Genomic DNA, 288,358 nt, shown 5'->3' on the forward strand with positions numbered 1-288,358 from the left:
CCTACTTATCATGTATAAGTGCCTATCATGTTTGTTATATGGCATGAGACTCACCATTCCATCTTATTTATATCTCATATAAATAACTTGGGAACAAACATGAATACAATCTTTCTGGATAAGTCATGTCCTTATTATGAAGTATCCTCGATTGTGAACCTATTTATGATATTTTGTACTAGAAATACTGTCACTCATATTCTTAACAACTTAAGAATATAATTTCTAACAAAATATCAATGGACCTTTTCTATTACACATAAATATCTTATGTAAATGGAAAAGTGGAAATGCCTTTTATTAATAAAAACATGTACAAGATACATACTAAATGATATGCTTTAAGGCATACTACTAATAATCTCCCACTAGCACTAGAGCCATTCATTACAATACCTTAGACCCATCTTCTCAAGATGTCGGTCTAACTGAGCTTGTGACAAAGGCTTAGTGAATGGATCAGCTGGATTTTTTCAGCTGATGTTATTTTTCTGCATGGCTATATCGCCTTGCCCAACAATATCTCTGATAATGTGGTAGTGCCTTTCTATGTGTTTGGATTTTGGGTGAGACCTTAGTTCCTTAGCCTGTATGACTACTCCATTATTGTCACTGTGTAGTGGAACTGCTGACTCAATGGAAAGAACTGCTGTAAGTTCTGTCACGAACTTCTTTATCCAAATAGCTTCCTTTGCAGCATCTGATGCAGCAATATACTCAGCCTCTGTAGCGGAATCTGCATTCTTGCTCTGTTTGGAACTCTTCTAACTAACTGCACCTCCATTACAAATGAACAAATATCCAGAGGTAGACTTTCTATCATCGATATCTGATTAGAAGTCAGAATCAGTATAACCATCCAATTGTAAGTCTCCACCTCCATAAATCAAGAATAAATCCTTAGTTCTTCTCAAGTACTTAAGGATATTCTTGATAGCTATCTAGTGTTCCAAACCTAGATTGAATTGATACCTGCTAGTCAAACTAACAGCATATGCGATATCCGGCCTAGTACACAACATTGCATACATTAAACTTCCAATAGCCGAAGCATATGGAATCTTGGCCATCTTATCTCTTTCTTCAGGTGTCTTTGGAGACATCTCTTTAGAAAGGTGGATACCATATCTCACTGGTAACAATCCTCTCTTGGAATCAAGCATGTTAAACCTCTTTAACACCTTTTCCAAGTATAGACTTTGGGATAAACCAATTATTCTTTTCGCTCTATCTCTATAGATGCGAATCCCAAGAATATAGGTTGCCTCCCCTAAGTCTTTCATGGAGAATGTATTTGACAACCATACCTTTACAGTTGTCAACATATCTGTGTCATTACCCATCAATAGTATGTCATCCACATATAAGACAAGGAAAGTGATAGCACTATCACTAACCTTCTTATATACACATGGCTCATCCTCATTTTTTATAAAACCAAAAGATTTAATGGCTTCATCAAAATGGATGTTCCAACTCCTCGAAGCTTGTTTCAACCCATAAATGGATCGTTTTAGCTTGCATACCTTGGAATCATCTTGGGATTCAAAACCCCTAGGTTGTTCCATGAAAATGTTTTCTTCAATGTATCCATTGAGAAAAGCTGTTTTGACATCCATCTGCCAAATCTCATAATCATAGTATGCAGCTATTGCTAATAAAATCCTAATTAATTTAAGCATGGCAACAAGCGAGAAAGTCTCTTCATAGTCGACTCCTTGCCTTTGGTGAAACCTTTCGCTACTAGCCTTGCCTTATAGGTTTCTACCTTTCCATCAGAACCAATTTTCTTCTTCAAAACCCATTTGTTCCCTATAGATACAATACCTTTAGATGGGTCAACAAGATCCCAAACTTGATTCTTATACATGGAATCAATCTCGGATTTCATAGCATCAATCCATTTTGAAGAGTCTATATCTGATATAGCTTCTTCATAGGTAAGTGGATCATCTCCATGATCTACTTCTTAATGAGTAGACAACTCTTGTTCTTCTTCATGAAGGAAACCATATCTCACTGGTGGATGAGATACCCTGGTTGTTCTACGAGGAACAGCTGTAGATGTTTCATCAATGGGTATAGGTTGACTAGATGGATCTATATCCATCTGATCTGTTGGTTGGTCAAAATTCTCCAATTCTAACTCTATTTGCCTTCCTTTGCCTCTTTCTTGAACAAACTGTTAATCAAGAAATGTGGCATCTCTACTTATCACAACCTTTTGTGTAGTAGGCAAATAAAAGTAATATCCAAAACTATCTTTTGGATATCCAACAAATCGACCCTTTTCTGATCTGGTCTCCAATTTATCAGTGTTCAGCTTTTTGATATAAGCTGGACAACCTGAAATCTTAACATGCTTAAGACTTGGTTTTCTTCCATGCCATATCTCATAAGGTGTGGAAGATACTGATTTTGATGGAATCCTATTCAGAATATACAAAGCTGATTCTAATGCAAATCCCCAAAAGAAGATTGGCATATCAATATAGCTCATCATACTACATAACATATCCAATAGGGTACGATTTCTCCTTTCAGATACACCATTCAGCTGTGGTGTTCTTGGAGGAGTCAGCTGGGAAACAATGCCGTGCTCTCCCAAGTATTCATCAAATTCAGTACTCAAATATTCACCTCCACGATCTGATCGAAGAGCTTTAATACTCTTTCCTGTTTGATTTTCTACTTTAGATTTAAATTTTTTGAACTTTTCAAAGGATTCATGTTTGTATTTCATCAAATACAAATACCCAAACCTTGATTTATCATCAGTAAAGGTAATAAAATAATGAAAGCCCCCTCTAGCCATTTCTTTAAATAGACCACATACATCACTATGTATTAGCTCCAAAATATTTTCAGCTCTTAGCCCTTGTCTAACAAAGGGTGATCTAGTCATTTTGCCCTGAAGGCAAGATTCACAAGTTGGAGTAGGCTCAGAGCCCAATGAGGATAGAATTCCCATTTTCTCCAGTTTTGCAATCCTATCTTTTGCAACATGACATAACCTTAACTGCCAAATATATTTTGAACTTGAGTTGGTTTTCACCATGGCATTACATTCTTTTAGATCACTTGCATTCAATTTGTGTTTGTCATTATTATCCAAATAATAAAGACCATCATTCATATAACCCGAACCAACATATTTATTTCTAAAATAAATATTGCAAACATCATCTGTGAACTGAAATTCATAGCCATTTCTAGTCAAACTAGATATAAAAATGATGTTCTTAAAAGCATCAGGTGCATATAAAATATTATCCAAATACAAAACATGTCCAACCATGTAAAAAGATTTAGATCCTATGGCTAAAGCTTCAACAGTTGAGCAATTGCCATTCCGGACTCTAACATCTTGAGAACGCAAGCTGCTACTGCTTGCTAGTTCCTACAAATCATTAGAAATGTTAGAACTGGCACCAGTATCTAAAACCCAAGCTGTAGATGAACTATGAGTATCATCAGAATCTAAATAACAAGATATGGACATACCTTTCGAAGGTGTATCCTTCTTGTCCTTCAAAGAAGCAAGATACTCTGGGCAGTTCCTTTTCCAGTGCCCATCCTTTTGGCAGTGGAAACACTTTCCTTTGCCTCCATCAGCTTTAGTCTTCCTCTTCTATTTAGCTATTTTCTTGGAAGGACCAGTAATCTGAGGTTTCTTTTTCTTATTGCCCTTCTTCTTGTTGGACTTTCCAGTAGAAGAAGATGCAATCAAAGCTACCTCTTTTCCTTTATTGCTCGGCATATTCTTTTGGGCAATAACCAGCATGTTGAGTAAACCAATTAAGGTGCATTCCTGTTTAGTCATATGGAAATTTGTCACAAAATTCCCAAAAGACTTAAGAAGGGACTAAAGGATCAAATCCGTCTGTAGTTGCAAATCCATGTTGAAGTCAAGATGTTCCAACCGCTCAATCAGCCTAATCATCTTGTGGACATGATCCCCAACATTCTGTCCCTCAGACATCCTCATACGGAATAGCTGTCTAGATATCTCATACCTAGCATTCCTTCTGTGCTCACCATACAACTCTTATAGGTGAAGGAGGATCTCACTCGCACTCTGCATGTTCTCATGCTGCTTCTGTAACTCATTACTCATGGAAGCAAGCATGTAACACTTCGCTCTCATATCATGCTCCTTCTACTTGTCCAAAGTTTCATGTTCCTCTTGTGTGGCCTCTGGAGGTAAGAGACCAGGAACATTTGAATCTAAAACATATCCTATATGTTCAAGGTTCAGGGTAAGTTTCAAATTTCTTAGCCAATCAGACAGATTAGGTCCTGTCCACCTATTGCGATCAAGTATGCTTGTAAGGATATTGGATGGTGGTGGTTGTTCTGTGCTTATTTTTATCAGAAAATTAACTGCAGAAAATAACCAGATTAATTAGTAAATGTATCATGTAATTAACCAAAATGATTATGGTCTTTTAATCAAATTGGTCCTCCCACTAACTTAGCGAATCCTACACTTCCAAAGTAGAAAACGAAAATCCTAGTTGGATGGATTTCTAATGGGTGATTGAATTCTTATAATTCTATTGATCATCCTCAGGTACATCCATTATTGGAATTACAATAAACTATAAGTGAGTAACTCCTTGCCCATCACATCTCATGTGATGTTCAATCCTTTACCTAGCCCCTAATCCTCAAAATCTCTGGTACATCCATTATTAACTTATCTTGCATTAGTTAAATTGATCCCATTGAGCCAGTAATTATGCAAATAATTTTAATGTCCTCAGGTACATACAATATTGGCCACCAAACCATTTACATATTTACAACATCTCACGCTTAACAATTATTCTTAAGAAAATCTCTTAAATTAATTGCATCTTATGCAACTATTTAAAATTTCTTAAAATAATTGCCCTAATGGAGGGCCTATGTTATAATTACTTTAATTATAGCATTTCCAACTTAATCATTTGTTTAGAAGATTTTATAGTCATCCTAATTACTATTTAGGTCTCACTTTGCACATTATCCATTTAGCATACATATAATATATAATTGCATACATTCCCATACATCTCATGCATTTATGGATAAGCAATAAATATGGTATGATCATGGACTTTCTAACGGATTCAATTCTGAGCCGCCAAGAATTGAATCAGGGTATTCTTAGGTGTAGTTCATTTATTCATTTGACAAGAGTTGCTGAAGAAGTACATAATCAACACTTGATCTTGAATTCCTCCCACTGGTCCCACCAATGCTCTTGACCTCCTTGAGCTTCTTGCAATCCAATTACATAGTAATCCTTGGCATACCAAGGTGAATTTACAAGAACTTAAATAAATGAAATTACAACCCAAAAATTATTACAAACATAATAATACATGCCCAAAATAAATTAAAATAAATTAATTAATTTACAATCCCAAGGAAACATAAAAGAACTAAATCCAATCACATTGGTCTTTTATAGTCCATGATCATCCATCATGCATATCACTATTTAACAATTAAATAAAACATACATACTTAAATTAAATTGAATATCTCATATTCAACTTAAAAATCCAGATTTGAATATGATTCAAATAAATTTAAAAATCCAGATTTGAATCTCATTCAAACAAATTTAAAAATTCAGATTTGAATCACATTCAAACAACCTTAAAAATTCAGATTTGAATCACATTCAAATATTTTTTAAAAAATCATATTTGAATCACATTCAAACATTTTTTAAAAAATTTGATTTGAATATTATTCAATCAACTTTAAAAAATCAGATTTAAATATGATTCAAACAACTTTAAAAATTCAGATTTGAATTACATTCAAACAACTTTTAAAATTCATATTTGAATCACATTCAAATAATTTTTAAAATTTTGATTTGAATTATAATTTAATTGTGTGATTAAAACTACTAATTAAACACTTTAATTAGTAAAAAAATAGGCCTTAGATGATACAACAATTGTAGAATTAAAAGCCAAACCTTGAACCACCCATGGAAGCTAAACCATGCGCACCATTGATGGTGTTTTTTCAAGCATGCCGCCACACCTCCATTGCAACCAGCAATAGATAAATCATCTCATGATCAAAACACACAATTAATTATATAATCAATAATCTAAATGGCAAATATAGTGGCTCTGATACCAATTGAAGGAGCGGAAGCGTGAAAAGCACAATTTTATACCTTTGAATTCAAAAATTTTCACCTAGGGTCACATGTATCATGCAAGATTTATTTTTATCTGTTTGATTTCAATGATAAACAGCATATTAAAACTCTTTTAATATGTTTTTGGATCTGTATTTGCCATTTAAGATTTTAAAATTAATCAGATTAATTTTAGAACCCTAGATTAAATCAAGAACGATTACTCTGACCTCTTGATGCACTGCAGCATGTCTGTGCCTTTGAGATTCATCTTCAGGACACCAGATGTAGTCCCTCTAGCTTGTCCACACCAAGAACACCTATGGCAGCCCTTGAACAACATCTAAAGCTTTTTCTATTAATTAGAAAATCAAGTTCTGCCTTTTAAAAGATTAGAGATGTAAACAAGACACTAGAAACAATTTCTAGTGTTCTTAATACAAGAGATTGATGGATAATCTCTTTGAATTGATGAGAGATGAGGAGGAAGAGAGGGAGAGCTTCAAAATGGCGTGACAAAGGAGGAGTGGCTGGTGGTTGCTTTTCTTTTTTCATAACAACACTTATATAGCTAGGTTAACACATTAAACCCTTGCCACATGTCACCCTTTGATTAGCTCTAGGTTTAAGTGACCCAATCACATTGTGCCAAGTGTCAAACCTATATTTAATCTTAATATTAATCATTTTACATGATTAAAAACATTTGGCAAGCTTATGTGTAATCTCATGTGTCACCATCTCATGGTGCCACGTGTCACACTGTGAAATGACCAAAATGCCCCTGTGTCTTAATTTTGAGTTCTAAACCCAAAATAATTATTTCTCTTCTTCTAATCAATTTATATCAAATATAAATAAATTAATTAATCTCTATTAATTAATTTCTCATTAATTAAATTTATATTTAAACACTTTAAATATAAATTTAACTTGTACTACACATCCAATAATCTAGATTTGGTTTCAAGTCATGCTAGGGACTTTGCAATCTAATTACAAACCAAACCTATTTAATTAATCAATTAAACTCTTTAATTAATTAATTAAATAATGTTTAATTAGGTGATAACTTGTGTATGTGTGTGACTTACTAGGCTCATCACTAATTAGCAATGAGACATGATATCAACTCTTAATATCATCAGAACTCTTTCTTACCATAAATGATTTCTCTAAATCATTTTATGCACCTCATAGATCATGGTTAACACCTAGCATAGCATGCCATGGCTACCCAATTAGTAATAAGGTTTACCTTAAATGAACCTATAATCATATGTTTCCATGTACTAGAATCTCTCTGTTACAAAATCCCAACTCAAGCTGGAGTCATAGTTTATGTCAAACTCCATTTGCTATGAATATTATGTTCTCTTTTAATTCCAGTTCTTCATTAAAAAGATTTTTCTCATCAGAAACTCTTTTCTGAATAAATCTATCAGTCCTGGCCAGGAACTTGAAACATCAAGAACAATTAAATGAAACTCTTTTCTGAATAAATCTATCTGTCCTGGCCAGGAACTTGAAACATCAAGAACAATTAAATGAACATAGGATTTTATCTCTATTTACTTAGAGGAACAGATTCCATCTTGATCAACACCTACCTCCATATATAACTAGTAGGAGTCAACACATACCCATATACCCATACACAGTACAAGTATGAAAGTAGTATCATACTCAAACTACCTATATACAAGATAACTGTTCTATCTTAGGTCTAAATATTATATGCACTGATATGATTAATGATAAAACATTGACAAGAGTAAACTCCATGTGCTTGTCATAAGTGTCACTGGTTCGGCCTACTTATCATGTATAAGTGCCTATCATGTTTGTTATATGGCATGAGACTCACTATTCCATCTTATTTATATCTCATATAAATAACTTGGGAACAAACATGAATACAATCTTTCTGGATAAGCCATGTCCTTTTTATGAAGTATCCTCGATTGTGAACCTATTTATGATACTTTGTACTAGAAATACTGTCACTCATATTCTTAACAACTTAAGAATAGAATTTCTAATAAAATATCAATAGACCTTTTCTATTACACATAAATATCTTATTTAAATGAAAAAGTGGAAATGCCTTTTATTAATAAAAACATGTACAAGATACATACTAAATGATATGCTCTAGGGCATGCTACTAACAAAGGCTCCAAATGTGACATATTGGTAATATTAAAACCTAATTCACCTAGACTGCATTGAGGGTCAACATCTTAGGTTGACTAAGGAAATAATAGAATTCAATAAATTTATTATTAAGCCTTATTATTAGAGACGGTATAATGAGTACTGAAACACTTCAAATTGTGTGTTTCAGTTAGCCAAGACTCAGGGAAGGGGAAGGAAACACTAAGTCTGAGCCAAGAGACATTTATCCGAGGTTTGTGCACAATAGTTATTTCTTTTGAATTTTTCAATTGAAATAAATTATGACTATTTGTGTATTATTATTTTAAATTGTAAAAAATTATTTGAATGATATTTGATGGATACTTATTGATTAAAAAGCATTGTAAATGATTTGAAACCACAGCTATCATTTATACTGATTGAATTCCTCGCTAGCTTGTCTAGTGGGATGAATTGACTTTGAATTCCCTCTCTGGCTGAAGTGTTGAGGTGTGTGCCTGTTGAGGACGAATAGAATGAGTACTCATATTATTGCTAGCTAGCTATGTTATTCCTTATTAGCCATCAGCTCTTGGGATGAATTGGACTTTGGAACATGATTAAGCTGTGTGTGTGATTTATTGATATTTGTTGTGATATTGTGAAATGGAGTTTAAATTCTTTATGACATTCACTGTCTTTGAATTTAACTATGGTTTTAAGTATCCACTATTTATATGACGTATGATTTGTGATTTAAAGTTGCATTTTATTAATGTTGTGCACCACTGAGACATTGGCTCAGTGATAGCTTTCATTCTTTATCGCAGTAGACAGATCGACAAAGGCAGACTAGGCTGCTACACTGAGAGATCATCTGGTATATTGAGTATACCATATTTTGCATTTTGTATTGTAATGTATGTTCACTGTATGTGTATAGTGTTCTTGGTTTTGAGCAGTTGTAAATTAAAATTGTACATTAAAGTTGTAAACTAAATTTGTAAATTATTTTGGTTTGTAAATATTGTGATATATTCTTTTATCTCAGCTTTTGAAAACACTGGAAAATTATTATGGATTTGAGTTGATAATTATTGAGAAACTTATTGTGTTGATTGAATATTAGAGTTTGGGGGTTGAACCAAATATTTGAAGTGTTTTTTTATAGGTTTTTGAAGAACTGTTTTATTCAAAATACAGATGACACTCTGCCAAAATTTTTACAGAAATTACTAATACTTCAAATGTGTTAGCGGTTTCACTTCAGTTCAAAAAAATTTTTAAACCTGTAAATAGTGCTCACCACTCTAAAAAGAAGTAAGATAAGTTTTAAAATCCCTTGTAGTGTATTTAATGGGTTATCAGTAGGTGAAGTTTGGTAATTCATTAGCTTTACTATGGGATCATGTTATGCTTTACAGAGGGGTAGGGTGTGACACATAGGACTTCTGCCGGTCAGATGCAGCCTTTAGTCAATCCTGAATGATTTTAATTTTCTCTTCAGTCTGCTGCACAATCTTTAGGCCAATCAACTTCGTTTCACCCACTTTATCCCAACATAAGAGAGCTTTACATTTTTTACCGTATAATGCTTCATAAGGAGGCATTCCAATGCTTGATTGGTAGCTATTATTATAAGCAAATGTAATCAAAGGCAAGTGTATATTCCAACTTCCTTCAAACTCAATAACACAAGCCCTCAGTATATCCTCCAAGATTTAAATTATTCACTCAGATTGACCATCTGTCTGTGGGTGGAATGCTGTGCTGAAATTTAATCTAGTTCCTAGAGCTTTTTGAAGACTACCTCAGAATCTAGAAGCAAATCTCGGATCTCTATCATATACAATAGATGCTAGCACTCCATGTAATCTCACTACTTCATCAATATACAGCTTAGCCAACCTGTCCAGACTATGATCCATCTTCACTGGTAGCAAGTGTGCAGACTTAAACAACCTGTCTACAATTACTCAAACTACATCATAACTCTTTTGAGTACGAGGAAGTCCCGTCACGAAATCTAGGGTGATCCTTTCCCATTTCCACTCTAAAATAAGCAATGGCTGTAACAATTCTATTGGTACCTAGTGTTCTGCCTTCACTTGCTGATAAGTTAGGCATTTAGCTATAAATTTTGCAATGTCTTTTTTCATCCCTCTCCACCAGTAACGCTCTTTTATAGTTCTAAGCATTTTAGTCCCACCAGGATGCATAGAAAATAGTGAATCATGTGATTCTTGTAAGATGATCTGCTTCAATCCAACATCATTAGGAATGCACATTCTATCATGGTATAGCAACATACCTCCATCATTTAATGAAAATTCTGGTTTCTTGCCATCCTGAGCCTCTTCCACTAACTTTAAGTAATTGTCATCATTCTGAGCTGCTACTTGAATCTGTTCAGTTAGCATTGGATTCACTTGCAAAGTAGCCAAAATCCGCCCATCAGTATCTATCACCAATTCTGCATGTAATGCTCTTAAGTCATGCACCATAGCTAAGGGTGAAACTTTTAAGCTAGCTATGGTCTTACAGCTTAAGGCATTTGCCACTATATTAGCTTTCCCTGGTTGGTAATCAATCAAAAAATCATAACCTTTTATCAACTCTAGCCATCTCCTTTGCCTCAGATTTAGTTCCTTCTGAGTGCCCAAGTATTTCAAACTTTTATGATTTATATAAATGTAACATTTTTCCCCACATAAGTAATGTCTCCAAATCTTAAGAGCAAAGACAACTGCTGTAAGCTCCAAATCAGGGGTGGGATAATTCCTCTCATGTGGCTTAAGCTGGCCTGAAGCATAAGCAAAGATATTCCTATCTAGCATCAACACACACCCTAGTCCATTTTGATAAGCATCACTGTAGATAGTATACTCTTTCCCCGGTGTAGGTAAAGTTAAGATTAGAGCTTCAGTCAAACACCGTTTTGCTTATCAAAGCTCTCCTAGCACTGGTTAGTCCATTGAAATTTTATATCTTTTCATAGCAACTTAGTCATTGGAGATGTCAACATAGAAAATTCCTTCACAAATCTGTGATAATATCCAGCTAAACTAAGAAAACTATGAACTTCCGTAGCATTCTTTGGCAGTTTCCAATTAAGGATAGCTTCCACCTTTCTAGGATCCACTTTAATTACTTTTGCCAACACAATATGTCCTAAAAACTAAACCAAGTTGACCTAAAAATTACCCTAATCCGGGTGACCAACATACTGTCATTGGAAAATAATCAAATGAACAATGTTTGTTCAAATAGTCATAACTCACTGTAGAAAAGTTTAATTGATCTGAACATTTAGCAGTACAAATCTGAGACATAGGCATACAACTTTCATGAAGAATATAAACTCAAATTCTGGACCTAACCAATTCAAATTGCTAGTCCAAATTAGGACACCAAATCTAGCATAACCAAATTGCCCAGAAATTCTAGGTACAAGTCACTATGGCCAGTTATGGTAAAATGACCATAACTGGAGCTATAAAACTCCAAATAGAGTGATTCAAAAAGGGAATTAAAGAAGACACAATAAGGAACAACTTTGATGAAGAAAAGTTAGCTCTGTTTCCGCTGTAAAATTGTCCAATGGAACAATAAACTTAGGTAATCAAAACTGAAAATTTAGAAATGCATCTAGGAGACTTTAAATTGCAATTGGCAATTAATACTAGCAAATGTAAAACTCAAAATGTGGGATCTTGGTGTAATTAGAATTAACATATCCATTAAGTATGAAAAAGTCAACATTTTGGTTAACTAGTAAGGTGAATAGTAATTAAAATGATTACCAAACTAAGATGAAGACCTAGAACTTAGAATTGTATGACAAATGTGGACTATGCATCCTAGTCAAAATTGTTAAAGGGAAATTAAGGCCATAAATTTGAAATCCATGAAATGTTCATGGATTGCTTGAAACATGAAAAGTAAGTCACCTAATTGATGTGAATAGATAGTTAGGGCTTATATGCCCATCACAAATAGAATTCGTAAAATGTTAGTAATTCAACTTGAAATATAAAATTTGAAATTACATAAGTAGATTTTTGAATGTATAAATGAGAAAGGAAAAATTTTTTGAATACAATGGTACATGTGAACCATTGTTTTGAATTGTGATCAATATGAATGACATAATGAATAAATAAATGAATCATATTAATGTATGAATGAGACATTAGTTCTCATTATTGTAGAAGGGAAAAGTACTTTGAGTACAATGGTACAAAAGGATAATTGATGTGAATTGTGATCATATAAATGATCAAATGAATGTATAAATTACAATTGAAATTTATTATGAAATAATGAAATCATAAAACACAATATATTAATATTTAAAGATATTATGTGCCCTTGTATTGCCTAGACATGTGTGTCAGATTGGATAGATTGGCATGCCAATAGGGTATTGTTTTAGCAGTACTGTGAAAGGCTTTATGCCTGTATTCAAGGCTTTATGCCTGTATTCAAGGCTTTATGTCTGTATTCATGGCTTGATGCTCGTATTCATGGCTTTTATGACCGTATTCATGGCTTTTATGCCCGATTATGTGTTATCATGGCTTTTTAGCCATACTGACTACATACGTTGTTGACGTTCCGCGTCCCATGGTATGACGGCCTGAGGCATTGCGGTGTCCAGTGCTAATGACTCGTTATCCAGTTTAGTCAGCCTATCATAGGTTACTTGGGCAGTCTAATTTATTAAAATAAGTTACGAATATTAGCAATTAAAAATGCTAGAAAGCAAATAAATGAGTAAGAAGTTCTGAAATAAATTAGATTGGCTCCAAAATTTTGTTTCTTAGAATGGTCTGAAGTAAATTAAATTAGTTCCAAAAAAATTTTAAATATTATGAAATGATTGTAAACAACTTAGAAAGTATCAAGGAAGTGATAAAAAGAATAGTAGAAGAATTATAACTTAAATAATATTACAAATGTGACTTACATAAGAATATAAGTATAAGTTTAAATTTTAGATTATTCGTATCTGGTACATTATTAATGCAAATTTCTGAATTGAGCACCTCTAAAGAAGAACATGGCAAGATAGAGGACAGTTAATATTAGAAACTAAATTAATTATAAATCTAAATTATTCGAACTATGGTTTATTTCTACCTTTATTTGTATATTATTATTTTCTTATTATACTATTGCACCACTAGGCAGCAATACTTAGCGCAATGGATTTGTTTCCTCGTGCAGGTACTGAAGTTAAAGCCCAGCGAATACCAAACAGAGATTTTGGTGTTATGACCTGCAGAGTGTTCAGGGTTGTCACCTCCTCAACAATGCATGTAAATAGGGCCCATATAAATTATATTATGTATTTTGCATATTATAATTAGTTATTATTTGTAATGTAAACTATGAATTGTATGTTGAAATATAGATCATGGAACTGTAATTAATTTGTAGATCATGTAAATTATGAATTTATATAATCAGTCTGTAAATCATATAATTTAATGAAACTTGAGAACTTGTATATATAAATTATGCATGAATGGAAATGCATGGGAATGAATATGAAATTGAGATATATGAATGAGATGTGAATTATGAGATGGTTATGAGAATAATTGATGAGACTTTTATTTTAAAATATTATTGAAATTTTCAAACAGGTGAATAGTAAAACACGTCAAACAATAATAAAATAGGGGAAACTCCACTAGTTTCTCCGTCGAAAAATAATTGATATTAAAATATAAGGAGATCAAATTATTAAAGGAATAAAGTAAGATAAGATAGGGTGCTCCGGCACCGAATGTAGCACACTTTGCTTGGCTACACTGTAGTCAGGTGAGGGGTGTTACATTTATTGGTATCAGAGCACAGTTTAGGCATTTCTAGACCTACATAGACTGCATATCATGCATTGCATTCATAAGAATCGAGGTGACACTATTACAGATCTGTATTTCCCATTTATTTTAGGTTAAGGTATGGAATAAGAGAGTGAAGAGACAATGAGATAGCGAATGGAGATGAGAAGGAGACTATATTTAAGATGAAAAAGAATGAGTACAGAATTGTTTGAGGATAGGATTGAGAGTAAGGATAAAGTGAAGTAGGATAATATGGAAAGGTGAAGAAATAAGGAGGTAGTAGCTCCTCGACTATTTACACCGGGTAAATTTCAAGGACGAAATTTTTGTTAGAGGGGAAGAATAAAGTTGTGTTATTTTGTCTTATAAAACTTTTTCCATTGGTTTCATTGCATTTGGATTTTTGTAGACCAAGTTATGGCCATTTTGCCAAAACTGGTCGGGTGAGCTTTAGTCCAGGAAATTCTGGGCAGAATGGTTTTGGTCAGTTTGGTGACCTCACTTGGGGTAGCAATTTCATTTGGTTTGAGGCATTTCTGGGTTTGGTGTTCTCAATGAAAGTTGCAGTCCTGTGTCTAATCTTTCCAATGACACAAAAATCAAGTCATTTGGAACTGTCTAGAGGAAGTTATGGCCAAATGAATTCATTTGATCAATTTTCTAGGTTCAGTGTTTGGATTTCCGAATTGAGACAATCAATTGGTCAAGATTTGGACAGAATTTGGGCATGATTTCTTCACGAAAAATGGGGTATTTTGTCCTAGGTTTCATCTCGAATTGGCCTCACACCAATTGGAGTAACATAACTGCAGTTATAGCTTAAACAATACGTTGGACTCAAAGGTCCGAATTTCCTGCATAAGAATCAACACTCCCAAATTCAATTCTCCCAATTCCACATACTTCATTTGACATATTTGGCACTTCTAATGGTCATTAAATCATCTCAACATCATCAAATTCCAAGCAATAATACAAAAACTCTAAGTTAGGTCAAAACCCTAACTTATAATTTCAATCTCAATCATTCATCCATGCAATTTGATTTCTAATGCCTTAAACTTCATTAATCAACTTCACTAACTAAATCAAAATCATCAAAACCATCAAATTCATTAACTTCCTAGAGCTGCCACAAATTGAAACTTCAACATATTCTAAGTTTTCTTTTCTTTTCATGCCATTTCAACTTAATCAAGCATGCTTTTCATGCTTAGGAAAGAAAAAGGGTATAATTAGTGCACTAACCTCTTTAACCACTCTCTTGGCATGTTGAAACCTTGGAATTTTTTTTCACTTTTTTCTAATTTCTTGGCAACCAAAAGAGTGTGAGGGTTTTGATGATTTACATATAATTAAATTTGTGTATTGATGTCAATTGATGTGTATATAAGGATTGGAGTTGGGGGTTTTAAGAGTTGAATGAGATTGAGACTTTGATTAATTAGGGTTTGTGATGAATTGAGGGTTATTGTATTTTAATGTTATGTGGAGTTTTAATGGTCAATTAGTGACCATTTGGCTGAGTATAATGAGGAATTGAAGTGAATTGTAGCTTTGAATGTGAGGTTTGGTGTGCTGCCTTGAGTGCCCTGCAGGTCTGGATGTAAGTCCAGCAAGTTTGGGCAGCTATAAATTGAGTTGTGTAGGTTCAATTAGTGCAAGGATAATTGGACATGAAATTATACACATAATGGCACAACTTTGGTGAAGAAACCCTGCCCAGAAAACAAAACCAAGTTAACCTAAAAATTACCCTAATCCTGGTGACCAACATGCTGTCCTTGGAAAATGATCAAATGAACAGTGTTTGTTCAAATGGTCATAACTCAGTGTAGAAAAGTTTAATTGATCTGAAAATTTACCAGTGGAAAGCTGAGACATAGACCTACAACTTTTATGATGAACACAAACTGCTAGTCCAAATTAGGACACCAAATCTAGCAGAACCAAATTGCCCAGAAATTCTGGGTACAGGTCACTCCGGCCAGTTATGGTAAAATAACAATAACATGAGCTAAAAAACTCCAAATTTAGTGATTCGAAAAGGGAATTAAAAAAGACACAATAAGAAACAACTTTGATGAAGAAACGTTAGCCCAGTTTCAACTGTAAAATTGTCCAATGGAACAATAAACTTAGGTAACCAAAACTGAAAATTTAGAAATGCATCTAGGGACTTTAAATTGCAATTGGCAATTAATACTAGCAAATGTAAAAATCAAAATGTGAGATCTTGGTGTAATTAGAATTAATATATCCATTAAGTATGAAAAAGTCAACATTTTGGTTGACTAGTAAGGTGAATAGTAATCAAAATGATTAGCAAACTAACATGAAGACCTAGAACCAATTCTAAGCTTAAATGCTGAGAATTGTATGACAAATGTGGACTATGCATCCTAGTCAAAATTGTTAAAGGGAAATTAAGGCCATAAATTTGAAATCCATGAAATGTAAATGGATTGCTTGAAACATGAAAAGTAAGTCACCTAATTGATGTGAATAGATAGTTAGGGCTTATACGCCCATCACAAATAGAATTCGTAAAATTTTAGTAATTCAACTTGAAATATAAAATTTGTAATTACATAAGTAGATTTTTGAATGTATAAATGAGAAAGGAAAAATGTTTTGAATACAATGGTACATGTGAACCATTGTTTTGAATTGTGATCAATATGAATGACATAATGAATAAATAAATGAATCATATTAATGCATGAATGAGGCATTAGTTCTCATTATTGTAGAAGGGAAAAGTATATTGAGTATAATGGTACAAAAGGATAATTGATGTGAATTGTGATCATATAAATGATCAAATGAATGTATAAATTACAATTGAAATTTATTATGAAATAACGAAGTCATAAAACATAATATATTAATATTTAATGATATTATGTGCCCTTGTATTGCCTAAACATGTGTGTCAAATTTGATAGATTGGCATGCCAATAGGGTATTGTTTTAGCAGTACTGCGAAAGGTTTTATACTTGTATTCAAGGCTTTATGCTTGTATTCATGGCTTTTATGCCCGTATTCATGGCTTTTATACCCGATTATGTGTTATTACGGCTTTTTAGCCATACTGACTGCATACGTGATTGACGTTCCGCGTCCCATAGTATGACGGCCCGAGGCATTACGGTGTCCACTGCCAACAACCCGTTATCTAGTTTAGTCAGCCTGTCATAGGTTACTTGGGCAGTCTAATTTATTATAATAAGTTATGAATATTAGCAGTTAAAAATGCTAGAAAGCAAATAAATGAGTAAGAAGTTCTGAAATAAATTAGATTAGCTCCAAAAATTTGTTTCTTAGAATGGTCTAAAGTAAATTAAATTAGTTCCAAAAAAATTTTAAATATTACGAAATGATTGTAAACAACTTAGAAAGTATCAAGGAAGTGATAAAAAGACTAGTAGAAGAATTATAACTTAAATAATATTACAAATGTGACTTACATAAGAATATAAGTATAAGTTTAAATTTTAGATTATTCGTATCTGGTACATTATTAATGCAAATTTCCGAACTGAGCACCTCCAAAGAAGAACATGGCAGGATAGAGGACAGTTAATATTAGAAACTAAATTAATTATAAATCTAAATTATTCGAACTATGGTTTATTTCTACCTTTATTTGTATATTATTATTTTCTTGTTATACTATTGCACCACTAAGCAGCAATGCTTAGCGCGATGTATTTGTTTCCTCACGCAGGTACTGAAGTTAAAGCGCAGTGAATACCAAACAGAGATTTTGGAATTCTGATCTTCAGTGTGTTTAGGGTTGTCACCTCCTCAGCAATGCATGTAGATAGGGCCCATATAGATTATATTATATATTTTGTACATTATAATTAGTTATTATTTGTAATGTAAACTATGAATTGTATATTGAAATATAGATCATGGAACTGTAATTAATTTGTAGATCATGTAAATTATGAATTTATATAATCAGTCTGTAAATCATGTAAATTAATGAAACTTGAGAACTTGAATATATAAATTATGCATGAATGGAAATGCATGGGAATGAAAATGAAATTGAGATATATGAATGAGATGTGAATTATGAGATGGTTATGAGAATAATTGATGAGATTTTTATTTTAAAATATTATTGAAATTTTCAAATAGGCGAATAGTAAAATACGTCAAACGATAATAAAATAGGGGAAACTCCATTAGTTTCTCCATCAAAAAATAATTGATATTAAAATATAATGAGATCAAATTATTAAAGGAATAAAGTAAGGTAAGATAGGGTGCTCTGACACCGAATGTAGCACACTTTGCTCGGCTACACTGTAGTCGGGTGAGGGGTGTTACAATCCTTGTAATTTATCAGCAAAAACATTTGGAAAATCACACACTCTAGGGATATTCTTAAGATCTAGAATGCCCATATGTGTGTCTACCACATGTGCTAGATAAGCCTCACACCCTTTTGAAATCATCTTCTTAGCTAGCGCAGCTGAAATGAGATTAGAGGGCAACAACTATCTCTCCCCTTGTGTCACCAGATCTGTATACTTAAGAAGGCCAAAAGTGACTGTCTTCGATCTACAGTTAATCATTGTATGATGCCTAGATAGCCAATCCATGCCCAAAATGACATCATAATCCTTGAAAGGCATCTCAATGAAATCAGATAAAAATGTGTGGCCTTGTCACCAATGGACAATGCCGATGTAGTCTATTCACTTTCACCTCCTATCCTAATGGGCTAGTCACCAACACATCATAATCCATTTTCACACAAGGAATAGTAGTATAGCAAACAACTCTAACACTAATATATGAATGAGTAGAGTTAGGGTCAAACAATACATATACATCTTAATCAAGGATAGAGAATGTACCAGCCACCACATTAGAAGTTTCTGCCTCCTTTCTCTGATGCATGGTATATGCTCTAAACGGTGTACCAATTTGCTCAGGCTGATTAACTATACTTTGACTAACAGTAGTACTACTTTGGCCCCTACCTTTGCCTCTGCTAGCAGACTATGAAACTCTAGGAGTAGAACCCTGAATTGACCCCTCTGCTGTAGTGTAGGGCATAGGTCTATGTGTACTAGTGCAATATCTAGCAAAGTGTCCAAATCTTCTGTCACACCTTACCCCTCTGTAAGGCATAACATGATCCCGTAGAATACCTAATGAACTACCGAACTTCACCTGCCGATAACTCATTAAGTACCTTACAAGGGATTTTAAAACAATTTTCTTACTTTTGATAAGTGGTGAGCATTTTCTAATAAGTACTTAAAACATTTAGTTAAAATTAAAATTAGTTAATATTTTTGGCCCATTTTATTTTTACGCAAATTTTATAAAAATTTTGACAGAGTTCCCTTTGTATTTTGAGAAAATAGTTCTTCAAATACCAGTAAAAAGTCCTTATAAAAATTTTTCTCAACAACTGCTTCAATTTCATACTCAATCTCAATCAATTTCTCAACACATTTATCAACTTTCAAATTTCAAATCCACTATCCAATGATCATCGAAATACTAGCAATCCATTTCATTCAAATTAAATAAAATAGTTTCATTCATATTTTATTAGAGACAAAACAATTTAGATACATCATTACAAAATTTACATTAAGAGAATTTCAAACTACAATATATAGTACAACTTTATACAAATTTTATACAAGCTGCTCAAGACCCATTTTTACATGTGCATACATTTATGTGCAATATATACATCAAAAGAAATATTTACAGTTAGGGTATAAATTATACCCGAAGACTTCAAGCTGAATGATCCTCAATCTTCAGCAGCTCAGTCTGCTGCTCCTCTAGTCTCTAAATCTGTGACAGCAATAAAAGCTATCGCTGAGTACTAGGACTCAGTGGTGCACAACATACTAAAATAATCTTTATGCAGAATATAACTCACATTTATTCAAAAATTTGACTAAACATGAGCATTAAACACAAAACATGAATTATGAAATTTTAATGCAAACCAAGTTCATTTCGAAGTATCAAAACACGTTTTATAAAACCCACAGTTAGATCATGCCATTCGAAACAAATAAAATCTCAATAGCCAGACGCTAAAGAGAAATCACATCACAAGGCTAGCTAGCTCAAATATATGGATATCCATTCACATCCTCTTCTACTAGCACACCTCAACACTTCTCCAGAGAAGGAATCAAAATTCGAAACTAATTACCACCACTAGTCATGCTAGTGAGGTGTTTAAATATATGGTCATGACACTGTGGTTTCAAAACTTATCTTAACAATTTGCTAAACATTGTCATTTCAATATACATAATAACTTTCAACAATTTAAATCAAACATCATAAGAATGCCATAATCCAATATTTCACATTATTTAAAACAGTATGCAAAAGATGATTACAAAAAGTATACGTTGTGCACAAACCTCAAGCGAGTCGCCTCTTGGCCTCGACTCGGTTCCTCGGGTTTTTTTCCGGTATTCTTTTCAACTGAAACACACAATTTTACAGTGCTTCAGTACCATAACTTAGCATAAATCCAAAAATAAATTTAACTTCACTTTTACCTAACTCTAACGTGCTAAATTTGACGTTCTTGAAATTTTGTGTTTTGGGTTACTATTCACTACACTATTTAAGTCAAATTGTTGACTTTATAAGGCTTAATAGGTATGGGAATTCCAACTTCACCCACATACCACATTTTTTTGTCACTATTCACTACACTATTTTTGGTCACTACACTTGTTGGTTTTGGTCATTTTCTCAAAACTTAGGTCTTTTAGGCAAAATTGCCAATTTTCAGTTTTGGAGTCCTAAGTTGCACTGTTTCATTGGTCCTTTTACTGTTGGAATTTGGCAAAACTTTCTTCATAGAAAATGTTCCTTATTTTCTTAAGTTTATTCTCCTTTTTGAATCACTCCGATTAGAGTTTTGTAGCTCAAGTTATACCCAAATTATGGTTACTGTTCATGCTGCAGAATTTAGTCTGGCAGATTTATTGATCCAACTTCGTTCAGAAATTTGTTCAAGTTAAGTCTATAATTTGGTCTAATTTTCTTCATATGAAATGTTATAATATGTCTTAGGTTTCCATCGGTTTAAGAATCACCTAAATCGGAGTTTTCTAGAGAGAGTTATAGCCATTGAAACTTTACTGTTCACATGGCAAATCTGCAGTTCTGCAGGTTCAGGCACCAACTTTGCTCAGTAATTTGATTTGGTTAATGGCATAATTTGAGTTGGTGTTCTTCATGAAAGTTTTATATCTATATCTCATCTAATTACTGGTAAAATTTCAGGTCATTTTGACCTACCTAGCTAGAGTTATGACTAAATGAACAAATACTATTCATTTGGTCAGTTTGTGCAGAGGCAGACTGCAATTTCTCAACTTTGGTCAATTTGTTCACTAGGTTTTAGCCACTTTTTGGGCATGCTTCCTAAATGAAAATTGTGTCATTTAGTGCTTATTTTCATTCCCAATTGGTCCCATACCAATTGGACTTGTAAAATTCCATTTTTCGTCCCTCAAATTTGACTTTTGGTCATGTTTCATACCCAATCCGAATTTGGCTTTGATTTAAACACTTCTAACACACTTAATTAGGCCACAAATGACCATTTCTTCTCTTAAACTATGTCAAAGACATCATTTAGAACTTCTTCACATTTTTGGTCTCTAAACCCTAATGTTCAAAACCCTAACTCATGTCATTTGTTGCATTTAGCTAATTAAACACTTATAAACATGCTCCCTTAACTTAATTAAGCTTCCTAACATGTTTAACTCAAACAAATTTATACTCTGTCCAACCAAACCCTAGCTGTCCAAAATTCTATATAATCCCTCAACAAGTTTTCTTTCCATTTTAAGTTTATTTTTAAGTTACTTTAAGCATATTTACATGGAATTTGAAGAAATAATTTAAAGTTCATTACTAACATTTTTTGTTGAATTTCTCCCTCTTCAAATCTTCTTTCTTTCCTCTTCTTTTTGTTGTCAATATGCTTGTCAAGATCCAAGAACAAGATTTACTTAAAGGAGTTAGGGAGTTTATAAAATAAAATCAAGCTTTGAAAGCTTGAGATGGTTGTTAATGGTGGAAAGGAAATGAGAGAATTGAGAGAGAAAAGGGGTGACGGGAAAAGAAGAAAAAGAAGAAGTAAAAAATGTTTTTTTTTTCTTTATTTTGGATATTTATCTCTTAGGAAGACCCAAAAATCCAATTAATTAAATTCACAAATTCTTATTTTTTTATGGCATCATGCATGAGGTCATGCATGATGTCATCACCTTTTGACTTTTCCATTTTCCTTTTCTTTTCTATTTATTTTTCTATTAGTTCTTTAATCTAATTCTTGATTCTGAAAATTTTTTTTCTCTGATTTTATTTGACAGTTAGGTCAGGAGTCAGCTCTCGGGGTCAATTGACCAAATTGCCCCTCGCCAGTTCATCCCGGTTTACAAATAATTCAATATTTCTTCCGGCTCCCTGACCTAATTATTTGACTGACTTAACAGTTCTTTTTCGTGATTTTCTCTTTTCCACTGTGTTTATAAGGGTCCTAAGGACTGCGGCGTCACATTTTACGGTTCAAAATTTGAGTTTAAAACGACTTTAGAATCCTTCCCGATAAGGTCACCCATCACTGTGACTCTCAGCTCGTTTAACCTCTTATATTTTATTTTTCTTATTTGTACTTAACTAATTGACAATTACTAATTATTTGTGTTTATAGCTTCTCTAGTTGTCTTAAGTGTGGTTCTAATCTCCTTAATTGTCCGGGCCGACACCAGTCACCGGAACAGTGAAATATACCAGGCTATACAAATGGGGGTGTTACATCTTCTGTAGTTATAGCAAGCACCTGTGGCCTTGAAACATATTCCCCCATGCATCTTATTGCAGGTGTCATAGGTGCAAATAGACAATGATCCTCTGGACATCTGCTGATTAGGTCTGATTGGCCTCTATACTGAATTTCTGCCTCTGCCAAATCTCTAAGTACTGGATCCCCTAAACATCTTCCTTTTCCTTGAACCACTGCCTGTACTCTGAACAATCGTCTTCACACTTTTTTCTTTCTCTCCCACTCCCTGCTCAGCTGTCTCCTTAAATTCTACTCTCTTTAGCTCGAGAGCCTGTGAAACTAAAAATGAGAAATTCACATATTGGAAGCCCACTACTTGCTTCCTTATGCTCGATCTCAAACTTGCCTCAAACCTCTTAGACCTGTCTCTGCTAGTAGTAAGTAGGCCTCTTGCATAGTGACTCAATCGAGAGAACTCTCTTTCATACTCTGCTACTGTCTTATCTTCCTGTCCCAAACTTAGAAATTCCTAGAGCTTCATATCAACATAAGTGTCAGGAACATACTTTTGTTTGAACTCTCTAAGAAAATCACCCCAAGTTAGAATAGGAGGCTTTATCAAACTATTTGGGATGGTTTTTCACCACTCATAGGCGTCCCCTTGAAGCAATGAAATTCCATACTCAAATCTCAATGCATTTGTAAATGGCAGCTTCTTAAAAACTCTGTCCATTCTTTCTAACCACTTTTTTTGCCTCCAGTAGGTCTATAGTACCCTTAAATTTAGTAGCTCCATGCTTCATTAGCTTCTCATACTGCCTTTGTGGGGATTGTACTTGTACATTACCAGCCATTTGCTAAAAAATTATAGCTTTATGCTGGGCAAATTTAGTAGAAAGCTGCACTGGAGGGGCTTGTGCAACTTGCCTTTTTGCATCCTGAGGGGCTGAGGGCTCTCTCCAAGCTTCAGCTGTTAATGATTGGTCCACAAAGTTATCCTCCTCTTCCATACTACCACACAAAAATTTCTACCTCCCTGAACAACCAACATAAGAAAATCCACCCATGAGTTCATTTCCATGATGTAAATGTACTATATGTATCAATCTATAACATTTGAGTAGTTATACTTATCAAGAAAATATTTTTAGTATGTAACTCAAATCTTGCTCTGATACCACTAAAACATGTCACACCTTATCCTTTCATAAGACATGACATGCTCCCATAATATGTCTAATGAATTACTGAAACACCCCCACCGATAATCCATTAAACATATTATAAGGGATTTAACGATTTCAAATTCATTTTTAAATTAAGCTTATCGATGAAAAGTTTAATAGTTATCCTAAGGTTTAAGAAAAATACCATGAAATTAATTAAGAAAAGAAATAAGCATTTTTAAAACTTAGAAAATTTTATGAAAATTCAGCATTGTGACAGCTAAAAATTTAACTACCCAAAAATTTTAAACCTGTTAAACAAAACCTATAGCAATATATGTATATCATAATTTCATCAAATCAACATTTCATCAAATGCTTTTCTTCATTCACAACCAAAAGAAATACATTCTTACAAATTTACATTCATTTGATATCAATAAAATAATATTACATCACTTTTGTATAACTGTTCAATATTTCTTACATACATATAGTCATTATTTACATCTGAAACAAAATTCAAAAGGGTAACCTGGAAGTATATCCCGTTTGCCAAAAGAATATGACCTCTATTACTTTCACTCAATAGTCCTTTCCTTTCCTCTTCCTACAACAACATAAAAATAGTCATCGCTGAGTACAAGGACTCAGTGGTGCACAACCATCAATTTATAAAACCAACATAAAACATAAAATGTCAAACCATAGCAAAGTATTTAATATGTTCAAATTTTCATGAAACATGAAATAATAATAATCTTCTAAATCATCAACAATCATTTATTTTCAACAACACATTTATCATAACATTTAAAAATAACTAGTGTTGCCAACATCTCATAGTTTAAGCAATGACACAAAATTTTCGATCAATGTTGTGTTGTATACCACGACAAAGCTATCTCAACCCCATCTAGCCGAAACTAATGAGGAAAGCAAAGCTAGCTAGCAAATATGAGTGCACCCATCTGATCTCAACCTCAACTGGTAAACTAGGGAGAGAGGATAACATAACCAATCTTAACCCCATAAGTGGAAGAGGAACATCTTATCTCAACCTCATAAAATGAGGGAAGCAATCAAAGTCTGTCATGCCAACTGTGGTTTTAAAACAATTTTAAAATAATTTCCATTCAAACAACAAACATTTCAAATCATCACAAATCATCATATATGGTTGGCAACACATCAATTGCATAAACACTTTCAAATCCCATACATCTGGCCACCCCCATGCTAAAATATAATAAATAGCCAAACGTCCACCTTTTCATCACAATAATAAATTCCTTTCAACATTGAAAATATTCTCAAAACAATATAAATAATTCTCAAAGACAAAGGAAATTCATATTTAAGCTTGAAGGAAATCTATTCTTTTCATTTGCAAAATTAAACAAAAGAAAATTAGAGTTGTGCACAAACCTTATCTTAGTCTCCTTTCTTTGACCTCTTTCTCCCTTTACTTCAAACTTCTCTTTCCCACTGAAATACACAATTTCAAAAGTCTCAATACTTGTTCTAACTTCCCCCAATAACAAACCAAATAAAATCCTAGTGAATTCCTAAAATAACTACACATTCAAACTATTTTAGATTATAGGGCGAAATTTGAACAGGTCTTTAAAACTCAATTTCAGTCTAGTTCTAGTCATAATTTGTCAAATTGGCCTTCATGAAAGTTGTTCCTCTATGTTTTAGCTTTAATTAATATTTTGAATCACTCAATTTGGAGGTCTAGGTCATTAGTTATAGCCAAAATACCAAGTACTATCCTTGGTAACTTATCCTAAGATTTTTAGGTTTTCCAAAATTTTACTTGAATTTACACTCATTATCCAAGCACTTTACACCCAGAATTTGTACAAGGTCTCTCACGCAAAGGTTTAGGCCTTTGTCTCAAGTTTCCAAATCATTTTGTAGCACCTCAATTGGAGATGTACGAAGGAAGATATGCTTTATTTACTACACAGGGGCTTTGCTAAAAATTTAGGAATCTCAGTCTGGCGAAACCAGTTTGCACTAGAATTTCAACCACTTTACCCTTACATTTGGCTTTAGATCAAAACATGAAAGTTGTAGCTCTATGTCTTGTGTTTATTATGGCTTTAGAATCATTTAATTTGCATTTGTGTAGCTTGAGTTATGGTCATTTTCCCAAAACTGTTTAGGTGATAAATTCTCAAGTTTTAGGTTAGTTCCAGAATCTAGATAGATTTTTGGACTCACTTTGTCAAGCAATTTTGGATAGGTTACAGTCATAATTTAGCATCATGATCTTCATATGAATTGTTTCCCTGTATCTCAGAATTACGTAGGTTCAAGAATTACTAAATTAGAGTTTTGTAAAGTGAGTTATTCTCAATTTACTACTACTATTCATTTGGTCAGTTTGCAAGGTTTCCATTTTTGTATTTCTAGATTCTAGCCCTAATTTAGGCATCTTTCAATCAGTTTTAGGGCAAGTGTTCTCCATGAAAGTTTTAGTATATTGTCATTGTCACACCCTACCCCTCTATAAGGCATGACATGATCCCGTAGTATACCTAATGAATTACCAACTTCGTCTACTGATAACCCCTTAAATACACTACAAGGGATTTTAAAACTTTTCTTATTTCTTTTTACAATGGTGAGCACTATTTACAGGTGTTAAAAAAATTTTTGAACTAAAGTGAAACAACTAACACATTTGAATTATTAGTAATTTCTGTAAAAATTTTGGCAGAGTGCCATCTGTATTTTGAATAAAACAGTTCTTCAAAAACCTGTAAAAAGCACTTCAAATATATTTCTCAATCTCAAACTCCAACATTTAGTCAACACAATATGATTCTCAACTCAAATCCACAATAATTTTTCAGTATTTTCAAAGGCTGAGATAAAAGAAATATATCACAAATTTTACAAGCCAAAATAATTTACAATTTATTTTATAACTTCAATGTATAATTTTAATTTACAACTGCTCAAAACCAAGAACACTATATACATACAGTGAACATACATTACAATACAAAATGCAAAATATGGTATACTCAATATACCCGATGATCTCTCAGTGTTGCCCTAGTAGCCTAGTCTGCTGCCCTGTCAGTCTGTCTACCTGCGACAGCAATGAAAAGCTATCGCTGAGACAATGTCTCAGCGGTGCACAACATTAACCAAATACAACTTTAAATCACAAATCATAAGTCATACAAATAGTGGATACTTAAAACCATAGTTAAATTCAAAGACAATGAATATCATAAAGAATTTAAGCTCCATTTCACAATATCACAATAAATCTCAATAAATCAAGACATGGTTAAATTCAAAAGATAGTGAATGTCAATAAGAATTTAAACTCCATTTCATAATCTCACAATACATATTAATAAATCACACATAGCTTAATCATGTTCCAAAGTTCAATTCGTCCCAAAAGCCGATGGCTAATGAGCAATTCAATTCATCCCAAAAGTCGATGGCTGATGAGGAATAACATAGCTAGCTTGCAATAATATGAGTACTCATTCTATTCGTCCTCAACAGGCACACACCTCAATACTTCAGCCAGAGAGGGAATTCAATTTGTCCCACTAGACAAGCTAGCGAGGAATTCAATCAATATACATGATAGCTGTGATTTCAAATCATTTGCAATGCTTTTCAATCAATAAGTATCCATCAAATATCAATCAAACAATTTTTCACAGTTTCAAACCATTTACAATGCTTTTCAAGCAATAAGTATCCATTCAAACAGCTTTCCACAATTTAAAATAATAATATACAAATAGTCATAATTTATTTTAATTGAAAAATTCAAAAGAAATAACTATTGTGCACAAACCTCTGATAACTGTCTCTTGGCTCTGACTCAATGTTTCCTTCCCTTTCCCTGAGTCTTTGCTAACCGAGAAACACAATTTGAAGTGTTTCAGTACTCATTTAAACTGTCTGTAAGAATAAGGTTCAATAATTAATTCATCGAATTCTATTATTTCCTTAGTCAACCTAAGATGTCGACCCTCGATGCATTCTAGGTGAATTAGTTTTTAATGTTACCAATATATCACATTTGTAGCCTTTTAGTATTGGTACCGGTTACTAAATTCATTTCCATGTATTTTGCGTTTTATTGTAATTTGTCGGATTTTGGTATACTAAATTGACCTAGTTGGATGACTTAGTTCCCTAGGTTTTCGGGTTTTGGTCAAAACTACAAACTTGTAGGTCTATGTCTTATTGCATGCGGGGCAAAATTTCAGGTCATTCTGAGTTATGCAGACCAAGTTATGGGCAATCTACCAATGCTCGATAGAATGTATCAAAATGGTCATTTTAGGTCATTTTTAGGTCACTTTTGGTTCGGCCAGTTTTTGGATCCGAAATTGTGCAAGCTATTTGACTTGCTTATGGTCATTTCTGGTCTTTGGTGTCTTCATAAGACTTGTAGATATATGTCTCAGCTATTCATGGTAAAAATATCAGGTCAATTGGACCTGTTTTGAGTGAGTTATGGCCAAAACACTAACTGCTGTCCAAATTATCAATTTTCAGGCCTTAAATGCACTAATCCGGATTTGGTCATTTTTCAAGTCACCTTCCAAGAAGAATTTTGGTAAGCTTCCTTCATGAAAGTTGGCACTTTTTGTGCCTAGTTTCACCTCTAATTGGTCTCATGCCAATTGGAGCCACACACTTACAGTTCTAAGCCAAAACACACACTGCCCTGCTATTCATTGTTCATCACTCATCAAATACACATCCTCTGCCTACCAAGTTAACTCTTACATGTCATTTCTGTTTTGTACCTTACCATTAATACATTTCACAACACATTTTTGGTCATTTTGGCAGCTTGTAACCACACTCAATATGCACCTTATAGTACAGAATTTACCAAGTCCAAATTACACACAATTTAACCACATAAGCTAGCTCATTTACATGTCCACATTCAAACCTTAATACACATATACAAGCTGCCATAACAAGCATCATAATTCAACCATATAATTCCATAAACCAAACCATGAAACAACATATTTTGGTCCACACTTCAATTTGCCGAATTGTAGTCTTCATTAATTAGCTTTCCAAGCTTCCAAAATCAAGTGTACATTCACATATACATTTAGTATACATTACCCAATTTATTCCTACACACATAAACACTTCATCAATACTTTATTCTACTATTTACATGCAAGGATAAACTGTTCTTATGGAGTTTCCATGGCTGCCAAAAATATACCTCTCCCTTAAAACATCAAACTCCAAAAATCCTTCCACAATTCAACTACCCATAACACCCACACAAACTTCGATGAAGCAAGCATAAAAAATACCTACTTACCACTTTGGAAACTCTTCAAAACCTTGACTAAAATTGATCTTCTTGCTGCCTATCTACTGCCCAAGTGGTGTAGAACAACTTTAGTGAAGGGAGCTAGTGAAAAAAATGGCTTGGATCATGCTTGCATGAAGCTTCAAGGTGGGACGGCAATGGAGGATTCTTCTTCACGATTTTTGGCTGGTTTTGGAATTGTTGGAGAAGATGGGTTTTTGCTGTCCAAATGAAGGTGTAGTGGTCCACTTTAGGTGTTAGTGGAGCACTAAGTGAAGGTTATAACATTTGTTTATTCTTAAGTTTCCTTATTCCAACATTAAACTCCTATCTTTTGCTATTTACATTAGGTACCACCAATTTAATTTTTCATGACATTTTCCAAGTGTAATATCATGTATTTTTAATGGACATTTAGGTCAATAGACAACTCGGGGTGTCAAATGACCACAATGCCCCTGTTCGGGTTGCATTCCCGATTTTTCGATAACACCGATTTTTATCGTTTTCTCGATTTCTCACTTTTCTTTGTACTAATTAATTAATTTTTCTTTGATATTTCTAATGATATTTATACTTCAATAGGTCTTTATTTATGTCCTAAAAATATTTTTCAGGGTTCCCTGTGGTCCAAGGCTAGTCAACGGTCCACGCCGCTACTTCCCGGTGCGGTCACCCATCGCTAAGGTTCTCCGCTCGTTTAACTTGGTTACATTTCATTGCTATTATTTTTCTTTTGTTTTTATTGTATTTCATTATTTTATGTCTTCTCACTCATATCTAAGTGTAGTTCTAGGCATCCTAGCCATTCGGACAACACTGGTCACCGGAACAGTAGAACGCACTACCGAACATAGGGGTGTTACAATTATCCCCCCCCCCCCCCCTTAAAATAAATTTAGTCTCAAAATTTTACCTAGCATTAGTCTCTGAATAGCTGTGGGTGCTGTCTCCTCATATCCTCTTCACGTTCCCAAGTAGCTTCCTGGCCTGAATGATGGTTTCACAGCACTTTAACCAGGTGTATCTATTTATTCCTCAGCTGCTTCACCTCATATGCCATAATTTCTATGGGTTCTTCCTCATATGAGAGGTCTGGATTTGCTTCAATCTCTTCAACTGATAGTACATGAGATGGGTCAAATATGTACCTCCTTAACACGGACACATGAAAGGCACTGTGTATCCTCTCTAGCTCTGGAGGTAATGCCAACCGATATGCCAAAGGACCCACTCTTTCTAGAACCTCATATGGTCCGATGAAACGAGCACTCAGTTTCCCCTTTCTGCCAAATCTCATAATCCTCTTCCAAGGAGAAACTTTGAGGAATACTTTATCACCCACTGCACATTCAATATCTCTTCTCTTTAGATCAACATAGGACTTCTGACGGTCTGATACAGCCTTGAGTCTATCTCTGATGAATCTGATCTTTTCCTCTGTTTGCTGAACAATCTCTGGCCCAATCATCTTCCTTTCACCTACTTCATCCCAACATAGGGGAGTTCTGCACTTCCTGCCATACAAAGCTTCATATGGAGGCATCCCAATGCTTGATTAGTAGCTGTTGTTATAAGCAAACTCAATCAAAGGTAAGTGTGTATCCCAACTACCTTCAAACTCAATCGCACAAGCCCGTAGCATATCCTCCAATATCTGAATTACCGTTTCAGACTGACCATCTATCTGTGGGTGCAATGCTGTGCTGAAGTTCAATCTAGTTCCTAGGGCTCTCTGTAGACTGCCCTAGAATCTAGAAGTGAACCAAGGATCTCTGTTAGATACAATCGATACTGGCACTCCATTCAATTTTACAATCTCATATATGTACAATCTGGCCAATCTTTCAAGGCCATAGTCCATCCGAACCGGCAAAAAGTGAGCAGACTTGTTTAGTCTGTCAACTATAACCCATACTGCATCATTACTATTCTGTGTCCTTGGAAGTCCTGTAACAAAATCCATAGTTATCCGTTCCCATTTGCACTCTGGTACTGGCAATGGATGTAACAAACTAGCTGGAACTTGATGTTCTGCCTTTACTTGCTGATAAGTTAGGCATTTGGAAACAAATTTAGCTATATCCCTTTTCATACCCATCCACCAGTAATGCTCTTTCAGCCCTCTATACATTTTAGTTCCAACAGGGTGCATAGCAAAAGGAGACTCATGTGCTTCCTTCATAATGATCCGTCTCAATTCAACATCATTAGGAAAGCACATTCTGCCCTGATGTAGTAGTAAACCATCATCTCTCACAGAGAATTTAGGCTTCTTGCCCTGCTGGACTTCTTGCAGTAGCTTCTGATATTTATCATCACTTTGAGCAGCCATTCTGATCTAATCAATCAACAGTGGCTGTACATGCCATGCAACTACTATCTGTCCCTCATCATCAATCTCCAAACTGGCATGTTGTGCTTTCAACTCATGTACCATGGACAAAGGAGAAACTCTAAGACTTGCTATAGTCTTGCGACTTAAGGCGTTAGCCACCACATTTGCTTTCCCTGGATAATAGTCTATTAAGCAATCATAGTCTTTAATCAGTTCTAACCATCTCCTCTGCCTCAAATTCAATTCCTTCTGGGTGCCTAAATACTTCAAGCTCTTGTGATCTGTGTAAATGTAACATTTCTCCCCATACAAATAGTGTCTCCAGATCTTCAGAGCAAAAACAATAGCTGCTAGCTCCAAATCATGTGTTGGGTAGTTCCTCTCATGCGGTTTCAGCTAGCGTGATGCATAAGCAATGACATTTCGATCTTGCATCAGTACACAGCCTAACCCATTGTGAGAAGCATCACTATAAACTGTGTATTCTTTACCCGGAGTAGGTAAAGTAAGGACTGGAGCTTCAGTCAAGCACCTCTTCAACTCATCAAAACTCTGCTGGCATTTATCTGTCCACTGAAATTTTATATCTTTCCGAAGCAGCTTGGTCAGTGGAGAAGATAACATAGAAAACCCTTTCACAAACCGGCGGTAATATCTAGCTAAACCCAGAAAACTACGAATTTCTGTGATATTCTTGGGCGGCTTCCAATTAAGGATAGCTTCAACCTTGCTGGAATCTACCTTGATCCCTTCAGCTGACACAACATGTGCCAAGAAGGAGATTTCTTTCAACCAAAATTCACATTTTGACAATTTGGCGTATAACTGTTTTGCCCTTAAAGTCTGCAGTACAATACGCAGATGTTTGTCATGCTCCTCTGCATTCCTTGAATATATCAAAATATCATCAATAAACACCACCACAAATTGTTTGAGATATGGTCTAAAGATAGTGTTCATCAGATCCATAAAAGCAGCTGGAGCATTAGTTAACCCGAATGGCATTACCAGAAACTCATAATGGCCATACCGAGTTCTGAAAGTAGTTTTTCCAATACTATGCTCTTGTACCTTCAACTGATAATAACCAGATCGCAAATCAATTTTGGAGAATACAGCTACACCCTTCAACTGATAAAATAGATCATCAATGCAAGGCAATGGATATCTGTTCTTTATTGTCACCTTATTCAACTGCCGGTAGTCAATACATAAGCGAAGAGTGCCATCTTTCTTCTTAACAAACAATACTGGCGCTCCCCATGGTGACACACTAGGGCGGATGAAGCCCTTTTCAAGTAGTTCTTGCAACTGTATCTTCAACTCCTTCAACTCTACTGGTGCCATTCTGTATGGTGTTATGGAGATTGGAACCACACCAGGCATAACATTAATTTCAAACTGCACTTCTCTTTCTGGAGGTAATCCTGGCAATTCATCAGGAAACACATCTGGAAAGTCATATACTGTAGGGATGTTCCTCAATTCTGAACTCCCCACTTGGGTGTCTACCACATATGCCAAGTATGCTTCACACCCCTTTCTGATCATTTTTCTAGCTAGTGCAGCCGAAATGACGTTTGATGGCAATAGCTGCCTCTCCCCATGTATCACCACATCACTGTACTGAGGGAGACCAAAAGTCACTGTCTTTAGTCTACAGTCAATCATAGCGTGATGCCTGGCTAACCAATCCATGCCCAAGATGATATCATAATCTCTGAAGGGCATTTCAATGAGATCAGATAGAAAAGTATGTCCTTGGATCACCAAAGGACAATCCCTATACATTATATTAACCCTGACCTCTTATCCTAACGGACTTGTTACTAGCACCTCAAAGTCCATTTTTGTACATCGAACAGCAATGCAATCAATGATGCCAGCGCTCACATAAGAATGGGTAGAACCCGGATCAAATAACACAAACACATCTTGATTAAAAGTTGAGAAGGTACCAGCCACAACATCAGATGTCTCAGCCTTTTCTGTCTCATTGTATAGACTCTGACTGGAGCACTGTCTTGCTCTGATTGTTTCATTGTGCCTTGGCTGCTTGCTGGGTACCTCTACCCCTACCTCTACCTCTACTGGGTGGTTGTGAACCTCTGGTGACAGGGCTCTGAACTGACCCTTCTGCAGTAGTAGGAGGTGGTCCAACTTTACGAGTACTGGTGCAGTCCTTGGAAAAGTGTCTTGTGCCTCCACACTTATAACAGGCTCTAATAGCCTTGTAGCATACCCCACCATGATTTCTTCCACAAGTTTCACATTGGCGGGGAGGGTAGGAACCTCTGGTACTCTGCTGACCAAATAGAGGAGGTTTTTATCCTGAATATCTTCCCCTACCGGACTTCTTACCACCTCTGCTATGTCCCCCATGGTTCTTCCTCTTTCCAGCAGGACCATTGGAACTCTGTTCTACTGATTTTCCCTCTTTCTCTGTCTTCTCTGATTTTTTTTTCTCTGGGGATGCTTCAGATTCAATTCTTTCTAACTCCAGGGCTTGAGAAATAAGTTCAGAGAAGTTAGTATGTTTGAATCTGACCACTTGTAATCTATTACTGGGCTTCAAGCCGGTTTCAAACCTCTTGCATCTCTCTCTACTGGTAGAGAGTAGACTTACTACATAATGGCTCAGGCAGGAAAATTGCCTTTCATATTTAGGCACTGATCTACTCCCCTGTTTCAGACTTAGAAACTCTTGCAGCTTCTGGTCTACATAAGCATCAGGGACATATTTTTGTCTGAACTCCCTGAGAAAGTCATTCCATGTTAGCACTGAAGGTTCTACGGCATCGTGGGAATGGTTTCCCACCGATCCATACGCATCCCCACATGCGTGAGATACTGAATATTCAAACTTGAGCTCCTCCGTATAATGTAACTTCTTGAATACCCTATCCATTCTCTCTAACCACTGTTCTACCTCTAGAGGATCTACTGTCCCTTTAAACTCTATAGCCCCATATTTCATTAATTTGTCATACTGCCTAGCAGAAGACTGTGGTTGTACCACTGGTGTCGGTAGTGGGACTTGAGTATGTAACACCCCTAAGTTCGGTAGTGCGTTCTACTGTTCCGGTGACCAGTGCTGTTCGGACAACTAGGATGCCTAGAACTACACTTCGTTATGTGTGAGGAGACATAAAATAATGAAATACAAGAAAAGAAAATACAAGAAAAACAAAGGAAAAATAATAGCAAAGAAATATAACCAAGTTAAGCGAGCCGAGAACCCTAGCGATGGGTGACATGCAGGAAGTCACGGCGTGGGCGTTGACTATACTGGACGCGGGAACCACGGAAAATATTTTTAGGACTTAGAAAGGCATCAATTGAAGTATAAATATCATTAGAAATATCAAAGAAAAATTAAATAATTAGTACAAAGAAAAGTGAGAAATCGAAAAACAGACAAAATCCGGTGTTACCGAAAAATCGGGAATGCAACCCGAACAGGGGCATTATGGTCATTTGACATCCCGAATTGTATTTTGACCTAAATTTCCATTAAAAATAAATAATATTACACTTAGAAAATAAAATGAAGAATTAATTTGGTGGTACCTAATGTAAATAGCCAAAAGTGGAGTGAAAATTATGTAAATAACACATTTAACATATAAAATTATTAAACTAAAGTGAGTGGACACTAAGGAATAAACTAAGGATTATAAAATGTGTTAGTGGGCAGATTTCTTCACTAAACACTTCATCTTCAAGCTTGAGAATCATCCATGCCGTAAATGAAAAGCTCCCAAAACCTCAATGGCCATTTTTCTTTAAGCTTCATGCACTCCTTCAATTTACCTCCAATCATCTAGGTAGCTTCACTAAAAATTGTCCTCACATCACAAGGAAGAGCTTGATACCAAAATCGAGAAGTTTAGTGAAGGTTTAACAAGTCCCAACCAAATGTAAGTTTGTATTTTTGAACATTGCTTTGTTAAACTTTGTATACTTGTTATGGGTGTTTGAATTGTGAAGAAAATTTTCAAGTTTGAGGAGTTCTTGATATATCAATTTTGGACACCCATGGAATTGTATGTTTAATGAAATATTCATACATATATTTGATGAGAAATTATTTGATTAGGGTGATTTAATGTCCTAGTAAATTATTCCACATGTATATGGTGATTATGCACTTGGAATGGAAATTGATGAATTGTAGGACACTTTGGCATTGTGGAACAATTCGGCAGCCTTGGGACTCTTTGATAAATGTATGAGTTCATGAAGATATTGGCAGAATTATGACATTGAGGATTGATGGATATGTATATGAATTAGTTGTGTAAAGTGTATGTAAAAACTAGAAATGTTTGTGTATATGTGATTGTATTTGGACTTTGTGAATTAGAGTTTTATTTGGTGTATTGAGGATGTTTGTAATCTGCCCAAAAAGACTTTAAAATGAAGTGGTATATGGTTTGGGTAATGTACCAACATAGAATGGGGTTGAGAGGTGAATTTGTAGCAAGGTAAATGTGTAATGAAATGATGTTTAAGCAATGTAATTAAGGGCAGTGTGCATTTTAGCCTATAACTCTAAATGTGTAATTCCAATTTGTATGAGACCAATTGGAGGTGAAACTAGGCACAAAATGTGCCAACTTTCATTAAGAAAGCATACCAAAATTCTGCTTAAAAGGTGACATAAAAAAATGACCAATTCGGATTAGGTGCAATTGAGGCCTGAAAATTGACCAATTGGGCAGCAGTTAGTGTTTAGGCCATAACTCACACAAAACAGGTCCAATTGACCTAAAATTTTAACCATGAATAGTTAAGACCCATACCTACAAGTCTTATGAGGACACCAAAGCCCAGAAATGACCATAAGCAAGTCAAACAGCTTGCACAAGTTCGGGTCCAAAAACTGGCCGAACCAAAGTTGACCAAAATTGACCTAAAATGACCAAATTTGATGCCATTTGACCAGCAATAGTAAAATGACCATAACTTAGTCTACATAACTCGGATTGACCTAAAATTTTTCCCCGCATTCCGTAAGACATAGATCTACAAGTTTGTACTTTTGACCAAAACCCGAAAACCGAGGGAACAAGGTCGTCCGGCTAGGTTAAACTAGTATCCCGGAATCCAGCAAGTTGCATTAAAATGCACTAAACAAGAATGAGTTTGGTAAAACGTACCAACCCTAAAATACTATCGAATGTGACATATTAGTGACACTAAAATCTAGTTTACCTAGAACGCATCGAGGGTCGATATATTGGTTGATTAAGCAAATAAGGGTATTCAGTGAATTACTTATCGAACATTATTGTTAGAGACAATTTAATTTAGTACTGAAACACTTCAAATTGTGTTTCTCAGTTAGCAAAGAATTAGGGAAAGGGAAGAAAACACTGAGTTAAGACTAAGAGACAGTTATCAGAGGTTTGTGCACAGCTAGTTTTTAACTGATTTTGTTTTGAATATTTCATATGATTAAATGACATATTTTCTTATGTATTATGTTTAACAAGCATTGGATTTAATTCAATGATTATTGAAATTGTTATAGTATGTATGAATTTAGCTTTGTGAAATGGTATTTCCACAAGTATTAAGCATTGTTATGGATTGAATAAATTATGTTTTGGAAAATTGTGATAGAACATGTTTTGAATTATGATGGTAATTTTCATGGAAAAATGCAAATTTATGATTTGAATTGTGATGAGCATAAAAAATTATTGGATATTGGAATTGACTTTGAATCGAATTATATTGTGATTTATGCTCACTAAAAGGATTGTGATATTATTTTATATCTCACTATAGATGCTTGACTAGGTTATTACCCGTCTCTCTCATTTGTTGAGAAGACAATGGAGTTAATTGTGTTTTGATTACCATGGTACGTGCACAGGCTTAGATTTTCCTCTGATTTGAGGTTAGATCTAAGTTTATTTTATCGTTATGGCCCTTGCGGAAGATTCATTATTGTGATGGTACTGTGCACGATGATTCGACCTTTCCAACCATAGGGAGTTAGAATCTAATTCGACCTCCCCGACCATAGGGAGTTAGAATCACATCGAAGATGGCCCTATCGGATTAGTCTTGCATAGTTAGTGAGATAAAGAATGATTTTTGAGATACAACATGGTTTTGAGATAAAGATTGATTTTTGAGATACATAATGATTTTTGAGATACAGAATGGCTTTTGAATGGTAAAGAATTGTGATTTCAATTATGGTTTATGTATAATTGATTTTGTTGGAATTACTTAAATGGTTAGTCATGATTTGATAAATTGAATTTTGTGATCAAAGTCATTTATACAAATGATTTACATTATTGTCAATGAATATTTTGAGTTTTGGAATTTGATGAGTATTCAGATTCCCAAATTATTTACTGTAAATTTTGTCAATGTATATTGTATTATGTTTTAAATTATAGTTGTGCACCACTGAGTTCACCACTCAGCGATAGCTTTGTATCTTGTCATGATTAAGAAGAGCATAGAGCAGTGAGTAAGTTTCTTTGAAGACACTTTCAGATCAGCTCCAGGTATATTATAGGTATACCCATATACATAGGTCTGATGTATGCATGTAATAATATGTATATAAATTATTTGAGCAATTGTATAAAAACTCTTGTAAAACATTTTGGTATGTAATTAAATGTAAATTATTGTAAATATAAATTTATGATTTCATTTACTTGAATAGTTTTGTAATATAAATTTTGAGTCTTATAATTGTACATTGAAGTTATAAAGTGAATTATGTGTTATTTTGACTTGTAAAATTTGTATTATATTTCTTTTATCTCATCCTTTGAAAATACTGAAAAATTGTTGTGGATTGAGTTGAGAAAAATATTGTGTTTAATTTTGTTGGAGTTGAGATTTGGAAAAATATTGAAGTGCTTTTTACAGGTTTTCTGAAGAACTGTATTATCCAAAATACAGATGGCACTCTGCCAAAATTTTTATAGAAATTCCAAATAAGTCAAATGTGTTAGTTCTATCACTTCAGTTCACAAAAGTTTTTAACACCTATAAATAGTGCTCACCACTGTGAAAGAAGTAAGAAAAGTTTTTAAAATCCCTTGTAGTGTATTTAATGGGTTATCGATGAAGCGGAGTTGATAATTCATTAGGTATACTACGGGATCATGTCATGCCTTATAGAGGGGTAGGGTGTGACATGTTTAAGTGGTATCAGAGTAATGGTTTTAAAGTGAATTTCGAACTGTGAATTTGTAATCTTTTTGTCGGTAACTACAACTGCTCAAATGTTTGATACATATAGTACATTTACATCATAAATATGAACTAATGGAGAGGAATCTCCTTATGTTGGTTGTACAGGAATAGAAAATCTTGTGAAAAGATATGGAAGAGAAGAATGAGACAATAGAAACGATGCAGAATGGTGAAGAACAAGTTGAGGCCCACTCAACAAAATGTCAAAACTTTGGCTTGTGCAGTTTCTGGTACAAATTCTTGCACAAATAGCCCGACAAATGGCCACTTTCTTTCAACAAATGGTGATAATCACATTAAGCCCAAGTATAGACCCAACCCCCACAAGGGCAGTGTGAAATGGAAAAGAGGGAGAAACCTATGGGTCAGAGTTCGAACAGTAATTTGGGGAAGAGAAAAGAATTTGAGGAACCCCGAGCTCAGAAATATGATAGAGGCGGATTATCAGGGCAGAGACCACTAAGATCTAGTCGTCGAACAACCAGAAGTTCCTATTCTGCCCGTTTCTGCCATGTTTGTGGTAAGCTACATGGAGGTATTTGTCGTAAGGCCTCTGGAGCCTTCTACAATTTTGGAAAACTTGGACACTTTGCTAAAGATTGTGCTAAACTACCTCGATCTGCTCTCCGGAGTTCACAGATCGTCAGTCAGAGTCAAGATAGAAATAGAGTTGGTACTCCTCACCACTATAACATAGTGAATCAATCTGAATATAGTAGCGCACCAGTCGGAGAGTCCACTATGCGCCAAGTAAAAGGAGTAGAAACTTTAGATGTAGCTGCTGGTAAGTTCTTAATTTTTGAAAGAAACAATTAGTTATTATTTGATCCCAGCACTACTTAGTTGTGTGTTAGTGTCAGAACTATATGTTCTGTTGTTATTCCTTTACATGGAAATGAATTTTGATGTATTAGTGACTAGTCCTTTAGGACAATAACTACAATAACAAGTATGATTGACATTAATTTTGGAAGAATTGCTAGCTAAAAGTATTTTCTAACATACCATAAATTATAAAGCTAATTAATGAGCCTACTTAATGTAAGGCAAGAAGACCTAAAAGTAAGTTACAGTAATAGAATTGCTCTAGATGAGGGCAAAGATGTTACTGTTAGTAATTGTCAAAGGAAATTGTAATCAGAATCGGATTGGGATATTAGTGGATTCGAGAAAGATAAGATGTTAGAAAACCTAGTCCATGAGGTTATAACGTAGTGACTATATAATGTTCTCAATGTTTGTATTGTAAGCTGCAGATTATAGTACCGACACGGGATTATTGTGTAGAGCTACATGCTTCCTCGTGGTATAATAAATTAAGAATATTTGTAAGTAATCTATAAATTGATACAGTTGCACCCGAATAGAGTACTATTACTAGAAATAAATGTGAAAATTTTAGTCAGAAATGTAAAACTTCAGAACTAGCCTATCAAACGACTACACTTGTAAGGTAGCTAGAGTCAGTGACTCAATTATATTAATGTGAATTACCTGTACCACAGTAATTGCTATAAGCTTAAAGATATCAGTACGACTTATCATCCTCAAACGGATGGACAGTCAAAACAAGTAATTCAGGTAAATTCGGAAACTCATTGAATTCCTATAAATAATGAAATGAAATGATAATAATAACCTGTAAAATGTGATAAGCCCTCAAGAATATATTGAGAACTTGTGTCATTGAATCCGAGAGGAGATGGGACAGATACATCCCGCTAACAGAATTTGTATACATTAATAAGTGTCAAGCTAGCATACGAGTGGCACCCTATGAAACATAGTAAGGGAACAGATAACTATAGATTTTGTGATGAAACTTCCGAGGACACAAAATAGTCAAGATGCAGTATAGATCATAATTGACAGACTAACCAAGTCTGCTCACTTTTTGCCAGTCCTGATGGACTATAGCCTGGAAAGATTGGCCAGATTGTACATATATGAGATTGTAAAATTGCATGGAGTGCCAGTATCAATTGTATCTGACAGGGATCCTAGGTTCACTTCTAGATTCTGGGGTAGTCTTCAGAGAGCCCTAAGAACTAGATTGAACTTGACCTGACATTCCACCCACAGACGGATGGCGATGCGAAAGGGTAATTCAGATATTGGAGGATATGCTATGGGCTTGTGTGATTGAATTTGAAGGTAGTTGGGATACACACTTGCCTTTGATTGAGTTTGCTTATAACAACAACTACCAATCAAGCATTGGAATGCCTCCATATGAAGCATGGTATGGCAGGAAGTGCAGAACTCCCTTATGTTGGGATGAAATAGGTGAAAGGAAGATGATTGGGCCAGAAATTGTTCAACAGACAGAGGAAAAGATCAGATTAATTAGAAATAGACTCAAGGCTGCATTAAACCGTCAGAAGTCCTATGTTGATTTGAAAAGAAGAGATATTGAATATGCAGTAGGTGATAAGGTATTCCTCAAAGTTTCTCCTTGGAAGAGGATTATGAGATCTGGCAGAAAGGGGAAACTGAGTCCTCGTTTCATCGGACCATATGAGGTTCTGGAAAGAGTGGGTCCTTTGGAATATCGGTTGGCATTACCTCCAGAGCTAGCAAGGATACACAGTGTCTTCCATGTGTCCATGTTAAGGAGGTACAGATCTGACCCATCTAATGTACTATCAGTTGAAGAGATTGAAGTAAATCCAGACCTCTCGTATGAGGAAGAACCCATAAAAATTCTGGCTTATGAGGTAAAGCAGCTGAGGAATAAACAGATACACACAGTTAAAGTCTTTGTGGAACCATCATTCGAGCCGAGGAAGCTACTTGGGAGCGTGAAGAGGATATGAGGAGACAGCACCCACATGCATTCGAGAGATTAATACCGAGTAAAATTTAGGCGAAATTTATTTAATGGGGAGAATTGTAACACCCCTAAGTTGATGAGTGCGTTCTCTTGTTCCGATGACGATCTTTGTTGAATTAGGATGCCTGAACTACACTTCATTATGTGTGAGGAGACATAAAATAATGAAATACAAGAAAAGAAAATACAAGAAAAACAAAGGAAAAATAATAGCAAAGAAATATAACCAAGTTAAGCAAGCCGAGAACCCTAGCGATGGGTGACCGCACCGGGAAGTCACGGCGTGGGCCGTTGACTAGCCCTGGACCACGGGGAACCCTGGAAAATATTTTTAGGACTTAAAAAGACATCAATTGAAGTATAAATATCATTAGAAATATCAAAGAAAAATTAAATAATTAGTACAAAGAAAAGTGAGAAATCGAAAAACAGACAAAACCCGGTGTTACCGAAAAATCAAGAATGCAACCCGAACAGGGGCATTATGGTCATTTGACATCCCGAATTGTCTTTTGACCTAAATTTACATTAAAAATAAATAATATTACACTTAGAAAATAAAATGAAGAATTAATTTGGTGGTACCTAATGTAAATAGCCAAAAGTGGAGTGAAAATTGTGTAAATAACACATTTAACATATAAAATGATCAAACTAAAGTGAGTGGACACTAAGGAATAAACTAAGGATTATAAAATGTGTTAGTGGGCAGATTTCTCCACTAAACACTTCATCTTCAAGCTTGAGAATCATCCATGCCGTAAATGAAAAGCTCCCAAAACCTCCATGGCCATTTTTCTTTAAGCTTCATGCACTCCTTCAATTTACCTCCAATCACCTAGGTAGCTTCACTAAAAATTGTCCTCACATCACAAGGAAGAGCTTGATACCAAAATCGAGAAGTTTAGTGAAGGTTTAACAAGTCCCAACCAAAGGTAAGTTTGTATTTTTGAACATTGCTTTGTTAAACTTTGTATACTTGTTATGGGTGTTTGAATTGTGAAGAAAATTTTCAAGTTTGAGGAGTTCTTGAAATATCAATTTTGGACACCCATGGAATTGTATGTTTAATGAAATATTCATACATATATTTGATGAGAAATTATTTGATTAGGGTGATTTAATGTTCTAGTAAATTATTCCACATGTATATGGTGATTGTGCACTTGGAATGGAAATTGATGAATTGTAGGACACTTTGGCATTGTGGAACAATTCGGTAGCCTTGGGACTCTTTGATAAATGTATGAGTTCATGAAGATATTGGCAGAATTATGACATTGAGGATTGATGGATATGTATATGAATTAGTTGTGTAAAGTGTATGTAAAAACTAGAAATGTTTATGTGTATATGTGATTGTATTTGGACTTTGTGAATTAGAGTTTTATTTGGTGTATTGAGGATATTTGTAATCTGCCCAAAAAGACTTTAAAATGAAGTGGTATACGGTTTTGGTAATGTACCAAAACAGAATGGGGTTGAGAGGTGAATTTGTAGCAAGGTAAATGTGTAATGAAATGATGTTTAAGCAATGTAATTAAGGGCAGTGTGCATTTTAGCCTATAACTCTAAATGTGTAATTCCAATTGGTATGAGACCAATTGGAGGTGAAAGTAGGCACAAAATGTGCCAACTTTCATTAAGAAAGCATACCAAAATTCTGCTTGCAAGGTGACATAAAAAAATGACCAATTCGGATTAGGTGCAATTGAGGCCTGAAAATTGACCAATTGGGCAGCAGTTAGTGTTTAGGCCATAACTCACTAAAAACAGGTCCAATTGACCTAAAATTTTAACCATGAATAGTTAAGACCCATACCTACAAGTCTTATGAAGACACCAAAGCCCAGAAATGACCATAAGCAAGTCAAACAGCTTGCACAAGTTCGGGTCCAAAAACTGGCCGAACCAAAGTTGACCAAAATTGACCTAAAATGACCAAATTTGATGCCATTTGACCAGCAATAGTAAAATGACCATAACTTGGTCTACATAACTCGGATTGACCTAAAATTTTGCCCCGCATTCCGTAAGACATAGATCTACAATTTTTTACTTTTGACCAAAACCCGAAAACCGAGGGAACAAGGTCGTCCGGCTAGGTCAAACTAGTATCCCGGAATCCAGCAAGTTGCATTAAAGTGCACTAAACAAGGAAATGAGTTTGGTAAAACGTACCAACCCTAAAATACTATCGAATGTGACATATTAGTGACACTAAAACCTTGTTTACCTAGAACGCATCGAGGGTCGATATATTGGTTGATTAAGCAAATAAGGGTATTCAGTGAATTACTTATCGAACATTATTGTTAGAGACAATTTAATTTAGTACTGAAATACTTCAAATTGTGTTTCTCAGTTAGCAAAGAATTAGGGAAAGAGAAGGAAACACTGAGTTAAGACCAAGAGACAGTTATCAGAGGTTTGTGCACAGCTAGTTTTTAACTGATTTTGTTTTGAATATTTCATATGATTAAATGACATATTTTCTTATGTATTATGTTTAACAGGCATTGGATTTAATTCAATGATTATTGAAATTGTTATAGTATGTATGAATTTAGCTTTGTGAAATGGTATTTCCACAAGTATTAAGCATTGTTATGGATTGAATAAATTATGTTTTGGAAAATTGTGATAGAACATGTTTTGAATTATGATGGTAATTTTCATGGAAAAATGCAAATTTATGATTTGAATTGTGATGAGCATAAAAAATTATTGGATATTGGAATTGACTTTGAATCGAATTATATTGTGATTTATGCTCACTAAAAGGATTGTGATATTATTTTATATCTCACTATAGATGCTTGACTAGGTTATTACCCGTCTCTCTCATTTGTTGAGAAAACAATGGAGTTAGTTGTGTTTTGATTACCATGGTACGTGCACAGGCTTAGATTTTCATCTGATTTGAGGTTAGATCTAAGTTTATTTTATCGTTATGGCCCTTGCGGAAGATTCATTATTTTGATGGTACTGTGCACGATGATTCGACCTCCCCAACCATAGGGAGTTAGAATCTGATTCGACCTCCCCGACCATAGGGAGTTAGAATCACATCGAAGATGGCCCTATCGGATTAGTCTTGCATAGTTAGTGAGATAAAGAATGATTTTTGAGATACAACATGGTTTTGAGATAAAGATTGATTTTTGAGATACATAATGATTTTTGAGATCTGTAATGGCTTTTGAATGGTAAAGAATTGTGATTTCAATTATAGTTTATGTATAATTGATTTTGTTGGAATTACTTAAATGGTTAGTCATGATTTGATAAATTGAATTTTGTGATCAAAGTCATTTATACAAATGATTTACATTATTGTCAATGAATATTTTGAGTTTTGGAATTTGATGAGTATTGATTTCCAAATTATTTCTTATCAAATTTTGTCAATGTATATTGTACTATGTTTTAAATTATAGTTGTGCACCATCGAGTTCAACACTCAATGATAGCTTTGTATCTTTGTCGCAGTAAGAAGAGCATAGAGCGATGAGTAAGTTTCTTTGAAGACACTTTGGATCGGCTCAGTATATTATAGGTATACCCATATACATAGGTCTGATGTATGCATGTAATAATATGTATGTAAATTATTTGAGCAGTTGTATAAAAACTCATGTAAAACATTTTGGTATGTAATTAAATGTAAATTATTGTAAATATAAATTTAAGATTTCATTTACTTGAATAGTTTTGTAATATAAATTTTGAGTCTTATAATTGTACATTGAAGTTATAAAGTCAATTATGAGTTATTTTGACTTGTAAAATTTGTATTATATTTCTTTTATCTCATCCTTTGAAAATACTGAAAAATTATTGTGGATTGAGTTGAGAAAAATATTGTGTTGAATTTTGTTGGAGTTGAGATTTGGAAAAATATTGAAGTGCTTTTCTGAGTTTTACAAGAACTGTTTTATCCAAAATACAGATGGCACTCTGCCAAAATTTTTACAGAAATTCCAAATAAGTCAAATGTGTTAGTTCTATCACTTCAGTTCACAAAAGTTTTTAACACCTGTAAATAGTGCTCACCACTGTGAAAGAAGTAAGAAAAGTTTTTAAAATCCCTTGTAGTGTTTTTAATGGGTTTTCAGTAGACAGAGTTGATAATTCATTAGGTATACTACGGGATCATGTCATGCCTTACAGAGGGGTAGGGTGTGACAGAGTAGGCACATTACCAGCCATTTGTTGGAATATTGCAGCCATCTACTGAGCGAACTGAGCAGGAAACTGCGGTACTGAGGTAGCTGGTGCGGCTGATCCACTGACATTGTGTAGGGCTGGGGCATCCCCTTGTACCTCAGCCTCTATAGATTGATCGACTGAACGATCACCCTCTTGCATAGTCAATTCGAGGATCTTAGACCTCCTGAACAAATAACACAAGGAGATTTCCTCCCATTTGTGCATATTTATAATGTAATGTACTGCATGTATCAAACAATGACATTGAGCAGTTGTACTATGAAGAAAGAATATTCAAATTACAGGTGAAAAAAGAATTTAAAAACCTGCTTTGATACCACTAAAAACATGTCACACCCTACCCCTCTGTAAGGCATGACATGATCTCGTAGTATACCTAATGAATTACCAACTTCGTCTACTGATAACCCATTAAATACACTACAAGGGACTTTAAAACTTTTCTTACTTCTTTTTACAGTGGTGAGCACTATTTACAGGTGTTAAAAAAAATTTTGAACTCAAGTGAAACAGCTAACACATTTGAATTATTAGTAATTTCTATAAAAATTTTGGCAGAGTGCCATCTATATTTTGAATAAAACAGTTCTTCAAAAACCTGTAAAAAGCACTTCAAATATATTTCTCAATCTCAAACTCCAACATTTAATCAACACAATATGATTCTCAACTCAAATCCACAATAATTTTTCAGTATTTTCAAAGGCTGAGATAAAAGAAATATATCACAAATTTTACAAGCCAAAATAATTTACAATTTATTTTAGAACTTCAATGTACAATTTTAATTTACAACTGCTCAAAACCAAGAACACTATATACACACAGTGAACATACATTACAATACAAAATGCAAAATACGGTATACTCAATATACCCGATGATCTCTCAGTGTTGCCCTAGTAGCCTAGTCTGCTGCCCTGTCAGTCTGTCTACCTGTGACAGCAATAAAAAGCTATCGCTGAGATAATGTCTCAGTGGTGCACAACATTAACTAAATACAACTTTAAATCACAAATCATAAGTCATATAAATAGTGGACACTTAAAACCATAGTTAAATTCAAAGATAATGAATGTCATAAAGAATTTAAACTCCATTTCACAATATCACAATAAATCTCAATAAATCAAAGCATAGTTAAATTCAAAAGACAATGAATGTTAATAAGAATTTAAACTCCATTTCACAATCTCACAATACATATCAATAAATCACGCACAGCTTAATCATGTTCCAACGTTCAAATCGTCCCAAAAGCCGATGGCTAATGAGGAATAACATAGCTAGCTAGCAATAATATGAGTACTCATTCTATTCGTCCTCAACAGGCACACACCTCAACACTTCAGCCAGAGAGGGAATTAAATTCGTCCCACTGGACAAGCTAGCGAGGAATTCAATCAATATACATGATAGCTGTGGTTTCAAACCATTTGCAATGCTTTTCATTCAATAGTATCCATCAAATATTAATCAAACAATTTTTCACAGTTTCAAACCATTTACAATGCTTTTCAAGCAATAAGTATCCATTCAAACACATTTCCACAGTTTAAAACAATAATATACAAATAGTCATAATTTATTTCAATTGAAAAATTCAAAAGAAATAACTGTTGTGCACAAACCTCTAATAACTGTCTCTTGGCTCTGACTCAGTGTTTCCTTCCCTTTCCCTGAGTCTTTGCTAAGTAAGAAACACAATTTAAAGTGTTTCAGCACTCATTTAAACTGTCTCTAAGAATAAGGTTCAATAATTAATTTATCGAATTCTATTATTTTCTTAGTCAACCTGAGATGTCGACCCTCGATGCATTCTAGGTGAATTAGGTTTTAATGTTACCAATATATAGTATTGGTACCGGTTACCAAATTCATTTCCATGTATTTTGCGTTTTATTGTAATTTGTCGGATTTCGGTATACTAATTTGACCTAGCCGGACTAGTTCCCTCGGTTTTCGGGTTTCAGTCAAAACTACAAACTTGTAGGTCTATGTCTTATTGCAAGCGGGGAAAAATTTCAGGTCATTCTGAGTTATGTAGACCAAGTTATGGGCAATCTACCAATGCTGGATAGAATGTATCAAAATGGTCATTTTAGGTCATTTTTATGTCACTTTTGGTTCGGCCAATTCTTGGACCCGAACTTTTGCAAGCTATTTGACTTACTTATGGTCATTTCTGAGCTTTGGTGTCTTAATAAGACTTGTAGATATATGTCTCAGCTATTCATGGTAAAAATTTCAGGTCAATTGGACCTGTTTTGAGTGAGTTATGGCCAAAATACTAAATATTGTCCAAATGGTCAATTTTCAGGCTTTAAATGCACTAATCCGGATTTGGTCATTTTTCAAGTCACCTTCCAAGTAGAATTTTGGTAAGTTTCCTTCATGAAAGTTGGCACTTTTTGTGCCTAGTTTCACCTCCAATTGGTCTTATGCCAATTGGAGCCACACACTTAAGGTTCTAAGCCAAAACACACACTGCCCTGCTATTCATTGTTCATCACTCATCAAATACACATCCTATGCCTACCAAGTTAACTCTTACATGTCATTTCTGTTTTGTACCTTACCATTAACACATTTCACAACACATTTTTGGACATTTTGGCAGCTTGTAACCACACTCAATATGCACCTTATAGTACAGAATTTACCAAGTTCAAATTACACACAATTTAACCACATAACCTAGCTCATTTACATGTCCACATTCAAACCTTAATACACATATACAAGCTATCATAACAAGCATCATAATTCAACCATATAATTCCATAAACCAAACCATGAAACAACATACTTTGGTCCAAACTTCAATTTGCCAAATTGTAATCTTCATCAATTAGCTTTCCAAGCTTCCAAAGTCAAGTGTACATTCACATATACATTTAGTATACATCACCCAATTTATTCCTATACACATAAACACTTCATTTACACTTTAATCTACCATTTACATGCAAGGATAAACTGTTCTTATGGAGTTTCCATGGCTACCAAAAATATACCTCTCCCTTAAAACATCAAACTCCAAAAATCCTTCCACAATTCAACTACCCATAACACTCACACAAACTTTAATGAAGCAAGCATCAAAAATACCTATTTACCACTTTGGAAACTCTTTAAAACCTTGACTAAACTTGATCTTCTTGCTGCCTATCTACTGCCCAAGTGGTGTAGAACAACTTTAGTGAAGGGAGCTAGTGAAAAAAATGGCTTGGATCATGCTTGCATGAAGCTTCAAGGTGGGCCGGCAATGGAGGATTCTTCTTCATCATTTTCTGCTGGTTTTGGAATTGTTGGAGAAGATGGGTTTCTGCTATCCAAATGAAGATGTAGTGGTCCACTTTAGGTGTTAGTGGAGCACTAAGTGAAGGTTATAACATTTGTTTATTCTTAAGTTTCCTTATTCCAACATTAAGCTCCTATCTTTTGCTATTTACATTAGGTACCACCAATTTAATTTTTCATGACATTTTCCAAGTGTAATATCATGTATTTTTAATGGACATTTAGGTCAAAAGACAACTCGGGGTGTCAAATGACCACAATGTGCCTGTTCGAGTTGCATTCCTGATTTTTCGGTAACACCGATTTTTGTCGTTTTCTCGATTTCTCACTTTTCTTTGTACTAATTAATTAATTTTTCTTTGATATTTCTAATGATATTTATACTTCAATAGGTCTTTATTTAAGTCCTAAAAATATTTTCTAGGATTTCCTGTGGTCCAGGGCTAGTCAACGGTCCACGCCGTAACTTTCCGGTGCGGTTACCCATCGCTGAGGTTCTCGGCTCGTTTAACTTGGTTACATTTCATTGCTATTATTTTTCCTTCATTTTTCTTGTATTTTCTTTTCTTGTATTTCGTTATTTTATGTCTCCTCACTCATATCTAAGTGTAGTTCTAGACATCCTAGCCGTCCGGATAATACTGGTCACCGGAACAGTAGAACGCACTACCGAATATAGGGGTGTTACAGTCTTAGCCTTAATTTCCCTTTGGTTTCACCTCAAATGGAATTATGTAGCTCATGTTGTGAGCATTTAACCTCACTAGACTCAAGCTGTTTAGATTCAACACTTAAGGCATAACATTCATTCACTAAATTTCTTCACCAAATCATTAAAGTTTCTTTATAAAATATACATCCAATCATCATAATATAACCATAGTAGCATTAAATAGGTTCCATGCCATGAAAACCCTAATTGCATAAAACCCTAACTCCCATCTTCCAAATTTAATCAATTTCAAGTTCATAAACCATGTTTATTGCTTCATTCAAGACTAGAAATCAAGTTAATTACATCAAAACTCAAAACCCTAACTCCTACCTCCATAACCAAAATTTCCTTTCTTTATAATATACATAATTTCAATCAATTCCCTTAGTAATCTTCACAATTAAACTTGAAATCCATAAATTCATGACTAATTAAACTTGAATCGTCAATTACCTCAATTGGCCAATTCTCCTTCTTCACAAATCTTCCAAATTCCTTAGAATCTTTGCTTACTTTCTTCAAATTAGGGCTTAATTCAAGGATTTCTCTTGATTTTCTATGGAAATTAGGGAAGAATTTAAGGTTTTAGAGCTTGGAAAGGAAGCTTTCTTGTTACTTAATTAATTAATTGTTGTTTTTTTCACAAATTATCCAAATATTTATAATTATGATAATTTAATAATTCCTTTTATGTCCCCATTAAATTTTCTTACTTTTTCAAATTAATTAATCCCATTCTAATACATCAATCTCACTTAATTTTATTGACATCTTGATCAAAAGTTAACTTTTTATGTGAATTGACTAAAATGCCCTTCATTGAGTTATAGTTCATTTTTTTCAATAATACCAATTAAGTCCATAACCTAATGGTCACTTTCATTTTTATTCTGCTTATCTTAATTACTTTTCATCTCATTTTTAGTCTTCGAGTTGGCTTTGAATAATACTATTTACATATCGGAAAAAGTACTATTCAAAGCTCAAAATTCTCAGGACGTTACACCATTATGGGGCGCGGTGATAGCCTTGGCATCGTAAATGCTAATGAGTTTTTCTTTTTATGGTGTATGATGACTGATAAGAGATGCAGCACCAGATACTTCGTATGCCAGCACCTTAGGAGAATTTCTCATCAGGCAACGAGTCACATAGTGGTAGAAGGCCTCATCACAGCACTTGCCCTACACTATGTATTTGTGCCAGTGCATGTTAGGCTGCGCCCTATCCCAGGCACCACCAAGATAGATCAAACTATCTGCACATCCATGGGATTATGAAAAAGAGTAGGGGATGCATGCCTACTGCTTGATAAACAGGGGAATGTCATCCCCAAGAGGCTAGTGCTAGTAGCAGAGCAAGGGGAGTCTTCCTAAGCACATGAGCAAGCATAGGAACAACAGTAGTAGAAGAAAGAGTTAGACCCCCTCCTTGAGGGATCACTAGACAGGTTCCCTCCATACACACCACCACCTACAGACACAGTCCTTGCATGCCTGTAGAAGATAGAGATGACCATCAATAACAGAATAAGGACTTTGGAGACTACTATATCAGACAAGATTAGAGCCATAGTGGATAGTCTCCAGGAGGCCCACAATAAATTGGATATGATCCTCAAGAGGCAGAAAATTTTGATTTGATTTCAATTGCACACTTGCACTCCTTTTTGAGTTCTACATCCTCTCTCCTTTTTTTTTTTTTTTTTTTTTTTTGCACTTAATATACTTTTTACTTATGTATTTAGCCTCCTCAAAAGGGTAGGATAGATGTTTAGGCTAGGGGCTAGGTAATTAATATGGGTAAGTAATAAATTCTAAGGGATAAATATAGGCTTCAAGTTGGCTGCAAAGGATATATATTTTAATTAGGGGTGGCTAAAGCTTAGTGAGGTTATATCAAAGAATGCCTTAATCATCTCTTTATCAAGCATAAACTAGGATTTCGCCTTGATAGGCCGAAGAGACATGTTCTAGAGCTGGTGAGGCATTTTTAGGTTTGCTTGTATCTCAAAAATTTCCTCCCAATTTTGCAAGTTCAATGTGACAGATTAATGGCTATAAAGGCGTTTAACTAGTTCAACTCCATTTAGGTGATTAAGTTCTTCATAAACAACAAATTAAAGTCCTTTTTGCCTATCCAGATACGTTCATTCCTCTATCTCGTGGAGTCCAATTATTAGCTCCCTAGAATTTTTAGTTATAGTTCTAAGTTTCAGAAACTCAAGGTTCAAAATTTGCAAAATTTTTTTGGAATTTTGATACACAAGTATAATATAGATAATTTTAAGCAATGTAATGATATGCAATGCATGGAATGACCTTGTACCCCTAAACTTAAATAAGATATAGTTCTCAATGTCAACACAATATGCAAAATTAAAAGATAGCACAGAAATTATGTGCAAGCATATTATGTATTAAGAATTTAAAAGTTTGAACAAAAAGCAAGTAAAGCAGACTTAAGAGTGCAGTTTAGGACTAAGGTATATGAAATTACACAATAAAGAACCTATCCTATAGTCCTAGCTCTAAAAGGTCTCTGATGGTGACGATGGTCCATTTCATCGAGCCTCTCTAGTATCATGTCCAACTTGTTATGGGCTTCCTGGAGGCTGTCCTTGAGTGCCTACATTCTGTTGTTGAGTGTGGTTTCCAAACACTATAGGTATGCAAGGATCAGGTCTGCAAGTGGTGGTGTATATGGAGGCACTCGATTAGGAGACTCGTGATGGAGTGGCTCTTAGGCTTCCTCCTAGGCATGTGAGGGTTCACCAGGGCCTTCTCATGCTTCGTCTCTCCTAGGGATAACATTCCCTTCGGCGTCAATCAGGCAGCATGTGTTGCCGACCTTCTTACATATCCCCATTGATACGCAGATGGTTTGATCAATCTTTGAGGTCCCAGCAATAGAGCATAGCCTTTGATGACCTAGAACAAATCCAAAATGAAGTGTGATGGCTATTATAAGGCCACCAAGCACAATTTACCCTATAGGCTGGTGAGATAGGTGGTGAAGGTGGTTGCAGAAGAAGAATCCGATGCTGCAACGCTGCCCGGTGACCATACACCAAAGGAAGAAGAGTTCGTTGGTGTTCACTACACCTAAGCTTTCACCGCGGCCCATGATATTGTGTGCAGCTAACCAGTGCATGCAACACAAAGCAAGACTGGTGATTCCTTTAGATTTTGACTTGCTGGAGTTGTAAGGCTCTGTGTTGGGGGCTATAGAACTCCAAAAGTCAATGCTGTTGTAGACCATCTAGTTCCGCAGGATCTCTTAGTGTTCGGTGCTGTTGAATCTGAAGATGGCATTCAACTCGTCCATATTCATTACCCGGTTAACACCAAGGAGCCAAAATTCAATCCTGGCCTTGTCCTCCCTATCAGTGGGCCATAAAGTGGCCCTGAAGCTCCCTAAAAACTCTAGCGTGGTGTCCCGATGGGTAGGAAATTGGAGTTTAGAGAATTTGATCCACCCAATATTGTCAAGGAGTTGACGATTCCTCTCCTCTCTTGCTTTCAGTTCCTTGCTTTTCCAAAATTAATATATTGGGGTTGCTACAAAATAAAACACGAATAAATATATAACAAAAATCAAAATAAGAAAGAAAAAGGAGGAAAGTTCAGAAAAATTTGGGTTGCCTCCCAAAAAGCTCTTGTTTATAGTCTTTTGCTGGACTTTGCTTTTATTATTCATAGTCTGTCTGGAGGGTTGTCGAAGGTGCAATTTACTCCCTTCTCTATGGGTTCTCCCTAAAAGTAAGGCTTTAGCCTCTGCCCATTGACTTTAAATGTGCTTGAGGTTTCGCTCCACACTTCTACTGCTCCATGCGAGAAGACTTGGGTTACCTTAAAAGGTCCAGACTATCTTGATTTCAGCTTCCTTGGAAAGAGTTTCAATCTGGAGTTGAACAATAGGATAAGATCTCCTTCTTTGATTTCCTTCCGTGAGATGTGCCTATCGTGCCATCTTTTGGATTTGTCCTTAAAGATCCTGGAGTTTTCATAGGCATCCTGTCTGATCTCTTCCAGCTCATTGAGCTGTAGAAGTCTTTTTTTGCCAGCAGCTTTTAGGTCATAGTTTAGGATCTGATGGCCCAATAGGCTTTGTGTTCAAGTTCGACGGGTAGGTGGCAAGCCTTCCCATAGACCAAGTGGAAGGGTGTTATTCCAATGGGAGTTTTATATGTAGTGCGGTATGCCCACAATGCATCATCTAGTTTCATGGACTAGTCTTTCCTTGAGCGATTGACTGTTTTCTCGAGGATATGTTTTAGCTTCCAATTTGAAATTTCTACTTGGCCGCTGGTTTGAGGATTATAAGGAGTTGCCACTTTTTGAGTTACTCCATATTTCTTCAATAAATTTTCAAATTACCAATTGCAGAAGGGACTTCCTCCATCGCTCATTATCACTCTTGGTGAGCCAAACCTTGTGAAGATATTCTTTTTGAGGAATTTCATTACCACTCTTTCCTCATTTATTGGTGTGGTTACTGCTTCTACCCATTTTGTCACATAGTCAACGCCAATTAGGATATACTTCTTTCCAAAGGAAGTTGGGAATTGGCCCATGAAGTCTATTCCCCACACATCAAATAGTTCAATCTCAAATATACCATGCAGGGGCATCTCATTCCTTCTTGAAATGTTTTCCGTTCTTTGGCATTGATCACAAGCTAACACAAAGGACCTTACATCCTTAAATAGATGTGGCCAGTAAAACCCTGCTTGCAAAACCTTGGCTGCTATTTTTGTGGTGCTAAAGTGTCCTCCATATAATGATGAATGGTAGTGTTGCAGAATGCTCTCTATTTCCTCTTCTAGTATGCATCTTCTTATTAGCCCATCATTACATCTCTTGTACAGTAGAGATTCCTCCCATGTGTAGAACCGCACATCATGCAGAAATTTCTTCTTTTGCTGATAAGTCATGTTTGGAGGCAATACCCTGCATAAAAAAAAAAAATTAACAAAGTCAGCATACCATGGAGCTTGGGAGAATGCTAGTAATTGCTCATCAGGAAATGAATCATCAATTAGCAAATCCTCGATGTCCCCTGTGTCTTCCAGTTTCAGCCTAAAGAGATGGTCAGCTATTATATTTTCGGACCCTTTTTATCCTTGATTTCAAGGTCAAATTCTTGCAGGAGTAAAATCCATCGAATTAGCCGTGGTTTTACCTCCTTCTTGTTCAAAAGGTACCGAATGGCAGCATGATCTATGAATACACTGACTTTTGACCCAATTAAGTAGGATTTGAATTTGTCAATTGCAAACATTAATGTTAGGAATTCCTTTTCTGTGATAGCATAATTGATTTGTGCATCGTCGAGTGTCTTGCTGGCGTAATAAATGGCATGGAGCTTTTTATCTTTTTTTTGTCCGAGCACTGCTCCAACTGCATAGTCACTTACATCGCACATCACCTCGAACAGTAGCTCCCAATCTAGTGGTTGCATTATTAGTGCTGAAATTAGGGTTTCTTTGATCCCATTGAAGGAGACAAGGCAATTTTCAATAAAATCAAAAGGAACATCTTGACTTAACAAGTTGGTAAATGGCTTAGCTATTTTGGAAAAATCTTTAATGAATCTTCTGTAGAAGCCTGCATGTCCCTAAAAGCTTTGTACTCCTTTGATTGATGTGGGTGGTGGCATCTTTTAAATGATTTCAATTTTTGCCTTATCAACTTCAATTTCTCTTTCTGATATCAAATGTCCCAGAACTATACCTTCCCTTACCATGAAGTGGCATTTTTCCCAATTTAGGACTAGGTTTGATTCTTCATATCTTTGTAATACTTTGGATAAGTTAGCTAGGCAATCATCAAAAGTAGTTCCATCGACAGAAAAATCATCCATAAAAACCTCTATAATATTTTCAATATAATCAGAAAAAATGGCCATTATGCATCTTTGAAAAGTAATGGGGCATTACAAAGACCAGAGGGCATTCTTCTATATGCAAATGTTCCGTAAGGGCATGTGAAAGTGGTCTTTTCTTGGTCTCTAGGTGAATAGGAATTTAGAAAAATCCCAAATACCCATCTAGATGGCAGAAGTACGAATGTTTTAATAATCTTTCTAACATTTGGTCTATGAAAGGAAGAGGAAAATGGTATTTTCTAGTGGCACTATTCAATTTCCTATAATCTATGCACATGTAATAACTAGTAACTACCCTAGTAGGGATTAGTTCATCTTTTGCATTTTGAATGACAATTGTCCTGCATTTCTTAGGCACTACATGCACTGGACTAACCCATTTGCTATCAGAGATCGGGTATATAATACCTGCATCTAATAGTTTTAGAATTTCCTTTTTTACTACTTATTTTATGTTTGGGTTAAGTCTTCTTTGATGTTCAATAGTGGATTTACTATTTTATTCCATAGGTATCCTATGAATGTAAATGGAAGGATTAATCCCTTTCAGGTCTTCTATTTTATACCCTATGCTTTTGCTATGGGCCCTACGTACCCTTAGCAATTTTTCCTCTTCTATTTCAGATAGACTAGCATTGATAATAACAGGATATTTAGAATTTTAGTCTAGGAATGCGTACCTTAGCATAGAGGGAAGAGGTTTCAATTCTACCTATTTGGTATTTTCCTGAAGCTTGCCTTTGCGTTGTTCCTCATTTAACTCTTTTATAGCAAAAAACTTGAGCCAATAGTAGGGGTGGATTAGCTGTCAAGGATTGCGCACAAGCTGTAATTTCTATGTTCTCCTTCTCTACTATGTGACTGTGCACGATGGATGCTCCTAGAGGATCTTCAGGGTGTGTTTTAATGAATTGCTCTTCAACTTACTTGTCAATTATATCAACTTTGAAGCATTCATCAAGTTCAAGTTTGTGGTTCATTGTGCTAAATAGGTTGAACTCCACTTCTTCATCTCCTACCTTGAGAGTTAACTGTCCATTCTTAACGTCTATGACAGCTCCAACAGTTGCTAAAAAAGGTCTTCCCAGGATTATAAGGATTTGAACATCCTCCACCATCTCTAGGACAACAAAATCAATTGGGATAAAGAATTTTCCCACCTTTGTAGGGATGTTTTCTAGAATGTGAAGGAGCGGAAGCATGAAAAACACAAGTTTAGATCATTAAAATTCAAAATTTTTCATCTAGGGTCACATGCATCATGCAAGATTTATTTTTATCTATTTGATTTCAATGATAAACAACATATTAAACTCTTTTAATATATTTTTGGATCTACATTTGCAATTTAAGATTTTAGAATTAATCAGATTAATTTTAAGAACCCTAGAATAGATCAAGAATAAGTGCACTAACTTCTTGATGCACTGTAGTGTGTTTGCCACCTTTGGGATGCGTCTTTAGGACACCAGATGTTGTCCCTCTAGCTTGTCCACACCAAGATCACCTATAACAGCCCTTGAACAGCTTCTAAAGCTTTTTCTATGAATTAGAAAATCAAGTTTTGCCTTTTGAGAGATTACAGATGTAAACAGGACACTGCAAATAATTTCTAGTATTTTTAATTCAAGAGATTGATGGCTAATCTCTTTGAATTGATGAGAGATGAAGAAGAAGAGAGGGAGATGTTCTTTGGGTGGCTGCACCAAAGAAGAACAGTAGCCCACACGTTTTACTTTTTCATAACAACACTTATATAGCTAGGTCATCACGTAAAACCCTTGCCACATATCACCTTTTGATTAGCTCTAGGTTTAATTGACCCAATCATATTTTGCCAAGTGTCAAACCTATATTTAATATTGATTTTAATCATCTTACATGATTCAAAGACATATGGCAAGCTTATGTGTAGTGCCATGTGTCACTATCTCATGGTGCCACATGTCACCCTGTGTTTTAATTTTGAATTCTCAATCCCAAATAATTATTTCTCTTCTTCTAATCAATTTATATCAAATATAAATTAATTAATTAATCTCTATTAATTAATTTTCTCATTAATTAAATTCATATTTAAACACTTTAAATATAAATATAACTTATACTATACATCCAATAACCTATATTTAGTTTCAAGCCATGCTAGGGACTTGCAATCTAATTGCAAACCAAACCTATTTAATTAATCAATTAAACTCTTTAATTATTTAATTAAATCATATTTATTTTAGTGATTACTTGTGTATGTGTGTGACTTACTAGGCTCATCACTAATTGGCAATGAGACATGATATCAACTCTTAATATCATCAGAACTCTTTCTTACCATAAATGATTTCTCTAAATCATTTTGTGCACCTCATAGACCATGGTTAACACCTAGCATAGCATGCCATAGCCACCAAATCAGTAATAAGGTTTACCTTAAATGAACCTATAATCATATGTTGCCATGCACTAGAATCTCTCTGTTACAAAATCCCAACTAAAGTTGAAGTCATGGTTTATGTCAAAACCCATTTACTATGAATATTATGTTCTCTTTTAATTCTAGTTCTTGATTAAAAAGATTTTCTCATTAGAAACTCTTTTCTGATTAAATCTATTTGTCCTGGCCAGGAACTTGAAACATCAAGAACAATTAAATGAACATAGGATTTCATCCCTATTTACTTAGAGAAACAGATTCCATCTTGATCAACACCTAACTCCATATATAACTAGTAGGAGCCAACACATGCCCATATACCCATACACAGTACCAGTATGAAAGTAGTATCAAACTAAAACCACCTATATACAAGATAACTGTGCTATCTCAGGTCTAAAGATTATATGCACTGATATGATTTATGATAATGCATTGACAAAAGTAAACTCCATGTACTTATCATAATTGTCACTGGTTCGACCTACTTATCATGTATAAGTGCCTATCATGTGTAACACCCTCACTATAACAATTTCGCACATTCCACTGTTTTGGTGACCGGTGTCGGTCCAGACAGCTAGAACGTCTGGAAAAATAATTAGACTAGAGTGAGGAGTCATAAATAACTCAAATATTAATAAGAAAAATTTAGGAAAAATTTTAGAAATAAAATACAACCAAGTTAAATGAGCCGGTGCCCTAGCGATGGGTAACCCAGTGGGAAGTTGTGATTCTCGCAACTAGGAGCCCTAGACCCGGGAGAAAATTCATAAAATAATTTTTAGGACTCCAGAGAAGAGTCATTGAGGTTTCTATGACATTCGAATGCCAAGAAAAGGCTTAGAAAAAATTTTCAATCGGTATAGACAATTTTAGTCTGTTAAGCCAAACGGAGGACATTTCGGTCATTTCGCCTTTAGAGGTGACTTTTGGCCAACTTGTTCAGTTAGGTAAATAATTATTATGACACAAAATGTGAATAAATATTGCTAAAAATTAAATTGAAATTGAGTAGAAAAGAAAAAGAAAGAAAATGGAATTAAATTAGATTTGTGACATAGGATGACATCATTAAAAAGCTCTCCACCAATCACCATGAGACAACCATTTAATAAACAAATAAAAAGGAGATAAATGAGTAAAAAAAAAAATGAAAAATCCATCTTCTTCTCCAGCATTCTCCCATCCAGCCCTCTCTTTCTCCATTTCCTCTCAAATTCTTTCATTTTCCTATCATTAAAACACCATTTCAAGGTTCCAAATCATTACCTTCCTTCACAAAAATAGTTGGCAGCCTTGATAAACCTCCATAGCCAGCCATGAATGTCACACCCTACCCCTCTGTAAGGCATAACATGATCCCGTAGTATACCTAATGAATTACCAACTTCGTCTACTGATAAACTATTAAATACACTACAAGGGATTTTAAAACTTTTCTTACTTCATTTTATAGTGGTGAGCACTATTTACAGGTGTTAAAAACTTTTTGTGAACTGACATGAAACAGTTAACACATTTAGACTATTAGTAATTTCTGTAAAATTTTTGGCAGAGTGCCATTTGTATTTTGGATAAAATAGTTCTTCAGAAAACCTGTAAAAGCACTTTAATATAATTCTCAATCTCCACTTCAACAGTTAAACAACACAATTTCTTTTTCAACTCAAATCCACAATAATTTTTCAAAGACTAAGATAAAAGAAAGATAATACAATTTTTACAAGTCAAATTACTCATAATTTACTTTACAACTTTAATGTATAATTTTAATTTACAACTGCTCAAAACCAAGAACAATATATACATACAGTGAATATACATTACAGTACAAAACGCAAAATGTGGTATACTCAATATACCCGATGATCTCTCGCTGAATGCACTAGCAGCCTAGTCTGCTGCCCTGTTCGTCTGTCTACCTGCGACAGTAATGGAAAGCTATCGCTGAGACAATGTCTCAGTGGTGCACAACATTAACCAAATACAACTTTAAATCACAATTCATAAATCATTTAAACGATGGATACGTAAAATCATAGTTAAATTCAAGAAAATGAATGTCAGAAGGAATTTAACACAATATCACATTAAATCTTAGTAATCAAAACATAGTTAAATTCAAAAGACAGTGAATGTCAATAAGAATTTAAACTCCAATTCACAATATCACAATAAATCTCAATAGTCAAAACATGGTTAAATTCAAAAGACAGTGAATGTCAATAAGAATTTAAACTCCATTTCACAAATTATCAAATCGCATAATAACACAATTTAGTCGAATAATTTAAGAATACAGTGTTGCCAATTCATTCACAACTTAAGCCATGACACAAAATTTTCGATCAATGCCGCATTGTACACCACAACAAAGCAATCATAACCCCACTAATCGAAATTAATGAGGAAGGGAGCTAGCTATATAATGAGTACTCATCCGATCACCTCAACTGGTAAACCAAAGAGGGAGAAAAATAAACGATCACGACTCCATAAATGGAGAAGGAAAATAAACGATCACAACCCTATAAATGGAGAAGGAATGATATGATACTGTCATGCTAAGTGTGAACACAAAATCAATTCCAAACATTTTATTCAAATGATTCGTGAGAATCCAATAAATTTGAAAGTCATAATTTCATTCACAAAATGGCAACACAATTCATAAGTAACTTCAATTTTCACAAATCACACTAAATAATTTTTTTTCACAGTTTCAAACCATTTACAGTGCTTTTCAAGCAATAAGTATCCATTCAAACACATTTCCATAATTAAAAATAATAATATACAAATAGTCATAATTTATTTCAATTGAAAAATTCAAAAGAACTAACTGTTGTGCACAAACCTCTGATATCTGTCTCCTGATCTTGACTCAGTGTTTCCTTCCCTTTCCCTGAATCTTTGCTAACTGAAAAACACAATTTGAAGTGTTTCAGTACTTAATTAAACTGTCTCTAACGATAATGCTTGATAATTAATTCACTGAATTCTAATATTTGCTTAGTCAACCTAATATGTCGACCCTCGATACATTCTAGGTAAATTAGGTTTTAAGGTTACCAATATGTCACATTCGATAGTCTTTTAGGGTTGGTACATGTTACCAAATTCATTTCCATGTATCTTGCATTTTCTTGCAATTTGCTGGATTCCGGGATACTAGTTTGACCTAGCTAGACGACCTAGTTCCCTCAGTTTTCGGGTTTTGGTCAAAACTACAAACTTGTAGATCTATGTCTTATGGAACGCAGGGCAAAATTTCAGGTCATTCTGAGTTATGTAGACCAAGTTATGGTCATTTTACTATTGCTGGTCAAAATGCATCAAAATTGGTCACTTTAGGTCACTTTAGGTCATTTTAGGTTCGGCCAGTTTTTGGACCCGAACTTGTGAAAGCTGTTTGACTTGCTTATGGTCATTTATGGGCTTTGGTGTCTTCATAAGACTTGTAGATACGGGTCTTAACTATTGATGGTTAAAATTTCAGGTCAATTGGACCTGTTTTGAGTGAGTTATGGCCTAAAAAATAACTGCTGCCTAAATGGTTAATTTTCAGGCCTCAATTGCACTTAATCTGGATTTTGTCATTTTTCAAGCTACCTTGCAAGCAGAATTTTGGCAAGCTTCCTTCATGAAAGTTGGCACATTTTGTGCCTAGTTTTACCTCCAATTGGTCTCATACCAATTGGAGCCACAAACTTAAAGTTATAGGCCTAAAACACAAATTGCCTTATTGCATTTCTTTCATACACATCAAGCATTACTTTTAACACTTACCAAACTTAACATTCAAGCGAATTCTGGTTGTACCATGACCTAAACATAATTCACAACACATTATAGGTCATTTTGGAAGTTTACAATTACATTCAATGTGCACCATAAACTGCAGAATTTATCAACTCATTTACAACAATTTAAGCATCTAACCATAACACTTTTACATGTCCAACTTCACACCATCATACATACACTCAAACTGCCATAACCACTATTACAATTCCACATTATTATTCCATAAACCAAGCATGAATTCCAACATTCTTCAAGAATTAACAAACTGCTGCAATGGTACCTTTACATTCCATTAATTTCCAAGCTTCAAATTTCAATTTACATTTACATATACTAAGTATACATCACCCAAACAATTTTCTACACAATATACATTTAATCAATCATTTAATTCACCATTTACAAGCAAAAATAAACTGTCTTTAAAGTGTTTCCATGGCTGCCAAAAGTACACTTCCCCATTCAACATCGAACCTCAAATTTTCCTAACAATTCAACTTACCCAAAGCTCAACACAAGGATTAGTAAAAGAAATTGGAAAGATTAAGCACTAACCTCAACTTGGGCTTGATTAAACTTCACCAAAACTCCTCTTTCTTGCTTCCTACTTGCTGCCCATGATGTGTAGAACAAGTTTAATGAAGGACTCTTGAAGAAATGATGGCTTGATCATGGTAGATTAGGGCTTGCATGTGGGACGGCCATGGAGAAAGCTTGGGAGCTCCAATTCAGCCATGGGTGTGTGAGGTTGAAGATGAAGTGTTTTGGTGATAAATTCTGTCCATTTGGTGCTTTATATAATCCCATAGTGCTCCACTCATGCTAGGATAATAATTTAATAAGTTTTAAGTAATAATTACTCCATTTACACTCCATTTTTTCTATTTACATTAGGTACCACTAAATTAATTTTTCATGACATTTTCCGAATATAATATCATTTATTTTCAATGGAAATTTAGGTCAAAAGACAACTCGGGGTGTCAAATGACCACAATGCCCCTGTTCGGATTGCATTCCCGATTTTTGGGTAACACCGGGTTTTGTCCTTTTTTCGATTTCTCACATTTCTTTGTACTAATTAATTAAATTTTGTTTGATATTTCTAATGGTATTTATACTTCAATAGAGGTCTATTTAAGTCCTAAAAATATTTTTTAGGGTTCCCCGCGGTCCAGGGCTAGTCAACGGTCCACGCCGTGACTTCCCGGTGCGGTCACCCATCGCTAGGGTTCTCGGCTCGCTTAACTTGGTTACATTTCTTTGCTATTATTTTTCCTTTATTTTTCTTGTATTTTATTTTCTTGTATTTCATTATTTTATGTCTCCTCAATCATAACGAAGTGTAGTTCAAGGCATCCTAGCTGTCCGGACAACACAGACCACCGGAACAGTAGAACGCACTACCGAACATAGGGGTGTTACAATTCTCCCCCCCTTAAAATAAATTTCGTCCATGAAATTTTACCCAATAGCCATCTTACAATAGTCATACGTTTATTTTCTTTTTTCTATATGATCGTATAATCTTCTTTTCCTCAAATTTGTATAAGACTTTTAGCAATCTAATACAACGTTTAATTTGTTTGAATAACACCAATGTACTCTTACCATTGTGTTGTCTAATATTTCGGTTCATGTTCCTTTTTGAATGACCCTTGAGGTCATGTTAGAATCATTTATCTAGTCATTGGTCCTCTGACCATTCTAGTCCATAGTCTTCCTCACATTCGTAATATTTCTTTGTTATATATGAATCAACTGTTCAAATCTCTACTTCCATAACTCTTTTTATCTGTCAATATTCTATAACTTACTTCCTTTTGTACTAAATTGTAACCTTTCGATATTCTAACTTTTGAGTTTTAGATCCCTAAGTAGGATTTTCAAACTTATTCCTAACAATTAAATTCTGTCCTGGCATAACTATACCAAAACAGATGCCGTTGGCAACTATTCTCATCTAGGTGTACTATCGGGTAGTACATAGCTTTACACAATAATCTCAAGTTAGTACTGTAATCTACAGCTTACAGTATAAACATCAAGAACATTGCATAGTTACTACGATACATTCCAATCGATCAAACTTTCCTATCTTTTATCTTTTTCGAATTCATTGATATCCGAACTTATTCTGATTACAATATCCATTAGCAATTACTAACAGTAACATCCTTGCGCTCATCTAGGGGCAATTCCATTAGTGCATCTTACTTTTACGTCCTCTTGCCTTACATTAAGTAGGCTCGCCAATTAGCTTTATAATTTATAGTGTGTCAGAAAATACTTTTCGCCAATAAACTCTTCCAAAACTAATTTAACTTATTATCATAATCCTTATCCTAAAGGACTAATCACTAATGCATTAAAATTTATTTCCCTGTAAAGGAATAACAACAGAACATATAATTCTAACACTAACATAATAGCATTCAGACTCTAGGTCAAATAATACATAAACGAAGAGTGCCATTCTTCTTCTTAATAAACAATACTAGCGCTCCCATGGTGACACACTAGGGCGGATGAAGCCTTTTCAAGTAGTTCTTGCAACTGTACGTTCAACTCCTTCAATTCTGCTGGTGCCATTCTATATGGTGTTATGGAGATTGGATCCACACCAGGCATAACATTAATTTCAAACTGCACCTCTTTTTCCGGAGGTAATCCTGGCAATTCATCAGGAAACACATCTGGAAAGTCATATACTGTAGGGATGTCCCTCAATGCTGGACTCCCCACTTGGGTGTTTACCACATGTGCCAAGTATGCTTCACACCCCTTTCTAATCATTTTTCTGGCTAGTGCAGCCGAAATGATGTTTGATGGCAATAATCGCTCTCCCATGTATTACCACATCATCAGATCGAGGAGACCAAAAGTGACTGTCTTCAGCCTACAGTCAATCATGGCATGATGCCTAGCTAAACAATCCATGCCCAATATGATATCATAATCTCTGAAGGGCATTTCAATGAAATCAGACAGAAAAGTGTGTCCTTGGATCACCAAAGGACAATCCCTATACATTTTATTAACCCTGACCTCCTGTCCTAGCGGACTTGTTACTAGCACCTCAAAGTCCATTTTTGTACATGGAACAGCAATGCAATCAATGATGCTAGCAGTCACATAAGAATGGGTAGAACCCGGATCAAATAACACAAACACATCTTGATTAAAAGTTGAGAAGGTACCAGCCACAACATCAGATGTCTCGGCCTCTTCTCTCTGTCTCATTGCATAGATTCTGACTGGAGCACTGTCTTGCTCTGATTGTTTCACTGTGCCTTGGCTGCCTGTTGGGCTACCTCTACCCTTGCCTCTACCTTTGGTAGGTGGTTGTATTTTCTTTTCTTGTATTTCATTATTTTATGTCTCCTCAATCATAACGAAGTGTAGTTCTAGGCATCCTAGCTGTCCGCGCAACACTGACCACTGGAACAGTAGAATGCACTACCGAACATAGGGGTGTTACAATGAAACCCAAGTAAAGTGAGAAGAAAAGTGAAAGGAAAATCTAGTTGGCAGCCCCAAAGAGGTGAATCAAGTGTTGGGTTGATTGAAGGTTGCCTGGAGCTAGAAGAATAAGGTTAGTGCTAGAAATTCACTTGGAATTTAAAATTTATGCAAGTTGATCTAGGGTTTGCTCAAATATGGAATTTTGTGTTGTGACTTGAATTTGATGATGTTGAGATTGATTATTGACTATTAGAAGTGCTATAAATGTGAATTGAAGTTTGGAAGTTGGGTGGAATTGAAAATTGGGAGTGCTTCTCTTATGTAGGAAATTCGAACCTATGAGTCCAGGGTATTGTTTGACCTATAACTGAAGTTGTATGACTCCAATTGGTATGAGGCCAATTGGAGGTGAAACTAGACTCAAAATGCCCCATTTTTCTTGAAGAAACCCTGCCCAAATTCTATCTATAAGTTGACCAATTTTCTAGTCCAATCCGGATATCCAAACACTGAACCCAGAAAAATGACCAAATGAATAACATGTTCATTTGGCCATAACTCTCTTTAGACAGGTCCAAATGACCTGAAATTTGTACATTGAAAAGATTAGACATAGTACTACAACTTTCATTCAGAACACCAAGCTCAGAAATGCTTCTAACCTAATGAAATTGTTGACTCAAATTAGGACACCAAACTGACCTGAACCATTCTGCCCAGAATTTTCTGGACATAGACTACCCGACCAGTTTTAGCAAAATAGCCATAACTTGGTCTATAAAAATTTAAATGCAATGAAACCAATGGGAAAAGTTTTATAAGACATAGGTCTACAATATTTTTATTTTGACCAAAACCCAGAACCCAAAGGAATTAGGTCAAATGCTTAAAAGAACTTAGTACATCCAAACCTGGAAATTTACCCAATTTCATCTGACCCCGGATTAGTGTTTATAGCATATCTTCCATTAGAAAATTCCATTTAGGATCACCCATACGTTTTCAGAATCCTAAGATAGAGGGATCTAACTTTGTTTTAGAAACCTTCCTCAAATCATGAATGCAATAATCCTAAAAATCCACTCGTACTCACTGACCTGAATCTAGACCCTAAAGACACAGGGTACTAGAGTCTAGGCCAATTAAATTAGTATAATAAATTCTACAAAACTTGAAAAATTGTGATTCAAATTTTTGAGTGACCATAAGACATAGGAAACAAATTCTATGAAGAGTACTAGACCTAAATGTGACTACAACTTGGTCAATAAAATTTGTAAAGTGTAACTGCAAAATCTGCCTATCTAAGGAACCAGAACTAGGAAATGAACCAGTTATGGTTATTTGATCATAACTTGAGTTACAAAACTCCCAATGGAGTGATTCAAAAAATAAATTAAACTAGATACATAAAGGAACAACTTTCATGAAGAAAGATTAGCCAAATTCTCACTTTAGCATAGACCAATGAAACAGTAAACATAGGATATAAAAACTGAAAATTTTGAAATACTTTTAGAAGGCTTTGAATTGCAATTGGCAATCAATGCCAACAAATTTAGAACCAAAAATGTGGAATCTTAGTGCAATTGGAATTAACACACCTATTATATATGAAAAGTCAACAATTTGAGTGAATAGTAATGTGTGAATAGTAACTGTCGACACCATATTTTGGCCGATCCCCGAAATCAACAGACTTTGAAATCGATCCCCAACACCAAGTCTCCAAGTTGCTTAATTCATTATCGATCTCTCAAACCAACTATCGAGTCATTTCGCCAGCCAATCACATTTCTGATATCTCATCAAACAAAATCCAACCGTCATTAAGTCTTCGTGCCATCCAGTTTTATTTCCGACCTTCATTTTATAAATATGGTGGATAATCGTTAAATGGAGTTAAGGTTTCAATCCGATCCGATCTCCGTTGTGGATAGTTGTTTAATAAAATTAAGGTTTGAATCCGGCTTGATGTTGCTTTCGATCTTAAGTGTCCAAATCAGGTTTCCAATTTTAATAATCTTAAGTCCCGTGCGGTGTTTGTTCAAAGCCGATCTCGTGCTCATAATGTTTTCCGACCTCTTATACTTAGATTAATAATCACTTTTAAGTTTGATGTTCTAATTGGTTCAGACAATCAGGCGCTTGTACAAGTTAGATACTTTTCGATCTCATCAAGTCATTGAACAAAAGAAAGAACTTCATTTCATTTCAAAATAAAAATACAAGTCATTCGGCTGGAGGATCACCCCCAGCCTGTTCTACATTTTGTTCACCCTCTCTATCACCCTCAGCCTCCTCCTCGCTATCCTCTTTGTCTTGGGGAACCAGGTCCACCATCTAGGAAAAGTCCTCCTTGAGATAACGCTTCTTGAGCTCGGCCAAAAGGTCCCCATGGGCGTTCACATAAGCACCGGCCTCCCTCGATACTGCCTCTTCTTCTTTCGCTTTAAGTTCTGCAGTGAGGCGAGCTACATCAGCGGCTCGGAGCGCCCGAGCTTCTTCAAGAACATGAGCCTACTTGGCCAATTTATCTTTATAGAATTTCATCCGCCCCTTAATTTCAGCTATATATTCTCGGGCAGATGAAAGTTGAGCTTAGTCAAAAGCCGCTTCCTGACCCACCTTTTGGATCTCCTGCTTTAAATGATGAGCCTTTTCCCGAATGATATGTTGGTTCACTAAACTCTCCACGCTCAGGCTCATAGTCTGCGTAAGGATATCGTCGAGACTGTTCGGGGTCAGCCTATTCCGATCCTCCTGAAGGCAGATGGAGGCCCCCAAAACCTTAGCCAAACCCATATTCTCTCGAACAGTTCGGTTTTTCTCCAGGGAGTGAATTAGGACTTGAGCGCTACGGGAAAGGGTCTTTGTAGGAGGTTGGGAAGGACCCCCTTTCGCACTCAGAGCAACAGTTGGAGGTGGCAGTTCTTCTTGTCGAGGATGAGACCGGATCACTTCTACTTCAGGGATCGGCGGTCCCGAGGGTCGAGACGAGCCTCCCTGCATCTCCTCTGGATTGTGCCTTGGTGTCTAAGAGGCCTCGGCGTGCTTCATCTCCTGCGCTTTTCTGAAAACCTCTCTCTTCCGCTTTCGGCTCTCTTTGGAGGCCTCGTCGCTCGCCATGCCTGCACAAAGAAAAGTCAGTGAGTTCGCTAAGGCTCAGAGATTAGAGATATAGAAAGTACCGAAGCCGAGGTCAGAGAGCTGAAGCCCGCGTTCTTCTCCAGTAACCAGCCACATCATCCAATGATGCAGTTCGGCCGTCACTGCATCTAAACAGGAGAACTTCTGATTGGCCGCCTGATCCTTTAACTCCGTCACCATTGCACCCTCTTCCCTACTCAGGGCGATGTGCTTCGAGAGTGATGGGCCCAGATGCAACCAGCTACGTGGGAAACCCTCAAAACCGTTCGGGATCTTGCTCCTCAGAATAAAAAACTGATTCTTCCAATTCTTCAGCGAGGAGGGTAGATCGGTAAAGAGCCCACAATGCGGTTTTGCCTGAAAGAACCAGTACTCATCGTCCTTTCGACGAGTTAGCCTATGTAGCTCGGCAAACACCTTCGCTGTAGGACTGAGTCCCTTAGCTCAGCAGAGGCCTCTGAGTGCTACCAGGATCCGCCATGAGTTCGGATGTACTTGGGCTATACATACTTGGTGGAATTTCATAACTTCATTGAAGAAGTCATAAAGGGGAAACCGCAGCCCGGCTTTTAATTGCTTTTCGTATACCATGATCATATCATTTTCTTCGAAGAATTGATCGGCTTGGAGGTCGCCATGACACCTGATAAGTTCATATGAATCAGGCCGAAGGTTATATTCTTGGCTAAACGTTTGTAAATCGGTTTCTTGTGGGATTGACGGTAGCTCATCCACGGGAAGGTTTTCTCTCCCTGAGGGATGCATTCGTCTTGAGGGTCCCGCTCGACCACGAGCTGAAACGGAGGTTACGGGAGGATCAGATCACCTGCTTGGTCCGACCACCTCAACTTCATCGGACGACCACGAGACATGAATGGAAGGGGGGCTCGCCGCTCTCTGACCCTCGGTGCCGCTCATTTTCAAAGAAAAGAGAAAATTTAACTAAAAGAAAGATCAAAACCCTTACCGGAGTGTGATCGATGTCGGAAGAACTTGAAAAATGAGAGGATTTTGGAATCGCTCACGAGATGCTAAAAATGACATAAGGGAGCAACTGGCTGACCCATCCCTTATTTATACTCGTCTGAGCATTTAATGCTCACAGTATCCCAAGCGGCGCATCGGTTAGCGAGATTCGCCAGTTTTTTTTGACACATCGCATGAATATTCCAGAAATTCTATAAATAAATAAAGGGAGATCGGCTGGTTAAAGATCGACAAATTAAGGTAGATGTTCAGAACTATAGATCGGTTAATGGTTATTCAGTTAGGAGTCGAATCATTAGAGATCGGAAAGTAATCAATGCAATAATAATAAGATGATAATTGTCAAAATAAAATTTCATTTCCAAAAGAACAGATTACATCATTTGGGCGATCTCAAGAGATCGGATTACATCCATTAGAGAGAAAATTACATCATTTGGGAGATCTCAAGAGATCGGATTACATCCTTTAAGGATCAGAATACATTATTTGGGCGACCTCTAGAGATCGGCAGTACATTCTACCTAGTAAGGACCTATGCAAAAGCCTAGTCTCGTGGTTGAATCAAAAGATGTGTCTGATCGGAAAGCCAGACATAGGCGACGGATAAATGTACAGCTCAGATGGAGTGACTATGACTCTCATGAGGATGAGGAGTCGTCATCAATGTCATTGACCAGAACCGAGCTGTAGTCGGGACGCCCGATGTGGTGAGGAGCCAAATGAACTTCAAAGGGCAGTCATCGATGTTAAGCGAGAAAGTAGCAGTCTTCTCGCCCGAAATCAGTTCGCCGATCATATTGGTCGACCGACTCGAGATGGACACAATCGATATTCTCGATCTGGATCGGTAAATTAGTCCAGTTCTCTCACTATCATCAGGGGTAGCTATCGTGATTTTCTGATCACCAGGGTCGTAAATTTTCAGTTGATAAACAAAGGGAACAGTCAGAAAAAGATCAAAAGCAGCTGCCATGGCCGGGATTGTTGCCAGAGCGGCTAGAACAGGAAGAGTGAAAAATAGAAAGAGGAGAAAATGAAATGCGGAAGGATGTCCCGTTGAAGGTATATATATAGAGAAGTTCTGAGCATTTATTTCTAGCGAAAAACGAAGCGGATGCCTCGATAACAGAAGGAATAAATGCTTTGACTGAATCAGCCCGGAGAGAATTCTGGAATGAGAGAGATCGGGAGAAGGGCCCGACATGAGAGATCAGAAAAGGATCGTATTAGAAAGAGCAAAAAGGACGGGAGATCGAAAAGCAAAGAGAATAAGACAAACTTCTAATGACTATCGTCATAATCAGAGCCGAGGTAGTTAAAGCATTGCAGACGAGATCAAATCTCCACCGCACGCCTCATTTGCAGAACCGCCCACATTGCTGACAGGTGTCAGGATATGTCATGACAGTCTTGTACATCTCGATCTCCACCTTTGATCTTACTTGTAAGGACAAACCCAGAGCCCTTGGATCAAAGAGAAGACGATAAGACCGACGCCTTTTATTCCCGGCCCTCAGATCTCCCTTGATAAGAGGATTTTGGACCGTTAGATTGGAAAAGAAAAAGGACAAATGTTCGGAATAAGATCTCAGCCATTCATTTTGATTCTCTTCAATTCTCAGGCATCAGATCATGTCCTTTAAAATCCAAACCTTCCAAATCCTGACCCTTCATTGAGAGCACCCGTTCCCTATAAATACCTGCATGAAAACTGTTGAATCGAAGGAATAAAAAAGGGTGGTGATTATAGTGGAAGGGCTCTGAAAATCGATTCAGTTTTTCTACTCTGCTATTTCTAAGCTAGAAGAACTTCAGAAACCAGTTTTCTACAGTATTTTCTCTGAAGGAGTATTGGACACTGGAACTCTTTATTTTCAGTTTGTTCATTGCTCTGCGATACCCCCTCTTAGTTTCAGTTCCGTTATCATCACTATTATATCCACTTTTATTTTCCAAGCTCAATCTCATTCGAGCCTGGTTATTGTCATTCTGGCTCTACTACACTCTAACTTGGTATTCTCCATTTCAAAACAAGCATTAGTCCCCAGACTATTGGCACGCAACTCTACAACATTCGTGACTCCATAGTTAGTTCAATAGGTTCAACTCCCTACAGGTGAGTGTCCGAACCGTTGCCCTATCCAGTGTTTGTTTTTATTTTCTTTATTTTCATGCTCGTAATTTTCGTCAAGTTTATCTTATGTTAAAAGGTCCCACGTAGGTGGTTATTCTCTTGAGTTTATCTTTTGATACAACAGTCCATGTTATTTATTTGTTCTTAGTCTTTATTATCTCCTAATATAGGCATTCTGGTTACGGGTAACGTGCAGGTAGTTTAATAAAACGTTGGTAGCTATATCTTAACATGACAGTTTCTTTAAAATAATTACAGTTTGGATAATAAATCGGAGGAAAAATTATGAAGTCGAACCACTAAACACGTTCTGGAGATAGCCTGGTATAGTGGGGGACAGAGGTAAGATCGGACCCCAGACTAGTAAGCAGAAGAGATCGAATGTTGCCTGTCAAAAGGTATTGGTAAGGCGATCACAAAGGAGATCGGTAAAAATTCAGTCCGTATCTAGTTATAAGGTACCAACGGGTTAAGAGAAGCCTTATTCTGGTTCTCAGCATCTACGGATGCCAGAACCTTTAGTCTAAGGTCTTTACGATATACGATCGCAATTAAATCTCAAGAGATCGGAGGAGAGTTCTTATCTGACTCTCAATCAAAAATTCTAACAAATTATTTAAAGAGACCGGAGGAGAGTTCTTATCCGATTCTCAATCAAAATTTTAACAAATTATTTAAAGAGGTCGGAGGAGAGTTCTTATCTGATTCTCAATCAAAATTTTAACAAATTATTTAAAGAAGTCGGAGGAGAGTTCTTATCCGATTCTCAATCAAATATTCTAACAAATTATTTAAAGATATCGGAGGAGAGTTCTTATCCGACTCTCAATAAAAAATTTTAATAAATATTTAAAGAGATCGGAGGAGAGTTCTTATCTGATTCTCAATCAAAATTTTAATAAATATTTAAAGAGATTGGAGGAGAGCGCTTATCCAATTCTCAATGAAAAATCTTAATAAATGTAGGGAGATCGGAGGAGAATTCTTATCCAAGATTCCTCACTGAAACTTTAAATAGATTATCCCCAGAGATCGGGAGAGGTTTCTACCCGGATTCTCTTAAATCTAAATTAAAATATCACAATACACAAAATAACCCCCTAAACAAAAATTTGCTACACAACACCAACTCACTAAGGGTCATCTCATGTACTTATGTGCTTGGGTAACCCAAACCAGTGAAATATCAAATGTTCCCTTTATCTAAGGGATTAACATCACCATTCTATCCCCCCTAACTATCGATTTTAATTTGCAAAGAGCATATTGTTAAATCTGTTTACCCTCGTAGAGGAACGAGGTGGGGTGCCTAACACCTTCCCCGCCCGTATACGGACCCCGAACCTAGAATCTCTATTTTCAAAGTGGTTTCATTTTAACTTATTTTCACAAATGGTTTTCTTTAATTTCCCTCAAAATTAAAGTGGCGACTCCTCACTCTTTTCCACTTCGGTGAGTGTTCGTCCAGGCGACCGTAAAATACCTTGCGACAGCTTGGCGACTCCACTGGGGACTTTTTTTAACCCTGGTCCAGAGGTCCAAAAGCAGATTTAATTTATGATCAAATCATAGTTAGGTGGGCTTAGTTTACAAAATTCCATATGTTAATTATTGTTATTTTTGCTAACCGTTTTGCTTGTCTTGATTGTCTTATCCCTCACAGCACTCTCCGTCTGAAAAAAAGGGAAAAGAAAATTCCCCCACACTGGCAAGAGGTAAAGGTGTTCCTTCACACACTGAACACTCACAATGTCCTCACACACTCAAGCCCTATACCCGGGCTTTCTTACCCTTTTAGGAAAATAGGAGGGAGTCATGTAGTGGTACCCGTGGGTTTTACCTCGTTAGTATCTGTGAAGGCTGCTGCTCAGATTGAAACTTGTTCTATTTATTGTGATACCCGTGGAACTCTCCCGTTAGTATCATGGTGATAGAATGGGGCTCTACTGTTTGCAGTAGGGGCAACCTGGGAACCTATGGCTTTTAGAAAATTAGACCTTGAGCTAAACTATCACAATAGCTAAAAGCTATAGTAAACTACCTCATGAGAGAGAACTATCCAATTAGGTAGCACCTATCCGGTACCAGGACTCTCCTTATTTTAGGACAAAAGGGACATACTTGCTCTCGCCCTATTCTGTTTTCTTATGTTCTTATTTTTTAGGGTAATCTTGGATCATACTGTTAGGAGGACCTACACATTTTCCTACTTTGATAAATGTGTAGGTGTCACCCTGCCAACAGTATAATTCAAAATTACCTGAATTTATCCTGCTAACAAGTTTTCCCTATAGGCATCCTCGAATTAAGGTCCGTAAAAGAATAAGCATCATTTTAACATGGCATCCTCGAGTCAGTCGGAAAAAGAAGTTCCTAGACAAGAACAAAATGCTAAACTGTGGCCCAGATCGCCTCATAGTTTAGTGCCCCCGCGAAGTGATGTTACTGAGGTAGATGCTAGCCTGCTGCCTCCATTGGACCTAAGCAAGGTTGAGGTCAGAATGACCGATCTCGAGGGTCTATCTAGTAGTTGGAGATCGCTTCCCGATCACATCAAGGCAAAGTTTGAGGAAAAACATGGGAAGATTGCGACCCTCATACAAGTCAAAGTCCAAGTTTCGGCATTAAAAGCCATGCTGTCAGTTTGGAACCCCAAGTATGAAGTATTCTCCTTCAATGACGTCGATACGACCCCTACTATGGAAGAATACCAGGCACTGTTAGAAATTCCTTATGTGGCACAGAATTGGATCTACCTACACCTCGAGCATAGGCAGGCCTGGAAATGGTTCGCACATATGTTGGGGATTCCCCCGGAAGAAGTAAAGGCGAGAGAAACTGTCAAAGGAAATGCGCATGGATGGTATTGGACTTACCTCAAGAAGTGATTGGATCGATACATCCAGGATGAGCAATGGAAGCAAGCTTCATTGGCTCTTGCTTTGGGAATCTATGGCCTGATCTTATTCCCCGGACCTTCGAGAATTATAACTTACAGTGTTACGGAAATATTCTGGGTAGTGGAGAAACAGAAGATCAACCCAATACCTGCAATCCTTGCAGGGACTTTATTAACCCTTACTTACTGCAGACAACAAGGCAGGGGATCCATTAAGTGCTGTTCTCAATTATTGCACCTATGGATCATCAGTCATATGTGACCCATAGAAACAAAAAGATTAAATTGGTATTTTGACCAGCCCCTTATTGAGAAGATGACCAGATTAGTAATTAGCCCAAAGAATGAGCTACAATGGCGAGAGCGAATTCTGACCTATAACAGCCACAATTATTGCTGGATGAAAATGTGGACGCCGGGTCAACCTATTTTGTTCAGCACAAGGGGTAATCATTCAGTCTCTCTAAAAGGAGTGACTGGGTACACAAATTATGTCCCAGCATTGGTAATGAGGCAGTTCGACTCAACCCAGCCCGCACCCAGTATGGAAGAATACCATCAATGTCATTTCTATCATGAGCCCGATAGTGAAGAAGGATTGAAAATAGCTCGCAAATCCTGGGAAAACATTACTATGATGGAAAGGTCGCCGAAAGGTCCGAGTACCACGGGCGATTATCTTAAATGGAGGGTCGGCAGGGATCAAGGACACCCGATTCTCAAGCCGACGGGACCCAAAGATAGGATCTCCCATCAGAACATCCTCTCAGAAGAGGCTAATACCCTTTTGGTCGACTCTCTACAAAAGACGGATGCCGAAAACCAGAAATTACAGGAACGAATAAGGCAGTTAGAGGTCCAACAGCACATCCTCGAAAGAGAGGTAAAAAGGCTGAAGAAAGAAGCAATGCCCGAGAAAGCAGAGTCCGAGGAGCAAGAAATACGGTGGGGAAAGGAAAAGATCTCTCTCCAAGCTACAATAAAAGAGGTAGAAATTCGGAATGGTAAGCTCCAAGAGAAAGTGGAACACCAAGAGATAATCATGGGAGAGTATAAACAAGAAAGCAAAAGGAAGAAGCTCGAACTGAAAGAACAAGCACAACTTATCAATGATATTCTGAGAGAATGTGCTAAAGAAAGAAAGGAAAAAGAAAGACAAGCCACTCTCTATCAAGAGCTAAAGGAAAATGTCGACCAGCTGGGAAGAATGATAGCACAGGGGAAACAAGAGCTCTTGCCAGAATCCGAGTATGCCCTGAAGACATTCAACCCCGCCAGACAAGAGGAAAGGCTTTATGAGTATCTCAAAAGGTGTCATTACATTATAAAGAGTCTCCCTAAGCTCAGGCCAATGTAAAGAATGCTATGTATGAACTATTCAATTAATGGATTAACTTTGGACCATTGTTTAGCAAATTGTGAATGAATAGTATGACTCCTGTAGGAACTACCCTTGCTAGGGTTATGTGAAAAGTTGGATGCGCCATATGAACAAGTATCATAGATATGCATTTAATTCAGTCATTCACCATCAGACTATCGAACGATGCCATGACAAAATTGATGCAATTATTCTTCTACAGATTTCATTCCCGGCTCTCAGATGCCACCGTATCCTTTGTCCAAACCAGGACTCTTTTAATTTTTAACAAAATTCAAAATTCACTAAAAGGTTTTTTTACTCCCTACAGAAAATAAACATTGCTTCAGGCAAAGCAAGTTTGACCAGACACGCAGTTCAACCAAGACAAGTGTACTTAACAAGGTCACGAACGAGAAGGCTAATGGAAGACTAGGAACAAGTCCAGAACCTACAAGGACAAGTGTCCGAATTGAAAGACCAAGTCTCAGAGTTGATGAGATTGATGAGGGAAATGTCCCAAAATAAGCCTACATCAGAGCCCAACTTACCACTACCTCCCCCACCTCCTACAACGGTTAATTCACATCATGCTTCAACCTCTTTCACCTTCCAGCCACCTATCCCGGATCCGATAATCACCGTCAATCCGGCTCCCCTGAATAATGACCCACCCTTCTCCTATTACCTGGCTGTCCTAAATGCCGAACCATACCCTTCAATCCTGATCCCTCCGGTTCATTCTGCCCCACATTTCCCAACTGAAGGAGCATCTCATGCAGCGGGAGGAGAAAATAAGATAAGAGAAAATGAGATGCTATCCGCTCTAGAAGAGAGATTAAGAGCAATAGAGGGCCTAAACATGCATGGTTCAGTTGATGTAGCATCATTAAGATTGGTGCTAGATGTGGTGGTGCCACCCAAGTTCAAAATCTCGGACTTCGACAAGTACACCTGGAATTCAGATCCCCGCATTCACCTGGCCACTTATATTGCCAAAATGTCTGCCCTGACAGAGGACGATCGACTCCTAGTTCACTTCTTCCACGAGAGTCTCTCCGGGGCAGCCCTGAGATGGTGTATTCAGTTGGACAGGAGCAAATTGCGCTCCTGGAAAGATTTGGCCGACGCTTTTCTGAAACAATACAAGTTCAACTGCGATGTCGCCCCCACAAGGAGAGACCTTGAAAATCTGGTGCAGAAAGACAAGGAAAGTTTCAAAGAATATGCCCAGAGGTGGAGAGAGAAAGCAGCAGAAGTTTATCCTCCAGTGACTAACAATGAATTATGCTATTTGTTCATTGAGACATTGAAGGCTCCTTATTTCAATCTGATGATTGGAAACACTTCCAATAGCTTCTCGGATATAATTCAAGCTGGAGAAAGGATTGAAGCTAATCTCCGATTAGGATGATTGCAGGAAATGACTGAGAATCCTGCGAAGAAAAATGCCAGCTTTGGCAAAAAGAAAGAGGGTGATGTGCATTCCATCACCGGCAAAACAATCACTCCCCACTCCCCCAGAACAACTACCGGCCATATCCACCTTCTCATGGCACAACAATTGCCAACGTTCCACCCCCTTTCCAAAATTATCCTCATCCATGGCCACATTATCCACCACCAACAACTTACCAGCCCAGACCATCTCCTCAACCTACTCAACCCAGACCACCCCAAAATAACCCAAGACCACAAAGAAACCCTGATCCACCTCTTCCCCTCCCACTGAGTGAAATATACCAATACCTCGTCAGTATAAATTAAATAGTGCCGATTCCCCTTGACCCGATTCAGCCGCCATACCCCAGGTGGTATGATGCCAGTGCCTAGTGCGAGTATTATGGAGGGGCACAAGGGCACTCAACCGATAATTGCAGGGCACTCAGGGGAAGGGTGCACGCTCTAATCAGAAACGGGTGGTTAAAAATCGAAGGGAATGGCTCCCTTCCCAATGTCACCTCAAACCCATTGCCCAATCATGGTACGGGCAATGGCGTGAATATGATAGACTCAGAAGAAAAAGGGTCAACCTTGAAGGTAGATTAACTGATTCCTCACTTTGAGGAGATTTTTACCATGGCTGTGAGAGAAGGTTACCTCTACCCTCAAACACCAGAGCCTGAAAATAATGCGGGATGTCCCTATCACGGAGGAGCAAACCATGAGCTGCAAAATTGTGGGGAGTTCAAACAAGAGGTCCAGAACTTACTGTCCCTCAAAGTCTTAAGATGCCAAGCAAGGTCGAAAATAGAGGGCGGAGTAAATACAGCACGGTTCGGCCAAAATGCCTCCACCTCTAATCCCAGAATGACCTTCTCTACCCCGGCATCATCACCACCAATAACAATCATCTGAACCCCACCCCAACTCCCTGTTACAAACACCCATGCTGTGCCTTGGAATTATAATTTCCAAGTCTTCACCTAAGAAGCATCGAGCAATACACCAGTTTCTATCCTTGCCTCACCCTCAGCACCTCCTAAATCGTGCTTCACTTCTCATGAGCACTTCAAAATGACTTACGCCGTACCTTCTAGTAATGCTACTCCCGAACCTAACCCCCAGCCTGTCACTACCACGAAATCCTCCCCACTTGAGCAAGAGGTTGAGTTTATAACCCGAAGTGGGAGATGTTATGGGAATGAAGAGAAGGAAAATAAGAGAGGGAAAGTAAAAATGGGAGAGCCACGAGAGATTACGGAAGAGGAGGTTGAAGGAGTGGAGAAAGAAGAACCTATGGAAGCAAAAGAAGAGGAGGATCTTTTGCTTTAAATAATAAAGTAAAGTGAGTACGACGTTGTTGAGTAGTTAAGGAAGACACCTGCTCGAATTTCACTGCTTTCACTGATTTTGAGCTCAGAAGTGCATCGCCAAGCTTTGCAGAAGATTCTGGGTCAGGCCTTTGTTAACCCCGATATCACACTGGGGCAATTCGAGAAGATAGTGGGACAAATTCAGGCATCTAGTTTTGTCACTTTTTCAGAAGAAGAGATAGACCCTGCAGGCTTAAAGCACACTAAAGCTCTGCATGTGACAGTAAAATGTAAAGGTTGCATAGTTGCCAAGGTCCTCATTGATAATGGATCCGCGCTCAATGTCTTGCCTAATGCCACTTTAGCTAGGCTAACAGTCGACCGGTCAAATATACGTCAAAGTACTATGGTGATAAGAGCTTTTGACGGCACAATGAGAGAGGTACTGGGAGACATTGACTTGCCACTCCAAATCGGTGCATGCATTTTCAATGTCACGTTCCAAGTGATGAACATTGAACCTGCATACACTATGTTGCTAGGGAGGCCTTGGATCCATTCAGCAAATGCCGTACCTTCAACCCTACACCAGAGACTTAAGTACATCATGGACAGCAGGATCATCACTGTGAAGGGGGAGGAGGCCATGCTGGTCACCAAGCCGCAATCACTTCCTTATGTGGAAGCAGCTAAGGAATCATTGGAAAGCTCTTTCCAGGCTCTTGAATTACAAGAAACCATCTCAAGAAATGAAGGGGCTACGGCTATGGTAGCAAAGGTGATGCTGAAGAACGGGTATGAGATGGGCAAGGGGTTAGGCACTACATTACAGGGGATTATCGAACCTATACCAGCTATCCAAAAGGTTGGCCGTTGCGGTTAAGGTTATGAGGAAGACGCCCTCATGGATGGACGATTCTGGATGAGAAGTATGCTTCGGGATCAAAGATTTGATTAGAAAATCAGGAAAATGAAGGTAGTCCCGAAAATCACGAAGGTCTTCACGAAGCCGGTCATTGAAAATCCAGTGGAAGCTGAAGAATCACCCGATGAACCATCCATTGATGTCATCCATCTCGACTCCTTGTATGAAGCCCTGATCTCGCCAATAACTGAAGGGCAAGAACTGGACAGCAGATGACATCCCTGTACTCAATTTTGAGTAAAGTACTTTTGGTTATCTACACTTGATCATTTCGTCCACGGTGACAAGTGTAATATTGTAAATAGACCCTTTTCTTATGATGTAAATATTAATGGATTAATAGCGCATTGTATATTCAATTCTCTTTTCCTTGTTTCCTTTGCCATTTTCATAACATATTCCACTTTCGTTTCTTCAGGACCATTCATCAATTAACACCTAATAATTTAATAGACGCAGAAATTCCTATGGTTAATTTTGAAATCCCTATAACTGCCATTACTTCAAGTGATTCTGAGGAGGAACTCGTAGAAGAAAGGGATAAAGGAAATGAACCTTCCCTGGTGCCTTGAGGGAAGAAACGCACACCGTGAATTTAGGCACAAAAGAAATAAAAAGAGAACTTAAGGTTGTGGAGAGTGCAAAATTAGAATATATGGTCAATTTTCTCAAAGAATTCCTGGACGTATTTTCATGGAGCTACGACGATATGATCGGTTTAGATCCTCAGATTGTGACACACAAGATTCCCCTAATTCTCGGGACTATCCCGGTAAAGCAGAAACTAAGAAGAATGAACCCTGACACGCTACTCAAAGTTAGGGATGAAGTCAAAAAGCAGTATGATGCTGGGTTTCTAGAAGTAGTCAAATATCCTCAATGGATAGCTAACGTTGTCCCAGTAATGAAGAAGGATGGAAGAGTTAGAGTGTGCGTTGATTACCGGGATCTCAATAAAGCAAGCTTGAAAGATGATTTCCCTCTCCCACACATAGACATGCTAGTAGACAATGCTGCAGGATTGGGCAGATGTTCGTGTATCGATGGGGCATCTGGGTGCAATCAAATCCCAATGGATGAGGAAGACAAGGAGAAAACTGCTTTTATCACTCAATGGGGGCTATTTTATTACAGAGTCATGCCTTTTGGATTAAAGAATGCAGACGCTACCTACCAACGCGCTATGGTCACATTATTCCACGATATGATGCACAAAGAAGTGGAGGTGTACGTGGATGATATGATAATCAAATCTAGAGAAGGAGAAAGCCATGTACAAGTGCTAAGGAAAGTGTTCGAAAGGCTCAGGAAGTATAAACCAAAGTTGAACCCCGCCAAATGCGTGTTCGAAGCTAGATCTGGGAAGTTGTTGGGATTCATAGTGAGTGAGAAGGGGATAGAAGTAGATCCACACAAAGTTCAAGCCATTTAAGAGAAGCCATCTCCAAAAATAGAAAGGGAGGTGCGCAGTTTCCTGGGGAAGCTGAACTACAACTCGAGATTTATTTTCAACCTCACTGCTAAAGCTGAGCCTATCTTTAGACTACTCCGAAAGAACAACGCCACTAAATGGGATTCAGTTTGTTAAGAGGCTTTTGAGAAAATTAAGCAGTACCTGTCAAATCTGCCAGTATTGGTTCCTCCGGTGGCAGGAAGGCCGCTAATTCTATACATGGCAGTTCAACAGAATTCAATGGAATGTGTTTTGGGATAGCATGATGATACTGGCCAAAAGGAAAGAGCCATCTACTATTTGAGTAAGAAGTTCAATGATTGCGAGTCGAGGTACTCTTTCTTAGAGAAAACGTGTTACGCGTTGGCCTAGACGGCAAATCAGCTTAAACACTACATGTTAAATCATAAGACATGGCTCATCTCTAGGATGGATTCTATCAAGTACGTATTTGAAAGCCCATTTGTGCCGAGAAGGATAGCCAAATGGCAGGTCATACTTTCTCAATATGACATTGTCTACATGACCCGAAAAGCAGTGAAAGGCAGCGTAATCGCCGATCTTCTAACAGAGAACCCTATCCAAGATTATGAAGCCTTGGATTTCGAGTTCCCCGATGAGCATGTTAATAAAGTTGACAGTGAGGAAAAAGAACCAACTGATGTATGGGAAATGTATTTTGATAGAGCTGTTAATTTGTCTGGTAATGGAATTGGAGCAGTGCTGGTGTCCCCTGACGGGAAACACTTCCCGATAGCTATCAAATTAAGGTTTGAATGCACCAACAATGTCGCAGAATACGAAACTTGTGTGATGGGTTTACAAGCCGTTATCGAAATGAAAGTCAGGAAGTTGGAGGTCTATGGTGATTCAGCCTTGATCATCTATCAAGTCAAGGGAGAATGGCAAACCAAGGATCCAAAGTTAGTCCCATATCAGAAGTACCTATTGGAGTTGATTAAGAAATTTGAATAAATCTCTTTCACTCACCTCAGTTGAGACAAGAATCAATTTGCAGATGCCTTAGCCACCCTGGCTGTAATGGCTCAAATGGAAGAAGGGCAGACAACTCAGGTATTGTGAATCAAAGCAAGGAGTGAGCCGGCGTACTGCTTCATGATCGAGGAAGAAATAGATGGTAAACCTTGGTATCATGACATCCAGGTCTACATCAAGACCAGAGAATTCCCCCCTGGGGTAAGTAAAAATGAAAGAAGAATGATCCGGAGACTAGCTTTGGGATACTTCCCCAGTGGCAAAATTCTATACAAAAGGAGCTCCAACGGTGAATTGTTGAGATGCGTAAACGCAAAAGAAGCAAGGAGGATCCTTTTCGAGACTTATGAGGGGAATTGTGCAACCCATGCCAATGGGCATATGATGGCTAAACAAATCATGAGACGGGGATATTTCTGGACTACTATGGAGAAGGATTGCCTTGAGTACTTTCGAAAGTGTCATAAATGTCAAATCTATGCAGATCCGATAAATGTTCCGCTTCACCAACTGTTCAACCTCGTCTCACCATGGCCTTTCGCAATGTGGGGAATCGACGTGATTGGTCCCATCAATCCCAAGGCATCCAATGGGCATAGATTTATCCTGGTACATATTGACTATTTTTCTAAATGGGTCAAAGTGATATCATATGCCCACATCACGCAAAACACATTCCTCAAATTCCTCAGAAATAATATCATCTTCCGACACGGCCTCCCTAGCGAAATCGTCACTGATAATGCCAAGAATTTGAATGGTCCGAAGATCCAGAGATTATGTGATCAATACAAGATTCGACATCTCAATTTTTCACCATACCGTCCCTAGATGAATGGAGCGGTAGAAGCTGCAAACAAAAATCTCAAGAGGATAATCTGGAAAATGACGATTACCTATAGAGACTAGCATGATATGCTTCCCTATGCCCTTCATGCTTACCGGACCTCTGTGAGAACATCAACTGGGGCAACTCCATACTCACTGGTATATGGGATGGAAGCTGTTTTACCTATCGAAGTAGAAATCCCTTCCCTAAGGATTCTGAAAGAATCAGGGATTGATGAGTCTGAATGGATCCAGTCAAGGTTGGACCAATTGAATTTGCTAGATGAGAAAAGGTTAGCGGCGACATATCATGGGCAGTTGTACCAGAGAAGAATGGCTAGGGCATTTAATAAAGGCGCCCGCCCATGCGAATTTCAACCAAGAGATCTCGTCCTGAAAAAGGTGCTCCCAAATTAAAACGATGTTCGGGGCAAATGGTCACCAATCTATGAGGGACCCTATGTGGTTAAAAAGGCATTTTCTAGTGGGGCCCTAATCTTGACCCACATGGATGGTGAAGAATTTCCAAGACCTGTGGATGCCGACACTGTCAAAAGGTATTATGCCTAAAAAAAAAAACAAAAAAAAAGGGTGAAAATCCGAAAGGACGCCCTAACAAAATGTGGGAAAGAAGGCGAAAGCCTGAAAGGGCGCTTTCTGTAAAATGAGTGAAGGGTGAAAACCCAAAAAGGCACCCTGAAAAAAAAAGAAAAGGAAAGAAAAATCAAATTTGAGGGCGAAAACCCGAAAGGGCATCCTTAGAACTAGAAAATGGAGAACTAAGGAAGGGAATATGGGACTAGAAATGGAAGTAAACCATCACGGCATGAATCTTCGTCAATAGAATACTAGAAATAATGGCAGTTAAGAGACTTCAGAGTCAACTACAAGGAATCTGTGAGATCTATCCTTGTACCCTTTTTCTTTGAGACTGTACCTTTATCCCTCAAGCCATAATAAAGTCATCCTTTCACTTTGATCTATCTTCTTCGCACATTTGCATATTAATTTATTTTTTGCTTTATCTTTCCCGTATACTCACGCTCTAATATTGTCTTTTTCCACCTCTTTATTTTATGTGCTATTGATCTATTAGAATTTTGTCATAAGTTTAGGATTTGGATATTGATAACCTTCTATACTTTGCAGCGAGATTTGCAGGGATTGGCCAGGAAAAAAAATAAAAAAAAATAAAAATAAAAAATAAAAAATAAAAAACTAGAGGTGAAAACCTGGAAGGGCGCTTCTAGTCAGATGGGCGAAAGAGAAAGTGAAAACCCGCAAGGGCACTTTTCGCAAATAAGAAAGCCAATAACAGAAAAAGAAGTCCTAGGGAGTGAGTAAGGAAGGAAAAATGATGGGTTAAGTCTTGCAACTCGTCTTCCATTAATAGTTCATCTTCAAGATCCTGTTAAGCACACTTCATCGTGGAGGAACTTCTCGTGTCAGGTTAGGCTTGCTTTCTAAGTTGATTTTAATTTTTTAGCATTTAAATTTCTGTCATCAACCTCTAATTCCTTGATCTAAGTTGATTTTAATTTTTCAGCATTTAAATTTCTGTTATCAACCTCTGGTTCCCTGATCCAAGTTGATTTTATTTTTCCAGCATTTCAATTTCTGTTATCAACCTCTGGTTCCTTGATCTAAGTTGATTTTAATTTCCAGCATTTAAATTTCTGTTATCAACCTCTGGTTCCTTGATCTAAGTTGATTTTAATTTTCAGCATTTAAATTTCTGTTATCAACCTCTGGTTCCTTGATCTAAGTTGATTTTAATTTTCGAGCATTTCAATTTCTGTTATCAACCTCTGGTTCCTTGATCTAAGTTGATTTTAATTTCCCAGTTCCTTGATCTATGTTGATTTTAATTTCCAGCATTTAAATTTATGTTGTCAACCTCTGGTTCCTTGATCTAAGTTGATTTTAATTTCCAGCATTTAAATTTCTGTTATCAACCTCTGGTTCCTTGATCTAAGTTGATTTTAATTTTCCAGCATTTCAATTTCTGTTATCAACCTCTGGTTCCTTGATCTAAGTTGATTTTAATTTTCCAGCATTTAAATTTCCGTTATCAACCTCTGGTTCCTTAATCTAAGTTGATTTTAATTTTCCAGCATTTCAATTTCTGTTATCAACCTCTGATTCCTTGATCTAAGTTGATTTTAATTTCCAGCATTTAAATTTCTATTATCAACCTCCGGTTCCTTGATCTAAGTTGATTTTAATTTCCAGCATTTAAATTTCTGTTATCAACCTCTGGTTCCTTGATCTAAGTTGATTTTAATTTTCCAGCATTTAAATTTCTGTTATCAACCTCTGATTCCTCGATCTTAGTTGATTTTAATTTTTCGCATTTAAACTCCTGTCATCAACCTCTGGTTCCTTGATCTAAGTTGATTTTTAATTTTTTGCATTCAAATTTCTATTACCAACCCCTGGGTCTTTGACCTAGGTTGGTTTTAGTTTCTTAACCTTAATTTTGAGTTCCAAAGTTTTAATACTGAATCTCCCAAATATGGGTCTGGATCTTTATATAATTCCTACACGGGAAAATTTTTCCCTTCAATAGAAATTATGTAAAGAGGGGCAGCTGTCGACACCATATTTTGGCCGATTCACAAAATCAACAGACTTTGAAATCGATCCCCAACACCAAGTCTCCAAGTCGCTTAATTCATTATCGATCTCTGAAACCAATTATCGAGTCATTTCGCCAGCCAATCACATTTCCAATCTCTCATCAAATGAAATACAATCGACATTACGTCTTCGTGCCATCCAGTTTTATTGTCGACCTTCATTTTATAAATATGGTGGATAATTGTTAAATGAAGTTAAGGTTTCAATCCGATCCAATCTCAGTTGTGGATAATTGTTTAATAAAATTAAGGTTTGAATCCGGCTTGATGTTGCTTTCGATCTTAAGTGTCCAAATCAGGTTTCCAATTTTAATAATCTTAAAGTCCCGTGCGGTGTTTGTTCGAAGCCGATCTCATGCTCATAATATTTTTCGACCTCTTATACTTAGATTAATAATCACTTTTAAGTTTGATATTCTAATTGGTTCAGACAGTCAGGCGCTTGTACAAGTTAGATACTTTTCGATCTCATCAAGTCATTGAACAAAAGAAAGAACTTCATTTCATTTCAAAATAAAAATACAAGTCATTCGGCTGAAGGATCACCCCCAGCCTGTTCTACATTTTGTTCACCCTCTCTATCACCCTCAGCCTCCTCCTCGCTATCCCCTTTATCTTAGGGAGCCAGGTCCACCATCCAAGAAAAGTCCTCCTCGAGATAACGCTTATTGAGCTCAGCCAAAAGGTCCCCATGGGCGTTCACATAAGCACCGGCCTCCCTCGACACTGCCTCTTCTTCTTTCGCTCTAAGTTTTGCAGTAAGGCTAGCAACATCAGTAACTCGGAGCGCCCAAGCTTCTTCAAGAACACGAGCCTGCTCGGCCAATTTATCTTCATAGAATTTCATCCGCCCCTCAATTTCAGCTATATATTCTCAGGCGGGTGAAAGTTGAGCTCGGGCGAAAGTCGCTTCCTGACCCACCTTTTGGATCTCCTGCTTTAAATGATGAGCCTTTTCCCGGACAATATGTTAGTTCACCAAACTCTCCACGCTCAGGCTCATAGTCTGGGTCAGGATATAGTCGAGACTGCTCAGGTTCAGCCTATTCCTATCCTCCTGAAGGTAGATGGAGGCCCCTAAAACCTTAGCCAAACCCGGATTCTCTCAAACAGTTCGGTTCCTCTCCAGGGAGTGAATGAGGACTTGAGCACCATGGGAAAGGGTCCTTGTAGGAGTTTGGGAAGGACCCCCTTCCACACTTGGAGCAACCATTGGAGGTGGCAGTTCTTCTTGTCGAGGAGGAGACTGGATCACTTCTACTTCCGGGATCGGCAGTCCTGAGGGTCGGGACGAGCCTCCCTACATCTCCTCTGGATTGTGCCTTGGCGTCTGAGAGGCCTCGGTGCGCTTCATCTCTTGCACTTTTCTGGAGACCTCCGCTTTCGGCTCTCTTTGGAGGCCTCGCTGCTCGCCATGCCTGCACAATGAAAAGTCAGTGAGTTCACTAAGGCTCAGAGATCAGAGATATATAAAGTACCGAAGCCGAGGTCAGAGAGCTGAAGCCCGCGTTCTTCCCCGGTAACTAGCCGCATCATCCAATGATGCAGTTCGGCCATCACCGCATCTAGACAGGAGAACTTCTGATTGGCTACCTGATCCTTTAACTCCATCACCATTGCACCCTCTTCCCTACTCAGGGCAATGTGCTTTGGGAGTGATGGGCCCAGATGCAACCAGCTACGTGGGAAACCCTCAAAACCGTTCGGGATCTTGCTCCTCAGAATAAAAAAGTGATTCTTCCAATTCTTTAGCGAGGAGGGCAGATCAGCAAAGAGCCCATAGTGCGGTTTCGCCTAAAAGAACCAGTACTCATCGTCCTTTCGACGAGTTAGCCTATGTAGCTCGGTAAACGCCTTCGTTGTAGGACTGAGTCCCTTAGCTTGGCAGAGGCCTCTGAATGCTACCAGGATCCGCCATAAGTTCGGATGTACTTGGGCTATACATACTTGGTGGAATTTCAGAACTTCCTTGAAGAAGTCATCAAGGGGAAACAGCAGCCCGGCTTTTAATTGCTCTTTGTATACCATGATCATATCATTTTCTTCGAAGAAGTGATCGGCTCGGAGGCCGCAATGACACCTGATAAGTTCGTATGAATCGGGCCGAAGGTTATATTCTTGGCTAAACGTTTACAGATCGGTTTCTTAAAAGATTGACGGCAGCTCATCCACGGGAAGGTTTTTTCTCCCTGAGGGATGCGTTCATCTTGAGGGTCCCGCTTGACCACGAGCTAAAATGGAGGTCATGGGAGGATCAGATCGCCCACTTGGTCCGACCACCTGAACTTCATCGGACGACCACGAGACATGAACAGAAGGGGGGCTTGCCACTCTCTGACCCTCGGCGCCGCTCATTTTCAAAGAAAAGAGAAAATTTAAGTAAAAGAAAGATTAAAACCCTTACCGGAGTGTGATCGGTGTCGGAAGAACTTGAAAAACGAGAGGATTTTGGAATCGCTCACGAGATGCTAAAAATGACATAAGGGAGAAACTGGCTGACCCATCCCCTATTTATACCCTTCTGAGCATTTAATGCTCACAGTATCCCAATCGACGCATCGGTTAGCGAGATTCGCCAGTTTTTTCTGACACGTCACAAGAATATTCCAGAAATTCCATAAATAAATAAGGGGAGATCGGCTGGTTAAAGATTGAAAAATTAAGGTAGATGTTCAGAACTATAGATCGGTTAATGGTTATTCAGTTAGAAATCGAATCATTATAGATCGAAAAGTAATCAATGCAATAATAATAAGATGATTATTGTCAAAATAAAATTTCATTTACAAAATAACAGATTACATCGTTTGGGCGATCTCAAGAGATCAGATTACATCCATTAGAGAGCAAATTACATCATTTGGGCGATCTCAAGAGATCAGATTACATCCTTTAAGGATCATATTACATTATTTGGGCGATCTCTAGAGATAGGCAGTACATTCTACCTAGTAAGGACCTATGCCAAAGCTTAGTCTCGTGGTTAAATCAAAAGATGTGTCTGGTCGGAAACCCAGACATAGGCGACGAATAAATGTACAACTCAGATGGAGTGACTATGACTCTCATGAGGATAAGGAGTCGTCGTCAATGTCATTGACCATAACTGAGCTGCAGTCGGGACGCCCGATGTGGTGAGGAGCCAAATGAACTTCAAAGGGAAGTCACCAATGTTAAGTGGGAAATTAGCAGTCTTCTCACCCGAAATCGGTTAGCCGATCATATCGGTCGACCGACTTGAGATGGACACGATCGATATTCTCGATCTGTATCGGTAAATTAGTCCGGTTCTCTCATTATCATAGGGGTAGCTATCATGATTTTCTGATCACCGGGGTCGTAAATTTTCAGTTGATAAACAAAGGGAACAGTCGAAAAAAGATCAAAAGCAGCTGCCATGGCCGGGATTGTTGCCGGAGCGGCTAGAACAGGAAAAGTGAAAAATAGAAAGAGGAGAAAATGAAATGCAGAAAGATGTCCCGTTGAAGGTATATATATAGAGAAGTTCTGAGCATTTATTGCTAGCAGAAAACGAGGCGGATGCCTTGGCAACAGAAGGAATAAATGCTTTGACTGAATCAGCCCGGAGAGAATTCTGGAATGAGAGAGATCGGGAGAAGGGCCCGACATGAGAGATCGGAAAAGGATCGTATTAGAAAGAGCGGAAAGGATGGGAGATCGAAAAGCAAAGAGAATAAGACAAACTTCCAATGACTGTCGTCATAATCAGAGCCGAGGTAGTTAAAGCATTGCAGACGAGATCAAATCTCCACCGCACGCCTCATTTGCAGAACTGCCCACATTGCTGACAGGTGTCAGGATATGTCATGACAGTCCTGTACATCTCGATCTCCACCGTTGATCTTACTTGTAAGGACAAACCCAGAGCCCTTGGATCAAAGAGAAGACAACAAGACCGGCGCCTTTTATTCTCGGCCCTCAGATCTCCCTTGATAAGAGGATTTTGGACCGTTAGATTAGCAAAGAATAAGGACAAATGTTCGGAATAAGATCTTAGCCATTCAGTTTGATTCTCTTCAATTCTCAGGCATCAGATCATGTCCTTTAAAATCCAAACCTTCCATCTCCCTCAAATAAAATCCTGACCCTTCATTGAGAGCACCCGTTACCTATAAATACCTGCATGAAAACTGTTGAATCGGAGGAACAAAAAAGGGTGGTGATTATAGTGGAAAGGCTCTAAAAATCGATTCAGTTTTGCTACTCTACTATTTCTAAGCTAGAAGAACTTCAGAAACCAGTTTTCTAAAGTATTTTCTCTGAAGGAGTATTGGACACTGGAACTCTTTATTTTCAGTTTGTTCATTGCTCTGCGATACCCCCTCTTAGTTTCAATTATGTTATCATCCCTTTTATATCCACTTTTATTTTCCAAGCTCAATCTCATTCGAACCTGGTTATTGTCATTCTGGCTCGACTACACTCTAACTTGGTATTCTCTATTTCAAAACAAGCATTAGTCCCCAGACTATTAGCACGCAACTCTACAACATTCGTGACTCCATAGTTAGTTTAATAGGTTCAACTCCCTACAGGTGAGTATCCGAACCGTTGCCCTATCCAGTGTTTGTTTTTATTTTCTTTATTTTCATGCTCGAAATTTTCATCAAGTTTACCTTATGTCAAAAGGTCCCACGTAGGTGGTTATTCTCTTGAGTTTATCTTTTGATACATCAGTCCATGTTATTTATTTGTTCTTAGTCTTTATTATCTCCTAATATAGGCGTTCTAGTTACAGGTAACTTGTAGGTAGTTTGATAAAACGTTGGTAGCTATATCTTAACATGAGAGTTTCTTTAAAATAATTAAAGTTTGGATAATAAATTAGAGGAAAAATTATGAAGTCGAACCACTAAACACGTTATGGAGATAGCCTGGTATAGTGGGGCACCGAGGTAAGATCGGATCCCAGACTAGTAAGCGGAAGAGATCGAATGTTGCCTGTCAAAAGGTACTGGTAAGGCGATCACATAGGAGATCAGTAAAAATTCTGCCCGTATCTAGTTATGAGGTACCAACGGGTTAAGAGAAGCTTTATTCGGGTTCTCAGCATCTGCGGATGCCAGAACCTTTAGTCTAAGGTCTTTACGATATACGATCATAATTAAATCTCAAGAGATCGGAGGAGAGTCCTTATCCGACTCTCAATCAAAATTTTAACAAATTATTTAAAGAGGTCGGAGGAGAGTTCTTATCTTACTATCAATCAAAATTTCTAACAAATTATTTAAAGAGATCGAAAAAGAGTTCTTATCCGATTCTCAATCAAAATTTTAACAAATTATTTAAAGAGGTCAGAGGAGAGTTCTTATCTGATTCTCAATAAAAAATTCTAACAAATTATTTAAAGAGATTGGAGGAGAGTTCTTATCCGATTCTCAATCAAAAATTCTAACAAATTATTTAAAGATATTGGAGGAGAGTTCTTATCCGACTCTCAATAAAAAATTTTAATAAATATTTAAAGAGATCGGAGGAGAGTTCTTATCCGATTCTCAATCAAAATTTTAAGAAATATTTAAAGAGATCGGAGGAGAGCGCTTATCCGATTCTCCATAAAAAATCTCAATAAATGTAGGGAGATCGGAGGAGAATTCTTATCCGAGATTCCTCACTCAAACTTTAAATAGATTATCCCCAATGATTGGGAGAGGTTTCTACCTGGATTCTCTTAAATATGAACTAAAATATCACAATACACAAAATAGCCCCCTGAACAAAAATTCGCTACACAACACCGACTCATTAAGAGTCATCTCATGTACTTATGTGCTTGGGTAACCCAAACCAGTGAAATATCAAATGTTCCCTTTATCTAAGGGATTAACATCACCATTCTATCCCCCTTAACTATCGATTTTAATTTGAAAAGAGCATAATGTTAAATCTGTTTACCCTTGTAGAGGGACGAGGTGGGGTGCCTAACACCTTCCCTGCTCGTATACGGACCCCGAACCTAGAATCTCTGTTTTCAAAGTGGTTTCATTTTAACTTATTTTTACAAATGGTTTTATTTAATTTCCCTCAAAATTAAAGTGGCGACTCCTCACTCTTTCCCACTTCGGTAAGTGGTCGTCCAGGCGACCGTAAAATACCTTGCAACAGTAACCTTAAAGACATAAGAAATAATAAAAGAAATTAAAGAAGTCATTATGAATAATGTATAAATATATATTGTAATTGGTTAATTTGAATGACTTAATGACTACCAAAAATTTTGTAATTGAGACTTATACTCCCAACACCAATGGAGTTCATAATCTATTAGCAATACAACTTGAAGTATGAAATGTACCTTATATGAATAGATTGTTGAATGAATAAATGTGATAAAAGTGTCATTCGGGATTTAGGTTCCTATCAAGAGAGAAAGGAAAGATGTTTTGAATTGGAATGGTAGATCAAATGAATGTGAATTGTGATCAATATGAATGATGTAAGGAATGTATGAATATTATGATGAATGTATAAATTATGGAATTTGTCATGAAATAATGAAGTCATAAAACACAATATATTAATATTAATGATATTATGTGCCCTTGTATTGCCTAGACATGTGTGTCAGATTGGATAGGTTGGCATTGTCACACCCTACCCTTCTGTAAGGCATAACATGATCCCGTAGTATACCTAATGAATTACCAAGTCCGCCTACTGATAACCCATTAAATACACTACACGGGATTTTAAAAGCTTTTCTCACTTCTTTTACAGTGGTGAGCACTATTTACAGGTGTTAAAAACCTTTTTGAACTGAAGTGATAGAACTAACACATTTGAATTATTTGGAATTTCTATAATATTTTGGCAGAGTGACATATGTATTTTGGATAAAACAGTTCTTTAGAAAACCTGTAAAAAGCACTTTAATATATTTCCAAATCTCAACTTCAACATATTTCTCAACACAACATATTTTTGAACTCAAATCCACAGTAATTTTTCAAAGACTGAGATACAAGAAATAAAATACAATTTTTACAAGCCAAAATAACTCATAATTATTTTACAACTTCATGTACAATTTGAATTTACAACTGCTCAAAATCAAGAACAATATGTACATACAGTGGTCATACATTACAGCACAAAATGCAAAATGAGGTATACTCGTTATACCCGATAATCCTTCGCTGGATGTACTAGCAGCCTAATCTGCTGCCCTATCCGTCTGTCTACCTGCAACAGCAATAAAAAGCTATCGCTGAGACAATGTCTCAGTGGTGCACAACATTAACCAAATACAACTTTAAATCACAATTCACAAGTTATACAAATAGTGGATACTTAAAACCATAGTTAAATTCAAGACAGTAATTATCAACAAGAATTTAAACTCCATTTCTCAATATCACAATAATTTCAATAAATCAAATCATGATTAAATTCAAAAGGCAATGAATGTCAATAAGAATTTAACTCCATTTCACAATCTCATAATACATATCAATAAATCACACACAGCTTAATCATGTTCTAAAGTTCAATTCGTCCCAAAAGCCGATGGCTAATGAGGTATTCAATTCGTCCCAAAAGTCGATGACTAATGAGGAATAACATAGCTAGCTAGCAAAAATATGAGTACTCATTCGATTCGTCCTCAACAGGCACACACCTCAACACTTCAGCCAGAGAGGGAATTCAATTCGTCCCACTAGACAAGCTAGCGAGGAATACAATCAATATACATGATAGCTGTGGTTTCAAACCATTTCCAAAGCTTTTCAATCAATAAATATCCATCAATATCATTCAAACAATTTTTCACAGTTTCAAACCATTTACAAATGTTTTCAAGCAATAAGTATCCATTCAAACACATTTCCACAATTTAAAACAATAATGTACAAATAGTCATAATTAATTTCAATTGAAAAATTCAAAAGAAATAGTTGTTGTGCACAAACCTCTGATAACTGTCTCCTGGTCTAGACTCAGTGTTTCCTTCCCTTTTCCTGAGTCTTTGCTAACTGAGAAACACAATTTGAAGTGTTTCTGTACTTATTTAAACTGTCTCTAACGATAATGCTTAAAAATTAATTCACTAAATGTTATTATTTGCTTAATCAACCTAATATATCGACCCTCGATGAATTCTAGGTAAATTAGGTTTTAATGTTACTAACATGTCACATTCGATAGTCTTTTAGGGTTGGTACACTTTACCAAGTTCATTTCCTTGTATACTGCATTTTCTTGCAATTTGCTGGATTCCGGGATACTAATTTGACCTAGCCGGACAACCTAGTTCCCTCAGTTTTCGGGTTTCGGTCAAAACTACAAACTTGTAGATCTATGTCTTATGGAATTCGGGGCAAAATTTCAGGTCATTCTGAAATATGTAGACCAACTTATGGTCATTTTACTATTGCTGGTCAAATTGCACTAAAATTGGTCATTTTAGGTCATTTTAGGTTCGGCCAGTTTTTGGACCCGAATTTGTGCAAGCTGTTTGACTTGCTTATGGTCATTTCTGGGCTTTTGTGTCTTCATAAGACTTGTAGATATGGGTCTCAACTATTTATGGTTAAAATTTCAGGTTAATTGGACCTGTTTTGAGTGAGTTATGGCCTAAATACTAACTACTGCCCAAATGGTCAATCTTCAGGCCTCATTTGCACTTAATCCGGATTTGGTCATTTTTCAAGCTACTTTGCAAGCAGAATTTTGGTATGCTTCCTTCATGAAAGTTGGCACATTTTGTGCCTAGTTTCACCTCCAATTGGTCTCATACCAATTGGAGCCACACACATAAAGTTATAGGCCTAAAACTCAAATTGCCTTATTGCAATTCTTGCATACACATCAAGCATCACTTTTAATACTCACCAAACTTAACATTCAAACCAATTCTGGTAGTACCACAACCTAAACATAATTTACAACATTTTATAGGTCATTTTGGCAGCTTACAATTACATTCAATGTCCACCAACAAGTGCAGAATTTGTCCAACTCAATTTACAACAATTCAATCACCAATTCATGCTCATTTACATGTCCCACTTCACACCACCATACATACACTCAAACTGCCCTAACAACTAACACATTTTAACATCATTATTCCATAAACCAAGCATGAATTCCAGCATTCCTCAAGAGTTAGCAAACTGCCACAATGGTACACTTACATTCCATTAATTTCCAAGCTTTAAATCTCATTTTACATTTACATATACTAAGTATACATCACCCAAACAATTTCCTACACAATTTACATTTAATCAATCATTTAATTCACCATTTACAAGCACAAATAAACTGCCTTCAAGGTGTTTCCATGGCTGCCAAAAGTACACATTCACATTCAACATCAAACCTCAAAAATTTCTTCATAAATCAAACACCCATAACATCCTTACAAACTTTAACAAAGCAACAATCAAAAACTCGAACTTACCTATGGATGAGACTTCTTAAATCTTCACCAAAACTTCTTAAAATTGCTATCAAACTCTTCCTTGCAAGGTGAGGATAAACTTTAATGAAGATGAGTGTGGGAAAAGATGGCTTGATCATGGATTTTTAAAGGCTTGAAGGTGGGCGGCCATGGGAGGAGTTTGAGTTTTCATGCGGCAATGGGACTTCTCAATTGAAGAAGATGAATTGAAGATTGGTTAGTGGATTTACACCTGCCCATTGAGTATTTAATTTAATCCATAGTGGTCCACTCACCTTAATTAAACTATTTTATATGTTTTAATTGATAATTAGTCAATTTACCCTCCATTTTTACTATTTACATTAGGTACCCCTAAATTTATTTTTCATTATATTTTCCAAGTGTAATATTATTTATTTTTAATTGACATTTAGGTCAAAAGACAACTCGGGGTGTCAAATGACCACAATGCCCCTATTCAGGTTATATTCCCGATTTTTCGGTAACACCGGGTTTTGTCCGTTTTTCGATTTCTCACTTTTCTTTGTACTAATTATTTAATTTTTCTTTGATAATTCTAATGATATTTATACTTCAATAGGGGTCTATTTAAGTCCTAAAAATATTTTTCAGGGTTCCCCGTAGTCCAGGGCTAGTCAACGGTCCACGCCGTGACTTCCCGGTGCGGTCACCCATCGCTAGGGTTCTCGGCTCGTCTAACTTGGTTACATTTCTTTGCTATAATTTTTTCTTTGTTTTTCTTGTATTTTCTTTTCTTTTATTTCATTATTTTATGTTTCCTCACTCATATCGAAGTATAGTTCTAGGCATCCTAGCTGTCCGGACAACACTGGTCATCGGAACAGTAATACGCACTACCGAACATAGGGGTGTTACAGGCATGCCAATAGGGTATTGTTTTAGCAGTACTGTGAAAGGCTTTATGTCTGTATTCATGGCTTTATGCCCGCATTCATGGCTTTATGCCCGCACTCATGGTTTAATGCCCGATTATGTGTTATCATGGTTTTTTAGCCATACTGACTGCATACATGGTTGACGTTTTGCGTCCCATGGTATGATGGCCCGAGGCACCGCGGTGTCCAGTGCCAACGACCCGTTATCCAGTTTAGTCAGCCTGTCATAGGTTACTTGGACAGTGAAATTTATTGAAATAAGTTAAGAATATTAGTAATTAAAATATTAGAAATTAAGTAAATGAGTAAGATGACCTAAAAAAAAATATTAGAATAGTTATTTATTAGAAAGAATCGAAATGAACTGGACCGATATCAAAATTTACTTGTTACGAAATAATCTGAGACAACCTAGAAAGTATTGAGAAAATGCTAAAAGATTAGCAAAGAAAATTATAACATACATAAATATTGCAAATGTGACTTACATGATAATATAAGCATAAATTTATTATTTTTAGATCATTTTTCTTTGTACATTATTACTGTACATTGGCGAAATAAACACTTCCAAAGAAGACTAAATTAGGATAAAACATATTAAATTTTAGAAACAGCATGTGAAGTATAAATAAATCTTAATTATCCAAATTTTGTTTCTATATTTATTTGTATATTATTTTCTTGTTATATTATTGCACCACTAACCAGCAATACTTAGCGCGATGGAATTGTTTCCTTCACGTAGGTACTGAAGCTAGAACCCAATGGACGTTTGACTGGGAATTTTGGGAGTTCTGATCTACAGAAGTATCTGAAGTAGTCAAGGTTGTCACCTCCTCAGCAATGCATGTAGATAGGACCCATATATAACATATTTTATATTTTGTATAAATTGCTTAGATATTGTATTGTAATGCATATTATGAACAGGTAATTAATAGGAATGCGATGTAAATTAATAAATTAGCTTTTTCATATGTAATTAATTTATATATCATGTAAATTATGAAATTTTGTAATTATTTTGTAAATTATGTAAATTAAGGAAATTTGAAAATTTGGCTTATGTAATTTGAGAATGTTTACATATGAATTGAGTATGAATGGAAATGTATGGAAATGATTATGAAATTGAAATGTATGGATGAGATTTGAAATGATGAGATGATTATGAGAATTATTGATGAGATTTTTATTTTAAAATATTATTGAAAATTTCAAGCAGATGAATAGTGAAATACATCAAACGTTAATAAAATAGGGGAAACTCCATTAGTTTCTCCGTCAAAAAATAATTGATATTAAAAGATAATAACTTAAAAATGATTAAAGGAATAAAGTAAGATAATATAGGGTGCTCCGGCACCGAATGTAGCACACATTTTGCTCAGCTACACTGTAGTTGGGTGAGGGGTGGTACATTTATTGGTATCAGAGCACGATTTAGGCGTTCCTAGGCATAGATAGATAGAATAAGATTGTGTGCATAACATGCATTGCATTCATATGAGTTGAGGTGATACTAATGCAGATCTATTTTCTTGGTTATTTTAGGTTAAGGTATGGACTCAGGATCGCAGAGGGCTGTAGAAGAAGAAGTAGTAGGCCGTATCCCGACTGGGAGTGATATTGGAAATCGGGGAGATCCTGCTCCACCAGTGCAAGAGGTGCCTGTACAGCCCTAACAAGCCTTGTTTAAGCAGATGACTGAATTCTTTCGACAGATGACTGGGGTTATTCCACGACTGCCTCAGCGAAAATCACCTCTAGTAAAAATTAGGAAGTATGGAGCTGTAGATTTTAATGGTAGAAAGGAAGATGATTCTTCAGCGGCTGAGTATTGGTTAGAAAGGACTAAAAGAGTCCTGCAACAGCTCCATTGCACACCAAAACAGAGCTTGGAGTGTGTAGTTTCATTGTTACAAGAAGCTGCATATCGGTGGTGGGATATTGTAACCAAGGTAGTGCCACCAGCCGACGTAACTTGGGAATTCTTTCTGATAGAGTTCAGAAAGAAATATATTAGTTGTGTTCATGAAAAGGAACAGAAGAGGAGTGGTGATCAGCACAAGAGGAAATTTGGACAGTCTAGTAGTAAGAGGCTGAGAGAATAGTCAAGTCAGACATCTGATCAAAGTAGAAGATCTAGACCCAGGCCTATACCCAGAAGAGATCAACCAGAAACACTAGTAGTGAGTGCGCCAAGACTAGCAAGAAAATATGGCCATTGTAACAAGTGGCATAAAGGTGAATGTAGGGGATTGACTGGAGCCTGTTATAGATGTGAGACCATAGACTATCGTCTGAAAGATTATCCTAAGAGGAATTTACCACGGACCCAAACAGAGGTCATGGAAGGACCAAGTACAACAGTAACACAACTTCCAAATGTCACCCAAGCCGGAGAGGAGCAAGAAGCCCCAAATGTGAATTTGAGGTAAAGTATCCTTCCTTTATGATATGCCTAAGTGTATAATGATAGATTTGAAAAGACTAAATAGTACCATATATATAAAAGAAGTAGACAGAGGGAGCAATAGAAAGGTAAAAGAATTATCTCAGATACCTACACACAGTAAATTTCGAGGACGAAATTTAAATTAGAGGGGAAAAATTGTAACACCCTCACTGTAATAATTCCGCACATTCCACTGTTCCGGTGACCGGTGTCGGTCCGAACAGCTAGAATGTCTGGAAAAATAATTAGACTAGAGTGAGGAGTCATAAATAACTCAAATATTAATAAGAAAAATTTAGAAAAAATTTTAGAAATAAAATACAACCAAGTTAAATGAGCCGATGCCCTAGCAACGGGTAACCCAGTGGGAAGTTATGATTCTCGCAACTAGGAGCCCTAAACCCTGGAGAAAATTCATAAAATAATTTTTAGGACTCCAGAGAAGAGTCATTGAGGTTTCTATGGCATTCGAATGCCATGAAAAGGCTTAAAAAAAATTTTCAATCGGTACAGACAATTTTAGTCTGTTAAGCCAAACGGAGGGCATTTCGGTCATTTCGCCTTCAAAGGTGATTTTTGGCCGACTTTTCTAGTTAAGTAAATAATTATTATGACAAAAAATGTGAATAAATATTACTAAAAATTAAATTGAAATTGAGTAGAAAAGAAAAAAAAAATGGAATTAAATTAGATTTATGACATAGGATGACATCATTAAAAAGCTCTCCACCAATCACCATGAGACAACTATTTAATAAACAAATAAAAAGGAGAAAAATGAGTCAAAAAAAAAAATGAAAAATCCATCTTCTTCTCCAGCATTCTCCCGTCCAACCCTCTCTTTCTCCATTTCCTCTCAAATTCTTTCATTTTCCTATCATTAAAACACCATTTCAAGCTTCCAAATCATTACCTTTCTTCACAAAAATAGTTGGCAGCCTTGATAAACCTCCATAGCCAGCCATAAAACCCAAGGAAAGTGGGAAGAAAATTGAAAGGAAAATCTAGTTAGCAGCCCCAAAGAGGTGAATCAAGTATTGGGTTGATTGAAGGTTGCTTGGAGCTAGAAGAATAATGTTAGTGCTAGAAATTCTCTTGGAATTTAAAATTTATGCAAGTTGATTTAGGGTTTGCTCAAATATGGAATTTTGTGTTGTGACTTGAATTTGATGATGTTGAGGTTGATTATTGACTATTAGAAGTGCTATAAATGTGAATTGAAGTTTGGAAGTTGGCTGGAATTGAAAATTGGGAGTGCTTCTCTTATGCAGGAAATTCGGACCTATGAGTCTAGGGTATTGTTTGACCTATAACTGAAGTTGTGTGACTCCAATTGGTATGAGGCCAATTGGAGGTGAAACTAGACTCAAAATTCCCCATTTTTCATGAAGAAACCCTGCTCAAATTTTGTCCATAATTTGACTAATTTGCTGGTCCAATCCGAATATCCAAACACTGAACCTAAAAAAATGACCAAATGAACACATGTTCATTTGGCCATAACTCTCTTTAGACAGGTCCAAATGACCTGAAATTTATATATTGGAAAGATTAGAAATAGTACTACAACTTAGGACACCAAACTAACCTAATGAAATTGTTGACTCAAATTAGGACACCAAACTGGCCTGAACCATTCTGCCCAGAATTTTCTGGACATAGACTACCCGACCAGTTTTGGCAAAATAGCCATAACTTGGTCTATAAAAATTTAAATGCAATGAAACCAATGGGAAAAGTTTTATAAGACATAGGTCTACAATATTTGTATTTTTACCAAAACCCAGAACCCAAAGGAATTAGGTCAAATGCTTAAAAGAACTTAGTACATCCAAACCTGGAAATTTGCCCAATTTCATCTGACCCCAGATTAGTGTTTATAGCATATCTTCCACTAGAAAACTCCATTTAGGATGAGCCATACGTTTTCAGAATCCTAAGATAGAGGGATCTAACTTTGTTTTAGAAACCTTCCTCAAATCATGAATGTAAGAATCCTAAAAATCCACTCATACTCACTGACCTGAATCTGGACCCTGAAGACACAGGGTACTAGAGTCTAGGCCAATTAAATTGGTATAAGAAATTCTACAAAACTTGAAAATTTTTGATTCAAAATTTTAAGTGACCATAAGACATAGGGAAACAAATTCTGTGAAGAGTACTAGACCTAAATGTAACTACAACTTGGTCAATAAAATTTGTAAAATGTAACTACAAAATCTGCCTAGCTAAGGAACCAGAACTAGGAAATGAACCAGTTATGGTTATTTGATCATAACTTGAGTTACAAAACTCCAAATGGAGTGATTCAAAAAAAAATTAAACTAGATACATAAAGGAACAACTTTCATGAAGAAAGATTAGCCAAATTCTCACTTTAGCATAGACCAATGAAACAGTAAACATAAGATATAAAATTTGAAAATTTGGAAATACTTTTAGAAGGCTTTGAATTGCAATTGGCAATTAATGCCAACAAATTTAGAACAAAAAATGTGGAATCTTTGTGCAATTGGAATTAACACACCTATTATATATGAAAAGTCAACAATTTGAGTGAATAGTAATATGTGAATAGTAACCTTAAAGACATAAGAAATAATCAAAGAAATTAAAGAAGTCATTATGAGTAATGTATAAATATATATTGTAATTGGCGAATTTGAATCACTTAATGAATACCAAAAATTTTGTAATTGAGACTTATACTCCCAACACCAATGGAGTTAATAATCTATTAGCAATACAACTTGAAGTATGAAATGTACCTTACATGAATAGATTGTTGAATGAATAAATGTGATAAAAGTGTCATTTGGGATTTAGGTTCCTATCAAGAGAGAGAGGAAAGATGTTTTGAATTTGAATGGTAGATCAAATGAATGTGAATTGTGATCAATATGAATGATGTAAGGAATGTATGAATATTATGATGAATGTATAAATTATGGAATTTGTCATGAAATAATGAAGTCATAAAACACAATATATTAATATTTAATGATATTATGTGCCTTCGTATTGCCTAGATATGTGTGTCAGATTGGATAGATTGGCATGCCAATAGGGTATTGTTTTAGCAGTACTGCGAAAGGCTTTATGCCTTTATTCATGACTTTATGCCCGTATTCACGGCTTAATGCCCGCACTCATGGCTTAATGCCCGATTATGTGTTATCATGGCTTTTTAGCCATACTAACTGCATACGTGGTTAACGTTTTGTGTCCCATGGTATAACGGCCCGAGGCATCGCGGCGTCTAGTGCCAAGGACCCGTTATCCAGTTTAGTCAGCCTGTCATAGGTTACTTAGGCAGTGAAATTTATTGAAATAAGTTAACAATATTAGTAATTAAAAATATTAGAAATTAAATAAATGAGTAAGATGACCTAAAAAAAAATTAGAATAGTTATTTATTAGAAAGAATCGAAATGAACTTGACCGATATCAAAATTTACTTATTATGAAATAATCTAAGACAACCTAGAAAGTATTGAGAAAATGCTAAAAGATTAGCAAAGAAAATTATAACATACATAAATGTTGCAAATGTGACTTACATGATAATATAAGCATAAATTTATTATTTTTAGATCATTTTTCTTTGTACATTATTACTGTACATTGGCGAAATAAACACTTCCAAAGAAGACTAAATTAGGATAAAACATATTAAATTTTAGAAACTGCATGTGAAGTATAAATAAATCTTAATTATCCAAATTTTGTTTCTATCTTTATTTGTATATTATTTTCTTGTTATATTATTGCACCACTAATCAGCAATGCTTAGCGCGATGGAATTGTTTCCTTCGCGCAGGTACTGAAGCTAGAACCTAATGGACGTTTGACTGGGAATTTTGGGAGTTCTGATCTGCAGAAGTGTCTGAAGTATTCAAGGTTGTCACCTCCTCAGCAATGCATGTAGATAGGGCCCATATAGAACATATTTTATATTTTGTATAAATTGCATAGATATTGTATTGTAATGTATATTATGAACAAGTAATTAATAGGAATGTGATGTAAATTAATAAATTAGCTTTTTCATATGTAATTAATTTATATATCATGTAAATTATGAAATTTTGTAATTATTTTGTAAATTACGTAAATTAAGGAAATTTGAAAATTTGGCTTATGTAATTTGAGAATGTTTACATATGAATCGAGTATGAATGGAAATGTATGGAAATGATTATGAAATTGAAATGTATGGATGAGATTTAAAATGATGAGATGATTATGACAATTATTGATGAGATTTTTATTTTAAAATATTATTGAAAATTTCAAGCAGATGAATAGTGAAATACATCAAACGTTAATAAAATAGGGGAAACTCCATTAGTTTCTCCGTCGAAAAATAATTGATATTAAAAGATAATAACTTGAAAATGATTAAAGGAATAAAGTAAGATAAGATAGGGTGCTCCGGCACCGAATGTAGCACACATTTTGCTCGGCTACACTGTAGTCGGGTGAGGGATGTTACATTATGTTTGTTATATGGCATGAGACTCACTATTCCATCTTATTTATATCTCATATAGATAACTTGGGAACAAACATGATTACAATTTTTCTGGATAAGTCATGTCCTTATTATGAAGTATCCTCGATTATGAACCTATTTATGATACTTTGTGCTGGAAATACTATCACTCATATTCTTAACAACTTAAGAATAGAATTTTTAAAAAAATATCAATGGACCTTTTCTATTATACATAAATATATTATGTAAACGGAAAAGTGAGGATGCCTTTTATTAATAAAAGATGTACAAGATATATAGTAAATGATATACTCTAGGGCATACTACTAACAAACTCCCACTAGCACTTGAACCATTCATTATAATATCTTAGACCCATCTTCTCAAGATGTCGATCTAGCTGAGTCTGTGACATGGTCTTAGTGAATGGATCAGCTGGATTTTCAGCTGATGCTATTTTCTGCATGGCTACGTCACCTCACCCAACTATTTCTCTGATAATGTGGTAGCGCCTTCTATGTGTTTAGATTTTTAGTGAGACCAGGGTTCCTTATATCCAAACAAATTCTTTTGCAGCATCTGATGCAGCAATATACCGGCCTCTGTAGTGGAATCAGCAGTCGTACTCTGTTTTAAACTCTTCCAACTAACTGCACTTCCTTTACAATTGAACACAAACCTAGAGGTAGACTTCCTATCATCGATATCTGATTGGAAATCAGAATCAGTATAACCATCCAATTGCAAGTCTCCACATCCATATATTAAGAATAAATCCTTAGTTCTTCTTAAGTATTTAAGGATATTCTTGGTAGCTTTCTATTGTTCCAAACTTGGATTGGATTGATACCTGCTAGTCAAACTAACAGCATATGCAATATCCGACCTAGTACACAACATTGCATACATCAAACTTCCAATAGCCGAAGCATAAGGAATCCTGGCCATTTTATCTCTTTCTTCAGGTGTCTTTGGAGACTTCTCTTTAGAAAGGTGGATACCATGTCTCATTAGCAACAATCCTCTCTTGGAGTCAAGCATGTTAAACCTCCTTAACACCTTTTCCAAGTATAGACTTTGGGATAAACCAATTATTCTTTTTGCTCTATCTCTATAGATGCGAATCCCAAGAATATTGGTTGCCTCCCCTAAGCCTTTCATGGAGAATGTATTTGATAACCATACCTTTACAGTTGTCAACATACCTGTGTCATTACCCATCAACAGTATGTCATCCACATATAACACAAAGAAAGTGATAGCACTGTCACTAACCTTCTTATATACACATGGCTCATCCTCATTTTTGATAAAACCAAATGACTTAATGGCTACATCAAAATGGATGTTCCAACTCCTTGAAGCTTATTTCAACCCATAAATGGATCGCTTTAGATTGCATACCTTGGAGCCATCTTGGGATTCAAAACCCCTAGGTTGTTCCATGAAAATGTTTTCTTCAATGTATCCATTGAGAAAAGCTATTTTGACATCCATCTGTTAAATCTCATAATCATAGTATGCAGCTATTGCTAATAGAATCCTAATTGATTTAAGCACGGTAACATGCGAGAAAGTCTCCTCATAGTCGATTCCTTGCCTTTGGTGAAACCCTTTCGCTACTAGCCTTGCTTTATAGGTCTCTACCTTTCCATCAGAACCAATTTTCTTCTTGAAAATTCATTTGTTCCTTATAGGTACAATACCTTTAGGTGGGTCAACAAGATCCCAAACTTGATTCTTATACATGGAATCAATCTCGGATTTCATAGCACCAATCCATTTTGAGAGTCTATATCTGATATAGCTTTTTCATAGGTAAGTGGATTGTGACACCCCTTACCCGTCTACAGTATATCCGAGTAAGATATGTCACACAGTGTACCGGAACACTCTATTTTATCTCAATCATTTTTATTCTTCCTTAATTTATTTTTATCATAGTTTTGAATATAATTTATGAAATATAATTCATTTAAGTCATTTATTGAAATTATAATTTATTTGAGGTTCCGAAAATTTTATAGAAAATCCGGCAGAGTACCGGCTAAAAAAAGAGAAAACAGTTCTTCGGAACCTGTGAAAAACACTTCCAATAATCATTTCCAATCAATCCCAAGCTCCATTTGATCAACAAAATCTCAATATGTTTTTCAACAACATTTCCATTTCTAAATCATTCATCTCATATGATAATCATGTAAAAGTTATAAATAAATATTCACTTTTTCATTCACAAACACAATTTCCACTATATACATTAATACCAAAATACATTACATAAGTTTCAATTACATATGAGAAAATAAAAGTTAGTTACAAAATACCAAAATGAAACCTAGTGTCCTACCAATGCACTGAAGATGGTGAGGTGACACGGACACTATGCAAAGCTGCAGGAGGTATCACCCGATGCGTGGTCTCTGGGCTCTCGGTCGAGATCTCCGGAACTCTGGCGTGGCAAAAGCAATGCGCTAAGCAATAATGCTTAGTGGTGCCAATAATAAAATAAAAATAAATAACAGAAAATAAATATACAGTGAATGTATTGATATCTCATTGCAAATAAATTTTCATTGAGTATTTGTAGATTTACTTATTTTGTATTTGTTATATTCATTATTTCATTAAATTTATCCACTTTCATTTTTGGTTGCTCAAGTAACCTATACTGGATGACTAGACTGGATAAACGGGTAAATTGGCACTGGGTATCAAGTACCTCAGGCCGTCACACCATCAGTCACATATGTATCTCCCGGTGTGCAACAGAACAGCTAATAAGCTGTAATAACATTAGGCACAAGGCCAAGTCTCAACACAATGTCAGAATGGCTAAAAGCCATGAAATCACAGGGTGGCATAATGCCATGTGCAGTACTGCTAACTGAACCCTATTGGCATGCCAAGCTATCCAAACCAATCTTGTTATGTATACTAGGGCATTTCACACTTTTAAGTTTCACAATTTTTGGAATTTAAGTTTTAGTGTTACTATTCCATTCATTGGTCAACAAAAATGTTGACTTTTGCATGGGCAATAGGTACATTGGTTTTAATATCATCAACATACCACATTTTGCATTCAAAATTTGTTGGTATTGGTTGCCAATACCATTTCTAAGCTTAAAGTTAGTTGGGCAGAATTTTCAGTTTTTATGTCTTGTATTTACTGTTCCATTGGTCAATTTTGCAGTAGGAATTTGACAAAATGATCAACATGAAAGTTGTTCCTTATTTTGTCTAGTTGAATTTCCTTTTTTAATCACTCCATTTGGAGTTTTGTAGCTCAAGTTATCGTCCAAAAACTATAACTGTCCGGATTGAAATTTTTTGGACTGACCATATCTACAGTGCAGTAAACAGTAATTTCAACTCACTTGTTGGATAGGTTCTGGTCATAATTTGGGTTAGGTTTCTTCATAAAAGTTGTTGATATATATCTCATCTTGTTTCTGGTAAAATTTCAGGTCAATTGGATCATTCTACACTGAGTTATGGCCAAATGATCAAACATTGTTCATTTGGTCATTCTGCAGAAACAGACTGCAGGTCACCCGGATTGGGGCAAGCTTTTGGTCCACTTGGTTTGGTCTTATGGGCATGGTTTCTTCACCAAAGTTGTGACATTATGTGTCTAGTTTCATTTCCAATTGGCCAAACACCAATTGAACCTCTACAATTCATGTTATGGCTGCCCAAACCTACTGGACTCATGTCCAATTCTGCAGGTCACCTAGGGCAGCCACACTAAACCTAAATCCCATCACTAAACACACTTCATTTCTTGTTTACCAATAACCAAATGGTCAGTAATGGACCATTAAAACTTTAGTTTATGTCCATTTTCATCCACCACCAAAATTAAATTTCAAAACCCTAACCCTAATTGACCAAGCCTCCAATTCATGCATCTTACTCCTAATTTGCTATACTAATCATATAATTTATAAGAGGGGCAGCTAATATGTCACTTTAAACCAAAGAATTCTCCTAACTCTAACTCATGTCAAGGCTGCCAAAATTTCATGGAACATAACTATGCTTCATTAATTCAATTTTTATCAAATTTTAAACTTCACTTAGCTCAAATTCGTGATTAGAAATATGTAAAAGCAAAGAATATGGCACTAACCTCTTTGGTGATTTTCTAAGGTTGTTTACACCTCACTTTCTTCCACTTTCTCTTCTTCTAATTGCTACCCAAGTCTTGCTCTAGTGGTAAGGGAAATTTTTAGTGAAGGGAGGACAAGGTTTTGAGGTGGTTTGGTAGAGATTTGGAAGCTTGGGTGGAGGTTTTAATGGTGGAAGGGTGTGGGAAGTGAGTGACGCTGGAAGAAGGAAGAAGAAGCATATTGTTTCTTCAATTTTTCTGTCCATTTCACTCATTTTAAATGGCTTATGGACATGTGTGACAATGTGATTGGGTGAGAGTGCTTAGTGACATAAGCATGAGGTCAAAATTACAATTTTAATTCATTTTCTTTTCTTTTCTTTGCTACTCATTTTCAATTTAATTTTTAGTAATATTTATTCACATTCTATGTCATAATAATTATTTACTTAACTGGACAAGTCGGCCAAAAATCACCTCTGAAGGCAAAATGACCAAAATGCCCTCCGTTTAGCTTAACGGGCCAAAATTGTTTATACCCATTGAAAAATTTTTCTAAGCATTTCCTTAGTATTCTAATGCCATAGAAACCTCAATGACCTTTCTCTGGAGTCTCAAAAATTATTTTATGAATTTTTCCCCGGGTCTAGGGCTCCTAGTTGCGAGAATCGCAACTTCCCACTAGGTTACCCATCGCTAGGGCACCGGCTCATTTAACTTGATTGTATTTTATTTTTAAAATTTTTCCTAAATTTTTTTTATTAATATTTGAGTTAATTATGGTTCCTCACTTTAGTTTAAATATTTTTTCGGATGTTCTAACTGTCCGGACCGACACCGATCACCGGAACAGTAGAATATACAGAATTTATATAGGGAGGGTGTTACATGGATCATCTCCATGATCTACTTCTTCATGAGTAGACAACTCTTGTTCTTCTTCATGAAAGAAACCATATCTCACTGGTGGGTGAGATACCCTGGTTGTTCTATGAGGAACAACTGTAGATGTTTCATCAACGAGTGTAGGTTGATTAGATGGATCTATATCCATATGATCTGTTGGTTGGTCAGAATTCTCTAATTCTAACTCTATTTGCCTTCCTTTGCCTCCTTCTTGAACAAACTGTTGTTCAAGAAATGTGGCATCTCTACTCACCATAACCTTTTGTGATGTAGGCAAATAAAAATAATATCTAAAACTATCTTTTGGATATCTAACAAATCGATCCGTTTTTGATCTGGTTTCCAATTTATCAGTGTTCAGCTTTTTGATATAAGCTAGACAACCCCAAATCTTAACATGCTTAAGACTTGGTTTTCTTCTATGCCATATCTCATAAGGTGTAGAAGAAACTGATTTTGATGGAATCCTATTCATAATATACAAAGTTGATTCTAATGCAAATCCCCAAAAAGAGATTGGCATATCAGTATAGCTCATCATACTACGTACCATATCCAATAGGGTACGATTTCTCCTTTTAAATACACCATTCAGCTGTGGTGTTCCTGGAGGAGTCAGCTAGGAAACAATGCCATGCTCTCTCAAGTATTCATTAAATTCAGTACTCAAATATTCACCTCCACGATCTGATCGAAGAGCTTAAATACTATTTCCTTGATTTTCTACTTCAGATTTAAATTCTTTGAACTTTTCAAAGGATTCATGTTTGTATTTCATCAAATACAAATACCCAAACCTTGATTTATCATCAGTAAAGGTAATAAAGTAGTGAAAACCGCCTCTAGCATTTCCTTAAATGGACCACATACATCACTATGTATTAGCTCCAAAATATTTTCAGCTCTTAGCCTTTGTCTAACAAAGGGTGATCTAGTCACTTTGCCTTGAAGGCAAGATTTACAAGTTGGAGTAGGCTCAGAGCCCAATGAGGATAGAATCCCCATTTTCTCCAGTTTTGCAATCCTATCTTCTACAACATGACATAACCTTAAGTGCCAAATATATTTTGAACTTGACTTGATTTTCACCATGGCATTGCTTTCATTTAGATCACTTGCATTCATTTTGTGTTTGTCATTATTATCCAAATAATAAAGACCATCATTCATATAACCCAAACCAACATATTTATTTCCAAAATAAATATTGCAAACATCATCTGTGAATTGAAATTCATAGCCATTTCTAGTCAAACTAGATATAGAAATGATTTTTTTAAAAGCATCAGGTACATGTAAAATATTATCCAAACACAAAACATGTCCATACATGTAAAATGATTTAGATCCTATGGCTAAAGCTTCAACAGTTGAGCCATTGCCAATCCGGACTCTGACATCCCGAGAACGCAAGCTGCTACTATTTGCTAGTTCTTGCATATCATAAAAAATGTGAGAACTAGCACCGATATCTAAAACCCAAGCTGTAAATGAACTATGAGTATCATCAGAATCTAAATAACAAGATATGGACATACCTTCCGAAGGTGTATCCTTCTTTTTCTTCAGAGAAGCAAGATACTCTAGACAATTCCTTTTCCAGTGCCCATCTTTCTGGCAGTGGAAACACTTTCCTTTGCCTCCATCAGCTTTAGTCTTCCCTTTCTGTTTAGCTATTTTCTTAGAAGGACCAGGAATCTGAGGTTTCTTGTTCTTATTGCCCTTCTTCTTGTTGGACAGCAGAAGAGGATGTAATCAAAGCTACCTCCTTTCCTTTATTGCCCGGCATATTCTTTTAGGCAATAACCAGTATGTTGAGTAAACTAGCCAAGGTGCATTCCTGTGTAGTTATATGGAAAATTGTCACAAAATTCCCCAAAGACTTAGGAAGGGACTGAAGGATCAAATCCGTCTATAGTTGGAAATCCATGTTGAAGTCAAGATGTTCCAACTGCTCAATCAGCCGAATCATCTTGTGGACATGATCCGTAACATTCTGTCCCTCAAACATTCTCATGCGGAACAACTACCTAGATATCTCATGCCTAGCATTCTTGCTGTACTCACCATACAACTCTTGTAGATGAAGGAGGATCTCAGTTGCACTCTGCATGTTTTCATGCTGCTTCTGTAACTCATTACTCATGGAAGCAAGGATATAACACTTAGCTCTCATATCATGCACCTTCCACTTATCCAAAGTTTCATGTTCCTCTGGAGTGGCCTCTGGAGGTAAGGGACCAGGAACATTTGAGTCTAAAACAAATCCTATATGTTCAAGGTTCAGGACAAGTTTCAAATTTCTTAGCCAATCAGAGAGATTAGGTCCTGTCAACCTATTGCGATCAAGTATGCTTGCAAGGATATTGGATGGTGGTGGTTGTTCTGTGCTCATTATGATCAGAAAATTAATTGCAGAAAATAACCAGATTAATTAGTAAATGTATCAAGTAATTAACCAAAATGATTATGGTCTTTTAATCAAATTTGTAACACCCTCCCGGTAGCAACTCCGTACATTCTACTGTTCCGGTGACCGGTGTTGGTCCGGACAGCTAGAACATCCGGAAAAATATTTAAACTAAAGCAGGAACCATAATTAACTCAAATATTAATAAGAAAAATTTAGGAAAAATTTTAGAAATAAAATACAACCAAGTTAAGCAGTAGGTGCCCAGCGATGGGTAACAGGAGGAAGTTGCGGTTCTATAACGAGGAGCCCTAGACCCGGGGAAAAATTCATAAAATAATTTTTGGGACTCTAGAGAAGGGTCATTGAGGTTCCTATGGCATTAGAATGCCAAGAAAATATTTAGAAAAATTTTTCAATCGGTACAGACAATTTTGACCTGTTAAGCCAAACGGAGGGCATTTTGGTCATTTCGCCTTCAAAGGTGATTTTTGGCCGACTTGTCCAGTTAAGTAAATAATTATTATAATCTAAAATATGAATAAATATTGCTAAAAATTGAATTGAAAATGAGTAGAAAAGAAAAGAAAAGAAAAATGAAAGAAATTGAGAATAATGACATCACATGATGTCATTGCAATGCCCTCCACCAATCAAATTTCAACAAGCACTTTAAAAGGAGATAATTGAGACAAAAATTGAAAAACAAAATCTGCATTTTCTCTCCCAAAACCAGCCAGCAGCCACCTCTCCCATTTCCACCACTGTTATCCTTCATTACACCTTGCTAACTTTGAATTTTTCACCATAAAATCCCTACATTCCTTCATAAAAATTTAATATTACATCTTGAGTAAGTGATTGGCTGCCAAGAAAGTGAAGGAAAATTAAAGTTTGGCTAAGAGAAAATTCTGCCCTCCTAAGGTTAGTGCTAAATTCTTACTTCTTCCTCTTATAATGATGGAAATAAAGTGAATTACACTAGAATTACATGATAAATGATGAAAATAAAGTGAGTTACACTAGAATTACATGATAAATGATGAAATTGATGGATATATGTTAGACTAAGAATCCAACCAACTTGTGTAGGAGTAGGATTTGAAGTGTTTTATTGCAAATAAAATGGATAACTTGCTTGATTATGATGAGAAGTGTGATTAGTATGTTTAATTGGTGTGTGTTGTGTGAACCTTGAATTTGAGCTAGGGTTTTGGGAGAGAAACTTGGACTTTGCTTGTGAAATGGTGAGTGAACATTTTAATGGTCAATTAATGACCATTTGAGGGAATTTGACCATAAATTGAAGTGCATTAGAGTGTTACACACTGAATTGATAGGCTGCCTAGTGACAGCAGCATGGTGGCTGTGATTCCAGCCCACTTGGATAGCCATAACTTTGGCTGTGTAGGTTCAATTGGTGTTTGGACAATTGAACATGAAACTAGACTTATAATGGCACATTTTTGCTGAAGAAACCATGCCCAAAAGACCAAAGCAAGTGGACCAAAAGTTGGCCCCAATCCGGGTACCCTGTAAGCCAATTCTGCAGAATGACCAAATGAACAGTAACTGTTTATTTGGCCATAACTCACTGTAGAAATGGTCAATTGACCTGAAATTTTTACAGCAACAAGATAAGACATAGAAAAACAACTTTTATGAAGAAACCTACCCCAAATTATGGCCAAAACCCATCCAACAAGGCAGTGGCAGTCACTGTTCATGGTACTGTAGATTTGGTAAATTCTGCAGAATTGAAATCCGGCCAGCTGTGGTTTTTGGACCATATCTGGAGCTACAAAACTCCAAATGGAGTGATTCAAAAAAAGAAATTCAACTAGACAAAATAAGGAACAACTTTTATGTTTACCATTTCCTTAAATTCCCACTGCAACAGGACCCAATGGAACAGTAAAGTTGGGTCACAAAAACTGAAAATTCTGCTCTCTTGGTTTTAGGTTTGGAAATGGATTTGGTGGTTAATTCCAACAAGTTTTAAATGTAAAATGTGGTATATTGGGGGTGCTAAAACCAATGTACCTATTTTCTATCCAAAAGTCAACATTTTTGTTGACCAATGAGGTGAATAGTGACACCAAAACTTGAAATTTAAAATTTGAAATTAGAAATGCATCTAGGGGACTTTAAATTGCAATTGGTAATTAATACTAGCAAATGTAAAACTCAAAATGTGGTATCTTGGAGAACTTAGGTTCAATAAATTTATTATGTATTAAAAAGTCAACATTTTGGTTGACTAGTAAGGTGAATAGTAATCAAAATAATTAGCAAATTAATATGAAGACCTAGAACCAATTCTAAGCTTAAATGCTTAGAATTGTATGACAAATGTGGACTATGCATCTTAGTCAAAATTGTTAAAAAGAAATTAAGGCCATAAATTTGAAATCCATGAAATATTCATGGATTACTTGAAACATGAAAAATAAGTCACCTAATTGATGTGAATAGATAGTTAGGGCTTATATGCCTATCACAAATGGAATTCATAAAATATTAGTAACTCAACTTGAAATATAAAATTTGTAATTACATAAGTAGATTCTTGAATGTATAAATGAGAAAGGAAAAATGTTTTGAATACAATGGTACATGTAAACCATTGTTTAGAATTGTGATCAATATGAATAACATAATGAATAAATAAATGAACCATATTAATGTATGAATGAGACATTAGTTCTCATTATTGTAGAGAGGAGAAGTATTTTGAGTACAATGGTATAAAAGGATAATTGATGTGAATTGTGATCATATAAATGATCAAATGAATGTATGAATTATAATTGAAATTTATAATGAAATAATGAAGTCATAAAACACAATATATTAATATTTAATAATATTATGTGCCCTTGTATTGCCTAGACATGTGTGTCAGATTGGATAGTTTGGCATGCCAATAGGGTATTGTTTTAGCGATCGCGAAAGGCTTTATGCCTGTATTCATGGCTTTATGCCCGTATTCATGGCTTTATGCCAACATTCATGGCTTTTATGCCCGATTATGTGTTATCATGGCTTTTTAGCCATACTGACTGCATACGTGGTTGACGTTCTGCGTCCCATGGTATGACGGCCCGAGGCACCGCGGTGTCCAGTGCCAACGACCCGTTATCCAGTTTAGTCAGCCTGTCATAGGTTACTTGGGCAGTGAAATTTATTGAAATAAGTTAAGAATATTAGTAATAAAAAAATATTTGAAATTAAATAAATGAGTAAGATGACCTAAAATAAATTAGAATAGTTATTTATTAGAAAGAATCGAAATGAACTGGACCGATATTAAAATTTACTTATTATGAAATAATCTGAGACAACCTAGCAAATATAAAGAAAGTGCTAAAAGATTAGCAAAGAAAATTATAACATAAATAAATATTACAAATGTGACTTATATAATAATATAAGCATAAATTTATTATTTTCAGATCATTTTTTCTTTGTACATTATTACTGTACATTGGCGAAATAAACACTTTCAAAGAAGACTAAATTAGGATAAAACATAAAAATTTTAGAAACCGCATGTGAAGTATAAATAAATCTTAATCATTTAAATTATGTATTATTTCTATCTTTATTTGTATATTATTTCCTTGTTATATTATTGCACCACTAAGCAGCAATGCTTAGCGCGATGGAATTGTTTCCTTCGCGCAGGTACTGAAGCTAGAACCCAATGGACGTTTGACTGGGAATTTTGGGAGTTTTGATCTGCAGAGTGTCAAAGCTTGTCACCTCCTCAGCAATGCATGTAGATAGGGCCCATATAGATCATATTTTTTATTTTGTATAAAATGCCAGATATTCTATTATAATGTAGATTATGAACAGGTACTTAATAGGAATGTGATGTAAATTAATTAATTAGCTTTCTCATATGTAATTAATTTATATATCATGTAAATTATGAAATTTTGTAATTATTTTGTAAATTATGTAAATTAAGGAAATTTGAAAATTTTTCTTATGTAATTTGAGAATGTTTACATATGAATTGAGTATGAATGGAAATGTATGGAAATGATTATGAAATTGAAATGTATGGATGAGATTTGAAATATGAGATAATTATGATTAGCATAGATAAGATTTTATTTTGGAAAAATTGTTGAATTTCAAACAGGTGAATATTGAAATACACCAAACGATAATAAAATAGGGGAAACTCTGCTGGTTTCTCCATCGAAAAATAATAATTGATATCAAATTTAACGAATTTAAAATTATTTAAAAAATAAAGTAAGATAAGTTAGGGTGCTCCGGCACCGATTGTAGCACGCCTTGCTCAGCTACACTGTAGTCGGGTGAGGGGTGTTACAAAATTGGTCCTCCCACTAACTTAGCGAATCCTACACTTCCAAAGTAGAAAATGGAAATCCTAGTTGGATGGAATTCTAGTGGGTGACTGAATTCTTATAATTCTATTGATCATCCTCAGGTACATCCATTATTGAAATTACAATAAACTATAAGTGAGCAACTCCTTACCCATCACATCTCATGTGAGGTTCATTCCTTTACCTAGCCCCTAATGCTTAAAATCTCAGGTACATCCATTATTGACTTATCTTGCATTAGTTAAGTTGATCCCATTGAGCCAGTAATTATGCAAATAATTTTAATGTCCTCAAGTACATCCAATATTGGCCACCAAACTATTTACATATTTACAACATCTCATACTTAACAATTATTCTTAAGAAAATCTCTTAAATTAATTGTATCTTATGCAAGTATGTAAAATTTCTTAAAATAATTGCCTCAATGGAGGGTCCATGTTATAATTACTCTAATTATAGCATTTCCAAATTAATCATTTTTTTGGAAGATTTTATTATCATCCTAATTACTATTAAGGTCTCACTTTGCACATTATCCATTTAGCATGCATATATCATATACTGCATACATTCACATGCATCTCATGCATTCATGGACAATAAATAAATATTGTATGATCATGGACTTTCTAAGAGATTTAATTCCGAGCCATCAAGAATTGAATCAGGGCATTCCTTGGTGCATTTCATTCATTCATTTTACAAGAGTTGCTGAAGGAGTACATAATCAACACTTGATCTTGAATTCCTCCCACTAGTCCCACTAATGCTCTTTACCTCATTGATCTTCTTGCAATCCAATTACATAGTAATCCTTGGCATATCAAGGCGAATTTACAAGAACTTGAATAAATGAAATTACAAACTTAATAATACATGCCTAAAATAAATTAAAATAAATTAATTAATTTACAATCCCAAAGAAATATAAAAGAAATAAATCCAATCACATTGGTCTTTTATAGTCCATGATCATCCATCTTGCATATTACTATTTAACAATTAAATAAAACATATATACTTAAATTAAATTGAATATCTCATATTCAAATTAAAAATCCAGATTTGAATATGATTCAAATAAATTTAAAAATTCAGATTTGAATCTCATTCAAACAAATTAAAAAATTCAGATTTGAATCACATTCAAACAACCTTAAAAATTCAGATTTGAATCACATTCAAATAATTTTTAAAAAATTAGAATTGAATCACATTCAAAGAATTTTTTAAAAATTCAGATCTGAATATTATTCAAACAATCTTTAAAAATTCAGATTTGAATAAGATTCAAACAACTTTAAAAATTCATATTTGAATCAAATTCAAACAACTTCTAAAATTCATATTTGAATCACATTCAAACAATTTTTAAAAATTCTGATTTGAATCAAAATTTAATTGTGTGATTAAAACTATAATTAAAAAATTTAATTAGACATAGGATAAGCTTTTAGATCATACAAAAATTGCAAATTAAAAGCCAAACCTTGCGCCACCCAAGAAAGCACAAACCATATGCACCATGTTGGTGTTCTTTCAAGCATGCCGCCACACATCCATTACAAACAGCAATGGATAAATCATCTCATGATCAAAACACACAATTAAATCATATAATCAACAATCTAAAAGGCAAATATAGTGGCTCTGATACTAATTGAAAGAGCGGAAGCATGAAAAACACAAGTTTAGATCATTGAAATTGAAAATTTTTCATCTAGGGTCACATGCATCGTGCAAGATTTATTTTTATCTATTTGGTTTCAATGATAAACAGTATATTAAACTCTTTTAATATATTTTTGGATCTACATTTGCCATTTAAGATTTTAGAATTCATCAGATTAATTTTAATAACCCTAGAATAGATCAAGAACAAGTGCACTAACCTCTTGATGCACTGTAGTGTGTTTGGCACCTTTGGGATGTGTCTTTAGGACACCAGATGTTGTCCCTCTAGCTTGTCCACACCAAGATCACCTATTGTAGCCCTTGAACCACTTCTAAAGCTTTTTCTATGAATTAGAAAATCAAGTTTTGCCTTTTGAGAGATTACAGATGTAAACAGGACACTAGAAACAATTTCTAGTATTTTTAATTCAAGAGATTGATGGCTAATCTCTTTGAATTGATGAGAGATGAAGAAGAAGAGAGGGGAGATGTTCTTTGAGTGGCTGCACCAAAGAAGAACAGTAGCCCACACCTTTTACTTTTTCATAACAACACTTATATAGCTAGGTCATCACATAAAACCCTTGTCACATGTCACCTTTTGATTAGCTCTAGGTTTAATTGACCCAATCACATTGTGCCAAGTGTCAAACCTATATTTAATATTGATTTTAATCATCTTACATGATTAAAAGACATATGACAAGCATATGTGTAGTGCTATGTGTCACTATCTCATGGTGCCACATGTCACCCTGTGTCTTAATTTTGAATTCTCAGCCCAAAATAATTATTTCTCTTCTTCTAATCAATTTATATCAAATATAAATTAATTAATTAATCTCTATTAATTAATTTTCTCACTAATTAAATTCATATTTAAACACTTTAAATATAAATTTAACTTATACTATACATCCAATAACCTATATTTGGTTTCAAGCCATGCTAGGGACTTTGCAATCTAATTGCAAACCAAACCTATTTAATTAATCAATTAAACTCTTTAATTATTTAATTAAATCATATTTAATTTGGTGATTACTTGTGTATGTATGTGACTTACTAGGCTCATCACTAATTGGCAATGAGACATGATATCAACTCTTAATATCATTAGAATTCTTTCTTACCATAAATGATTTCTCTAAATCATTTTATGCACCTCATAGACCATGGTTAACACCTAGCATAGCATGCCATGGCTACCCAATCAGTAATAAGGTTTACCTTAAATGAACCTATAATCATATGTTGCCATGCACTAGAATCTCTCTGTTACAAAATCCCAACTCAAGCTGGAGTCATGGTTTATGTCAAACCCCAATTACTATGAATATTATGTTCTCTTTTAATTCCAGTTCTTGATTAAAAAGATTTTCTCATCAGAAACTCTTTTCTGATTAAATTTATCTGTCCTGGCCAGGAACTTAAAACATCAAGAACAATTAAATGAACATAGGATTTTATCCCTATTTACTTAGAGGAATAAATTCCATCTTGATCAACACCTACCTCCATATATAACTAGTAGGAGCCAACATATACCCATATACCCATACACAGTATAAGTATGAAAAGCAGTATCAAACTCAAACCACCTATATACAAGATAACTGTGCTATCTCAGGTCTAAAGATTATATGCACTGATATGATTTATGATAATGCATTGACAAGAGTAAACTCCATGTGCTTGTCATAAATGTCACTGGTTCGGCCTACTTATCATGTATAAGTGCCTATCATGTTTGTTATATGGCATGAGACTCACCATTCCATCTTATTTATATCTCATATAAATAACTTCGGAACAAACATGATTACAATCTTTCTGGATAAGTCATGTCCTTATTATGAAATATCATCGATTGTGAACCTATTGATGATACTTTGTCCTAGAAATACTATCACTCATATTCTCAACAACTTAAGAATAGAATTTTTAACAAAATATCAATGGACCTTTTCTATTACACATAAATATATTATGTAAATGGAAAAGTGAAGATGCCTTTTATTAAGAAAAGATGTACAAGATACATACTAAATGATATGCTCTAGGGCATACTACTAATAGAATGCCCATAGGGTATTTCACAGATTGATAAGCTAGTTGTAATGAAATTGTTGTAGGCTTAAGTTCCCCCACATTAAGCTTCTTACATATTGACAAAGGCATCAGACTCACACTTGCACCTTGATCACAGAGGGCTTTGTCTATATTCATGTTACTGATAAGACAAGGTATGGAGAAGCTTCCTGGATCCTTGAGTTTTGGTGGCAGCTTGTTCTACAATATGGCACTGCTTTCCTCTGTAAGAGCAACAGTGATAAGAATCAAGCTACTGTTAGTAGTATGCCCTAGAGCATACCATTTAGTATGTATCTTGTACATATTTTATTAATAAAAGGCATTTTCACTTTTCCATTTACATAACATATTTATGTGTAATAGAAAAGGTCCATTAATATTTTATTAGAAATTCTATTCTTAAGTTGTTAAGAATATGAGTGACAATATTTCTAGCACAAAGTATCATAAATAGGTTCACAATCGAGAATACTTCACAATAAGGACATGACTTATCTAGAAAGATTGTAATCATGTTTGTTCCCAAGTTATTTATATGAGATATAAATAAGATGGAATGGTGAGTTTCATGCCATTTAACAAACACGATAGGCACTTATACATGATAAGTAGGTCGAACCAGTGACACTTATAACAAACACATGGAGTTTACTCTTGTCAATGCATTGTCGTAAATCATATCAGTGCATATAATCTTTAGACCTGAGATAGCATAGTTATCTTATATATAGGTGGTTTGAGTTTGATACTGCTTTCATACTTGTACTGTGTATGGGTATATGGGCACGTGTTGGCTCCTACTCGTTATATATGGAGGTAGGTGTTGACCAAGATCGAATATGTTCCTCTACGTAAATAGGGATAAAATCCTATGTTCATTTAATTGTTCTTGATGTTTCAGGTTCCTGGCCAGGACAGATAGATTTAATCAGAAAAGAGCTTCTGATGAAAAAATCTTTTTAATCAAGAACTGGAATTAAAAGAGAACATAATATTCATAACAAATGGGGTTTGGCATAAACCATGACTCCAGCTTGAGTTGGGATTTTGTAGCAGAGAGGTTCTAGTGCATGGTAACATATGATTATAGGTTCATTTAAGGTAAACCTTATTACTGATTGGGTGGCCATGGCATGCTATGCTAGGTGTTAACCATGGTCTATGAGGTGCATAAAATGATTTAGAGAAATCATTTATTGTGAGAAAGAGTTCTGATGATATTAAGAGTTGATATCATGTCTCATTGCCAATTAGTGATGAGCCTAGTAAGTCACACACATACACAAGTAATCACCAAATTAAATATGATTTAATTAATTAATTAAAGAGTTCAATTGATTAATTAAATAGGTTTGGTTTGCAATTAGATTACAAAGTCCCTAGCATGGCTTGAAACCAAATCTAGGTTGTTGGATGTATAGTATAAGTTAAATTTATATTTAAAGTGTTTAAATATAAATTTAATTAATGAGAAATTAATTAATAGAAATTAATTAATTAATTTATATTTGATATAAATTGATTAGAAGAAGAGAAATAATTATTTTGGGTTAAGAACTCAAAATTAAGACGCAGGAGTATTTTGGTCATTTCACAGGGTGACATGTGGCACCATGAGATGGTGACACATGGCATTACACATAAGCTTGCCAAATGTCTTTTAATCATGTACGATGATCAAAGTCAAGATTAAATATAGGTTTGACACTTGGCACAATGTGATTGGGTCAATTAAACCTAGAACCAATCAGAGGGTGACATATGGCAAGGGTTTCAAGTGGTTACCTAGCTATATAAGTGTTGTCATGAAAAGTAAAAAAGAACAAACTATTGTTGTCTCTTTGGTGCCGCCACCCTTGGCACCTCTCCCTTGTCTTCTTCTTCATCTCTCATCAATTCAAAGAGATTAGCAAACAATCTCTTGAATTAAAAATACTAGAAATTGTTTCTAGTGTCCTGTTTATATTTGTAATCTCTCAAAAGGAAAAACTTGATTTTCTAATTCATAGAAGAAGCTTTGGAAGCTGTTCAAGGGCTACCATAGGTGATCTTGGTGTGGACAAGCTAGAGGGAGAACATTTGGTGTCCTAGACGCATCCCAAAGGTGTCAAACACACTACAGTGCATCAAAAGGTTAGTACACTTGTTCTTGATCTAATCTAGGGTTCTAATAATTAATCTGATTAATTCTAAAATCTTAAATGGCAGATGTAGATCCAAAAAACATATTAAAAAAGTTTTAATATTCTGTTTATCATTGAAATCAAATAGATAAAAATGAATCTTGCAGGATGCATGTGACCCTAGGTGAAAAATTTTTGAATTCAATGATATAAACTTGTGTTTTTCATGCTTCCACTCCTACAGCTACATCCACACCAACGGATTTCATCCAAGGTCCAATTACTAGAGCTAGAGCTAAATCACTTCAGAATTTAATTTTTGAAATCTTAAGGAGCAAGTATTATAAGCTGGAATGGCATGAAGAAAATTATAAAGGATTAAATTTGGTGAAAATTAAGCTTGGAAGTGACCAGGTGTCATATGGAGCATTAGGCTATATGGAATAACCTGTTGACAAGCATGCACTAGATCCAACCCATGTACATGCATCTGTTCCACACACATAAAGAGTGAAATATGCTGCTGGCACCTTTTTGAAGGAATATTCCTTGCTGTTATAACCACCTCTCTTTTGGACTTAAATGCCCTTATTGCTGCTTTATTAAAATTGCTTTTTGTTGGGAGTTTTTAGTCTTTTGATAGATTAATTTTTATTTGGACTTAAGGCTCCTTGCAGCTCTTACTAAAGTAGGGATATTTTTGTCTTTTTCTTTGGGGCCAAGAGACTATAAATGCAAGTGTAATGAGAGAGGTGGAGGACACACTATGAATATTAATGAAAGATTATTTCTGCTCCATTAGTGAGTAAATTGGTTGTTGCTTTTGTTCTTATGAAGCTCATTAACTTGCTGAGATTTCTATCTTGCAAGGTTTAATGTGCATAATATTATTGGTTTATTCATTCTCCATATGAATTAGGTTAAGAATCTCATTTCTGATATTTTCTTTGAATTACATAGCAATCTGATTGTGCTGGTTCAAAGAATCAAATTCACACATCTTGATTTAGTGCTTTCCATATTGTTCCTTTAATTCTTGAATGTGGGTTTTCAAGTTACCAATTACTTGAGGGTTCACATCAGTTTTGGTATCAGAGCAAAGGGACGTTCAAACAAGGTAGATTCTCTGTTTGCTTTTTATTCTTTGTGCTTACTTTTTGTTTGTTACTTTTTTCATATCTGTTGTTTGGCTCTAGTTCCATATTTGCTTCTTATTCTTCATTTTGCACCTGGTTCTTTCTTGCTAAACCTTGTTTTGCTTCTTATTGTGTTTCTATAATTCACATTTTTGTTCATTATATGCTTGTCTGAAATTGGCTCTTAGGGTTTAGTATGATCTATTTGTTTAAAAATTTGTTTTGTTGAGTTTGTCTTAGGGTTTTGGGTTAATCAAGCCAAAACCATTATTCCAGCTATCTATTTTGCTTCCTTCATTTTGATATCAAGCATGAGAGCTTATTTGGGTCATTAAGTTCAACTTACCTATTTGGCCTGAAACTGTACCAGCATTATTTGGGTGTGTTTAAGACGTTGGGTATAAATTTTGGGGCTTGTTTGATATTGTTTGCCTGCTGAATCAAAATTTTGCCACAGACCCGATCAAATTAAGTTCACATAGCAAATAGACCCAGAAATTCCTGAAAATTTATAGGGTGTTTATACCTCATTTCAGTAGTTCTCAAATTAAATTTCAGCTTAAAATTCAAATTTCTTAACAATTCCTCCATTTGTCATTCATTCATTTCACATCATCATCATGTTCAAATCATAAATAAATTCTCATATATTATTTATAAACACAAAGTTAAAAATACTTACATTAATACAAAATTATATTACATAGGTTTCAAATATACATGATAAAATAAGAGTTTAATTACAAAACTTACAAAAATCACAAAATACAAAATGGGACCTAGTGTCCTACCAATGCACTGTAGTTTGTGAGGTGACAGGGACACTATGCAGAACTGTGAACAACCTTACCGAATCTGTGGTCTACTGGGCCCTCTGTCCAAATCTTCAGTACCTACGCATTACAAAAGCGATGCGCTAAGCATAAAGCTTAATGGTGCCAATAATACAAGAAAATATAATATGCAAATAAAAATAATAATTTCCTAGTTATTATGTTCATAAAAAAAAGAATAATTACTAACTTATTGTTTAGTTAAGGGCTAATTGCATTTTATGATACTAACTTCTTCATGCATTTTGTTAATTGTTTTGTTCATGATTTTGAGCTTCTTTATTTTATTGTAATCATTCTTGATATTTAATTTCCTTATTTTCTTTCGTAATTAATTCAATTACAATTATACTTTTCCATGCCCAAGTAACCTATACAAATTGACCGAACTAGATAAACGGGTAAACTAGCACTGGGTACCAGGTATCTCGGGCCGTCACACCATTTGTCACAATGTGTCTCCCAGTGTGCAAATAGAATGGCTAATAAGCCATAAAAGCAATAAGGCATAAAGCCAAGTATAACATCATAATCAGTACAGCCATAGGCTATCATCACAGAATGGCAATGAAGCCATACATCATACGCAGTACTGCTATCAAAACCATATTGGCATGCCAACCTATCCAAACCAATCACATTAGGCCTACTAGGGCATATTACAAAATCATTTCTTGAATATTTGTAATTTACATGTAAGGTTACTATTCATTATATAATCAACTAAAATGTTGACTTTTTCATAGATAATAGGTATATTGGTTCTAATACCCCCAACATACCACATTTTGCATTCTAAAATTGTTGGTATTAGTTTCCAATACCATTTGAAAGCTTAGAGTTAGTTATTCAAAATTTTTAGATTTCAAGCACTAAGTTTACTATTCCATTGGTCATTTGTACAGTAGTAATTTTACAAAATTATCTTCATGAAAGTTGTTCCTTATTATGTCTAGTTACATTTGTTTTTTTGAATAACTCCATTTGGAGTTTTGTAGCTCATGTTATGGCCTAAACACCATAACTGGCCGGATTGCAATTTTCCAGATTTTTCTGGGTAGAACCAATTCTGCAGGTTTTGTGCACTGATTGCAGGTCAGTTTTGGGACATGTTATGATCAAAATTTGAGTTTGTTTTCTTCATGAAAGTTGTTTATCTATGTCTTAGCTATCTGCTGGTAACATTTCAGGTTAATTGGACCTTTCTACACTGATTTATGACCAAATGAATAAATACTATTCATTTGGTCATTTTGCCCAGGCAGAATGCAAGTCACCTGGATTAGGGCAATTTTTAGGTCAACTTGATTTAGTTTTCTGGGTAGGATTTGTTCACCAAAGTTGTGCCATTATGTGTCTAGTTTCATGTCCAATTGGCCTTGCACCAATTGAACCTTTACAACTCCATTTATAGCTGTCCAAACCTGCTGGACTCACACCCAGTCCTGCAGGTCACCAAGGGCAGCATACCAAATATCAACTCCAACATCCTTACTCAATTCAATTCCTTCTCACACACATTTAAATGGTCACTAATTGACCATTACATGAGCAAACCCTTAAGTTGTTCAAGTGTCCAATTTTTTTCATGTTCATACATGCATAATCCTTGCATTTCACTTACACAACTATGTTCAATCACTCATCCACTACCAAAGGCTGCTCATCACCACTTTGCTATCAAGGAAAATAACCAAACCCTAACCAACCCTAGCTGGCAAAATTTTTTTAGAGTGCACACACACACATTTTTATTTTGTTTTCTTACATTTCCTACTTACTTCATGCCATTAACGTGAATTAACTCAAAAATAACAAAAGTTTGGACACTAACCTTGATTTAGCTAATTCCCAAAGCTTGAGAACTGCTCTTTTTATCTTTCATTTTTCTGTCGAAGACTTGCTCTAGGTGTAAGGGTAAATATTTGTCAAGGGAAGCTAGGGTTTTGGGTTAATTTGTGTGGTGAACTTAAGCTTGGTGAAGCTTTAATGGTGGAAGGGAGAAGGGAGAGCTTTAGATGGAAGAAGAAAGGAAAAAGAAATCTGATTTTTTTTTCTTTCATTTCTGCCCATTTAACTCATTTTAAGTGAGTTATAGCCTTGTGTCACCATGTGATTGGGTGGAGGCACACTAATGACATCATATCATGTCATAATTTCCTATTTAATTCATTTTCTTTTTTCTTTTCTTTTCTACTTAATTTCAATTTAATTTGTAGCAATATTTATTCATATTTTATGTCATAATAATTATTTACTTAACTGGAAAAGTCGGCTAAAAATCATCTCTGAAGACGAAATGACCAAAATGCCCTCTGTTTGGCTTATTGAACCAAAATCGTCTGTACCGATCTAAAAACTTTTCTAAGTATTTTCTTGGCATTCTAATGCCATGAAAACCTCAATGACTCTTCTCTAGAGTCCCAAAAATTATTTTATGAATTTTCTCTTGGGTTTAGGGCTCCTAGCTGCGAGGACCGTAACTTCCCACTGGGTTACCCATCGCTAGGGCATCGGCTCATTTAACTTGGTTTTATTTTATTTCTAAAATTTTTCCTAAATTTTTCTTATTAACATTTGAGTTAATTATGATTCTTCACTTTAGTTTAAATATTTTTCCAGACGTTCTAACTATCCAGACCGACACCGGTAACCAGAACAGTAGAATGTATGGAGTTGCTATAGCGAGGGTGTTACAACTCTTCCCCAATTTCGTCCCCGAAATTTACCTGACTTATGTAATCATAGAGTTGCTACCTCTTTGCTTCTTCACTTCCTTGTATTGCCTCATCAATGTCTGGGTTTGGCTCCTCCTCATCAATGTCTGGGTTTGGCTCCTCCTGAGCTTCCATAGCATATGCTTGTGGTGCCACCCTAACTTCAGGCCTTTCAACTATCTCAGAAACAATCTTCTGTGAAATGTCAGCTGTCTCTGCTCTACCTGATCTTTTACCCCTTTGAACTGTAGGGGCAGGTCTATCAACTTGTACTGGAGCTATTGAACCACTCCTCTGAGGGCAATCTCTTATGAAATGATCCGTAGGCCCACACTTGAAACACTCTCCAGTTAACAGTCGACACTCCCCTCTGTGTCTCCTGCCACAGTGCATACATTCAGGCACTAGGGCTAATCCCCTTGTTACTGTGCCTGGGGAGCTAGCTATAGAAATCCCTATCCCTGTCTGGCCTCTCTGGCCCTGTGTCTGATCTTGTGAACCAGAACCTTTAAGCTTCTTACTATCATTCGGTATACTTGACTGCCCTGGTCTAAATTCCCTCTTCCGGTGTCTATCTTTCCTATTCTGTTCACTTACTCTGACCCTTTCCACTTTCAGTCCAGCTTCAACTAATTTCGTGAAATTCATAATCCCCAAGGCAGTGATCATTATTTTAATGTTATCATTTAGCCCCTCTTCAAACCTTCTGCAACTCTCTACTTCTGTGGGGACTATCTCCCTTCCGTAGCGGCTTAGTCTGACAAACTCCTTCTCATACTCTGCTATTGATAGCTGCCTCTGTCTCAGACTAATAAACTCTCTTCTTTTATCTTCCAAGTGTACACTTCCCACATATTTCTTCTTAAATTCAGCAAGGAAGAAATCCCAAATTATCAACTCTGGCTGGACCGCACTAGATATAGTGTCCCACCACTGATAGGCATCTTGAAGTAAGGACACAACACCCTCCAAGTTCTACTCTGGGGTGCATTGCAGTTGCTTCAATACCCTTATGGTACGGTCTAGCCAATTCTCAGCCGCCACCGAGTCATCTTCTTTCTTACCAATGAAGTCCAAAGCCCCAAATTTTCTTAGTTTTTCCATATGGGATTTCTGCTGTGGAGGTAGTGGTGGTGGCATAACCCCAGCCATCTGTCTGAAGAATTCAACCATTTGCTGAAACATAGCCGGCAAAGGCTGTGCGAGCCTTTGCTAGTGCGGTGGAGCGAGTTCTCCTAGCCCTAGTCTCAGCGATGGAGTGCGGCCACGACTCTCCACTTCCTCATCTAGTGCTCTCTGTGACGTGGGGTCCATATCCTAGTCAAAATAAGAAAGACAAACAGATCTGTATTAGTGTCACCTCGACTCTTACAAATGCAATGCATGGTATAGACTTGATCTAGACCCAGAAACGCCTAAACAGTGCTTTGATACCACTAAATATGACACCCCTTACCCGTCTACAGTGTAGCCGAGCATGATATGCCACACAGTGTACCAGAACACAATATTTTATTTCAATCGTTTTTATTCTTCCTTAATTTATTTCTTCATGGATATGAAGTGCAATTTGTGAAATTTAACTTATTTAATTCATTTATTAAAATTATATATTCATTTGGGGTTTCGAAAATTTTATAGAAAAATTGGCGGAGTACCAGCTAAAAATGGATAAAACAGTTATTCGGAACCTGTGAAAAACACTTCCAATAATTTCCAATCATTCTCAAGCTCCATTTGTATCACATCAATTTACAACAATTTCTTAACAATTCCTTCATTTGTCATTCATTCATTTCACATCATTATCAGGCTCAAATCATAAATAAATTCTCATATGTTATTTATAAACACAAAGTTATAAATACTTACATTAATACAAAATTATATTGCATAGGTTTCAAATATACATGATAAAATAAGAGTTTAATTACAAAAATTACAAAAATCACAAAATACAAAATGGGACCTAGTGTCCTACCAATGCACTATACTCTGTGAGGTGACACGGACACTATGCAAAACTGTGAATGGCCTTACCCAATCTGTGGTCTACTGGGCCCTCTGTCCAAATCTTCAGTACCTACACATTGCAAAAGTGACGCGCTAAGCATAAAGCTTAGTGGTGCCAATAATACAAGAAAATATAATATGCAAATAAAAATAATAATTTCCTAGTTATTATGTTCATAAAAAAAGAGAATAATTACTAACTTATTGTTTAGTTGAGGGCTAATTACATTTTATGATACTAACTTCTTCATGCATTTTGTTAATTGTTTTGTTCATGATTTTGAGCTTCTTTATTTTATTGTAATCATTCTTGATATTTAATTTCCTTATTTTCTTTAGTAATTAATTCAATTACAATTATACTTTTCCATGCCCAAGTAACCTATACAAATTGACCAAACTGGATAAACGGGTAAACTAGCACTGGGTACCAGGTACCTCGAGTCGTCACACCATCGGTCACAATGTGTCTTCCAATGTGCAAACAGAATGGCTAATAAGCCATAAAAGCAATAAGGCATAAAGCCAAGTATAACATCATAATCAGTATAGCCATAGGCTATCATCACAGAATGGCAATGAAGCCATACATCATACGCAGTACTGCTATCAAAACCCTATTAGCATGCCAACCTGTCCAAACCAATCACATTAGGCGTAATAGGGCATATTACAAAATCATTTCTTGAATATTTGTACTTTACATGTAAGGTTACTATTCATTTTATTAGTCAACTAAAATGTTGACTTTTTCATAGATAATAGGTATATTGGTTCTAATATCCCCAACATATTACATTTTGAATTCTAAAGTTGTTGGTATTAGTTGCCAATACCATTTCAAAGCTTAGCATTAGTTATTCAAAATTTTTAGATTTCAAGCACTAAGTTTACTATTCCATTGGTCATTTCTACAGTAGGAATTTGACAAAATTGTCTTCATGAAAGTTGTTTCTTATTGTGTCTAGTTACATTTCTTTTTTTGAATAACTCCATTTATAGTTTTGTAGCTCAAGTTATGGCCTAAACATCATAACTGGCCGGATTGCGATTTTCCATATTTTTCTAGGCAGAACCAATTCTGCAGGTTTTGTGCACTGATTACAGGTCAATTTTGGGACATGTTATAATCAAAATTTGGGTTTGTTTTCTTCATGAAAGTTGTAGATCGATGTCTTAGCTATCTGCTGGTAAAATTTCAGGTCAATTGGACCTTTCTACACTGAGTTATGACCAAATGAATAAATACTATTCATTTGGCCATTTTGCCCAAGCAGAATGGAAGTCACCCCGATTAGGGTAATTTGTAGGTTAACTTGGTTTGGTTTTCTGGGTAGGTTTTCCTCACCAAAGTAGTGCCATTATGTGTCTAGTTTCATGTCCAATTGGCCTTGCACCAATTGAACCTCTACAACTCCATTTATAGCTGCCCAAACCTGCTGGACTCACACCCAGTCCGACAGGTCACCAAGGGTAGCATACCAAATATCAACTCCAATATCCTTACTCACTTCAATTCCTTCTCACACACATTTAAATGGTCACTAATTGACCATTACATGAGCAAACCCTTAAGTTGTTCAAGTGTCCATTTTTTTTCATGTTCATACATGCATAATCCTTGCATTTCACTTACACAACTATGTTCAATCACTCATCCACTACCAAAGGCTGCTCATCACCACTTTGCTATCAAGCAAAATCACCAAACTCTAACTAACCCTAGCTACCAAAATTTTTTTAGAGTTCGCACACACACATTTTTATTTTGTTTTCGTACATTTCCTACTTACTTTATGCCATTAACATGAATTAACTCAAAAATAACAAAAGTTTTGACACTAACCTTGATTTAGCTAATTCCCAAGGCTTGAGAACTCCTCTTTTTCTCTTTCTTTTTTCTGTCCAAGACTTGCTCTAGGTGTAAGGGTAAATATTTGTGAAGGGAAGCTAAGGTTTTGGGTTAATTTGGGTGGTGAACTCAAGCTTGGTGAAGCTTTAATGGTGGAAGGGAGAAGGGAGGGCTTCGGATGGAAGAAGAAAGGAAAAAGAAATCTGATTTTTTTTTTTCATTTCTGCCCATTTAACTAATTTTAAGTGAGTTATAGCCATGTGTCACCATGTGATTGGGTGGAGGCACACTAATGACATCATATCATGTTATAATTTCCTATCTAATTCATTTTCTTTTTTCTTTTCTTTTCTACTCAATTTCAATTTAATTTACATCAATATTTATTCATATTTTATATCATAATAATTATTTACTTAACTGGACAAGTCGGCCAAAAATCATCTCTGAAGATGAAATGACCAAAATGCCCTCCGTTTGGCTTATTGAGTCAAAATCGTCTGTACCGATCTAAAAAATTTTCTAAGCATTTTCTTAGCATTCTAATACCATAAAAACCTCAATGACTCTTCTCTGGAGTCCCAAAAATTATTTTTATGAATTTTCTTCCGGGTTTAGGGCTCCTAGCTACAAGGACCGCAACTTCCCACTGGGTTACCCATCGCTAGGGCACCAGCTCATTTAATTTGGTTTTATTTTATTTCTAAAATTTTTCCTAAATTTTTCTTATTAACATTTGAGTTAATTATGATTATTCACTTTACCTTAAATATTTTTCCAGACGTTCTAGCTATCCGAATCAATACCGGTCTCCGAAATAGTAGAATGTACGGAGTTGCTACAATGAGGGTGTTACAATCAAGGCACAGTAAATCAATTGGAGCAGAGTAATACACCAGTCAGGGTGTACACCATCTGCCAAAGGGAAGAAGCATAGACTTTGGATGTAGCTACTGGTACGTTCTTAATTTTTGAAAGGAATAATTATGTACTATTTAATCCCGACTCTACTTATCCACATGTTAATGTTAGAATTATATGTTTTGCTGCTATTCCATTGCATGGAATTAAATTTTGATTTGTTAGTGACTAGTCTTTTAGGATAAGAGCTATGGCAATAAGTGTGATTGGAATCAGTTTTGAAAGAGCCTGTTAGTGAAAGGTGTTTTTCGGTATTTTTCTAAAATATAATAAATTCTAGAGTTAATTAGTGTGCCTATTTAGTGTAAGGTAAAAGGACCTAAAGGTAAGTTATGATAATATAGCTACCCTAAATGAGGGCAAAGATATCACTGTTAGCAATTATCAGTGGATATCATAATCAGAATAAGTTTAGGATATTAGTGGATTCGAGAATGACAAGATATAGGAACATTTGATCTATTGGGATGTACCGTAGCAACTATACAATGTTCTTGATGTTTGTGCTGTAGGCTGTAGATTACAATACTAATTTGGGATTATTGTGTAGAGCTACATATTATCTGATAGTGTACCAAGATAAGAATAGCTGCAAATGGTTTCTGCTTTGGCACAGTTATGCCAGAACAGAGTTTTATGACTGAAAATAAGTTTGGAAATCCTAATTCGGGATTTAAAACCTTAAAACTAGAATATCAAAAGGTTACAGTTGTAAGATAGCTAGAGTCACTGACTCAGTTACCTTAGTAGGAACTACAGTATATCAAAAATTGCTATAAGACTAAAGATCTCAGTGTAATTATAGGAGGGGCCGTGAGGAAAAATATCATCCACTAGAATTATATGAAATGCATCAGGCAATGCCCAGGAAAGATGGTGGAGTCACAATGGTCTTACTTAAGTATCACCTCCATAGACAGCATTTCCTAGACATGCACTTCATATAATCCTAATAGAATCAAACCACTGGTATGTACCGTCTTCCCATAACACTACCAAGGTACTAAGGATTTATGCCACAAAGGCATAGATAGACAGGAGTCGCCATGCGGGTAATAACTGGAACATATTCAGTGTTTCTTTTGAGGGTCATAGATGGCAACTTACTCCTTGCAGAATTTTCAAAACCGTCATTACGATAGCCCAATGTTTAGGTTTCGGATAGTGGGTATGTAAAGGGAAGGTTACACCTGGTCTGACCTCATTAATTCGAGTGTCAGTCCTCTACTAATGTTTCTAGAAGTCTTGTTTATTATTCCTTTATTAAACTTTATACTAAAAATGCAATTCTAATCCTACACACACAAGTAATTCACAAAAGGGTTGTTGTTTACAAATAATATTCATGCACAAGTAATTCCTATCTATGGGGTTACTAATTATTTAAATGATATTTACCAGATGACTAAAATTAACTTGTTATTAAGAATTTAATTTACAAACAAATTCAATTTCAAAAAACCCTACGTTTCTATTTAACCTAATTAATTAATTTTTCACTAAGTTATCCTAAGGATAATTAAACTAAATTAATTGTGTACATGCGTAATTTATTCTAATATCACATAAGGCCCAAACAATCACAACTTAATAAAGATTTCTAACATGCAAATTTATTTTACAATTACCAAGTATTAAATTAAATTTATTTTACATGCCAATGTTAGTTTAATTTACAAATAAGATTAATTTTAATTTACAAAGTATTTATTTAAATTAATTATATGCAAACGTCAGTTAAATTAAAAACAAAGTTAATTTTAATTTACCAAATAAAAATCCTATTATTACTACAATTTCATGCCAATGATTATTCTAAGAATCTAGGATTACTTACTTGTTAGTAATTGCAGTTGCCATTGGGGCAAGTTAACCTTAAAAAAGGGTCTTCTCTTCTAGTATGGCAATGATATCCCTAGCTTACTCCTGTTTAGCTCCATGTAAGCTCCATGCAAATGCTCTCTTTAGCATTTACCTTAGGGCTACTTAGGAATTTTGCTTGTAATAAAAAATAAAGAAACTAAAGAAAATAAAAGAAATAAAGAAAATAAGAAAATATTAATAACAATTTACATTAGATTCTAACTCTAGTCTCCTAAAGGGTTAAGATTCCTAATTAGTTACAACTACCTAAGGGTCCACATCTTCTAATATATTCCAAACACTTCATAATACTTCTTGAATTAAAAAAGCACAAAAAAATAGATCAAATATCAATTGGAACCTAAGAAAATACAAGAACATGCATAAACATACAATTTCCAAATTCTGACAGATTGACAGTAGCAAGAAATTTGATTTTTGAAAAATAGTTAGACAAGCCTAAAAATCATGAACAAATTATAGAATATAGCCAAAACATCATACAACATCTTAAAATTTATAAACCAAATAAAACCTAGCCGAATGGTCTACACAAATCGTAACATTTTCCAGTAACAGAATCACACTACTTTTTTTGTAAAATTCATAACTCACAACCATAACAGATATGAATGCGAAACTAATTGAAAAGATTCATAAGATTCCAACTTTATTTTAGACACCAGATTTACACAAAAATATTAAGAAACAAGGGAGATATGGGCTCCAAAAGTCGGGTATCCTGCAAATCGGATTCTACAAGAACCCTAACTTCAAATAGCCATAACTTATAAAATATTAAAGCTTTTTTAGTGATTCTTGAGACTAAAAATAATAGAATTTTGTGTAGAATATGAATATAATTTTTTATAAATTTTTTATAGATTCAAAAAATAATGAAAAATAATAAAAATACGAGAGACAGAAAACTGAACATGTGCAAAGTTGTGTATCCCCTCAAATTAAATATGATTACATGATCTATATAAACATGTAAGATAAATTAAAAGTAAGGAACATAGAATTAAACATGTAACACCCTCACTGTAGCAATTCCGTACATTCTACTGTTCCAGTGACCAGTGTCGGTTCGGACAGTTAGAACGTCAGGAAAAATATTTAAACTAAAGTGAGGAATCATAATTAACTCAAATATTAATAAGAAAAATTTTAGAAAAATTTTAGAAAAAAAATACAACCAAGTTAAAATGAGCCGGTGCCCTAGTGATGGATAACCCAGTGGGAAGTTGCGGTCCTCGCAACTAGGAGCCCTAGACTCAGGAGAAAATTTATAAAATAATTTTTGGGACTCTAGTGAAGAGTCATTGAGGTTTTTATGGCAATAGAATGCCAAGAAAATGCTTAGAAAAATTTTTCAATCGGAACAGACAATTTTAGCCTATTAAGCCAAACGGAGGGCATTTTGGTCATTTCGCCTTTAGAGGTGATTTTTGGCCGACTTGTCCAGTTAAGTAAATAATTAGTACGACATAAAACGTGAATAAATATTGCTAAAAATTAAATTGAAAATGAGTAGAGAAGAAAAGGAAAGAAAATGAGATTAAATGACAATTTTGATATCACATGATATCGTCAACCCTTTTTCCAGAAATGAAAATTAAAAGCCACAAAATTAAGTAATAAAAGAAGATAAAGGAAACCACAAAAAAGTAAGAAAAACACATCTGCCTTCTCCCTCATCAACTAGCCGAAACCTCTCCTTCCACCCATTCCACCATTAAAGCTCACCAAAGCTTCAAACGTCACCTCATCTCACCTTGAAATCACTACCTAGCGTCACAAAAAATTGATCTTGCAACTTGAACATCCTCTAGGCAGCCAAAAGAGGAAGGAAAAAGGGAGTTTGGTTAGCTTGAAATTCAGCTCCAACAAGTATAGTGTCCAACTCTTACTAGTTTTGGTTTAGTTCATGTTTAATGGCATGAAATGACTAGGAACTATAAGAAAATAAAATAAAAATATGTGTGTGTGCACCCTCAAAATATCAACAGCTAGGGTTGGTTAGGATTTGATGATTTTGCTTGATAGTAAAGTGGTTATGAGTAGCCCTTGGTATTAAATGAGTGATTGAACATAGTTGTGTTAGTGAAATGCAAAGATTATGCATGTGTGAACATGAAAAATTGGACATTTGAACACCATTAGGGTTTGCTCATGCAATGGTATGTTAACATTGTAATTGCCAATTAGTGACCATTTGAATATGTGTGAGGAGGAATTGAAGTGAGTAAGGACGTTGGAGTTGAAATTTGGTATGCTGCCCTTGGTGACCTACAAGACTGGGTGTGAGTCTAACAGGTTTGGGCAGCTATAAATGGAGCTGTAGAGGTTCAATTAGTGCAAGGCCAATTGGATATGAAACTACACACATAATGGGACAAGTCTGGTGAAGAAACACTGCCCAGAAAACCAAACTAAGTTGACCTAAAAATTGCCCTAATTCGAGTGACTTGCATTCTGCCTGGGCAAAATGACCAAATGAATAGTGCTTATTTATTTGGTCATAACTCAGTGTAGAATTGTCTAATTGACCTAAAATTTTACCAGCAGATAGCTGAGACATAGACCTACAACTTTCATGAAGAAACCAAACCCAAATTTTGATCATAACATGTTTAAAAACTGACCTGCAGTTAGTGTATAAAACATTGTAGATTTGGTTCTGTCCAGAAAATCCGAAAAATTTGCAATCCGGCTAGTTATGGTATTTAAGCCATAACTTTAGCTACAATACTCCCAATATAGTGATTCAAAAAAGAAAATGTAACTAGACACAATAAGGAACAACTTTCATGAAGACAATTTGCCAAATTCCTACAGTACAAAGGACCAATAGAATAGTAAACTTAGTGTTTGAAATCTGAAAATTGTGAATAACTAACACTAAGTTTTGAAATGCTATTGGCAACCAATACCAACAACTTTAGAATACAAAATGTGATATGTTAGGAATATTAGAACCAATGTACCTATTATCTATGCAAAAGTCAACATTTTAGTTGACAAATAAAATGAATAGTAACACTTAAACTTCAATTTCAAGAATTGTAAAATTTAAAAGTGTAACATGCCCTAGTACACCAGATAAGATTGGTTTAGATAGGTTAGCATGCCAATAGGGTTCAGTTGGCAGTACTGCACATGGCATTATGTCATTCTATGATTTTATGGCTTTCAGCCATTCTGACACTGTGATGATACTTGGCCTTGTGCCTAATGTTTACTACAGCTTATTAGCTATTTTGTTGCACATCGGGAGATACATATGTGACCGATGGTGTGACGGCCTGAGGTACTTGATACCCAGTGCCAGTTTACCTGTTTATCCAGTCTAGTCATCCAGTATAGGTTACTTGGGCAACCAAAAATGAAAGTTGATAAATTTAATGAAATAATGAATATAACAAGTACAAAATAAATAAGACTACAAATAATTATCGAAAATTTATCTACATGAGACATCAATACATTCACTACATATTTATTATCTTTTAGTTCTTTTTACTTTATTATGGGCACCACTAAGCATTATTGCTTAGGGCATTGCTTTTTGCCACGCGTAGGTTCTGGAGAGACTGACAGAGAGCCCAGTAGACCACAGATTGGGTGAGGCCATCTACAGTTCTGCATAGTGTCTGTGTCACCTCACCGACTTTAGTGCATTGGTAGGACACTAGGTTTCATTTTGGTATTTTGTAATTAACTTTTATTTTCTCATGTATAATTGAGACTTATGTAATATATTTTGGTATTAATGTAAATAGTGGAAATTTGTGTTTATAAATGAAAAATCGAGTATTTATTTATGACTTCTATATGAATATCATGTGAAATGAATGAATGAGAAATGGAAGTATTGCTGAGAAATATTGAGACTTTGTTGATAAAATGGAGTTTGGGAATGATTGAAAACTTATAGGAAGTGTTTTTCATAGGTTCCTAAGAACTGTTTTCTCCATTTTTAGTCGGTACTCTGCCGGATTTTTTATAAAATTTGTAGAACCTCAAATAAATTTATAATTTCAATTAATGACTTAAATGAATTATATTTCACAAATTGTACTTCATAACTATGAATAAAAATAAATTAAGGAAGAATGAAAATGATTGAAATAAAATTGGGTATTTAGGTACACTGTGTGACATATCTTACTCGGCCATACTATAGACGGGTAAGGGGTGTCACATTTAGTGGTATCAGAGCACGATTTAGGAGTTTCTGGGCCTAGCTCGAGTCCATACCATGCATTGTATTTGTAAGAGTCGAGGTGACACTAATGTAGATCTATTTTTCTTTGTTATTTTCATTAGGATATGGGCCCCACATCACAGAGGGCAATTGAGGAGGAAGTGGAGAGTCATGCTCCACCTGCAGCAGCTGAGACTAGGGGTAGGGGAGAACCTACTCCACCAGCTAGTAGAGCCTGCTCAGCCTCCACAGGCTATGTTCTAGCAAATGGCTGAGTTTTTCAGACAAATTGCTGGGGTAATGCCACCACCTCCACAGCAGAAATCACATATGGAAAGATTAAGAAAATTTGGAGCAGTGGATTTCTTTGGTAAGAGAGAAGATGATTCTGTTGCAGACGAAAACTGATTGAACAGAACGGGCAGAGTTTTAAAACAACTCCACTGCACTCTAGAGCAAAACCAAGAAGCTGATGTATCTCTACTGCAAGATGATGCCTACCAATGGTGGGATACAGTGTCTAATGAAGTGCAACCAAAACTAATAGCCTGGGACTTATTCCTCTTATAATTTAAAAAGAAATATGTGGGTAGTGTATACCTGGAAGAGAGAAGAAGAGAATTTATTAACCTGAGACAGAGACAGCTGATAGTGGCAGAGTATGAAAAGGAATTTGTTAGACTGAGTCGTTATGGAAGGGAGATAGTCCCTAATGAGGCTGAAAGGTGTAAAAGATTTGAAGAGGGACTAAATGACAACATAAAGATAATGATCACTGCCTTGGGAATCACAGACTTTACCAAGTTAGTGGAAGCTGCATTAAAAGTTAAGAAAGTTAGAATAAGTGAGCAGACTAGAAGAGATAGACAGTGGAAGAGGGGCCTGGGTCAGTCTACCTCATCTCTTGCACTAGGAAAGAAGTTCAAAGGTCCACCTGCACAGAGTTCAGGTAAACCTCAAGGTCAGGGTCAGTCCTAGGGACCTAGGCCACAGTTCACACTTAAGAGAGGTCAGTCCACACTATCAGTGGGCAGCTCTCTAAAGACGATATTCAGGGGACCAGCCCCAGCATCTTTTGCATGTCCGCATTGCCTAAAGTGGCATAATGGGGAGTGTTGGAGAGTGACGGGTGCTTGCTTAAGGTGTGGGTCAACAGAGCATCAGTTAAAGAACTGTCCACGCAGAATTGCTACAATTGCTCTAACACAAGCAGACAGACCTGCTCCTGCACCTCAAAAGGGTAGGAAATCTAGCAAATATGAGGCAGTGGGACCATCACAGAGACCTGCATCTAAGCCAGCAGAAAGGCCAGAGGTCAGAGCACCTACCAGAGCCTATGCCATAAGAGCTCAGGAGGAGCAAGATGCCCCGGACGTCATCAGGGGTACGTTCTCCCTCTACAATACATCTGTGCATGCATTGGTGGATCCAGAATCCACTCATTCATACATCTGCATCAACCTACCCGTAGAAAGGGGGATACTAGTAGGGGAGAGTGACCAAGACATTCTAGTCACTAATCCATTGGGCCACAGTGTAGTGGTGAACAAAGTGTACAAGGATTGCCCGTTAAGGATTCAGGAGTATGAATTTTCGGCGGACCTGATTGAGTTCCCTTTCCATGAGTTTGACGTTATTTTGGGAATGGACTGGTTGTCACGTCATCAGGCAATGGTTGATTGCAAACTGAAGAGAATTTCCTTGAAAACTCCTGAGGGTAATGAGATCACAGTTGTGGGGGAAGGATAGACTTCTTATCCAATGTCATCTCAGCCACAGTTATAAGAAAATTGATGAAAAAAGGCTGTGAAACCTACCTAGCACATGTGGTGAATACTAGGCAAGCTAAGCTAGATCTGTGTGACATACCCACAGTAAAAGACTTCCTAGATGTGTTTCCTGAAGAATTGCCTGTAACACCCCCGTTTGCATAGCCTGGTATATTTCACTGTTCTGGTGACCGGTGTCGGTCCGGACAATTAAGGGTATTAGAATCATACTTAAGACAACTAGATAAGCTATAAACACAAATAATTAGTAATGTCCCATTAGTTAATTATAAATAAGAAAAACAGAATATAAGAAGTTAAACGAGCCGAGAGTCACAGCGATGTGTGACCTTATCGGGAACGACTGCGAAGTAGATTCAAACTCAAATTTCGAACCGTAAAATGTGATGCTGCGGTCCTTAGGACCATTACGAACACAGTGGAAAAGAGAAAATCATGAAAAAGAATTGTTAAGTTAGTCAAATAATTAGATCAGGGAGCCGGAAGAAATATTAAAGTATTTGCAAATCAGGTTGAACCGGTGAGGGGCAATTTGGTCAATTGACCCCGAGAGCTGACTTCTGACCTAACTGTCAAATAAAATCGGGGAAAAGAAAATTTCGGAATCGAGAATTAAATTAAAGAACTAATAGAAAAATAAATAGAAAAAAAAAGAATATGAAAAAGTTAAAAAGGTGATGACATCATGCATGATGTCATAAAAATAAGAATTTGTATATTTAATTAATTAGATTTTTTTTTTGGTCTTCCTAAACACAAATTACATAAAAAAAAAGAAAAGAAAAAAAAAGTCATTTGGTCTTCTTCCACCTATCTTTGCCGCCTCACTCTCTCCCTTACTTCTCCATGAAAATTCCTCCATTCAAGGTTGCTCTCAAGCTTACAATCCTTCATTAAACCTTAATCACTTCCATAAAAACCTCATTAGAGCTTGTTTTAGTCACTTGAAAAGAAGCTTGGTCATCAAAGAAAGAAGAAAAGAAGATGGAAATTAGAGAATTCAAATTCAAGTGAGGTAAGCACTTCAATTTGAAAGTTTGAAATTTAATTGTTGTGTTTTTAACTTGAATTACTTGTAAATAAACATAAAATCAAAAGAAAAATGTGTAGAGGGACTATGAATGATTTTTTGGCCAGCTTGGGTATAAGGGTATTGTTGCATGGTTTGATGGATTGGAAGGAGTATATGAACCTTAATTAGATGGATGATTATAATTAAAAGCTTTGAAAGTAGCTAAATGCATGAGTTTGTCAATAAGGGTTTGAACATTAGGGTTTAGAGACAAAAAATGTGAGGAAGTGGTAAATGGTATTTTTGACCTAATGTGAAGTAAGAAATGGTCATTTGTGACCTAATTAAGTGTGTTAGAAGTGTTCGAATCAAAGTCAAATTCGGATGGAGCATGGTCATGTTGCTGGCAGCATGACCAAATTTCCTTTGAGGGACCAAAAATGAAATTTTACAAGTCCAATTGGTATGGGACCAATTGAGGATGAAAATAGACACTAAATGACACAATTTTCATTTAGGAAGCATGCCCAAAAAGTGACCAAAACCTAGTGAACAAATTGACCAAACTTGAAAATTTGCAGTATGAACAGTACACATGAACAGTAATCGTGTTTTGGTCATAATATGAGCTAGACAGGTCAAACTGACCTGAAATGTTACCAGTGGTTAGATGAGATATAAACCTAAAACTTTCATGAAGAACATAAACCCAAATTATGCCATTAACTAAGTCATTTGGCCACCCCAAGTTGGTGACCCAAATCTGCCAGCACCAAAAATTGCCCAGAAGTCTGGGTTGAATCCAATCCGGCAGCCATGGTTCAAATGGCCATAACTTGAGCTAAAAAACTCCAATTGGAGTGATTCAAAAATGAGAATAAACTTAAGACATTAGGGAACATTTTCTATGAAGAAAGTTTTGTTAAATTCCAACAGTAAGATGACCAATGGAACAGTGCAACCTTAAACACAAAAACTGAAAATTTTCAAATTTGCTTAAAAGACTTAGAATTTGAATAAAGAACCAAAACCAACAAATTTAATGACCAAAATGTGGTATGTGGGTGAAGTTGGAATTTCCATACCTATTAAGCCTTAGAAAATCAATAATTTGACTTGAATAGTATAGTGAATAGTAATCCCGAAATACAAAATTTTAAGAACGTCGAGTTTAGCACGTTAGAGCTAGGTAAAAGTGAAGTTAAATTTATTTTTAGATCTATGCTAAGTTATGGTACTGAAACACTGTAAAATTGTGTGTTTCAGTTGAAAAGAACACCGGGAAAGAACCCGAGGAACCGAGTCAAGGCCAAGAGGCGACTCACTTGAGGTTTGTGCGCAACATCACTGTGCTTTAAAATTCATTGATAAAGTGAATAAAATATGCATTTTACTTTTGCTTTGAATTGTTGGAAGTTTATTGTGACCTTATTTATAATGTTTTGAGTTTGATTGTGAAAGCTATTGTGTATATTTGAAATGACAATGTTTAGCAAATTGTTAAGATAAGTTTTGAAACCGCAGTGTCATGACCATATATTTGAACACCTCACTAGCACGACTAGTGGGGGTAATTAGTTTCGAATTTTGATTCCTTCTCCGGAGAAGTGTTGAGGTGTGCCAGTAGAAGAGGATGTGAATGGATATCCATATATTTGAGCTAGCTAGCCTTATGATGTGATTTCTCCTTAGCCTCTGGCTATTGAGATTCTATTTGTTTCGAATGGCATGATGTAACTGTGAGTTTTGTGAAATTTGTTTTGATTCTTGAAATGAAATTGTTTAGATCAAAATCTCATAATTCATGTTTTGTGTTTAACTCGTATGCTCAGTTCAAATTTTGAATAAATGTGATTTTATTTTTGCATAAAGATCATTTTAGTATGTTGTGCACCACTGAGTCCTAGTACTCAGTGATAGCTTTTATTGTTGTCGCAGATTTAGAGACTAGAGGAGTAGCAGATTGAGCTGCTGAGGTGTGAGGATCTATCAGCTTGAAGTTATCGGGTATAATTTATACCCTGACTGTAAATATTTCTTTTGATGTATGTATTGCACATAAATGTATGGACATGTAAATTCGGTCTTGAGCAGCTTGTATAAAGCTTGTGTAAAGTTTGTAATAAATTTTAGTTGGATTTCTCTTAATGTAAATTTTGTAATGATGTATATAAAATTGTTTTGTCCTTAATGAATTATGAATGGAACTATTTTATTTGTTTTGAATTGAATGAAATTTATTATTAGCATTTGATGATTGTTGGATATTGAAAATAGTGGACTTGATTTTTTTGGAAGTTGATAAATGTGTTGAGAAATTGGTTGAGATTGAGTATGAATTTGAAGCAGTGGTTGGAAAATTATTGGAAATGCTTTTATTTCAGGTATTTGAAGAACTGTTTTCTCAAAATACAGACGTAACTCTGTAAAAATTTTTATAAAATTTGTGGAAAAATAAAATGGGCCAAAAGTTTTAAATAGTTTTTAATTTCAATTAAATGTTTTAAATACCTATTAGAAAATACTCACCACTTGTTAAAAATAAGAAAATTGTTTTAAAATCCCTTGTAGGGTACTTAATGAGTTACCAGTAGGTGAAGTTCGGAAGTTCATTAGGTATTCTACGGGATCATGTTATGCCTTACAGAGGGGTAAGGTGTGACATTGCCTGGCTTGCCACCAGAAAGGGAAGTTGAATTTGCTATTGAAATACTGCCAGGTACAGCACCAATCTCTATTGCTCCTTATAGGATGGCACCCACAGAATTAAAGGAATTGAAAATCCAGTTACAATAGTTACTAGATAAGGGGTTCATACGCCCCAGTGTGTCACCATGGGGAGCTCCAGTGCTATTTGTGAAGAAGAAGGATGGGACTTTGAGGTTATGCATCGATTACAGGCAGTTGAATAAAGTAACAGTGAAGAACAAATATCCGTTGTCTAGAATTGATGATCTGTTTGATCAGTTGAAGGGAGCAGGAGTATTTTCCAAAAATGATCTCTGATCAGGGTATCATCAGTTGAGGGTGAAGGATGCAGATGTGCCAAAGACTACATTCAGGACCCGATATGGGCATTATGAGTTCCTAGTAATGCCCTTTGGCATAACAAATGCACTAGCAGCATTCATGGACCTTACGAACCGTATCTTCCATCCATACCTAGATCGGTTCGTAGTGGCCTTTATTGATGATATTTTGGTGTATTCCAAGACCAGGGAAGAACATGATGAGTATTTGAGGATTGTTCCACAAACCTTGAGAGAAAATAAGCTGTATGCTAAGTTGTCCAAGTGTGACTTTTGATTGAATGAGATTGCATTCCTTGGACACATAGTGTCAGCTTATGGGATTAGAGTGGATCCCAAGAAAATAGAAGCAGTGATGGAATGGAAGCCTCCCAGGAATACAAATGAGGTCACAAGCTTCTTGGGGCTAGCCGGGTATTACAGAAGATTTGTGAAGGGATTTTTTTTAATAGCTGCTCTAATGACCAAGTTGTTATACAAGAATGTCAGATTTGACTAGAATGATAAGTGTCAGGCCAGTTTTGAGAAATTGAAGGCTATGTTCACAGAGGCACCAGTGTTAACACAGTGTCACCCCTTACCCCTCCATAAGGCATAACATGATCCCGTAGAATACCTAATGAACTACCGAACTCCACCTACCGATAACTCATTAAGTATCCTACAAGGGATTTTAAAACCATTTTCTTACATTTTGGAAGTGGTGAGCATTTTAGTAGGAATTAAAAACATTTAATTGAAGTTTCAGAACTAGTAAAAAAAATTTTCTATTTTTATTTGTACGAAATTTTTGGAAAATTTCGACTGAGTGCCGTTTGTATTTTGAGAAAATAGTTCTTCAAAAACCTGTAAAAACACTTCCAATAATTATTTCCACAACTCCCAACCACTAAAAGGACTCAAGTCAACACAATTCAATTTAAGTCCACAATTCAACCAAAGTTGTCATCTCAAAATACTTCATAAATTCATTCATATTACATATAATACTTAATTTACAAATACAGATCTTAATTAATAAAAAGAAAATCCAAAATAACATTATTACAATTTACTATACAACTGCTCAACTTTACATTAATATATATGACATTACAATATTTACATCAAATAACTACAAGGGTATAAATAAATACCTGTACAAAAAGATTAGTGAAGTCCTTGTCAATTCAGCAGCTCACCCTGTTGCTTTTTCCTTGCTCTTAATTGCGACAACAAAATAAGCTATCCATAAGTATAAAAATACTCAGTGGTGCATAGTAAAAATTTAAAATGCAATACATATAACATTCATTGATAAAACACAATTTAAATATTTCACAATTTATCAAAACTCATTAAAGCACAATTTTGGTCAAACAATTTAACAAACATAGTGTTGCTAATTCATACACAACTTAAGCCATGACACAAAATTTCTGATCAATGTAGCATTGTACACCACGACAAAGCAATCTACAACCCCACTAATTGAAATCAATGAGGGAGGTGGCTAGCTAGCTAATGAGTACTCATCCGATCTACAACCTCAACTGGTAAGCCAGAGAGGGAAGAAAATAAATGATCTCAACCCCATAAATGGAGGAAGAATAATAAGGCACTGTCATGCTAAGTGTGAATCCGAAATCAATTTAAAGAAATTTGTTCAAAATATTTCATGCAAATCACACTAAATTTCCAAAGTCACCTTTTCATTCACAAAGTGGCAACACAAAAATTCTTAAACTCATAATTAACACAGAAATTTCATAATGTGTACTAAATTAATTTTTCAATGATAAAATGCTTAAATAAGGTTTATTGTGCACAAGCCTGACGTGAGTCGCCTCTAGGACTTGACTCAGTCTCTTAGATCTTCCGGGTCTTTTTCAGCTGAAATACAAAATTTATAGTGTCTCAGTATCTTTGCCCCATTATAATTCTAATAATTAATTCATATATGTTCAATTCTAGCCCCAATATGCTTAAAGTTACATTCTTAAAAATTTTCATATTGAGGTTACTATTCATGTTACTATTCAAGTCAAAATATTGACTTTCTTATGCTTAATAGGTATGGGAAATCCAATTATACTCGCATACCACATTTTGGTTACTAATTTTGTTGGTTTTGATTGTTTTCTCAAAACTTAAGTCTTTTAGGCAAAATTGCAAATTTTCTGTTTTGGTGTCCTGTTTTGTATTGTTCCATTAGTCATGTTGCTATTAGAATTTGGCTAGGTTTTCTCCATAGAAATTGTTCCTTATTGTCTTAACTTTATTTTGCTTTTTGAATAACTCAATTTGAAGTTTTGTAGCTTAAGTTATAGCCATTTGAACATGGCTACCAGATTGGTCTAACCCAGATTTTCTAGGCACCAAACCTGGTTCTGGCAGTTTTTGGTCACTAATTTTGGGTGGCTAAATGACTTGGTTAAGGGCATATTTTGCGTTTGTGTTCTTCATGAAAGTTGGAGGGTTATGTCTCAGCTTTCTACTGGTAAATTTCTGGTCATTTGGACCTGCTTAGCCCAAGTTATGGCCAACTGAACAAACACTGTTCATTTGGTCATTTTTGTACATGTCAGATTGCCTAATTCGGATTTGGCCAATTTGTTCACTATGCTATGGTCACTTTCTAGGCATGCTTCCTGAATGAAAAACGTGTCATTTTGTGTATAGTTTCATTCCCAATTGGCCTCACACCAATTGGGTTGGTAAATTTTTAGTTTTGGTCCCTGAAAGGGACCTTAGTCCTGCTGCCTGCAGAATGTCCATAACCAATCCGAATTTCCATTTGATTCTAACACTTCCAACAAACCACAATTGGTCATACATGACCATTTTTCAGCTCAAACAAGGTCAAACACACCATTTGACCAATTCTCAAAATTTTGTCTCCCAAACCCTAGGTCCAAAACCCTAACTCACTAATTTTGTTACATTTTACTAAATCAAAACATATAAACATAATTTCTCAACTCATTCAAGCTCATGTACACTTTTAACTCAATCAAACTCATGCAAATCATACCCCCACATAAGCTGGCCAAATTTCCCTTTGGTCCTCCAAAGATGTTTTCTTTTGATTGTAAGTTAATTTCTAGGTTACTCAAACCACAAACACAACTAATAAACTAAAATTTTCAATTTAGATTGCTTACCTCACTTGAAGTTCCACTTCCTCAATTCCTTCCTTTTCCTCTTATCTTTTCTTGCTCAAACTTCTTTTCAAGTGAAGTTAACAAGGTTTAATGATGGTAAGTAAGTTTTCTATGGTGGGATTTATGGTTTATGAAGCTTGGGTGTGGTGCTCCAATGGAGTTTTAAGAGAGAGCTTGGGAGAGAGAGATGGGGCGGCAATATGAGGAAGAAGACTAAAAAATTTTTCTTTTATTTTGTTATTTTAATGTACTTTAATTCACAATTATCCAATAAAAATTTCAAATTTTTTAATTATTAAGTTTATTGCATCCTGCATGATGTCATGCACGATGTAATAAACTTTTTCACTTTTTCACTTTTTTTTTCTTTTTCCTTTTTTATTTATTTTTCTTTAGTTCTTTAATTTAATTCTTGATCCCAAAATTTTCTTTTCTCCAATTTTATTTGACAGTCAGGTCAGGAGTCAACTCTAGGGGTCAATTGACCAAATTGCCCCTTGCCAGTTTGATCTGGTTTGTAAATAATTCAATATTTCTTTCGGATCCCTGACCTAATTATTTGACTGGCTTAATAATTCATTTTTGTGATTTTCTCTTTTCCACTGTGTTCATAATAGTCCTAAGGACCACAGCGTCACATTTTACAGTTCGAAATTTGAGTTTAAATTGACCTCGCAGTCATTCCCGAGAAGGTCACCCATCGCTATGACTCTCGGCTCATTTAACTTCTCATGTTCTGTTTTTCTTATTTATACTTAACTAATTGAAAATTACTAATTATTTGTGTTCAGGGCTTCTCTAGGTATCTTAGACGTGGTTCTAATTCCTTTAATTATCCGGACCGACACCGGTCACCGAAATAGTGAAATATACCAGGATATGCAAATAGGGGTGTTACAATTCTCTCCACCTTAAAATAAATTTCGTCTCAAAATTTTACCTGGTATCAATTTCTGAATAGCTGTGGGTGCTATCTCCTCATATCCTCCTCTCGTTCCCAAGTAGCCTCCTGGCCTGAATGATGGTTCCACAGCACTTTCACTAACGGTATCTGCTTGTTCCGTAGCTGCTTCACCTTATAAGCTAGAATTTCTATGGGTTCTTCTTCATATGTGAGGTCTGGATTCACTTCAATTTCTTCCATTGGTAGTACGTGATATGGATCTGATCGATACCTCCTCAACATAGACACGTGGAAGACATTGTGTATCTTCTCTAACTCTGGAGGTAGTGCCAAATGATATGCCAAAGGACCCACTCTCTCTAGAACCTCATATGGCTTAATAAAACGAGGACTCAGTTTCCCCTTTCTGCCGAATCTCATAATCTTCTTTCAAGGGGAAACCTTGAGAAATACTTTGTCACCCACTGCATACTCAATATCCCTTCTCTTCAAATCAATATAGGACTTCTGACGGTCTGATGCAGTCTTAAGTCGATCTCTGATCACCCTGATCTTCTCCTCAGTCTGCTGAATAATTTTGGGTCCAATCATCTTCCTTCCACCTACCTCATCCCAGCACAGGAGAGTTCTGCATTTTCTGCCATACAAAGCTTCATATGGAGGCATCCCAATGCTTGATTGGTAACTGTTGTTGTGAGCAAACTCAATCAAAGGCAAGTGTATGTCCCAACTGCCCTCAAACTCAATCACACAAGCCCGTAGCATGTCCTCTAAGATCTGAATTACCCTCTCAGACTGGCCATCTATCTATGGATGAAATGTCGTGCTGAAGTTCAATCTAGTTCCTAGGGCTCTCTGAAGATTACCCCAGAATCTAGAAGTGAACCTAGGATCTCTGTCAGATACGATGGATACTGGCACTCCATGCAGTCTTACTATCTCATCAATGTACAACTCATCCGTACTAGCAGAAAATGAGCAGACTTGGTCAGTCTGTCAATAATGATCCATACTGCATCATGACTCTTTTGTGTCCTCAGAAGTCCCATCACAAAATCCATCGTTATTCGTTCCCATTTCCATTCCGGTACTGATAGTGGATGTAACAACCCAGCGGCTACTTGGTGCTCTGCCTTCACTTGCTGGCAAGTTAGGTATTTGGAAACAAATTCTGCCACATCTCTTTTCATGCTCATCTACCACTAATGCTCCTTTAGCCCTCTATACATTTTTGTGCCACCAGGGTGCATAGCAAAAGGAGACTCATGTGCTTCCTTCAAAATGATCTGTTTCAAGTCAACATTATTAGGATCACACATTCTATCCTGGTGAAGCAGTAGACTATCAGCTCTTATTGAGAATTCTGGTTTCTTGCCCTACCAGACTTCTTCTAACAACTTCTGATACTTTTGATTATTCTGAGTAGCCATTCTGATATGATCAGTCAACATTGGCTGTACATGCCATGTAACTGCTGTCTGCCCCTCATCATTAATCTCTAAGCTGGCATGCAATACTCTCAACTCATGTACCATAGACAAAGGAGTAACCCATAGACTTGCCATAGTCTTGCGACTTAAGGCATCAGCCACAACATTAGCTTTCCCTGGCTGATAGTCTATCAGACAATCATTGTCTTTTATCAACTCTAACCATCTCCTCTGTCTTAAATTCAACTCCTTCTGAGTGCCTAGATACTTCAAACTCTTATGATCTATGTAGATGTAGCACTTCTCCCCATACAAATAGTGTCTCCTGATCTTAAGAGCAAACACAATAGCTGCTAGCTCCAAATCATGGGTTGGATAATTCCTCTCATGCGGTTTCAGCTGGCGTGATGCATAGGCAATGACATTCCGCTCTTGCATCAGTACATAGCCTAACCCATTGTGAGAAGCATCACTATAAACTGTATATTATTTACCCGAGGTAGGTAAAGTCAGAACTGAAGCCTCAGTTAAACATTTATTTAATTCATCAAAACTTTGTTGGCATTGATTCATCCACTGAAATTTCACATCTTTTCTAAGCAGCTTGGTCAATGGAGATACCAACATGGAAAATCCTTTCACAAATCAGCGGTAATATCTTGCTAACCCCAAAAAACTGCGAATTTCTGTGATATTTCTGGGTGGCTTCTAATTAAGGATAACTTCTATCTTGCTAGGATCTACCTTAATACCTTCTGCTGATACTATGTGCCCCAAAAAGGATATCTCCTTTAGCTAAAATTTACACTTCGACAATTTGGCGTATAGCTGTTTCTCCCTCAAAGTTTGCAGTACAATGCGCAGGTGTCTATCATGCTCTTCTGCACTCCTCGAATAAACCAATATATCATCTATAAACACAACTACAAACTGATCGAGGTATGGTCTGAAGATAGTGTTCATCAGATCCATAAAAGCAGCCAGAGCATTAGTTAACTCGAATGGTATAACCAAGAACTCATAATGGCCATAGCAGGTTCTAAAGGTAGTTTTAGGAATACTCTGCTCTTATACTTTCAGCTGATAATAACCTGATCTCAGGTCAATTTTGGAGAACATAGTGCACCCCTCAATTGATTAAACAAGTCATCAATGTGGGGCAATGGGTATTTGTTCTTTATTGTCACCTTATTCAACTGCCAATAGTCTATGTATAACCAGAGAGTGCCATCCTTCTTCTTTACAAACAACACTGGCACTCCCCAAGGTGACACACTAGGGTAGAGGAAGCCCTTATCAAGCAGCTCTTGCAACTGCACTTTCAATTCTTTTAGTTCTACTGGTGCCATTCTGTATGGTGTTATGGAGATTGGGTCCACACCAGGCATAACCTCAATTTCAAACTGCACTTCTCTTTCTAGAGGTAATCCTGGCAATTTATCAGGAAACACATCCAGAAAGTCACATACTGTGGGGATGTCCCTCAATGCTGGACTACCCACTTGGGTGTCTATCACATGTGCCAAGTACCCCTCACACCCCTTCCTAATCATTTTTCTGGCCAGTGCAGCTGAAATGATGTTTGACTGCAATAACTTCCTCTCCCTATGTATTACTACATCACCATACTGAGGGAGACCAAAAGTGACTGTCTTCAGTCTACAATCAATCATTGCATGATGCCTGGCTAACCAATCCATGCCCAAGATAATATCATAATCTCTGAAGGGCATTTCAATCAAATCTGACAGAAAAACATGTCCTTGGATCACTAAAGGACAGTCTCTATAGATTCTGTTGACCCTAACCTCCTAACCTAATGGATTACTTACTAGCACATCATAGTCCATTTGTACACACTGGATAACAGCAGAACACATCACACTAGCACTGACATATGAATGTGTGGAGCCAGGATCAAACAACACATATGCATCTTGGTCAAGGATAGAAAAAATACCAGCTACTACATCTGATGTTTTAGCCTCCTCCCTCTAACACATTGTATAGACTCTAACTGGTGCACCACTTGGTTCTGGCTGGTTAACAGTACTCTGATTTCTAGGAATGCTACCAGGACCCCTACCTCTGCCTCTACCTTGACCAGCTGGCTGTGACCCTCTAGGTGCAGAGACTTGGGCTAATCCCTCAGATGTAGCAGAAGGTCCAGATCGGCGTGGACTAGTACAATCCTTAGTGAAATGTCCACTCCCTCCACAGTTAAAACATGCATCTGTGACCTTGAAACACACCCCACCGTGTGTTCTACCATAAGTCTCACACTGTCGACTGATAAAGCCCCTCGAGGTGCTTGCTGGGTCTGCTGACTAGACCGGGGTGGTCTTTGGCCAGAGTATCTGCCTCTGCCAGATCTGTGAGAGCTGGATCCCCCAAACTGTTTCCTCTTCCCAGAACCACTCTCAGTAGCCTAACCCATAACCTTTTTAGTCTTCTCTTTCTCTTAAGTACCCTTCTTAATGACCCCTTCTAGTTCTATCCTTTCTAGTTCCAGGGCCTGTGAGATCAACTCAGAGAAATTCTGATGTCAGAAGCCCACAACTTGCATTCTTAAGCTAGGCTTCAACCCAGCCTCAAACCTCTTACATCTGTCTCTGGGGGTGGAGACTAAGCTTCTAGCATAGTGGCTCAGTCGAGAAAAGTCTCTCTCATACTCTGCTATTGTTCTGTCCCCTTGTTTCAAGCTCAAGAATGCTTATAACTTCATATCCACATAAGCTTCAGGGACCCACTTATGTCGAAACTCCCTCAGGAAGTCTGTCCATGTCGGCACATGTGGCTCAACCAGGCTGTGGGGGATGGTCTTCCACCATTCATATGCATCCCCTTGCAATATAGAAATAGAGTACTCGAACTTCAGCTCTTCTACATACTGCAGCTTTCTAAAAACCCGTTCCATTCTCTCTAACCACTATTCTGCCTCTAGTGGATCCACAGTGCCCTTAAACTCGATGGCGCCAAATTTCATTAATTTTTCATATTACCGAGCCGGGGGCTGTGGTTGTGCTGCAGGTACTTGCATCTAAGCTTAAGGTGGCACATTTCCCACCATTTATTGGAAAAATGCAGCCATCTACTGTGCAAACTAAGTAAGAAACTACGGTGCTAGAGTAGGAGCTAGAGTGGCTAACCCACTCACGTTCTGGAGTGCTGGGGCTTCCCCTTGGATCTCAGCCTTGCCAGATTGCTCCACAGAATGATCTCCCTCTTCCATTTCATTTCCCAAAAATTTCTACTTCCAGAGATCAAACACAAGGAGGTTGACTTCCGTTGGTGCATATTCATGATGTAAATATGTCATATGTATCAATTAAAGGCACTTGAGTAGTTGTACTTATCAAAGAAATATTCACATGCATAATCAAAATTCATTGCAAAACCATGCTCTGATACCACTAAAACATGTCACACCTTACCCCTTTGTAAGGCATAACATGATCCCGTAGAATACCTAATAAACTACCGAACTCCACCTACCAATAACTCATTAAGTATCCTACAAGGGATTTTAAAACCATTTTCTTGCATTTTGGAAGTGGTGAGCATTTTAGTAGGAATTAAAAACATTTAATTGAAGTTTCAAAACTAGTAAAAATTTTTGTCCATTTTTATTTGTACGAAATTTTTGGAAAAATTTCGGCAGAGTGCCATTTGTATTTTGAGAAAACAGTTCTTCAAAAACCTATAAAAACACTTCCAATAATTGTTTCCACAACTCCCAACCACCAAAAGGTCTCAAGTCAACACAATTCAATTTAAGTCCACAATTCAACCAAAGTTGTCATCTCAAAATACTTCATAAATTCATTCACATTGCATATAATACTTAATTTATAAATACAAATCTTAATTTATAAAAAGAAAATCCAAAATAACATTATTACAATTTACTGTACAACTGCTCAACTTTACATTAATACATATGACATTACAATATTTACATCAAATAACTACAAGGGTATAAACAAATACCCATATAAAAAGATCAATGAAGTCCTTATTAATTCAGCAGCTCACCCTATTGCTTTTTCCTTGCTCTTATCTACGACAGCAAAATAAGCTATCGCTGAGTATAAAAATACTCAGTGGTACACAATAAAAATTTGAAATGCAATACATATAACATTCATTGATAAATCACAATTTAATTATTTCATAATTTATCAAAACTCATTATAGCACAATTTTGGTCAAACAAATTAATAAACATAGTGTTGCCAATTCATACACAACTTAAGCCATAACACAAAATTTCCGATCAATCCCGCATTGTACACCATTACAAAGCAATCTACAACCCCACTAATTGAAATCAATGAGGGAGGTGGCTAGCTCGCTAATGAGTACTCATCCGATCTACAACCTCAACTGGTAAGCCAGAGAGGGAGGAAAATAAACAATCTCAACCCCATAAATGGAGGAGGAATAATAAGGCACTGTCATGCTAAGTGTGAATCCGAAATCAATTTAAAGCAATTTGTTCAAAATATTTCATGCAAATCACACCAAATTTCCAAAGTCACCTTTTCATTCACAAAGTGGCAACACAAAAATTCTTAAACTCATAATTAACACAAAATTTCATATTGCATATTAAATCAATTTTTCAATGATAAAATGCTTCAATAAGGTTTATTGTGCACAAACCTGACGTGAGTCGCCTCTAGGACTTGACTCAGTCTCTTAGACCTTCCTGGTCTTTTTAAGCTGAAACACGAAATTTATAGTGTCTCAATATCTTTGCCTCACAATAATTCCAATAATTAATTCATATATGTTCAATTCTAGCCCCAATATGCTTAAACTTACATTCTTGAAAATTTTCATGTTTAGGTTACTATTCATGCTACTATTCAAGTCAAAATATTGACTTTCTTATGCTTAATAGGTATGAGAAATCCAACTGTACTCACATACCACATTTTGGTTACCAATTTTATTGGTTTTGGTTGTTTTCTCAAAACTTAAGTCTTTTAGGCAAAATTGCAAATTTTTACTTTTGGTGTCCTGTGTTGTACTATTCCATTAGTCATGTTGCTGTTAGAATTTGGCTAAGTTTTCTCCATAGAAATTGTTCCTTATTGTCTTAACTTTATTTCCCTTTTTGAATCACTCCATTTGGAGTTTTGTAGCTCAAGTTATAGCCATTTGAACATGGCTGCCGGATTGGTCTAACCCAGATTTTCTGGGCACTAAACCTGGTTTTGGCAGTTTTAGGTCACTAATTTTGGGTGGCTAAATGACTTAGTTAAGGGCATATTTTGGGTTTGTGTTCATCATAAAAGTTGTAAGGTTATGTCTCAGCTTTCTACTGGTAATATTTCAGGTCATTTGGACCTGCCTAGCCCAAGTTATGGCCAAATGAACAAACATTGTTCATTGTTCATTTGGTCATTTTTGTACATGTCAGATTGCCTAATCCAGATTTGGCCAATTTGTTCACTATGCGATGGTCACTTTCTGGGCATGATTCCTAAATGGAAAATGTGTCATTTTGTATCTAGTTTCATTCCCAATTGGCCTCACACCAATTGGGTTGGTAAATTTTCAGTTTTGGTTCCTGAAAAGGACCTTGGTCTTGTTGCCTGCAGAATGTCCATAACCAATTAGAATTTCCATTTGATTATAACACTTCCAACATACCACAATTGGTCATACATGACCATTTTTCTGCTCAAACAAGGTCAAACACACCATTTGACCAATTCTTAAAATTTTGTCTCCCAAATCCTAGGTCCAAAACCCTAACTCACTAATTTTGTTACATTTTACTAAATCAAAACATATAAACATAATTTCTCAACTCATTCAATCTCATGTACACTTTTAACTCAATCAAACTCATGCAAATAATACCCCCACATAGGCTGGCCAAATTTCCCTTTGGTCCTCCAAAGATGTTTTCTTTTGATTGTAAGTTAATTTCTAGGTTACTCAAACCACAAACACAACTAATAAACTAAAAGTTTCAATTTAGATTGCTTACCTCACTTGAAGTTCCTCTTCCTCAATTCCTTCCTTTCCTCTTGTCTTTTCTTGCTCAAACTTCTTTTCAAGTGAAGTTAACAAGGTTTAATTATGGTAAGTAAGTTTTTTGTGGTGGGATTTATGGTTTATGAAGCTTAGGTGTGGTGCTCTAATGGAGTTTTGGGAGAGAGCTTGGGAGAGAGATGGGGCGGCAATATGAGGAAGAAGACCAAAAAAATTTTCTTTTATTTTGTTATTTTAATCTACTTTAATTTTAAATTATCCAATAAAAATTTCAAATTTTTTAATTATTAAGTTTATTGCATCATGCATGATGTCATGCATGATGAAATAAACTTTTTCACTTTTTTTTTCTTTTTCCTTTTTCATTTATTTTTCTTTAGTTTTTTAATTTAATTCTTGATCCCAAAATTTTTCTTTCTCCGATTTTATTTGACAATCAGGTCAAGAGTCAGCTCTAGGGGTCAATTGACCAAATTGCCCCTCGCCAGTTCGATCCGATTTGCAAATAATTCAATATTTCTTCTGGATCCCTGACCTAATTATTTGACCGGCTTAACAATTCTTTTTTGTGATTTTCTCTTTTCCAATATGTTCGCAATAGTCCTAAGGACCGCAGCGTCACAATTTACGATTCGAAATTTGAGTTTAAATTGACCTCACAGTTGTTCCCGATAAGGTCACCCATCTCTGTGACTCTCGGCTCTTTTAACTTCTTGTGTTCTATTTTTCTTATTTATACTTAACTAATTGACAATTACTAATTATTTGTGTTCAGGGCTTCTCTAGGCGTCTTAGACGTGGTTCTAATTCCCTTAATTATCCGGATCGACACCAGTTACCGGAATAGTGCAATATTCCAGGCTATGCAAATAGGGGTGTTGCACACAGCCAGTGTCAGGAAAGGACTTTATGGTCTACAGTGATGCCTCTCATAATGAGTTAGGGTGTGTATTGATGCAAGAGGGGAAGGTGGTCGCTTATGCTTCCAGGCAGCTAAGGCCACATAAACAGAATTACCCTACCCATGATCTAGAACCTGTAGCAATTATCTTCGCACTGAAGATATGAAGGCACTACTTGTATGGTGAAAAGTGCTACATTTACATAGATCACAAAAGTCTGAAATACTTGCTAACCCAGAAGAAGCTCAACCTAAGACAAATGCGATGGTTTGAGTTCCTGAAGTATTATGATTGTGTAATTGATTACCATCCTAGGAAGGCAAATATAGTTGCTGATGCTTTGAGCAGAAAATCCATCATAAGAGCTTTTATCCTTAGCTCGAGATGGAGCTATTTTGGCTGAGTTACAAGTGAGGCCAAACCTGCTACAGTAGATTTTAGATGGGCAGAAGGCAGATGAAAAGTTAATGACTACTATGAGTAAAATCTCAAAAGGGAAGGCAACTGACTATGAGGTGAAAGTAAATGGGTGTCTATATTACAAAGGAAGGGTATGTGTACCAGATGATGGGGAATTGAAGGCTAGTATTCCGAAAGAGGCACACACTAGTGTTTATGCTATGCACTCAGGAAGTACAAAAATGTATCATGACTTGAAGCTTCATTATTGGTGGCCTGGTATGAAGAAGGACATAGCTGACTACGTGACTAAATGCTTGACATGTCAGCAAGTCAAGGCAGAACATCAAGTTCCATCAGGTTTGCTACAGCCTATACGCATACCTGAATGGAAATGGGATTGGGTCACCATGGATTTTGTAAGTGGTCTACCTCTCACCCAGAAAAAGCATGATGCAGTATGGGTAATAGTAGATAGATTGACGAAGTCAGCACACTTTCTGCTAGTTAGGACTGACTACTCACTGGAGAAGTTAGCAGAATTCCCTCTACGAACGATGATCATAAAAATGACTAGAAAATGTTAAGGGGAATTTTTAATCCTTACCAACTTGATCTTGTTGCCCCCGGTAACAAACATGCAATAACCATTTCACGAAGTATGTGTCCGGATAGCCCAAAGTCTCGATAGTTAGCTCTCAATTTTCTAGTCGAAAAACAACGTCGATGAAGACGTGTTGGTGCACTATTCCGCGGTGGGGATTGTAACTTTCCATGAATTTCCCATTTATCACTTAACGACGGAACTTTGCTTATTTCTTTTTTTGAGGATCGACGCATCAAATGATATTTTTGTTTCAATTTTTGCCTCTTCTTCTCCCACTGAATTAAACTTTTCCTTGCCATAATATTTAATTTCCTATTAGTATCACTGATACAAATATCAGTAAGATAGTTAGACTGCATGAAATTCCACTTTCCATCATATCTGATCCAGACCCAAGGTTTATATCGAGATTTTGGAAGAAGTTGCATGAATCTTTGGGTACACAACTCAACTTCAGCACAGCTTTCCATCCTCAGATGAATGGGCAATCAGAAAGAGTAATCCAGGTAAACAATTGAAACCAATTGAATTAATATAAATATTGAACTGAAATGATAATAATAACATGAAATATATGCCAGGCCCTTGAGGATATGTTTAGAAGTTGTGTCATTGAGTTTGAGGTAAGTTGGGATAGATACCTCCCACTGGCAGAATTTGCATATAATAATAATTACCAAGCTAGCATCCAAATGGCCCCATATGAAGCACTGTATGGGAGGAAATATAGAACTCTAGTGTGCTGGATTGAATTAGGCGAAGATAAATTGGTAGGGCTAGACCTAGTGAAACAGACTGGGGAGAAGGTAAAGCTAATCAAAGCCAATCTGAAGGTTGCCTCAGACAGATAAAAATCTTATGTCGACCTAAAGAGAAAAGAAATAAAATATGTAGTTAGCGATAAAGTGTTCCTTAAGGAGTCACCTTAGAAGAAGGTACTGAGGTTTAGAAGAAAAGGTAAGTTAAGCCCTAGGTTCATTGGCCCATATGAAGTCATTGAACGTGTAGGTCCAGTGGCCTACAGGCTAGCTTAACCACTAGAGCTGGACAAGATCTATTATGTGTTCCACATATCTATGCTAAGAAGATACTGCTCAGATCCTTCACATGTCATCTCCATGGAAGAAATTGAAGTACAACCGGATTTAACATATGAAGAAGAACCCATACTGATCTTAGCTCGGGAAGTGAAAGAGTTGAGGAATAAGCAGATTCCACTGGTGAAAGTGCTTTGGAGGCACCACAACACCGAGGAGGCAACTTGGGAAAGTGAAGAAATGATGAGGCAACAGTTCCCTCAACTGTTTGCATCAGGTAAATTTCAAGGACGAAATTTTTATTAGAGGGGAAGAGTTGTAACACCCTCACTGTAGCAATTCCGTACATTCTACTGTTCCAGTGACCAGTGTCAGTCCGGACAGTTAGAACATCTCGAAAAATATTTAAACTAAAGTGAGGAATCATAATCAACTCAAATATTAATAAGAAAATTTAGGAAAAATTTTAGAAATAAAATACAACCAAGTTAAATGAGCCGGTGCCCTAGTGATAGGTAACCCAGTGGGAAGTTGCGGTCCTCGCAACTAGGAGCCCTAGACCTAGGAGAAAATTTATAAAATAATTTTTGGGACTCTAGAGAAGAGTCATTGAGGTTTCTATGGCAATAGAATGCCAAGAAAATGCTTAGAAAAAATTTTCAATTGGTACAGACAATTTTAGCCTGTTAAGCCAAACGGAGGGCATTTTGGTCATTTCGCCTTCAGAGGTGATTTTTAGCAGACTTGTCCAGTTAAGTAAATAATTATTATGACATAAAATATGAATAAATATTGCTAAAAATTAAATTAAAAATGAGTAGAGAAGAAAAGGAAATAAAATGAGATTAAATGACAATTTTGACATTACATGATTTCATCAACCCTTTTTCCACCAATGACAATTAAAAGCTACTAAATTAAGTAATAAAAGAGATAAAGGAAACCAAAAAAAAATAAGGAAAACACATCTACCTTCTCCCTCATCAACCAGCCGAAACCTCTCCTTCCACCCATTCCACCATTAAAGCTCACCAAAGCTTCAAACCTCACCTCATCTCACCTTGAAACCACTACATAGCTTCACAAAAAATTGATCTTGCAACTTGAACATCCTCTAGGCAGCCAAAAGGGAAGGAAAAAGGGAGTTTGGTTAGCTTGAAATTCAACTCCAACAAGGTTAGTGTCCAACTCTTACTACTTTTGGTTTAGTTCATGTTTAATGGCATGAAATGAGTAGGAACTATAAGAAAATAAAATAAAAAAGTGTGTGTGTGCACCCTAAAAATTTTGGCTGCTAGGGTTGGTTAGGGTTTGATGATTTTGCTTGATAGCAAAGTGGTTATGAGTAGCCCTTGGTATTAGATGAGTGATTGAACATAGTTGTGTAAGTGAAATGCAAAGATTATGCATGTGTTAACATGAAAAATTGGACATTTGAACACCATTAGGGTTTGCTCATGCAATGGTATGTTAACCTTGTAATGGTCAATTAGTGACCATTTGAATGTGTGTGAGGAGGAATTGAAGTGAGTAAGGATGTTGGAGTTGAAATTTGGTATGCTGCCCTTGGTGACCTGCGGGACTGGGTGTGAGTCCAACAAGTTTGGGCTACTATAAATGGAGCTGTAGAGGTTCATTTGGTGCAAGGCCAATTGGACATGAAACTAGACACATAATGGCACAACTTTGGTGAAGAAAACTACCTAGAAAACCAAACCAAGTTGACCTAAAAATTGCCCTATCCTGGGTGACTTGCATTCTGCCTGGGCAAAATGACTAAATGAATAATATTTATTCATTTAGTCATAACTTAGTGTAGAAAGGTCCAATTGACCTAAAATTTTACCACCAGATAGTAGAGACATAGATCTATAACTTTCATGAAGAAACCAAACCTAACTTTTGGTCATAACATGTTCAAAAACTGACCTGCAATTAGTGTCCAAAACACTGTAGATTTGGTTCTGTCCAGAAAATCTGGAAAATTTGCAATCCGGCCAGTTATGGTATGTAGGCCATAACTTCATTTACAAAACTCCAAATGGAGTGATTCAAAAAAAGAAATGTAACTAGAGACAATAAGGAACAACTTTCATGAAGACAATTTTGCCAAATTCCTACTGTACAAAGGACCAATGGAATAGTAAACTTAGTGCTTTAAATCTGAAAATTGTGAATAACTAACACTAAGTTTTGAAATGGTATTGGCAACTAATACTAGCAACTTGAGAATACAAAATGGTATATTGGGAATATTAGTGAAGGAACGGAAGCGTGAAAAACACAAGTTTATACCATTGAATTCAAAAATTTTCACCTAGGGTCACATGCATTATGCAAGATTTATTTTTATCTATTTGATTTCAATGATAAACAACATATTAAAACTCTTTTAATATGTTTTTGGATCTGTATTTGCCATTTAAGATTTTAAAATTAATCAGATTAATTTTAGAACCCTAGATTAAATCAAGAACGATTACACTAACCTCTTGATGCACTGCAGCGTGTCTGCGCCTTTGAGATATGTCTTCAGGATACCAGATGTTGTCCCTCTAGCTTGTCCACAACAAGAACACCTATGGCAACCCTTGAACAGCTTCTAAAGCTTTTTCTATTAATTAGAAATTCAAGTTCTGCCTTTCAAGAGATTAGAGATGTAAACAGGACACTAGAAACAATTTCTAGTGTTCTTAATTCAAGAGATTGATGGCTAATCTCTTTGAATTGATCAGAGATGAAGAAGAATAGATGAAAAGCCTCAAATTCGTGTGAAAAAGGAGAGGAGTGGCTGCTGGTTGTTTTTCTTTTCATAACAACACTTAAATGGCTAGGTTAACACATTAAACCCTTGCCACATGTCACCCTTTGATTAGCTCTAGGTTTAAGTGACCCAATCACATTGTGTCAAGTGTCAAACCTATATTTAATCTTAATTTTAATCATCTTACATGATTAAAAACCATTTGGCAATGTTATGTGTAATACATGTGTCACGATCTCATGGTGCCATGTGTCACACTGCGAAATGACCAAAATGCCCCTGTGTCTTAATTTTGAGTTCTTAACCCAAAATAATTATTTTTTTCTTCTTCTAATTTATATCAAATATAAATAAATTAATTAATCTCTATTAATTAATTTCTCATTAATTAAATTCATATTTAAACACTTTAAATATAAATTTAACTTATACTATGCATCAAATAATCTAGATTTGGTTTCAAGTCATGCTAGGGACTTTGCAATTTAATTGCAAACCAAACCTATTTAATTAATCAATTAAACTCTTTAATTAATTAATTAAATCATATTTAAATAGGTGATAACTTGTGTATGTGTGTGACTTACTAGGCTCATCACTAATTGGCAATAAGACATGATATCAACTCTTAATATCATCAGAACTCTTTCTTACCATAAATGATTTCTCTAAATCATTTTATGAACCTCATAGACCATGGTTAACACCTAGCATAGCATGCCATGGCCACCCAATTAGTAATAAGGTTTACCTTAAATAAACCTATAATCATATGTTACCATGCACTAGAATCTCTCACATAAAATCCCAACTCAAGCCGAGTCATGGTTTATGTCAAACTCCATTTGCTATGAATATTATGTTCTCTTTTATTTCAGTTCTTGATTAAAAGATTTTCTCATCGTAAACTCTTTTACGAATAAATCTATCTGTCCTGGCCAGGAACTTGAAACATCAAGAACAATTAAATGAACATAGGATTTTATCTCTATTTACTTAGAGGAACATATTCCATCTTGATCAACACCTACCTCCATATATAACTAGTAGGAGCCAACACATACCCATATACCCATACATAGTACAAGTATGAAAGCAGTATCAAACTCAAACTACCTATATACAAGATAACTGTGCTATCTCAGGTCTAAAGATTATATGCACTGATATGATTTATGACAAAACATTGACAAGAGTAAACTCCATGTGCTTGTCATAAGTGTCACTGATTCGGCCTACTTATCATTTATAAGTGCCTATCATGTTTGTTATATGGTATGGGACTCACCATTCTATCTTATTTATATCTCATATAAATAACTTGGGAACAAACATGAATACAATCTTTCTGGATAAGTCATGTCCTTATTATGAAGTATCCTCGATTGTGAACCTATTTATGATATTTTGTGCTAAAAATATTGTCACTCATATTCTTAACAACTTAAGAATAATATTTCTAACAAAATATCAATGGACCTTTTCTATTTCACATAAATATATTATGTAAACGGAAAAGTGGAAATGCCTTGTATTAATGAAAATATGTACAAGATACATACTAAATGATATGCTGTAGGGCATACTACTAACAATCTCCCACTAGCACTAGAGCCATTCATTACAATATCTTAGACCCATCTTCTCAAGATGTCAGTCTAACTGAGTCTATGACATAGGCTTAGTGAATGGATCAGCTGGATTTTCAACTGATGTTATTTTTTGCATGGCTACATCGCCTCGCCCATCTATTTCTCTGATAATGTGGTAGTGCCTTTCTATGTGTTTGGATTTTGGTGAGACCTTAGTTCCTTAGCCTGTATGACTGCTCCATTGTTTGTCACAGTGTAGTGGAACTGTTGACTCAATGGAAGGAACTACTGTAAGTTCTATCACGAACTTCTTTATCCAAATACTTCCTTGCAAAGATCTCGATGCAAGAATATACTCAAATCTATAGTGGAATCTGCAGTCGTGCTCTATTTGGAACTCTTCCAACTGACTGCACCTCCATTACAAATGAACACATATCCAGAGGTAGACTTTCTATCATCGATATCTGATTGGAAATCAGAATCAGTATAACCATCCAATTGCAAGTCTTCACCTCCATAAATCAAGAATAAATCCTTAGTTCTTCTCAAGTACTTAAGGATATTCTTGATAGCTATCCAGTGTTCCAAACCTAGATTGGATTGATACCTGCTAGTCAAACTAACAGCATATGCGATATCCGGCCTAGTACACAACATTGCATACATTAAACTTCCAATAGCCGAAGCATATGGAATCCTGGCCATCTTATCTCTTTCTTCAAGTGTCTTTGGAGACATCTCTTTAGAAAGGTGGATACCATGTCTCACTGGTAACAATCCTCCCTTGGAATCAAGCATGTTAAACCTCTTTAACACCTTTTCCAAGTATAGACTTTGAGATAAACCAATTATTCTTTTCGCTCTATCTCTATTGATGCGAATCCCAAGAATATAGGTTGCTTCCCCTAAGTCTTTCATAGAGAATGTATTTGACAACCATACCTTTATAGTCGTCAACATACCTGTGTCATTACCCATCAACAATATGTCATCCACATATAAGACAAGGAAAGTAATAGCACTGTCACTAACCTTCTTATATACACATGGCTTATCCTCATTTTTGATAAAACCAAAGGATTTAATGGCTTCATCAAACCGGATGTTCCAACTCCTCGAAGCTTGTTTCAACCCATAAATTGATCGCTTTAGCTTGCATACCTTAGAACCATCTTGGGATTTAAAACCCCTAGGTTGTTCCATGAAAATGTTTTCTTCAATGTATCCATTGAGAAAAGCTGTTTTGACATCCATCTGCCAAATCTCATAATCATAGTATGCAGCTATTGCTAATAAAATCCTATTTGATTTAAGCATGGCAATAGGCGAGAAAGTCTCCTCATAGTCAATTCCTTGCCTTTAGCGAAACCCTTTCGCTACTAGCCTTGCCTTATAAGTCTCTACCTTTCCATCAGAACCAATTTTCTTCTTGAAAACCCATTTGTTCCCTATAGGTACAATACCATCAGGTGGGTCAACAAGATCCCAAACTTGATTCTTATACATGGAATCAATCTCGGATTTCATAGCATCTATCCATTTTGAAGAGTCTATATCTGATATAGCTTCTTCATAAGTAAGTGGATCATCTCCATGATCTACTTCTTCATGAGTAGACAACTCTTGTTCTTCTTCATGAAGAAAACCATATCTCACTGGTGGGTGAGATACCCTGGTTGTTCTACGAGGAACAGCTGTAGATGTTTCTTCAATGGGTATAGGTTGACTAGATGGATCTATATCCATCTGATCTACTGGTTGGTCAAAATTCTCCAATTCTAACTCTATTTGCCTTCCTTTGCCTCCTTCTTGAACAAACTGTTGTTCAAGAAATGTGGCATCTCTACTTATCACAACCTTTTGTGAAGTAGGCAAATAAAAATAATATCCAAAACTATCTTTTGGATATCCAACAAATCGACCTTTTTCTGATCTGGTCTCCAATTTATCAGTGTTCAGCTTTTTGATATAAGCTGGACAACCCCAAATCTTAACATGCTTAAGACTTGGTTTTCTTCCATGCCATATCTCATAAGGTGTAGAAGAAACTGATTTTGATGAAATCCTATTCAGAATATACAAAGTTGATTCTAATGCAAATCCCCAAAAGAAGATTGGCATATCAGTATAGCTCATCATACTACGTACCATATCCAATAGTGTACGATTTCTTCTTTCAGATACACCATTCAGTTGTGGCGTTCCTAGAGGAGTCAGCTGAGAAACAATGCCATGCTCTCTCAAGTATTCATCAAATTCAGTACTCAAATATTCACCTCCACGATCTGATCGAAGAGCTTTAATACTCTTTCCTGTTTGATTTTCTACTTCAGATTTAAACTCTGTGAACTTTTCAAAAGATTCATGTTTGTATTTCATCAAATACAAATACCCAAACCTTGATTTATCATCAGTAAAGGTAATAAAATAATAAAACCCCCCTCTAGCCATTTCATTAAATGGACCACATCCATCACTATGTATTAGGTCCAAAATATTTTCAGCTCTTAGCCCTTATCCAACAAAAGGTGATCTAGTCATTTTGCCTTGAAGGCAAGATTCACAAGTTGGAGTAGGCTCAGAGCCCAATGAGGATAAAATCACCATTTTCTCCAATTTTGCAATCCTATCTTCTGCAACATGATATAACCTTAAGTGCCAAATATATTTTGAACTTGAGTTGGTTTTCACCATGGCATTGCATTCTTTTAGATTGCTATACTCTGGCCAGTGGAAACACTTTCTTACTGGCAATGGAAACACTTTCCTGTTGGCAGTGGAAACACTTTCCTTTGCCTTTGTCAGCTTTGGTCTTCCTTTTCTGTTTAGCTATTTTCTTAGAAGGACCAGGAATCTGAGGTTTCTTTTTCTTATTGACCTTCTTCTTGTTGGACTTTCCAGTAGAAGAAGATGCAATCAAAGCTACCTCTTTTCCTTTATTGCCCGGTATATTCTTTTGGGCAATAACCAGCATGTTGAGTAAACTAGCTAAGGTGCATTCCTGTTGAGTCATATGGAAATTTGTTACAAACTTCCCAAAAAATACTCAGGAAGGGACTGAAGAATCAAATCCGTCTGTAGTTGGAAATCCATGTTGAAGTCAAGATGTTCCAACTGCTCAATCAGCCGAATCATCTTGTGGACATGATCCCCAATATTCTGTCCCTCGGACATCTTCATGCGGAATAGCTGCCTAGATATCTCATACCTAGCATTCTTGCTGTGCGCACCATACAACTCTTGTAGGTGAAGGAGGATCTCACTTGCACTCTGCATGTTTTCATGCTGCTTCTGTAACTCATTACTCATGGAAGCAAGCATGTAACACTTAGCTCTCATATCATGCTTCTTCCACTTGTCCAAAGTTTCATGTTCCTCTTGTGTGGCCTCTGGAGGTAAGGGACCAGGAACATTTGAATCTAGAACATATCCTATATGTTCAAGGTTCAGGACAAGTTTCAAATTTCTTAGCCAATCAGACAAATTAGGTCCTGTCAACCTATTGTGATCAAGTATGCTTGCAAGGATATTGGATGGTGGTGGTTGTTTTATGCTCATTTTTATCAGAAAATTAACTGCAGAAAATAACCAGGTTAATTAGTAAATGTATCATGTAATTAACCAAAATGATTATGGTCTTTTAATCAAATTGGTCCTCCCACTAACTTAGCGAATCCTACACTTCCAAAGTAGAAAACGGAAATCCTAGTTGGATGAATTTCTAGTGGGTGATTGAATTCTTATAATTCTATTGATCATCCTCAGGTACATCCATTATTGGAATTACAATAAACTATAAGTGAGAAACTCCTTGCCCATCACATCTCATGTGAGGTTCAATCCTTTACCTAGCCCCTAATGCTCAAAATCTCAGGTACATCCATTATTGACTTATCTTGCATTAGTTAAGTTGATCCCATTGAGCCAGGAATTATGTAAATAATTTTAATGTCCTCAGGTACATCCAATATTGGCCACCAAACCATTTACATATTTACAACATCTCATGCTTAACAATTATTCTTAAGAAAATCTCTTAAATTAATTGCATCTCATGCAACTATTTAAAATTTCTTAAAATAATTGCCCCAATGGAGGGCCTATGTTATAATTACTTTACTTATAGCATTTCCAACTTAATCATTTGTTTTGAAGATTTTATGGTCATTCTAATTACTATTAAAGTCTCACTTTGTACATTATCCATTTAGCATGCATATATCATATAATTGCATACATTCCCATACATCTCATGCATTCATGGATAAGCAGTAAATATGGTATGATCATGGACTTTCTAAGGGATTCAATTCTGAGCCACCAAGAATTGAATCAGGGCATTCCTAGGTGCATTTCATTCATTCATTTTACAAGAGTTGCTGAAGGAGTACATAATCAATACTTGATCTTGAATTCCTCCCACTAGTCCCACCAATGCTCTTGACCTCCTTGAACTTCTTGCAATCCAATATTACATAGTAATCCTTGGCATACCAAAGCGAATTTACAAGAACTTAAATAAATGAAATTACAACCCAAAAATTATTACAAACTTAATAATACATGCCCAAAATAAATTAAAATTAATTAATTAATTTACAATCCCAAAGAAACATAAAAGAAATAAATCCAATCACATTAGTCTTTTATAGTCCATGATCATCCATCATGCATATCACTATTTAACAATTAAATAAAACATACATACTTAAATTAAATTGAATATCTCATATTCAACTTAAAAATCTAGATTTGAATATGATTTAAATAAATTTAAAAATTCAGATTTGAATCTCATTCAAACAAATTTAAAAATTCAGATTTGAATCACATTCAAATATTTTTTAAAAAATCAGATTTGAATCACATTCAAACATTTTTTAAAAAATCAGATATGAATTTTATTCAATCAATTTTAAAATTTCAGATTTAAATATGATTCAAACAACTTTATAAATTCAGATTTAAATCACATTCAAACAACTTTTAAAATTCAGATTTGAATCACATTCAAACAATTTTTACAATTCTGATTTGAATCATAATTTAAATGTGTGATTAAAAATACTAATTAAACATTTTAATTAGTCATATGATGAACCTTTCATCATGCAACAATTGCAGAATTTAATAACAACCATGCGCACCATGATCTTCCCAAGCCATGTGCACCATGTTGGAGTTCATCAAGCATGCCACCACACCTCTTGATCCAACCAGCAATGGATCAATCATCTCATGATCAAATCACACAATTAAATCATATAATCAATAATCTAAATGGCAAATATAGTGGCTCTGATACCAATTGAAGGAACAGAAGCGTGAAAAACACAAGTTTATACCATTGAATTCAAAAATTTTCACCTACGGTCACATGCATTATGTAAGATTTATTTTTATCTATTTTATTTCAATGATAAACAACATATTGAAACTCTTTTAATATGTTTTTGGATCTGTATTTGCCATTTAAGATTTTAAAATTAATCAGATTAATTTTAGAACCCTAGATTAAATCAAGAACGATTACACTAACCTCTTGATGCACAAAGCAATGTCTCGCGCTTTGAGATTCGTCTTCAGGACACCAGATGTTGTCCCTCTAGCTTGTCCAAACCAAGAACACCTATGGAAGCCCTTGAACAGCTTCTAAAGCTTTTTCTATTAATTAGAAATTCAAGTTCTGCCTTTTAAGAGATTAGAGATGTAAACAGGACACTAGAAATAATTTCTAGTCTTCTTAATTCAAGAGATTGATGGCTAATCTCTTTGAATTGATGAGAGATGAAGAAGAACAGATGAAAAGCCTCAAAGTGGCGTGACAAAGGAGAGGAGTGGCTGCTGATTGTTTTTCTTTTCATAAAAACACTTAAATAGCTAGGTTAACACATTAAACCCTTGCCACATGTCACCCTTTGATTAGCTCTAGGTTTAAGTGACCCAATCACATGTGCCAAGTGTCAAACCTATATTTAATCTTAATTTTAATCATCTTACATGATTAAAAAACATTTGGCAAGCTTATGTGTAATCCCATGTGTCACCATCTCATGGTGCCACGTGTCACACTGTGAAATGACCAAAATGCCCCTGTGTCTTAATTTTGAGTTCTTAACCCAAAATAATTATTTTTTTTCTTCTTCTAATTTATATCAAATATAAATAAATTAACTAATCTCTATTAATTAATTTCTCATTAATTAAATTCATATTTTAACACTTTAAATATAAATTTAACTTATACTATGCATCCAATAATCTAGATTTGGTTTCAAGTCATGCTAGGGACTTTGCAATTTAATTGCAAACCAAAACTATTTAATTAATGAATTAAACTCTTTAATTAATTAATTAAATCATATTTAAATAGGTGATAACATGTGTATGTGTGTGACTTGGTAGGCTCATCAATAATTGGCAATGAGACATGATATCAACTCTTAATATCATCAGAACTCTTTCTTACCATAAATCATTTTTCTAAATCATTTTATGAACCTCATAGACCATGGTTAACACCTAGCATAGCATGCCATGACCACCCAATTAGTAATAAGGTTTACCTTAAATGAACCTATAATCATATGTTACCATGCACTAGAATCTCTCTGTTACAAAATCCCAACTCAAGCTGGAGTCATGGTTTATGTCAAACTCCATTTGCTATGAATATTATGTTCTCTTTTAATTCCAGTTCTTGATTAAAAAGATTTTCTTAAACTCTTTTCTGAATAAATCTATCTGTCCTGGCTAGGAACTTGAAACATCAAGAACAATTAAATGAACATAAGATTTTATCTCTATTTACTTAGAGGAACAGATTCCATCTTGATCAACACCTACCTCCATATATATCTAGTAGGAGCCAACACATGCCCATATACCCATACATAGTACAAGTATGAAAGCAGTATCAAACTCAAACTACCTATATATAAGATAACTGTGCTATCTCAGGTTTAAAGATTATATGCACTGATGTGATTTATGACAAAACATTGACAAGAGTAAACTCCATGTGCTTGTCATAAGTGTCATTGGTTCGGCCTACTTATCATTTATAAGTGCCTATCATGTTTGTTATATGGCATAAGACTCACCATTCCATCTTATTTATATCCCATATAAATAACTTGGGAACAAACATGAATACAATCTTTCTGGATAAGTCATGTCCTTATTATGAAGTATCCTCGATTGTGAACCTATTTATGATACTTTGTGCTAGAAATATTGTCACTCATATTCTTAACAACTTAAGAATAATATTTCTAACAAAATATCAATGGACCTTTTCTATTACACATAAATATATTATGTAAACGAAAAAGTGGAAATGCCTTTTATTAATAAAAATATGTACAAGATACATACTAAATGATATGCTCTAGGGCATACTACTAACAATTAGAACTAATGTATCTATTGTCTATGCAAAAGTCAACATTTTAGTTGACTAATGAAATGAATAGTAACACTTAAACTTCAATTTCAAGAATTGTAAAATTTAAAAGTGTAACATGCCCTATAGGTTGGCATGCCAATAGGGTTCAATTAGCAGTACTGCACATGGCATTATGCCATTCTGTGATTTTATGGCTTTTAGCCATTCTGACACTGTGATGATACTTGGCCTTATGCCTAATGTTTACTACAGCTTATTAGCTGTTTTGTTGCATACCGAGAGATACATATGTGACCAATGGTGTGATGGCCCGAGGTACTTGATACCTAGTGCCAGTTTACTCGTTTATCCAATCCAGTCATCCAGTATAGGTTACTTCGGCAATAAAAAATGAAAGTTGATAAATTTAATGAAATAATGTCACACCTTACCCCACTGTAAGGCATAAAATGATCCCGTAGAATACCTAAAGAACTACCGAACTTCACCTACCAATAACTCATTAAGTACCCTATAAGGAATTTTAAAACAATTTTCTTTCTTTTGATAAGTGGTGAGCATTTTCTAGTTGGTATCAAACATTTAATTTAAGTTGAAAGCTAGTTGAAATTTTTGACCCATTTTATTTTTTCGCAAATTTTATAAAAATTTTGGCAAAGTTCCGTCTGTATTTTGAGAAAACAGTTCTTCAAATACCTGGAAAAAAAAAAAAAAGCACTTCTAATAAATTTTCTCAACAACTTCTTCAAATTCAAAATCATCTCAATCAATTTCAACAACTCCACAGCAATCCCAACCAATTTCTCAATTTCCAAAAATTTAGAATTCAACAAAATACTATCAATCAATTTCATTCCAATTAAAATAAAATATTTCCATTCATATTGCATTAAAGATAAAATAATTTATATACATTATTACAAAAATTTATATTAAAATAAATTTAAACTAAAATTTATTACAAACTTCATGCAAACTTTGTACAAGCTGCTCAAGACCAATTTTATATGTACATACATTTACGTGCAATGCATATATCAAAATAAATATTTACAGTCAGGGTATAACTTATACCCAATATAACTTCAAGGTAAGTCGCTCCACAATCCTCAGTAGCTCACTCTGCTGCTCCTCTAGTCTCTAAATCTGCGATAGCAATAACAACTATCGCTGAGTACTAGGACTCAGTGGTGCACATCATACTAAAATATTCTTTATGCAAAATTTAAATCACATTTATTCAAAAATTAGACTGAGCATGAGAGTTAAACACGAAACATGAATTATGGGATTTTAATCCAAACAATTTCATTTCAAAGTATGAAAACACATTTCATAAAACCCACAGTTATATCATGCCATTCGAAACAAATATAATCTCAATAGCCAGAGGCTAAGGAGAAGTCACATCACAAGGCTAGCTAGCTCAAATATATGGATATCCATTCAATTTCTTCTTCTACTGGCACACACCTCAACACTTCAGCCAGAGAAGGAATCAAAATTCGAAACTGATTACCCCCACTAGTCATGCTAGTGAGGTGTTCAAATATATGGTCATGACACCGTGGTTTCAAAACTTATCTTAATAATTTGCTAAACATTGCCATTTCAAATATACACAATTAACTTTCAACAATTTAAATCAAAAGCATCATAAGAATGTTATAATTCAATAGTTCACATTATTCAAAACAATATGCAGGAGATAATTTACAAAAATTATACGTTGTGCACAAACCTTAAACGAGTCGCCTCTTGGCCTTGACTCGATTCCTCGGGTTCTTTCTCGGTGTTCTTTTCAACTGAAACACACAATTTCATAGTGTTTTAGTATCATAACTTAGCATAAATCCAAGAATAAATTTAAATTCACTTTTACCTAGCTCTAATGTGCTAAACTTGACGTTTTTTAAATTTTGTGTTTCGGGGTTACTATTCACTACACTATTCAAGTCAATTTGTTGACTTTCTAAGGCTTAATAGGTATGGGAATTCCAACTTCACTCACATACCACATTTTGGTCACTAAATTTGTTAGTTTTGGTTGTTTACTCAAATTATAGGTCTTTTAGGCAAATTTGAAAATTTTCAGTTTTGGTATTTAAGGTTTTACTATTCCATTGGTCATTTTATTGTTGGAATTTGGCAAAACTTTCTTCATATAAAATGTTCCCTATTGTCTTAAGTTTATTCTCCTTTTTGAATCACTCTAATTGGAGTTTTGTAGCTCAAGTTATAGGCATTTCAGTCATAGTTGCCGGATTAGACTCAACCCAGATTTTCTGGGCAATTTTAGGTCACCAAATTTGGGTGGCCAAATGACTTCGTTAATAGCATAATTTGGGTTTGTATTCTTCATGAAAGTTTTAGGTCTATATCTCAACTATCCACTGGTAAAAGTTCAGGTCATTTAGACCTGCCTAGCTCAAGTTATGGCCAAATGAACAAACACTGTTTATTTGGTCAGTTTGTACAGGGCAGACTGAGATTTTCCATATTTGGTCAATTTATTCACTAGGTTTTGGTCACTTTTTGGGCATGCTTCCTAAATGAAAATTGTGTCATTTAGTGTCTATTTTCATTCCCAATTAGTCTCATATCAATTGAACTTGTAAATTTTCATTTTTGATCCCTTAAAGGGACCTTGGTCATGCTGCCAGCAGCATGACCACATTGAGTCCGAATTTAGTCTCAACTCCAATACTTCCAACACACTTCATTTGATCACAAATGACCATTTCTCACTTCAAACTAGGTCAAAGACATCATTTATCAATTACTCACATTTTTGTCTCTAAACCCTAAGTGTCCAAAACCCTAATTCACACTAATTGTTGCATTTAACTAATTCAATGCCTATATACATGCTTCTTCAACCCAAACAAGATCACATACACCTTTAAGTCCATCAAACTCATGCATACAAACATCAAAACCCTAGTTGACCAAAATTTAGGTTTGGTCCTCCAACAATTAATTTCATTTCATTTCTTTAGTTTCTAAGTTCATTTAAGTAACTACACATGCACTTAACATAGAAAATTGAAAGTTAGAATACTAACCTTAATTTGGATGTTCCCTTCCTCAATTTCCTCTTTTTTTTCCTTCTTTCTTTGCTTAATCTCCTTCTCAAGTGAGGGTAGTAAGGTTTTATGAAGTAATTATGGGAGAAGTTGGGGTTTAGTAGGGATTTCAAAGCTTGAAGCAAGCTTTAATAGAGTTTTAAAAATGGAGAGGGAGAGAGAGAGTGAGGGCGGCACTTAGGGAAAGAAGAAGACTTTGATTTTCTTTTTCTTTTCTTTTTTATGTCTTAGGAAGACCATAAATCAATTTAATTAAATTTATTAATTATAATCTTTATGGCATCATGCATGATGTCATCTCCCTTCACTTTTTCATTTTCTTTTTTTTTTTCATTTATTTTTCCTTAGTTATTTAATTTAATTTTTGATCCCAAAAATTTCTTTTCTCTGATTCTATTTGACAGTTAGGTCAGGAATAAGCTCTCGGGGTCAATTGACCAAATTGCCCCTCGCCGGTTCGACCCGGTTTGCAAATAATTCAATATTTTTTCTAGATCCCTGACCTAATTATTTGATTGGCTTAACAACCTTTTTCCATGATTTTCTCTTTTCCACTGTGTTCGTAATAGTCCTAAGAACCGCAGCGTCACATTTTACGATTCGAAATTTGAGTTTAAATCGACTTCACAATCCTTCTCGAGAAGGTCACCCATCGCTGTAACTCTCGGCTCATTTAACTTCTTATGTTCTGTTTTTCTTATTTATACTTAACTAATTGACAATTACTAATTATTTGTGTTTATGGCTTATTTAGTTGTCTTAAGTGTGATTTTAATCCCCTTAATTGTCTAGACTGACTCCGGTCACCGGAACAGTGAAATATACCAGGCTATACAAACAGGGGTGTTACAATTCTCCCCCCCTTAAAATAAATTTTGTCTCGAAATTTTACCTGGTATCAATCTCTGAACAACTTTGGGTGCTGTCTCCTCATGTCCTCCTCTCGTTCCCAAGTAGCCTCCTGACCCGAATGATGGTTCCAGAGCACTTTCACTAATGGTATCTGCTTGTTCCGTAGCTGCTTCACCTCATAAGCTAGAATCTCTATGGGTTCTTCTTCATATGTGAGGTCTGGATTCACTTCAATTTCTTCTACCAGTAGTACATGAGATGGGTCTGATCGATACCTCCTCAACATAGACACATGGAAGACATTATGTGCCTTTTCTAACTCTGGAGGTAGTGCCAAACGATATGCCAAAGGACCCACTCTTTCTAGAACCTCATATGGCACAATGAAACGAGGACTCAGTTTCCCCTTTCTGCCGAATCTCATAATTCTCTTCCAAGGAGAAACCTTGAGGAATACTTTCTCACCCACTGTATACACAATATCTCTTCTCTTTAAATCAATATAGGACTTCTGACGGTCTGATGCAGTCTTAAGTCGATCTTTGATCACCCTGATCTTCTCCTCAGTTTGCTGAACAATTTCGGGTCCAATCATCTTTCTTTCACCCATGTCATCCCAACATAACGGGGTTCTATATTTTCTGCCATATAAAGCTTCATATGGAGGCATCCCAATAATTGATTGGTAGCTATTATTGTAAGCAAACTCAATCAAAGGCAAGTGTGTGTCCCAACTGCTCTCAAATTCAATCACACAAGCCCGTAGCATGTCCTCGAAGATCTGAATTACCTTCTCAGACTGGCCATCTGTCTGTGGGTGGAATGCAGTACTGAAGTTCAATCTAGTTCCTAGGGCTCTCTGAAGACTACCCCAGAATCTAAAAGTGAACCTAGGATCTCTATCTGATACAATGGATACTGGCACTCCGTGCAGTCTCACAATCTCATCAATGTAAAACTTGGCCAATCTTTCTAAACTGTAATCCATCCGAACTAGCAGAAAATGAGCAGACTTGGTCAGTCTGTCAACAATGACCCATACTGCATCATGACTCTTCTGTGTCCTCGGAAGTCCCATCACAAAATCTATCGTTATTCTCTGCCACTTCCATTTTGGTACTAGTAGTGGATGTAACAACCCATCGGGTACTTGATGCTCTGCCTTTACTTGCTGACAAGTTAGGTATTTAGAAACAAACTCTGCCACATCTCTTTTCATGCCCATCCACCAGTAATGCTCCTTTAGCCCACTATACATTTTTGTGCCATCAGGGTGCATGGCAAAAGGAGACTCATGTGCTTCCTTCAAAATGATCTGCCTCAAATTAACATCATTAGGAACACATATTCTGCCCTGGTGTAGCAATAAACCATCATCTCTGATCGAGAATTCTGGTTTCTTGCCCTGTCGGACTTCTTCTAATAATTTCTGATACTTCTGATCATTCTGAGCAGCCATTCTGATCTGATCAATCAACACTGGCTGTACATGGCATGCAACTGCTGTCTGCCCATTATCATTAATCTCTAAGCTGGCATGCAATGATCTTAACTCATGTACCATAGACAAAGGGGTAACCCGTAGACTTGCCATAGTCTTGCGACTTAAGGCGTCAGCCACAGCATTAGCTTTTCTGGCTGATAGTTTATCAGACAATCATAGTCTTTTATCAACTCTAACCATCTCCTCTATCTCAAATTTAACTCCTTCTTAGTGCCCAAATACTTCAAACTCTTATGATCTGTGTAGATATAGCACTTTTCCCCATATAAATAATGTCTTCAGATCTTAAGAGCAAACACAATAGCTGCAAGCTCCAAGTCATGTGTCGGATAATTCCTCTCATGCGGTTTCAGCTGGTGTGATGCATAGGCAATGATATTTCGATCTTGCATCAATACACAGCCTAACCCATTGTGAGAAGCATCACTATAAGCTGTGTATTATTTAACCAATGTAGGTAAAGTCAGGACTGGAGCCTCAGTCAAACATTTCTTCAATTCATCAAAACTCTGTTGACATTTCTCCGTCCACTGAAATTTTACATCTTTTCTAAGCAGCTTGGTCAATGGAGATGCCAACATGGAGAATCCCTTCACAAATCGACAATAGTATCCAGCTAAACCCAGAAAACTGTGAATCTCTATGATATTTTTGGGTGGCCTCCAATTAAGGATGGCTTCAATCTTACTTGGATCTACCTTGATGCCCTCTTCTGATACTACATGCCCTAAGAAAGATATTTCCTTCAGCCAAAATTCACACTTCGATAATTTGGCGTATAGCTGTTTCTCCCTCAAAGTTTGTAGTGCAATCCGCAGATGTCTATCATGCTCTTCTGCACTCTTCGAATAGACTAATATATCATCAATGAATACCACAACAAACTGATTGAGGTATGGTCTGAAGATAGTGTTCATCAGATCCATAAAAGCAGCCGGAGCATTAGTTAACCCGAATGGCATAACCAAGAACTCATAATGGCCATAGCGGGTTCTGAAGGTAGTTTTAGGAATACTCTGCTCTTGTACTTTCATCTGATAATAACCTGATCTCAGGTCAATTTTGGAGAACACAGCTGCACCCCTCAACAGATCAAACAAGTCATCAATGCAGGGCAATGGGTATCTGTTCTTTATTGTTACCTTATTCAATTGCCGATAATCAATACACAAGCGGAGAGTGCCATCCTTCTTCTTTACAAACAACACCGGCGCTCCCCAATGTGACACACTAGGGTGGATAAAGCCCTTGTCAAGTAGCTCTTGCAACTGCAATTTTAACTCTTTCAATTTTGCAGGTGCCATTCTATATGGTGTTATAGAGATTGGGTTCACACCAGGCATAACATCAATCTCAAACTGCACCTCTCTTTATGGAGGTAATCCGGGTAATTCATTAGGAAATACATCCGGAAAGTCACATACAGTAAGGATGTCCCTCAGTGCTAGACTCCCCACTTGGGTGTCTATCACATGTGCCAAATTTGCTTCACACTGATCATTCTTCTGGCTAGTGCAGCCGAAATGATGTTTGATGGTAGTAAATGCCTCTCCCCATGTATTACCACATCACCATACAAAGGGAGACCAAAAGTGACTGTCTTCAGTCTACAGTCAATCATGGCGTGATGCCTGGGTAACCAATCCATGCCCAAGATAATGTCATAATCTCTGAAGGGCATTTCAGTCAAATCTGATAGGAAAACATGTCCTTGGATTACCAAAGGACAGTCTCTATAGATTTTGTTGACCCGGACCTCTTGTCCTAACAGACTAGTTACTAGCACTTCAAAACCCATTGGGACACATGGAACAGCAAGTGAACTGACTATGCTAGCACTAACATATGAGTGGGTTGATCCCGAATCAAACAGCACAAATACATCGTAATCAGAGATAGAAAATGTACCAGCTACAACATTGGAAGTCTCAGCCTCTTCTTGCTGTCTCATCGTGTAAACTCTGGTTGATGCACTTCCTTGTGCTGGCTGACCAACCGTACCCTGACTGCCAGAAGCAGTGCCTCTACCTCTGCCTCTTCCTCTTCCTCTGCCAACTGATTGTGAACCTCTAGGAGCAGGACTCTGAATAGATCCTTCGGCAGTAGTAGGAGTTGGACCATATTTAGGAGCACTAGTGCAGTCTTTAGCAAGATTGCCCTTGCCTTCATAGTTAAAACAGGTTCCAGTGGCCCAATAGCATTCTCCCCCATGAATCTTGCCACAAGTCTCACAGAGGCGGGTAGGATATGAACCCTCGCCGATCGCTAACTGCACCTAGGGGTCTCTCGCCCGCAGAATCGGCCCCTTCCAAATCTTCCACCTCGACCCCTACTGGGTCCACTAAATTTCTTCTTTTTCCCAGAAGTACCACCAAAACTTTGTTCAACTGATTTTTCCCCCTTGTCTTTCTCTGATTTTTCAACTTTTTATGATTTTTCTTTTGTTGAGGTCGCTTCTGATTCAATCCTTTCTGACTCGAGTGCTTGAGACATGAGTTTTGAAAAATTGCTGTGTCTGAATACCACTACTTGCATTCTCAAACTGGGCTTCAAACCAGTCTCAAATCTCTTGCATCTTGCCTTGCTGGTAGAAAGGAGACTCCCAGCATAATGACTTAAGCGGGAGAACTCCCTCTCATACTCTGCCACTGATCGATTCCCTTGTTCCAAACTCAAAAATTCTTACAATTTCTAATCATCATATGCATCTGGGATGTATTTCTGTCTGAATTCTCTGATAAAGTCATCCTAGGTCAGAACTGGTCGTTCAACTAAGCTGTGAGGGATGGTCTTCCACCAATCATACGCATCCCCTTGCAGTAGCGACACAGAGTATTCAAACTTTAGTTCATCTTGGCAGTGCAGCTTCTTAAATACTCTATCAATCCTTTCAAGCTATTGCTCTACCTCAAGCGGGTCTACTGTACCCTTAAATTCAGTAGCTCCATACTTCAATAACTTATCATACTGTCTGGCTGGAGGCAGTGGTTGTGCCACAGATGTCTGGGGTGGAGCTTGAGCGGGCATACCCCCAGCCATTTGTTAAAACATGGTAACCATCTGCTGTGCAAACTGTGCAGGAAACTGCGGCATTTATGGGGCTGGTGCTACTGATCCACTAACATTTTGTAAAGCTGGGGCTTCCCCTTGTGCCTCAGCTTCAACAGACTGCTCAACTGAGCGATCCCCTTCTCCCATTTCAGTCTGAAGTTAGGGTATCTCCTAAACAAGTAACACATAGAGATTTCCCTCCGTTAGTTCATATTTATGATGTAATGCATTGTACGTAACAAATATGGACATTGAGCAGTTGTACTTAACAAGGAAAGAAACAAATTCATAGGTTAAAACATACTTCAAAAATTTGCTCTGATACCACTAAAACATGTCACACCTTACCCCTCTGTAAGGCATAACATGATTCCGTAGAATACCTAATGAACTACCGAACTTCACCTACCGATAACTCATTAAGTACCCTACAAGGGATTTTAAAACAATTTTCTTACTTTTGATAAGTGGTGAGCATTTTCTAGTTGGTATCAAACATTTAATTTAAGTTGAAAGCTAGATGAAATTTTTGACCCATTTTATTTTTCCGCAAATTTTATAAAAATTTTGGCAGAGTTCCGACTGTATTTTGAGAAAACAGTTCTTCAAATACCTTAAAAAAGAAAAAACTTCCAATAATTTTCCTCAATAACTTCTTCAAATTTAAAATCATCTCAATCAATTTCAACAACTCCACAACAATCCCAACCAATTTCTCAATTTCTAAAAATTCAGAATTCAACAAAATACTATCAATCAATTTCATTCCAATTAAAATAAAATATTCCATTCATATTGCATTAAAGATAAAACAATTTATATACATCATTACAAAAATTTATATTAAAAGAAATTTAAACTAAAATTTATTACAAACTTTATACAAACTTTGTACAAGCTGCTCAAGACTAATTTTACATGTCCATACATTTACGTGCAATACATACATCAAAAAAAATATTTACAATCAGGGTATAACTTATACTCGATATAACTTTAAGGTAAGTCGCTCCACAATCCTCAGCAGCTCACTCTGCTGCTCCTCTAGTCTCTAAATATGCGATAGCAATAACAGCCATCGCTGAGTACTAGGAATCAGTGGTGCACATCATACTGAAATATTCTTTATGCAAAATTTAGATCACATTTATTAAAAAATTGGACTGAGCATGAGAGTTAAACACGAAACATGAATCATGGGATTTTAATCCAAACAATTTCATTTCAAAGCATCAAAACACATTTCATAAAACCCACAGTTATATCATGCCATTCGAAACAAATATAATCTCAATAGCCAGAGGCTAAGGAGAAGTCACATCACAAGGCTAGCTAGCTAAAATATATGGATATCCATTCAATTTCTTCTTCTACTGGCACACACCTCAACACTTCAGCCAGAGAAGGAATCAAAATTCGAAACTGATTACCGCCACTAGTCATGCTAGTGAGGTGTTCAAATATATGGTCATGACACTGTGGTTTCAAAACTTATCTTAATAATTTGCTAAACATTGCCATTTCAAGTATACACAATTAACTTTTAACAATTTAAATCAAAAGCATCATAAGAATGTCATAATTCAATATTTCACATTATTCAAAACAATATGCAGGAGATAATTTACAAAAATTATACGTTGTGCACAAACCTTAAACGAGTCGCCTCTTAGCCTTGACTCGATTTCTCGGGTTCTTTCCTGGTGTTCTTTTCAACTAAAACACACAATTTCACAGTGTTTCAATACCATAACTTAGCATAAAACAAATTATAAATTTAAATTCACTTTTACCTAGCTCTAATGTGCTAAACTCGTCATTCTTTAAATTTTGTATTTTGGGGTTACTATTCACTATACTATTCAAGTCAAATTGTTGATTTTCTAAGGCTTAATAGGTATGGGAATTCTAACTTCACCCACATACCTCATTTTGGTCACTAAATTTGTTGGTTTTGATTGTTTACTCAAATTCTAGGTCTTTTAGGCAAATTTGAAAATTTTCAATTCTGGTGTCTAAGGTTACACTATTCCATTGGTCATTTTACTATTGGTATTTGGCAAAACTTTCTTCATAGAAAATGTTCCCTATTGTCTTAAGTTTATTCTCCATTTTAAATCACTCTAATTGGAGTTTTGTAGCTCAAGTTATAGCCATTTGAGTCATGGCTGCCAGATTGGACTCAACCCAGATTTTCTGGGCAATTTTTGGTTCTGGCAGTTTTAGGTCACCAAATTTGGGTGGCCAAATGACTTGGTTAATGGCATAATTTGGGTTTGTGTTCTCCATAAAAGTTTTAGGTCTATATCTCAACTATCCACTGGTAAAATTTCAGGTCATTTAGACCTACCTAGCTCAGGTTATGGCTAAATGAACAAACACTGTTTATTTGGTCAGTTTATACAGGGTAGACTGAGATTTTTGGATTTGGTCAATTTATTCACTAGGTTTTGGTCACTTTTTAGGCATGCTTCCTAAATGAAAATTGTGTCATTTAGTGTCTATTTTCATTCCCAATTGGTCTCATACCAATTGAACTTGTAAATTTTCATTTTTGGTCCCTCAAAGGGATCTTGGTCATGCTGCCAGCAGCATGACCACATTGAGTCCGAATTTAGTCTCAACTCTAATACTTCCAACACACTTCATTTGGTCACAAATGACCATTTCTCACTTCAAACTGGGTCAAAGACATCATTTACCAATTTCTCACATTTTTGTCTCTAAACCCTAAGTGTCCAAAACCCTAATTCACACTAATTGTTGCATTTAAGCAATTCAATGCCTATATACATGCTTCTTCAACCCAAACAAGATCACATACACCTTTAAGTCCATCAAACTCATGCATACACACATCAAAACCCTAGTTGACTGAAATTTAGGTTTGGTCCTCCAACAATTAATTTCATTTCGTTTCTTTAGTTTTTAAGTTCATTTAAGTAACACACATGCACTTAACATAGAAAATTGAAAGTTGGAATACTAACCTTAATTTGGATGCTCCCTTCCTCAATTTCCTCTTTTCTTTCCTTCTTTCTTTTCTAAATCTCCTTCTCAAATGAGGGTGGTAAGGTTTTATGAAGTAATTATGGGAGAAGTTGGGGTTTAGTAGGGATTTCAAAGCATGAAGCAAGTTTTATTGGAGTTTTAGAAATGGAAAGGGAGAGAGAGAGTGAGGGCGGCACTTAGGGATAGAAGAAGACTTTGATTTTTTTTTTCTTTTCTTTTCTTTTTTTTTTTTTTGTCTTAGGAAGACCATAAATCAATTTAATTAAATTTATTAATTATAATCTTTATGGCATCATGCATGATGTCATGCATGATGTCATCTCCCTTCACTTTTTTATTTTCTTTTTTTTTTCATTTATTTTTCCTTAGTTCTTTAATTTAATTTTTGATCCTGAAAATTTCTTTTCTCTGATTTTATTTGACAATTTGGTCAGGAGTCAGCTCTCGCGGTCAATTAACCAAATTGCCCCTCGCCGGTTCGACCCGGTTTGCAAATAATTCAATATTTCTTCTGGATCCCTGACCTAATTATTTGACTAGCTTAACAACCTTTTTCTGTGATTTTCTCTTTTCCATTGTGTTCGTAATAGTCCTAAGGACTGCAGTGTCACATTTTACGGTTCAAAATTTGAGTTTAAATCGACTTCGCAGTCCTTCCCGATATGGTCACCCATCGCTGTGGCTCTCAGCTCATTTAACTTCTTATGTTCTGTTTTTCTTATTTATACTTAACTAATTGACAATTACTAATTATTTGTGTTTATGGCTTATTTAGTTGTCTTAAGTGTGATTCTAATCCCCTTAATTGTCCGAACCGACTCTGGTCACCGAAATAGTGAAATATACCAGGCTATACAAATAGGGGTGTTACAAATAATGAATATAACAAGTACAAAATAAATAAAACTACAAATAATTATCGAAAATTTGTCTACATAAGACATCAATACATTCACTGCATATTTATTATCTTTTAGTTCTTTTTATTTTATTATGGGCACCACTAAGCATTATTGCTTAGCGCGTTGCTTTTTGCCATGCGTAGTTCTGGAGAGACTAACAGAGAGCCTAGTAGACCACAAACTGGGTGAGGCCATCTACAGTTCTGCATAGTGTTCGTGTCACCTCACTGACTTCAGTGCATTGGTAGGATACTAGGTTTCATTTTGGCATATTATGATTAACTTTTATTTTCTCATGTATAATTGAGACTTATGTAATATATGTTGGTATTAATGTAAATAGTAGAAATTTGTGTTTATAAATAAAAAATTGAGTATTTATTTATGACTTGTATATGAATATCATGTGGAATGAATGAATGAGAAATGGAAGTATTGTTGAGAAATATTGAGACTTTATGTAACACCCTCCCCGTAGCAACTCCGTACAGTCTACTGTTCCGGTGATCGGTGTCGGTCCGGACAGCTAGAACGTCCGGAAAAATATTTAAACTAAAGCGAGGAACCGTAATTAACTCAAATATTAATAAGAAAAATTTAGTAAAAATTTTAGAAATAAAAATACAACCAAGTTAAACGAGCCGGTGCCCTAGCGATGGGTAACCAGAGGGAAGTTGCGGTTCTCGCAACGAGGAGCCCTAGACTCGGGGGAAAAATTATAAAATAATTTTTGGGACTCCAGAGAAGGGTTATTGAGGTTCCCATGGCATTAGAATGCCAAGAAAATACCTAGAAAAATTTTTCAATCGGTACAGACAATTTTGACCCGTTAAGCCAAACGGAGGGCATTTTGGTCATTTCACCTTCAGAGACGATTTTTGGCCGACTTGTCCAGTTAAGTAAATAATTATTATGATCTAAAATGTGAATAAATATTACTAAAAATTGAATTGAAAATGAGTAGAAAAGAAAAGAAAAAAAAATGAATTAAATGAGAATTTATGACATCACATGATGTCATTAGTGTACCTTCACCCAATTATATGGTGACACATGGCTATAACCCATTTAAAATCAATAAAATGGGCAGAAAATGAGAGAAAAATGCAGCTTTCTTCTTCTTCCCAATTTCCATACGTGAACCTTTCTTCCTCCATTAAAATTCATTTCATTTTCTCTCTTCCAAACCTTGAATTCTCACCACTAAACCTTAAATTCTCTTCATTAAAACTTGTCCACTCATCTTGGGAAGGTGTTTGGCAGCCTAGAAAGTAAAGGAAAGGGAAGTTTAAGCTTGGAAAATTCTGCCCTACAAGAGGTTAGTGCTTACTTATGCTAATATTCCTTTACTTCCATGTTAAGGACTTGAATTTAGTATGAAATTGTAAGTTAAATGGACTAAAACTCATGTGTATGTGTACCATAAATTTTGGCAGCCCTAAGGAAGGAACAATGATGGAGTGTTTTTGATGGTTTTAATGGACTTAAAATGAATTAGAGATTATGTTTAAGGTGCATATACACATATGTGATGAATGAAAGTGTGTATCTAAGGTGTATGTGTGAATCATAATGGGAAACTAGGGTTTGGGAGTGAAAAATTGGACTTGGCTTATGAAATGATTAATGGACATACTAATGGTCAATTAGTGACCATTTAAGGCAAGTTAATCATAATTTGAAGTAAGCTAATGCATGGTAAACTAAAATGGGAAGGCTGCCTAGAGACAGCAGAATTAAGGCTGTGAGTCCAGCCTGTTTGGACTGCCATATCTTTGGCTGTGTTGGTCCAATTGGTGTTTGGCCAATTGGACATGAAACTAGGCTTATAATGGCACATTTTTGCTGAAGAAACCATGCCCAAAAGACCAAATCAAGAGGACCAAAACTTGGCCCCAATCCAGATACCCTGCAAACAGCCCCTGCAGAAATGACCAAATGAACAGTAACTGTTCATTTGGTCATAAATCACTGTAGATATGGTCAATTGACCTGAAATTTTTACAGCAACAAGTTAAGACATAGAAAAACAACTTTCATGAAGAATCCTACCCCAAATTATGACCAGAACCTAACCCAAATGGCAGTCACAGTTACTGTTCAAACCTGCAACTCTGCAGATTTTCATTTGAGCAGCAATGTTTGGAGGACTATAACTCTCTCTAGAAAACTCGGATTTAGGCGATTCTTGAACCGATGGAAACCTAAGGCATATTAGAACATTTCATATGAAGAAAGTTAGACCAAATTATGAACTTAACTTGATCAAATTACTGACCAAAGTTGGACCAAAAATCTGCCAGACCCAAAATCTCAGCATGAGCGATTGCGTGAACGATAAATTTATTTTGGCCATAACTTGAGCTACAAAACTCCAAATGGAGTGATTCAAAAAAGGAAATTCAACTAGACAAAATAAGGAACAACTTTCATGTTTACCATTTCCTCAAATTCTTACTGCAACAGTGCCCAATAGAATAGTAAAGTTGAGTTAGCAAAATTGAAAATTTTGCTTCTCTTGGTTTAAGCTTAGAAATGGTATTAATGCTTAATGCCAACAAGTTTTAAATGAAAAATGTAGTATGTTTGAAGTGCCAAAGTCAATGTACATATTTTCTATGCAAAAGTCAACATTTTTGTTGACCAATGAGGTGAATAGTGTCACCAAAACCAAAAATTGGCAATTTTGCCAAAATGACCTAAGCTTTGAGAAAGTGACCAAAACCAACAAGTTTTAAATGTAAAATGTGGTACATTGGGAGTGTTAAAACCAATGCACCTATGATCTATGCAAAAGTCAACTTTTTGTTGACTATTGAAGTGAATAGTGACATAAAAACTTGAAATTCAAAAATTGAAGAATTCAAAAGTATCAAATGCCCTAGTAGGCCTAATGTGATTGGTTTGGATAGGTTGGCATGCTAATAGGGTTACGATAGCGATCGCGTATGATGTATGGCTTCATTGCCATTCTGTGATGTGATAGCCTATGGCTATACTGATTATGATGTTTTACTTGGCTTTATGCCTTATTGCTTATATGGCTTATTAGCCATTCTGTTTGCACACCAGGAGACACATTGTGACCGATGGTGTGACTCGAGGTACACGGTACCCGGTGCTAGTTTACCCGTTTATCGATCCGGTCAATTTGTATAGGTTACTTGGGCATGGAAAAGTATAACTGTAATTGAACTGATTGTTAAAGAAAATACGAAAATTAAATATCAAAAATGATTACGATAGAATACAAAGAAACTCAAGATCATGAAGAAAATAAATAAACAAAATGCATGAAGAAGTTAATATCATAAAACGTAATTAGCCCTCGACTAAACATTAAGTTGGTAATTATTCAGTTCTTGTGAACACAATGGCTAAGAAATTATTATTTTTATTTGCATATTATTTCTTTCTATTTTATTATTTGCACCACTAAGCTTTATGCTTAGCGCGTCGCTTTTGCAACGCGTAGGTACTAAAGATACTGATCGAGAGCCAGTAGACCACAGATTGGGTAAGTCCATCCTGCAGTTCTGCATAGTGTCCGTGTCACCTCACAGGCTACAGTGCATTGGTAGGACACTAGGTGTCATTTTGGTATTTTGTAATTGATCTTATTTTCTCATGTGTAAATGAACTTATGAAATGTAATTTGATGCTCATGTAAATAATGAGAATTGTGTTTGTAAATGAAAAAGTGAATGTTTATCTGTGATATATATATGATTATCACATGAAATGAATGATTGAGAAATGAATGTGAACTGAAAAATATTGAGATTTTGATAAATGGAGTTGAGATGAATGAATAAGAATATAGGAAGTGTTTTTAACAGGTTCCGAAGAACGGTTTTCTCCATTTTTAGCCGGTACTCTGCCGGATTTTCTTTAAAAATTTTCGGAACCTCAAATAAATTACAATTTCAATAAATGAATTATATTTCACAAATTATTTTCAAAACTATGATAAAAATGAATTAAGATAAAATAGAGTGCTCCGGCACACTGAGTGGCATAACTTGCTCGGCTACACTGTAGTCGGGTAAGGGGTGTCACATTTAGTAGTATCAGAGCACGGTTTAGGCGTTTCTGGGCCTAGATTGAGTCCATACCATGCATTGCATTTGTAAGAGTCGAGGTGACACTAATGCAGATCTGTTTATCTTTCTTATTTTGAATAGGATATGGACCCTTCATCTCAGAGAGCAGTCGAGGAGGAAGTGGAGAGTCATGCTCCACCTGCAGTAGCTGAGACTAGGGGTAGGGGAGAACCTACTCCACCAGCTCAAGCGAGCACTGCTCGACCTCCACGGGCCATGTTCCGAGAAATGGCCGATTTCTTTAGACAAATGGCGAGTAATGCCAAGACTACCACCACCACCACCACGGCTCCACAGTAAATCACACTGGAAAGGCTAAGAAAGTTTGGAGCGGTGGACTTCTATGGTAAGAGAGAAGATGATTACATTGCGTAGAAAATTGGTTGAACAGAATAGGCAGAATTCTAAAACAACTCCATTGCACTCCAGTGCAAAACTTGGAATCTGCTGTATCTCTGCTGCAAGACGATGCATATGAATGGTGGGACACTGTGTCCAGTGAAGTGCAGCCAGAAGCTGTAACTTGGGACTTCTTTCTTTCAGAATTTAAGAAGAAATATGTGGGTAGTGTATACCTAGAAGAGAGAAGAAGAGAGTTTATTAACCTGAGGCAGAGACAGTTGTCAGTGGCCGAATATGAGAAGAAATTTGTAAGATTGAGCCGCTATGGAAGGGAGATAGTCCCTAATGAAGCCGAAAGGTGTAAGAAATTTGAAGAGGGACTAAATGACAACATCAAAATCCAGCTCACTGCCTTGGGAATCACAGAATTTACCAAGCTAGTGGAAGCTGCAATAAAGGTTGAAAAGGTAAGAATCAGTGAGCGGACTGTAAGGAGAGACAAGAAAAGAGGGGCCCGGGCGGTCAAGTATACCCAACTGATAGTAAGAAGTTTAAGGGTTCTAGTTCACAAGATCAGACACAGGGCCACAGAGGCCAGATTGGAATATCTATAGCTAGTTCCCCGGGCACAATAACAAGGGGATCAACCCCAAAGCCTGAATGTATGCATTGTGGTAGAAGACACAGAGGGGAGTGTCGACTGTTAACTGGAGAGTGTTTCAAATGTGGGGCTACGGATCATTTCATAAGAGATTGCCCTCAGAGGAGTGGTTCAATAGCTCCAGTACAAGTTGATAGACCTTCCCCTGTAGTTCAAAGGGGTAAAAGATCGGGTAGAGCAGAAACGGCTGACATTTCACAGAAGATTGTTTCTGAGACAGTTGAAAAGCCCGTGGCACCACAAGTATATGCTATGGAAGCTCAGGAAGAGCCAAACCCAGACACTGATGAGGCGATACAAGGAAGTGAAGAAACAAGGAGGTAGCAACTCCTCGATTACTTCCTAGCTCAATTGGTAAGAGGCGAAGCAAATCCGTGAGGTGATATGGGTTCGAATCCTAGCTCTGCAGGGCGAAGGGATTGAACTCCACCAAAGCGACGACATCGATTTGAGTTGCATCGCCGCCTCTGAGGGGTGCACGGCAAGATGGCCACCCATGAGGGGCTTTAAGTGGGGCCCACTAAGCCGGTGTGACAATAAAAAGCGCCTTTCCTTTTAGTCACACCCGGCATTGAAGCACTGCCTTATGGTGCTGGCCTCAGAAGGTCAAGGCGATGCAAACTCGACGTCTTCGCTTTGCAGATTCGACCATCACCTTTATCACTGCGCCAATCACCATCGCCAATTGAGCTGCTCAATTGCTCAATTGGTAAGAGGCGAAGCAAATCCATGAGGTGATATGGGTTCAAATCCTAGCTCTGCAGGGCGAAGGGATTGAACTCCACCAAAGCGGATAGTACCGATTTGAGTTGCATCGCCGCCTCTAGAGAATGCACGCAAGATGGCCACCCATAGAGGGGCTTGAGCTGGGGCCCACTAAGCCGGGGTGTGACACTTTATTGATAAAATAGAGTTTGGGAATGATTGAAAACTTATTGGAAGTGTTTTTCACAGGTTCTGAAAAAATGTTTTCTCCATTTTTAGTCGGTACTCTGCCGGATTTTCTATAAAATTTGCGGAACCTCAAATAAATTTATAATTTCAATTTGTCACACCCCGGCTTAGGGGGCCCCAGCTCAAGCCCCTCTAGTGAGCCTTCTTGCCGAGAGCCGGACTGCGACTCACAGTGCTGTCGCTTTGTGGAATTAAATCCTTTAGCCTGCGAGTTAGGATTCGAACTTATCACTCACGGTTTTGCTGCCTCACCAATTGAGCTCAATTGGTGAGAGGCAAATCCGTGAGTGATAAGGGTTCGAATCCTAGCTCGCAGGCTTAAGGGATTTAATTTCCACAAAGCGGACAGTACCTTGTGAGTCGCAGGTCTGGCCTCTAGAAGGGTACGCTGGCAAGAAGGCCACCCATAGAGGGGCTTGAGCTGGGGCCCCCTAAGCCGGGGTGTGACACAATTAATGACTTAAATGAATTATATTTCACAAATTGTACTTCATAACTATGAATAAAAATAAATTAAGGAAGAATAAAAATGATTGAAATAAAATATGGTGTTCAGGTACACTGTGTGACATATCTTACTCGGCTATACTGTAGACGGGTAAGGGGTGTCACAAAACATTACATGGCATAGATCTTGAAAAGAAAATAAAAGAACTAACCTTTAAGAAATATCGCTAGAAAAAAAAGAAGAACTAAAAGAATTTTGGCTATTCCTCTCTTTAATTTTTTTCCTTCTTTTTATTTGTTTTTTTTTTTTTTTGTCTTCTCCTCCACCCTTTTCCTTTTTTTTCTTTCTCCAATAGGGTATTTATAGGGTTTTGGGAGAGAGGTGTGATAGGGTTTGGAGTCCTAGGGTGATAAAGTTCAGATAACTTAAACAACTAGGATTGCAGAATTTGGGTGAGACTGAGATATGGATGAGGTGTTTCAACCAATAGGAAGAAAGGGGAAGGGAAAGGCACCAATAGGGAGTGAGGAAGAGGTATAGTAGGGTTTGAAGTCCTAGTGTGATAAGATTCAGATAACTTAAATAACTAGGATTGAGGAATTTGGGTGAGACTGGTATATGGGTGAGGTATTCCAACCAATAGGAAGAGAGGGAAAGGGGGTGGCACCAATAAGAAGTGAGGAAGAGAGTGGGGCCAAAGGGAAGAGAGAGTTTATATGGGAGAGGGATAGAGAAAAAGATATTTTCTTATTTTAATTTTCAAAAATAAATTAAATGGGTCATATTTAAAATTTCTAACTAGCATTTCTTAGGCCCATGGGGCCCAATTAAACTTAATTAGGTATATTTAAAAACTACCCATATTAAATTTAAACAAAACAAAATTTTATTTAAATTTAATTAAATTCATTTCCCAAAAAAAAGACATATTATTTTTTTTTTTTTCAAGATCATGCCACGGAATTAATAATTCAGCTCCATGCTTCCAATTTCATTTTACAATCATATAATTTTTCATCAACGGGTTTCCCACAGCCTCAATGCACATACTCATCACAAAATAAGGGTCTCTACAGTTTACTCCCCACTTTGGTGAAAGTTAAAATCAATGCGAAAGCATTGCTCAAGTTTTGTCAAAGTGAAACTCAAATTTATAGTAACTATGAAACATTGGCTATGAGGATCAAGTATATCTTGCTCAGTTGACATACTCTATGTTATGGGACTAGCTATGGTCTAATAATAGTAATAATTGTGTCATGTGAAGAATGAGTGGATCTTGCTCTGTTGATACACTCTGAATCATGAGACTAGCTATGGTCTCATAACAGTGATAACTGTGTCATTTGATAATTGAATGCATCTTGCTCTGTCGATACACTCTGCATCATGAGACTAGCTACGGTCTCATGACAATGGCAACTGTGTGATTTGAAATGTTGTGGATTCGTATTTAGGACCACAGTCCTAAACTACCTACATATCCCCCTCGCTATCCTAAGGAAGAATCAGACCCACTAGTAGTTCGACACTTGAAACTGTGGTGATGCATATTCTTCTACGCCTTACACATCTACAAGTGACATGTCGATGCATGTTCCTCTACGCCTTACACAACTATGCTATGCACCCTAAACAACGTCTAAGGAATTACCAAAAATATCTGTCTTGAAATGTTGTGGGTTCGTATTTAGAACCACAGTCCTAAACTACCTACGTATCCCTCTAGCTATCCTAAGGAAGAATCAGACCCCCTCGTAGTTCGACACTTGAAACTGTGGTAATGCATGTTATTCTATGCCTTACACACCTACAGGTGACATGTTGATGCATGTTCTTCTATGCCTTACAGAACTATATCGTGTGCCCTAAACAACGTCTAAGGACTTATAAAAAAATATCTAATTCATGATTTGAAAAAATTGGGATGATTGGGTTTCAAAATTCTCTCTGATTTTTGTGCTTCCTGTATGCTATTTCCTATCATGGCCATGCAAATTTTATTGGAGATTCTATAGAAAACATAGTCCTCTGAGGGACCTTTTTTGTAAAAACTTTCTTTTAGCCTTAAAATTTTTGAGAAAAACCGTTCACTAAAAAGACTTTCTTAAGGTCACAATACAATTCCCCTCTGATTTTTCTTTTTCTTCTCTCCCCCATGCTTCATTATTCTACAGCTATTTCGAAACCTTGTTCTGGTTTGACTCCTTTCTCTTCCATGAACTCAATTCTTTGTGCCCTAACTTTGCCTGAAATTCTCTTTCGAGTTTTTATTTCAGTGAGCTTGCTTTAACTTTTGCTTAAGTGGCCCTTTCGGGTTTTCCACTCAGCGAGCTCTCTTTTTTTTTTTCTTTTCTTTTTCTTATTCATTTTCTCTATTTTTTTTTTAAATTAGACAATCACCAGGGAATTCATATCAAGCACCTATTCTGTCATGCTCACAAGACAATAGGTTAAATCAAAACAATACAGTTCAATCACTTAATCATTTGATGTATCCCTTAAAACACAAACATTTACAATCATAGTTAAATAAAACCTATTCCTGATTAATGCAATTAAAAACTTCTTTATTTATTCAGGTACACCATTACTCCCTCTTACATTTAGTTTTACTAAATTTTCAACCTTCCAAAGTTAGAAATAAGCTTTTATAACCCGCTGAATAGCCTTTTTAGGTTTTCCATCCAGATCTTCTCTCATCTCTCCTTTTGCTTAGACTACCTTTTACAGATTTTCAATCTAGCATTTCTTTTCTTTTCTTTTCTTTTTTTCCCTTTTTTTTTTCTTTCTTTTTGTCTTTGACCCTTATTTTTGCCTAGATTGCTTTTTATAGGTTTTCAATCTAGCGGGCCTATCTCACATAATGTACCATTTGAGCCTGTCTAAATTGAATGGTTCTTGAAATTCATTCCCATCCAGGTCTGATATTCTTACAGTGGCAATATATTTTTGACTATGTATGGACCATCCTAGCTTGGGTTAAACTTTCCTCTTAAATCAAAATGGACGGGCCGAGCTTGTTTCAAAGTCATGTCTTCCTCTTTGATCTTTCTTGGCTTTACCTTCTTATTAAAGGCCTTAACTATCTTCCTCTGATAAGCCTACATATGATACAAGGCTCACATTCTCTTTTAATCAAAGCTAGTTCTTCATATCTCTTATAAGGCCACTCATTTTTTTAGGATCTTAGCTTCTAGCATCACTCTTAAGGATCTGAGCTCTTGCTTAATGGATATCATTGCTTTAGTCCTATACACTAAAGAGAATGGGGTTGCCCCTGTGAATGTCCTTGTAGTACTACAATAACCTTAAAGAACATAAGGGAGTTTTTCAGTTCTATCCTTATATGTTTCGAACATTTTTTCTCAACTAGAACCTTTCCATTCATATGGGGACCACACATTCCTGCATGTACTTTTTTCATTATTTGCTCAGCCTATTTTTCTATCACACAAAAGAGTTCGTAGAATTGCCCCCCAGCTAAAGTAAGCTTAGTGGCTAATCGATGAATTGTTGCTCTATCTCTTTTATTGGCTTATTGTGAGTATTCTCTCACTTCCAAGGACCTCCTTATGTCTTCATATCATTTTCCTTCTCCCTCTAAATCCACATGTGCTACTATTAATCCATCATTGCATGAAATTTGACTCCTTATTAGGATAACTAGTGTGACACCCCTTACCCGCCTATAATGTAGCCGAGCAAGATATGCCACACAGTGTACTGGAATATCATATTTTATCTCAATTATTTTTATCCTTCCTTAATTTATTTTTTCAAGGTTATGAAGTACAATTTGTGAAATTTGACTCATTTAAGTTATTTATTGAAATTATAAATTCATTTAAGATTCTGAAAATTTTATAGATAATCCGGCAAAGTACCGGCTAAAAATGGATAAAATAGTTCTTCGGAACCTGTGAAAAACACTTCCAATAGTCATTCTATTCCACAACTCCAATTCTCACATCAATTTACAACAATTTCTTAATAATTCCTCCTTTTGTCAGTCATTCATTTCACATCATCATCATGCTCAAATCATAAATAAATTCTCATATGGTATTTATAATCACAAAGTTACAAATACTTACATTAATACAAAATTATATTACATTTGTTTCAAATATACATGATAAAATAAGAGTTTAATTACAAAACTTACAAAAATTACAAAATACAAAATGGGACCTAGTGTCCTACCAATGCACTGTAGCCTGTGAGGTGACACGGACACTAAGTAAAACTGTTAATAGCCTTACCCAGTCTGTGGTTTACTGGGCTCTCTGTCCAAATCTTCAATACCTATGCGTTGCGAAAGCGATGCGCTAAGCATAAAGCTTAGTGGTGCCAATAATACAAGAAAATATAATATGCAAATAAAAGTAAAAATTTCCTAGTTATTGTGTTCATAAGAAATGAATATTTACTAACTTATTGTTTAGTTGAAGGCTAATTACATTTTATGATATTAACTCCTTTATGCATTTTATTAATCATTTTCTTGATGATTTTGAGCTTCTTTATTTTATTGTAATCATTCTTGATCTTTATCTTGATATTTAATTTCCTTATTTTCTTTAATAATCAATTCAATTATAATTATACTTTTCCATGCCCAAGTAACCTATACAAATTGACCGGACAGGATAAACAGGTAAACTAGCACTGGGTACCAGGTACCTTGGGCCATCACACCATCGGTCACAATGTGTCTCCCGGTGTGCAAACAGAATGGCTAATAAGCCATAAAAGCAATAAGGCATAAAGCCAAGTATAACATCATAATTATTATAGCCATAGGCTGTCATCACAGAATGGCATGAAGCCATACATCATACGCAGTACTGCTATCAGAACCCTATTGGCATGCCAACTTATCCAAACCAATCACATTAGGCCTACAAGGGCATATTACAAAGTCATTTCTTGAATATTTGTACTTTACATGTAGGGTTACTATTTATTTCATTAGTCAACTAAAATGTTGACCTTTTCATAGATAATAGGTATATTGGTTCAAATATCACCAACATACCACATTTTGCATTCTAAAGTTGTTGGCATTGGCTGCCAATCTCATTTCAAAGCTTAGTGTTAGTTATTCACAATTTTTAGATTTCAAGCATTAAGTTTACTGTTCCATTGGTCATTTGTACAATAGGAATTTGGCAAAATTGTCTTCATGAAAGTTGTTCCTTATTGTGTCTAGTTATATATATATATATATATATATATATATATATATATATATATATATATATATATATATATATTTAATTTTTTTTTTTTGAATCACTCCATTTGGAGTTTTGTAGCTCAAGTTATACCCTAAATACCATAACTGGCCGGATTGCAAAAATTCCAGATTTTCTAGATAGAACTAAATCTACAGTGTTTTTTACATTGATTGCAGGTTAGTTTTTAAACATGTTATGATCAAAATTTGGGCTTGATTTCTTCATGAAAGTTGTAAGTTTATGTCTTAGCTTTCTTCTGGTAAAATTTCAGGTCAAATGGACCTTTCTACACTGAGTTATGAACAAATGAATAAACACTGTTCATTTGGTCATTTTGCCCAGGTAGAATGCAAGTCACCCGGATTAGGGCAATTTTTAGGTTAACTTGGTTTGGTTTTCTGGACAGGGTTTCTTCACCAAAGTTGTGCCATTATGTGTCTAGTTTCATCTCCAATTGGCCTTGCACCAATTGAACCTATACAACTCCATTTATAGCTGTCCAAACCCGCTGGACTCACAACTAGTCCTGCAGGTCACCAAGGGCAGCATGCCTAAGTTCAACTCCAACATCCTTTCTCACTTTAATTCCTCCTCACACACATTCAAATGGTCACTAATTGACCATTATAATGTTAACATACCATTACATGAATGTTGTTCAAGTGTCCACATTTTCAAGGTTCATTCATGCATCACACTTGCATTTCACTTACTCTTAAATGCTCAAGCACTCATCTCATGCTGTGGGCAGCTCATAAAAACTTTACTTCAAGTAAATTCATCAAACCCTAACCACTCCTAGGCTGTTGAAATTTATAGGGATGGATACACATAATTTTTATTTTGTTTTTCTTACATTTTCTACTTTTCTCATGGCATTAAGCATGAATCAAGTAAAAGTGCTAAGACATTGGACACTAACCTCTTTTGCTCACTCTTCCAAGCCTCCAAAACTTCCTTCTTTCTCTTTCTTTTTGCTGGCTAGAGGTTGTTCAAGATGCAAGATCACTTTTTTGTGAAGCAAGGTAGTGGTTTCAAGGTGAGATGAGGTGAGGTTTGAAGCTTTCATTAAGCTTCCATGGAGGAATGGGTTTGGGAAAGAAAAACGTCATGTTTGGGTTGAGGAAGAGCAGATTGTGTTTGTTAATTTTTACCTCTTTTTAATTGGTTTTTAATAGCTTGTTCAAATGTGATTGGTGGGAGTACTTTTAATGACATCATATGATGTCATAATTCCCTATTTCTTTCATTTTTCTTTCCTTTTCTTTTCTACTCATTTTCAATTAAATTTTTAGCAATATTTATTCATATTTTATATCATAATAATTATTTACTTAATTGGATAAGTTGGCCAAAAATCACCTCTGAAGGCAAAAGACCAAAATGCCCTCCGTTTGGCTTAACAGACTAAAATTGTCTGTACCGATTGAAAAAATTTTCTAAGCATTTTCTTGGCATTCTAATGCCATAGAAACCTCAATGACTCTTCACTAGAGTCTCAAAAATTATTTTATGAATTTTCTCTCGAGTCTAGGGCTCTTGGTTGCGAGGACCGCAACTTCCTACCAGGTTACTCATCGCTAGGGCACCTGCTCACTTAACTTGGTTGTATTTTATTTCTAAAATTTTTCCTAAATTTTTCTTATTAATATTTGGGTTAATTATGGTTCTTCACTTTAGTTTAAATATTTTTCCAAATGTTCTAGCTGTCCGGATTGACACTGGTTACTGAAACATTAGAATGTACGGAATTACTACAGTGAGGGTGTTACAACTCTTCCCCTCTGATTTAAATTTCATCTTCGAAATTTACCTGACTTAAGTAATTGTGGAGTTGCTACCTCCTTGCTTCTTCAGTTCCTTGTATTGCCTCATCAATGTCTGGGTTTGGCTCCTCCTGAGCTTCCATAGCATATTCCTGTGGTGCCACCCTGACTTTGGGCCTTTCCACTGTCTCAGAAACAATCTTCTGTGAAATGTCAGCCATTTCTGATCTACCCGATCTTTTACCCCTTTTAACTGTAGGGGCAGATCTATCAACTTGTACTGGAGCTATTGAACCACTCCTCTTAGGGCATCTCTTATGAAATGATCCGTAGCCCCACACTTGAAACACTCTCCAGTTAAAAGTCGACACTCTCCTCTGTGTCTCCTACCACAATGCATACATTCAGGCACTGGGGCTGATCCCCTTGTTATTGTGCCCAGGAAGCTAGCTATAGATATTCCAATTTGGCCTCTCTAGCCTTGCATCTGATCTTGTGAACCAGAACCCTTAAACTTCTTACTATCAGTCGGTATACTTGACTGCCCTGGTCCAAATTCTCTCTTACGCTGCCTATCTTTCCTATTCTGTTCACTTACTTTGACCCTTTCCACTTTTAGTGTGGCTTTAACTAATTTTGTGAAGTTTGTAATCCCCAAGGCAGTGATCATTATTTTAATGTTGTCATTTAGCCCCTCTTCAAACCTTCTGCACCTCTCTGCTTCTGTGGGGACTATCTCTCTTCCGTAGTGGCTTAGTCTGACAAACTCCTTCTTATACTCCACTACTAATAGCTATCTCTACCTTAGGTTAATGAATTCTCTCCTCCTGTATTCTAGGTACACACTTCCCACATACTTCTTCTTAAATTCAGTGAGGAAGAAATGCCAAGTTATCAACTCTAGTCGGACCTCACTAGATACGGTGTCCCACCACTGATAGGCATCATCTTGAAGTCGGGACATAGCACCCTCCAAGTTCTGCTCTAGGGTGCCATGCAGTTGCTTCAATACCCTTATGGTACGATCTAGCTAATTCTCAGCCGCCACCAAGTCATCTTCTCTCTTACCAATGAAGTCCATAGCCCGAAATTTTCTCAGTTTTTCCAAATGGGATTTCTGCAGTGGAGGTGGTGGTGGTGGCATAACCTCAGCCATGTGTCTGAAGAATTTAGCCATTTGCTAAAACATAGCAGGCGGAGGCTATGCAGGCACTGCTAGAGTAAGTTCTCCCCGGCCCCCAATCTCAGCTGCAGGTGGAGCACGACTCTCCACTTCCTCATCTACTGCTCTCTGTGACGTGGGATCCATATACTAATCAAAATAAGAAAGACAAACAGATCTACATTAGTGTCACTTCAACTCTTACAAATGCAATGCATGGTACGGACTCCATCTAGACCCAGAAATGCCTAAACTGTACTCTGATACCATTAAATGTGACACCCCTTACCCGTCTACAATGTAGCCGAGCAAGATATGCCATACAGCGTATTGAAACACCATATTTTATCTCAATTATTTTTATCCTTCCTTAATTTATTTCTTCACGGTTGTGAAAACAATTTGCGAAATTTGACTCATTTAAGTCATTTATTGAAATTACAAATTCATTTGAGGTTCCGAAAATTTTATAGGTAATCCGGCAGAGTACCGACTAAAAATGGATAAAATAGTTCTTCAGAACCTGTGAATAACACTTCCAATAGTCATTCTATTCCACAACTCTAATTCTCACATCAATTTACAACAATTTCTTAATAATTCCTCCTTTTGTCATTCATTCATTTCACATCATCATCCTGCTCAAATCATAAATAAATTCTCATATGGTATTTATAATCACAAAGTTACAAATACTTACATTAATACAAAATTATATTACATTTGTTTCAAATATACATGATAAAATAAGAGTTTAATTACAAAACTTACAAAAATTACAAAATACAAAATGGGACCTAGTGTCCTACCAATGTACTGTAGCCTGTGAGGTGACACGGACACTAAGCAGAACTGTGAACAGCCTTACCCAGTCTATGGTCTACTGGGATCTCTATCCAAATCTTCAATACTTATGCATTTGCAAAAGCGACGTGCTAAGTATAAAACTTAGTGGTGCCAATAATACAAGAAAATATAATATGCAAATAAAATTAAAAATTTCCTAGTTATTGTGTTCATAACAAATGAATATTTACTAACTTATTGTTTAGTCGAAGGCTAATTACATTTTATGATATTAACTCCTTCATGCATTTTATTAATAATTTTCTTGATGATTTTGAGCTTCTTTATTTTATTGTAATCATTCTTGACCTTTATCTTGATATTTAATTTCCTTATTTTCTTTAATAATCAATTCAATTACAATTATACTTTTCCATGCCCAAGTAACCTATACAAATTGACCGGACTGGATAAATAGGTAAACTAGCACTGGGTACCAGGTACCTCGGGCCGTCACACCATCGGTCACAATGTGTCTCCGGGTGTGCAAACAGAATGGCTAATAAGCCATAAAGCAATAAGGCATAAAGCCAAGTATAACATCATAATTATTATAGCCATAGGCTATCATCACAGAATGGCATGAAGCCATACATCATACACAGTACTGCTATCAGAACCCTATTTGTAACATCCCCATTGCACGTGTTCTGTACATTCTGTTGCTCTAGTGGTCAAATAACAGTCCAGGCAAGTCAGGATGTCTGGAACTAAACTTCGATGATGGTGAACAGACATATAATGATGAAATAAATAAAAAGAAAATACAAGAAAAAATCAAACAAAAATGAAAGAGAGAAAATGAAGCTAAGTTAAACGAGCCAGCACTGCAGCGATGGGTGACCGCACTGGGAAGGCCGTTGCCGATCCTAAGACCGCGGGAAACCATCTGAATCTAATTTTGAGACATAAATAAAGGTTTATTGAAATGTAATTGACATTAGAAATATCAAAGAAAAATTAGTAAATTAGTACAAAGAAAAATGAAAAATCGAGAAACAGACAAAAATTGGTGTTACCGAAAAATCGGGAATATAACCCGAAATGGGGTATTTTGGTCAATTGACACCTAGTGTTGCCTTTTGACCTCAATCTCCATTAAAAATAAATGATATTACACATAGGAAATGTCATGAAAAAAAAAATTAAAATGGGATACAATATGTAAATAGTAAAAGAATAGTGCAAAATGAGCAAATAAGGAAACTTTAACTAATTAAATATTAAAATGAGCTTAGTGCTCCACTAACTTGAATATTGGGACACTAAAATATGCTTTGGGACAGCAGATTGCACTCATTATCATCTTCATCTTCAACCTTTAATGTTTTGGACGAATTGAACTTCCATGGAAGTCCACCATGGCCAAACTCCCTCCATCACCATGCACCATTGATCAAGCCCTCCTTTCTACTTAGTTCCTTCATTAAAGCTGGCCTACTCACCTTGGGGAAGATATTGGCAACAAGAAAAACAAGATTTGGTGAAGTTTTGAAGGAAGCTCACAAGTGGTAAATGTCCAAAACCTCTCCCTTACTTTAGTAAACCTTGTGTTTAGGTTGAGGTGAGTATTTTGGTGAAGAGAAATGAAAGAAATACTGAGAAATGGACTTGTCCATTTTTGGCAGCCATGAACCTTTGTTGAGCTTGAGTTATTTTTACTTCTAATGAATGGAAGTGAAGGTTGATTAATTTAAATGAAAGTTGTAGTAAGTTTGTATCTAAGTATATGCATGTAGTGTTTGAATTAAGGGTGTGAAATGGAACTTTGATGCCTTAAGCAAACTGCCATATTTGGCAGCCCCTAATAGCATGAATTTGTGTGTGAACATGTAGTTATTAATGAAATATGCTAAGGTTAAATTGTGGGCAGCAAGTGTAAGTGATATTGAAGTATGATTATGTTGAAGTGTATGTGTAATATTGACATTGAGATGTGTTAAATTTTGGTGGAAGTGAATGTTGAATTGATGGTGAATTATGTGCATTGAGCACTTGAATATTCTGCCCAAAATTGTTGCTGGAATTGTGTACAATATATATATGGAAGTGTTATTGATTGAATATTGAAGAAATGAGGAGGAGAAGGAATATCAAATTGGAAGTGTATGTGCTTTGTGCAGGTTGTGTGTGAAGACAGTACATAAATTAGGCCATAAGTGCCAAACTATGAACCCAATTGGTATGAGGCCAATAGGGGGTGAAACTAGACACCAAATAGGCCAAATTTCGTGCAGAAATGTTGCCAAAATTCTGCCTAGAAACTGATCTTAAAAATGACCAAATCCGGATTAGCAACCTTGCAACCCAAAATTTTGACCATATGAATAGTAGTCCTTTGGATGACCATAACTCACTCAAAACAGGTCCAATTGACCTGAAATTTTTACCATGGTTAGTTTAGACATAGATATACAATTCTTATGAAGACACCAAAGTCTAGAAATGGCCCAAACCAAGTCAAATGGCTTGCACAAGTTCGGGTACAAAAACTGCCGAACCAAAACTGACCTAAAATTGACCAAAATTTGCACTAAAGGTGCAATCTGTCCAGCTTTAGTAAATTGACCATATCTTGGTCTATACAACTCAGAATGACCTGAAATTTTTCCCCGCGTGCAATAAGAGATAGAGCTACAATTTTTCTTCTTTGATCAGAAGCTAAAAACCAAGGGATATAGGACTTTAAGCTAGACCAATCTAGCACACAAAAATTGAGAATTTGACATTTTGCATACAATGATGCTTGAAGCATTTTGGCAATGAATGCCAACTTGTAAAAATGGTAAATTACACTATATTGGCAGCATATTGAGATATAAATTGTGACATATTGATTCTAGAAACAACTTATCCATATTACCTAAAAAGGTCAACATATGCATTGACTTGTGAATTACATAATAGTTAGTAAACTCCAAAAATTGAAGAATTAAACAATTAATTAATAATGTGCCCTAGTTTGCCTAGTTGACTAGTATGGATAGGTTGGCATGCTAATAGGATTCTGACAGCTATTCTGTAAATGGCCTTATGCCATACTGTGTTTTTACGGCTTATTATGCCGCACTGTGACTTTAATAGCCTACGGCTATACATATTGTGTATTTATTTTTGGCTTATCGCCAGATTGACTATATAGCTTTTTAGCCACGCTATTTGCACACCAGGAGACACTTTGTGACTGATGGTGTGACGGCCCAAGGTACTAGGTACCCAGTGCTAGTATATCCATTTATCCAGTCTGGTCAGTATATAGGCTTAACGGGCAATAATTCAAGTACTATTAAATTCAAATACCTAAATCCAGTCTACTGACATACAGCACCACCAAAAATTTGTAAACACTTTATTTACTTTATTTTAGTGTATATTTCTTTATATTTGGCACCACTGAGCAAAATTGCTTAGTGTGTTGCTTTTGTAACGCGTAGGTATTCGAGATACAGCTGGGGAGCCCAGCAAACCTACAACCGGGTGAGACATCAGATTTGCACAGGAGTCCAGAGTCATCTGCATTGCATTGCATGCATGGTAGGACTTAGGATATCTTGTATTTTGTACTTTTGTTGTATATTTGAAATTCAGCCCTGTATTTTGTAATGTTATGAAAGCTCTGAAGTTTGTAAATTTTGTGCATATTAAATAACATGGAGATTTTCTGTATATATTTAAATTATTATGGACTATATTATGGAACTGTTTAATGATTGTAAAAGTCTATTGACTTTACTGAGAAATATAGAGACTGTGAAATATTTGAGATTTTGATATCATCATATTAAACTGTTTTTAATAGGTTTGGAAGGACAGTTTGTCCTAAATATAGACAGCACCTTGCCAAATTTTTATTACCATTTTTAAAACACTGATTTTATTAAAGTGTGAAAATAGAACCAGTATGCTATGAATAGCACATAAAGAGTTCTTAAAATCAAATTGAGTTTAGAGAATGTGATAATCACAGTCTAAGTGCTCCGGCACGCCGTGTAGCACGCCTTGCTCGGCTACACTGTAGACGGGTGAGGGGTGTTACATTTAGTGGTATCAGAGCACGGTTTAGGCATTTCTGGACCTAGATAAATTGCATATCATGCATTGCATTGTAAGTGTTAAGATGACTCTAATGCAGATCTTTTGATTTGTTTTATTATTTTGATCAGAATATGGACTCCACATCACAGAGAGCGGTCGATGAGGAAGTGGAAAGTCATGCTCCATCTATGACTGAACCAGGAGACAGGAGGGGACCTACTCCACCAGTACCAAATGCACCAGCCACATTTCAACAAATGGCTTAGTTCTTTAGACAAATGGCAGGAGTTATACTACCAGCACCACCTCCACATCAAAAATCTCATATGGAGAGACTCAGGAAGTTTGGAGCAGTGGACTTTCTAGGCAAAAGGGAAGATGATTCTGTCACAGCTGAAAACTGGTTGGACAGAACTGGAAGAGTCTTGAAACAACTTCATTGTACTCCAGAGCAGAATTTGGAAGCTGCTGTATCACTACTGCAAGATGATGCATACCAGTGGTAGGATACAGTAACTAGTGAGGTGCCACCAGAACAGATAACTTGGGATTTCTTTCTCACTGAGTTTAGAAAAAAGTATGTGGGCAATGTATACCTGGAAGAGAAGAGAAGGGAGTTTATTACCCTACGCCAGAGACAGCTGACAGTAGCTGAATATGAAAGAGAATTTGTCAGAATAAGCCGCTATGGGCGGGAAATAGTCCCTAATGAGGCAGAGAGATGCAAGAGATTTGAGGAAGGACTCAATGATAACATTAAAGTAATGATTACAGCCTTGGGGATTACAGAGTTTGCCAAATTAGTGGAAGCCGCACTGAAGGTTGAAAAAGTTAGAATGAATGAGTAGAACAGAAGGGACAGACAGCAGAAAAGAGGCCAGGGTCAGACCGGTACATCTTCTGCCCCTAGTAAGAAATTCAGAGGTTTGCCTACTCAGAGTTTCAATAAAGCACCAAGTCAGGGTCAATCACAGAGGCCCAAATCTCAGTTTGCACTAAGAAGAGGTCAGTCCACTCCTTCAATGGCTAGCTCTCTAGGGACAGGGTACAGGGGACTAGCCCCAACAGTATCTGTTGCTTGCCCACATTGCAAAAAATGGCATAAGGGTGAATGTTGGAGGACGATAGGTGCTTGTTTACGGTGTGGATCTACAGACCACCTAGTCCGAGATTGTCCTCGCAGAACTGCTACATCCACTCCAGTATCAACTGATAGGCCTGCCCCTCCAGCTCCAAGGGGTAGAAGGCCGGGTAAGGCTGAGGCAGCCGGTACTTCACAGAAACTTGTATCAGAATCTGTGGAGAGAGCAGAAGGCAGAAAACCAGCCAGAGCCTATGCTATACGAGCACAGGAGGAACAAGATGCTCCAGATGTCATCAAGGGTACGTTCCTCCTTTATAATACTTCTATGCATGCATTAGTGGATCCTGGATATACTCATTCATATATTTGTAACAAGCTACTCGTAGAAAAGGGAATACTAGTAGAGGAAAGTGACCAAGACATCCTGGTCACAAATCCGCTAGGCCACAATGTGGTAGTAAACAAAGTGTATAAGGGTTGTCCATTGAAGATTCAAGGGAAAGAGTTCTCAGCAGACTTAATCGAATTGCCTTTCCATGAGTTTGATGTGATTTTGGGAATGGACTGGTTATCCCATCATCAGGCAATAGTAGATTGTAAATTGAAGAGAATCTCTCTGAAAACTACTGAGAACGAAGAAATAATAGTAGTGGGTGAAAGTACAAATTTCTTATCCAATGTCATCTCAGCTACAGTTGCAAGGAGATGGTTGAGAAAAGGGTGTGAAGCCTATCTGGCACACGTGGTTGACACTAGGTAGGGTAAACTTGACTTGTCTGACATACCCACCGTAAGGGATTTCTCTGAGGTATTTCTTAAGGAATTGCCTAGTTTGCCACCAGAAAGGGAAGTTGAATTTGCTATTGAGATTATGCCGGGTATAGCTCCAATTTCAATTGCTCCATATGGGATGGCATCTGCTGAATTGAAAGAGTTAAAAATCTAGCTACAAGAATTACTAGACAAGGGGTTCATACGCCCCAGTGTGTCACTGTGGGGAGCTCCGGTACTGTTTGTAAAGAAGAAAGATGGGACACTGAGGTTATGTGTTGACTACCGGCAGTTAAACAGAGTAACAGTGAAGAACAAGTATCCGTTGCCTAGAATTGACGATCTGTTTGATCAGTTGAAGGGAGCCGGTGTGTTTTCTAAGATGGATCTCAGATCAGGGTATCATCAGCTAAGGGTTAAGGATGCAGATGTGCCTAAGACTGTATTTAGAACCCGGTATGGGCATTATGAATTCCTGGTGATGCCATTTGGGTTAACAAATGCTCTAGCAGCATTCATGGACCTTATGAACTGTATCTTCCATCCATATTTAGATTGGTTCATAGTGGTCTTCATTGATGACATCCTGGTGTATTCCAAGGATAAAGCAGAACATGATGAGCATTTGAGAATTGTTCTGCAGACTCTAAAAGAGAAGAAATTGTATGCTAAATTTTCCAAGTGTGAGTTTTGGTTGAATGAGATTGCATTCCTTGGACATGTAGTATCAGCTGAAGGGATTAGAGTGGATCCCAAGAAGATTGAAGCAGTGATGGAATGGAAGCCTCCCAGAAATACAACTGAGATCAGAAGTTTCTTAGGGTTAGCTGGATATTATAGAAGATTTGTAAAGGGATTTTCCCTGATAGCTGCTCCAATGACCAAATTACTACACAAGAATATGAAATTTGACTGGAATGACAAGTGTCAAGCCAGTTTTGAGAGGCTGAAGGCTATGTTGACAGAGGCACCAGTGTTAACACAGCCAATGTCTGGAAAAGACTTTGTAGTCTACAGTGATGCGTCACACAATGGGTTAGGGTGTGTACTCATGCAAGAAGGGAAAGTAGTCGCATATGCTTTCAGACAGTTAAGGCCATATGAAAAGAATTACCCTACTCATGATTTAGAGTTAGCAGCAATTATCTTCACATTAAAGATATGGAGGCATTACTTGTATGGAGAAAAATGCTACATATACACAGACCATAAGAGTCTGAAGTATCTGCCAACCCAGAAGGAACTTAATTTGAGACAGACGCGATGGATTGAATTCCTGAAAGATTATGATTGTGTGATTGACTACCAACTTGGGAAGGCAAATGTAGTCGCTGATGCTTTAAGCAGAAAATCTATTGTAGCATTAAGATCTCTGAATGCCCAACTGTCCTTAACTTATGATGGAGTTATTTTGGCTGAGTTGCAAGTGAAGCCGAATCTATTGCAAGTGAAGCCGAATCTTTTACAACAGATACAGGATGGGCAGAAGACAGATGAGAAATTAATGGCTGTTATGGGCAAAATCACTGAAGGGAAGGAAACTGAATATGAAGTGAAAGAAAATGGGTGCTTGTACTATAAAGAAAGAGTATGTGTACCAGATGATAAAGAATTGAAAACCAGTATTCTGAAAGAAGCACATAACAGTGTGTATGCTATGCACCCAGGAAGCACAAAAATGTACCATAACCTGAAACTCCGATACTGGTGGCCAGGTATGAAGAATGACATAGTTGACTATGTAACTAGATGCTTGACATGTCAGCAAGTCAAAGTAGAACATCAAGTTCCATTAGGTTTGTTACAGCCCATAAACATACCTGAATGGAAATAGGACCGAGTCACTATGGACTTTGTCAGTGGTCTACCTCTCACTCAGAAGAAGCATGATGCAGTATGGGTGATTGTGGATAGGTTAACCAAATCAGCACATTTTCTGCCAGTTAGAACTGACTACTCACTGGAAAAGCTAGCAGAATTGTACATCAGTGAGATAGTTAGACTACATGGAATTTCACTTTCCATTATATCTGATAGAGAACCGAGGTTTTCATCTAGATTTTGGAAGAAATTACAAGAATCCTTGGGCACACAACTCCATTTTAGTACGGCTTTTCATCCTCAGGCGGATGGACAGTCAGAAAGAATAATCCAGGTAAATTTTGAAACTCATTGAGTTATTGTAAACAATAATTAAACTGATAATGATAATAATAACCGAATATATGTTATAGGTCCTCAAGGATATGCTGAGAAGTTGTGTTATTGAGTTTGAAGGAAGTTGGGACAGATACTTTCCACTGGCAGAATTTGCATATAATAATAGCTATCAAGCTAGCATACAAATGGCACCCTATGAAGCACTGTATGGGAGAAAATGCAGAACACCTGTATGTTGGACTGAATTGGGTGAAGATAAGCTAGTGGGGCCAGACTTGATAAAACAGACAGAGGAAAAGGTGAAATTAATAAAGGCCAATTTGAAAGTTGCCTCAGACCGTTAGAAATCTTATGCTGACTTGAAAAGAAAGGACATTGAATATGAAGTTGGCGAGAAAGTATTTCTCAGAGTATCACCGTGGAAGAAAGTATTGAGATTTGGGAAAAAGGGAAAATTAAGCCCTAGGTTTATTGGCCCATATGAAGTTATTGAACGTGTGGGACCAGTAGCCTACAGATTAGCCTTACTACCTGAGCTGGACAAGATACATAATGTATTCCATGTCTCGATGCTCAAAAGATACAGATCAGATCCTTCACATGTCATCTCAGCATAAGAAATTGTGGTACGACCTGACTTGACATATGAAGAAGAACCAATTAAAATCTTGGCACGAGAGGTAAAAGAGCTCAGAAATAAGACAATTCCACTAGTGAAAATCCTATGGAGACACCACAACACGGAAGAGGCAACATGGGAGAGAGAGGAGATAATGAGACAACAGTTCCCTCAGCTCTTCACATCAGGTAAATTTCGAGGACGAAATTTTTATTTAGAGGGGAAGAGTTGTAACATCCCCATTGCACGTGTTCATGCGCCTGCTGCTCGGTGGTCAAATAACATCCGAGCAAGTCGGGATGTCCGAACTACACTTCGGTGATGGTGAACGGACATATAATGATGAAATAAATAAAAAGAAAATACAAGAAAAAATCAAACAAAAATGAAAAAGAGAAAATGAAGCTAAGTTAAACGAGCCGGCAACGCAGCGATGGGGGACCGCACTGGGAAGGCCGTTGCAGACCCTAAGACCGTGGGGAACCCTCAGAATCTAATTTTGAGACATAAATAAAGGTTCATTGAAATGTAATTGACATTAGAAATATCAAAGAAAAATTAGTAAATTAGTACAAAGAAAAATGAAAAATTGAGAAACAGACAAAAATCGGTGTTACTGAAAAATCAGGAATATAATCCGAAGTGGGGTATTTTGGTCAATTGACACCTAGTGTTGCCTTTTGACCTCAATCTCCATTAAAAATAAATGATATTACACTTAGGAAATGTCATGAAAAAAAATTAAAATGGCATACAATATGTAAATAGTAAAAGAATGGTGCAAAATTAGCAAATAAGGAAACTTTAACTAATTAAATATTAAAATGAGCTTAGTGCTCCACTAATTTGAATATTGGGACACTAAAATATGCTTTGGGACAGCAGATTGCACTCATTATCATCTTCATCTTCAACCTTTAAAGTTTTGGACGAATTGAACTTCCATGGAAGTCCACCATGGCCAAACTCCCTCCATCACCATGCACCATTGATCAAGCCCTCCTTTCTACTTAGTTCCTTCATTAAAGCTTGCCTACTCACCTTGGGGAAGATATTGGCAACAAGAAAAACAAGATTTCGTGAAGTTTTGAAGGAAGCTTACAAGTGGTAAGTGTCCAAAACCTCTCCCTTACTTTAGTAAACCTTGTGTTTAGGTTGAGGTGAGTATTTTGGTGAAGAGAAATGAAAGAAATACTGAGAAATGGACTTGTCCATTTTTGGCAGCCATGAACCTTTGTTGAGCTTGAGTTATTTTTACTTCTAATGAATGGAAATGAAGGTTGATTAATTTAAATGAAAGTTGTAGTAAGTTTGTATCTAAGTATATGCATGTAGTGTTTGAATTAAGGGTGTGAAATGGAACTTTGATGCCTTAAGCAAACTGCCATATTTGGCAGCCCCTAATAGCATGAATTTGTGTGTGAACATGTAGTTATTAATGAAATATGCTAAGGTTAAATTGTGGGCAGCAAGTGTAAGTGATATTGAAGTATGATTATGTTGAAGTGTATGTGTAATATTGACATTGAGATGTGTTAAATTTTGGTGGAAGTGAATGTTGAATTAATGGTGAATTGTGTGCATTGAGCACTTGAATATTCTGCCCAAAATTGTTGCTGGAATTGTGTACAATATATATATGGAAGTGTTATTGATTGAATATTGAAGAAATGAGGAGGAGAAGGAATATCAAATTGGAAGTGTATGTGCTTTATGCAGGTTGTGTGTGAAGGCAGTACATAAATTAGGCCATAAGTGCTAAACTATGAGCCCAATTGGTATGAGGCCAATAGGGGTGAAACTAGACACCAAATAGGCCAACTTTCATGTGAAAATGTTGCCAAAATTCTGCCTAGAAACTGACCTTAAAAATGACCAAATCCGTATTAGCAACCTTGCAACCCAAATTTTTGACCATATGAATAGTAGTCCTTTGGATGACCATAACTCACTCAAAACAGGTCCAATTGACCTGAAATTTTTACCATGGTAAGCTTAGACATAGATATACAATTCTTATGAAGACACCAAAGCCTAGAAATGGCCAGAACCAAGTCAAATGGCTTGCACAATTTCGGGTAAAAAAATTGCCGAACCAAAACTGACCTAAAATTGACCAAATTTTGCACTAAAGGTGCAATCTGTCCAGTTTTAGTAAATTGACCATATCTTGGTCTATACAACTCAGAATGACCTGAAATTTTACCCCGCGTGCAATAAGACATAGAGCTACAATTTTGCTTCTTTGACCAGAAGCTAAAAACCAAGGGAAATAGGACTTTAAGCTAGACCAATCTAGCACACAAAAATTGAGAATTTGACATTTTGCATACAATGATGCTTGAAGCATTTTGGCAATGAATGCCAACTTGTAAAAATGGTAAATTGCACTATATTGGCAGCATATTGAGATATAAATTGTGACATATTGATGCTAGAAACAACTTATCCATATTACCTAAAAAGGTCAACATATGTATTGACTTGTGAATTATATAATAGTTAGTAAACTCCAAAAATTGAAGAATTAAACAATTAATTAATAATGTGCCCTAGTTTGCCTAGTTGACTAGTGTGGATAGGTTGGCATGCCAATAGGATTCTAACAGCTGTTCTGTAAATGGCCTTATGCCATACTGTGTTTTTACGGCTTATTATGCCGCACTGTGACTTTAATAGCCTACGGCTATACATATTGTGTATTTTTTTTTGGCTTATCGCCAGATTGACTCTATGGCTTTTTAGCCACGCTATTTGCACACCGGGAGACACTTTGTGACCGATGGTGTAATAGCCCGAGGTATCAGGTACCCAGTGCCAGTATATCCGTTTATCCAGTCTGGTCAGTATATAGGCTACACGGGCAGTAATTCAAGTACTATTAAATTCAAATACCTAAATCCAGTCTACTGACATACAGCACCACCAAAAATTTGTAAACACTTTATTTACTTTATTTTAGTATATATTTCTTTATATTTGGCACCACTAAGCAAAATTGCTTATCGCGTTGCTTTTGTAATGCGTAGGTATTGGAGATACAGCTGGGGAGCCCAGCAGACCTACGACCGGGTGAGACATCAGATCTGCACAGGAGTCCAGATTCATCTGCATTGCATTGCATACATGGTAGGACTTAGGATATTTTGTATTTTGTACTTTTGTTGTATATTTGAAATTCAGCCCTGTATTTTGTAATGTTATGAAAGCTCTGAAGTTTGTAAATTTTATACATATTAAATAACATGGAGATTTTCTGTATATATTTAAATTATTATGGACTATATTATGGAACTGTTTAATGACTGTAAAAGTCTATTGACTTTACTGAGAAATATAGAGACTATGAAATATTTGAGATTTTGATATCATCATATTAAATTGTTTTCAACAGGTTTGGAAGGACAGTTTGTCCTAAATATAGACGGCACCTTACCAAATTTTTATTACCATTTTTAAAACACTGATTTTATTAAAGTGTAAAATAGAACCAGTATGCTATGAATAACACATAAAGACTTCTTAAAATCAAATTGAGTTTAGAAAATGTGATAATCACAGACTAAGTGCTCCGGCACGCCATGTAGCACGCCTTACTCGGTTACACTATAGACGGGTGAGGGGTGTTACACTATTGGCATGCCAACCTATCCAAACCAATCACATTAGGCCTACTAGGGTATATTACAAAATCATTTCTTGAATATTTGTACTTTACATGTACGGTTATTATTTATTTTATTAGTCAACCAAAATGTTGACTTTTTCATAGATAATAGGTATATTGGTTCAAATATCACCAACATACCACATTTTGCATTCTAAAGTTGTTGGCATTGATTGCCAATTTCATTTCAAAGCTTAGTGTTAGTTATTCACAATTTTCAGATTTCAAGCATTAAGTTTACTGTGCCATTAGTCATTTGTATAGTAGGAATTTGGCAAAATTGTCTTCATGAAAGTTATTCCTTATTGGGTCTAGTTAATTTCTTTTTTTGAATCACTCCATTTGGAGTTTTGTAGCTCAAGTTATGCTCTAAATACCATAACTGGCCAGATTGCAAATTTTCCAGATTTTCTAGATAGAACTAAATCTATAGTGTTTTTTACACTGACTGCAGGTCAGTTTTTGAACATGTTATGATCAAAATTTGGGCTTGATTTCTTCATGAAAGTTGTAGGTCTATGTCTCAGCTTTTTTCTGGTAAAATTTTATGTCAATTGGACCTTTCTACACTAATTTATGACCAAATGAATAAACACTGTTCATTTGGTTATTTTGCCCAGGCAGAATGCAAGTCACCCGGATTAGGGCAATTTTTAGGTCGACTTGGTTTGGTTTTCTGGACAAAGTTTCTTCACAAAAGTTGTGCCATTATGTGTCTTGTTTCATCTTCAATTGTCCTTGCACCAATTGAACTGATACAACTCCATTTATAGCTACCCAAACCTGCTGGACTCACAACCAGTCCTGTAGGTCACCAAGGGCAGCATGCCTAAGTTCAACTCCAACATCCTTACTCACTTCAATTCCTCCTCACACACATTCAAATGGTCACTAGTTGACCATTACAATGTTAACATACCATTACATGAGCAAACCCTAATGTTGTTCAAGTGTCCACATTTTCAAGGTTCATTCATGCATCACACTTGCATTTCACTTACTCTTACATGTTCAAGCACTCATCTCATGCTATGGGCAGCTCATAAACACTTTACTTCAAGTAAATTCATCAAACCCTAACCACCCCTAGGCTACTGAAATTTATAGGGATGGGTACACATAATTTTTATTTTGTTTTTCTTACATTTTCTACTTATCTCATGCCATTAAGCATGAATCAAGTAAAAGTGCTAAGACATTGGACACTAACCTCTTCTGCTCACTCTTCCAAGTCTCCAAAACTTCCTTCTTTCTCTTTCTTTTTGCTGGCTAGAGGTTGTTCAAGATGCAAGATCACTTTTTTGTGAAGCAAGGTAGTGGTTTCAAGGTGAGATGAGGTGAGGTTTGAAGCTTTCATTAAGCTTCCATGGAGGAATGGGTTTGGGAAAGAAAAATGTCTGGTTTGGGGTGAGGAAGAGCAGATTGTTTTTGTCAATTTTTACCTCTTTTTAATTGGTTTTTAATAGCTTGTTCAAATGTGATTGGTGGGAGTACTTTTAATGACATCATATGATGTCATAATTCCCTATTTCTTTCATTTTTCTTTCCTTTTCTTTTCTACTCATTTTCAATTAAATTTTTAGCAATATTTATTCATATTTTATATCATAATAATTATTTACTTAACTGGATAAGTCGGCCAAAAATCACCTCTAAAGGCGAAAGACCAAAATGCCCTCTGTTTGGCTTAACAGACTAAAATTGTCTGTACTGATTGAAAATTTTTTCTAAGCATGTTCTTGGCATTGTAATGCCATAGAAACCTCAATGACTCTTCACTAGAGTCCCAAAAATTATTTTATGAATTTTCTCCTGAGTCTAGGGCTCCTAGTTGCGAGGACCGCAACTTCCTACCAGGTTACCCATCACTAGGGCACCGGCTCACTTAACTTGGTTGTATTTTATTTCTAAAATTTTTCCTAAATTTTTCTTATTAATATTTGAGTTAATTAAGGTTCCTCACTTTAGTTTAAATATTTTTCCAAACGTTCTCGCTATTTGGACCAACACTGTTCACCGGAATAATAGAATGTATGGAATTGCTACAGTTAGGGTGTTACAACTAGCTTAGTTAACTTTTGATCACTCTTTTCCTGTGGGGACACCAGCATGGCTTGGGAATCAACCATCTGATTTTAAGCTCGAGGCATGTGCTTCTTGGTACTCTATTAACAAGGTTATAAATTTATCTCTTTCTTCTTGGGTTAAATCTTCAGCTAACTTAATGTCTTTAGGATTATTTGGTGTACCCAAATTAATAGAGATCAATTTTGAGGCATTAATAGAAATTGATTCTGAATGATTATGAGTGCCATGCATATGCCCATTAGAATAAACATCAAATAAGTAAGCGGAAGGACTGGTCATGTTATTGATCTTCACCTTAAAATTTGCATCAAGTATATTAGAAATAGAAACATCAGTATCACTACTATGAGCATTATAAAAGACAGACTCAAACTTAGGGATGTAGCTTTAGGTGCTTAGCTTTCCATGCAGTTCTTAGATCAATGGTCCTGATTTTCTACTTTAGCACTTTCACAAGTAGTAACTCCTAATCATATGTCCAAGTAATTGCCCCCTCTTTCAAGGACTTATGAGGCTTTGGTTTTTCTTTCTCTTCGGTTGGCTCATAACCTAAACCATAACTCGTGATATGCCCCTTCATCTCAAGAAAAGTCACCAGGCTATCTATTATTTTTCCTAGGCCCATGCTAGAAAAAAAACTTCATCCCTTTCTTCACAGTAGCTACTTTTGGATCCATCAAGTTTTCATAGATCCTAGCAACTTGAAAACTAGACATTGGTGGAGCTGAACCATCTACTTGCAATGCTACTACCTTCTCATTAGAATTGGTCCAGACATCTAAAGGACCCTCATCACAGCTAGAATTATCACAAATGTCAACAACCATTATAGACTGAGGTTCATTGGGCTTTTAGATGGGTTGGATAAAGTCAATAATCCTATCAGGGTTATTTGGGGTGGTGGAGATCATGTGGAGACTTGGTGGAGGTGAAAATTTTGGTTAGACATAGGGCTAATGTGGGTTTTTTGGTCAATTTTCTGGGTCAATTATCCTTTTGGCATCAATTAGGTTTTAGATATCATGCTTAAGTTGGAAGCATCAATCGGTGTCATTACCATGGGCTTAGTAGAACTGGCAACATGAGTTGATATCATAGCTAGGTAGGAGTAGAGTTGGTGGTGGTCTGGGTGCTAAGAGCTACAGGAAGTCTCGAGCTTTGAGACACTCGAAAATTTTGGATAAGGGCTGGTTGAAATAGAAAAATCTCCTTGGTGTGTAAGACACAATTTAAACCTCAATAACTTTAATGCCATTTAATTGGCCTACCTTGAGGCCTCTTTCTAAAGTTGACCATAATTTTCTCTTCTAGCTCAAACATCTTGGCGTTCAATATTTCATCAAGCACGGCTATAGTTTCTTCCATCTTAAGTGGTACAGGTGAAGTCCTTACTAGTCTCTTCCCTTCCCTAACCCAAGTGACCTGATTGGAAGTCTTTTTGGTGTGTTTTAAGGGTATGTTTGCTCAAAAAAATAGGATTTAAGGGTTATCCTAAGCATGCTATATACATGATTGCAATGTAACACCCTCATTTGCATAGCCTGGTATATTTCACTATTCCGATGACCGGTGTCGGTTCGGATAATTAAGGGGATTAGAATCACACTTAAGACAACTAGATAAGCCCTGAACACAAATAATTAGTAATTGTCAATTAATTAAGTATAAATAAGAAAAACAGAACATAAGAGATTAAATGAACCGAGAGTCATAGCGATGGGTGACCTTCTCGGGAATGACTGCGAAGTTGATTGAAACTCAAATTTCAAACTGTAAAATGTGACGCTGCGGTCCATAGGACTATTACGAATACAGTGGAAAAGAGAAAATCACAAAAAAGAAATGTGAAGCCGGTCAAATAATTAGGTCAGGGATCTGGAAGAAATATTGAATTATTTACAAACCGGGTCGAACTGGCGATGGGCAATTTGGTCAATTGACCCCTAGAGCTGACTCCTGACCTGACTGTCAAATAAAATCGGAGAAAAGAAAATTTTGAAATTGGAAATTAAATTAAAGAACTAAAGAAAAATAAATGAAAAAAAAGAGAAAAAGAAAAAAAATGAAAAAGTGATTACATCATGCATGACATCATGCATGATGCAATAAACATTATAATTAAAATTTTAAATTTTGGGATAATTTTTGGTCTTACTAAAGGTTAAATATTTAGAAAAAGAAAAGAAAAAAAAAACAAAAAGTCCTTCATCTTCTTCAAATTATCGTGACCCATCTCTCTCATCCCTCCCTCACTAAATCCTCCATGGAAGCTCACTTTTGAGCTTGAAGACAACAAAATCCCACCATAGAAACTTCATTTACCATAACTAAACTTTGTTTGGGCAATTAGAAAAGAAGGTTCAAGGAGAAAGAAAGAAGAAAGGAAGAAGTTTAAAGAGGGAAAAAAATTCTGCATAAAGGTTAGTAATCTAAACTTGAAGTTCTAGTTGAATTAATTGTGTTTATAGTTGAATAAACCTAGAAATATACTTAAAATGAAATGAAAACAACTTTGGAGAACTATATGTGAATTTCAGCCAGCCATAGATGTATGAGAATATGATGTATTTAGAATGAATTAAAAGTGTATGTAAGCTTGAATGAGTTGAGAAATGGTGTTGGTATGCTTAGAATCAATTAAATGTAACAAATCAACTGAATTAGGGTTTGAACCTAGGATTTTGGAAGACAAAAATTGGAGAATTGGCCAAATGGTGTATTTGACCTTGTTTGAGCTGAAAAATGGTCATATGTGACCAATTGTGGTATGTTAGAAGTGTTAGAATTAGGTTTAAATTCCGATTGCTTAGGGACATTCTGCAGGCAGCAAGACCAAGGTCCCTTTTAGGGTCCAAAACTGAAAATTTACCAAGCCAATTGGTGTGAAGCTAATTGGGAATGAAACTAGACACAAAATGACACATTTTTCATTCAGGAATCATGCTCAGAAAGTGACCAAAACCTAGTGAACCAATTGATAAAATCCAGAATTGGGTGTTCTGCGCTGTACAAAAATGACCAAATGAACAATTCATTTGGCCATAACTTGGGCTAGGCAGGTCCAAATGACCTGATTTTTGTGAAATTAGAAAGGTATGACATAGTACAACAACTTTCATGAGGAACACAAACCCAAATTATGCCCTTAACCAAATCATTTAGCCACCTAAAATTAGTGACCTAAAATTGCCAGAACCAAGTTTAGTGCCCAGAAAATCTGAGTTAAGTCCAATCCGGCTAGCCATGTTCAAATTGCTATAACTTGAGCTACAAAACTCCAAAAGGAGTGATTCAAAAAGGGAAATAAAGTTAAGACAACAAGGAACAATTTCTATGAAGAAAACTTAGCCAAATTCTAACAGCAACATGACCAATGAAACAGTACAAAGCAAGACACCAAAACTGAAAATTTGCAAATTTGCCTAACAGACTTAAAATTTGAGTAAACAACCAAAACCAAAACAAAAAGATTAGGTAACCAAAATATGGTATGTGGGTGAAATTGGAATTTCCATACCTATTAAGCCTTAGAAAGTGAACAAATTGACTTGAATAGTATAGTGAATAGTAACCTCAAAATATAAATTTTAAAGAACGTCAAGTTTAGCATATTAAAGTTAGGTAAAAGTAAATTTGAATTTATTTTTGGATTTATGAAAAGTTATAATACTGAAACACTATGAAACTGTGTGTTTCAGTGGAAAGGAATACTGAGAAAGAACCCGAGGGATCGAGTCAAGGCCAAGAGGCGACTCGTATAAGGTTTGTGCACAATATAGAATTTCTGTAAATTTTCTTCTGCACATCATTTTGAATGAATTGAAATTTTGAATTGTGATATCATTGTCTTTAAATGTTTATTATGCTTTTAATTTAAATTGTTGAAAGTTTAATTGTATATATTTGAAATGGCATCAAATGTTTAGTAAATTGTTAAGATAGTTTTGAAACCACAATGTCATGACCATATATTTAAATACCTCACTAGCATGACTAGTGGGAGAAATCAGTTTTGAATTTTGATTCCTTCTCTGGCTGAAGTGTTGAGGTGTGTGCCAGTAGAAGAAGAAAACGAATGGGTTCCCATATATTTGAGCTAGCTAGCCTTGTGATGTGAATTCTCATAAGCCTCTGGCTATTAAGATGATTATTGTTTCGAATGGCATGATATAACTGTGTGTTTCTATGAAATTTGTTTTGAGGCTTTCGAAATGAAATTTTTGGATTAAAATCTTATAAATCATGTTTGAAATTTATTTCACATGTTCAGTTCAATTTTTGAATAAGTATGATTTAAATTTCGCATGAAGATTATTTTAGTATGTTGTGCACCACTGAGTCATAATACTCAGCGATGGCTGTTATTGCTGTCGCAGATATAGAGACTAGAAGAGAAGCAGTGTGACACCCCTTACCCGTCTACCGTGTAGCCGAGTAAGTTATACCACTCAGTGTGCTGGAGCACCAATTTATGTTTCTATTACAATTTATCCCTTTATAATTCATTTATTTTCAATTTTGATAAATCTGAATTTATCCGCAAATTTTATAGAAAATCCGGCAGAGTGCCGGCTGTAAATTGAAAAAACAGTTCTTCTGAACCTGTTTAAAAACACTTCCAAAATAATTTCCAAATCCAAACTCCATTATACACATTCAAGTCAATCTCAAAATCTCAATCTCAAATCACAATACTATTTTCAAAACTTTTCTGTTCACTTCATCACTTGAAGCATATTCACAATTAATTCTCAACATTTCATTTATCAACATACATTATGCAAAAGATCTTAATAGTATGAAATTTCATATATTTACATTAATACATAATTATAGGAGTTTAGAGTTACAATCCAAACTAATACAAAATGCAAAATACGAAAGGGCCACCTATAGTCGTAATGTCTTACCATATGCAATGCAGATTTGAGGTGACTCTGGACCCCGGATGCAGCTCTGAAAACTCACCCCGTCTGATGTCTGCTGGGCTCCCCAGCTAGGTCTCCAGTACCTGTGCGTGACAAAAGCGACGCACTAAGCAATTCTGCTTAGTGGTGACAATATAAAATAAAATAAAATAAAATAAAATAAAATACTTATGCAAAATGTATGATCTCATTTTTGGGTAGCCTTAATTTCTGGTATTATTTGTAGTATTATTCACTTAAAATTTGATAAGGTTTATTATCATTGCTCGAGTAACCCATACTAGTTGACTGGACTGGATAAATGGGTAAACTGGCACTGGGTACTAAGTACCTCGGACCATCACACCATCGGTCACACTGTGTCTCCAGGCAATGTAAGCGACTAATAAGTCGTAATAATTATTAGGGTTAAAACCTAAGTATATCAACTCAAATAACATAGCCAAAGGCTATTATGTCACAGAATGGCATGGGAGCCATGAAACACAGAATGGCATGAAGCCATATGCAGTACTGCTAACAGAACCCTATTGGCATGCCAAGCTATCCAAACCAATCTTGTTAGGTATATTAGGGCATTTTACACTTTTGAGTTTTACAATTTTTGAATTTCAAGTTTTGATGTTACTATTTACTTCATTAGTCAACCAAAATGTTGACTTTTGCATAGACAATAGGTATATTGGTTTTAATACTCCCAACATACCACATTTTGCATTGAAAATTTGTTGGTATTGGTTGCCCATACCATTTCTAAGCTTAATGCTAATTGAGCAGAATTTTCAGTTTTCATGCTTCATTTTTACTATTCCATTAGTCATTTTTTCAGTGGGAATTTGGCAAAATAATCAACATGAAAGTTGTTCCTTATTTTGTCTAGTTGAATTTTCTTTTTTGATTCACTCCATTTGGAGTTTTGTAGCTCAAGTTATGGTCCAAAAACCACAACTGGCCGGATTGAAATTTTTCTGGACTGACCATATCTACAGTGCAATAAACAGTGATTGCAACTCACTTGTTGGATAGGTTCTGGTCATAATTTGGGTTAGGTTTCTTCATCAAAGTTGTTGGTCTATATCTCAGCTTGTTGCTGGTAAAATTTCAGGTCAATTGGATTATTCTACACTGAGTTATGGCCAAATGACCAAACACTGTCCATTTGGTCATTCTGCAGAAACAGACTGCAGGTCACCCGGATTAAGGCAAGCTTTTTGTCCACTTGGTTTGGTTATATGAGCATGGTTTCTTCACCACAGTTGTGCCATTATGTGTCTATTTTCATGTAAAATTGGCCTTGCACCAATTAAACCTCTACAATTCAAGTTATGGCTGCCCAAACCTGCTAGACTCATGTCCAATTCTGTAGGTCACCATGGGTAGCCACCCAACTGCAATTTCCACTAATCAAACCACCTCATTTCTTATTTACACATAACCAAATTATCACTAATTGACCATTTAAACTCACTTTCATCATTACATGATCAAAGTCTCTACTTTATACCCAAACCCTAACCCTAACATCTCAAATCATGCATTTAACTTGCATTTCATGAATCCACTTAGTAAATACATGTTGTGGGCAGCCATAATAGTCTTTTAACTTCATTAAACTCAACACAATCAAACCCTAACCATGGCTGCTGAAAATCTAGGGTTTACATATAAATGGTATTCAACAATTTTTCTTTGTAATTTACACTCATTCAAAGTCCTTAACATGAATTTAAAGAAAAATTCATGGTTAGGTCACTAACCTCAAAGAAGTGAGATTTTTCCACTTGTTAAAGCTCTTGTTTTCCTCTTCTTTTTGCTCCCAAAAGAATCACCAAGGTGTAAGAGCAAGTTTTTGTGTTGAGAAGTTTAAGTTTTTATGGATGGAAACCCAAGAAATCAAGCTTGGTAAAACTTTGGTTATGGAGGGCAAAGGGGGCATAAGTGATGGCATGAAGGAAGGAGAAGTAGTGGTTCTGATTTTTTTTGTTCCAGCCCATTTTACCTCTTTTATATATGTTTATGCCATGTGTCAAGATTGGGTTGGTTAGGTGAGTTTTAATGACATCATGATGATGTCATAAATCCATTTTCTTTCATTTGCTCTCCATTTTTTGTCTATTTAATTGCAATTAAATTTTTGACAATATTTATTTATATTTTATTTTATATAAATTATTTATTTAACTAGACAAGTTGGCCCAAAAATCATCTCTGAAGACGAAATGATCAAAATGCCCTCCGTTTGGCTTAACGGGCCAAAATTTTTTGTACCGATTGAAAAGTTTTTCTAAGTATTTTCTTGGCATTTTAATGCCATAAGAACCTCAATTACCCTTCTCTGGAGTCCCAGGAATTATTTTAAAATTTTTCATAAATTTTTTTCTTATTAATATTTGAGTTAATTTTTGGTTCCTTACTTTAGTTTAAATATTTTTCCGAACGTTCTAGCTGTTTGGACCGACACTGGTCACCGGAACAGTAGACTGTACGGACTACCTAAATTGAGGATGTTACAACTCTTCCCCTCTAAAAAAAATTTCGTCCTCAAAATTTACCTGATGCAAACAGTTGAGGGAACTGTTGCTTCATTATCTCTTCACTTTCCCAAGTTGCCTCTTCAGTGTTGTGGTGCCTCCAAAGCACTTTCACCAGTGGAATTTGTTTATTTCTCAGTTCCTTCACTTTCCGAGCTAGGATTTGTATAGGTTCTTCTGTGTATGTCAAGTCCGGTTGGATTTCAATCTCTTCCATGGAAATGACATGTGAAGGACCTAAGCGATATCTTCTCAACATAGAAACATGGAATACATTGTGTATTTTATCCAGTTCTGGTGGTAAAGCTAGCCGATAGTGTCACACCTTATCCCTTGTAAGGCATGACATGTTCCCGTAGCATGCCTAATGAATCACCGAACTCCACCTACCGATAACCTATTAGTTATGCTACAAAGGATTTTAAAACAAACCATAGCTTTTTATCTTATCAATTCTTTTGCGGAAAACTGTATGAGAATAGTTAAAATTCCATGCAAACATTCATTGGAAATAATGATAGACTAAATATTGCAAAAGTTACATTTTCATAAGTCTCAAAGTAAAATACAAAATAATTACAAACTCAAAATGTGATAGCAATGCAATGTTTTTAAATACAAACTGCTCAATGTCCGTACATTCATGCATATAGGTACAAAATACATCAAAAGGAAATTACAGGGGTATGACTACAATATATACCCACAAACAATACCAAAATGCTGCTTCCAAGTCTCTCACTCGGCAGCCTTCTCCTTTCCCTTACCCGCGATAGCATAAAGAAGCTATCGCTGTGTATATCACTCAGTGGTGCACAACTAATAACTTTAAAACTTAAAGTAAAACATAATTTGTCAAAGCATAATAAATCACATTTTTTTTAAGCATGAAAACTTCACAATAGTTCTAAGTTCATAAGAGCCATTTATTGGAATAACATTTCAAATGAGAAATCACACTTCATAAATCACAATTCACAAAGCATTAGTGTTGCCAACATCAACAGACAGTTCAGTCCATGACACAAAATTTCACGATCAGTGCCGTGTTGTACACCACGACAAAGCAATCTCAACCTCACTAACCGTTATTAATGAGGGAAGGGCTAGCTAGCTAATGAGTACTCATGTAGTCTTACCCCACTAACCATTATTAATGGGAGACATAATCAATATCAATTATAAAACCCCAAGTAGCCGTTACTACTGGGGAGTTCGAAAAATTTGTCATGCTAACTGTGGTTTCAAAACAACTTTCAAGAGTTTCTAAATCAATAATCACGTTTGCAAAACAATAGCATATTCAAATCATCATAAAATCCATAAAAGGGGTGGCAACACACAAATTCCTCAAATACAAGAGAAAAACATACCTCATTCAAAATAAACTCATTTCAAATCAAACTCATTCAAATAAACTTATTCAAATCAATTTACGAAGCTAAAACAAAGAAAAATGTTAGTTGTGCACAAACCTTCAATGCTCTCCTTTATTGCTACATACTTCTCCTTGTCTATTCCAACTTATTTTTCTACTGAAAATACACAAATAGAATACCTCAATACCAATCTCAATTGCTGCTAAGAACTCATTATATGCATGTCTAATGCATCCCAAGTTAGCTTTGAAAATTTTAGAATATTTTGGTTTTGGGATAGCTTGGTGCCCCAATCTTTGAACCAAATTTTTACCTAGTTTTGATCATAATTTGGTGAGATGTTCTTCATGAAAATTGTTCATTTAGGTCTTAAATTTATTTTCCTTTTTTAATCGCCTGATTCGGAGTTGCGTAGCTCAAGTTATGCCAAAAACACCATTACTGTTCACGTCACTGTTCATGCTGCAGATTTTGTTCTGGCAGATTTATCGATCCAACTTTGTTCAGCAATTTGACCAAGTTAAGTCCATAATTTGGTCTAATGTTCTTCATATGAAATGTTTTACTATGTCTTAGGTTTCCATCGGTTTAAGAATCGCCTAAATTGGAGTTTTCTAGAGAGAGTTATAGCCTTGCAAAGTTTACTATTCATTTGGTCAATTTTAGGTGCCTAGATTCTGGTAGATTCGGCGACCCAAATTCTTTTCGCAATTTGATTGAGTTAAGTTCATAATTTGGCCTAACATTCTTCATATGAAATATTCTACTATGTCTTAGGTTTCCATCGGTTTAAGAATCGCCTAAATCGGAGTTTTCTAGAGAGAGTTATAGCCTTACAAAGTTTACTGTTCATTTGGCAATTCTGCAGTTTTGCAGATTCAGTAACTCAAATTTGCTCAATAATTTGATTGGGTTAATGGCATACATTGGGTTTGTATTCTTCATGAAAGTTTTAGGTCTATATCTCATCTCACTACTGGTAAAATATCAGGTCATTTTGACCTGCCTAGCTCGAGTTATGACCCAAACACGATTACTGTTCATGTGTACTATTCATACTGCAAATTTTCAAGTTTAGTCAGTTTGTTCACTAGGTTTTGGTCACTTTTTGGGCATGCTTCCTAAATGAAAATTGCGTCATTTAGTGTCTATTTTCAGTCCCAATTGGTTCCATACCAATTGCACTTGTAAAATTTCATTTTTGGTCCCTCAAAGTTGACTTTTGGTCATGCTTCATACCCAATCCGAATTTGGCTTTGATTTAAACACTTCTCACACACTTAATTAGGTCACAAATGGCCATTTCTTTCCTTAAACTATGTCAAAGACATCATTTTGCACTTCTTCACATTTTTGGTCTCTAAACCCTATGTAAGGGAATGTCAAATTCTGTTGTTATTATTTAATATATACAGTGTACATTAGCTGTATATTGGGTGTATATTTAGTCATATCTTTGTATTCCTTTATTAGTTATTTACCTTATTTAGCTTGTAATCCTTGATATAAATACCTGTATATTTACCTTTCATAATATGAATAATTACAACCAATTTCTCTCATCTTCTATTCCTCTCAAACCCTAAACTTTACATGGTATCAGAGCCACAATAATGATCTCTGCAGTCTCCACTGCCAATCCACCTCCTCCCTCCATCGTTACTTCTACTCACTCTCATTCCTTCTCTGTCAAACTGAATACCAAAAACTACTTGGCATGGAAGACTCAATTTTCGCCTATTCTCAATTATCAGAATCTTAATTTTCTTCTCTCCAATCCTTCTCCTTCTCCCACCATTCTCAATGAAACCAATGATGAGATACCGAACCCAGCATATGAGGAGTGGTTCAAGAAAGACCAGATGCTCCTTTCCTGGCTTTTCTCTTCCCTAACAGAAGAAATATTTCCATATGTTATTGGACTCACGATGGCAAAAGAGGTCTGGACAGCTCTTGCACACACCTTCGGTTCTATGTCATAGAATCGACAGCTTCAATTACATATTGAATTGCAAGAATTCAAGCGTAATGAGATGTCGGTTTCTGAATATCTTCAAAAGGCGAAAGCCAAGGCGGATGAACTCAAAGCCTCAGGAAAGCCACTTACACCTGCTGAGTTTAATGCGATAATATATCGTAATATTGGTGTTGAATATCACACAATTATCACTACTTTGAATCTCCGTTCTGATCCTGTCTCGTTTCATGAGTTGCATGGGCAAGTAGTCGCTCATGAATCTTTGGTGCAAGGTCTTCATAATCCATAGGCTAATATGGTTCTCAAGAGTTCCACTCAATCCGCCACTATTCCTCCTTCCTATTCTTCACCCAGACCACGCAATGGAGGCAACAATGGGTCACGGAACAGCAACCAGCAGCGATCTCGGGGTCCCTGCCAAATCTGTGGAAAAGGGAATCACACAGCTGTCACTTGCCGCAGCAAATACGCACCTCGGAATGCACCTTCCTTTAGTGGCTATTCGCCACGGAATTCTGGACCCCGCTACAATTTTCTGCAAGCCAATTATGTTCACTCTCCTCTTGTTTATCAAGCTCCTCCAATGCCACCTCAATTTCAGCAAGCTTGGTATCCCGACACGGCTGCCAACTATCACATCACTCCTGATGTTCAGGCTCTAACGGCAGCTCAAGGTTACAATGGGAACGATAGTCTTCATGTTGGTAATGGTCAGGGTTTACATATTACTCATACTGGTAATGTTCAGCTCCATTCTAAAACTGATTCCTTACATTAAAATCAAGTTTTTTGTGTTCCAAAAATTGTTAAAAACCTATTGTCAGTGCAAAAATTTACTGTTGATAACACTTGCTTCTTTGAATTTTGGCCCACTCATTTTCTTATTAAGGACTAGGTGACCAAGAGGGTGCTGATGGAAGGACCCAGTGAGGATGGAGTATACAAATTGCAACCAGTTAAGCAGGCCTTGGCAGCTGAGGTGTCATCACTTGATGAGTGGCATACTAGGCTTGGTCATCCTAACATTAAGAAGCTTTAAACCTTGGTTCACAATAAAAGCATTTTTAGTAATTCTTCTAACTTGAGTCCTTGTTCTAGTTGTCTTTTAGGAAAAAAGTCTAGAATTGTGACACCCCATACCCGTGTACAGTATATCCGAGTAAGTAATGTCACACGGTGTACCGGCATACTCTATTTTTACCTTAATTAATTGTTGTCATAGTTTTGGATTTAGTTATGAAATATAATTTATTTAAGCCATTTATCAAAATTATTATTTATTTGAGGTTCCGAAAATTTTAAAGAAAATCCGTGATCTGGCTAAAAATGGAGAAAACAGTTCTTCGGAACCTGTGAAAAACACTTCCAAATAATTTCCAAACAATCCCAACTTCAATTCATCAACAGAATCTCAATATCAAAATCTCAACATTTTTTTCAGTTTCAGTTCTCAATCATCATTTCTCAGGGTTCTCATATATAAACAACAATTAAATACTCAAATTACTTCCATACATAACCATAAATCTTTATTATTTACATGAACCTCAAAATACATTACATAAATCCAAATACATATGAGAAAATAAAAATTTAGTTACAAAATGACAAAATGACACCTAGTGCCCTACCAATGCAATCTGCGATTAGTGAGGTGACACGGAGCGTGCGGCTGCAGGATGAACTCACCCAGTCTGCGGTCTACTGGGCTCACGATCTGTATCTCCAGTACCTACGCGTGGCAAAAGCAACGCGCTAAGCAATAATGCTTAGTGGTGCGATAATATAATAAAAGAAAATAGCAGAAAGTAAGTATGTATAGAATGTGTATGATTTCTTTATTTGGTATTGGTATATCTATTATTTCATTAACTTTGCCCACTTTTATTCATTTGGTTGCCCAAGTAACCTACACTAAACGATCGGATGGATAAACGGGTAACCGCCTTTGGGTATCGAGTACCTCGGGCCGTCACACCATCGGTCACATATGCATCTTCTGGTATGCAACAGAACAGTTAACAAGCTGTAAATAATATCAGGCACAAGGCCAAGTCTCAATGCAAGGTCAGAATGGCTAAAAGCCATAAAATCACAGAATGGCATATTGCCATGTGCGATCGCTAATCGAACCCTATTGGCATGCCAAACTATCCAAACCAATCTTGTTAGGTATACCAGGGCATTTGAAACTTTTAAATTCTTCAATTTGTGAATTTCATGTTTTGGTGTTACTATTCACCTCATTGGTCAACAAAAATGTTGACTTTTGGATAGAAAATATGTACATTGACTTTGGCACTCCCAACATACCACATTTTGTATTTAAAACTTGTTGGCATTAAGCGTTAATACCATTTCTAAGCATTAAACCAAAGGAGCAGATTTTTCAGGTTTTGTACTAGAACTTTACTGTTCCATTAGGAACTGTTACAGTGGAAATTTGAGGAATTGGTAAACATAAAAGTTGTTCCTTATTTTGTCTAGTTGAATTTCCTTTTTTGAATCACTCCATTTGGAGTTTTGTAGCTCCAGATATGGTCCAAAAACCACAGCTGGCCGGATTTCCATTCTGCAAAAATTACCATATCTACAGTAACATGAACAGTGACTATGACTGCATATTTGAATAGGTTATGGCCATAATCTGGGGTAGGTTTCTTCATGAAAGTTGTTTGTCTATGTCTTAACTTGTTGCTGTAAAAAATTTCAGGTCAATTGACTAAATCTACAGTGAGTTATGGCCAAATGAACAGTTACTGTTCATTTGGTCATTTCTGCAGTCTTTGTGCGGGGATCCGGATTGGGGCCAACTTTTGGTCCTCTTGATTTGGTCTTTTGGGCATGGTTTCTTCAGCAAAAATGTGCCATTGTAAGCCTAGTTTCAAGTCCAATTGGCCAAACACCAATTGGACCAACACAGCCAAAGATATGGCAGTCCAAGTGGACTGAAATTTGATCACCTATTGCCCTTAGGCAGCCTACACACTCACTTTGCCATGCATTAACTCACTTCAAATTATGATTAACTTGCCTTAAATGGTCACTAATTGACCAGTAGAATGTTCATTAATCAATTCCAATGCCAAGTCCAATTTTCATTCCTAAACCCTAGCCAAATTTTCAAAGTTTTCACAATTTCCCTCATTAACTCTTTCATTCTCTACATATATGTGTATACACTTTAAACCTAAGCTCTAGTTCACTCTAAGTCCATCAAACACTCCATTTCTATTCCTTCAATAGGGCTGCTGAAATGCATGGCATACATATACATAATTGTTTTTCATTTTAGTTACAATTTCTTACTTATTTTAAGTACCTTAGCATAGAAATAAAGAGCTTTAGGTGTGTATATGCACTAACCTTTAAGTGGCAGATTTTTCCAAGCCCCAAACATCACTTTCTTTCTTCTTCTTGGCTGCCAAAAGGTTTGCAAGGTGCAAGGACAAATTTTAGTGAAAGGTCTCTAGGGTTTTAGGGTGAAATGAAGGAGGAAATTAAGCTTTGATTGTGTGTTAATGGAGGTTGGCTATGGGCAAGGGTTTCGGCTGGAATGGAAAAGAGATGGCTGCTGGTTTTTTCTTTATTTCTTGGTCTCAATTATCTCTTTTATTAGTTAGTCAAATGGTTACTTAATTGTGATTGGTTATAATTTTCTTAATGACATCACCATGATGTCATAAATAAGCCTTTTCCTCATTTTCTTTTCTTTTCTTCACTACTCATTTTCAATTTAATTTCTAGTAATGTTTATTCATATTTTATGTCATATTAGTTATTTACTTAACTGGACAAGTCGGCCAAAAATCACCTCTAAAGGCGAAATGACCAATGCCCTCCGATTGGCTTAACGGGTCAAAATTGTCTGTACCGATTGAAAAAATTTTCTAGGTATTTTCTTGGTATTCTAATGCCATGGGAACCTCAATAACCCTTCTCTGGAGTCCCAAAAATTATTTTATAATTTTTCCCCCAGGTCTAGGGCTCCTCGTTGCGAGAACTGCAACTTCCCTCTGGTTACCCATCGCTAGGGCACCGGCTCGTTTAACTTGGTTGTATTTTATTCCTAAAATTTTTACTAAATTTTTCTTATTAATATTTGAGTTGATTTTGGTTCTTCACTTTAGTTTAAATATTTTTCCGGACATTCTAGGTATGCGGACCGACCTTTGTTAGCAGACGATGGGATGTACGGAGTAGTTACCAGGAGGGTGTTACAAGAATTCCATTAGTTGCTGTTGAACACAAGAGTCGTTTTCCATTTGATATTGTTCACTCGGATATTTGGGGGCCATCTCCCATTCTTTCATTCAATGGTCACAAGTATATGGTTTTGTTTGTTGATGATTTTTCCCGATACACTTGGGTGTATTTTTTGAAAAATAAAAGTGAGGTTTATGACATTTTCTTGCAATTTGAAAAACTCGTTGAAAGACAATTTCAGGCAAAAATTCGATCCTTTCATTCTGATTGGGGAGGTGAATACCAGAAATTAAATTCATATTTTAAACGCGTTGGTATTCATCATAGAATTGCTTGTCCATATACACATGAGAAAAATGGCACAGTTGAGCGGAAAATTCGTCATCTAATTGATACTACGCTAACTTTACTCGCTCATGCATCTTTACCTTTAAAATTTTGGAATTTTGCATTAGAACAAAGTGCCTTATTGATTAATATATTGCCAAGTCATGTTTCATCCAACCAATCTCCTTTTCAAATTTTATACAAGAAAAATCCGAACTATTTATAATTCAAATCGTTTGGTTGTGCAATTTTTCCATGGCTCAGACCGTATCAGGCTCATAAATTTTCTTTTCGAACACTTATGTGTGTTAATCTTGGCCTTAGTCCCAATCATGCTGCTTATAGATGTTTTGACAAAAAAACCGGTCGAATTGATTATGCCCGTCATGTGAAATTCCATGAACAACTTTTTCCATATGCCGATTCGGTTACTACTTCATCAAGTGCCATGCCTACACTAGCTCCTTGGCTCAACATTACCACTGCTGTGTACTCCAATTCGGGTCCTACATCAGCCAACACATCTGGTATGAGTTTTAATCCTTCTCCAACTCCTCCCAACAAATCACCCACATCTGCTCACTCATCTACGTCATCACCTAATCATTCCACCTCCTCTGAAATACCTACCTCATCTTCTCCTGGATTAAATCTTTTGGTTGACCTTACCAAATACAATCCAACCCAATCAAACTCCCAACCCTTCGCCAACTCAAAACCCACTCCAATCCGTACTCATGCAATGGAACTTCGGCCCCATACCAATAACAACAGGCAAGCTCACCTCGCCCACACTAAACCGAATTACCTTTCCCAAGAACCAAAAACCGTAACCCAAGCCAAAATAGTTTTAGAATGGCGCCGGGCTATGCAGGATGAACTCAATGCACTGCTTGAGAACCAAACATGGAACTAGTTCCCCAACCTTCTAACAAAAACATTATTGGCAACAAGTGGGTGTTTCGAATCAAACGGCGTCCTGATGGTCATATTCAAAGGTATAAGGCTCGGTTAGTGGCCAAAGGTTATGCTCAATAAGACGGTGTGGACTATCAAGAAACTTTTTCTCCTGTCATTAAGTTTACTACTGTCCGCACTATTTTATCATTAGCTACTCTTCATGGGTGGCCTATTCGACAAATTGATATCTCCATTGCTTTCCTTCATGGTCACTTGGAGGATGAAATATACATGGAGCAACCGGTAGGCTTCCACCATTCACAGTTTCCTCATAATGTCTGCCGACTTCAGAGATCCCTATATGGCCTTAGCGAGCACCCGGGGCACGGTTCAAGCGGCTCATGACTACACCTTGACTTGGCTTCACACCTTCCAAGGCTGACACGTCTCTCTTTTATCTTTGTATTGGAATGTTGAAATTTTATGTCCTAGTATATTTGGATGATATCTTATTAACTTGTTCTGATGTTACTAAGCTTGATTGGTTTCTTCAGTCTATCAAACAGGTGTTTCCTGTCAAGGATATGGGCCCTCTGCATTATTTCTTAGGCATTCAAGTTCTTCGCCAGCCCACAAGCTTAGTTCTCAGTCAGCAAAAATATTTGGAGGATCTTCTTCGTGAGACCAATATGCTCACTTCCAAACCGTGTGCTACACCAATGCCTATAGCTCCTACTTTGAGTAAAGCAATGGGTTCTCCTCATCCGCATCCTGAGCGCTATTGTAAAGTTCTTGGCTCTCTTCAATATCTGACTCTCACCAGGCCTGATATTGCCTTTTCTGTCAACAAGTTAGCTCAATTCATGCACAGTCCTACTGATATTCACTGGCAAGCAGTCAAACGTCTCCTTCGCTATCTTCGGGGAACTACTTCTCTTGGTCTCACTTTCACCAAATGGACCAGTATTCTACTTCAGGCCTTTTCTGATAGTGATTGGGCAGGCTGTCCGGATGATCGCCGGTCCACTGGTGGTTATCTGGTCTACATGGGTGATAATCTCATTTCCTGGTCCTCTAAGAAGCAACCCACAGTTGCTCGCTCATCCACTGAATCTGAATACAAGGCTATTGGTAATGTCACAGCTGAAGTTATGTGGTTGGGTTCCCTGCTTCATGAAATTGGATTTCCTAACGCTCTACCTGCGAAACTCTGGTGCGACAACATTGGTGCTGTCTATTTGACAGCGAATCCTGTTTTTCATGGACGAACGAAACATGTGGAGTTGGATTATCATTTTGTACGTGAACAAGTCAAGCAGGGTCGTCTCACTGTCAACTTCATCTCTAGTGCGGATCAACTAGCTGATGGTCTTACAAAACCACTGGGCACTCGGTTATTTCATCGTTTTCGAGACAAGCTTCGCCTTCATCCTACTCCGGCTTTAGCTTGAGGGGGCGTGTAAGGGAATGTCAAATTCTGTTGTTATTATTTAATATATACAGTGTACATTAGCTGTATATTAGGTGTATATTTAGTCATATCTTTGTATTCCTTTATTAGCTATTTACCTTATTTAGCTTGTAATCCTTGATATAAATACCTATATATTTACCTTTCATAATATGAATAATTACAACCAATTTCTCTCATCTTCTATTCCTCTCAAACCCTAAACTTTATACCCTAATGTTCAAAACCCTAATTTTTCTCCCATTTGGCCAAAACCCTAGCTTAGGTTCCATATATGTTTTCTTTCATTTTCTTATGAAATTTCATCATAAATTAACTTCATTCAAAGCTTATACAACTAATCTAAAATGAAAAGAAAATTACCTCTTGTTAATTTCTTTCCAACTTCACTTTTCTTCCAATTCTTGTTCTCCTTGCTTTTAATCTCTCAATCAAAGATCTCTTTGATGTTTTCTTTTAGTGGGCTATGGAATTTATGAAGGGAATTTAAGGGAATTAAAACTTGGGAGGGGAAATCAATGAGGGGAATAAGTGGAAGAAGAAGAGAAAAAGAGAGAGAGAAAGAGAGAGGAGAGAGTGGTGGCCTCTTATGAACAAAGGAAATGAAGAAGACATTTGTCTTCTTATTTATTTATAAATATATATATATATATATATATATATATATATATATATATATATATATATATATATATGTATATATTTATCCCCAAAATTAGCTTATTAAAATTATAAATTTTAATTGTGCCATAAGGATAATTAAACTTAAATTTTTATTCCCTTTTCTTTTTACTTAATTTTTCCTTTTAATTAAATAATTAAATTTAACTATCAAAAGCGCATAAGTCTTTCATTTTAATTTTGTCATAATGGAAATGAAAGTTTAAGTTTTCATTTCTTAAATTTTCCCTTACATATTTTTACTTGAATTTTTCTTCAATTTCTACCCCATAATTCAATTCATTAATTTTATTTAATTTAATTGACATTTTGGTCAAAAGTCAACTCTTGAGGTGAATTGACCAAAATGTCTCTCATCGGGTCATAATCCTTGTTTTTATAATACCCGACGAGTCCTTAGCTTTTTTTTTTTTTTTGTTCACTAGAATTTTTATTGTGTCTATCTCAATTAATTTCTATTTATTTTTTGTCCTCAAGGTGTCTTCAAATAGTATTAGTCACGGACCAAAAATGATACTATTCATAACTCGGAGGTTCGGGGTTTTACAATTCTCCCCTCTTTAAAAATAAATTTCGTCCTCGAAATTTACCTGGTCTCAGTCTCTGAATAGCTGTGGGTGCTGTCTCCTCATGTGCTCCTCACGCTCCCATGTAGCCTCTTGGCCTGAATGATGGTTCCACAGCACTTTGACTAGAGGTATATGTTTGTTCCTCAGCTGCTTCACCTCATGTGCCAAGATCTTTATGGGCTCTTCATCATATGTCAGGTCTGGATTCACCTCAATCTCCTCTATTGGCAAAATGTGAGAGGGGTCTGATCTGTACCTCCTTAACATGGAGACATGGAAGACATTGTGAATCTTTTTTAACTCCGGAGGCAATGCAAGTCTATATGCCAATGGACCCACTCTTTCCAGAACCTCATACGGCCCAATGAAGCGAGGACTTAGTTTCCCCTTTCTACCAAACCTCATGATCCTCTTCCATGGGGAAACTTTCAAGAACACCTTGTCACTCACACTATACCGAATATCTCTTCTCTTTAGGTCAATGTAGGACTTCTGTCTATCCGTTGCAACTTTGAGTCTGTCTCTAATGAGCTTAACCTTTTCTTCTGTCTGCTGCACTAATTCTGGACCAATTAACTTCCTCTCGCCCACTTCATCCCAACACAAAGGAGTTCTACACTTCCTGCCGTAAAGGGCTTCGTATGGAGGCATTCCGATGCTTGACTGATAACTGTTATTGTAGGCAAATTCAATTAAAGGCAAGTGTGTGTCCCAACTCCCTTCAAACTCAATCACACAAGCTCGAAGCATATCCTCCAAAATCTGAATGATCCTTTCAAACTGGCCGTCTGTCTGTGGATGGAATGCTGTACTAAAGTTCAATCTAGTCCATAGGGCTTTTTGGAGACTACCCCAGAATCTAGAAGTGAACCTAGGATCTCTATCAGACACAATAGACATTGGCACTCCATGCAACCTCACCACTTCGTCAATGTATAGTTTGGCCAATCTTTCCAGGTTGTAATCCATTCTCACTGGCAAAAAGTGTGCAGACTTGGTCAATCTTGATTCTTTTGTGTACGTGGAAGTCCTGTCACGAAATCCATAGTGATTCTTTCCCATTTCCATTCGGGAATTGGCAATGGCTGTGGCAACCCTGCAGGCACTTGGTGTTCTGCCTTTACTTGCTGACAAGTTAGGCATTTGGCAACATATTCTGCAATGTCTTTCTTCATTCCTCTCCACTTATAGTGCTCTTTCACACCTCTATACATTTTGGTTCCACCAGGGTGCATTGCAAAAGGTGAATCATGTGCTTCCTTTAAAATAGTCTGCCTCAGTTCAACATTCTCAGGAATGCACATTCTGCCCTTATATAACAACAAGCTCTCATCATTTACTGATAATTCTGGTTTCTTGCCATCCCGAGCCTCTTCCATCAACTTCACATACTTATCATCCTTCTGTGCAACTGTTTTAATTTGTTCTGCCAGCATTGGCTTCACTTGCCAAGTAGCTACCATCTGCCCATCTTCATTAATCTCCAAATTAGCATGCAATGCTCTTAATTCATGCACCATGGACAAAGGAGAAACCCTCAAACCAGCCATAGTCTTGCGACTTAAAGCATTAGCTACAACATTAGCTTTTCCAGGCTGATAGTCTATCAAACAATCATAATCTTTTATCAGCTCTAACCATCTCCTTTGCCTCAAATTTAACTCCTTTTGTGTGCCCAAGTACTTCAAACTTTTATGATCTGTGTATATATAACATCTCTCCCCATACAAGTAATGTCTCCAGATCTTCAAGGCAAAGACAATGGCTGCTAGCTCCAAGTCATGTGTAGGATAATTCCTCTCATGCGGTTTAAGCTGGCGTGAAGCATAGGCAATGACGTTTCTATCTTGCATCAACACACAGCTTAATCCGTTATGAGAAGCATCACTGTATATGGTATACTCCTTACCCAAAGTGGGCAAGGTTAAGACTGGAGCTTCAGTTAAATGCCTCTTTAACTCATCAAAACTTTCCTGGCATCGATCAGTCCACTGAAATTTTACATCCTTCCTAAGTAGCTTGGTCAGTGGAGATGCTAGAATGGAGAATCCCTTCACAAACATTCGATAATACCTAGTTAAACCAAGGAAACTCCGAACTTCCGTGACATTTCTAGGTGGCTTCCAATTAATAATGGCTTCTACTTTGCTAGGATCCACTTGGATACCCTCTGCAGATACAATATGCCCCACAAATGAAATCTCCTTTAGCCAAAACTCACATTTCGACAGTTTGGCATACAACTGCTTCTCCCTCAAAGTCTGCAATACTATCCTTAAGTGCTTGTCGTGTTCCTCTGTATTCTTTGAGTACACCAAAATATCATCAATGAACACCACAACAAACTGGTCTAAATATGGCCTGAAGATAGTGTTCATTATGCCCATAAAAGTAGCTGGAGCATTAGTCAACCCGAATGGCATTACCAAGAACTCATAGTGGCCATACCGAGTCCTAAAGGCAGTTTTAGGAATACTTTGCTCCTGCACCCTCAACTGGTACTAGCCCGATCTCAAGTCAATTTTGGAGAATACAGTTGCATCCTTCAACTGGTCAAACAAATCATCAATCCGTGGCAGAGGATATCTATTCTTTATGGTCACCTTATTCAACTGTCTGTAGTCTATACATAGGCGGAGAGTACCATCCTTTTTCTTCACAAATAATACTGGTGCTCCCCAAGGTGACACGCTAGGGTGGATGAAACACTTATCTAATAATTCCTGCAATTGTACCTTCAGCTCTTTCAACTCAGCAGGTGCCATCCTATAAGGAGTGATGGAGATTGGCTCCACACCAGGCATAGTCTCAATTTCAAACTGCACCTCTCTTTCCGGAGACAATCCCGATAATTCTTCTGGAAAAACATCCAGAAAATCCCATACTGTAGGAATATCTTTAAGATCTAGACTCCCCACCTGGGTGTCTATCACATGAGCTAGATAAGCTTCACATCCCTTTCTAATCATCTTTCTAGCAAGTGCAGCTGAAATGATGTTGGATGGCAATAACTGCCTCTCCCCGTGTATCACTACATCTGCATACTAGGGAAGACCAAAAGTGATTGTCTTCAGTCTACAGTCGATCATGGCGTGATGCCTGGCTAACCAATCCATGCCCAAGATGATATCATAATCTCGGAAGGGCATGTCAATTAAGTCTGACAGGAATGTATGTCCTTGGATCACCAAAGGACAATCCTTATACAATTTGTTCACCCTAACCTCTTGTCCTAAAGGACTAGTCACTAGCACATCATAATCCAATTTCACACAAGGAATAGCAACAGAGCATGCAATACTGGCACTAGCATAAGAATGTGTAGAACTAGGGTCAAACAGCACATATACATCTCTATCAAAAATGGAGAAAGTACCAGCCACAACATCTGATGTCTCAGCTTCATCCCTCTGGCGCGTGGTGTACACCCTGACTGGTGCACCACTCTACTCTGGTTGGCTCACTGTGCCCTGGCTGCTAGAAGTGTTACCTCTACCCCTGCCTCTGCCTCTATTAGTTGTCTGTTGTCCTCTGGAAGCAGAACCTTGAGCAGATGTCTCAGTGGTAGTAGGAGGCCCAAATCTGCGGGCTCTAGTGCAATCTCTAGCAAAATGCCCACTTCCACCACAGTTGTAACAGGCTCCTATGGCCTTATAACATACTCCTCCATGAGTCCTGCCACAAGTCTCACAAGCACGGGTAGGAAAGGAACCCCTAGATGTCTGCTATCCGGATCTAGGTGGCCTCTGCCCTGAGAATCTTCCCCTACTAGATCCTCTGTTACTTGGTCCCCCAAAGCTCTTCCTCTTACCTGAATTGTTACTTGGACTTTGACCTATAGGCTTACTGCTTTTCTCTTTTTCAGTGATTACCTTCTCAAATGCCCCTTCCAGTTCTATCATTTCCAATTCAAGGGCCTGTGATATCAACCCAGAGAAGTTGTCATGTCGAAACCTAACCACTTGTAATCTCAAACTAGGCCTTAAATCGGCCTTAAACCGTTTGCATCTGTCTCTACTGGTAGTGAGTAGGCTTCCAGCATAGTGGCTGAGGTGAGAAAAGTCTCTCTCATACTCGGCTACAGTCTTGTTCCCTTGCTTCAAACTAAGAAACTCCTGTAGCTTCATATCCACATAGGCATCAGGAACATACTTCTGTCTAAACTCCCTTAGAAAGTCATCCCATGTCAGCACTGGCGGCTCAGCCAAACTGTGGGGAATGGTCTTCCACCACTCATATGCATCTCCATGCAGCAAGGAAATTGAATATTCAAACTTCAACTCATCTGTGCAGTGCAATTTCTTGAAGACCCTCTCCATCCGTTCTAACCATTGCTCAGCTTCCAATGGGTCCACTGTACCCTTGAACTCTGTTGCCCCACACTTCATTAACTTGTCATATTGTCTGGCTGGGGATGGTGGTTGCACTGCAGGTGCTTGCACAGGAGCTTGGACTGGTATATTGCCACCATTTCTTTGAAATAGTGCGACCATCTGGCTGAGCGAAAGCGACAAACTGCATGGGTGGGATGGGTGCAGCCGATCCACTAGCATTCTGAGGAGCTGGGGCTTCCCCTTGTACCTCAGCTGCTACTGATTGCTCTACTGTGTGATCCCCCTCTTCCATATTGAATCACAAGGAATTCTACTCCCTGAGCAATCACCACAAGGAGATTCCCTTCCATTAGTCCATATTTATGATGTAATGCACTATATGTATCAATAATGACAATTGAGCAATTGCACTTATCAAAAATTTTCAAACATGCAATTTCAAAACTTGTATAAAAACCAAAGCTCTGATACCACTAAAACATGTCACACCTTATCCCTTGTAAGGCATGACATGTTCCCGTAGCATGCCTAATGAATCACCGAACTCCACCTAACGATAACCCATTAGTTATGCTACAAAGGATTTTAAAACAAACCATAGCTTTTTATCTTATCAATTCTTTTGCGGAAAACTGTATGAGAATAGTTAAAATTCCATGCAAACATTCATTGGAAATAATGATAGACTAAATATTGCAAAAGTTACATTTTCATAAGTCTCAAAGTAAAATACAAAATAATTACAAACTCAAAATGTGATAGCAATGTAATGTTTTTAAATACAAACTGCTCAATGTCCGTACATTCTTGCATATAGGTAAAAAATACATCAAAAGGAAATTACAGGGGTATGACTACAATATATACCCACAAACAATACCAAAATGCTGCTTCCAAGTCTCTCACTCGGCAGCCTTCTCCTTTCCCTTACCTGCGACAGCATAAAGAAGGTATCGCTGAGTATACCACTCAGTGGTGCACAACTAATAACTTTAAAACTTAAAGTAAAACATAATTTGTCAAAGCATAATAAATCACATTTTTTTTAAGCATGAAAACTTCACAATAGTTATAAGTTCATAAGAGCCATTTATTGGAATAACATTTCAAATGAGAAATCACACTTCATAAATCACAATTCACAAAGCATTAGTGTTGCCAACATCAACACATAGTTCAGGCCATGACACAAAATTTCACGATCAGTGCCGTGTTGTACACCACGACAAAGCAATCTCAACCTCACTAACCGTTATTAATGAGGGAAGGGCTAGCTAGCTAATGAGTACTCATGTAGTCTTACCCCACTAAACATTATTAATGGGAGACATAATTAATATCAATTATAAAACCCCAAGTAGCCGTTACTCTTTGGGAGTTCAAGAAATTTGTCATGCTAACTGTGGTTTCAAAACAACTTTCAAGAGTTTCTAAATCAATAATCACGTTTACAAAACAATAGCATATTGAAATCATCATAAAATCCATAAAAGGGGTGGCAACACACAAATTCCTCAAATACAAGAGAAAAACATACCTCATTCAAAATAAACACATTTTAAATCAAACTTATTCAAATAAACTTATTCAAATCAATTTATGAAGCTAAAACAAAGAAAAATGTTAGTTGTGCACAAACCTTGAATGCTCTACTTTATTGTTACCTACTTCTCCTTGTCCATTCCAACTTCTTTTTCTACTGAAAATACACAAATAGAATACCTCAATACCAATCTCAATTGCTGCCAAGAACTCATTATATGCATGTCTAATGCATCCCAAATTAGCTTTGAAAATTTTAGAATATTTTGGTTTTGGGACAGCTTGGTGCCCCAATCTTTGAACCAAATTTTTACCTAGTTTTGATCATAATTTGGTGAGATTTTGTTCACGTCACTGTTCATGCTGCAGATTTTATTCTGGCAGATTTATCGATCCAACTTTGTTCAGCAATTTGACCAAGTTAAGTCCATAATTTGGTCTAATGTTCTTCATATGAAATGTTCTACTATGTCTTAGGTTTCCATCGATTTAAGAATCGCCTAAAGTGGAGTTTTCTAGAGAGAGTTATAGCCTTGCAAAATTTACTGTTCATTTGGTCAATTTTAGGTGCCCAGATTCTGGCAGATTCGGTGACTCGACTTCTTTTCACAATTTGATTGAGTTAAGTTCATAATTTGGCCTAACATTCTCCATATGAAATATTCTACTATGTCTTAGGTTTCCATCGGTTTAAGAATCACCTAAATCGGAGTTTTCTAGAGAGAGTTATAGCCTTGCAAAGTTTACTGTTTATTTGGCAATTCTGCAGTTTTACAGATTCAGTAACTCAACTTTGCTCAATAATTTGATTGGGTTAATGGCATAATTTGGGTTTGTGTTCTGCATGAAAGTTTTAGGTCTATATCTCATCTAACTACTGGTAACATTTCAGGTCATTTTGACCTGCCTAGCTCGAGTTACGACCCAAACACGATTACTGTTTATGTGTACTATTCATACTGTAATTTTTCAAGTTTGGTCAGTTTGTTCACTAGGTTTTGGTCACTTTTTGGGCATGCTTCCTAAATGAAAATTGTGTCATTTAGTGCCTATTTTCAGTCCCAATTGCTCCCATACCAATTGCACTTGTAAAATTTCATTTTTGGTCCCTCAAAGTTGACTTTTGGTCATGCTTCATACCCAATCCGAATTTGGCTTTGATTTAAACACTTCTCACACACTTAATTAGGTCACAAATGGCCATTTCTTTCCTTAAACTATGTCAAAGACATCATTTAGCACTTCTTCACACTTTTTGTCTCTAAACCCTAATGTTCAAAACCCTAATTTTTCTCCCATTTGGCCAAAACCCTAGCTTAGGTTCCATATATGTTTTCTTTCATTTTCTTATGAAATTTCATCATAAATTAACTTCATTCAAAGCTTATACAACTAATCTAAAATGAAAAGAAAATTACCTCTTGTTGATTTCTTTCCAACTTCACTTTTCAAATTCTTGTTCACCTTGCTTTTAATCTCTCAATCAAAGATCTCTTTGATGTTTTCTTTTAGTGGGCTATGGAATTTATGAAGGGAATTTAAGGGAATTAAAACTTGGGAGGGGAAATCAATGAGGGGAAGAAGTGGAAGAAGAAGAGAAAAAGAGAGAGAGAGGAGAGAGTGGTGGCCTCTTATGAAAAAAAGAAATGAAGAAGACATTTATCTTCTTATTTATATATATATATATATATATATATATATATATATATATATATATATATATATATATATATATATATATTTATCCCCAAAAATAACTTATTAAAATTATAAATTTTAATTGTGCCATAAGGATAATTAAACTTAAATTTTTATTCCCTTTTTTTTTTTTACTTAATTTTTCCTTTTAATTAAATAATTAAATTTAACTATCAAAAGCGCATAAGTCTTTCATTTTAATTTTGTCATAATAGAAATGAAAGTTTAAGTTTTCATTTATTAAATTTTCCCTTACATATTTTTACTTGAATTTTTCTTCAATTTTTACCCCATAATTGAATTCATTAATTTTATTTAATTTAATTGACATTTTGGTCAAAAGTCAACTCTTGAGGTGAATTGACCAAAATGCCCCTCATCGGGTCATAATCCTTCTTTTTATAATACCCGATGAGTCCTTAGTTTTTTTTTTTTTTGTTCACTAGAATTTTTATTGTGTCTATCTCAATTAATTTCTATTTATTTTTGGTCATCAAGGTGTCTTCGAATAGTATTAATCACGGACCAAAAATGGTGCTATTCATAACTCGGAGGTTCGGGGTTTTACAGATAGGCCACTGGTCCCACACGTTCAATGACTTCATATGGGCTAATGAACCTAGGGCTTAACTTACCCTTTCTCCCCAACCTCAGTACTTTCTTCCACGGTGAGACTTTGAGAAACACTTTATCGCCAACTGCATACTCTATCTCTTTTCTCTTCAGGTCGGTATAAGACTTCTGTTTATCTGAGGCAATCTTCAGGTTAGCTTTGATTATCTTCACTTTTTCCTCAGTCTGTTTCACCAGGTCTGGTCCTACTAGCTTATCTTTACCCAATTCAGTCCAACAGACTAGGGTTCTACATTTCCTCCCATACAGTGCTTCATAGGGAGCCATTTGGATGCTAGCTTGGTAGCTATTGTTGTATGCGAATTCTGCCAGTGGGAGGTATCTATCCCAACTCCCCTCAAACTCAATGACACAATTCCTTAGCATATCCTCCAGGATCTATCACAAAATTCACATTGTTACTATCATTTCAATTTATTAATTGTGAAAATTCAATTAGTTCTTGGGTTTACCTGGATTACTCATTCTGACTGTCCATCCGTCTGGGGATGAAAAGCTATGCTAAAGCGGAGTTGTGTGCCCAAGGCTTCTTGCAACTTTTTCCAGAATCTCGATGTAAACCTTGGGTCTCGCTCAGATATGATGGAAAGTGGGATTCCATGCAATCTAACTATCTCACTGATATACAATTCTGCTAGCTTTTCCGATGAGTAGTCAGTCCTAACTGGCAGAAAATGTGCTGACTTTGTCAATCTATCCACTATCACCCACAATGCATCATGCTTCCTTTGGGTGAGAGGTAGACCACTAACAAAATCCATAGTGACTCGGTCCCATTTCCATTCAGGTATGCTTATAGGCTGTAGCAATCCTGATGGAACTTGATGTTCTGCTTTAACTTGCTGACATGTCAAACACTTAGTCACATAGTCAGCTATATCCCTCTTCATACCAGGCCACCAATAATGAGGCTTCAAATCATTATACAATTTCGTGCTTCTCGGGTGCATAGCATAAACACTAGTGTGTGCTTCTTTCATAATACTAGTCTTCAGTTCCCCATCATCTGGTACACACACTCTTCATCTATAATATAAACACCCATCTGCTTTCACCTCATATTAAGTTTCCTTTCCCTCAGGAATTTTACCCACAATGGCCATTAGTTTTTCATCTGCCCTCTGCCCATCTTGTATCTACTGTAGCAGGGTTGGCCTCACTTGTAACTCAGCCAAAATAGCTCCATCTTGAGCTAAGGACAGACAGGCATTTAGTGATCTTAAAGTTATGATGGACTTCCTGCTCAAAGCATCAGCAACTACATTTGCCTTCCCAGGATGATAATCTATCACACAATCATAGTCCTTTAGGAACTCAATCCATCGCCTCTATATAAGATTGAGCTCCTTCTGGGTTGGTAAATATTTAAGACTCTTGTGGTTTGTATAGATGTAGCATTTTTCACCATATAAATAATGCCTCCATATCTTCAGTGCGAAGATAATTGCTGCTAACTCCAGGTCATGAGTAGGGTAGTTCTATTCATGTGGCCTTAACTGCCTGGAAGCATAGGCGACCACTTTCCCCTCTTGCATCAATACACACCCTAGCCCAGTATGTGAGGCATCACTGTAGACTACAAAGTCTTTTCCCGACACTGGCTGTGTTAACACTGGTGCTTTTGTCAACATAGCCTTCAGCCTCTCAAAACTGGCTTGGCACTTGTCGTTCCAGCCAAATTTCACATTCTTGTGCAACAACTTGGTCATTGGAGCAGCTATAAGAGAGAACCCCTTCACAAATCTTCTGTAATACCCAGCTAGCCCCAAGAAACTTCTGACCTCAGTTGTATTTCTGGGAGGCATCCATTCCATCACTGCTTCTATCTTTTTAGGATCCACTCTAATCCCCTCAGCTGATACTATGTGTCCAAGAAAAGAGATTTCACTCATCCAGGAGGCACACTTGGACAGCCTAGCATACAGCTTCTTTTCTGGCAGGGTTTGTAGAACAATCCTCCATTGTTCATCATGTTCTTCCTTGGTATTGGAATACACTAGAATATCATCAATGAAGACCACTACAAACTGATCTAAGTATGGATGGAAGATACGGTTCATAAGGTCCATAAATGCTGCTGGTACATTTGTCAAACCAAACGGCATCACTAAAAATTCATAGTGTCCATGCCGGGTTCTGAATGTAGTTTTTGACACATCTGTATCCTTTACCCTCAACTGATGATACCCTGATCTGAGATCAATTTTTGAAAATACACCGGCTCCCTTCAACTGATCAAATAGATCATCGATTTTGGGCAATGGATATTTGTTCTTCATAGTTACTTTGTTCAACTGCCGGTAATCAATACACAATCTCAATGTTCCATCCTTCTTTTTCACAAACAGCACCGGAGCTCCCCATGGTGACACACTGGGGCGTATGAACCTCTTATCAAGCAACTCTTGCAATTGAGTTTTCAACTCCCTCAATTCAGTGGGTGCCATCCGATAAGTAGCAATAAAAATGGGTGCTGTACCTAGCATTACCTCAATAGCAAACTCGACTTCCCTTTCTAGTGGTAAACCAGGCAACTCTTTAGGAAACACATCTGGGAAATCTTTCACTGTGGGTATATCACACAGGTTCGGCTTAGCCTGCCTAGTATCAACTACGTGTGCTAGGTAAACTTTACAGCCTTTTCTCATCAATCTTCTTGCAACTGTGGCTGAGATAATATTGGACAGGAAATCTATCCTTTCAGCCACAACAGTGATCTCATTACCCTCAGAAGTTTTCAGAGAAATCCTCTTTAATTTGCAATCAACTATTGCCTGATGACGTGACAACTAGTCCATTCCCAAAATCACATCAAACTCGTAGAAGGGCAACTCAATTAGGTTTGCCGAGAATTCATACCCCTGAATCCTCAATGGGCAACCTTTATACACCTTATTCACTACCACACTATGGTCTAGTGGATTTGTGACCAGAATGTATTGATCACTCTCCTCTATTGGAACTCCCCTCTCTATGGGTAGTTTGATGCAAATGTAGGAATGAGTGGATCCTGGATCCACCAATGCATGCATAGAAGTGTTGTAGAGGGAAAACATACCCCTGTTGACATTTGGGGCATCTTGCTCCTCCTGAGTTCTGATGGCATAGGCCCTGGCTGGTATTCTAGTGTCTGGCCTCTCAGCTGACTCGGATGCAGGCCTCAGTGATGGACCAGCTGCCTCAGGTTTACCGGGCTTCCTACCCCTTTATGGTGTAAGAGCAGGTCTGTCAGATTGTGTTGGAGCAACAGTAGTAGTCCTCTTCGGACAATTCTTGATCTAGTATTCTATCGATCCATACTGTAAGCAGGCACCGGTCACTCACCAACATTCCCCCTTATGCCACTTCTGACAGTACTGACAAGCAGAAGATGCAGGGGCTGGTCCCCTAAACACCATCCCTGGAGAGCTGCCCATTGATAGTGTGGACTGGCCTCTCCTAGGTGTGAAGCGTGGTGCAGGCCCCGAGGCCCGACCACGACCTGTGGTGGTCCTGAACTCTGAGCAAGAGGACCCTTACTCTTCTTACTGAGAGCAAAAAATGTACAGGACTAACCCGGACCCCTCTTCTGCTGTCTTTCCCTTCTATTTTGTTTATTGATTCTGACCATTTCCACTTTTGATGCTGCATCTGAAGGAACGGAAGTATGAAAGCACAAGTTTATACCAATGAAATTCAAAATTTTTCACCTAGGGTCACATGCATCATGCAAGATTTATTTTTATCTATTTGATTTCAATGATAAACAACATATTAAAACTCTTTTAATATGTTTTTTTTTATCTGTATTTGCCATTTAAGATTTTAAAATTAATCAGATTAATTTTAGAACCCTAGATTAAATCAAGAACGATTACACTAACCTCTTGATGTACTGCAGCGTGTCTGCGCCTTTGAGATTCGTCTTCAGGACACCAGATGTTTTCCCTCTAGCTTGTCCACACCAAGAACACCTATGGCAGCCCTTGAACAGCTTTTAAAGCTTTTTCTATTAATTAGAAATTCAAGTTCTGCCTTTTAAGAGATTAGAGATGTAAACAGGACACTAGAAACAATTTCTAGTGTTCTTAATTCAAGATATTGATGGCTAATCTCTTTGAATTGATGAGAGATGAAGAAGAATAGATGAAAAACCTCAAAGAGGCGTGACAAAGGAGAGGAGTGGCTGCTGGTTGTTTTTTCTTTTCATAATAACACTTAAATAGCTAGGTTAACACATTAAACCCTTGCCACATGTCACCCTTTGATTAGCTCTAGGTTTAAGTGACCCAATCACATTGTGCCAAGTATCAAATCTATATTTAATCTTGATTTGAATCATCTTACATGATTAAAAAACATTTGGCAAGCTTATGTGTAATCCCATGTGTCACCATCTCATGGTGCCACGTGTCACACTGTGAAATGACCAAAATGCCCCTGTGTCTTAATTTTGAGTTCTTAACCCAAAATAATTACTTCTTCTAATTAATTTATATCAAATATAAATTAATTAATTAATCTCTATTAATTAATTTCTCATTAATTAAATTCATATTTAAACACTTTAAATATAAATTTAACTTATATTATACATCCAATAATCTAGATTTGGTTTCAAGTCATGCTAGGGACTTTGCAATCTAATTGCAAACCAAACCTATTTAATTAATCAATTAAACTCTTTAATTAATTAATTAAATCATATTTAAATAGGTGATAACTTGTGTATGTGTGTGACTTACTAGGCTCATCACTAATTGGCAATGAGACATGATATCAACTCTTAATATCATCAGAACTCTTTCTTACCATAAATGATTTCTCTAAATCATTTTATGAACCTCATAGACCATGGTTAACACCTAGCATAGCATGCCATGGCCACCCAATTAGTAATAAGGTTTACCTTAAATGAACCTATAATCATATGTTACCATGCACTGGAATCTCTCATTACAAAATCCCAACTCAAGCCGAGTCATGGTTTATGTCAAACTCCATTTGCTATGAATATTATGTTCTCTTTTAATTCCATTCTTGATTAAAAGATTTTCTCATTAGAAACACTTTTCTCGAATAAATCTATCTGTCTGCCAGAACTTGAAACATCAAGAACAATTAAATGAACATAGGATTTTATCTCTATTTACTTAGAGGAACAGATTCCATCTTTATCAACACCTACCTCCATATATAACTAGTAAGAGCCAACACATGCCCATATACCCATACACAGTACAAGTATGAAAGCAGTATCAAACTCAAACTACCTATATACAAGATAACTGTGCTATCTCAAGTCTAAAGATTATATGCACTGATATGATTTATGACAAAACATTGACAAGAGTAAACTCCATGTGCTTGTCATAAGTGTCACTGGTTCGGCCTACTTATCATTTATAAGTGCCTATCATGTTTGTTATATGGCATGAGACTCACCATTCCATCTTATTTATATCTCATATAAATAACTTGGGAACAAACATGAATACAATCTTTCTGGATAAGTCATGTCCATATTATGAAGTATCATCGATTGTGAACCTATTTATGATACTTTGTGCTAGAAATATTATCACTCATATTCTTAACAACTTAAGAATAAAATTTCTAACAAAATATCAATGGGCCTTTTCTATTACACATAAATATATTATATAAATAGAAAAGTGGAAATGCCTTTTATTAATAAAAATATGTACAAGATACATACTAAATGATATGCTCTAGGGCATACTACTAACAATCTCCCACTAGCACTAGAGCCATTCATTACAATATCTTAGACCTATCTTCTCAAGATGTCGGTCTAACTAAGTCTGTGACATAGGCTTAGTGAATGGATTAGCTGGATTTTCAGCTGATGCTATTTTTCTGCATGGCTATATCGCCTTTGCCCAACTATATGTCTGATAATGTGGTAGTGCCTTTCTATGTGTTTGGATTTTGGGTGAGACCTTAGTTCCTTAGTCTGTATGACTACTCCATTATTGTCACAGTGTAGTGGAACTGCTGACTCAATGGAAGGAACTACTGTAAGTTCTCTCACGAACTTCTTTATCCAAACAGCGACTTCCTTTGCGACATCGATGCGAGAATATACTCACCTCTGTAGTGGAATCTGCAATCGTGCTCTGCTTGGAACTCTTCCAACCGATCGCACCTCCATTACAAATGAACACATATCCAGAGGTAGACTTTCTATCATCGATATCTGATTGGAAATCAGAATCAGTATAACCATCCAATTGTAAGTGTCCACCTCCATAAATGAAGAATAAATCCTTAGTTCTTCTCAAGTACTTAAGGATATTCTTGACAGCTATCCAGTGTTCCAAACCTGGATTGGATTGATACCTGCTAGTCAAACTAACAGCATATGCGATATCCGGCCTAGTACACAACATTGCATACATTAAACTTCCAATAGCCGAAGCATATGGAATCCTAGCCATCTTATCTCTTTCTTCAGATGTCTTTGGAGACATCTCTTTAGAAAGGTGGATACCATGTCTCACTGGTAACAATCCTCTCTTGGAATCAAGCATGTTAAACCTCTTTAACACCTTTTCCAAGTATAGACTTTGGGATAAACCAATTATTCTTTTCACTCTATCTCTATAGATGCGAATCCCAAGAATATAGGTTGCCTCCCCTAAGTCTTTCATGGAGAATGTATTTGACAACCATACCTTTATAGTCGTCAACATACCTGTGTCATTACCTATCAACAGTATGTCATCCACATATAAGACAAGGAAAGTGATAGCACTGTCACTAACCTTCTTATATACACATGGCTCATCCTCATTTTTGATAAAACCAAAGGATTTAATGGCTTCATCAAAACGAATGTTCCAACTCCTCGAAGCTTGTTTCAACTCATAAATGGATCGCTTTAGCTTGCATACCTTGGAACCATCTTGGGATTCAAATCCCTTAGGTTATTCCATGAAAATGTTTTCTTCAATGTATCCATTGAGAAAAGCTGTTTTGACATCCATCTGCCAAATCTCATAATCATAGTATGCAGCTATTGCTAATAAAATCCTAATTGATTTAAGCATGGCAACAAGCGAGAAAGTCTCCTCATAGTCGATTCCTTGCCTTTGGCGAAACCCTTTCGCTACTAGCCTTGCCTTATAGGTCTCTACCTTTCCATCAGAACCAATTTTCTTCTTGAAAACCCATTTGTTCCCTATAGGTATAATACCTTCAGGTGGGTCAACAAGATCCCAAACTTGATTCTTATACATGGAATCAATCTCGGATTTCATAGCATCAATCCATTTTGAAGAGTCTATATCTGATATAGCTTCTTCATAGGTAAGTGGATCATCTCCATGATCTACTTCTTCATGAGTAGACAACTCTTGTTCTTCTTCATGAAGAAAACCATATCTCACTGGTGGGTGAGATACCCTGGTTGTTCTACGAGGTACAGCTGTATATATTTCATCAATGGGTATTGGTTAACTAGATGGATTTATATCCATCTGATCTGTTGGTTGGTCAGAATTCTCCAATTCTAACTCTATTTGCCTTCCTTTGCCTCCTTCTTGAACAAACTGTTGTTCAAGAAATATGGCATCTCTACTTATCACAACCTTTTGTGAAGTAGGCAAATAAAAATAATATCCAAAACTATCTTTTGGATATCCAACAAATCGACCTTTTTCTGATCTGGTCTCCAATTTATCAGTGTTCAGCTTTTTTATATAAGCTAGACAACCCCAAATCTTAACATGCTTAAGACTTGGTTTTCTTCCATGCCATATCTCATAAGGTGTGGAAGAAACTGATTTTGATGGAATCCTATTCAGAATATACAAAGCTGATTCTAATGCAAATCCCCAAAAGGAGATTGGCATATCAGTATAGCTCATCATACTACGTACCATATCCAATAGGGTACGATTTCTCCTTTCAGATACACCATTCAACTGTGGCGTTCCTGGAGGAGTCAGCTGAGAAACAATGCCATGCTCTCTCAAGTATTCATCAAATTTAGTACTCAAACATTCACCTCCACGATCTGATCGAAGAGCTTTAATACTCTTTCCTATTTGATTTTCTACTTCAGATTTAAATTCTTTGAACTTTTCAAAAGATTCATGTTTGTATTTCATCAAATACAAATACCCAAACCTTGATTTATCATCAGTAAAGGTAATAAAATAATGAAAACCCCCTCTAGTCATTTCTTTAAATGGACCACATATATCACTATGTATTAGCTCCAAAATATTTTCAGCTCTTAGCCCCTGTCCAACAAAGGGTGATCTAGTCATTTTGCCCTGAAGGCAAGATTCACAAGTTGGAGTAAGCTCAGAGCCCAATGAGGATAGAATCCCCATTTTCTCCAGTTTTGCAATCCTATCTTCTGTAACAAGACATAACCTTGAGTGCCAAATATATTTTGAACTTGAGTTGGTTTTCACCATGGCATTGCATTCATTTAGATTGCTATACTCTGGCCAGTGGAAACACTTTCTTACTGGCAATGGAAACACTTTTCTATTGGCAATGGAAACACTTTCCTTTGCCTTTGTCAGCTTTGGTTTTCCTTTTCGGTTTAGCTATTTTCTTGGAAGGACCAGGAATCTGAGGTTTCTTTTTCTTGTTGCCCTTCTTCTTGTTGGACTTTCCAGCAGAAGAAGATGCAACCAAAGCTACCTCTTTTCCTTTATTGCCCAACATATTCTTTTGGGCAATAACCAGCATGTTGAGTAAACCAGCTAAGGTGCATTCCTGTTGAGTCATATGGAAATTTGTCACAAAATTCCCAAAAGACTCAGGAAGGGACTGAAGGATCAAATCTGTCTGTAGTTGGAAATCCATGTTGAAGTCAAGATGTTCCAACTGCTCAATCAGCCGAATCATCTTGTGGACATGATCCCCAAAATTTTGTCTCTCAAACATCCTCATACGGAATAGCTGTCTAGATATCTCATACCTAGCATTCCTACTGTGCTCACCATACAACTCTTGTAGGTGAAGGAGGATCTCACTCGCACTCTGCATGCTCTCATATTGCTTCTGTAACTCATTACTCATGGAAGCAAGCATGCAACACTTAGCTCTCATATCATGCTCCTTCCACTTGCCAAAAGTTTCATGTTCCTCTTGAGTGGCCTCTAGATGTAAGGGACCAGGAACATTTGAATCTAGAACATATCCTATATGTTCAAGGTTCAGGACAAGTTTCAAATTTCTTAGCCAATCAGAGAGATTAGGTCCTGTCAACCTATTGCGATCAAGTATGCTTGCAAGGATATTGGATGGTGGTGGTTGTTCTGTGCTCATTATTATCAGAAAATTAATTGCAAAAATAACCAGATTAATTAGTAAATGTATCATGTAATTAACCAAATATGATTATGGTCTTTTAATCAAATTGGTCCTCCCACTAACTTAGGGGATCCTACACTTCCAAAGTAGAAAACGGAAATCCTAGTTGGATGGATTTCTAGTGGGTGATTGAATTCTTAGAATTCTATTGATCATCCTCAGGTACATCCATTATTGGAATTACAATAAACTATAAGTGAGCAACTCCTTGCCCATCACATCTCATGTGAGGTTCAATCCTTTACCTAGCCCTTAATGCTCAAAATCTCAGGTACATCCATTATTGACTTATCTTGCATTAGTTAAGTTGATCCCATTGAGCCAGTAATTATGCAAATAATTTAATGTCCTCAGGTACATCCAATATTGGCCACTAAACCATTTACATATTTACAACATCTCATGCTTAACAATTATTCTTAAGAAAATCTCTTAAATTAATTGCATCTTATGCAACTATTTAAAATTTCTTAAAATAATTGCCCCAATGGAGGGCCTATGTTATAATTACTTTAATTATAGCATTTCCAACTTAATCATTTGTTTGGAAGATTTTATAGTCATTCTAATTACTATTAAGGTCTCACTTTGCACATTATCCAATTAGCATGCATATATCATATAATAGCATACATTCCCATACATCTCATGCATTCATGGATAAGCAATAAATATGGTATGATCATGGACTTTCTAAGGGATTCAATTCTGAGCCACCAAGAATTGAATCAGGGCATTCCTAGGTGCATTTCATTCATTCATTTTACAAGAGTTGCTGAAGGAGTACATAATCAACACTTGATCTTGAATTCCTCCCACTGGTCCCACCAATGCTCTTGACCTCCTTGAACTTCTTGCAATCCAATATTACATAGTAATCCTTGGCATACCAAGGCGAATTTACAAGAACTTAAATAAATGAAATTACAACCCAAAAATTATTACAAACTTAATAATACATGCCCAAAATAAATTAAAATAAATTAATTAATTTACAATCCCAAAGAAACATAAAAGAAATAAATCCAATCACATTGGTCTTTTATAGTCCATGATCATCCATCATGCATATCACTATTTAACAATTAAATAAAACATACATACTTAAATTAAATTGAATATCTCATATTCAACTTAAAAATCCAGATTTGAATATGATTCAAATAAATTTAAAAATTCATATTTGAATTTCATTCAAACAAATTTAAAAATTCAGATTTGAATCACATTCAAACAACTTTAAAAATTCAGATTTGACTCACATTCAAACATTTCTTTAAAAAATCAGATTTGAATCACATTCAAATATTTTTTAAAAAATCAGATCTGAATTTTATTCAATCAATTTTAAAAAATCAGATTTAAATATGATTCAAACAACTTTAAAAATTCAGATTTAAATCACATTCAAACAACTTTTAAAATTCAGATTTAAATCACATTCAAACAATTTTTAAAATTCTGATTTGAATCATAATTTAATTGTGTGATAAAAATTCTAATTAAATAATTTAATTCGACATAAAATGGATCTTAGATCATACAACAATTGCACATTCACCATCCATTTACCTTTGCACACCATTGTGATGCATCAACCATGCACACCATGGTGTTCATCATTTGTGCCGCCACCTTGACTTTGCAACCAGCAATAAACTTTTGATCTCAAGATCAAACACACAATTAAATCATATAAACATCAATCTAAAAGGCAAATATAGTGGCTCTGATACCAATTGACGGAACGGAAGCGTGAAAACACAAGTTTATACCATTGAAATTCAAATTTTTTCACCTAGGGTTACATGCATCATGCAAGATTTATTTTTATCTATTTGATTTCAATGATAAACAACATATTAAAACTCTTTTAATATGTTTTTTTTTATCTTTATTTTCCATTTAAGATTTTAAAATTAATCAGATTAATTTTAGAACCCTAGATTAAATCAAGAACATTACACTAACCTCTTGAAGTACTGCAGCGTGTCTGCGCCTTTGAGATTCGTCTTCAGGACACCAGATGTTGTCCCTCTAGCTTGTCCACACCAAGAACACCTATGGCAGCCCTTGAACAGCTTCTAAAGCTTTTTCTATTAATTAGAAATTCAAGTTCTGCCTTTTAAGAGATTAGAGATGTAAACAGGACACTAGAAACAATTTCTAGTGTTCTTAATTCAAGATATTGATGGCTAATCTCTTTGAATTGATGAGAGATGAAGAAGAATAGATGAAAAACCTCAAAGAGGCGTGACAAAGGAGAGGAGTGGCTGCTGGTTGTTTTTTCTTTTCATAATAACACTTAAATAGCTAGGTTAACACATTAAACCCTTGCCACATGTCACCCTTTGATTAGCTCTAGGTTTAAGTGACCCAATCACATTGTGCCAAGTGTCAAACCTATATTTAATCTTGATTTTAATCATCTTACATGATTAAAAAACATTTGGCAAGCTTATGTGTAATCCCATGTGTCACCATCTCATGGTGCCACGTGTCACACTGTGGAATGACCAAAATGCCCCTGTGTCTTAATTTTGAGTTCTTAACCCAAAATAATTATTTTCTTCTTCTAATTAATTTATATCAAATATAAATTAATTAATTAATCTCTATTAATTAATTTCTCATTAATTAAATTCATATTTAAACACTTTAAATATAAATTTAACTTATATTATACATCCAATAATCTAGATTTGGTTTCAAGTTATGCTAGGGACTTTGCAATCTAATTGCAAACCAAACCTATTTAATTAATCAATTAAACTCTTTAATTAATTAATTAAATCATATTTAAATAGGTGATAACTTGTGTATGTGTGTAACTTACTAGGCTCATCACTAATTGGCAATGAGACATAATATCAACTCTTAATATCATCAGAACTCTTTCTTACCATAAATGATTTCTCTAAATCATTTTATTAACCTCATAGACCATGGTTAACACCTAGCATAGCATGCCATGGCCACCCAATTAGTAATAAGGTTTACCTTAAATGAACCTATAATCATATGTTACCATGCACTAGAATCTCTGTTACAAAATCCCAACTCAAGCTGGAGTCATGGTTTATGTCAAACTCCATTTGCTATGAATATTATGTTCTCTTTTAATTCCAGTTCTTGATTAAAAAGATTTTCTCATCAGAAACACTTTTCTGAATAAATCTATCTGTCCTGGCCAGGAACTTGAAACATCAAGAACAATTAAATGAACATAGGATTTTATCTCTATTTACTTAGAGGAACAGATTCCATCTTTATCAACACCTACCTCCATATATAACTAGTAAGAGCCAACACATGCCCATATACCCATACACAGTACAAGTATGAAAGCAGTATCAAACTCAAACTACCTATATACAAGATAACTGTGCTATCTCAGGTCTAAATATTATATGCACTGATATGATTTATGACAAAACATTGACAAGAGTAAACTCCATGTGCTTGTCATAAGTGTCACTGGTTCGGCCTACTTATCATTTATAAGTGCCTATCATGTTTGTTATATGGCATGAGACTCACCATTCCATCTTATTTATATCTCATATAAATAACTTGGGAACAAACATGAATACAATCTTTCTGGATAAGTCATGTCCATATTATGAAGTATCCTCGATTGTGAACCTATTTATGATACTTTGTGCTAGAAATATTGTCACTCATATTCTTAACAACTTAAGAATAAAATTTCTAACAAAATATCAATGGGCCTTTTCTATTACACATAAATATATTATATAAATAGAAAAGTGGAAATGCCTTTTATTAATAAAAATATGTACAAGATACATACTAAATGATATGCTTTAGGGCATACTACTAACAGCATCTACCAGTTTAGCAAAATCTGTAATCTCCAGTGCTGTGATCATGACTTTGATGTTGCCATTTAGCCCTTCTTCAAACCATCTGCACCTCTCTGCCTCTGTAGGGACTATCTCCCTCCCATATCTGCTCAGTCTGACAAATTTATGCTCATACTCAGCCACTAACAACTGTCTCTGTCTCAGACTGATAAATTCCCTTCTTCGCTCTTCTAAATACACTTTGCTAATATATTTCTTCCTGAACTCTGTGACGAAGAATTCCCAGGTGATCCGTTCAGGTTGCACCTCATTGGTTATTGTGTCCCACCACTGATATGCATTATCCTGAAGTAGGGACACAGCACCCACCAGGTTCTGCTCGGGGGTGCAATTTAGTTATTTCAACACTCTGATGGTTCTATCCAACCAATTTTCTGTGGCCATGGGATCATCTTCCCTCTTTCCAAAGAAGTCCATGGCCCCATGCTTCCTCAATTTCTCAAAATGAGATTTTTGTGGTACTGGTAGAGGTTGTGGCTGTGGTTGTGGTGGTGGAATTGCCCCCATCATTTCTCGGTAAAACTCGTTCATTTGTTAAAATAGTGCAAACTGAGGTTGGGCAGGTGCCTCAGCTGCTGGTGGAGCAGGTTCTCCCCTGCCCCTAGACTCAGCCCTTGGTGGAGCATGACTCTCCACTTCTTCATCAACTGCTCTTTGCGAAGCAGGATCCATATCCTATTCAAAATAAGAAAACAAATATATCTGCATCAGCGTCACCTCAACACTTACAAATGCAATGCAATGGTATGCACTCTATCTAGGCCCAAAACGCCTAAACCGATGCTCTGATACCACTAAATGTGACACTCCTTACTCGTCTACCGTGTAGCCGAGCAAGTTATGCCACTCAGTGTGCCGGAGAACCAATTTATGTTTCTATTACAATTTATCCCTTTATAATTCATTTATTTTCAATTTTGATAAATTTGGGTTAGGTTTCTTCATGAAAGTTGTTGGTCTATATCTCAGCTTGTTGCTGGTAAACTTTCAGGTCAATTGGACCATTCTACACTGAGTTATGGCCAAATGACCAAACACTATTCATTTGGTCATTCTGTAGAAATAGACTACAAGTCACCCGAATTAAGGCAAGCTTTTGGTCTACTTGGTTTGGTTTTATGGGCATGGTTTCTTCACCAAAGTTGTGCCATTATGTGTCTAGTTTCATGTCTAATTGGCCTTGCACCAATTGAACCTCTACAATTCAAGTTATGGCTGCCCAAACCTGCTGGACTCATGTCCAATTCTGTAGGTCACCATGGGCAGCCACCCAACTGCAATTTCCACTAGTCAAACCACCTCATTTCTTGTTTACACATAACCAAATGGTCACTAATTGACCATTAAAACTCGCTTTCATCATTACATGATCAAAGTCTCCATTTTATACCCAAACCCTAACCCTAACATCTCAAATCATGCATTTAACTTGCATTTCATCAATCCACTTAGTAAATACATATTGTGGGCAGCCATAATAGTCTTTTAACTTCATTAAACTCAACACAATCAAAACCTAACCATGGCTACTAAAAATCTAGGGTTTACATACAAATAGTATTCAATAATTTTTCTTTGTAATTTACACTCATTCAAAGTCCTTAACATGAATTTAAAGAAAAATTCATGGTTAGGTCACTAACCTCAAAGAAGTGAGATTTTCCCACTTGCTAAAGCTCTTGTTTTCCTCTTCTTTTTACTTCCAAAAGAATCAGCAAGGTGTAAGAGCAAGTTTTTGTGTTGAGAAGTTTAAGTTTTAATGGATGGAAACCCAAGAAATCAAGCTTGGTAAAACTTTGGTTATGGAGGGCAAAGGGGGCATGGGTGACGGCATGAAGGAAGGAGAAGTAGTGGTTCTGATTTTTTTTTCAGCCCATTTTACCTCTTTTATATATGTTTATGCCATGTGTCAAGATTGGGTTGGTTGGGTGAGTTTTAATGACATCATGATGATGTCATAAATCCATTTTCTTTCATTTCCTCTCCATTTTTTGTCTATTTAATTGCAATTAAATTTTTGACAATATTTATTTATATTTTATGTTATATAAATTATTTATTTAACTGGACAAGTTGGCCCAAAAATCATCTCTGAAGATGAAATGACCAAAATGCCCTCCGTTTGGCTTAACGGGCCAAAATTGTCTGTACCGATTGAAAAATTTTTCTAAGTATTTTCTTGGCATTCTAATGCCATAATAACCTTAACGACCCTTCTCTGTAGTCCCAGGAATTATTTTAAAATTTTTCATAAATTTTTTTCTTGTTAATATTTGAGTTAATTTTTGGTTCCTTACTTTAGTTTAAATATTTTTTCGAACGTTCTAGCTATCCGGACCGACACTAGTCACCGGAACAGTAGACTGTACGGACTAGCTAAAATGAGGATGTTATAAGCTGGGTGAGCTGCTAAAGATTGTGGAGCCACTTTCCCTGAAGTTTATTAATTATATTTTATACCCTGATTGTAAAAATTATTTTAATGTATGTAAATGTATGGACATGTAAAATAAGTCATGAGCAGTTGTATAAAGCTTGTAATAAATTTTGGTTTGGATTTTTTCTAATGTAAATTTTTGGAATGATGTATATAAATTGTTTTTTCTTTAATGAAATATGAATGGAAATATTTCGTTTTAATTTGAATGAAATTAATTAGTAGTATTTTGATGATGTTGATGTTTGGAATTTGAGAAATGATGTTGAAATTGGTTGGGATGGATGTTTAATTGATGAAGTTGTTGAGATAAATCATTGGAAGGGCTTTTTACAGGTATTTAAAGAACTGTTTTCTCAAAATACAGACGACACTCTGCAGAAATTTTTATAAAATTTACGAAAAAATTAAATGGGATAAAAATCTTAACTAGTTTTCAAACTTTAATTAAATGTTTTAATACATATTAGAAAATGCTCACCACTTATAAAAAGTAAGAAAATGATTTTAAAATCCCTTATAGGGTACTAATGAGTTATCAGTAGGTGAAGTTCGGTAGTTCATTAAGTATTCTACGGGATCATGTTATGCCTTACAGAGGGGTAAGGTGTGACATGTTTTAGTGGTATTAGAGCAAATTTTTTGAAGTATGTTTTAACTTATGAATTTGTGTGTTTTCTTTGCTAAGTACAACTGCTCAATGTCTTTATTTATTACATACAGTGCATTACATCATAAATATGAACTAACGGAGGGAAATCTCATTGTGTTATTTGTTTAGAAGATATCCTACTCCAGACTGATATGGAAGAAGGGGATCGCTCAGTTAAGCAATCGGTAAAGGCTGAGGCCCAAGGGGAAGCCCTGGCTCTCCAAAATGTCAGTGGGTCGGTGGCACTAGCCCCATAAATGCCGCAGTTTCCTGCACAATTCGCCCAGCAGATGGCTGCAATGTTCCAATAAATAGCTGGGGGTATGCCTACTCAAGCTCCAGTTAGACAGTATGATAAGCTGTTGAAGTATGGGGCGATATAATTTAAGGGTATAGTAGACCCTTTAGAGGCAGAGCAGTGGATAGAGAGAATGAACAGAGTATTCAAGAAATTGCACTACTCTGATGAACTGAAGTTTAAATACTCCGTGTCATTACTGCAAGGGGATGCATATGATTGGTGAAAGACTATCCCTCAAAGCTTGGCTGAACCACCAGTACTGACCTGGGATGATTTCATCAGAGAGATCAGACAGAAATATGTCCCAGTTGCATACGTGGATCAGAAACTAGAAGAATTTCTGAGTCTAAAATAAGGCAACAGAACAGTGGCGGAATATGAGAGGGAGTTCTCCCGCTTAAGCCACTATGCTGGGAGTCTCCTTTCTACCAGCAAGGAAAGGTGTAAGAGATTTGAGATGATTTTGAAGCCCAGCCTACGGATGTAAGTAGTGGGATTCAGGCATAGTAATTTTTCAGAGCTCATTTCTCAAGCACTTGAGTTGGAAAGAATTGAATCAGAAGCGACACCAACAAAAGAAAAATTAGAGAAAGCCGAAAAATCAGAGAAAGATAAGGGGGAAATAGTCAGTAGAGCCAAGTCCTAGTGGTACTTCTGGGAAGAGGAAGTAGAGGTCGAGGTGGAAGGTTTGGAAGGGGCAGATTCACTAGACAAAGACCTCCTAGGTCTAGTCAGCAATCGAGCAGGGGTTCACAACCTCCCCACCCCTGTAAGACTTATGGTAAGGTTCATGGGGGAGAATGCTATTGGGCAATAGGAGCTTATTTTAACTGTGGAGGCAAGGGTCATATTACAAAAGATTGCACTAGTGCTCTAAGATTCGGCCCAGCTCCTACTACTGTAGAAGGATCTATTTAGAGTCCTACTCCCAGAGGTTCACAACCGGTTGGCAGAGGAAGAGGCAGAGGTAGAGGCAATGCTTCTAGCAGTCAGTGTACTGTTAGTCAGTCAGCACAAGGGAGTGTTCCAGCCAGGGTTTACACGATGAGACAGCGAGAAGAGGCTGAGACTTCTGATGTTGTAGCCGGTACATTCTCTATCTCTGATCAAGATGTATTTTTGTTGTTTGATTCGGGTTCAACCCACTCATATGTTAGTGCTAGTATAGTCAGTTCACTTGGTGTTCCATGTGTCAAAATGAGTTTTGAAGTGCTAGTAACTAGTCCATTAGGACAAGAGGTTCGGGTCAATAGAATCTATAAAGACTGTCCTTTGGTGATCCAAGGACATGTTTTTTTGTCAGATTTGATTGAAATTCCCTTTCAAAGATTATGATATTATCTTGGGCATGGATTGGTTTGTGACATGTAACATCCCCACTGTATGTATTCTATATGTTCTGTTGCTCCAGTGGCTAAATAACAGTCCAGGCAAGTCAGGATGTCTGGAACTACATTTCGATGATAGTGAACAGACATATAATGATGAAATAAATAAAAAGAAAATACAAAAAAAAATCAAAAAAAAAATGAAAGAGAGAAAATGAAGCTAAGTTAAATGAGCTAAGACTACAAATGATGGGTGATCAGACTGGAAGGCCGTTGCGACCCCTCAGACCCCGAGGAACCCTCAGAATTTAATTTTTGGACGTAAGTAAAAGTCTATTGAAATATAATTGAAACTATAATTATCAATGAAAAATTAATAAATTATTATAAATAAAAATGAAAAAAAAATCGAGAAACAGACAAAAATCGGTGTTATCGAAAAATAGGGAATATAACCTGAAGTGGGGCATTTTGGTCATTTGACACCTAGAGTTGCCTTTTGACCTCAATGTACATTAAAAATAAGTGATATTGCACTTAGGAAATGTCATGAAAAATTAAATTGAGATACACTATGTAAATAGTAAAGTAATTAAGATAAATGAGCAAATAAGGAAACTTTAACTAATTAACCATTAAACTATTACTTAGTGCTCCACTAACTCCAGCCATGGGACACTTATCTAAGCCTTGTGAAAGCTAATCATCATCTTCAACCTTGCTCCATAAACCAGCCAAAATTCTCACCATGGAAACCACCATTGCCGCCCCACATGCAACCTTCATTGGTGCATGATCAAGCCACCATTTCCACTTGGTTCCTTCATTAAAGCTTGCCTACTTACCTTGGGGAAGACATTGGCAACAAAAAAAACAAGATTTGGTGAAGTTTTGATAAGCTTCAAAAATTGTAAGTGTCCAAAACCTCTCCCTTGCTTTAGTAAGCCTTGTGTTTAGGTTGAGGTGAGTATTTTGGTGAAGAGAAATGAAGAAAACATTGAGAACTGAAATGGTCCATTTTCAGCAGCCATGAATATGTGTTGTATTTTAATATTTCTTACCTGTAATGGATGGGAATTAAGGTTGATTAACTCAAATGGAAGATGTAGTGAGTTAAAATCTAAGTATGTGCATGTAGTGCTTGAATTAAGGGTGTGAAATGGAACCTTGATGCTTTGGCAAACTGCCAGGTTTGACAGCCTATAATATCATGAATTTGTGTATGAATATAAAGTTTATTAATGAAATATGATAGTGTTAAATTGTGGGCAGCATGTGTAATTGGTATTGAAGTATGAGTTTATGGAAGTGTATGTATAATATTGATATTAAGATATGTTGAATTTTAGTGGAAGTGAATGTTGAAATCGAATGGTGTGTTGTGTGCATTGAGCACTTGAGTGTTCTGCCAAAATTGTTTGCTGGAATTGTGTACAATATATATATATAGAAGTGCCATTTGTTAAATATTGAAGTAATGAGGAGGATAAGGAATGTCAAATTGAAAGTGTAAGTGTCTTGTACAGGTTGTGTATTGATGGCAGTACCTAAATTAGGTCATAAGTGCCAAACTGTGAACCCAACTGGTATGAGGCCAATGGGGGGGTGAAAATAGACACCAAATAGGCCAACTTTCATGTAGAAATATTGCCAAAATTCTGCCTAAAAACTGACCTTAAAAATGACCAAATCCGGAATGGCAACCTTGCAACCCAGATTTTTGACCATATGAACAGTAATCATTAGGATGACCATAACTCACACAAAACAGGTCCAATTGACCTGAAATTTTTACCATGGATAGCTTTGATATATAGCTACAATTCTTATGAAGATACGAAAGCCCATAAATGACCAGAACCAATCAAATAGCTTGCACAAGTTCGGGTACCAAAATTGCCAGAACTAAAAGTGACCTAAAATTGACCAAATTTTGCACTAAAGGTGTAATCTGTCCAGTTTTAGTAAATTGACCATATATTAGTCTATACAACTCATAATGACCTGAAATTTTGCCTCGAGTACAATAAGACATAGAGCTACAATTTTGCTTGTTTGACCAGAAGCTAAAAACTAAGAGAAATAGGACTTTAAGCTAGACAAATCTAGCACACCAAAAATTGAGAATTTGACATTTACATACAATGATGCTTGAAGCAATTTGGCAATGAATGCCAACTTATAAAAATGGTAAATTGCACTATATTGGTAGCATATTGAATTACAATATGTGACATGTTGATGCTAGAAACAACTTTTCTATAGTACCTAAAAAGATCAACATATGCATTGACTTATGAATTACATAATAGCTAGTAAACTCTACAAAATTAATGAATTAAACAATTAATTTATAATGTGCCCTAGTTTGCCTAGTTGACTAGTTTGGATAGGTTGGCATGCCAATAGGATTCTGACAGCTGTTCTGTAAATGGCTTTATGCCATACTGTATTTTTATGGCATATTATGCCGCACTGTGACTTTAATAGCCTATGGCTATACGTATTGTGTTATTATACTTGGCTTATCGCCAGATTGACTATATGGCTTTTTAGCCACACTATTTGCACACTAGGAGACACTTTGTGACCGATGATGTGACGGCCCGAGGTACTAGATACCCAGTGCAAGTATATCTGTTTATCCAGTCTGGTCAGTATATAAGCTACACGGGCAGTAATTCAAGCACTATTAAATTCAAATAGCTAAATCCAGTCTACTGACATACAACACTTCCAAAAATTAGCAAATATTGAAATGTTAGTAAATAAAAGTAGAATCAGCAACTGCAAAGTATATCGATGTCATAAATTCGTAAACACTTTATCTACTTTATTTTAGTGTATATTTCTTTATATTTGGCACCACTAAGCAAAATTGCTTAGCGCGTTGCTTTTGTAACGCGTAGGTATTGCAGACACAGCTGGGGAGCCCAGCAGACTTACGACCAGGTGAGACATCAGATCTGCACAGGAGTCCAGAGTCATCTGCACTATATTGCATACATGGTAGGACTTAGGAAATCTCGTATTTTGTACTTTTGTTGTATTTTTGAAATTCGACCTTGTATTTTGTAATGTTATGAAAGCTCTAAAGTTTGTAATGTTTTGTACATATTAAATAACATGGAGATTTTTTGGATATATTTAAATTATTATGGACTGTATTATGGAACTGTTTAATGACTGTAAAAGTCTATTGACTATACTGAGAAATAGAGACTGTGAAATATTTGAGATTTTGATATTATCATATTAAACTGTTTTCAACAGGTTTGGAAGGACAGTTTGCCTGAAATACATATGGCACCTTGCCAAATTTTTATTACGATTTTTGAAACACTGATTTTATCAAAGTATGAAAATAGTATCAGCATGACATGAATATTACGTAAAGGACTTCTTAAAATCAAATTGAGTTCAGGAAATGAAATAATCACAGACTAGGTGTTCCGGCACGCCGTGTAGCATGCCTTGCTCGGCTATACTGTAGACGGGTGAGGGGTGTTACATTTAGTGGTATTAGAGCACGGTTTAGGCATTTCTGGACTTAGATAGTTTGCATATCATGGATTGCATTGTAAGCGTTAAGATGACTCTATTGCAGATCTTTTGATTTGTTATTTTGATCAGAATATGGACTCCACATCGCAGAGAGCGGTCGATGAGGAGGTGGAGAGTCATGCTCCATCTATGATTGAACCAGGAGACAGGAGGGAACCTGCTCCACTAGTACCAGGTGCACCAGCCACATTTTAGCAAATGGCTGAGTTATTTAGACAGATGGTAGGAGTTATGCCACCACCACCACCTCCACATCAAAAATCTCATACGGAGAGACTCAGGAAGTTTGGAGCAGTGGATTTTCTAGGCAAAGGGAAGATGATTCTGTCACAGCTAAAAACTGGTTGGACAAAACTGGAAGAGTCTTGAAACAACTTCATTGTACTCCAGAGTAGAATTTGGAAGCTGCTGTATCACTACTGTAAGATGATGCATACCAATGGTGGGATACAGTAACTAGTGAGGTGCCACCAGAACAGATAACTTGGGATTTCTTTCTCACTCGGTTCAGAAAGAAGTATGTGGGCAGTGTATACCTGGAAGAGAAAAGAAGGGTGTTTATTAGCCTACGCCAGAGACAGCTGATAGTGGCTGAATATGAAAGTGAATTTGTCAGACTGAGCCGCTATGGGCGGGAAATAATCCCTAATGAGGCAGAGAGATGCAACAGATTTGAGGAAGGACTCAATGATAACATTAAAGCAATGATTTCAGCCTTAGGGATTACAGATTTTGCTAAGTTACTGGAAGCTGCATTGAAGGTTCAAAAGGTTAGAATGAATGAGCATAACAGAAGGGACAGACAGCAGAAAAGAGGACAGGGTCAGACCGGTACATCTTCTACCCCTAGTAAGAAATTCAGAGGTTTGCCTACTCAGAATTTCAGTAGAGCACCAAGTCAGGGTCAGTCACAGAAGCCCAAATCTCAGTTCGCACCAAGGAGAGGCCAGTCCACCCCTTCAATGGCTAGCTCTCTAGGGACAGAGTACAGGGGACTAGCCCCAACAGTATCTATTGCTTGCCCACATTGCCAAAAATGGCATAAGGGTGAATGTTGGAGGATGATAGGTGCTAGTTTACGGTGCGGATCTACAGACCACCTAGTTCGAGATTGTCCTCGTAGAACTGCTACATCCACTCTGGTATCAACTGATATGCTTGCCCCTCTATCTCCAAGGGGTAGAAAGCCGGGTAAGGCTGAGGCAGCCAGTACTTCACAGAAACCTCTGTCAGTGTCTGTGGAGAGAGCAAAAGGGAGAAAACTAGCCAGAGCCTATGCTATAAGGGCACAGGAGGAACAGGATGCTCCAGATGTCATTAAGGGTACGTTCCTCCTCTATAATACTTCTGTGCATGCAATAGTGGATCCTGCATCAACTCATTCATATATTTGTATCAAGCTGCCCATAGAAAAGGGAATACCAGTAGAGGAAACAGACCAAGACATCCTAGTCACAAATTCGCTAGGCCACTGTGTGGTAGTAAATAAGGTGTATAAGGGTTGTCCATTGATGATTCAAGGGAAAGAGTTCTCAGCAGACTTAATCGAACTGCCTTTCCATGAGTTTGATGTGATTTTGGGAATGGACTGGTTATCCCATCATTAGGCAATAGTAGATTGTAAATTGAATAGAATCTCTCTGAAAACTGCTAAGAATGAAGAAATAACAGTTGTGGGTGAAAGGACAGATTTCTTGTCCAATATCATCTCAGCTACAGTTGCAAGGAGATGGTTGAGAAAAGGGTGTGAAGCCTTTCTGGCACACGTGGTTGACACTAGGTAGGGTAAACTTGACTTGTTTGACATACCCACAGTTAGGGATTTCTCTGAGGTATTTCCTAAGGAATTGCCTAGTTTGCCACTAGAAAGGGAAGTTGAATTTGCTATTGAGATTATGCCGGGTACAGCTCCAATTTCAATTGCTCCGTATAGGATGGCACCTGCTGGATTAAAAGAGTTAAAAATCCAGCTGCAAGAATTACTAGACAAGGGGTTCATACTCGACAATGTGTCACCGTGGGGAGCTCCGGTACTATTTATTAAGAAGAAAGATGGGACACTGAGGTTATTTGTTGACTACCGGCAGTTGAACAGAGCAACAGTGAAGAACAAGTATCTGTTGCCTAGAATTGACGATCTGTTTGATCAGTTGAAGGGAGTCGGTGTGTTTTTTAAGATTGATCTCAGATCAGGGTATCATTAGCTAAGGGTTAAGGATGCAGATGTGCCTAAGACTGTATTTAGAACCCGGTATGGGCATTATGAATTCCTGGTGATGCCATTTGGGTTAACAAACGCTCCAGCAGCATTCATGGACCTTATGAACCATATCTTCCATCCATACTTAGATCGGTTCGTAGTGGTCTTCATTGATGACATCCTAGTGTATTCCAAGGATAAAGTAGAACATGATGAGCATTTGAGAATTGTTCTGCAGACTCTAAAAGAGAAGAAACTGTATGCTAAATTGTCCAAGCGTGAGTTCTGGTTGAATGAGATTGCATTCCTTGGACATGTAGTATCAGCTGAAGGGATTAGAGTGGATCCCATGAAGATTGAAGCAGTGATGGAATGGAAGCCTCCCAGAAATGCAACTAAGATCAGAAGTGTAACACCCCTATATTCGGTAATGCGTTCTACTGTAACACCCCTATGTTCGGTAGTGCGTACTACTGTTCCGGTGACCAGTGTTGTCCGGACAGCTAGAATGCCTAGAACTACACTTCGAGATGAGTGAGGAGACATAAAATAATGAAATACAAGAAAAGAAAATACAAGAAAAACAAAGGAAAAATAATAGTAAAGAAATGCAATCAAGTTAAACGAGCCGAGAACCCTAGCGATGGGTGACCGCACCGGAAAGTTACTTCGTGGACCGTTGACTAGCCCTGGACTACAGGGAACCCTGGAAAATATTTTTAGGACTTAAAGAGACCCCTATTGAAGTATAAATATCATTAGAAAGATCAAAGAAAAATTAATTAATTAGTACAAAGAAAAGTGAGAAATCGAAAAACAGACAAAACCCGGTGTTACCGAAAAATAGGGAATGCAACCCGAACAGGGGCATTATGGTCATTTGACATCCTGAATTGTCTTTTGACCTAAATGTCCATTAAAAATAAATAATATTACACTTAGAAAATGAAATAAAAAATTAAATTGGTGGTACCTAAAGTAAATAGTAAGAATTAAGGGTTTAATGTGGAATAAGTGAGAATTAAGCTTATTAAATGATTAAATGTGTGAGTGGGCCACTAATGATTTAATTAAACAATAAAATGTGCTGATGTAAGTCCACTATACCCAGCAGAAACTTCATCTTCTTCATTTCATTAACCTAGCCGAATTGAAGGATGAGAGGAATCCACCATTGTCGTTTCATTCAAGCTTCATCTAACCCCTCACTTCACTTCTAAACACTTAGGTTCCTTCATGAAAGTTTGTCTACACATCATAAGGAAGAGCTTGATACCAAATTTAAGAATTTTAATCAAGGTTTGGCAAGTTCCAACAATAAGGTAAGTTTACATTTTTGAAGATTGCTTTGTTAAACTTTGTGTTCATGTTATGGGTGTTGGTTTTGTGAAGAAAATTTTTAAGTTTGAAGAGTTATTGAGATGTTCATTTTGGACAGCCATGGAGTTATGTATTTGATGAAATATTTGTGCATATATTTGATGAGAAATGATGTTGGTTATGGTGATTTAATATCTTAGTAAATTACTTCATATGTATATGGTGATTTTTGCACTTGGATGGAAATTGATGAATTGTAGGACACTTTGGTATTGAGGAACATTTTCGGCAGCCTTGGAACTCTTGGATAAATGTATGTGTTCATGAAGGTATTGGCAGAATATTGACATTGAGGATTGATGGCTATGTATATAGAGTGATTGTGTAAAATGTATGTAAGAATTTGTAATGTTAGGTGTCTATGTGATTGTACTTAGACTTTGTAAATGTGAGTTTTAATTGGTGTATTAAGGATGTTTGTAATCTGCCCAAAGTGATGTTAATGTAAAGTGGAATATGGTTTTGGTAATGAACCAAAACAGAATTGGTAAGGGAAGTGGACATATAGTAATGTAAGTGTGTAATTGAGGTATGTTTAAGCAAGGTAATTAATTGCAGTATGTATTTTAGCCTATAACTTTAAATGTGTAACCTCAATTTGTATGAGACTAATTGGAGGTGAAACTAGGCACAAAATGTGACAACTTTCATTGAGAAAGCATACCAAAATTCTGCTTGCAAGGTGGCATGAAAAATGACCAATTCGGATTAAGTGCAATTGAAACCTTAAAACTGATCAATTGGGCAGCAGTTAGTGTTTAGGCCATAACTCACTCAAAACAGGTCCAATTGACCTGAAATTTTAACCATGAATAGTTAAGACCCATACCTACAAGTCTTATGAAGACACCAAAACCCAGAAATGACCATAAGCAAGTCAAACAGCTTGCACAAGTTCGGGTCCAAAAACTGGCCGAACCAAAGTTGACCAAATTGACCTAAAATTGACCTAATTTGATGCCATTTGACCAGCAATAGTATAATGACCATAACTTGGTCTACTTAACTCGGATTGACCTAAAATTTTGCCCAACATTCCATAAGACATAGATATACAAGTTTGTAGTTTTGACCAAAACCCGAAAAGCGAGGAAACTAGGTCGTCCGGCTAGGTCAAACTAGTATCCCGGAACCCAGCAAATTGCAAGAAAATGCACTAAACAAGGAAATGAGTTTGGTAAAACGTACCAACCCTAAAACCCTATCGAATGTGACATATTAATGACACTAAAACCTAATTTACCTAAAACGCATCGAGGGTCGGTATATTAGGCGATTGAGCAAATAATAGCCTTCGGTGAATTACTTATCGAACATTATCGTTAGAGACAGTTTAATTTAGTACTGAAACACTTCAAATTGTGTTTCTCAGTTACCAAAGACTCAGGAAAAGGGAAGGAAATACTGAGTCCAGACCCGGAGACAGTTATCAGAGGTTTGTGCACAACAACTATTTCTTTTGAATTATTTTCAATTGAAATAAATTATGACTATTTGCATATTATTGTTTTAAGTTGTGAAATTGTGAAAAATGGTTTGAAAGATATTTGATGGATACTTATTGATTGAAAAGCACTGTAATTGGTTTGAAACCATAGCTATCATGTACATTGATTGTATTCCTCGCTAGCTTGTCTAGTGGGATGAATTGAATTCCCTCTCTGGCTGAAGTTTTGAGGTGTGTGCCTGTTGAGGACGAATAGAATGAGTACTCATATTTTTGCTAGCTAGCTATGTTATTCCTCATTAGTCATTGACTTTTGGGATGAATTGAATACCTCATTAGCCATCGGCTTTTGGGATGAATTGAACTTGGGAACATGATTAAAGCTGTGTGTGATTTATTGATGCATATTGTAAGATTGTAAAATGAGTTTAAATTCTTATTGACATTCACTGTCTTTTAAATTTAGCTATGTTTTGATTACTGAGATTTATTCTAATATTGTGTTAAATTCCTTATGACACTATTGTCTTGAATTTAACTACAGTTTTAAGTATCCACTATTTACATGACTTATAAATTGTGATTTAAATTGTATTTGGTTAATGTTGTGCACCACTGAGACATTGTCTCAGCGATAACTTTTTATTGCTGTCGCAGGTAGACAGACAGACAGGGCAGCAAACTAAGCTGCTAGTACCTCCAGCGAGAGACTACCGGGTATAATGAGTATACTAATATTTTGTATTTTGTAATGTAATGTATGTTCACTGTATGTACATATTGTTGTTGGTTTTGAGCAGTTGTAAATAAAAATTGTACATTGAAGTTGTAAAATAATTATGAGTTATTTTGGCTTGTAAAAATTGTATTATATTTCTTTTATCTCAGTCTTTGAAAAATCACTGCAGATTTGAGTTGAGAAATGTGTTGTGTTGAGAAAAATGTTGGAGTTGAGATTTGGAAATCTCTTGAAGTGCTTTTTACAGGTTTTCTGAAGAACTGTTTTATCCAAAATACAGATGGCACTCTGCCAAAATTTTTACAGAAACTCCAAATAATTCAAATGTATTAGTTCTATCACTTCGGTTCAAAAAGGTTTTTAACACATGTAAATAGTGCTCACCACTGTAAAAGAAGTAAGAAAAGTTTTTAAAATCCCTTGTAGTGTATTTAATGGATTATCAGTAGATGGAGTTGGTAATTCATTAGGTATACTACGGGATCATGTTATGCCTTACAGAGGGGTAGGGTGTGACATCTACTGTTCCGGTGACCAGTGTTGTCCGGATAGCTAGGATGCCTAGAACTACACTTCGATATGAGTGAGGAGACATTAAATAATGAAATAAAAGAAAAGAAAATACAAGAAAAACAAAGGAAAAATAATAGCAAAGAAATATAATCAAGTTAAGCGAGCCGAGAACCCTAGCGATGAGTGACCGCACCGGGAAGTCATGGCATGGACCGTTGACTAGCCCTGGACCCTGGAAAATATTTTTAGGACTCAAATAAATATTTATTGAAGTATAAATGTCATTAGAAATATCAAAGAAAAATTAATTAATTAGTACAAAGAAAAGTGAGAAATCGGAAAACGGACAAAGCCCGGTGTTACCGAAAAATCGGGAATGCAACCCGAACAGGGGCATTGTGGTCATTTGACACCCCGAGTTGTCTTTTGACCTAAATGTCCATAAAAAATAAATAATATTACACTTGGAAAATATAATGAAAAATTAATTTAGGGGTACCTAATGTAAATAGCAAAAATGGGGAGTTAAATATGAGAAATTGAAACTTTTGAATAAATTAACATTAAACATGCAATAGTGCTCCACTAACTCATTAAAGTGGACCATTTAATCTTCATCATGGACCAGCAGATTGTCATCTTCCTCATTTCTTAAAATTCAGCCAAAAATGGAGAAGGGAAGAACTCCATTGCCGCATGATTTTGGAGCTCCATGCAAGGGTGATCCAAGCTTCTTTCTCTCCACTTCCCTTCATTAAAGTTAATCCTCACACCATGGGCAGTAGATAGGCAGCAAGAAGATCAAGTTTTGGTGAAGTTTTGAAGAGTTTCCAAAGTGGTAAGTATGTATTTTTTATTAGTGCTTCATTAAAGTTTGTGAGGAGGTTATGGGTGTTTGATTTATGGAGAAATTTTTGAGGTTTGATGTTGAATGGGAGTGTGTACTTTTGGCAGCCATGGAAACACCTTGAAGGCAGTTTATTTGTGCTTGTAAATGGTGAATTAAATGATTGATTAAATATATATTGTGTAGGAAATTGTTTGGGTGATGTATACTTGGTATATGTAACTGTGAAATGAAATTTAAAGCTTGGAAATTAATGGAATGTAAATGTACCATTGTGGCAGTTTGTTAACTCTTGAGGAATGCTGGAATTCATGCTTGGTTTATGAAATAATGGTGTTGAAATGTGTTGGTTGTTATGGCAGTTTGAGTGTATGTATGGTGATGTAAAGTGGGACATGTAAATGGGCATGAATTGGTGATTGAATTGTTGTAAATTGAGTTGGACAAATTTTGCACTTGTTGGTGCACATTGAATGTAATTGTAAGCTGCCAAAATGACCTATAATATGTTATAAATTATGTTTAGGTTGTGGTACAACCAGAATTGGTTTAAAGGTTAAGTTTGGTGAGTGTTAAAAGTGATGCTTGATGTGTATGCAAGAATTTCAATAAGGCAGTTTGAGTTTTAGGCCTATAACTTTAAGTTTGTGACTCCAATTGGTATGAGACCAATTGGAGGTGAAACTAGGCACAAAATGTGCCAACTTTCATGAAGAAAGCTTGCCAAAATTCTGCTTGCAAGATAGCTTGAAAAATGACCAAATCCGGATTAAGTGCAAATGAGGCCTGAAAATTGACCATTTGGGCAGCAGTTAGTATTTAGGCCATAACTCACTCAAAACAGGTCCAATTGACCTGAAATTTTGACCATGAATAGTTAAGACCCATATCTACAAGTCTTATGAAGACACCAAAGCCCATAAATGACCATAAGCAACAGGATGCACAAGTTTGGGTCCGAAAACTTGCCGAACCTAAAATGACCTAAAGTGACCTAAAATGACCAATTTTGGTGCAATTTGACCAGCAATAGTAAAATGACCATAACTTGGTCTACATAACTCAGAATGAACTGAAATTTTGCCCCGCATTCCATAAGACATAGATCTAAAAGTTTGTAGTTTTGACCAAAACCCGAAAACGGAGGAAACTAGGTCGTCCGGCTAGGTCAAACTAGTATCCCGGAATCCAGGAAATTGCAAGAAAATGCAGTATACACAGAAATGAACTTGGTAACATGTACCAACCCTAAAAGACTATTGAATGTGACATGTTAGTAACATTAAAACCTAATTTACCTAGAACGAATCGAGGGTCAACATATTAGGTTGACTAAGGAAATAATAGAAGTCGAAAAATTAATTATTGAACCTTATTCTTAGAGACAGTTTAAATGAGTACTGAAACACTTCAAATTGTGTTTCTCAGTTAGCAAAGACTCAGGGAAGGGGAAGGAAACACTGAGTCAGAGCCAATAGACAGTTATCAGAGGTTTGTGCACAGCTAGTTTTTAACTGATTTTGTTTTGAATACTTTATATGATTAAATGACTTATTTTTCTTATGTGTTATGTTTAACAAGCATTGGATTTAATTCAATGATTATTGAAAATTGTTATAGTATGTATGAATTTAGGTTTGTGAAATGGTATTTCCACAAGTATTAAGCATTGTTATGGATTGAATAAATTATGTTTTGAGAAATTGTGATAGAACATGTTTTGAATTGTGATGGTAATTTTCATGGAAAAATGTAAATTTATGATTTGAATTGTGATGAGCATAAAAATTATTGGATATTGCAATTGAATTTGAATCGAATTATATTGTGATTTATGCTCACTAAAAGGATTGTGATATTTTTTTTATATCTCACTATAGATGCTTGACTAGGTTATTACCCGTCTCTCTCATTTGTTGAGAAGACAATGGAGTTAGTTGTGTTTTGATTACCATGGTACGTGCACAGGCTTAGATTTTCCTCTGATTTGAGGTTAGATCTAAGTTTTTTATAGTTATGGCCCTTGCGGAAGATTCATTATTGTGATGGTACTGTGCACGATGATTCGGCCTCCCCGACCATAGGGAGTTAGAATCTGATTCCACCTCCCCGACCATAGGGAGTTAGAATCACATCGAATATGGCCCTTTCGGATTAGTCTTGCATAGTTAGTGAGATAAAGATTGATTTTTGAGATACAACATGGTTTTTGAGATACATAATGATTTTTGAGATACAGAATGGCTTTTGAATGGTAAAGAATTGTGATTTCAATTATGGTTTATGTATAATTGATTTTGTTGGAATTACATAAATGGTTATTCATGATTTGATAAATTGAGTTTTGTGATCAAAGTCATTTATACAAATGATTTACATTATTGGCAATGAATATTTTGAGTTTTGGAATTTGATGAGTATTCAGATTTCCAAATTATTTACTGTAAAATTTGTTAATGTATATTGTACTATATTTTAAATTATAGTTGTGCACCACTGAGTTCACCACTCAGCGATAGCTTTGTATGCTGTCGCAGGTAAAAAGAGCATAGAGCAGTGAATAAGTTTCTTTGAAGACATATTCAGATTAGCTCCAGGTATATCATAGGTATACCCATGTACATAGGTTTTGATGCATGCATGTAATAATATATATGTAAATTATTTGAGCAGTTGTATAAAAACTCTTGTAAAACATTTTGGTATGTAATTAAATGTAAATTATTGTAAATATAAATTTGAGATTTCATTTACTTGAATAGTTTTGTATTATAAATTTTGAGTCTTATAATCAATGAAATATTTCTTCATGATGAGATTAGTTTGAAAATGAATTGATTGTTTATTGAGAACTGAATTGTGAATTGAATTAAAGTTTATTGGAGTTGTATTTGAGAAAACATATTGGGAGCATTTTCTTTTGTAGGATTGAAGAACTGTTTTCTCAAAATACAACCGGCACTTTGCCGAAATTTTGAAAAAAATTTTATAACACCAGATTTTAATCGATGATTTAAATTTCACAAAAATTGTTTTAAAATCCCTTGTAGTATATTTAATGGATTATTGGTAGGAGAAGTACGATAATTCATTAGGTGTACTACGGGATCATGTTACATCTTACAGGGGAGTAGGGTGTGACAAGAAGTTTCTTGGGGTTAGCTAGATATTAGAGAAGATTTGTAAAGGGATTTTCCCTGATAGCTGCTCCAATGACCAAATTACTACACAAGAATGAGAAATTTGACTGGAATGACAAGTGTCAAGCCAATTTTGAGAGACTGAAGGCTATGTTGATAGAGGCATTAGTGTTAACACAGCCAATGTCTGGAAAAGACTTTGTAGTCTATAGTAATGCCTCACACAATGGGTTAGGGTGTGTACTCATGCAAGAAGGGAAAGTAGTCGCATATGCTTCCAGGCAGTTAAGGCCACATGAAAAAAATTACCCTACTCATGATTTAGAGTTAGCAGCAATTATCTTCGCATTGAAGATATGGAGGCATTACTTGTATGGAGAAAAATGCAACATACACACAGACCATAAGAGTCGGAAGTATCTGCCAACCCAGAAGGAACTTAATTTGAGACAGAGGTGATGGATTGAATTCCTGAAAGATTATGATTGTGTGATTGACTACCACCCTGGGAAGATAAATGTAGTCGCTGATGCTCTAAGCAGAAAATCTATTGTAGCATTAAGATCTCTGAATGCCCAACTATCCTTAACTCATGATGGAGTTACTTTGGCTGAGTTGCAAGTGAAACCGAATCTGTTACAACAGATACAGGATGGGTCTGCTGAATCTGTTACCATCAGTCACAATGTGTCTCCCGATGTGCAGACAGAATGGCTAATGAGCCATAAAAACAATAGGACATAAAGCTAAGTATAACATCATAATCAGTATAGCCATAGGCTATCATATCACATAATGGCATGAAACCATACGCAGCACTGCTATTGGCATGCCAACCTATCCAAACCAATCACATTAGGCCTACTAAGGCATATTACAAAATCATTTCTTAAATATTTGTACTTTACATGTAGGGTTACTATTCATTTCATTAGTCAATTAAAATTTTGACTTTTTCATAAACAATAGGTATATTGGTTCAAATATCACCAACATACCACATTTTGCATTCTAAAGTTGTTGGCATTGGTTGCCAATTTCATTTCAAAGCTTAGTGTTAGTTATTCACAATTTTCAGATTTCAAGCACTAAGTTTATTATTCCATTGGTTACTTGTACAGTAGGAGTTTGGAAAAATTGTCTCCATGAAAGTTATTCCTTATTGTGTCTAGTTACATTTCTTTTTTTGAATCACTCCATTTGGGGTTTTGTAGCTCAAGTTATGGCCTAAACACCATAACTGGCCGGATTACAAAGTTTCCAAATTTTCTGGACAGAACCAATTCTATAGTGTTTTGTACACTGACTGCAGGTCAGTTTTTGAACATGTTATGATCAAAATTTGGGTTTCATTTCTTCATGAAAGTTGTAGGTCTATGTCTCAGATTTCCGTTGGTAAAATTTCAGGTCAAGCGGACCTTTCTACACGAAGTTATGATTAAATGAATAAACACTGTTCATTTGGTCATTTTGTCCAGGCAGAATGTAAGTCACTCGGATTAGGGCAATTTTTAGGTCAACTTGGTTTGGTTTTCTGGGCAGGGTTTCTTCACCAAAGTTGTGCCATTATGTGTCTAATTTCATGTTCAATTGGCCATGCACCAATTGAACTCACACAACCCAAGTTATAGCTACCCAAACATGCTGGACTCACATCTAGACCTTCAGGGCACTCAAGGCAGCACACCACTTTCAATTTCAAGGCCACAATTACTTCCAATTTAGGGTCAAACTTCATCAAATGGTCACTAATTGACCATTAAAACTCCAATTAACCATTCAAACACAATATCCCCTATTTTCATACTAACCCTAATTGATCAAATCTCATTCTCATGCAAACTAAAAAAAAAAAAAAAATTCAACTCCAATCAACTCCAATTCATATGTATACATTAATTGACATTAATATACAAACTTAATTGCAACTAAACCATAAAAACCCTAACCTTCTCTTGGCTGCCACAATTCAAACTTACTCCTACATAAGTGTTTTATTGAATTTCTTAACAATTTCGCATTCACTTTAACTTCCTAAAATGGAATAAGAAGAGAGATGTAAGAGTTAGCACTAAACTTTTTGAAACCAAACTTGAGCTTGTTATTCTTGAAGATTTCTCCTAGAACCATAATAATCATAATCAATTATAACTTCACTTTCTCAAATTAAATATCCAATAAAAATTCAACAGCATTTCCCCTTAAATTGGACTAAACTCATATCATAAATCTCAAATCCACAAACCATTAATACCCAATCTGGCAGCTTGTGCATTCAAATTTATATATAATGATCTAACCGTCAGATAAATCCCAAAATTTAACCATATATTCAAGACATCCCTATACAATATTAGTAAATATTTTAACATCAAATCATCTCTAGATCATGAGATATCAAAGTATTCATTCAACCCTTCAAAATCTAAATTTTTATAGAAATCAGTCTTACTCAGACAGCTCATGCAAACCAATTTATATCTCATAAACCACAAGTCTTAAATTCACCAAATTTTAACACAACAGCCTCAACATCCCAAATATCATTTGTACCAAATTTCATAATTTATAAGCATCCTAACTATTTATTTTTCTCAACTTTCAGTAGCTAAAATTCAGAATTCAACCTACAGACAACCTGTGTTCAATAATATATTTCTCAAAATCCAACCATTGAACAATCACCAAATTTTAACCATAACTTCTTCACATATATACCTCAAACATCACCAAAAATCAATGGTACAAGTGGAGCCAAACTCATCTGGACGGAAGAGAAACATGCTGCCCTGCTGAACCCCTGTTTCTACTACTGTTCATCTCGTTCTCCTTCTTCCTTTCTTTCTTTCTTTTCCTTTTCTCTCTCTCTCTCTTCATTCGGCTGAAGAAGATGAAACCAGAATTTTTCTTTCCAATTTTCTCTCATTTAACTCTTTTTAATTGGCTTGGTGAGTTGTGATTGGAGGAGAGTGCTTTGATGACATCATGTGATGTCATAATTCCTATATATTTTCTTTCATTTTTCTTTCCTTTTCTTTTCTACTCATTTTCAATTTAATTTGTAGGAATATTTATTCATATTTTATTTCATAATAATTATTTACTTAACTGGACAAGTTGATCAAAAATCATCTCTAAAGACAAAATGACCAAAATGCCTTCCGTTTGGCTTATTGAGCCAAAATCGTCTGTAATGATCTAAAATTTTTCTAAACCTTTTCTTGGCATTCTAATGTCATAGAAACCTCAATGACTCTTCTTTGGATTCCCAAAAATTATTTCATGAATTTTCTCCCAGGTTTGGAGCTTCTACTTGCGAAGACCACAACTTCCTACTAGGTTACCCATTGATAGGGCACCGGCTCATTTAACTTGGGTGTATTTTATTTCTAAAATTTTTTCTAAATTTTTCTTATTAATATTTGAGTTATTTATGATTCCTCACTCTAGTTTAAATATTTTTCCAGACGTTCTAACTATCCGGACCAACACCGATCACCGAAACAGTAGAATGTACGTAATGGTTATAGTGGGGGTGTTACATGGTTAGCCAGACATCACGCCATGATTGACTGTAGACTGAAGACAGTCACTTTTGGTCTCCCTCTGTACAGTGATGTGGTAATACATGGGGAGAGGCAATTATTACCATCAAACATCATTTCGGCTGCACTAGCCAGAAGGATGATCATAAAGGGGTGTGAAGCATACTTGGCACATGTGATAGACACCCAGGTGGGGAGTCCAGCACTCAGGGACATCCCTACAATATGTGACTTTCCAGATATGTTTCTTGATAAATTGCCTGGATTACCTCCAAAAAGAGAGGTACAGTTTGAAATTGATGTTATGCCTGGTGTGGATCCAATCTCGATAACACTATATAGAATGGCACCAGCAGAATTGAAAGAATTAAAAGTACAGTTGCAAGAGCTGCTTGACAAGGGCTTTATCCGCCCTAGTGTGTCACCTTGGGGAGCGCCAGTGTTGTTTGTTAAGAAGAAAAATGGTATTCTCCATTTATGTATTGACTATTGGCAGTTTGATAAGGTGACAATAAAGAATAGATATCCATTGCCCCGCATTGATGACTTGTTTGATCAGTTAAGGGGTGCAGCTATGTTCTCCAAAATTGACCTGAGATTAGGTTATTATCAGCTAAAAGTACAATGGCAGAGTATTCCTAAAACTGCCTTCAAAACCCGTTATGGCCATTATGAGTTCTTAGTCATGCCATTCTGGTTAACTAATGCTCCGGCTGCTTTTATGGATATGATGAACACTGTTTTTAGACCATATCTCAATCAGTTTGTTGTGGTATTTATAGATGATATATTGGTCTATTCGAGGAGTGCAGAAGAGCATGATAGACATTTACGGATTGTACTACAGACTTTGAGGGAGAAACAGCTATACGTTAAATTATCAAAGTGTGAATTTTGGCTAAAAGAAATATCTTTCTTGGGGCATGTAGTATCGGTAGAGGGCATCAAGGTAGATTCAAGTAAGATAAAAGCTGTCCTTAATTGGATGCCACCCAGAAATATCACAGAGATTAGCAGTTTTATGGGTTTAGCTGGATACTACCGTCGGTTTGTGAAGGGGTTCTCCATGTTGGCATCTCCATTGACTAAGCTACTTCGAAAAGATGTGAAATTTTAGTGGACCAACAAATGTCAGCAGAGTTTTGATGAATTGAAGAGATGTTTGACTGAAGCTCCAGTCCTGACTTTACCTACTCCGGGTAAAGAATATACAGTTTATAGTGATGCTTCTCACAATGGGTTAGGCTATGTATTGATGCAAGATTGAAATGTCATTACCTATGCATCACGCCAGCTGAAACCGCATGAAAGGAATTATCCAACACATTATTTGGACCTTGCAGCTATTGTATTTGCTCTTAAGATTTGGAGACACTATTTATATAGGGAGAAGTGCTACATCTACACAGATCATAAGAGTTTGAAATATTTAGGCACTCAGAAGGAGTTGAATTTGAGACAGAGGAGATAGTTAGAGTTGATAAAAGACTATGATTGTCTGATAGACTATCAGCCAGGGAAAGCTAATGTTGTGGATAACGCCTTAAGTAGCAAGACTATGGCAAGTCTATGGGTTACTCCTTGGTCTATGGTACATGAGTTGAGATCATTACATGCCAGCTTAGAGATTAATGATGAGGGGCAGACAGTAGTTGCATGGCATGTACAGCTAGTGTTAATTGAACAGACCAAAATGGCTGCTCAGAATGATCAGAAGTATCAGAAGCTATTAGAAGAAGTCTGGCAGGGCAAGAAACCAGAATTCTCAATAAGAGATCACGGTCTACTGCTTCACCAGGGCAGAATGTGTGTTCCTAATGATGTTGATTTGAGGTAGATCATTTTGAAGAAGTACATGAGTCTCCTTTTGCTATGCACCCTGATGGCACAAAAATGTATAGAGGGCTAAAGGAGCATTACTGGTGGATGGGCATAAAAAGAGATGTGGTAGAATTTGTTTCTGAATGCCTAACTTATCAGTAAGTGAAGGTACAGCACCAAGTACCCGCTGGTTTGTTACATCCACTACCAGTACTAGAATGGAAATGGGAGAGAATAACGATGGATTTTATGATGGGACTTCCGAGAATATAGAAGAGTCATGATGCAGTTTGAGTCATAGTTGATAGACTGACCAAGTCTGCTCATTTTTTGCCAGTTCGGATGGACTACAGTTTAGAAAGATTGGCCAAGTTGTACATTGATGAGATAGTAAGACTGCATGGAGTGCCAGTATCCATCGTATCAGATGGAGATCCTAGGTTCACTTCTAGATTCTGGGGTAGTCTTTAGAGAGCCCTAGGAACTAGATTGAACTTCAGTACGGCATTGCATCCATAGACAAATGGCCAATCTGAGAGGGTAATTCAGATATTGGAGGACATGCTACGGGCTTGTGCGATTGAATTTGAGGGCAATTGGGACATACACTTGCCTTTGATTGAGTTTACTTGCAACAACAGCTACCAATCAAGCATTGGGATGCCTCCATATGAAGCTTTGTATGGAAGAAAATGCAGAACTCCCCTGTGTTGGGATGAGATGAGGTAGGTGAAAGAAAGATGATAGGGCTCGAAATTGTTCAACAGACCGAGGAGAAGATCAGGGTGATCAGAGATAGACTTAGGACTGCATTAGGCCGTCAGAAGTCCTATATTGATCTGAAGAGAAGGGATATTGAGTATGCAGTGGGTGACAAAGAATTCCTCAAGGTTTCCCCTTGGAAAAAAATTATGAGATTTGGCAGAAAGGGGAAATTGAGTCCTCGTTTTATCGGGCCATATGAGGTTCTGGAAAGAGTGGGTCCTTTGGCATATCGTTTGGCACTACCTCCAGAGTTAGAGAAGATACATAATGTCTTCCACGTGTCCATGTTGAGGAGGTATCGATCAGACCCATCTCATGTACTACCATTAGAAGAAATTGAAGTGAATCCTGACGTCACATATGAGGAAGAACCCATGGACATTCTGGCTTATGAGGTGAAGCAGTTACAGAACAAGCAGATACGGTTAGTGAAAGTGCTGTGGAACTATCATTCGGGCCAGGAGGCTACTTGGGAATGAGAGGAGGACATGAGGAGACAGCACCCATAGCTGTTTAGAAACTGATACTAGGTAAAATTTCGAGATAAAATTTATTTTAAGGGGGGGAGAATTGTAACATCCCTATTTGCATAGCCTGGTATATTCCACTATTCTGGTGATCGGTGTCGGTCTGGACAATTAAGGGGATTAGAACCACACTTAAGACAACTAGATAAGCCCTGAACACAAATAATTAGTAATTATCAATTAATTAAGTATAAATAAGAACAACAAAGCATAAGAGGTTAAATGAGCTGAGAGTCACAGCGATGGGTGACCTTCTCGGGAAGGACTGCGAAGTCGATTTAAACTCAAATTTCGAACCGTAAAATGTGATGCTGCCGTCCTTAGGACTATTGCGAACACAGTGGAAAAGAGAAAATAAAGAAAAAAGAAATGTTAAGCTGGTCAAATAATTAGGTCAGGGATCCAGAAGAAATATTGAATTATTTACAAACCGGGTCGAACTGGCGAGAGGCAATTTGTAGAGCTGACTTGATCTGACTATCAAATAAAATTGAAGAAAAGAAAATTTCGAAATTGGAAATTAAATTAAAAAACTAAAGAAAAATAAATGAAAAAAAAGAGAAAAAGAAAAAAATGAAAAAGTGATTACATCATGCATGATGCATTAAACATTATAATTAAAAATTTAAATTTTTGGATAATTTTTGGTCTTACTAAAGGTTAAATATTTACAAAAAGAAAAGAAAAAAAAAACAAAAAGTCCTTCATCTTCTTCAAATTACCGTGACCCATCTCTCTCATCCCTCCCTCACCAAATCCTCCATGGAAGCTCACTTTTGAGCTTAAAGACAACAAAATCCCACCATAGAAACTTCATTTACCGTAACTAAACTTTGTTTGGGCAACTAGAAAAGAAGGTTCAAGGAGAAAGAAGAAAGAAAGGAAGAAGTTTGAAGAGGAAAAAAAATTCTGCATAAAGGTTAGTAATCTAAACTTGAAGTTCTTATTGAATTAATTGTGTTTATAGTTGAATAAACCTAGAAATATACTTAAAATGAAATGAAAACAACTTTAAAGGACTATATGTGAATTTTGGCTAGCCATAGATGTATGAGAATAAGATGTATTTAGAATGAATTAAAAGTGTATGTAAGCTTGAATGAGTTGAGAAATAGTGTTGGTATGCTCGGAATCAATTAAATGTAACAAATCAAGTGAATTAGGGTTTGAACCTAGGGTTTTGGAAGACAAAAATTGGAGAATTGGTCAAATGGTGTGTTTGACCTTGTTTGAGCTAAAAAATGATCATATGTGACCAATTGTGGTATGTTGGAAGTCTTAGAATTAGGTTTAAATTCGGATTGCTTAGGGACATTCTGCAGGCAGCGGGACCAAGGTCTCTTTCAGGGACCAAGGTCCTTTTCAGGGACAAAAATTGAAAATTTACCAACCCAATTAGTGTGAGGCCAATTGGAAATGAAACTAGACACAAAATGACACATATTTCATTTTGGAATCATGCTCAGAAAGTGACCAAAACCTAGTGAACAAATTGACCAAATCCAGAATTGGGTGTTCTTCCCTGTACAAAAATGACCAAATGAATAGTGTTCATTCATTTGCCATAACTTGGGCTAGACAGGTCTAAATGACCTTATTTTTGTGGCATTAGAAAGGTATGACATAGTACAACAACTTTCATGAAGAACACAAACCCAAATTATGCCCTTAACCAAATCATTTAGCCACCAAAATTTAGTGACCTAAAATTGCCAGAACCAAGTTTGGTGCCCAGAAAATCTGGGTTAAGTCTAATCTGGCCAGCCATGTTCAAATGGCTATAGCTTGAGCTACAAAACTCCAAATGGAGTGATTCAAAAAGGGAAATAAAATTAAGACAATAAGGAACAATTTCTATGAAGAAAACTTAGCCAAATTCTAACAGCAACATGACCAATGGAACAGTGCAAAACAGGACACCAAAAATGAAAATTTGCAAATTTGCCTAAAAGACTTAAAATTTGAGTAAACAACCAAAAGCAACAAATTAGGTAACCAAAATGTGGTATGTGGGTGAAATTGGAATTCCCATACCTATTAAGCCTTAGAAAGTCAACAAATTGACTTGAATAGTATAGTGAATAGTAACCCCGAAATACAAATTTTAAAGAACGTCAAGTTTAGCATATTAAAGTTAGGTGAAAGTAAATTTGAATTTTTTTTTGGATTTATGATAAGTTATGATACTGAAACACTATAAAACTATGTGTTTTAGTGGAAAGGAATACCGGGAAAGAACCTGAGGGATCGAGTCAAAGCCAAGAGGCGACTCATATAAGGTTTGTGCACAACATAGAATTTCTGTAAATTTTCTTCTGCACATCGTTTTGAATGAATTGAAATATTGAATTGTGATATCACTGTCTTGAAATGTTTATTATGCTTTTAATTTAAATTGTTGAAATTTAATTATATATATTTCAAATGGCATCAAATGTTTAGTAAATTGTTAAGATAGTTTTTAAACCAGTGTCATGACCATATATTTAAATACCTCACTAGCATGACTAGTGGGAGGAAATCAGTTTTGAATTTTGATTCTTTCACTAGCTGAAGTGTTGAGGTGTGTGCCAGTAGTAGAAGAAAAAGAATGGATTCCCATATATTTGAGCTAGCTAGCATTGTGATGTGAATTTTCATAAGCCTCTGGCTATTAAGATGATTATTGTTTCGAATGGCATGATATAACTGTGTGTTTTTATGAAATTTGTTTTGAGGCTTTCGAAATGAAATTGTTTGGATTAAAATCTTATAAATCATGTTTAAAATTTATTTCACATGTTCAGTTCAATTTTTGAATAAGTATGATTTAAATTTGGCATAAAGATTATTTTAGTATGTTGTGCACCACTGAGTCATAGTACTCAGCGATGGCTATTATTACTGTCGCAGATATAGAGACTAGAAGAGCAGCAGGGCAAGCTACTGAGGATTGTGGAGCCACTTTCCCTGAAGTTTATTGGGTATATTCTATACCCTGATTGTAAAAATTACTTTGATGCATGTAAATGTATGTAAATGTATGGACATGTAAAATTGGTCATGAGCATTGTATAAAGCTTGTAATAAATTTTAGTTTGGATTTTTCCTAATGTAAATTTTTGGAATAATTTATATAAATTGTTTTATCTTTAATGAAATATGAATGGAAATATTTTGTCTTAATTTGAATGAAATGAATTAGTAGTATTTTGATGATGTTGAAGTTTGAAATTTGAGAAATGATGTTGAAATTGGTTGGGATGGATGTTGAATTGATGAAGTTGTTGAGATAAATCATTGGAAGTGTTTTTTACAGGTATTTAGAGAACTGTTTTCTCAAAATACAGATGGCACTCTGCCGAAATTTTTATAAAATTTGCGAAAAAATAAAATGAGATAAAAATCTTAACTAGTTTTCAAACTTTAATTAAATGTTTTAATACCTATTAGAAAATGCTCACCACTTATAAAAAGTAAGAAAATGATTTTAAAATCCCTTGTAGGGTACTTAATGAGTTATCGGTAGGTGAAGGGTACTTAATGAGTTATCGGTAGGTGAAGTTCGGTAGTTCATTAAGTATTCTACGGGATTATGTTATGCCTTACAGAAGGGTAAGGTGTGACATGTTTTAGTGGTATCAGAGCAAATTTTTTAAAGTATGTTTTAACTTATGAATTTGTGTCTTTTCTTTGCTAAGTACAACTGCTCAATGTCCTTATTTGTTACATACAGTGCATTACATTATAAATATGAACTAACGGAGGGAAATCTCCTTGTGTTATTTATGAAGGAACGGAAGCGTGAAAAACACAAGTTTATACCATTGAATTCAAAAATTTTCACCTAGGGTCACATGCATCATGCAAGATTTATTTTTATCTATTTGATTTCAATGATAAACAACATATTAAAACTCTTTTAATATGTTTTTGGATCTGTATTTTCCATTTAAGATTTTAAAATTAATCAGATTAATTTTAGAACCCTAGATTAAATCAAGAACGATTACACTAACCTCTTGATGCACTGCAGCGTGTCTGCGCCTTTGAGATTTGTCTTCAGGACACCAAATGTTGTCCCTCTAGCTTGTCCACACCAAGAACACCTATGGCAGCCCTTGAACAGCTTCTAAAGCTTTTTCTATTAATTAGAAATTCTAGTTCTGCCTTTTAAGAGATTAGAGATGTAAACAGGACACTAGAAACAATTTCTAGTGTTCTTAATTCAAAGAGATTAGAGAGATTGATGGCTAATCTCTTTGAATTGATAAGAGATGAAGAAGAGATGGAGAGCCTCAAAATGGCGTGACAAAGGAGAGGAGTGGCTGCTGGTTGTTTTTCTTTTTCATAACAACACTTATATAGCTAGGTTAACACATTAAACCCTTGCCACATGTCACCCTTTGATTAGCTCTAGGTTTAAGTGACCCAATTACATTGTGCCAAGTGTCAAACCTATATTTAATCTTGATTTTAATCATCTTACATGATTAAAAAAACATTTGGCAAGCTTATGTGTAATCCCATGTGTCACCATCTCATGGTGCCACGTGTCACACTGTGAAATGACCAAAATGCCCCTGTGTCTTAATTTTGAGTTCTTAACCCAAAATAATTATTTTTCTTCTTCTAATTTATATCAAATATAAATTAATTAATTAATCTCTATAAATTAATTTCTCATTAGTTAAATTCATATTTAAACACTTTATATATAAATTTAACTTGTACTATACATCCAATAATCTAGATTTTGTTTCAAGTCATGCTAGGGACTTTGCAATTTAATTGCAAACCAAACCTATTTAATTAATCAATTAAACTCTTTAATTAATTAATTAAATCATATTTAAATAGGTGATAACTTGTGTATGTGTGTGACTTACTAGGCTCATCACTAATTGGCAATGAGACATGATATCAACTCTTAATATCATCAGAACTCTTTCTTACCATAAATGATTTCTCTAAATCATTTTATGAACCTCATAGGCCATGGTTAACACCTAGCATAGCATGCCATGGCCACCCAATTAGTAATAAGGTTTACCTTAAATGAACCTATAATCATATGTTACCATGCACTAGAATCTCTCTGTTACAAAATCCCAACTCAAGCTGGAGTCATGGTTTATGTCAAACTCCATTTGCTATGAATATTATGTTCTCTTTTAATTCCAGTTCTTGATTAAAAAGATTTTCTCATCAGAAACTCTTTTCTGAATAAATCTATATGTCCTGGCCAAGAACTTGAAACATCAAGAACAATTAAATGAACATAGGATTTTATCTCTATTTACTTAGAGGAACAGATTCCATCTTGATCAACACCTACCTCCATATATAACTAGTAGGAGCCAACACATGCCCATATACCCATACAAAGTACAAGTATGAAAGCAGTATCAAACTCAAACTACATATATATAAGATAACTGTGCTATCTCATGTCTAAAGATTATATGCACTGATATGATTTATGTCAAAACATTGACAAGAGTAAACTCCATGTGCTTGCCATAAGTGTCACTGGTTCGGCCTACTTATCATTTATAAGTGCCTATCATGTTTGTTATATGGCATGAGACTCACCATTCCATCTTATTTATATCTCATATAAATAACTTGGGAACAAATATGAATACAATCTTTCTGGATAAGTCATGTCCTTATTATGAAGTATCCTCGATTGTGAACCTATTTATGATACTTTGTGCTAGAAATATTGTCACTCATATTCTTAACAACTTAAGAATAATATTTCTAACAAAATATCAATGGACCTTTTCTATTACACATAAATATATTATGTAAACGGAAAAGTGGAAATGCCTTTTATTAATAAAAATATGTACAAGATACATACTAAATGATATGCTCTAGGGCATACTACTAACAATCTCCCACTAGCACTAGAGCCATTCATTACAATATCTTAGACCTATCTTCTCAAGATGTCGGTCTAACTGAGTCTGTGACATAGGCTTAGTGAATGGATCAGCTGGATTTTCAGCTGATGCTATTTTCTGCATGGCTACATCGCCTCGCCCAACTATTTCTCTGATAATGTGGTAGCGCCTTTCTATGTGTTTGGATTTCTGGTGAGACCTTGGTTCCTTAGCCTGTATGACTGCTCCATTGTTGTCACAGTGTAGTGGAACTGCTGACTCAATGGAAGGAACTACTATAAGTTCTGTCACGAACTTCTTTATCCAAACAGCTTCCTTTGCAGCATCTGATGCAGCAATATACTCAGCCTCTGTAGTGGAATCTACAGTCGTGCTCTGTTTGAAACTCTTCCAACTGACTGCACCTCCATTACAAATGAACACATATCCAGAGGTAGACTTTCTATCATCGATATCTGATTGGAAATCATAATCAGTATAACCATCCAATTGCAAGTCTCCACCTCCATAAATCAAGAATAAATCCTTAGTTCTTCTCAAGTACTTAAGGATATTCTTGACAGGTATCCAATGTTTTAAACCTGGATTGGATTGATACCTGCTAGTTAAACTAATAGCATATGCGATATCCGGCCTAGTACACAACATTGCATACATTAAACTTCCAATAGCCGAAGCATATGGAATCCTGGCCATCTTATCTCTTTCTTCAGGTGTCTTTGGAGACATCTCTTTAGAAAGGTGGATACCATGTCTCACTGGTAACAATCCTCTCTTGGAATCAAGCATTTTAAACCTCTTTAACACCTTTTCCAAGTATAGACTTTGGGATAAACCAATTATTCTTTTCGCTTTATCTCTATATATGCGAATCCCAATAATATAGGTTGCCTCTCCTAAGTCTTTCATGGAGAATGTCTTTGACAACCATACCTTTATAGTTGTCAACATACCTGTGTCATTACCCATCAACAGTATGTCATCCACATATAAGACTAGGAAAGTGGTAGCACTGTCACTAACCTTCTTATATACACATGGCTCATCCTCATTTTTTATAAAACCAAAGGATTTAATGGCTTCATCAAAATGAATGTTCCAACTCCTCGAAGCTTGTTTCAACCCATAAATGGATCGCTTTAGCTTGCATACCTTGGAACCATCTTGGGATTCAAAACCCCTAGGTTGTTCTATGAAAATGTTTCTTTCAATGTATCCATTGAGAAAAGCTGTTTTGACATCCATCTATCAAATCTCATAATCATAGTATGCAGCTATTGCTAATAAAATCCTAATTGATTTAAGCATGGCAACAGGCGAGAAAGTCTCCTCATAGTCGACTCCTTGCCTTTGGCGAAACCCTTTTGCTACTAGCCTTGCCTTATAGGTCTCTACCTTTCCATCAGAACCAATTTTCTTCTTGAAAACCCATTTGTTCCCTATAGGTATAATTCCTTCAGGTGGGTCAACAAGATCCCAAACTTGATTCTTATACATTGAATCAATCTCGGATTTGATAGCATCAATCCATTTTGAAGAGTCTATATCTGATATAGCTTCTTCATAGGTAAGTGGATCATCTCCATGATCTACTTATTCATGAATAGACAACTCTTGTTCTTCTTCATAAAGAAAACCATATCTCACTGGTGGGTGAGATACCCTAGTTGTTCTACGAGGAACAGCTGTAGATGTTTCATCAACGGGTATAGGTTGACTAGATGGATCTATATCCATCTGATCTGTTGGTTAGTTAGAATTCTCCAATTCTAACTCTATTTGCCTTCTTTTGCCTCCTTCATGAACAAACTATTTTTCAAGAAATGTGGCATCTCTACTTATCACAACCTTTTGTGAAGTAGGCAAATAAAAATAATATCCAAAACAATCTTTTGGATATCCAACAAATCGACCTTTTTTTGATCTGGTCTCCAATTTATCAGTGTTCAGCTTTTTGATATAAGCTGGACAACCCCAAATCTTAACATGCTTAAGACTTGGTTTTCTTCCATGCCATATCTCATAAGGTGTGGAAGAAACTGATTTTGATGGAATCCTATTCAAAATATACAAAGCTGATTCTAATGCAAATCCCCAAAAGAAGAAGACATGATATCAACTCTTAATATCATCAGAACTCTTTCTTACCATGAATGATTTCTCTAAATCATTTTATGAACCTCATAGGCCATGGTTAACACCTAGCTTAGCATGCCATGGCCACCCAATTAGTAATAAGGTTTACCTTAAATGAACCTATAATCATATGTTACCATGCACTAGAATCTCTCTGTTACAAAATCCCAACTCAAGCTGGAGTCATGGTTTATGTCAAACTCCATTTGCTATGAATATTATGTTGTCTTTTAATTCCAGTTATTGATTAAAAAGATTTTCTCATCAGAAACTCTATCTGAATAAATCTATCTGTCCTGGCCAGGAAATTGAAACATCAAGAACAATTAAATAAACATAAGATTTTATCTTTATTTACTTAGAGGAACAGATTCCATCTTGATCAACACCTACCTCCATATATAACTAGTAGGAGCCAACAGATGCCCATATACCCATACATAGTACAAGTATGAAAGCAGTATCAAACTCAAACTACCTATATACAAGATAACTATGCTATCTCAGGTCTAAAGATTATATGAACTGATATGATTTATGACAAAACATTGACAAGAGTAAACTCCATGTGCTTGTCATAAGTGTCACTGGTTCGGTCTACTTATCATTTATAAGTGCCTATCATGTTTGTTATATGGCATGAGACTCACCATTCCATCTTATTTATATCTCATATAAATAACTTGGGAACAAATATGAATACAATCTTTCTGGATAAGTCATGTCCTTATTATGAAGTATCCTCGATTGTGAACCTATTTATGATACTTTGTGCTAGAAATATTGTCACTCATATTCTTAACAACTTAAGAATAATATTTCTAACAAAATATTAATGGACCTTTTCTATTACACATAAATATATTATGTAAGCGGAAAAGCGGAAATGCCTTTTATTAATAAAAATATGTACAAGATACATACTAAATGATATGCTCTAGGGCATACTACTAACAATTTATTCAGGAGATATCCTACTCCAGACTGATATGGAAGAAGGGGATCGCTCAGTTAAGCAATCGGTAGAGGTTGAGGCCCAAGGGGAAGCCCCAGCTCTCCAAAATGTCAGTGGGTCGGTGGCACCAGCCCCATAAATGCCGCAGTTTCCTACATAATTCGCCCAGCAGATGGCTGCAATGTTCCAACAAATGGCTAGGGGTATGCCTACTCAAGCTCCCCCCAGACTTCTGTGGTGCAACCTCAAGCTCTAGTCAGATAGTATGACAAGCTGTTGCAGTATGGGGCGACAGAATTTAAGGGTACAGTAGACCCTTTAGAGGCAGAGCAGTGGCTAGAGAGAATGGATAGAGTATTCAAGAAATTGCACTGCTCTGATGAACAGAAGTTTGAATACTCTGTGTCACTACTACAAGGGGATGCATATGATTGGTTGAAGACCATCCCTCAAAGCTTGGCTGAACCACCAGTACTGACCTAGGATGATTTCATCAGAGAATTCAGACAGAAATACATCCCAGATGCATACGTGGATCAGAAACTACAAGAATTTCTGAGTCTAAAACAAGGCAATAGAACAGTGGCGAAATATGAGAGGGAGTTCTCCTGCTTAAGCCACTATGCTGGGAGTCCCCTTTCTACTAGCAAGGAAAGGTGCAAGAGATTTGAGACCGGTTTGAAGCCCAGCCTACGGATGTAATTAGTGGGATTCAAACATAGTAATTTTTCAAAGCTCATTTCTCAAGCACTTGAGTTGGAAAGAATTGAATTAGAAGCGACACCAGCAAAAGAAAAATTAAAGAAAGCTGAAAAATCAGAGAAAGATAAGGGGGAAAAGTCAGTAGAGCCAAGTCCTAGTGGTACTTCTAGGAAGAGGAAGAAATTTGGTGGACCTAGTAGAGGTCGAGGAGGAAGGTTTGGAAGGGGCAGATTCTCTGGACAGAGACCCCCTAGGTCTAGTAAGTAGTCGAGCAGGGGTTCCCGCCCCTGTGAGACTTATGGCAAGGTTCATGGGGGAGAATGCTATTGAGCAACAGGAGCCTGTTTTAACTGTGGAGGCAAGGGTCATATTGCAAAAGATTGCACTAGTGCTCCTAGATTTGGCCCAGCTCCTACTACTACAGAAGGATCTTTTTAGAGTCCTACTCCCAGAGGTTCACAACCGGTTGGCAGAGGAATAGGCAGAGGTAGAGGCAATGCTTCTGGCAGTCAGGTTACTGTTAGTCAGTCAACACAAGGGAGTGCTCTAGCCAGGGTTTACACGATGAGACAGCGAGAAGAGGCTAAGACTTCTGATGTTGTAGCCGGTACATTATCTATCTCTGATCAAGATATATTTGTGTTGTTTGATCCAAGTTCAACCCACTCATATGTTAGTGCTAGCATAGTCAGTTCACTTGCTATTCCGTGTGTGAAAATGGGTTTTAAAGTGCTAGTAACTAGTCCGTTAGGACAAGAGGTTCAGGTCAATAAAATCTATAAAGACTGTCCTTTGGTGATCCAAGGATATGTTTTTCTATTAGATTTGATTGAAATTCCCTTCAGAGATTATAATATTATCTTGGGCATGGAATGGTTTGTGACACCCCTCACCCGTCTATAGTGTAGCCGAGCGAGGCGTGCTACATTCGGTGCTGGAGCACCCTAACTTATCTTACTTTATTCCTTTAATAATTTTATCTCGTTATATTTTAATATCAATTATTTTTAGATGGAGAAACCAGTGAAGTTTCCTCTATTTTATTATCAGTTGACGTATTTCACTATTTACCTGCTTAAAATTTTCAATAATATTTTACAATAAAAATATCATTCATGCTCATCATATTCATCTCACTTTCAATTCTTGTAATTCACATCTCATTCATATATCTCAATTATATATTCATTTCCATGCATTTCCATACATGCACAATTTATATATATAAATTCTCAAGTTTCATTAATTTACTTGATTTACAGACTGATTACATAAATTCATAATTTCCATGATCTATAAATTAATTACAATTCCATAATCTATATTTCAACATAGAATTCATAGTTTACATTACAAATAATAACTAATTATAATGTACAAAATACATAATATGACCTATATGGGCCCTATCTACATGCATTGCTGAGGAGGTGACAACCTTGAATACTTCGGATACTTCTGCAGATCAGAACTCCAAAATCTCTGTTTAATATTAACTGGGCTTTACCTTCAGTACCTGCACGAAGAAACAAATCCATCGCGCTAAGCATTACTACTTAGTGGTGCAATAATATAACAAGAAAATAATATACAATAAAGAAAGAAATGGATCAAAATTGGGATACTCTAGAATTTGATCTAATTTCATATAATACTTCTAGTATTAACTATTCTTTGTTCTAATTTTTTCCTCTTTAGAAGCGCTCAATTCTTTCATAATAATTAAATTTTCATATCGTTCCAATTCATTTCAATTCTTTCTAGCATTTTATTAATCGTTTTCTTTGATGATTTTGAGCCTCATTTTATTGGAATCATTATTGTTCTTTATCTCGATATTTAATTTCCTTCCTTTAATAATCAATTCAATTACATTTATACTTTTCCATGCCCAAGTAACCTATACAAATTAACTGGACTGGATAAACGGGCAAATTAGCATTGGGTACCAAGTACCTCGGGCCATCACACCATCGATCACAATGTGTCCCCCGGTGTGCAGACATAATGCCTAATAAGCCATAAAAACAATAGGGCATAAAGCCAAGTATAACATCATAATCAGTATAGCCATAGGCTATCATATCACAGAATGGCATGAAGCCATACGCAGTACTGCTATTGGCATGCCAACCTATCCAAACCAATTACATTAGGCCTACTAGGGCATATTACAAAATCATTTCTTGAATATTTGTACTTTACATGCAGGGTTACTATTTATTTCATTAGTCAACTAAAATGTTGACTTTTTCATAGAAAATATGTATATTGGTTCAAATATCACCAACATACCACATTTTGCACT

The sequence above is a fragment of the Hevea brasiliensis genome, chromosome 7, assembly GCF_030052815.1.
Source record: "Hevea brasiliensis isolate MT/VB/25A 57/8 chromosome 7, ASM3005281v1, whole genome shotgun sequence".
Classification (NCBI taxonomy): Eukaryota; Viridiplantae; Streptophyta; class Magnoliopsida; order Malpighiales; family Euphorbiaceae; genus Hevea; species Hevea brasiliensis.